Consider the following 236,438-nt stretch of genomic DNA (forward strand, 5'->3'; position numbering starts at 1 on the left):
CTGTTACCTGCTACTGCATATTATCAGTCTTCTCTACAGGTATATAAGTTTCACAAAGACAGGGATTTTGTCTTACCCATGGCTATGTTCATAGCCCACAAATCAGTGCATCCAGGGCACATGTCAAGCCCCCAATAAATATTTCCTACCTGCACATATTAATCAATGAAAGCTGGAGGACCTTTCCCAAAAGTTTATAAATAATTTAAAGTCTTTCTTGTCACTACTGTGATCATAGTTTTTGTTGAATGAACACCTTATAACCCACCACTGCCACATGATTTCAAAGTCCCCATTCTTGTGTTGACTGTAGTACTGGTGCCAAGTGATACTACCTTAATTGACATGAACTAGTGAGCCAAGTTCGGAGGCACAGTTAACAAGAGGCAGAAAAATATGGGTTTCCCTACTCAAAAGGCTCACACTAGAGTGAGTCAACACTACATTTACACTGTGAGTGAAGCTTCACTTCAGCAAATCATCACAGTATAATTAAGTCAAAGCACTTTATTTTAAATTTGTTAGTTTTGTTTGCCTTTAATTCTTTTGTATTGGTTTTGTAGCTGCACATAATTTGATAGTACAGATACCAGTCAATGGCACTCTGGCACTTTCCTCTGATGGACTTCAGAACCTTCTTTGTTCTGCGTCATGTCTTTGGAATGAGTCATTCTTTATGGCTCAGTCAGATGAATGCAGACTCCAAACCAGAGGCCTGCTGGATTTGGTATTACGTTCAATAGATCACAATTATCTAAGGAAGGCTTTTGCCCAGCTGTCACTAAGAGTATATATAACAGGTGATATAAGAGTAATACCCTAAGAATTTTACTCCCCAATATTAACATCTGCAATTAATTGTGCTTTAAATCATTATGTAAATCAACAATGGGAGCATTCGCTATTAAGGAAATCAAAAAGGGAGTTTAATCCCCAATGAAATATGTCCCTCTAGTTTCACAGATGCATATTTTCCAATGATATTATTCCCACTACATGTTAAAGAGACCGGAAAAGAATTTGCTATCATTATGGTGGCAAATTATGCACTCTCTATGCAACCCCACCCTGAATTTTGGTAAATCAAGTAGATAGATGACCAGTGTTCAAACAACCATCCTTTCACTGCTACTATGTCCAGTTTGGATTGGGATGAGAGCCTTTATAGACAAAAGTTCTCAAGCTCTGGAGGATGTTTTAATAAATTCTGACATTTAATCTTCTAGAAGATCCCAGTGATGTAGTATTTTTCATAAATTAAGAAAACCTTTAATACTAGAAATAATCAGAAAATGAAGTTTAAAAAGCAATACCCTTTACAATCACATAAAAATATGAAATATTTAGGGATAAATCTGACAAAAATAATGTTCAAGACCAGTATAAATAAGATGATAAACAATAAGATGATAAACAAAAAGAGTGTTTATATGATGTCTGATACATAGTAAGTGCTCAAAATATTATTGTAAAAAGCTAAGGACAACCCAAGTACAATGGAAACATATGTCATGGTCATGGGTCAGAAGACTCAGTATTGTTAAATATCAATTCTCTCCTCATATTGATTCTCTCCTCATCTCTCTATTCAATGCAATCCTAATCAAAATCCCAGCAGGTGTTTTTATAAATATTGGCAGGCTAATTCTGAAGCTCTATGTGGAAATGAAAATGGCCTACACTAGCCAAAACAACTTTGAATAAAAACAAAGTTGGGGGCTAACAGAACCCAATTTCAAGACTCATTTTAAAGTTATAGTAATCAAGACAGAATGGTATTGGTGCAAAGATTAACAATTGGATCAATGGAGCAGAACAGGGAGTGCAGAAACACACCCACACATAATTGGACTTCTGATTTTTGACAGAAATGCAAAGGCAATTCAGGAGCAAGGACAGGCTTTTCAACAAATAGTGCTAAACAATCAAATATTCATATGTGAAAATAAATACATAAAGTACTCTGACCCATATCTCTCACCATATACAAAAATTAATTCACAATAGATCATAGACCTAATTAAGCTAAAACTACAAAACTTCTAGAGGAAAACACAAGAGAAAACCTTTGTGACTTTGAGTTGGGCAAAGATTTCTTAGATATGAAAAGCACAATCCATAGAACAAATTGGTTCATTGGTTTTATTAAACACAGAACAACTTCTGTGTTTTAAGAGACATTGTTAAGAGAATAAAAAACAAAACTAGGACTGGAAAAAATCCCTTCAAATCAAATATCTGATACTTGACTTTTATCTAGACTATGCATAGAACTCTCAAAACTCAGCAAGAAAATAATCCAATTTTCTTAATGGGCAAAAATGTTGAACACATACTTCACCAAATAAGATACACAAAATGGTAAGTAAGCACATGAAAAGATATTCAATATCTTTAGGGAAATGCAACTAAAACCACAATGAGATACCATTACATACCAATGGAGTGGCTAAAATTAAAAAGACTGACCATTCCAAGTGTTGGTGAATATGTGAAGGAACTAGAATTCTCATAACACTGCTGGTGGGGATATAAAATGGTATAATTAGTTTGGAAAACAGTTTGACAAGTTCTTAAAAAATTAAACGCACACCTACCTTATGATCCAGCCATAGAGAACATGTCCGTATAAAGAATTATACAGGAATGTCCAGAGCACTTTATTTGTAGTAGCCTATATGAATCTCTTCTGAACTCCATATTTCCACCAGGTTTCCCTTGAATATCTCTACATTACCTCCAACTTAATAAGGAAGACTACAAATCTTCCCTTACCCAAGCCTGTGTCCAGCCTGGGTTCAGGTTTGTAACACTCCCTACAGCCACCCAAGCCAGACATAGCACACTGGTTGAGAGCATGGGCTCTGGATTTGAACCCTAGCTTTGTCACTTACTAGATATATGGCTTGGGTTAATCTCTCTGTCCCTTGCTTCTTTGTCTGTATAATGAGAATCTTCCTTATAAGATTACTATGAATATTAAATAAGATGATAAACACAAAGTATATTTGTATGGTGTCTGATACATAGTAAGTGCTCAGTGATTATTAGTATCATTGGCAATATCTACCTATCTCGGTAAAATTATAAAATTATTCACCAAGGACTGTTCATGTCATCTCTGCAGACTGGCTGTCTCCTTCTTTCCCTTCCCTCTGCCACTCAGACTCATTACATCTTGATACCATGTTGAGACAACCTACTCTGATCTCTCTTCTCGCCAGCGCATTTTCTCAAGTGCTACCTAAGTGCTTCCTGAACCAGGTCAGATCACACACTTTGATGATCAAAGACCGTTGATTGGTTGTCCTTGTCCAAACAGCATAGTCCTTAGTAGGGCATTCAAGAGTTTGTAAGCTTTGATGCTATCCCACTTTTCCACCTCTTACAACACTCTCTGGCCTGAATCCCGTATCATATGGCCACTCTCAATTCTTCCCTGTCCTCTCTAAACCCTGTCTGGCCTACTGTTTGTTTAAGTAGGTCCTTCCTCAGCTCCCCATACCCAGGCTCAGCTCAACTCCTATTTTTAACGAACTCGGCCCAATTCCCTAACTGAAATTAATCAGTCTCTTTCCAGTGCTTCCATTGCATTTGCTGATCCGTCAGTCTGGGAGCTTCCATTACGGCCGCCTGTATATATTTGCCTGTTCCTCTCACTTACCTTTGTGCAGGCATTCGAGGAAGGCTTGCTGAATGGAATGAAGCAGGAAGAAAGAACATGACCAACAGTCTGCCTAACAGCTGCCTAACATCCCCCTGGCAATGTCGCCTGTTCATGGAACGTCTTTGCAGATTGACACTTTACAAATTAGCATCCTGTTCCAGCTGAAAGAGCACCAGAGAGCCATCCGACTGGAGGGCACACTAGAGGAATAGCAGCAGCACCGTGCAAGTGGGAGCAGAGAAGCAAATAAAATAATGCTGACTTAACCTTGGGGACTCTAAATGCCTCTTTCTGAAATTAAGATGTCTCTCTTTCGAGAGGAAGCTGTTTACTATTCACCACTCAGGAATGCCAGCCCGGCATTTTCCAGACCCACCCCGTTCTTATTATTTTATAAATTAGGGAACCGATGTCATAGCTGGGACCGAGGCTCTGCATGGCCATGCACAATCCTTGATGAAAAAATTCAGGAGATGCTGACGGCAGCACGTTCATGAAAGACCGTCGGCCACTCACTAAGGCAGCTGCCCAGTGGGGGCAGGAGACAGGGTACACACGAGAAGGGGCATGAACCCAAAAAGGTGGCTACCAATCCCCCCCAATTTTACAGTTTCCCCAGGAGATCCTTTTAATGTGAAAGTGATTCTTTCCGTTGGTTTTAGCTTAGTGGATTAGCATCTTTGAAAAAGCAGTCATTGCCAACTCAACTTAGTCAACAAGTCAATGCCAACATAGTTAACGGCCCTTTCTTTTCCCAGAAACTTCGTAGTTGCCACACAGCTCACGTCACTATCGTTTAGGGCCCATCTTCTGCTGGTAATGGCGGGCACAGGAGTGTGTAAGCGGAAGGCAGCAGAGAGCACGAGCTCCTAACGCGAGAAGCAAACACTCGTGGATCTGGGAGAAGAAAGGGGGCCCTACTACCACCCATTCCATCATTCTCAGTTGTGGCCACTATCTCTGTGCCTGTCTCCACTCTCAGAGGACGGGACCGTGACTCACTGTCCTTTGCACCCCAGCACCACGTTGAGGGTTCTGCAGAATTACATGTCTGCTGAATAAATGAATATACACATGCGTCTCTCAGAAAAGCATTCAGCGCAGGACGTTCTAAGACTTTTCACATATGGAGAGAATTTTTTTTCTCTTTCCTTGAGATTATTTGTGTCAACTAAGTATGAAGGAAAATTCACTCTTTCTAGACAAAGTTTCATAGGTACATTGACATGGCTACTAAGTAATTTTTAACTCTGAAATTTAGAAAATGTGGGAAAAGTCATTCCTGTGTCAGGGAATATATAAATAGAAGATGTATAAGGATGGGGTTTGCTTGAAGTCAGGCACTTTTCACCCCAGATAAACTGAATACAAAGAAATCTAGGCCTCCTGGTGTGATTTCCAACCTGCCAGATAAATCTGCCTCCCTGGAATGGTGTGGGAGAGTCACCTCGGGATTCCTCTACCTTGCGCAGCTGAGTTACAGAGTAACCTGCCAGCAATCCTCTCAGAGTTCACGGGGCTGTTGAAATAGAGCAAAGTCCACAAAAAGTTCCACCGAGATGTGCCGAGCAAAGGTCGGATTCCCAGAAGGAAACAAGCGCTCCTGAGCCACGCAGCCCTTGTCCCCAGGCCTCCCCGCTGGCCCGGGGGTCCGTGTGCCTGGCAATGAGCCCTGTGCTGTCGGCATTCCCAAGAGAGGTCCCGGGCTGGTTCCTGCTCTCCGGGGTCTTCCTGCCTGTGGCTTTACTGCTGCTCCTCCTCATTGCCTACTTCAGGATCAAACTGATGGAGGGTAAGTGCGAGGCCACACGAGGCAGGGTGGGAAGCCCTTTCCCACGGCACACCTTTGGGACGAGCCAGTGCAACGCCAGTGTCTTCTGGGAGGCCTGGAGCAACACATCTTTTCGATTTGTAGGTCCTTCTCATGAAATAGTCTCTCAAGGTATCTTCATCGGTGAATGTGGCAAAGTTTGATCCTTTTAGGAGTGGGGATCGCGCCAGGCTTTGAAGACCTGCCATGGGGAGCCCTTAATGCAGCCACTCACAGACAGTCAGACTGTGACTCGGCAAGTTCAAGGCGCGATTGCTTGTCTCTGTCTCTCAGGCAACAGATTCACGAATTTTAAGACATTTTTCATGGCCTGCTCTCTCTACCCCACAGATGTATGTGTGTGTGCCTGTGAGTGAGAGTGCACACACACATCCACTGAACTCTAGTAAGGAAATGGGCCAAACACTGTGGTGTTTGGGAAAATGTCAAGCCCTCATAGATATTTGATGGCTTGCTGTAAGCTTTCCATGAGGCTGTAGACTTAGGAGGGAAAGAAAACCCAAAACCAAACAAATAAACAAACAGAACCTCAGGAAGCTTAAAGGGGTTTAGACCTGGGCAGCTGGGTCCTGGGTTGAGACTGTTTATTTGGCTGTAACTTGAGAGACTGCGTGTTAACAGTGTACCCAGCAAACAATAGATTATTATCACAGAGGTTAACAGCTATCTTAGCAAGATCAACAAAAAACAGCAATATTTCTTAAGTTGGATAGTATCATATTAAGTACTAAAAAATATATTTAAAAACGCTTTCTCTCCCACACAAACTTACCAAGTCCAAGCAATGTCTTCATGGATATTATTATACAAACTGATGTTCAGAATCTTGAATGTGATCACATATGATCTAAAATCGAATACAAGTACAATTGGGGATATTTATTTTTATGAGATTTAGAACATAAAAATCCTAGAGGACAGAGAGTACTTGTGGAATCATAAGTTTTTGATCACCATGTACTCAAATATCCCCCTAGCTTTTCGTTTCTGTGTCTTGTTTTTATGAACAGTTCTCTCGTTGAGTGACCCAGCTGTAGTCTGCCTTGCTCCACAGCATTTGTGAGATAAACCTCTTTCTTTATTAAGTCAGTTTATCTTCGGTTGCCCAAGACCAGTCTGCTGGATATTCTGCCACCCAGCCATTCACACCACTGAGCCCTGGCAAAGAGCCTCTGAAGAAAGGAAAATTAGAAACCCCCAAGCTCCTAATTACAGTGCCCCTTTACAGTTTCCCAAGTAGGCTTCATGCCTGGCCACTGCAAACATTCCCATTTGAAGGTCTTTTAAAGCTGTTACAGTGGTCACTGTCAGTCACAAGCATGCCAGGCTCCCACTGATATTGAGCACCCTGCGGAGCAGTAATAGGATGCCAACATCACAGTCAGGGACTTGGATAGCTCGAGTCACTTCCAAGTGTCATCTCTGGCTGCCTCTTTGGTGAGGTAAAATGTTTAGTATCTCAAAAATATATCAAGCATTAAATGAGGCAAACAACAGGCCAAGATAACCTCATGGGTTCCAAAGCCTCTTACTGGCCTCTACTTATCTGTTATTATAGGTCAGATCCTTTGGCAGGACAGCTGGTATTTGGGACAAACTCTGCAAAAAAGGATGAATCTTGGTTTTATAGTTTTATCCCTGGGTGACATTAGGGGGAAAACACCTATAATTTATAAAATTAAAATGGGTCTACAACATTTGACTTAGATAATTTGGAGGTATAAACATATCAATCACAGTCCTTCCGAATGCCCTGGAAGTCAACTTGCCTTTGCGCATGTGGCCCAGCATCGCAGGGGCTGAGGCAAGAGAAACTGCAGTCGGGGTGCTGCGCCCAGGCCCAGGTCCAGAGGAAGTACTCCCTGTGTACATCACTGTGATCAGTGCATGGTGACACCCTTCCATCTTCAACACATCCCTGCCCTATAAGTTGTCTGGAAATCAGGTCTCCAATGAGAATTATCACATTAAGGTTGTAGCTCAATCAACTTGGAACTGCTTCTGCAGCGTGTGCGTGAAAGAAGTGGAGGGCCCCAAAGACCTGTTCTCTCTTCACATTTCTCTTAATTCTAAATTCTGGTATGCTATTGAGCTTTTCTTGGCCTCTAGACTTGCTGAACTATGGATCTGTCCCATCCCTCTCAAAGCCTCCCTTTTTTGCAACATAACATCTACGCAGATAGCAAGGTCAGCCTCACATCATGAGGGCTAATGCTTTCTGGGTAGGCCTTTCACCAACTTCTAGGCTTGCTCCAAACTTGCATTGTACTTCTGGATAGGAAATGTTCTATTCATTCATTCATTCCATTCATTCATTCATTCATCGAAACAAATGTTTGAGAATCTACCATATATTAGGGGTTGTCCAAATACTGGAACTGATGTTTCCTACGGGTTTTCAGGACTGAAAGAAAACAAACTTAATTCTAGAAAAACCACAAAAGGCATCTGGCAAAATCATTAGAAATTGGAGGAGAGATGTTGCAAATCTGCATGCTTCTGGCTCTGGCCTCATAGGTGTCTGGTCAAAGGGCTTTAAGAATGACCTGCCCTTTCTCCTTAGGTCTTGTCTCAAAGTTATAGCTGAACACTCCCACCATACATGGGACCTTCTAAACAGCTAAGGGGCACTCCTCAGCGATGTAGTGAATCTCCATGTTCTGTGGTTCTTCTCCACTCACTCTCACTGAAATGTACCTGGTCTTTTGGGCTACAGATAAGTGGTACAGGAGTGCTGAGGTGAAAGGAGCTAACAAAAATCTGTGCATCAGTCACTTAATGCACTGGCAGTCCCATCTGAAGTTTATTGCTGGAAAGAATACTAATGACTCTTAGCACTCTGTTGCTAGTGGCCTGTCAGTGAACCATCTGGAGGACGCTGAGAGGACTGCCCGCTGTTTGGACCAACAGTCTTCCCTGTTGTCAGTTTTCATTCTGATGAGACTTGGTCCCAAGCATGGTGGGGTGAGGAAATTGCGATCCTGGGTGCTCTCCCTTACAGTTACCTGGACAGGTAAGGAGCAGTTGAGGAGCAGCCTGTACTATTTTATTCTCTCAAGAAATTTATTATTCCAATCATCCTTGGCTTGTATTTCCCCACTTCCCAAATGGGATCTGTGCATCTTTTTTTTTTTTTTTTGTAGTAATTCCCGATTATGTTTTCCAGTGTTAGCAAATAACCTTGGACTAGGCACGTTTTCACTTTTATGTAGATCTGATCTCTTTCATTCCAAATTCTCCTTTCTTTTTTAAAATAAAAATCTAAGAGCATGTAGCTTTTAAAAATAGTTATTTCTATAGCGACTTTCCTAAGGATACATAGTAATACCTTCTCTCCAGTTTGAGGACAAATGAGATCACTTGGCCCCAAATAAAATATCTCTATTTAGCAGCTCCCACTTAAAAACTGTAAACAGATGGTCAAATGTCATGTCATTAATCTTCCGACCAGGGTTATGGCAAGTGTAATCATTCCTATTTTGTTCCTGTAAAGAAAAGGACAGTGACAGATTAACTGGTGCGTTCACAGAACCCCTGAGTCCTGCATTCTGAAACAGGAAATCAGTTTGCCTGCCTCATGCATTCTAGTCCGTTAGACAGGAGAGGCCTTTTAGGACATGATGGAAAGCATGTGGAGGTATTGTAATTACTCAACATTAATCCCTGCACTGCCAGCCTGAGGAGGTAATGGTGCACGTAAATTTAATTAGTATGTAGAGAACATCAATTTTCTCACAAAGGAAGAAAAGAAAATTCTCTAACATCCTGTACTCTTCAATCTGTCAACTGCCTTGAGGAGTAGCTCTTGAGGTGAAGGTCTGAATCTTGAACTTTCCATTGCCAAACCCTTCATCAACCATGCCATGGACATCTCATGTCTTGTAAGGTGGAAGTTCTGATTGTCTTATCTCCCCAAATCCTGAGATTCCTAAACTTCTACTGTCAGTGCCACTCCTTGTCCCCAAAATACCATCATTCTGATCAAGAACAAATTGCTCTCAAAATAACCAACATTGCCAAAAATATTATCTAAAAAAAAAATGTGTCTATTGAATGCCTGAAAGTTTTTGTATGGCATTGGATCCAAATAAAGTCAGGTAAGTGATCAGGTTCTGGCCTTCTGCAACTTATATTCTAAAATAGACAACCTAAGTATTGAAAATGTACAGGGTAGCTAGACATCTTCTACTGAATTTCATGTATATTTTTAGTAGTCAGCAATTACAAAGGAAAATGAAGTTTTGGGAAAGATCAGAATAATTTAAGGCTCAGCAGCGTGAAATTGTTAAGACTCAGACTATGGAGTCAAACCAAAGGGGGTTCGAATTCCAGATCTGTAACAATGGCCACTCAACCTCTTGAAAGTTGTTTCTTCCTCTGTAAGAAAAAAATAATAGCACGATGTAACTGTGGGGATTATGTGAGGTGATGAGGTTCTTAACAGTGACAGTTCTAAACAATTATTATTAGTCATTATTACCTCTGCTCACTTATAAATTATGTCATTATAATAACAAATAATAAAGTTATCTTCTAATAATTAAGCAAATTGCCCAAGGTCACTCACCTAGAAAACGATAGAGACAGGCTTTGAACCCTGGCTGGCCTGATCCAGAGCTGGCCCTCTCAGCCAGTTCACTACCCTTGTGCATTGAACATGCAGTAGGTGTTCAATAGCTATCTGTTGAATGAATGAATCTTTTTGGCCCAGACAAATAAGCTAACCCCCAATACAAAAGGCAACTTGGAGAATTTGAGACAAGGCAAGACTTCTACAAAAGCTTTAAGAGGATTTGACCAATCTCTTTATATAACAGGAGTAACTGTAATTACTGATGAGGGTGATTCCTCAGCATAAAGACAAAGCCCTGAGTCAAGGTCACATTTCTTCACCTGTGGCCCAAAGGGAAAAATTGGTTACTTGTAGAATTTTCCACAATAACAAATGGGGATCTTCAAGGCCACCTGCCTAATCTAACCTGTCTAATCTCTCTCTGCACTCTCCTTTGTAGACTCTTTGAAATTAAATGGTGGCCAAATTGCAAGCTCTTTCAGAAGGCGGCTAAATTTTCTCTTGCTCTCTGCATCGCACCTAGCACAAACACTTTATTTACTGGACAGATAATGCGTGTCTATTGATAAGCTTCCTCTTGGTCTCTATTTTGTTCTCTATCTTATTAGAGTTCTCTTCTTTCAGTGTCATTGCTCAGGTCACCCATTTTCAGGTCACAACTTGTATCCTGGTTCCTCATACACAGCACTGGTTGTGCAGTTTAGCCTTTGGTAATTATGAGTAAAAGGAAAGAAATTACTCATATTCCAATGATCTTATAATCTAAGCCATGGACCATCTCAAGCAATACCTTTGAAGGAGCAATAATCTATGTGGAAAGACAGTGTAACTGAGTGGTTGAGAGTGTGAGCTACAGAGTCAGACTGGGATCGAATCCTGAGCCCATCAGTTTCTGGGCAAATTGCTTCACCTTGATTTCCCTCTGCTTCAGTTCGTTTCTCTGTAAAGTAAGAACAACAACAGTGACTACAACAAAATATCATTGCAAGAATTAAATAAGGTATGCAAGGGGCTTCGCGCAGTGTCTGGCACATAACTGCTCAACAAATATTAACTATTATACCTTGAGGCTCATGTAAGCTAGAGCTTGTCACCATCCGATGCATGTGTACCCTCTCTAGACTAAGATGACAAACAGTGAAGCCCTTGAAGAACTCGTGTCCTGGAGTACCTGGCATATGAAATGCCTGGCAGGGATAAACTGCTTGGATTTGACATGGGAGAAAAAAAACCAAAAAAACATTTTCAGGTTCAATTCTATAAACATGTATCACCTCCCATGAGATTACAAGCTTCTGGTCTCTGGTTTGAATAATTTGATTAGTTATAATTCTTTTTTTTTAAAAATGTCTTTATTGATTTCAGAAACAGAGGATAGATAGATAGAAACATCAATGATGAGAGAGTCATTGATCGCTGTCTCCTGCACACCCCCAACTGGGGATCGAGCCAGCAACCCGGGTGTGTGCCCTGACAGGGAATCGAACTGTGATCTACTGGATCATAGGTTGATTATGCTCAACTACTGAGCCATGCTGGTTGGGCTGATTAGTTACAATTTTGAAAATAAAACTTTTATGAGTAAAAAGAGCAGATTAACTCGTGTTTTGGTGACAGTTGGGAAGAGTTTATATATATCAGGTATATATATATATACCAGGAGGATCTCAAAAGATACTTGTTGGGATGTCAGAAGACACCTCAGAGCTAAAGATCAAATGTGTCATTGCTTAGAGATAACAGTTGAAGCTACAGGAGAGAGTATATGGAAAGAGAAACATAATAAAAGCCAAAGGGAGGAAAGTGATAGGGTGCATGGTGTGTGTGTGAGGGGGGAGCTCATGTCAAATGCTACAGAGGGAGAAAGTGCTACTAGATTTAGTAATTGGGATATTATTGATAAGTTTTTAATATTTTAGTGAGAGTAGCTTTACTTGAAGTTACATTTTAAGGAGTTAAGTAGTGTGTAGGTGGTGAAAATTTGAAACTGTCAGTTTTCAGTAAAAGATGCCAAAAGGTAGAGAAAGAATAATATTTTGATATGTCAAAAGGCTATAAATGCCCAAACCTATTTGGGGTGGGACAGGGACAGAAAGCCTCTCTTACTCATTTCCATATCCCCAGCTCCTGGCCTAGAGACCTGCTTAATAAATGCCTGTTGAATACGAGGAACTAAATAAATTTAATCTACACTTAATCAGCTACATGTAAAATATACTTAGCATGTAACAATTGTTTATTACAACGGTAATCTGTCCACTCTAACCAGGACCACTCTTTAGAAATAAGCATTTACATTTTTCAGAAGTGGGTGAGGGGGTAAGGAGAGCTCCTGCTAGGACTTGCTCGGGAGACCTGGACTTTTGTACCTTGCTGGGGCCACCAGTGCTGAAGTACTGGACAATAACCACTTATGGCACCTCGCTATTTCCAAGGTGTTAACTGATATTTTTCCTTTCAGTCAATGAAGAGCTGTGCCAGACTCCTGATCACCATCACAACCGCAGGGCTGCTTCCTCCCTGTACCAGAGAACGAAACGAACGTGACCCCTGGGGGCTCATCGATGGCTGAAGTGCACTGAGCTTCTGCTCGGAGAGTAACGGTCCACAGCATAGCTAGCAAAGGCTAACAAACTAGAACCACAGCAAAAATAGGACCACTAAGATGCTCATCCTGAACCATACTGACCAGTGGCAGTGTTATCCGAGAAGACTTTAAGCCTCAGCTTAAACTGCAGGTCTTCAGAGTACCAAGAATAGTATTTTCTAGGATGTGCTCTATGGACTGGACACATTGTAACTTTCTAACGTTTAAAGGACTATGTCTACTTTGAAGGGCATATTTTAAAAATAAAATCCTTAAGCATCAATATTACAGAATCCTGTGGAAGCCCAAATTATTCTAGAGGTAAAGAAACTCTGGTGGATATGAGATAGATGGCAAAAGACAAACGCCTCGGGAGCCCCGTGGATTCCGTGCGAGGGTTCCCACCTCCTCCTCTGGCACTTCCACAGCCTTTCACACCTTTTCAAGCATCATTCTGGCCCTGAGTCTGCTTCTCTCCTTTTCCCAGTTGCTTTCACAATCACATTATCAAATCACAAAACAAGTGCAGTCTCTTGATACTACATATGGATCACCCACAAATGTCGTTTCAGCAGGTGCCTTGGAGACACTGGCAATTTGGTGCTGGGAAAAGGAGAGCACAACGTCCGCGTAACTCACGAGGGGAATAATTCAGGGCTTTGCCTTTCAAACCAAAGCATCAGGGAGCTGTTCCTAAATGAGGAAAGAAGTCCACATTTCCCTACCAGAATTCTCTTTCAGAGACAGCCCCAAAGAGCCAACAGAGATAAAAGAAACATTTCACTCGAAGCGGTAACATAGTGGTGACTATTATGCTCTCCAGTTTCCTAGTTAATATTAACAAAAGATGCTTCAAATATCCTAAGTGTAAGTCTGGTTATGTTCCAATATTTGTATATGAATCTAATAGGCCATTCGAGTGATTAACTTTATGAAACATTATGAATTTGGTCACCTGTAAGAAAATTCGCCAATTTCCATAGTGACACACAATCATACAAAAGGTTGCACGGGTGATGAAGACAAAAAGCAAGACCCCACCACCCGTGCTGGGTATTTTCTGCTTCTTCCCCCTCCCCTCAAGTTCTTCATATGCATCCAGTGAGCTACTGGTCTCCATTTGCACTTTTTGAAAAATATGAAACTCATCCTTTGACTGAAGACACTCATTTCCGTGTTTTACTGCATTTGGCTACAGTGAAAATGTCTGCTGGGCCTTTCAGACTAGGGTAATTTAGAGTAACAGTATTAGTGCCATATGGAAGGAATGACAATATTCTTTCAGTTCTGGGAGGGATCTCTTTTTAGCCCCTGGTGGAAACCAGCTTATGTAAGAGTGCATTTTGGAACAGAAGGTGTGAAAGGACACATTGTATTCCCAGCTGCCAGCCAAATCTGTGCTTCGGCCACCAGTGTTTGCTCACCTTCTGGAAACGGCATTTCGGAAGCCTGCCTCGGCTCTGCTGGATGCCTCTCCACCACCTCTGCCTTACCAGCTATGGTGGTAACAGATGAACTCTAAATATATATGTTTTCAGTGATAAGCATAACCAGCAGTTGAAAGCAAGACATAGTTCTTTTGTTGCTTTTGAGTAAGACGAGAGCAAGGAATTTCTAGTGAACTCATGAGTAGATCCCATAATGTTTTTGTGTGTAGAGAGGGGCAGAAACATGTTGGTTTTCCCATGGAGTGACCAAGTCCCAAGGATTTTACTATCATCTGCTTCCAGGCACCGCTACTGAACTTGACAAGCCCTTTGCAGAGCACAGCCAACCAACTGCATGGCCACGCCTTTGCTCTTCCCGTGCTCAGCGGTTAAGGTCTCATTCCAGTTTGCATGGCTTTGGCTCTTCATCGTGGCTGCCACCGAGACCAGGCAAGCAGTCTCCCGACACTATCCTATATAGTCTCTCCCATCCTATGCTCCAAATCCTTTCACCAGGAGCTGAAAATGCTCTCAGACCCTGAATGGTCTCACCTCAACAGTTCCTAATCTTATTTCTAATGTTCTCATATCCGAAAGAATTGCCAATTCTGTTTCCCCAACATGAGACCTTCAGTAGAACACTTAAGGGGTGCTTTAAGTTTTGTTATGTGACCATTTATTCAATAAAAATTTACCAAAGAAAAAGAAAATTTTAACAGAGCTAACCTAAAGCAGCTAATATTATCTTTCCATCTCTCCTGTTAAAAATCTGGCCCTGGGAAACTGCAAGTCCACAACCTGTCCTTCATACCCTGAACCAAGTAGATAAAACAGAAAATGTGATAAAGAAGGGCACACATTTTGTTCCCTGAAATATTACTCGCAACCCCTTTAAAAAAAAAGAAAACATACTTATAATGAATCTGATCAGGTAACAGCCTCCGGTAATTTCTATATACAATTTAGTAGCAAATGGAAAATCGAGGGCAAACACTTCCATACAACAAAAATCGCTTTGACATTTTGAGTTCTTTGGCAAAACTATGTCTTGGAAATCAGTTTGTAACTGTTAAAACACATTTGAGAGATCAATTTTTTCATTTGTTTATAAAAAGTTATAATTTTCAAAACAAAATGCTCTTGAGATTCTTGCTTTCTGACTAATTAGTGTGGTAATCAGGAAAGGCCTCTGAATTTATCACAATTTGTACAATGACATTCACTCTGGCAAATGAGTTACAAGACGTGAATGAGAAACGTGTTCAAAAAAATTTAATTACCTCCGGATGAAATTTTAAATATTCTTTCCACTTTTTAAATTTTCAAATCCACATTCCAAACCCAGATTAAGAGTTTCCTAACCTTTAATTTAGGTAATAAAGGCTTTTGAGAATTTGATGAAAGCCAGGAATCATCTTTTATCTCTAGGAAAAATGTACATAACCATGATTTTGCATATATTGGAGGAATGCTTAGCCCCTTGAAATCCACCCAGGAGTCTGTGGTTAGGAAGTCTGCAGCTAGAGTCTTAAAGAGAGATTTGTGCCTGTTACACCAGCCACCTTAGCTGCCTCCACCCAGGAGAGGATGAGCAGACCATAAAGGGTTCCTGACAGTAGGCTCAGCAACGTCAAGTCCACTCACCTCCAAAGCCCAAGCCTTCCCAGAAGGCTTCCTAAGTAACCTCATGACAGTGCCCATGAGAAAAGCAGAAGCTATTCAAGATAGTACACTGCCAAAAATCTACCAACTCTACACATTTTTTGAAAACCTTATTTTTTATCCTGCTGTGACTGTGGAATGTGCATTGGTTTCCTGTGTTCCACACACTATAAGACTTATGTAAAATAATACTTGTAAAAACCCTGTGCAACTGAATTATTGCTTATCACCCCCAAATTATGTTGCTTTTGACTTATGATACACAATTAGCACCTGGATGTCTCAGCTCAGTGAACCTGGTTGACCTACTTCCTTAGTCTATCATTTAGCATTTTGAAAGCTCAGTTTATAGAGATCCCGAGAAACTATTTGTAAAAAATACAAAATATCAAAAAAGACAGCCTTGTTGCTGTAGTCACAGATGACATTTTCAGCATTGTTTCCCCCTACAGGTACTCAGACATCTCTGGGACCCCAGGCCCTGTCCCTGTTGTCCGAGCTGAATCAGCCTGAGCCTGACTGACTGCATCTCCTGATCCACTGGAGCTACTGCAGACACACTTCCTATCTCTGCGACTGTTCTCAAAAATCCCTGGCAAGATCAACCTCTGCTTTAAATATGTTATATATATAAGCTTTCTGATGAAAAATATTTACAGAATCACATTTGGTTCCATAATATTCCTAAGGCTTGGCTTGCTGAGACAGGCTCCCCCAGTGAGGAGGAGTTGTTTCTCTCATCATTCTAGAGAAAGCGAGAAAGACCTTTCGCAGGTGAGAGAATTCAGTGGAAACAGATCCCAAAGGCGGCAGTCATTATATTTAACACACCCACTTTAAGTGACTAGGGAAATTCTACATAACACTGTAAATGGAATATTCTGTTGGTCATCTGCTGTATAATGCCTTTAATGTTTAAAAGAAAATCAGCACTTAATCTGGTGGGTTTTGGCGGAAGCCTCTCCATGAGCCATCCTGATTGGACACGTCGCAGCCCTCAGCAGAGCCCATTTGCCTGATGCCTTAGGCCCAGTGGACAGCAAAGCAAAACATGAACCAGGAAAGCAGGCTTCAGACGGTACAGCTAAAGTATTTCCTGAATCAAAACAAAAAATACAGAAGGAAAACAAGCAAAATTATCTGCTGAAGAATTAGTAAAAGCTGGGGTGGGTTGTGCAATCAGGGAGGAGGAATCTGGCTTCTGAACATTAGATTTACAAACGTGCAACACTGCCTTGACCGTCTGAAATCGGTGATGCTGGCAGCAAGCATCACATTATCAAAGATCTGAAGTACAGATTTTAAAAATGCTATATCACACAAAACAATAGGACTTCTGAATGAAAATATCCTAACTTTATTTTTGAAAACCTATATAAAAAGAGAAATGACAAGATTAGAGAATAAACCAACTTTATTTTATAACAGTATTACAGAAAGCAAAATATCATTTAATACAACTTGAAGCTGCTATAAATCTAATCTGGCATCATAACTATACATCGGGTCAAAAGCAAAGGGAAAAATGTTCAATACAGTTAATAAGTCCCTATCAGGTCTCTGGTGTCAGCTTTAAATGGTCGAGCTTTCTTATACCCATCAAAACACACCACTATAGCCCCTACCAACTCCTCCACCCAGTGTCCTCAAACCTGTGTGATCAAACTATCTGAAAGAGACAGACCTGCTCAATAACAAAAGGTCAGTTTCACATGTAGACAAAGAGGTTTAATACAAAGCAAGTCTTCTACACAAATGTTCAAATAATGGAAAGTATTGAAATTTGGACATGTTAAGAAAGAAAGCACTAAGGTTTTAAGCTGCCTGAATATTTCAGTAGGAGGGAAGACACCCTCCCTCCTGTTTCTGGAATGCTCTGAGAAGCGTGGGCACTGTGGTGCAGGGGTCTCCACACACAGCGCGTGGTCAGCGAGCTTCGTAATTCTCCAGTCTGGAGACTCTGACTTTCTACTAACAGTAAAAAGCCACAGGACTGGAAAGTCAAAAGGGTTCCATATAAAAAATATCCCCAATGAATTTCTCAAACATTAGAAAATTTTCAAGATGTAAGAAATGCTTTTAATCCATATTAATATTTTCTTATACGGTGTATTTACTGCACTCTGAAAACTCTGTAAATATTTCCTGTACTCAGTGAGAATTCAATGGGGAAAGTCTGGAAGAAGGGAAGCCACTAAGTTAGTCACAGTGTTTCCTTTCCGCACAACAGCACCTGTTCCAGTGAACAGCACCTCACCAGCAGGGCTGGCTTTGTTCACTATCATTGGGTCAAATGAGTCATATAAAGCAGGTAGTTGTACACAAAGTAAACAGGAAACAAAACAAAACTCCCTAATTTAAAAAAAAAAAAAAAAAGAACCAAGAATATTTAGAAGTGGTTATAAAACAAAATAATATATTAAAATGCAAGGGAACATTGTAGACCAGAGCTGTTAAGGTAAGATTTGGTGTTGGCATTTTAATTCTTCAGGCTTCTGGTCATTGTTACCAGTTGTAGTATAAATTCGCTGGAGTAGTGGTGTGGCATTAAGACTTGAAATGGTCAGAATTCTTCAGGTTCACAAAGTTGAATGCTGTTTAATAAATGTATTTCTAGGAGGGAAAAAAAGAAACAAGGCTTAAATATTCCAAAAATAGAGGCTTGAAAAAAAAAAGTAGGTAACATTCATCAAATTCCAAATCAAGTAATCTACAGTAACTATCTGACTAGTTCTACAGTAAATAATGGGTTTACCAGAGGACATACATGAGACCCTGTTCCACCCTTGGCCTTAAAGTATACTGAGAATTGACAAGCATACTAGAAACAACTGGCAAGTAAGAATAAACCGAGAGAGCCAGGCCGGGCATGGCTCAGCAGTTGAACGTGGAACTAGGATCCAGGCGATCGGGGTTCGATTCCAGATGAGGGCACATGCCCAGGTTGCGGGCTTGATCAATGACTCTCTCATCATTGATATTTCTATCTCTCTCCCTCTTCTTTCCTCTCTCTGAAATCAATAAAGATATATTTAAAAAAAAAGAATAAACCGAGAGAGAATAAATTAAAAAACAGAGGTAATTCATATAGTAAAAATATAAAAAAGAGAAATCAATATAGGTTTTAAAAGTAGTCAAGGAAGGAAGAAGAACAAAGTCAGTTTTGAATTCACCGGAATGAACAGAAAGGGTACTTCAAGTGTGGGGAATGGAATGGGGAAAGAGGCCCAGAAGCGAGAAAGTACATGATATTAAGATGGGTGTACAGATGTTCGGGGGATGGGCAAGAATGAACGGCAGGAACGAGAGTAAAGAAAAAATGGACATTCCTGAAGCTAAGTAATGGTATGGTGAGTAACTGAAGGTAAGGCAAAAAATATTAGGTACATTCTTTAACACCACACTGAGAAGTATGAACTTGATCTAACAGACAGAGAATGAATTCAGAAAGAGCATTAACTAAAAAGACAAACGGTCAATCTACAGCAATGATCCTGAGTAGAGTGTGAGAAGCAGGGACAACAGGTCGGAGCTCAGGGGCTGGCCAGTTCAAGTAGGGTATGACCGGTCCAGGAGAGCAGGAGGTTGGGTCTGACTCTCCTTTGGTTCTGAGGAAGACTGGACATGGCCCGAGATCTATGTTTTGACATCATTGTGGCTTTGGCATGACGAACAGACTAAAGGTGGAGGGGAGTAAAGACAGAAACCCCAGTCTGGAGGTCACCGCGGCAAGCGAGGCTGCACAGGGAAGATGACAAGGGTATGGCTAGTGGGTATGGCAGGTATGGCTGCTACACGGCAAGGACCCAGATTCGAGTGGTTGCTACAGAAATCAGGTGGAAGAGGGGATTCCCAGAGTCCACTGGAGAAGAATCAGAGGGTGGTGACCAGGAGGGCAGTGCCAGTGGGTATGATCAGGCTTGGAGTCTCAAAAAGAGGCAGAATAGCAGGCATACGGCCCAGGGGAGGCCTTAGGGCTACAGACATTAGTTTGTCAGTGCAAAGGAACAAGTGAAACCAACCAATGGAATTTATGTCATGTAAGTGTAACAAAAAAATGGAAGATAGGAGTCTTGGGAGCCCACAACCAAAGGCAATTAGGTCGGAGAGAGGACTAAAATAGGAAGGGACAGGAAAGAAGACAAAAATAAGGATGGTGCCTTATCCCTGAAACAGACAGGAGCTTTAAGACAACTGTTTCATTTTGTACTTCGGCTTGGTCGAGGTTTTGGCAAAAGGTAGGTGATTACAGAGGATGGTAAAGAGTGGTAATTAAGGTCTTTCCAAGAGAACTGGTCCCAAATTAAGTCTTGTTTTAATGAAAAACTTCCCCACCGTTTAGATGTATCACAGATATTATAGCCTCTTGGTTATTCAGGGCAGACTGATTAATCAAATTCATTTTTTCCCACCCCGTTGTCTGCTTTAGGCTATTTCATTACTCATTAGTACTTCTGCTCGATTCTAGGCAGGGGAAAATCAATGGAGAAAACACAATGTCGTCTTTTTTTAGGTTAGTAATTAAGAAAAGAAATGTGGGGATGGTGAGGGAATGGATAAAACTACCAATCAAACTGGATTTGGAAGTTATCTGTGACCTTCAGTCATGCTATCTAGTTATCTGTTCTTTTCTTTACAGGCTATTAGTTAGCTCTGTTTTCTTTGCTTAGCAAACATGCATCGTTTGTTAAACACAGCTGCCACTTTGCCCAGCTTATGCTATAGAAAATGAACCCCTGAGGTCACCAGTGCCTGGAAACCTACAGAAAGAATGAGGGTTAGGATTCTGTTCTCCATTTCCTTTAGGCTCCATGTCACTTTATTTCACTGAATCTGTTTTCACCAAAAATTACAATTTCAATTTGTAAAATGAAGCTAAAATTAAACTCGTTTAAAAGTCATTAGTAGGCAAACAGGAATCTAGACATATGTAGAAATTGAATGAAAGAGATCTTGATTTTAAAGGGCTTCAATATTTATTGAAAAATATATAGATAGAAAAAGACATAGTCACCCATGTAAAGTCAAGTATCATTTACTTTCATTTATTCGCAATTAAAACACTAGAAAGTAAAATAATCAATTTTCTGATACAGATGATAATCTTAATGTGCTCTTTGGATTCCAAATAGTTTTCAGAATCAAAGATAATTACACTTCTTATAATTTTAATGTTAAACACATTTTTTCTTGTTCTTTAAAAAGCAGTAAATCAAGTATAACTCTGGCTTAACTAGATATTCAACGTTTCAGAACACCCAGTTCCTTACTGTTCCAGATGAATAAGGAGTAATTATATGAAGTTTTTTATTTACACATCTACCTATCTTCCTGACTGCTTTTTGCACTTGAACGCATATAGAAATGTATTCCCAAGCAGTAAACATCCAGCATTTGAGCTGGGAAGGAACAAAGTTATGGACAGAATAGCATTAGCCATTTTAATTTCTGTCCTTCTGGCATGCATCTGAGAAAAAAACAATTATCTGGCCATTTTTTAGCAGACTACATTTGGGTCTAAATGATTTGTCACATATCCAATCAAACCTAGGCACTGGTTCTTCATGTACAAACTGTAAAGTTTCAAGAACTCTCTTCTTTTTTTAAAGCTTGAATTCTGCCTCATAGTCATAGAAGTCTTGGTGTTGTTATACAAACTGACAGGTATTAATTACCAGTATAAATTTAACCTGCTTTCACTTTTGACAACATCGTAACATTCACACCTGTAGTTTGGATAAGATCACAGCTGTTAAGTATATGGATTATACTTTATTTATCAGAATTTTGGTCAAGCAAACAAAAAACCCAAACCACTGTTTTCAGTTTCCCAGTCTTAGACTATACAATGTCAGTGAACATTTCTAATTACTATAGTCACATTCCATAGCCTGTGTCCCCCTCTGTTGGCCAACGTGAGAATAGGTTTCACACATTTGTGATAAGGTGGCTGTTGCATCTAATCACAGGTTTAATTCTATGTCCAAACTCTTTGGGGATGCATGCTGGTTACCTATTTACCTTAAGTCCTAAAGAGGGCGCAGAATGTTCTTAAGTTTATCTTTCTCAGTGTGCCATGATGGACAATCAAGTCCAAGCACAGAAGTTCTATGCCTCATCTGAAAAGCACAGCCACAAGGGGCTTACATCGTGGGTCTCAATCTTGAGCGTGCTCTTCTCCAGGAATTAAGTTGCAAACGTGCCCTTTTAAAAAAGCATTTGATACAAACCACTGGAAACACTGACTTTTAGTTGTAAAGACTCAGTGATTTCTTCAGGCCAGTTAAATGGGTTTTTCTTTAAAGCTAAGTCATTTTTCTGTTAGGATCTTTATGCCTGACACAGTCAAGTCACTCTACTTAAAGCATTACCACCACGCAGCGATTTTAGAATAGCCTGCCAATTTCACCTCATTTTGAAACATGACTATTTTATCAAATATGGTGTACTTGTTCATTTAGCTTTATATTATAGCTGCAATCTCAGAAACATTTTGTACAAAATAAATGTTTCTAAAATGAGTCGTGTGTCAAGTACATTGGTGGGAGTTTGTTATTTGAAAGGTTTCAATCATGAATTCTTGTGAAAGCGAGAGGATGTGGATTCACACTGACTGTGGGCCAGTTCTGGCTGTGCCAGTCACCCTGCGTGACTGGGTGAGAGATGTAAGCTCCCTCTAGGCCTCAGTGTGCTCATCTACATCACAGGTGACGATAAAAACAAATTCAGAAAATAAATGGCAAAGTTCTCATGTAAAGCTGGGCATAGAGTAGGCACGCACTCAATAAATGCTAGCTAAGGTTCTTTTTATAGATTTTCATACATGAGATTTCACTCCTAGTTTTGCTTTCAAATAAAATTCAGTTCTACTCTTAAAGATAGCGATGTCCAGTTCAGTTTCTCCAGTAACAATTCCTGAATCAGTATAATGGTTTCCTCACAGGGTACTCTAGCACCCCTAGCACCCCTTCAATCAATCTTACATGCTGCTGATGAATAAATCTTATTGAAGGACAGTGCTCTTCTTAAACTCAAATACCCAATGACGATGAGCTACAGAGCAAAGTCTGAACTAAGGTACTAATATGGAATGGAAGACCCTCTAAAACTTGCTTTTGACACATCTTTCTAGGTCTGCTGGGAACTCAACACAAAGTTACAATGCAGGAACTGCTCTTCCTGATATCTATCCCATTGTTTTTCTAATTGCTCTTTCCTCTCTGCCCATATATTCAAACCCTCCCCAGTGCTCTGCACAGAAGAGCCTTCCTGCAGCAGTATCTGGGAGGAGCCTTCCTGCAGCAGTAAACTGATCTGCTAATGGAAACAGTTTCTCCTGTCCTTTCATAGCCCTTTATCTAGGCTTCTCTGAAAAATACTACTTTTTACCCTATATGACATTTATATACATGTTCCTATACTCCTGTCTTTCTTACACCAACTATAATCCCTTGAACATGTAGGTCCACAATATATATTAATGAATCCATGAGCTAAAGTATAAAGTAACAGGGACTAATCTTCAAGGCAAGGGAACAGAGATTTGAGGAGGGAAAAACAGAACTGCATTATGTGTCTGGGAAGAAAGCACCACTGCCTGTCTTTACCATTACTTTCATCTGCCAGTTGAGGTGGAAAAATTTTGGGTTTCGTTTTTCTGTTCTCTTTTGTTGAATAACTGTATCTGAGAGATCCCAGGAGGACTCTTACTTCTTTAAAAAACCAGTTTTCCCAAATGTCTGAAGCTCTGACAGAGATTTCTAAGGTCCGAAAGCTAAAGTAAGGTCTTCTGGTTCACTGTCAGGTTCAAATTCTGTGGGAACTTGCCATGAAAGCACTCTACAAAATCTTAGCTTTTTTTACATAACAAATGCACTACGGGTAAGGTTATACTCAGTATACTTGACTCCAGCTAAGCCTGTGTAAATCTTAGGTTCTTAAGCAGCGATGAGAAGATATTTCTCTGTAGCATCAAATAAAAGTTGCACTTAAAAATAGTAACAAAATCCTTATCTTTTGGAAAACTATCTTTGAAGCATTTATGAACACAACTTGCTAAGTTTTCACTTAATATTTTCCTTATAGAAAGGTCAGTAGGAATCAAAAGAATCCATCTGTAGACTCAACTCTCTCATTTATTAGTTTACCTTTTTTTCTTACATCTTCAAAATCCAGTATGTTATTTTATACTTAAAGCACATCTCCAATTGGAATAGGCACATTTCAAATGCCCAACAGCCCAACAGTACTGGCTACAACACTGAACAGAACAGGTCTAGATTCCCACTTGCTCTGAAGCTAACTGAACTATTTTGATACAGGAGAGTTAAATAAACATAGGGCTATCATGTCCTTGGGACGAGGACCAGAGTATCTTAAACACACAAACAAACACACACACACACACAAACTTATTAGCTGACATAGCAAAATTTCTTCCTACTGCCACACACAAATTTACACGTTCAAAAAAATAGTACCTGGGATGTCTAACATTAGAGAAGTTCTTGAGACAAATGAACTTATACTTAGCTCCACACATGGATGGTATGTTATGATTCTTGAGTATAACTGACTTATGGCAAATTAACCTCTAGGATTCTATTTCCTCATGAAAAAGGGTGGGGTGAGCCAGGCTGGTATGGCTCAGCAGTTGAGCATCAACCTATGATCCAGGAGACCCCAGTTTGATTCCTGGTCAGGGCACATACCTGGGTTGTGGGCTCGATCCCCAGTGGGGGGCGTGCAGGAGGTAGCCTATCAGTGACTCTCATCATTGACGCTTCTATCTCTCCCTCTCCCTTCCTCTCTCTGAAATCAATGAATATATGTATTTTAAAAACCAAAACTATAAAAGGGTGGGGCGAGAGAAGATGCTCTATACATAGCTTTCAGTTAAATATTTTTCATAACTACCAACTTCACCCATCTCAGAGGCCAGGCAAGTAACAGATAAGTAGGGAGACCAGGTACCAAGGACCTCAACATAAAAGATTGGTGACTTGGGAGAGCTCCTCTCTGTCTAAGGGTGGCAGCCCCTACTCAGCCACTGTAGCCATGAGAGAAAGCAGGCTCAATACTGTCAGAGCTTCCAATGTTTCTAAAATGGCTGGATACCTTCCCTTTTTAAGCATTAATAATTAATTCAAACTCCAAGAAATACTGCTTTGTCCAGAAAAGAAAACTCTAGATATGTCCTGCATGCATTCACTTTGTATATTTTGTCCTGCCCTTCTCCCCCTTGTTAACATTAACCCTCAACACTAAGGAAAAAGTGGGGAAAACATGCAGCATTTGTATGGGATTAATAACCGTAACAAACCTGTAAGAGATAAAAGATAAACACCTGAGTAGGAAAACAGACAAAGGACACATGTATGCATGTGTATTTCCACATCACTAACAATGAAAACAATGTTTAAAAATGCTCTTTCCCCATAATTTAAAAAGGAGGAAATTCTCTTTCCTCACCAGATTGGCAAAGATTTCTGAAACTGTACAGTCTTTAGTGTTGGCAAGGGCATGGGGAGCAGGGATACTCATAAACTGCTAGTGGGAGTCTAAGTGCAGAACCTTTAAGGAAGACATTTAGCAATATGTCAAAAGCCCTGGTGACACACCAAGTCTAATTTTAGAAAATTCTTCCCCTAGAGAAACAACAAAATTAATGCACAAAAATGTAAACAAGTATAATCTTTGCAGGTGTGTGTATAATTGTGAAAACTGAAGAATAATCTAAATAACCATTTATAGGGGCTAAGTACACCATCAGGAATCCATTCAATGGCTGTTGAAAAGGGTGAGGTAATGACAAGGAGAGTTATCTACAACGCGCTGTGAAGTGCGGAAAAAACAAAGTAAAGATAGAATCGACAGTCTCAGCCTATATAAATTGAGGTGTGAGTGGGTATGTGTGAGCGTATGTGTTCACACATATACACTGTGAAAAGGAATTAGCTATCTCTAGCAGCAAAGGAATTATGGGTCACTTACATTTTCTACTGTCTTTTCCTTTTGAAAAATTATAACCTCCTTTGCTTTACTACCAGGAAAAATAAAAAATAAAAGATAGGTTCATTTGCACAACAGTTGATGATGATTTTGTCCAAGAGCAAACCCGGGGGAATCAGTGTCTACCAGGTGCTAATGTCTGCACAGGGGCAGTGGCATCAGCACCTCTTTTGCTGGGTGGTTCAAATACATTGTAACTGACTCATCGATAGCACCTGCCAGACTTGTAATTATTAAAACTGAACATTCCACAGCATTCCAGAGTAAAAACTGGCTATACCTAAAACTCACTAAATCCAAATGGCTATTTCTATGTACAAGAAGTCTTCGTTTTAGGTTTAACCTACATTGAAAACTAAGTTGTAATAAAATGCTAATTTTAGGAATGAGACCAGTACAACTAGGCAAATAGAATAAAATAAAAGTGTAACACATTTTATATGCCTGCAGACCTCCTGGTTCCTGAAGTGAACATAGTCACATAGAAGTCAACAGGCTTGTGTTTCTCTTTCAAGGACAGGGTGATGTTTGTCAGGGCCCACCCGTAAATGAGTAAGTAGTTCATGATTAGCTAGAGCTCGGTTCGGCCAACACAGTTTTCTCATGTGAGGTCAGTGAGAGAGCTAATGCTAATATCCTATTTGGCTTGTGAGTTCATTTTGAAATCCTGAACATCACCCTGATTTTGAAATGTTGGTTTGAACACAGTACTATCTTGTCTAAAAATTGCTGTTCATAGATGCGCAATAGCACAGAAAGCAACACCACTAATTTAGTTACGTATTTACTGGGCTTGGGGATTGGGACTCCGGGCATACCTGACACGTTCCCAGGAATGATGGACTTGCCAGGCTTTGAATATTTACAGCCCCAGCTCTGGTGGCTCTGTGAAACCTAACGCAATGCTCTCCATCTTCTCAGATGAAGACAGGCAGAGGGGACAGAAAAGCCAAAGGCCCAATTACTGTTTTCCAGATTCCTGAAAGCAGTCTCTATGTAAAATCCCTTTTTCCTCAACCTGTTACAGGGCTTCGTCCCTACTTCTTGACTGCAGTAGCTCTGACAAAGCCCCCAGGTGTACCAACAGTTTCAAAGGACACAGACTTGATTTCTTTGCCATACTTAACACTTGACTACCCTCTCCTTCTTGAAGCTATCCTCTCTTGCAGTTTTTGTGATACCCTTTCTCCCTGTTTTCTTCCTACCTCTGGCTCCTCCTCCTCTATGTCCTCTGTTCCCCAGGTAACAACACTCCGACCTGGCCTTGAGTGAGACTCAAACCAAAGGCTTCATCAATAGAAGACAAATTCAGATGACCTTCAAATCTCAGTCTCCTGATCCAAAGCCTGCTGTGCTCTCTCTCAACTCTTAGCTACCTCCTGGACCTCTCCATGTAGATACTTCTCAAAGTCAACACCTTTGAGACAGACAACCTTCTTTTTTATTTGAATCTTAAGACCAGAAAAGGATTTGTGCCTGACTTTATGTGTTACAAAAAGTTCTTACAATCTGCTTTGGAAAAAAACCCTTCTGTAAATTCCACTACCACCCCCAGTTTACAGATGGCAGAACTGAGGCAGAGAAGTGAAATAACCTACCCAGGTCACACAACTATGAAGAAGATCTGGACCCTGCAAATCTATGCTACACTTTATGCTACACCATCTGGTAAATTTCCATTTACTCATGTTGCATGTGCGTATAAGATGGGGCCTTATAGATTAGATTCACTTCCAACTGTCTCCATAATCCCTAAGACAGTTGGTTTCTCTTCTATAGTACCACAGAACAAAAGATAAACTTTTGCTTTAAGACAGAGCAGAGGACTGATAATATTACACATGCCACGTGAAAAATGAAACACGTGTTCCACGACTGAAATTACAGGAGCCACCATCAACCCATTTGCCCAAGCTATACACCTAGGCATTACCTGGGATCCTCCTCTGCTCATCCACCTACTCAACTTACTAACTTCCATACCTTCAGGCAGTCACCCAGTCACAAACCTTCACCTACTTACTATTTCTCAAATACATGAGGAGTACCCACAACTTTTCAGGATAAAGTCTGGCTTCTTCAGCTTGGCTTATAAGACTCTATGATCAGGCCTCTGCCTCCTGCTCCCCTCATCTCCCATCACTCTCGTATAAGTGGCTGACAATCCAGCTATACCTGATTTTGTGCTGTTCCTAGGGTGTCAAGTCCACAGCACCATATCCTGCCTGGAATGCCCCTTCCACACCTTTCTTCATTGAGCTAACTCACACTCACCTTGAAACTCAAGTGAAACACCCCATCCTGATTTAGACACCTTGCCTTTTTGTTCCCACTCGACTCAGTTGAGAACATATCATAAAACTTGAAACTATTCTGCAACCACTGATTTACTGTCTGTGAGTGTGACCTTGTTTGATTTGAAAACTCCATGGTAAAACAGTAAAAGGTATCTAATGGGCACTCCACTGATGTTTGTATAATGAGCAAATACAGGAATAAAATGAGTGACTGGTTGAGTCCTCTGGCTGCTCACTGCTTTCAGATGAAAAGGTGGCATCGCTCACTTTCCCCCCACATCAATGATTACTCCAGGAGCCAGAAGCTCATTTGAAGTCTGGGTTCAGAGAGCTCATGGTGCCAACTGAAGCAGTCATGAGCCCCCCTCCTGGTCTCATTCATTCGAAGGCCACACAGACCATACCACCAAGCCTGCACTCTCCCTCCTGATGAGGACTGCCTGGAACACCATTCCAGTGGTGACAGGTCAGTGACACTGTGTGTCCATTTGAAGGCTCATAAATATGCATTTATGACAAACTGACAGGACAGAACAATCCGTAAGAGGACATAAAGGTTACAAAGATTTAGCGAAGTACTCCTCTGAAGTCTGCGTTTTCTTTTTCACGCTGTCTGAATTTAGCTCCTCTGCCTCACAGCTTGCCAACACCCAGCGAAGACGGCAGACTTGGGAGGTTCAGTCCACTGCAGGTTGTCCTTTGACCATCTTTCTGTCTGTTCCACCCCCACCCCCCACCCTTCAGTGCTTGATCAAAAGCTCAGAACTACTCCAAAGGGGCAGGTAAGGTCAGGAGGAGAGCTTTACACATCTAAAAAGGGGAGCTGGGACAGATACACAGTTATTTTTTTCTGATGTTCGGATACTGTCTGGGTCCTGCTCTTTGCCTCAGCCTACCTGCTGCTTCTGTGTGATCCAGGTAAGGCAGCCAGAGGGTAGCTGAAGCCAGTAGAAATGCACTCTTCTCAGCCCTGACAGTCACCAGCAAAGGAAATTTTTCAAAAACAAGCTTCAGCAATGGGGGGGGGGGGGGGGGGGGGGGGGGGGGAGATGCTAAAATGACTCTGAGACATTGAGGTAACTCCTATTCCTCCTTCAGATTTCAACTCAAGCTCTGTTTTTCGAGTAACAGGTTAAATTACAATAATTCAAGTGTGTCTGTTTCTTCTACCAATTTGACAATTTAAATACTCAATGCCTAGTCCTACCTTAGCACATTTTGGCACTCAAATATTATTTTTTGAATGGATGAATGAATTTTCCAAATTAATCTAGTTTGCTCACCTTATAGGTAAATTTATACTTTAACTTCCTAAACATGTTTAACAAGGCTGCTTATAAAAGATGACCTCAAATCCTCAAAGACAGGCAAACTTCAAAGGCGCTATGTGTGTTATCTGTCTCCCCACTGAAAAAATAAATATAAGGTGCCAGGAATAACTGATATAACTAATTCACTTTCAAACTTATTAAAAATGCAATAAATGAAGGTGGGAATGTTGGTAATATTCACAGTGATCACTGCTGATTCAGAATTTAGAGAAGAAACACCCATTCATTATCTTATTATACCCTTTTAAGTCCTATGAGTTAAAAAAAAAGGTAGATTTAACTGATTTAAGCATGTCACATAGTTTGAGATCTGGTAAGATTAAAACATAGTACTTGGCCATCTAACTCCTAGCTAAGATATAAAACCATCAGGGAAATATATCTCAAAAATAAAAAGGTCAACATTCAGCATATAATATACCACATTTATTCAGGCAACTAGATAATTGTCTTGAGCTGAAATTTTAATCTGCTTGTAGGGCCTTTGTAAACCTGTGTTAAAAGAGTATCTAAATTATAGAGAGTAAAGTTGCTAGGTAAAAGACCAGTATAGAGAAAAGCCCACTGTATCTCCCTATACCAGCAACAGCTAGAAAAGATGGATAAGATTTCTTTCTGGGTAAAAAAATCATACAATTTATTGAAAGAAATTAAAGGATACCTATATAAATGGAGAGATAGTTTATGTTTGTGGAAAAGAAGACAATATCATAAAGATATAGTTATTATACTGAGTTAGAGAATGGGTGAAATTCCAATTAAAATACCACGTGGTTTATCTTAGAACCTAACAATCTGATTCTGAAATTTATATGGAACAGAAAGAGCTCAGAATAGCCTGGTAGGGCAGGGCCTACCAGGTATAAAGACTCACTTTAAAGCTACAGTGAATAAGGCAGCGTGGCACTGGAATAGGGGTGGACACGTGGACGAATGGAAATGAGCAAGCCCAGAAACATACCCACGCATGTAAACCTGACATGTGACCTGCAGATTAGAGGGGGAGAGGATGGGCTCTTCAATAAACAATCCTGGAACACTGGCTACTTATATAGAAAACAAACGGATCACTGTTTCTCTTCACACGGGAAAAACAATTTCTGACGATTTAAGATTGGTATGTGAAAGGCAACATTAAAATTGCAGGATCAAAAATATCTTTAATACTTCAGGGTATGAAAAGAGCATAAGCCATTAAAATAGTTTAAATGGTAGGTATGCTTAATATAGGTTTTTGCCAAATTGTCCTCCAGGAAATATTACTAATTTATACTGCAGCATAGGAATATACGCTACGGTATAAATTAGTAATATTTCCACCCACAGCCTCCCCAACACTGCCTAAAAACATAAACTTTGGCAGATTTATAAGTGAAAACTTGAACACTGAATTCTTCACTGATATTGATTTAAGCAATAATGAGGCTGAACATTTTTGTTAATGTTCACTTAGTTTCTATGTGGTTGGTTTAGTTGCTTAGTCCTCTGCCCATTTTTCTACTGAAGTTTACATTTTTTGATGGCACATAAGAGTTCTTAATATATTCAGGATATTAATCCTTTCTCTGCCAGGCATATTAAATGTCATTTATCCTTTACTTTTGTTTTTGTTGGTTTGATTAAAGTTTTAAAGTTTTATATAGTCAAAGAAATCTTTTCTTTTTATGGTTCATTCTCTGGTATACCATTATTAATATCTATATTAAAAGGATTTAACTCAGCTCTCCCTCTGCGCCCCTTGAAAAAAAAATCCCTCATCTAAATGAAGGCAAAGCACCTTCCTCAAAGGGTCATTGTGAACATTAATTAAGGTAACTGGACCAGTGTGCCTTTAAATAGTAAAGCAACTTATCAGCTTCAATTAATAGCAGCTCTCAATACACGACAGTTATTAACACCACCTGCCTGTCAGTGGGGGAGTGTATAATTCTATGCAGGCAATCTGAGCAGATGCATGCGGGGATAACACAGTCTGGAAAATCAAATGGGACCACAGGAGACAGACACCGTGACACAGAAGTCCCTTTCACATCTCTCAGCAGGTTCAGAATCACAGAGCAGTCATGATAAAGACCCTGGACAACGCAGGCTCTCTTACCTTAACTTACTCTTCCCCTTCGTCCAACTCGGTTTCTTTGTGCACCACCACTCTGGTGACTGACATGTCGGGGTGCTGCTCTCTGGCTTCCCTGATGGCCTGGGCCAGTGCCTGCAGGGTCAGGAGAGAGCACTGTCAGTGGAGCAATAGGCTCCTTCTCAGAACGGCAAAACACATGCACACTCATCACTTAAGATTCCGCCTCAAGCCAGGATGGTTTCAGTTTTATTTGAGGATGCACGAAGATTTGAAATGGGCCATTGTTCATTTTAGAGATTGCTTCTCATTTCCCCAGAGTCCCCATTTATCCTGTCTATTTTCAAATAATAGCACATGTGGAAGACACAGCCTGGCTCTGAATCTCAGCTGTGCACTCACCGAGAGACTTGGGAAAACAGATCTTCTCTGACCTTAGTATCCTCACCTGTAACCTGAGACTAACACTAAGGCTGCAGTGATCACTTTAAGGTTTGTTGTGAGGATAGACGAGATGATGTACAGCATCCAGCACAGTGCCTGCCCTGTGCACTCAAGTGATACTTGCTATTGCCCAATTTCCTGAAACCCCAAGGGGCAGTACCAGGCCTGGTTCATCTCTGCCCTCTTGGGTTCTCAGTAATTATTTGAGTAAAATGTTTGTTGAACTAAAATGTTACAGTAAAAATACCTATAAACTTCTAGGGCAGAGAGCAATGAAAACCACAGCAACGACGGTGACACACAATCAGTAAAGCTTAAAACCAGAGAGAGACTAATCTTCAGGTTATAAATTACAGATCCCTACTTTATGGCTAAAAACACTGAAGGCACAAAGGTTAATGGGTCTTTCTTAAGACCATCCTGCGGGGGGCTGCAGGGCAGGAGTGGGACCCAGGGTGCCCTTCCACTGGTTCTCCTCTCTGGACCGGCTAGGAACAGCAACAAGGTTTCTCTGCACTGTATCAGAAACCCCACAGAGCACGGTACATGGTGCTGTAGCAAAGTGGAAAGAGGGGAATATCTTTCAGAGGGGAAAGATATTTAAAGAAAGTAAAACACCACAGAACAACACTCAAAATCTAGGACAGATCTCTAAATTAAAAAAGAAATTCTACCAGGCTAGAGAGCACCCTAACTCATAAGGAAAATACCCACCTGGGGAAAGCAACACAATGTTTCTTGTTGCTCTGTCGCCTGCCTAAGGGGACAACTGCATTTCTTGTTTGGAAAATAGTTTCTGTGAGCTGGAAGGTTAAGGAGCAAAACCCTGAGCCTCATTCCACACAAAAAAGGTAAAGCTACTAAAGAAGTTTTTACACCAAAAACTTTTGCACAGGAGCTTGGAAGACACTTTGGGGGGGACAAACTCTGGCAACCCACCTGTCAGGACAAGAGAGAAGTCAGGGGACCAGACTCCAATCTGAGTAGCAGCATCACTATTTGTGAGGTGGGGAGAGCAGGAAGACTGGAAGGCAAGAGTGGAGTGGCGGGAAGAGCAGGGACCTCATCTCAGAGGTCAGAAAGTGCTTCTGTGTATGGACTACAATGCGAACAGGAGTGTGGCTCTAAGTTTCTATGTGTGTTCGGAGGGAAGAGGGAGACTAGAATGATCAAAACTGTCCACCGCATGTTGGTCTGTGGAATCCAAACTGGGAAAGACAAGCTCTGATGGGAGCCAAATGTAGCTCCAGACAGCTTATCAGATACTTTTGGGATTATGTTCACTCCAAAGATTGGCTACATTAAAAGAGTATAATTGTAAAAGTGAAAATATAAATGATGCTCATGGGAAAATAACACATGTGAAATATGCTTTAATTAGAAAAGCGAGCAGGCCCTGGCCAGCTAGCTCAGTTGGTTAGAGCATCATCCTGATACACCAAGGTTGCGGGTTCAATCATCGGTCAGGACACATACAAGAATTAACCAATACATACATAAATAAGTGGAACAACAAATCAATCTCTCCCACTCTCAAAATCAATCAATAACTTTTTTAAATCAGAGAAGTAGAGAAACCCGAAAACCGCTATAGTCATCTTAAAACACAGTTGAAGTCAGTCTGCCATTAGTTCCTTTCATTCCATGGTATCAGTACATGAAATTAAATAATTTAAATGTTAATTTATTATGTTAACAATAGACTGTGAGAAAACATACCATATTCCCAAACTGAGAAGTTATTCTATAAGAACTGGGTTTTGCTCAGTAACCTTCAGCTGGCAGCTGACTGAGGAGCAAGGGCCATATCGTTTACACGTCCCCAGTAAAGACATGAGAGTGTTGGGACTGACTGGCACAGGATAAAGAACCTGCAAAGCCAGTTTCAATGAAAACACACTTTAATTTGCCAGCACAAAAGAGATTCCTTCCACTGTGAAGATGCTTTTAATGTATCTGAAAAAGGCATCAATGATATTAAAGTCACTATATGATCAACACTGGTTTTGGGCAGAGAGGTCATTTCCCTCCTTTCATTTCAAATAGTTCAGTCATCTCATTACAGGCTTTAAAGGGCAAGTGAACTCATCATGAGCTTCTAGTGACAAGCAGGCCAAAACAAATTTACTCAAAAAAGTTTATGCCATCTTATAATTAGACACAAAAAAGTTATGTACAGGTTCCTTCTCTACTCTCATTTGTGTATCTGACCTCGGCTCTGAAATGGGCTGAAGCACATCATAAAAACGAGAAGCATATCCTCGCAGCGAGTTCACGCTGCAGTGGTATCATGACCGTTTTCTACTGTAAGAGTTAGGAGCAGTGCTACTTGGGCACCGACATTCCAGACTATGTTTTTACTATTTGCCTTTCAGGAGCAGTGCTGCCTAGATTTGAGTTTTCAGTTAAGATAGGTCAAAAGACAAAAGAATGCACATAAAATAAAACCTGAGGGTAATCCCGAAGAGGAAAAAGAGGCATTTGAAAGCCAGAAAGGGCCTCGGTTCAAGTAGACCGAGGGTAAAAGAAACAAAGGCTGGGAGAAGACCAATTTCCATATTCTACCAAGCCAAAGAATGTGGACTCCGGCATAGCACTATAGGAGTTAAATGCTTGCTGAGCGAGATTCCTAGAGCAGAAGAGCAAGAATACCTTTGCTCTGACTTAAGGGCAAAGGGACTCAAGACTGTACCAGTGAACAGAAGCAGAGAAGTGCTCTACATGGAACTAGAGGCTTGGTTTCCAAGTAGGTAATTCACTTGGAAAATAGGCCCGTGTACTGGTCACCCACTAGGGATCTGTACTCTTAGGTCAAATTCAGCCAGAGTAACCTTCAACCTCTAATAATTCAAGGAAATAAAAAAATACATATGAAATATGTAAGTAAAATCATGTTTATAGGAATTTAAAAGAACAGTAATTTCCATAGAAGGCATAGGAAAAAAATCTTTTTCTATTTTGGTCATATATAATGAGTCTTTCTTAAATGAGAAATTTTGTTCTCTAAAACTCTTTTTCCTGAGTTCAATGTTGCATTCAAAGCTGGGCAACAAACGTTTGTTCCTACTCTCCAGCTAGGGCGGTCAACTGAACATTTCTTTTCCTTTTCCTCAAATTTTTATAAAAGAAAAACAGCTTGGTATCCTTTTAGGTGGAGTTAAAAATCACTCAGAAAATAACAAAACAAAAACTTATCACTTGGGACTGCCGTCTAAAATTAAAACTACTCTCAAAGTCTCCAGCAGTTCTCTTCATCATCTACTTCTAAAGCATGCGTTCTGCTCAACATTAGAATGGAAGCACAATTCTTTCAAAATTTTCTCTGAATACTGGTAAATATTCACTTTGTAGGAGACCTTAGATTACCTTTCCCCACCCTTCATAATAACAATAATTAGCAGTAAACAGCCCAACTTTTCTAATGCCACAACTTTTTTTAAGTTCCTAAAAGTAGGTGTAAGTCAAATTTAGTGGCTTTTATTTTTTGGAAATCAGTATCATTAAACTGCCATTCATTCTTCAATAACTGATGACTTGCCTTAAACCAGGCCCACATGAACACCTAACAGCTGCCAGGAGTCCTTATGATTACTTTAACCCAAAAGTGCACAGAAAGCCAGTGCAAAGTAAAAAGCAATCCCTGTTTTATGCTGACTCTAAGTATTAGGACGGCTGCAAGAACAGTATCCAGGCTGTGACGTGCCTTTATGGCATGCTTAGGAGGTGGTTCAGCCAAGAGGCACTGGGAGAAGGGGCGGGACATGTGTGACATGATGACAGGCACAAAACTTAGAAAATAAACATGATCAACTTCAGAGCGAAAACCTGAGGTCTTTACCTGGTCATGATCAATATCTGCATCTCCTGTGATCACAATGCGTTTCTCAATTCTTGTTTCAGATATTCCACCTTTTATAGTCTAAAGGTCATAAAGAAAAGAAGGGGGGAAACAGTAATCACTAAAGCTGTTTATATATAATCAGAGAAAAAAGATGGAACACACCCAGACCTTCTGATCATCGTGAGGCAATGCACACTGAGAGGGGAAGGCTGAAGTGCCGGAAACTTCCCTTATTTTTAAGCTCGGTGGGGAATCCTGTTGTTAAAGTTGTAGCATTTGTAAGTGTTCCTCAACTGAAAGCTACCTTGAAACTAATTTATCAAGATTCAGGTGACACTGAGAGGGAACAGCTGCCATTTAATCCATATAGTTCCACTGGAAAATTCTGTTATAACTTCCTGAGTCTCTTCATTCTCAATTGGTCAGTTTTTGAAAAGAAGAAAGGAACAGTAGTAATTGTTTGGTTTATGTAAAGTTACAAGAAATTCTAACAATTTCAGTATCTTCTTTAGGTTTGGGAAATTGATGTTATCATTTTGTCTGCTTGATTCTCATCATACAAATCTATTTGGTGATTGTGTCCATTTGGTTTAACGCAATAATAGAAATAGAGAGGATCTGGATTTGGTTGTATGAGGGTGATATATTCACTCAATGATCTGATTACAGCCTTTGCATGTAACTGTACAGTGGATGTCAAGCATGGCTGAACGAAGGCTCGGGACCTGCGGGCAGGAGCTCCTAGGTGAACTGCCACACAGTCACTGGCTTAGAGCAGCTAATAGAACCTGGACCATGAAGAGATCATATGCCTGTGGCATTCTAAAGAGACAAGGGGCAAATTCCACACAGTCTTGAGAAAGCACCCACCCAACTTTGGAATTCTAATAAATTTACACACCAAATCACAGTGACTGCACTGTATCATACAAAAGAAGGCTATCACTAGCCTTAATAACTGGATGGGCTTTAAAATGCTCAGCAATAACATCTTTCATTTATGTGGCATTTTTTAATTTGTAGTTTTTTGTTGAAATAGGGGATATGGGGTGCACAAAGGAGATGTTTAAGACCTAACCAAATGGAAGCACTAACCAAATGTGAGAAGTAGAAGCAAATGGAAGTGCTAGGAAATAAAACTGGAGTTAGAAATCTGATGACTGCGGCAAGCTTCAGAATCGCTGAGATGACTTCTTAAAACACACCCGGGGTTTCAGTAGGTCTGGAGGGGCCACACTATACACACTTCTAACAAGTCCCCAGGTGAGGCTGCTGCTGCTAGTCCAGAGACCACACCTTCAGAACCACTGGTCATATGGTGTTAAACAATCAGAGAATGATCTAGAAACATACCCCAAGCGTTCAACACACTAGCATCTTAAATCAATGAGGGAAAGTTTGCATTTTTTGAAGAACTTGTTGAAAATGCTGAATGATAGTCATCATTCACTTTGTACTTACTAAACCCATGCTTCCACTTTTATTAAACTCTTTCTGTTCCTGTAGCTGTCTTAGGCATAGCTATTCATAACATATTTTTACCCCCTTTGCACTTTACAAATTGCAATTTGATTTAAATACACTTGTCAATGGAGTGCAATTTCTTGGATACTTTAAATGTCTGCATCTTTATTCCACTGGCACTGTCTATTACTCTGAAGTGTGTACAGGAACAAAGAAACAATTCAGAAAGGATCCTGTTTGCAATGCACCATCTTCTCCCTAGAATTCCCCAGGATTGCCTTACCTTGGTGATGTGTGTGGTTGTGGTTGTCGACACGGAATCAGATGTGATGGTTTGTGCGGTCAGTAACGTGCCCGAGTCACCAGAAGCCCCGCCATCAATCTATGGATAGTTGGGGGGGAAATACAAAGCAATGCTTAACTTCCATTATGTCGTCAGAGAAAGCCCCTTCCCATCGAACATGCATCTTTTAAAATCTTTGCAGTTGGCAGAAGATGCTATCTGCCTTTTCATGTTTATAGTGGTAATTTACTGACCAGGATGGCTGGCATTTAATCAGAGTAAAATCAAAGTCTAAATGCACCATGGAGAAGCAAACCCCGGACACACTAGGAGAGAGAAAAAAGGAAGGCTGGAAGTAGGAGGTAGGACTGAAAGCTATCAGGGGTCATGAGAGAATTTGACTGAAGGCCATTTATAGTAGCTTGAAAAAGAAACCAGATTACTAGGCAGAGAAGTTTCCACAGTGACCAGAAGTGCTGGTTTTGTTGTTTAAAAGCACAGGTTGAACAAACGTAAAAATAAACGTTTTCTCAGATTACTAAGCAACAGAACCTAACTAGGATAGAGTAACTAACATGATTTAGTTATTTGCTTTCTTTAGATTTTTAAATGACATTTTTCCTATAAGTTTGTGTGTTGTGAGCATATATATGAAGATACATATTTCAATAAGTATGCATGCATGTGCTCTCTCTTTATATACATATATCTCATATATAAGTCCCATGCAGATATCTAAATAGGTTTTAACTTGTTTGCTTTGATACTAGAAAAGGTAGAAAGTTCTCGAGTTTACTGGCAGAAATAAAGCAAATTAATAATTTTAGTTTACATTAAGATCATAAACTAAATGTTAAGATCAGCATATATATTTGCTTCCTGTTTCCTGACACAGGGAAATAACCAGAAGGCCCAGAGCCTTTCTTACTGTAAGTTAAGAGGAAATCTCTCTCGAACTTGGTTCATGCAATGTATTTCTTTACATAGAAGCACATGATTACCTGCTCTCCCACCACACCCGCTCACCAAAAACCTGTCTGTGCTCATGAGGGATCTATGCACATTTAAGACAGCATATCTAAAATAATTTTGAGGAATTTTCACACATATACACATTAAATGTTTTAAAAAAATACTTCGAGGGTAAAATCTGCCATCTTTCACCATGGTATAATCCTACTATGAACACTAAATTTCTCAGCGGAGAAAAGAGTTGTACAAATTTCAAAACAGTTCCATTTTGGAATGATAAATACTTTCTCTTTTTCTGTTACCCTTAAAGTTAGTTATCTTAATGCTTATTTAAAATATTTACAGAATCAATGTCTGAATACCTAAAATCAAACACACAAATTTGATTATTTAGACACAGTATCACATTTACACAAGAATGATGAAATTAAGTCTTCAGAAAATAATCTCATGTCAAGGAGAAGCAGAAATGTGTGCACATGTGTGTATACTTGCAAGTAAGAGTGAGCTGACTGCATCTGTCTTCATGGGGGGGGAGAAGGGGATGCCCAAATCCTACTAATCCACAAATTGTTATCATATCTGATAAACTCTGTAAGATGGTCTGTTTCCCAAGTGTACATAAACAATCCTGGACACTTCAAGCCAGAAATGGCTTATGATAATATGAACAAGATTGGTACCGCCCATCTTCAATAATCATGTGTATGCTCCTCCCTATAATTACTGGGTCACCAATTTGATTACAGTTCTATGTCTCAATCTCAGAAGCAACATAGCAAGTTATGTTGTTGAAGTACAATTATGAATGGAGATGTAAAAAAGCTACATCAAAGTCAGAAACATGTAAACTAGAAGACAGAATGGAAGAGAAACAGACTAAGTAAAAGAGAACTCAGTCCAAATCTAGGGCTTTTGTACCTGTGGAGACTCGTATGTGATGGTTTTGGTCTCCGTTTGGACAATAGGGACTTCCTTGGTGGAGATTTCTGTCCTTTGTGAGGCACCAGAAATTGTTACCATCTCTGTCTTTACCACGGGTGGCTGAGGTGGGAAGGAAGGGAAACATAAATTCTAGAGGTAATGAAGTAAAAGTACTTAATGGAGCCTTCACAAATAATTGTAAGAAATATATTTATCCAAACACACACTCATGCATAAAAGAAGAGAGTAAAAGTGAATAATCTAAAACAAAAGGCACAAAGGAAAAACACTTCCTTCAAGTATCATAAATATATACATACATTATATGTATGTGTATATATACATAAATAAACTAGCATAACGGCCCCATAAATTATGATACGTTTCAGATTACGATGGTCCAAAGTTACTTACGTGTCAAGCTGGTATACAGTGATATATATATATATATAAACTTTAGCTTTGGGCAAGTAATGATAAATTTGAAAAGAAAAAACAGAATAAACTACGTGAAGTGACCTGCCTTGATTTTCACTGCAGCTTAAAGAACCACCTGGTTTGTGTGAAGGCCCATTGCCTTTAATTGGTGCACCATCTAGGTAGGCTAAGATTTGCTCTTTAAAAAGGCTTTTCTGCCCTGTTGACAAGGAGATTCCATTTTCAGAAGGATTATCTTCAAGTATTATTGTTTTCAATTACACTTGTCTAAAACTCGCAGGGTTTCTTCTGTACTATATAAATTAAATTGTTACATCCAGGATTAGTCCACCGACGCTGCATTAATGCTTTGAACAATTAAAAACATGAAAGGAGAGGTTCACGGCCCATTACCATTGTGGTCTGCTGAGCATGTATGTTTAGTACAACGCCAGACTACATACTACCACCAAAATACTACAGTACTTTCAGAGAAAATTCCCAAGTGTGATGTATGGTAAATGTGGAAAATACTAGTTCAGAGCATTCCATGACTCTTGCAAACGTGTTCTCTGAAGAGAGCCAGGAAGTTTAAAAGTGACATAATAAAAATCCATTTAATTATTTCAAGACAAAGTCATTTCAAGATTTTTCAGCTCATCAAAGAGAGCAAATATGGATTATCCCTACACTGTGGGCAGTTCATTTTAGAATGAAGACACATTCACCTGGAAGGAAGCCTTCCCTGAACAAAACTTTTACTTCCCATTCAGAGACACTGCACCTAGAGACCAAGACTAATCCAAGAGGGGTGAGGAAAGTTCTTTTTGAAGAGAAAAAAGACTGAGATGCAATGGAGATAATCCACAGAACATATGATCAAAGTGCGAATAATCCAGAATTAATGACAGGACAGAATGAGAAGAGTAATCTACTAAAGTCTAGCCTCTGGCTGCCTGAAAGATAAAGCTTTAACCAAATGATACAGTCCCTGGAACCTAAAAACAGGAATCACAGTGCTGCTCAAGAAATACTGTTTTCATCACTGCCACACGTTGAATTCGGAGCACCCTGGTCATCAGAGCCTGCTGCTATTTCTAAACCTCTCACGTTGAAGAGACAAGGAGCCAAAACGTGAAACCCAGTCACAACAGCAGCACACACTCTCACACTGACCATTTTTCAATAATACTTATACAATTTCCTAATTGAACCAACGAAAAAGGCATTAAGTATGAGGAAGCAGTGCAACTAAAGGCAAAAAGCTGAAAGCATCCAAAACATGCAAAGAAAAATGTAGATGTGCAACAAGAATGAACCGGTGATGCGGTGGCCGCAGGCAAGGCCACCGGATGGGGTGACCGAGCGGCGGTCCAGCAGCGAGCAGCCTTGACCAGGCTGGCGGGAGACACCGAGCAGGGCTCTCCCCTTCCTCCCGCGAGGTCAAGGTCAGACTCTTGCTGAAAAGGCTGAGGGAGGACGGGGAGGACAGGAGAAGAAGAAAAGGCAGGTGCTCTCCACCTGAGAAACAGCTTGAGTTCAGCTCCCGCTCGAGTCTCCCATTTACCTCTGAACAACAAATAATTTGTGGCAAAACATCAATGTCAACATGGGACACCTCTCCGTTAACTCTGTGCCGCTCGTCCTCCGCGTCTTCGCTCCCGTCTTGCTGGAGAGCGCCCTTCTCCGCAGGCGTCTTTGGGGCGGCCGCGAGCTCCGGCGTCGCCGACGAGGGCGCGGCGCTCCCAGCGGCCCCCGCGTGCGCGCCCGGGCGGGCCTCGGGCCCTGCTTCCGGCCTCTCGCCGACCTGGGCCGCGGGGCCGCGCTCCGCCGCCGCCGCCTCCTCCTCGCCCGCCTCCTCCGCTATGGCCGCGGGCCCCGCGCGGCCCGGTCGGTATTCTCCCGCGTCGTCCTCGCTCTCGCTCTCGCTCTCGCCGCCGCTGCTCTCAGAAGACAGGGAGGTGGAGTCCTTCGGGGCCAGGGGCTCCACCTGCCGCAGCTCCCCAGGGCCACGCCCGGGCGGCGGCTCGTTACCGTTCGTGTCTCCCGGGGGCTCGCTGCGGTCTTTCCCCGCCTCCGCCCGCGGCTTCTCCTCCACTACATTCAGAGTCTCATGTGAACTCTGCACAAGAAAGAAGCGGATGAGGGAGAACAAAAGCACGTGAATAGAGGACAGCGACGGGCGCAGCGCTACCGACGGCGGGCTGTGTCATGGAGGAGCGGTGATGATGCGGATGGCTGACTGGAAGGGAAGCGGGACAACGTGAGGGGTGAGCTCAGGCAATGGTGTTAACGGGGGAGGGGGAGAACCTTAACGGCACCGCCGGCTCCAGCGCCAGGCCCTTCGGACTCGGGAGCGCGTTTCTGCGGAACAAAAAGCAACCGAGGACACAAAATCAATACAGTTTTACCTCAACACCCACCAAAACAAACACCTGACACTGCGGAGACAGAACAGGACGGACTGACAGCCACAAAACTTGGCTCAAGGTCGCATGAAAGACAATCAAGACAGAGGCAAAAAGCTTACAAAAGGACACAAAAACACAAAACAGCCAGCGTCTTCCCAAAGAAGTAAAGAGCTTTTATTATAGGTATGCCTATAAGCTCTACTTAAATAGTTGAAAAGGTGGGGGAAAAACTGGAATTATACCAAAGTTTACTGATTATATTTTAAAGTATAAGTTTATAAAACCTGTTCAAAAAACAGTTTCGGTCTTAGACTATACAGCCTTCCTGATACCCTGATTCCGAAAGAAATATAGTATTAATAAGATGGAACCTTTGTTTGGTTAAAAACACAGCTTCCACTGGCAAAATTATAGTTGGTCTCAAGACAACTATTAACATAAAAATGTTGTTTCAGAAATGGCTAACATCCCATCTGTACTAGAGATCAGCAAAAGGGGTATCATGACATCAGGGTGGATGTCAATGACGCCGCCAGGTGTTTTCTCTTAGAGTTTAGCTCCTCCACTAGCACCTTTGAAAACCGAAATGAACCAACTTTGTTATCTGAGATGCTCACCCATGCCCCCCTGCAGACGTCTACTTCCGGGAGTAAATTTACTCCTGTTCAGTTACAGTACCTAAATGTTCATTATTATTGCAGGTCAGTGAATTATTATTATTACTTAACTTCAAATGGTAGGATGGGTTCTGCCCAAGTTCAGGGAATTCCTTAGGTTCATTCCAAAAAAGGAAAACAATTATTTCACTGAATATGGCAGGCACCTCAAGTTTTTCCATGTAAAGAGAATTTTTTAAATTATAAGCATCAGAAGATGCCTGAAAGACATTTGGGCTTTGAATACTTTTAATTCTGCAAAGCATACTCAGTTTCTATACTTGGTGGAGGGCTTCCCTCCACAGAACAACTCCAAATCTAGGCATTAGTGGTTTAAATGATTCTCTGAATCGAGTCAGATTTGGGGGGGGGGGGGGGGGCAAAAGCAGCAGGAGAACATCCAATCTGTATCCTTTCCTTATGTCCAAATTCAGTCCTTATTTCATGAGTGTTTCTCCCAGGAAGAATTAATTTCAGCAATGATAGCACTGAAGGGAAGGGTTCCCGAATATCTCAGAAATAAAAATCACTCTCATATGTGGCTTTTAAAAACGGGAAACAAAGTAAAATGCACCTCAGGCAACTGTGAGGAGGGTGAGGAAGAAAGCGGTTCAGGAGCACTACAGTTCACAGCAGTGCCCTCTGCTGTCCGAGTGGTGGCTGAGGTGAAGGCTTTCGCGCTACCAGAAAAGCCCTTCCCACTAAACAAAATTGATGTTATCTCCTCTTCTAGGCTCTAGAGGTCAGAAAAGGAAGAGCAAAGAGTTAGTAAGTTGGAACAGGCAGCAGTGACCTATTAAAACGAAGGAAAGGTTACACAAGAAAGAATCACAGGACAGTGTAAATTGCAAGAAAGGCGAGGATTCATTCGCAAAGATTCTGCAGCAGGTGCAGGTGGCGGTTTCCCTGAATGCCAGCTTTCCGCCCTGCTTGAGAACCTGTGATAGCTCTAACCTGTGAAAAACAGCTAAAACTACTTGGATTGTCACAAAAGTTTTCATTACAAACTGAGCATGACCTACCCTCATCAGACACTATTTTGTATATTCTTGAGGTAGCTCTTCAGCGTAAGCCTTCTGCACAGAATGGCCTCTTCAGTGGCCCCTACCTGCTTATTCCTGTGTCATAGCTTGGGTGGACCCATCCTCCTGCCTCGTGCCCTTCTGAATTTTGTCATCTGTCTGAGGTATGCCTAAAATTCCATATTTTGTGCCTGCCCTTCCCTAACCATTCCAGCTCCTACAATCTCTACCCTTTTCCACATTACTTTGTTCACAAGTGATCTGATTGCAACTCACAGAAATTCCCTCAGACATGCTAAGTATGCCATGGAATGAAGAAATAGTACTCCCCGCCCCCTCAGTAAGAAACAGGTAAAGAAAAGAATTCTAAGTAGAAAGAAAAACTCAGAGGTAAAAACTCAGTGAACAATGTTAAAATCATCTGTCCCTGAAAAACTAGTAAGGCAAATGTCATCTTCACATTTCTGGCCCTTAAGCGATGGCCCCTAACCTGCCTGAGGGCACAACAGGAGAGTTGAGGACTGTCCCAGGCACCTGGAATGCCAACAGCAAAGAGTCACCATGAAGCTCCGCCACTGCCAGAAGTGTGGAAGAATAGTTCCTAATAAACCCCACTGCTCATAGAGCTTAAAGATGATGGATGGATGGATGGATGGATGGATGGATGGATGGATGGATGGATGACATTTTAGGGATGCCCCTTTTGGGACAGTATGCTAGGAGTGAGGAATAGGGGCAATGAGATGAAGAGGGCGAGGTATTTGCAACATTCAGGGGAAATAAAAAGCTTCTGGACTAATTCATTTTAATTATAATCTCCATAATTACGCAACATCCCTAGGGTTGAGTTGGCGGAGAGGGTGTCCTTCCTGGTAAGAGATCACTGGGGAATTTAAGTAAGTGCCGTGCATTTAATTATTCAATAAAATATCTTCAAAAGTACTTCAGAACTATAGTCTATAATCTCTACTAGACTCATGAGAGAATCTTGTATTATATGAGTTTAAGTATGTCATAATTTTCAATACATAAGAGGATATACAATAGTTATTTACCTATTAAAGACTAAATGATTTGATTTCCAGTCTTCTGCTCTATTCTCAAAATTGTTAGTATTCAAACTGAAGCTATTTTGAAAGTTAAATGCATTAACTTTCAAACAAGAAATTATTACTGTTTTATAGAAATCTATAAAACCCATATTACAGAAATTTGGAAAATGTGGTGAAATTATACTCATGCATAATTGTTTTTATTTTACATTTCTTTAAGGATTATTTCTTTGATTAACTTAAAGATAATAAAAAAAACCCTGCAAAATCAGTAGCAAGATGAACATGCAGCAAAGACAGAAATTTTTAAGACATCCTGTTAAAGGTCAAAACACTGCAGTAGACTTAACTACTCATATACTTTGAATTAATAGTAGTGATATGTTATTTGGGGGGAAAGACACACTGCACGCGGTAAACCAATAAACGTTTGTTGGGAGAGTGGATGAATGGATGACTGCGGTTACAATAATGCATGTGTATGTCAAATAAGTACATATCTTCCTGCATGTGCCAGAGCGGAAAAGAACAAGAAAGAAGCAGTAACGTCAAGTGCAGATAAACCGTTCTGGAGCTTAACAGTGGGTAAATCCCAGGTTTAAATTTCATGAACTGTCCCTTTAAGGTAACTTCTACAACGTATTTTATATTGTACATTCCTCAACCATGACATCCAGAAAAACGATCACTGTAAACCTCTTCAACAAAATTCCAAGGTTTCCTGCTACAGAAAGTACAAGGGCATTACTTTAAACTGAACAAATCCACCGTTTGACTTGCTTTTGGAGGTGAAAGTTTCAAGAATACATAATTTTTTAAAGTCATTTTACACAGAGTCTAACTGGCTTTGGACTTCACGCTAACATTTAAATACATAAATAAGCCACTTGGTTTAGCTTTCTCATTTGCAGGATTGTGGAAATATTTACTCTCAACTACACCTCAAATTCCCTTAGGGCAAGACTTCATCTTCCATTTCTTCTGCCTCCTTCTCCACCCCACTGGATGTTCTGATAAACAATGCTCTCTGCTGATTTACAAAATCAGACTTTTGTGGAAGGGAAGCACTTATTACCGATCTCTGCTCTCGGTCACATCCCCTGTATTCCAGTCCTCAGCCAGCAGCGGAGGCGTCTCCGTCAGACCCCATTTAAAGCTCTCCAGTGGCCTCCCATTACTCCTGGGATGCAATTCCAAAATGTCAAAATGGCCTTTCAGACCTGACAGGATCTGGGGTCTCATCTCCTTGACTTTCCCTAAGCCCCTGGTGATTTGCTCTTTCGGTTCCCTAAACTACCTCCTGCTTGGGCTGTTGCATGTGCTCTTCCCTGTGCACGGAAAAACTTTCCCATCTGCCTCCTCCTCATCGAGGTCTCAATTTAAACGCCAACTCTTGCCAACCACAATGGGTAAAACAGCCCTCCCTATCACCTTCTAACACAAAACTGTTTCATCTTCAACACCGACTTCTTTAGTACCCCGCATTTTCTAATATATACATGTCCACTGGCTGTCTCCTCCAACAGACTCTAGGCTCTCTCGTCCCACCAGTTAACTGGCTGACCAGCTAGCTAAGCAAAACCAGGAGAAAGCAGATAAAGAGTGTAAAAGCAACAGAAAGCTAACTTCTTGGCAACACCAGATGTTTCGTATATGCGAAAGCACAGAGAGATCCGACGGGCTGCTATGGTACACCAAAATCTTTTTTTCCCATTGAAAACCTTAAAAATGAAAATTCAAAAGGTTTCCAAATAATAATTAGTAAGCTAGTAACCTAAATCGCATATAGTTTGTTTTAACACCACCACAGTGAGCGCAGCGTTGTACAAACAGTGCATTTTCACATGAAAGCAGTTTCCCGACTGCCAGCCACATATGTCAAAATTGGGGGTCATTTATTAATTAATCAGTTGATATGTCTGCATTTGAAGTTGTGAATTTTGAAATTAAGTACATCTGCAATATCTCACCTAATGATCCTCTGTTTCTATACATGGAGATTTAACTTTTTAAATGCTTGAAAATTATTTCCAAAAAAATTTTAGATTGATAAATAAGAAAAAAAGAGTATCTTATGGCTGTGGAAAGAAATAAAATGAAAAGCGGAGAAAGCAAGAGTAGATCCAAGGATGCCAGGTGAACACCTTGTCTGCCTCCTGGGCTTTTTCTTCAACTGTCCGTGTTGCCGCCATCTGATGCTTCTCCTTCATGGATAAAATATCCTTGAAAAGATGGTCTCCTTTTCTCTATTGTTTTAAACAATAGACATAATCAACAAATAAGACAAGTACATCACATCGACAGCAACACAAACAAAACAACTGTGTGGATCAGCGGAACACACCAGGTGAAGCAGCACATACAGGGAGGTCAAAATCTTAGTGTGTCAGATACTGTTTCTCCAGAAAACACAATACTCTAGAGTCAACTGCTGAAATATGAACGTTAAGACCTTCGGAAAATCTAAAATGAGAAGTTATACACAACTTCATAAAACCCTACCATGGTGTTTTACATCTTAGTATTTTCAAAGGTTGTTATTTTGGTTCAGCAATTATCTTTGCTCATTTGTTCTTAAAGAGCTATTTTACTTTCACTGTCACAAACTTAGAAACTTAAAGAAACTAACATATTTGCTTTTTATGAAAAGGTTAATAAAAATAGCATGAGACTATCTTCCTAAATCAAATGTGTACAATCTGGCAACACTCAAACCAGACTGTCTGATGAACTTATGGAGAAGTGAGAGGTGTAAGGAAAAAGGGAAAGATGAGTTGTAGGGTTAAGACCTTTATACACTTTTTAAACTGTGTATTAAATATAGCCAACTCACTGTCCCAAGTATAACAAATGAGCCCATGGAAGTTCTTGGATGATAATAGAGAGTTTGAGAGCATCAGAAAAGAACAGATATAGATGAGAATGAATGGAGAAATACTCTGCGAATATATTCTAAAGGCAATACATATATTGATGAGGAGAAGTAGTCAAGGAAAGAAAAAGTGTTATGGTTGAAAATTTTTTTAAAACACTAGTGAACATTTCATTACTAGGACGTTTCAGTATTAAGTTGTATAACATTTTGCAAGTTTTCAACAAGGCTCATCAATCTTCAAAACTAAGTTTAACTCATTCTCCTCACAGTAATTACCTTAAACCACTCTAGATACAGTCTACACTAATTATTAAGCAAACTTTATTTCAGAAGTCAGTATCTGAAAAGCTTACTAAATACCATATAATGTCAGTTTCTAAGTCATCCTATATAACAATTAATTGCCACTAATTTACTTTAATAGTTATTCTGAAACTATTTTAAAACTCATACACTTTACCTAAGAACTAGGTCAATACGTATTACATTGTTAATGAATATTTAGTATTTTAAAAAATTGTTAGCAATTACATTTAAAAAAAACAACTGGGAACATTTTGTAACTAGCAACCTGAGTGTTACTGAAAAGCTGGAGACATACAGCCAACGAGGAGCTCATGACATACCCCGTGCGTCTGCAGGGACAGAGGTGTGATACGTCGCTTTTCCCATTCATTAGGGCGCGGCTCAGGTGTGGACTCCATAAAATTGCGCTTGAGTTCACTAATGCTAGCCTGATGTTTCAGTATGTCCTCCTGGGCCTTATCCAGGTCCTAGCAATGTGTAACGTAATCAAGGGGGGGAAATCCAAAAGAAAAAAACCCAGTAGGACAAAAATAAAAAATAAAACCAAAAAATAAGACAAAGCAAACTTACGATTAAAAAAAAACATAGTAAAGCAAGAAAAATGCCAAGTCTCAAAAGCCATATTATCATCTATGAATAACCTTAATGAGTTCCTCAAAATTTGAAAATAAAGCCAATGTGCAATTTTTTAATGACTCACATTGTAAAGGGTTCTAATGTCTTCTCTGTTTAGAATTTTTATGGAATAACTATTCACATTATTAGAAGGAAGTCATGGAACTAAGACTCAAAATGACTAATAACTCTTCTTCCTAATAGTTGGATTTGAAATGCAGCCTATGACTTTGTTCCTGTAAATTCACCTTTCTGATTAGGGCTACTACTAAAGTTGCTTTCTGTGAACATATTAAATCAAGTAAAAACAGAGAATGTGGACTCAAAAGCACATTTGGCCTGACGGGAAAGCCAATCCAAGATCATCTACCAAAAAGAGGGAGGGTTAGGTTTAGGGTGGAGCAAGGATTGACTTTTTTCAGAAAATTCCAGCACTGGCTTTTAATCCTTAAGGAAGAAAAATAACAGCTCCCATAGGCTGCTTGTATTTGATTTCTCCATAAAATAAGTGACCCTCATACCAGTTTCATGTACTTGCATTGATTTTTCATTGCAGTAGGCCCTAATGAACAGTATTTGTGGGATTTTTTATATTGGCCCTGATAAACTAGTATTTGTGGGAATTAAAGCTAGTTATTGTTCAGGAAATGGTCTTAACTGAATTTTAAATGTTTTCTTACATTTCAAAAATCATGGGGGCCACCTGTTGATTACAGCTCTCATCCCACTCCCAGAGGAACAGGTCATGCATCTGATAAAATTAGATATTCCATATTCATGCACAAGCATAGTTGCTCATCTATGAGCTTCTACAGCCATTTGCAAAAACTCACGAAAATCTAAACATCTTTACATGGCATGGAAAAATGACTGTGGCTTGAGATCAGGCACATTTCTTGTATTTGTTCAAAGCAATGTTATGTATTACACTTTAGAGCATTTTAGTAAGTTATGCAAAAATACATTTCCAATAATTACCAAAGCTGCCAAAAGCAACCAAATTGATTAGTTGGATTACTGAGAATTGCAGTTCACCACTAAATACATTGCCATGTACTGCCCTAAATAAGGAGAAAAAAAGTTCTCGTGTGACGCAGGGAATGTAATTTACATTCCTAAATGGGTAGCTAGGGTTTTTTTTCCCTTTTTTCTTTCATTTATTCTTCCTTCGTAATTAAAACAATCCCATTAATTAGCATACTTTCCAACAAATATTTTAAGTGGACCACATTCCTAATTACATGGATTTTAGTGCCAATGCCCACCCCACCCCCAAAATATTGTGGACACAGATCAATGGTAAAATGATTTAATGCCAGATCAACAAATACCTGTTCTGGTTAATGTATATGAAGGTGGGATCATGTTACTTCAGATTCCATGCCCTGGAGATGACTCATTAGGAGAAAATAAGTTTACTTGTAGAACTTCATGATCAATGGCTAAAAACTCTATTCGTTGGATGAAATAGAACTTTTTTTCCCAGTTGTTACTTTGAGAACTTCTAGTAAATACATTCCTACCTAAGCCACTTTAAAAGAACAAAGTCGGACTGGTAACATGCACTCCCGAGCTGAATGTCCCCCATGCATTTCATGCACCGTGCTTGGAAAAAGTTGCCAGCCAGCCTGTGAGTGACCTCCCGTCCACAGCAGCCTGGCAGCCATCAGGACAGTTGTTTTCTTAAATGATACAAACCTCCAACATTAAATTGCTATGTCTGACATAAATATTATCCCCTTCTACTCTCAAGGAATTTTTCTGTGAAATTAAATCACACACAGGGGGGAAAAAAGCAAATAAACATAAGTGTATCAATCAGCAAGCACCAGAAACCACCTAGAGTTGGACAGTCTAAGACATTAAAAGTAATAAAAATCTTAAGGACCTAAAGCCACATCAAGCAAAACTCACAAATAAACCCTGACAGTGAGCATCACCCCACACACAATAATAATGGCAGGCAGCAGCCACCAGGTTTTAACTTTGGAGAAAAAATATCCACCTCCTCCAGCTGTGTTTCCTCTTCTTCCATCTTCACCTGAAAGGTCATACAGCAAATGGCCAGAAAACTGAAGTATTAGTGGAAACTCCACCATCGGTGCAAAGAAGCTATATTTGAACTTCAACGGTGAACCAGCATTACCAACCTTTATTGAGTGGCCCTCAGAAGACGCAGAATATTAAGCCACTTGGTCTTTCTTCACCTACAGTGTTGTATAAATGATGGAAATGATCCTTTGCAAAGGTGGAATGAAGAATGGAAGCTTCACTCTTTCTCAGGCCCTACATTCCATGCACTGCTTTTGAATATATATATTTTTTTACTCAGGAATGAAAATAGGAGAGTGTAAAAATGGCATAATTCAGTTATAATTTGAAATGTCTAAATCAACTAGTGATAAGGGCAAAGTGTAATTCTGTAAATTTGGCTTTTGCTTTATGTCAGGGACAATTGGTCACCCTATTATTCAGTTTTTTAACAGATTTCTTTCCAGGGGGGAGGGACTGGTTTACTTTGCTACATTCATGTTAAAATGGTGGGTATTTAAAAATGTTCCCTGAAATATAGCCACTTTTTTTTCCATAAAATCCTTTAAACAAGAATCGTTTTTCATAATAGGACAATTTTCAGTGTCTAATGTCCCAAAAGAATAAATTTGTAAATTGAAAACTAGCATAAATACTGATGACTACTGACTCAAGGACAGAAATGGCAAGGAAAAAAAACTGATTCTGATACCAAAGGAAACTAGTTTAACCTTTACATGTTAATTGACAGCAAGATCATATATTCTTTTTCTTCTTTACTAAAATAATAGTGTCCAATCTGAGAGTTCAAAATGCTTTTTTTTAAAAAAAAAGTATTCAAGTATTTTTGAGAAGTTAGCAAGGAACTAAGAGTATCTTTTTTATCAGAAGGTAAAAATTAGACACAGCCAATAATCTGTTAAGAATTATCTTCCAATTCCTTGGACAACATTGAGTTCTCTGAAATGTCCATCCGCAGGTAACTAAGATTTGTGGTTTCTCCCACAATGCCTAATCATAGCATTATCTTCACATTTCTCTTTAGGTTTGCTCTAAATTTTGAGACTTACTCTATGTATTGACAGTAACCACAGGATATTGAGAAACTAAGTCACCAGACCACATTTTACAAAACAATCAAAAACGTAATGCACACGTTAGCACGGACTGACTAGTAGTGCAGAGGTAGCCCTATAAAGGAATAAAAATCCTCAAACCAAACATCTAATTTTAAATAAAGAATACTAAGAGGCCCAACCTTAGGGCTATATATTCTCAATTTTCAAAAAGCCTTGTTTCATTTTCCATACACATTTGTTAAATAAAAGACAACGGAATAGTATCTTCCTTACAAAATACCTAACAGTGACTCTGCCATACACTTACATGATTTAGACTTTAAAAAAACACAACACTACCTGAAATTCATCTGGTCTCCAACTACTACAATAATAGGGAGACAAGGAGTTTAGAACTACAAATGTCAGGAGTAAGGGAATAAATATGGATAAATGCAAGAACGAGCTTGGCTTTCGAACCAAAGAACTAATAATTAGGATCTCTACTGATATACATCAATTACAGTGACGTCCACTGCATCCTAAGTTCTTTTTTTCCCGACCTAATAAGGTCTACAGAAATTTATAAAATAATCCTATAACTTTGCTTTCAACTTAGAATGGGTGGACCTGGTCAACGGATATCAATGAAAGGGAAGATGCTGACACTTATTTCTCATGCACTGAAATGTTTTATGTGTGAAAATGTGCAGCTCATCTGCACTGAGGGTAATCGGTGGTAAAGTTTATGCACATGTTTACACTCGACACTGGGAAGGGTACGAGATGAAGTGTAGTTTAGTGGACTGCACAGATTGAAGCTTATGTCGGGGTACCAACAACTGCTTCCTCTTCCTCGGTTCTCTCATTCAAGTCACAGTCGTAAGACACATGAAAAGAAGTGGCTTTGGCCTCCAGATAGCAGAGGGACAGAGCCAGAGGAAGGGAAAAGGTGAGGGAAAAAGGCACTGACTGAGAAGCAGAGAGAAGTAGCCCAAAGATGAGGATGAGGGAGGGAAGGAAGGAAGGGGAGGTGATGGGAACATAGCGCTGGACGTCGGCAGGGAGGAAGGAGACCCAGACCTTGGGGAGGCTAGGGAAAGCGAGATACCCATCTTCATCGAGCAGCGAGGGCAAGCTGGACGGAAGGCATCTGCAGAAACTGAAGGGGAAGGACCCAATCTCAGAATCCTTGGGGTCGGCCTGCTCTAGCTTCTCGGGGCTGGGAGGACAGTCAATCTGAGAAGGCGCTACAAGAGGATCCGAGACAGAATCCAGGACAGCGACTTCACAGTCCCCCTGCTCTGATGTTTCCCCTGTGGAAAGGAGCTCTAAGCTGTCTAGTGTGACTTGGTCGGCCTCCCCAAAGGGGTCTTCTTCCGAAATGTCTGAAAGCAAGTCCATTTCAGGGACTGGCAACAGGTTTGGGGGAAGAGATGAGGCATAGCGGATGAGTGGTGATGGTGGGCATATGAAAACAGGCTGTTCTCAGGAGCAAATCCATGGTTGAATGTGAAATTACACAATGGATACATTCAAAGGAGAAATGAAGGCAAAAGAGGAGAGAAGAAATAGGTAGTTAGTGAACAATTTTACTCAAAAGTAGGGACTGTATTAACACAGTGTGGTTAGAAAATGAATTAAATGATCCATTTCTAAAGAGAAAAAACTTAAGTACTTTTTCACATAAAATGTACAGGTATAGACTGACTTAATTATTATTTTCTGACTGGTTACAAATAGATCTGATGAAACTCAAATAGCATTATTACTTTTAAACCTGGTTGCTGACAGACATTGAATGCATTAGCAAAAAGGCCAACACATTCAGTCTTTTGCTGAAGATAAGCAGAATTTCCTTTGGAATTTAAAAGAACTTTAAAAAAAAATAGCTGGATGTATCAAATTAACTAGGCACAATGGAACAGAGACTGAATTGCTGAGCTCTTCTGTTTCAGACATGAGCAGTCACTCTCCTGGGTGCCTCGTCAGCATACTTCTAAAAGATTCTGACAACTTTTCTGCAGGTCAAGAATACCTTGTTGGACATGATTTTTGTTATTTTTAACTAAATAATTTTTGACCAATTTTAAAAATATGATACAAATTCTTTAACAAAGGTATGCAGGTGATTTGACAGCACATGCTACCTGAAGCCCTTGTCCTTGCGGCATCAGGGTCTGCATGCCCCCGCCCCCATGCTGAGAATCAGAGGTAGTTGAATTCCTGAGGACTGGCAGCTACTTCATCTAGTAGGTTCTTTATGAATTCATGTTGTATGTCTTTAGAATTTTCAAAGTTAAGAGTTTAGGAAATATTCTAGGCCTACAGAATGATTGCATTTCTTTTTGTGTGTTGCTTTGTGCAGATACAGAAAAAGAGATCTGAGGAACTCAAAGCCTCTTCAAATCAACCTCTAAGTGACTTCACTTGTCCAAGGTAATATAATATAATATAACAGTGAGAACTTTGAAAACACAACACAGGGCACTTCTCCAATCATCACGGTATATGCGCTAAGTAAGGCCAAAAGCAACACACCATCTCTCACTGTTGACAAAACACTTACCCTCTGTTTAAGAATTTCTTCTTCATCAGTTATAGATTACTAATGAAAAATAGTATTTTTCATAACGACCATCTTTGTTCATTCCAAAAAATGTAAGTCATAATTAAATTAACATAGTCATAGCATAATTAAAATAACAAGACAGGTTATACTTTAAAATTTACTTGCAACAAACAAATATAATTTTCAAATCATCATAGCTTTTATCATTTGGGGATTTAACTAAATAGAATGATTATGAAGAGAGTCAAAAAGGCCAATAAATTACTCACTTGCATTAACATAATTTACGTTCAAATATTTTGCTTTGAACACTGCTCAGAAAAAGGTTAGAGACCCTATCCAAACCAAAAAGAGCCTACACATATTTGAAAATTGGGAAGTTATATCAACAGAGAACATACATCGACTGATTTTAAATAACATTTAAATTCTGAAACAACAAATGCAACAGATAGCCTCTAGTCTAAGTACACATTTAAAATTACGTATTCTACCAATTCACCATACCTTTCCTTCAGTGAGTTGCACATGTGGGGCTTTGGTGGGGCTTCTGATGTCCCTCCTGCCATCCCCATCCTGTACCATGGCAGTGCTGACAACTCCGCGGCCATATGCTGAAACCTCCCCAGCAGGGCCAGAAAAATCCTTCATAGGACTTTGGTCCACACCACCAACTACAGCTAGTAAAGAATGATCATTTGGATTACGTTAGGACATTGAAATGGTCAAACTTTATGAAACTTCCTCCTTTTACTCAGATAAACAGGCAGCATACAGACAATAAGCATGTTGCTTGAGGTCTGAAAATACCAACGTATCAAATAAACTCATTTTTAAACTTTTACCAAACTCTAACAGCATTCTGAATTCTAATCATTGAACTATACCAGGCTCTCAAATCAGTTTTTTGAAGGATATGCTCTGATCATGGAATTAGCCAGTAGGAGGAGCTCTAAGACCAGCTGAAACAAGAGTCAAGGCAGTATTTCAGAATTACAATGTAAGCATTATTTTAATTATCTAGGGTTTCTTTGATCATATCTGAGCTTATTTCTGAAACAAATAATTATCTATTTATTAAAATTATTTGCTTCAATAAGTTTAAAGAATTCTCCCATGAAAGAATTTTTAATTTGAATTCCATTTAAAATTGTGACAAGACAGTAAAGGTAGACTTTAGGGAATTAACTTCTATGTTTAATAGTTTTCGTTTCTCTAACCTCCCTCTTGAATGCCTCATCTTAACCTAACAATAAATCTAATACATAGACACCTTCCCACTGAGCAAAACTAGCCCTCCTGTGCTCCCTGCATCTCCCCTACAGATGGGCAGGAACATACATTGTGTTGAAATCTGTGCCATATGGCCCATCAACCCACGAAGTCTTAGATCTCAAGGCACAGCAACAGCAGGCAAAGCCTCTGTCTGCAGTTTCTCCCTCAAACCACAGGAACAACCACTGAGGAGATTTCACTTGTATAAAAAGTGTTTGGCCCAGTGCCATGCCCCAGAGAAGCCCAGTAACCACTAAGGCCTTCAGGCTACAAGCTCTTGGGGGGGGCAGGGACTGTGTGTTATCCACCATATTGAACTTGGGGGCATCTCTAATCCATGTTTCACAAGAAACCTTGATCCACAACCTTCATGAGCCTGACTAAAACTCCCTTCTTCTCCAGTCTTGCCTTTTTGGCCACCCTCATACTTGCACCCAGTTACTCAAGCCAGAAACCTCAAAGTCCCTTCCTTCCCCTCAACACCTGCAAGTCCAATCAAGTGCTTGGATCTATTTCTAAATGTGGCCAGTTCTGCCATCTCTATTTGACCACCCAGGTCCCTTTTAAGACTTTCACAGACCTTAAGTACTCATACTTTTGAAAGCCCACAGAATATCATAAAATAAACTCACATCTTACATTAAGTATAATTATTTTCCAGGTGTGTTTTTTTTTTAACTTTTGCGATTTTCATAGTTTTCCCTTGGAAAGTATACAACTATGAGTAACTCTTTTAACTTATGATTATGATTTCTAAGCATCCCTACACATACTCAGAAATTACTGCAAAATGGGAAAAATCTGGCCTAGAAATAGTTTCAGATATAATATCAAAATTTTAATGAATTTCAAATTTAAATTTACATAATGATGTTGACAAAATGTTGAATTTGAATACTTTTAAATGGTTATTAATTTCAGTTTGTAGGGGATTTTTTTTTTTTTTTTTTCATTTTGAAGCAAATAATTTTTTTCAGGTCTTAACAGAGCCCTGAGAAGCTTGTAGGCCCCGGCCACTGAGCTTAGGGTGCCAAATGGCCAATTGGCCTACTATCACCCAAGGCAAGACCACCGTTACTCTTATCTGGATTATTTCCAACCAGTCTGCCTGCTCCCTCTCCCGTCCTCGCTAAACATTTTCAACATTGCAAAGTTATTGTTTAAAATAAGATAATACTGTGTACTTATATGCTTGCACAAGTGTGTACACATCTGTACATATACACACTACACACACAAAAAACTTTCAGCAGTTTCCCACAACACCCAGAGTAAAAACCAGATTCTTTACCATGGCCTGCCCCCAGCCTACCTCTCCCCATCACCTACTAAGCTCTGACTACACTGACCTCCCTTCTGTTCTGAATGTATCAAGCTCTCTCGATTCTTATAACCTTCAGACCTGCTCGGGCTCCTGCTACCTGTGATGCTTTGTCTCCTGCTCTACTCCCGGCTGCCTCCTTGTCATCCTTCAACTGAAGTGGTTCTTCCCCAGTGAGGCCTCCATTCCCAGACGACCCAATCTAACTAGTGTCCCTGCTTATTATATTTTCCACTTTCATGCAATCATTGCTTCTCCTGCTCTCTAATGCATCTTGGTTATTAGCTCTTTTAAAATGACTGATTTGCCTCCTAAAAGAGTCTGACTCTCCAATCTTGGAATCTCCCTGTTCTGAAACAGCTGTTCTGGATTGACTTTTATTTTGATATTTGATTTTAGGTATCACATTGATTTTTATGTTCTATATAATCACTAAAAGATTTAATTTGTCAAGTCTTAAAGTGAGGACTACTGATACATACACCTACACCAGTCTAGCCTAACTTAAAAAGTAAACAGGAAAAAAAAATACAACACATGTCAACAACAATAAAAAATGGTATCTTAATGGGGAGTGGTGGGAAAAAACAAAGCTCAGTACCAGGTTACAGCCTAGCTGTGCTTCAAGGAGGAAAAAACAGGGAGAACATAAGCCCCAACCAAATAGTTCACTGGCTGGCTGGTCCTGCACTGGCATGAAAAGCCTTCTATTTTTCACGGTAACACAATAATCCTTTTGATAACTTGCCCATCTGATGAATTACAGTGTCCAAAACACAAAAGGAAAAATAAGGGATTACTGTGCCATGTTGGTGGCTTTTACTTGTAAAAATCACTGTTTTCAGATACAAACCTATCATAACCTTCTGCACTAGGTGCCCATATAAGATGGTGGGTTTCCTTGAGCACAGCTGATAGACCTCATAGAAACTGCAGTGGTTTATTCTTTGTAAACTCTAAAATCCACAACGTAAGAGCTATAAAGTCTCATAGTTTAAAACAAAGGCTGAAACAGACAGTGTTCCAGAAAGAGGAATGATTTCTCTCAGGGCATTAAACAATACTGCCTGCATTTATTCAGCACTTGCATAAATTCTGTGTAGCAAAGGGCAAAGCTTGTGAAATATTTACATGAGCGGGCACATTTTTCAGATTTACTAGAAAAATGTTCAGTCGCTAATTAGCTAAAAGTTACACTGACAGCCATCGTACCTTAGTCATTCACTAAATTTAAATCACTGCCTTTGGGAATGTGGACATTTATTTGAACCAAGTTTATAGTTGGGTGGTATCATAAAACTATACTAAAGATTATCCTGAATCAAGATTTAATAACTATGTATACCAAGATGCCCACCAACAAATCCTGGAAAGTATCTCCATGTGTATGCCTGGTTCTGTTTTCCAAGTTTATTCCAGAAAAAATAGACCAAGGCCAAGGGATGGTAATCCTTCACTAATGAGAGAACATTTTTATCTATTAGCATATCCAGGCTGTTTAACTAATTATTTAAAATATAAGTTGTTCAAGTTCATATTTCAAAAAGATATCAGTAATAAGAATCAAAAAAAATGTTTTTGCTGATAACAGTAGTAAAACAGAATTTTAAATTTTTATATCACTATTTTTATATATGTTTTGAGATTAATCAACAAAAATGTTGAAAAACTATTTCTTCTGGTAGAAAGTCATCCACACTAATTACCTTCTTTTAGGTAGAAAAATAAAATTAAATCCTTCATAAAGTATTATAATATAAAATTAACCTTACCTCTTTTCTAGAAAACCTATTAACTCAAAATCAGGGTAATAAGATACATACATATATAATAGGAAGCAACATGTATAATTGTATAATTTATATACACTGTATAATTTATGTAAATTGTATAATTTATATAAAACTACAAAATGTAGCTAATTAGAATTCCAATAGGAAAAATATATGAACTTATACACTCCCCTTCGGTGAAAGAACAAACAAATATATTACATTTCCTTTCTTTTTGTTAAAACACTATATTTAAATGAATCCTTTGAAGCTGTGAGTGGTTTCTTATATGCTGGAAAGTTTGGTAAGCTTCAGTCAGAGTTTTTAAACTCATAAAAATGTGAATGTTTTAAGTTCCTTTGAATAAAAGTTCAGATGTTACCACACCGAAAAAACCTGTGGAATTACATTTTTGCCACAAAAATTAAGCCACATAAAATACATCACAATTAAGTCAGACCAGTAAAAATGTGTTTGTCCAACATCTCATCAATGAGAACTCTTAGCTAACATTTATGTCCACTGATAATGCAAAAAAAAATTTAGGTTCAGAACAACTTCAAAATACTACAAAATTTTCTTGTGAGTATAAGAAATAGAACTTTATTTGCTCAGGGAAAAAATGGCTATCCCTCTAGGGTATTTCTGGGGCCCTTATCAACTAGACCAACATTTTCTGAACCTACTGGGTTAGAAAGATTAATGGAATCCAAAACTATCATAAATGTATTTACCTCCATCTAGAATCCTGGAGACCCGCTTACTAGATGTGCGTTCAAATTGTGGCGCTGGCCTATCAATGAGGGTGCTTGCCTGGCGGGTCTGGGCCTGGGTGCGGCCACTGTAGCGAAATTTGGATCCCAAGGTCAGGAACTTGGCCTTTGGTGGCTGCTCTGGAGACACAAGCCTATAGTGGGAAGAGAAAGGAACAAAATTAGAACTTATGAATTCTTTAACTTTAAAACTATATATTTTAATATTTCAATCTAAAAAAAAAGGATGACTAATGAAAGAGAACATTATTTATATACCTTCCTACATAAGAGCTTGATGAGAGTGATAAGATGAATAAATCCATATGCATGTATTTATGAATAATGTGTTTTCCTCAACATGAGCAAAAGTGCAGCTGTTCTCAGTGTGTATCAAAGGTTATTTGTACTAGCTTAAATCATTTACATAAACACATATGTCTGAATTCTTGCTCCTAGCTGTAAGTGCCAAGTAGCAATCCATTACCATTAGTAATTCTTAATATTTACGTCTATTTCTACTGGGAAAGAACATCTAACTAAGGAATCTGTTCCATCAAGTGATGCTTTCCCATGAAGAAGGCAGCGCATGGTGGATCTGCGGAGATGACCGACGTCCTTTCTTGCTAGCACAATTCTACTGCTTAAACTCAGGTTCGTAATGGATAAAGTTAAACTTAACGTCAAATACTTCCATGTATGCAAAAACATGTTTTTAGTAAGTGAGCCAATCTTGTCTGGCATACAACTGAAATTTCCTCACTTTCACTGTCTGATCAAGAGTTGGCAAAACATCTTAACAAAAAAATAACCTCAGAGCTCTTGTGGAATTTATTAAATAAGAAGGCTTTAGCAGACAATCCCACAACATGGAGAACGCGACCAACATTTTCCTAACATTCTCCAAGAGGGACTTCTTTAAGAATTCTTTGCCATTTCAAGTATTGACTTGCAGATTGATTTTCTGATGACAAAAAATATGTAAGTAATTAAGCTTCAATTAAATAGAAACAAACATACACGTTTGCTGGCCAAAGAGGAAGTCAAGGGCACCCACTAAAGAGTACACAATTTACAAAACACAGTCCTAAGTGAGGCATGAAATGAGGGATAAAGGCCAAGACAGGAGAGAAGAAAAAAAATGAATGAAGGGAGAAGGGAATGATGCTTTGTCAGAAGGAGAAAAAGAGAAGGTGCATGAACCCAACAATGCCCCTGACCCACAGCTTCTATCAGGGTACCACACAATGGAGGGCATCTGAACAGAGAGGCCGGGGCACCCAGGGGCTCGAGACAGCCCCTAGGTATATTTGGGATAGAAAAGTAGGAAAGGAGTCAAAGGACTGCTTACCTGACAGCGCCGAGGATGCAGCTGATATAATTGATGTATCGGAATAGCACTAACCCCAGAGTGGTGTGATTTTCTCTTATACAGAATGAGTATATGTGTAAAGAAAAAAGAATGAATGTGTATATCAGGACAGTTGTGTTATTTAAGGTAGCACTTGATAGCACAGGTACAGAAATGACGAGGTCAGGACACAGGACAAATCCAGGACCAACGGACTGGCAGGATGACGTGCAGAAAGGGCAGGGGCTAGAGGGAGCTAGAACACTCCCGATAAAGCAGCAAAGGGGCAGACCACGGGTTCAAGCTGGTTTAGGAAAGAAGTTAAGCAGGAGGGGGCTCATAAGAACAACTATATGAAACCTAAGATGAGGGACAGGGGAAAGAATGGCAGCCAGGTTAGGAGAGTGTGGTGGTGGAAAGAAAGGTTGCTGTAGTGAGAAAGTGGAGTTTTGGACCACTGCAGAGGCAGACAGTTCGGAGTGATGCGTGATGACAAGGCACGGCCCACGCAACAGAAAGACACAGGAGTGGACTTTGCAAAGGAGATCTGACACTGAGGAGAGCACAGAGCCACAACGGAAGGTGTTGCTGCATCTGCCACTCTCTACTACCACCTCTTAGAAGGTACCAAGAGCTATTTCAATTCATTTTAAGCTGCTTCCTTTCAATTACCTGTAAAAAGTATGATGTTCCACGCACACTTTCCATAGCCTTTTTGCAGCCCGGTGGTTCGGCAGTTTGAATCCAATGGTGCTCTCAAACTGTTCCAACTAGAATAAATCCAATAACTAAATCAGCATATTTCCTTAAGAGTTAATTAGAAGCTACTAAAAAAACTATGGGTTCAAACTTTCTCTAAAAAGTAATTCTTGAAAAAATATGAGTATAGCTAATATAATTATACAAAACGGATATTTCATAGACTGCAATACTAGTTTCTATGAAAAGCAGGTATATAACTCCTGACATGAACCAACTATCCTTCGATATCCACTAAAAGATATTTTACCACCCTCCTATTGATTTCTACCATTTGGCTGATTCAACCACCACAAAAATGAGCCCCCACAATGTGGCAGGCACGTACTACCTTTTTGGTTCTGTGAAGTTGTGGCTATTGCTTGTTTTTTAGCAACAGGAATATATATGCAGGTTTATCATCAAGAACCCTGACCTTTAGTTTACCACAGAGAAATGCATAGTTCATTTTCTTATTCAGTGGAAAAGAATTCGGTTAGCTCATGGCCATGGAGAACACTGACAAAGCCTGATTAGATATGCCAAGGGCTACGTGACATGCTTACCTCTGCTGGCCTAACTTTAATGTAGAAGTTACTGCGCTTATAGGAAATTTTCAAGATTTTCGGCCAAGCGAAACGATTGATTCTCAGTCTGTCTTTATAAATGAGGAGCCCATTAGCACACACACCCAGCTTGATGTCCACGCCTTCTGAGTCCTGCCGAGCATAAGTCATTTGACAATGGTTAGAGTTATGAAAGTCAAATAGATCAGGAAGCTCATTGGCCCCTCAAACCATGACCAGCAATACCAATTTAACAGGTTCATATTTAAATTTCAGTGACAGTACACAAGTTAATAGAAACGGTAGGACACACAATACATCTTCAATCTAGTCAATCTTCAGGGATCAGGTTTGATTTGCCAAAGAGGTACATAACATGACTAAAGGACACAATATTCTCCAAAAAGCATGATTCATGTTCTTGAGCTTGGTTCTAGGAGTTAACGAGGAAGAAAAGAAACAGAACACGATTTATGTAACCTGAAGATATGAGAGATAAAAAGGGTTTTCCAAGAGGCTATTCTAGCCCTTGGGGACAGTATGTTAACCTAAAGTACGTTCAGCCTTTTACTTAGGTAAAACTTCAGACGGATTGTTCTAGCTAATAGCTATTAAAGTTACGTCTACACTCTGCAAAACTACAATCCCTCACAGAACATTTCTCTTCTAGGCTGACAGTGTTGATATATTTGAATTCTTTCAAGTAGTCCTCCAATAACTCCGAGAGCTGGCATCCAGTTCCTCATTACAGCATTCGTTTGGCTGGCATATTTCAAAGGACTGCAGGCTATTCTTCAACTTATTCATATTTTTTCTTTCCCTGGTGTTTTAATTTAGGATAGATGACAATCTAGAATAATCACAAGCCTGAAAGATTTTAAATTATCAAGTAAGTTTACAGACAAAAGTAAAAAATTGGCTCCTCACATTTCAAGTAGTGTTGAAAACCTAATATGCACAATAATAAAAATGTACAAATTATTGTTTATCTTTATGGGAAAAATTGAATCTCATTCAAAAACATGTAAAATTAAAGACTATTACTCAGAGATATTCACATATTCAGAAATCATTAACAGAACAAATTCTCAAAAAAAATTCTGAAACAAACACTATATTTAGTCTAGGTCTCAATTCAATAAAAGCGTAACATTTCGACTATCTTGTTATTGACAATTTAACACAATTTAATTAGTTTTAAAAAAATAAAAGTATAGTACTAGGTAACTAATGCCAATTGCTTTAGTTGCTGATATGTAATTCATATATATAAATAAAACTACATTAGATCATCTGAGGTTTTAAAATCTAATCTTTATAAGGTGCTTTCTTTACCAGTATCCTGGCAGCCACAATTCTCTCTAGGAACAGAGTAAAATGCTGGGTGAATCAGGCACAGGTGTCCAAGCAACTTGGCAACAGACACAAATGGTGTGTTTGCCAAAAACATCACTGGCCATGACCGCAGGAAGCAGGCCGGAAGATTGCCCAAGACAGCATGTTCTCACCACGAGTACAGAGGCAACCCTCGTTTGAAACATTGAACAAAGCCATCTCTAGTCTGAAGCAATCTTTAGACAGGACACTCAAGCTACTTTATCTGACTGAAAAAGAAACAAAATCTGGATCCAAGTAAATGAGCTGATATTCAGTTGTTCCCAACATTGTTTTAGAATTACCGGTATTTGTATGACTAGAAATTACAGATAAAGGATAAGAACTGAAAGGGAAAAAAACATGCCTTAGTTCTTCCTATTTGACTCCTGACATTCAACCACTAAGTCGGAAAACAACTTAATAAACAGGGAAGCATCTTCTCTGCCATGCTCACTGCCTCCAGAAGCTGCCCCATCTACACATCAACAGGATCCCAGGCCCACTGGCTTCCTCGTGGTTTCAGCCCATGGAAAGTTCTCAACAAAGATCAGAGAGAAGAGGGAGGGAAGGGGTGGAGGGTGTTAACGCTTTTAATACCCAGATTCCCTTCCTGTATGGTTGCCATCTGACCGGCTGTGTCCTTGACAATGACAGCTCCTCCTAAGACAGCGTCTCCACACAGATCTCTCCTGGGTTCTGGAGATCACTCTTTGCCCTCACCCCTTCGGGTCCAGAGACGGCTGCTATTATACTACCTCGAAGTATCACTACTCTTGTGGTTTCCCTGTACTTCTCTCAAGAGAACTTTAACTCAACACCCTCCAGCCTGTCCTAACATGAGTGTACCATTGAGAATGAAATTATCTTCTGATAATAAAATATTAATTAAAAAATGTTTAAAATATGATCTCAAGACGATGAAAAATGTATAAAGGCACAAAAACTATGTGAAAGGTTCTTTTAAATTGCTACAGATATTCTTTTAAATGAGCTACAAATATCTTGTTTATCAAATATTATCTGAGTCCATCAGATGATAAATTGAATGAATAAATGTTACTTTGCGTTTTTTTAAAAAGCAATCTGTTCCTAACCACAGCGGGAGAACTTTAATTATACTTATAATAGAATTGGCAACTTTTTACTTTTCTAAGATTCAACTCTAAAATCAAGAATCTTGAATGCTTCCAATACTGCCATCAAAGAATGGGTTTCTAATGATCAACAAAGGAGCAGATGCTAGATTTACACCTGGCAAGTGCAGCAGGGTTTAGAAGGAAAGATATGCTCCACACCTGCTCTCTCCTCCCTCCCTTATTGTTTCTCAGCTAACCCAGCCTGTCCCCATGATATAGAGAAATAAGCTTAAAGACACTAGAGTTTCAGGAAGATGTCTCACCTCCCAATGATTTAGCAGAAGGTATCAGGCAGATGGGACTGCTTTACACTATTCACTGTACCCTGTTTTATGTAGTTTTGTAAAATAAAAACATTCAAATCTTAAATGAGATGGTGTATGTGAAAGAACTTTCAAAATTAAAGGTATTCAGCACCAAGTAGTTAAAAATGCTGCTGCTAGAGACTATTTGCTAACATGGAAAAGTGTTTAAAAGAGCACATAAAAAAAAACAAAAAAAAAACACCTCACAAAATGTACCATAATCCCATTTTTAAAATGTGGATTTTAACTGCTCAGAGATTTTGTTTTTAATTTTTATTTATTGATTTTTTAAATTTTTTTTTTTTTTTTTTTTTTTTTAGGGAGAGGAAGGAAGAGAGAGAAACACGGATTTGTCGTTCCACTTATTTATGCATTCATTGATTGCTTTTTGCATGGGCCCTGACTGGAGATCAAACCTGCAACCTTGGAGTATTGGGACAATGCTCTAACCAACTGAGCTACCTGGTCAGGGCATCAAAGATTTTTTAAAAAATAAGAACAATATATCAAAATATTAACAGTGATTGTTTCCCATAAAGAGGTTTCAGTGATTTTTATTTTCTTCTGTTTGCCTCTATTTTCTATGAAACATGTACTACTTTTGCAATAAGAAAAAAAATATTTAAAGAATAAAGAAAGCCACTGAGGAAAAAAGAACACTTTGCAAATATGAAGTACTATTAACACAAAAGCAAAAAGAATCTGAGGCCTAGGGAGGAAAGATATCTTCAGGTGGGGGGCTTTCCAGGAGATTTCACAAAGCATTTCATCTGGGCTTCCTATGCTACGTCTAGGAATTGGCAGGGTCTCTTAAAAGCAGGCTACCACAATTCCCCTCAGCATGTTGAGCTGACTCTGACCATATTTTTCAAAACCGAATCCATCTTTTACCCTACTTCCTGTTCCCCTTGACTCTTCCCCACTAAGTGATCCTCCAAATGAGAATCATGAAGTAGGTGACATTTATTACTGGCATGCTCCCAACCTGACCCCACCCCACCTTCTCCTAACACCTATCTCCTTTAGTTCATTCTTTCCTCACCTATCAAATGAGACTTAAGGTGCTATGTCACCTGGAGCCTGGGCCAAACTACTTTACCTTACAAGAGGGAGAAGCTCAACTCAAGGGCTCCTTCATAACCAGGGAGTTTTTGGACAGTGGTCAATAACCATGCTGCTTTTGCCCTTTCATGGTGGCTAAGATCTCCTCTCCAATCCTAAGACAGAGGCAGGAGAGGGAGCTGGGATAGAGGCAGCACTTGGCATAGCAAAAGCTTGGATGCAGAATAAACCAAGATGATGATGGATCAAGAAAGCTGACAAGGTGAGTCTTGGGATAAGTACATATGAAAGGGTATTTATTAAAAATATTAGAAAAAGAAGAAAGTACAGGGGAGAATAAATGGACGATCCAACAACCATAAACACCACAATTAAAGAGGCCCTCAGGTGAGTGTGAATAGCCTTTCGCTAAGGGTGAACTAGGCTATTCTCACACTGGAGCCTTCTCAAAACTTCAGTCAACAGCCTGGAGAGGCTACCTCCCCATGATATTACAGTACCTTGGCATGATGTAGGTCAACGCCATACATGGAAAGCCTCTTTGCATTTTCTAAGAACTGAGAATCAGCTTGTGCTGGAGATAAACCCCTAAGAATTAAAAGAAACAATATTATTTTATTGGTGGATGAAAAGGAAATGTGGCCAAGATGGGGAAAGGGGTGTATGAGCCTGAAGAGTTTCGGGTAGAGGGATTAACATGGATAAATATGCAGACAAGTAGAAAACAGGTAAAAAGACTCCACTCTAGCCTCTAGCAATTTTTCTCATAAGATCCTCTAATGTTACCTGTTTATTACAATGAGATGCACCTCCACCCTTACCCTTTTTATCTTAGAAAGCTGCTTTCAATTTTCTCCACTGGGGAAAAACACCCCAGCAATAATGGGTACAACATAATTAACAATAAAATAATAAAATGAAAGAATAAAAAAGTGACTTCATCTTTATGAAATAAACAAATTCTTACTCCATTTTATTTCACTAGGGTTATCATAACAGGGATCAAAAGTATTGGTACTTGATTTTACACCTATAGTAGATGACACATACCACATTTTACTCATGCTGAAATTATTTCCCTTCCAATCTACATTCCCAACTAAACAAATCTTAAGTTCCTAGAAAGCAGGATCATATCCCATTAATCTTCATACTGCCCATGGCATTTCAGCACCTGATATTTCAAATTCAAATTACAATACATGTTTATTGACATGTATAAAAATAAAAAAGTAAATAGTATTTGGCATTAAATAAAAAATATTTACAGTCTAATACTGCTTTTATTATTTTTTTTAAATTGGTTAAAAAAATTATATAGGTTTCAGGTATACAATTCTATAATACACCATCTTCCTATCCATGAACATGGTATACACTTCTACTTATTTGTATCTTTTTCCGTTTGTTTCTTCAATGTCTTATAATTTTCCAAGTACAGGGCTTTTACATCCTTGGTTACATTTATCCCTAGGTATTTTTTTTGAAGCAACTGTGAATGGGATTGTTTTCTTAGTTTCCCTTTTTGATAGTTCATTACAGGTGTATAAAAATACAAGTGATTTCTTGATATTTATTTTGTATCCTGCTACTTTACTGAATTCGTTTATCAGGTCTAACAGTTTTTGGTGGAATCAATAAGGTTTTCTACATACAGTATCTTGTCACCTGCAAATAATGACAGTTTTACATCTTGCTTTCCAATTTGGACGCCTTTTATTTCTTATCTGATTACTGTGGCCAGGATTTCCAGTACTATGTCAAACAAGAGTAGTGAAAGCAGACATTCCTGTCTTGTTCCTGATCTTAAGGGAAATGCTTGTAGTTTCTACCCATTATGATGTTGGCTGTGGGTTTGATATATATGGCTTTTATTATGTTGATGTATGTTCTCTCTATTCCCACTTTGCTGACAGGTTGTTGTTTTTTATCATAAACCGGTGCTGGATTTCATCAAATGCTTTTTCTGCGTCTATTGATATGATCATGTTGTTTTTATTCTTCATTTTATTTCTGTGGTATATCATATTTATTGATTTGTGGATATTGTACCAACTCTGCACCCCTAGAATAAATCTCACTTGGTCATGGTGTATATTCGTTTTAATGTATTGTTGGACCTGGTTTGCTAGTATTTTGTGGAGGATTTCAGCATCTCTGTTCATCAATTATAGGCCTAAGGATACAGGCCTATAATTTTCTTTCTTTCTTGTGTCTTTATCTGTTTTTGGAATTAGGATAATGCTGGCCTCATAAAATGAGCTTGGTAGTCCTCCTTCCTCTTGAATTTTTTGGAATAGTTTGAGAAGGATAGGTGTTAGTTCTTCTTTGAATGTTTGGTAAAATTCATCTGTGAAGCCATCAGCTCCAGGACTTTTGTTTGTTGGAGTTTTTTATTACTGCTTCAATTTCACTAGTTTCAATCTGTCTATTCGGATTCTCTGATTCTTCCTGAATCCTATGTTACTAGGAATTTATCCATTTCATCCAGACTGTCAAATTTGTTGGCATATAGTTGTTTGCAATATTTTCTTACAATGCTTTGTATATCTTTGGTATCAGCTGCTACTTCTCCCTCTTTCATTTCTGATGGGGTACTCTTTTTTTTCTTTTTCTTTTTTTAAAAAAATATATCTTTTTTTATTTCAGAGGGAGAGAGGGAGAGGGAGAGATAGAAGCATCAATAATGAGTCATTGATAGGCTACCTCCTGCACGCCCCCAATTGGGGATCAAGCCCACAACCCAGGCATATGTCCTGACCAGGAATCAAACTGAGATCTCCTGGATGCTAGGTCAATGCTCAACTGCTGAGCCATGCCTGGCTGGGCTCCTTTTTTTTCTTGATGAGTCTGGTTAAAGGTTTGCCAATCTTATTTATTTTTACAAAGAACCAGCTTTTGGTTTCATTGATCTTTTGAATTTTTTTTTTACTCTATTTTGTTTATTTCTGCTCTCATCTTTATTACTTCCTTTCTCCTACTCACATTGGGCTTTGTTTGTTGTTCTTTTTCAAGTTCCTTTAAGTGTAAAGTTAGACTGTTTATTTGAGATTTTTCTTGCTTCTTGAGAAAGGCCTATATGCTATGAATTTCCCTCTTAGGACTGCTTTTGCTGTGGCCCACAGATTTGGGGTTGTGTTGTGTTCTCATTTTCATTTGTTTCAAGGTATCTTTTGATTTCTTCCTTGATCTCATTGTTAACCTATTGATTGTTTAGTAACATGTTATTTAGCCTTCATGTCTTTGAATGTTTTTCTTTTTTTTTCTTCTTGTGATTGATTTCTAGTTTCATACCATTATGGTCAGAGAAAACTGCATTTATGTTTTTAAAAAGAAAAGTCAATGAATGTGGTTTGTCTAAGAACTTCTAATCTCTAAGTTTCTTTCAAATCATTTTTGTCAAAAATTTTAAAAACTTTGATTTTGCAATATGGGACAAACTACAATTTTGTCGCTAGAGTTTTTAAAAGTTGTGCTAAAGAAGCATTTTGTTTTCACACAGATATAAATGCTCTCAAAGTGTAACATGGTATATAAGCAATCAAGTAGTAATTAGCTAAACCAAAGGTCATCTTCTGTGGAAAGAGAAACCACCTGTGTATTTCAGTTATTTCTCCTACATCTATCACCACCCACATTTCTGATTTAAATCCTGATGCCTTATCATCTCCTTGGATTTCTTATTAAAGATGATAAAAACAATTAAAGAGCAAAAGGAACATACAGTAAATGACAAACAAATATTTGGGTATGTTTATTTTAAGTGTGCATATATGTATCAAGGGTTAGAAAGGGGAAAAGATATAAGAATAAGTAAACTTTTTTCCAATATATGTAAACATTTAGCCTTGTGTCAGAGTAGTTCCTCATATCATGTCATAAAGACCCTGAAAGAATATCTCAAGGGCTGTGGGGTGTCTTGCTTAGTATTAGGGGAGGTCTCAAAAGGAAAAACTGGATAATCCCATCAACTATGCTCTAATATCTAGCAAGTTTTATAAGATAAGCTATTTAAATCTATCATGGCCATTCTTTCTCCAGCAAGGAAGTCAACAGACCTGTGGGTTTTATGCAGCTCTACCACCTTCTCTTCCAGTTCCTTCGTCTGGGAGGGGGCAAACTGAAAGTCACTGAGGTCATGACTGGCATGCTCTTCAGGGTCATAGTCCCCAAGTTCAGCCTGTAGTGTGTAAGATCCCAGGAGGGCATGAGTCACAAAAGAGCAGGGCAGGCGGCCAGAGGCAATGTCCTGCCGAAGCTGAAGGCACAGGAAGTATCTGATGAGCAGGGGGAGAAAAGGGTCAGGGAGAATAATCGGTAAGATTTCAGCACTCATAATCCTTGAGTTCTATATTCCTTTTGAAAACAAATATACAATGCAGGCACTCTTCATATCCCGCTCCACAAAATTCTCTAGTAAGAAGCCTACCTCTCTCCTTGGACTCCCGACCTTATGGCTTATATAAGGAAACTGAGTCTAGAGAGCAAAGCAATAAAATGGAAACTCTGAACTTCTAGTCCAGTAATAGTGTTTTATGACTATGACTATTACAAGAAAGAGTTTTACGACTGAAGGTGAAAATTTCTATCACTTAGACTGTCCTCTTGGATTTAAAACTAATTAAATTAGCATCACCTCAAAGGTTGTAAAAATTAATAAAATTTTTAAAATAGCTGTAGCTCTTAAGCATTAGCAAGAAAAGCTAGTCTTCCCACCCTTTAGCCTCTCTACCCTTTTCATACTAATTTCTTATATTCCTGAGATGCCTTTAATAACAATTATACGTTAGTCTCTATTCTGAAGCCCTTATTTGCCCATTTACTCCATCTAAAGAGACAGCTAGTTTAGTCTGTTGTAGAAAAAGCATGGACTTCAAAGCCAAACAAAACTGACAGTATGTGACTTTGAGCAAGATAATTTACTTGTCTAAGGCGAATTAATTCACCACCTGTAAAATGGGAAAGAGTCTACTGCCCTTTGAAGATGAGGGTAAAAAATTAAATATAAATAAAACACATGGCATGGTATCCTAGGAATAGATATTTGGTACCCATAATCATAATAAAGTTACCATTATTAATTATAATAATTATTATTCAATGTCCCAAGCAGCTTACACAGAAATAAAAGATTCTGTTTTTTACTAAATAACATGTAGAAACATTTATATTCTATGAGGATTTTTTTTGGCTCCCTATAAAATTCCTTTTGGTGACATGTTAAAACCTGATTGCTCAAATTTAACCAATTTTGCTAAGGTTACCAATGACTGCTCCAAACTAAATGGCAGTGCCCTCATTTTTGAAGATTTGTGATTGTCATTCCTACTGGCCACCTTCTTCCTGTGGAAACTTCTGCCTCACATGGCTTTCACTGTCCCGTTCTCCTCTGTCCTCTACCCAAGACGTTCAAAGAGGCGTACTGCCTCTCATCCAGGCCCACTGCTGTTGGGTCAGAGAGCACCACTGGCACATGCTCTCAGCCATCACATAGTTCCTTTAAACCTGGATTACCGTACAAATCTGTCAGGCCGGGCAGGGACTCTGTTGATGATCATCATAATCCCATAGCTGGCAAAGTACTTGCCATGTGGCAAGTGCTCAAATCATTTTCTGAAAATGAAAGTTGTCTCACTATCACTACAGTCTGAGTGTTTTTATGCATTGCAGGAGCTCTCTAAGTAGGATTATATGTTTCCTTGACTCCAAGAACAGTGTATCACTGTAATTATTTTATTTTTTTTAATTCATTTTTATTGTTGACACTATTACAGATGTTCCCCATTTCTCCCCCAATGATTCAAATTATCCTCAAATTCTCTAAGACTAATCAAGAATAGTGCTAGTTCTCTACATTTTAGGACAGTTTTAACCTAACCACAAAGATTCCATCTATTACTAAAATCCTGTTGCTTCCTTTTATACTATTGTCTGTACTTTTCACATTGGTCCTTTCCTCTGTTTTCAAAGCTTAAGTCTAAAGTCCAAAAAGCTTCAAACAAAAATTGTAACAGCTCCTTAAATTTCCCAACTTGGGAAATTTACACTGCAGGGAAGAGCATTCTTTAAAAATTATTCTGAACAGTGCTCTTGCCCTCCTCAAAAGCCTACCCTACCTTCTAAATGTTACTCAAGTGGTGGTGAAAATCTCAATCATGACAAGCAGGCTACCAGGTTACACATACAGGCAGGTGGCTGGTCTCAGGCTGCACTGCCAAGACTGTTAGTTAGCTCACTAGACTTTATCATTCCTCCCACTACACAGTGGGAGACTGTTAAAGCCCCATTTGAAAGGAAAACCAAAGCCCTTACTGATGTTGTAAGTTGCAATCACCAAAGGATTATCATCCCCCACACAAAAGTACTGCAAGGAGGAGTGTATGTGCAGAGGTGTTGGGTCACAAAGCCCCAGCTACTTGTACTGTTTAAAGGTACTCCTGCAGTGAGGCTCTGCAGCTTACTCTTGCAAACATGTCAAGTTTTAAGCTCCAAGCAGCTCACTGTGCAGTTACAAAAGCTACTATTTATTATTTACTAGCTGAAGCTAATTCAGTCACAACTTAATTAGTACCAGTACATCCCTATTCAACGAGTACCAAAGGGGAAAAAAAAACACTGTCATTTATCCAATCCAGGAAATAAATCTCCATAATTCCCACTTCACATGCATATCACGCACTCTTTTAAGCATGCATATGCAACTTGATATCTGATCGTACTGGCATAGCAGAAAGCATCAAGACACAGCAACCACAGAAATCAGAAGTAGAGCCTTCCAACAAGACCCTCTAGTTTTCTAAAAGTGTGTGTGTGTGTATATCACACTTTTCTTTGACCATGTAAATAATCTTTTAAAAATATGCAAATCTTACCAAAAGCGACTGACTTACTCTTACCAAAGCTAAGAAGTCCTAGCACTGGTACCCAATTTAATAGGGCTAAAATATGAAGGCACTGGTAGATATAGAATGTTCCTTGGTTACTATTCAAATAGTCGCTCTCAGAATCAGGAAATGCTCTCTTGCTCCTAAACCGAATCTTTTAATTGCAATTTAAGCATATGTTTGTATATCCCAGAGAATCTTGGAGATGAAATGAGCATTAAAATCTGAAATATTAAATATTGAAAGATTTTTGAAAGTATAACATAGGACACACAGTTGCTGGCAATATATTTTTTAAATATTCCATTACTCAAATGTAAATGGGTAAATTAAAGTAAATAAATTTTTGAAACTGGCAACATTTCAAACTATTTTGGAACATCTGCTTCCAAAGACACTTCTAAAACTCAACTTAAGAAAAAATGTTTTCATTTGAATAATGAAATTACCATCATTAGCCCAGGGCAAAGAAATAAATGAGCTATAAGTAAAGGTTCATTTTTGATGTAAATATAAAGTACCTGGTGATATCCTCAGTCAACTGAGAAGGATCAGGAGGATAGAACTTCACATTAAAAGTGAACAGCCAGGGGAGATCTGTAATTAATAAATATCATGGTTATCTATCCAACCAACAGAAGGACCACTGATTTTGACAAAAATTTAAAGGTCTACATTCGAACCCTATAGACTAGTCCCTGTATTAAATCAGTTTAGAGAATTTCATTTTTTAAAGAAAACATCATTTATAAAACAGAAATGAAATAAAAAATAAAAATCATTTACATAAATATCCCACCATTAAAGAATAATAGGATCAAATATTTTATACGTTTATTGGTACCTCAACAAATGAATGTTTTGCATGGTGATCTATTATGCAAACATTTTAATATAACCTCCATGGAATAGTTCTGAGATGAGATTTGTTTTAACCACAGAATCCCTAGATGCCAAATATTCTCCACCCCTTTTTAAAGAAAAAAGCATTTCAGGATTTCTACACTACTGGGGAAAGAAGGATAGTGATCTAGTGACCACTACAGCTATTCAGGAAATTATTAATGGGTTATTTAAAGGTAGTGTTAAAATAAATCCCAAAGAAAGGAGTGGTAAATTCTTTAAGACAAAATTATTTCCCAGGGTGTTTTGGTTTTTTTTAATATATTTCATTGATTTCAGAGAGAGGAAAGGAGAGGGAGAGAGAGAGGTAGAAACATCAATGAGAGAGTCATTGATTGGCCACCTCCTGCACGTCCTGACCGGGGATCGTGCCCACAACCCGGGCATGTGCCCTGACCGGGAATCGAACCCCGATCGCCTGGCTCCTAGGTCAATGCTCAACTGCTAAGCCACGCCCGGCCGGACTCACAGGTTTTCTAAAGTCCACTCACATGTAACATATACTTTGCTGTATTGTGTCAAAAAGAATGAAAATATCGAACCACCTTGCCATAAATGACATTAAAAGATGCACATCTATTCGCACATCCACATTTAACTGTTCAATGTAGCATGTTTTGGATGGCTTTCAAAACAAACGAAAAACACACAACTCTGGGGAGAGGGAAAGCATTATTTCCTCATTCCTCATTCCTCATTTAGAGCTGTGCTCAATGTTCATAGTATTTCCAAGTGAAAAAAAGCGCGTGTTATTTCACGTCATGCATATTTGAAGGCGGCACGACTGCTTTCATGGTCAGGCCCGTGGAGGAAATGTCCTGAGTGCCACTCCCTTGTCCAGAGTGTCATTTTGTGCTTTTCTCACCATCAGCTCACTAACTTCTACTCAAAAGTCAAAAGACAGCTACTGAGTGGCCACTGTGAACACACACGGCACTTTTGCTGGATTTTGGTTCAAAACATCATTATTCTACGAATAAAGTCGATCTTGTTGAGTTTAAGAAGCAGAGTTCAGTTTTGCTTTACACATTAAAAACATCACAAAGGGATACAGGACTTGCCCAACTATGGACAGACAAGTGTTTCTTGGCCTGCAGCACCAGGCTGGCCGTGATGCACAAGTATTTTTTCAACTACTAACCCATAATTAAGCAAAGGCATCACAGAACGATCCGTTCTTAATGGATCTTATTCATTTGTTTTCTAGGGACTAAAACTAGCACATGCTTGTCTAGACAGGACTACAGGGATAAGTTTCTAATGGAACACATATTTTAGGATCTATTTCCAAATCTAACATTGGTAAAATGCACCGATAATACTAAACTTTTCATTTAATTACATAATATTGTTATCCTAATTTTTACCTAGCTATATATCGAGTCAATCTAGCTATGAACTGTTTATATATTAATCATAAGCAAGACTTAGATAGATAGCCTTCTAAATCCACATAGTCTTATATGTGTACATTTGAAACATAAAGATTTTAAGGCACATTTTACATAGGAACCAACAGGTTGTCAGTTGTCAAAAGTAACTCAAAAAAGATTAATTTTTACCTTTGCTAATGGCCAATTAACTGAATAACAAAAATCCTAGCAGAGGCTGGGCTAAGACAGAACAAGCAGATCTTTCGTCCACTTTAACACCAGCAGAAAGAAATAAAGGTAAAATACAACAGCGAAACTTCATTTCCTCAGCCTGCTTTCACACTGGGGACAGTACAGGACTCCACTTAGAGAAGCAGCTCCAATAGTCTGAAAGAGTCAAGTCCTATTTGTTACTATTATTCCTCTTGCCAAACCACAAAGGCAAAAGTCCTGAAATAACTCTAAAAAAACTTCACAAATAATTAAAACATAGGACCATGATTCATATCAGCAAGTCTTGCCTCCCAAAAGTTAGAAAATCTCTGACTCTGAAATGAGCGGCACACAAAAATAATCAAACAAAAGCCAAAACAAAACCATAGGAAACAACTCAGTGGAACATCAATCATGTTTCAGAGGTTATCCTGTTCTCTCCTGCTGGGGTCAGTTGGCAGGTCTGGTTTCAGAGAAAGGGAAAGAAACAAGCATCTGCGCCTTTCTGGAGTCATGCACTTTGTAGAGCGCGTAATAACTGCAGAAGGGACAGAGGAAAAAGCTCCAGTTTCTTGTGCAGTTCCTTCAATAATATCAGCACAACGTCTCTGTGCCTAATTTACTCCTTTTCTTTATTCCCCCTTTTCCATCCTGAAGCAAACATGCACAGATGAAACACCAAGATAATAAATGGGGGGGGGGGGGAAGAGGAGGGGAGGAGGGATGGAGGGATGGAGGGATGGAGGGAGGAAACGCTGGGAAGCTGGGATAACAGTCAAAAGACAGGGTGACCAAGCATCCAGTTTGCCCAGGACTGTTCCAGTTTTAGCAGTGAAAGTCCCACATCCTGAGAACTTCTCAGTTCCTTGGCCCTGGGCAAATCAGAAAGGTCATTCTAATCAAATATATAAATAAAAGAAAGACGAGTCTATAAGGAGAGGAGGTAGAAAAAATAAGACATTGATATATGGAGATAGATAGGTAAATAGATGCTGAGTATAAAAAAGGAAAGCAGAAAAGAAAGAAATGACAGAAAAACTACCCAAAAAAGACTAATAATTTGTGAGAGAAAGGTAAGTAGTGAAGAAACCCAAATCTGGTTTTCATCTCATGAAGTGAGACTAAAGGCAGACAGAAAGGGACAGAAGACAACATACAGATTTGCTCCAGTGTTTGATGCTGGGAATCGTAAGCAGGGAAGTGAAGGGTATCCTGCAGCTGGGCTCAGGGAAACGGTCTCACCCCAGACAGCTCGGGCCCACAGGCCCAGAGGGCTGGTAAGAATTTCCTTCTCCTGTCTAAAAACCCCAGCTGCTAGAGGCTCCCTAACTTTCCTGCTTCAGTCATTCACAGACCCTGCAGTAAATTAAGCGTCCAGATCCCCTGTGAGAGGGGTCTTGGCACAGATATCACAAAGCCAGCCGCAGGCAAGACAACCTGCAGAGGCAGAACCCACAGAAGGAGTTGAAGCCAGTTAGGATGGGACACATACAGTCACTTTGGGGTCTACAATGAGAACAAACGGAAGAAAGGGCCAAGCAGGACTAATGACAAACCCAGACTCGAAGAGCACGCTGAGTGGCTGGGACTGTGGGACAGAGGAGTAGAAATGGTCTGAAAAGACTTCTCCCCTACAGTCCTCACTCCAGTACATCTACACACAGTACATCTATAAGTCTCTGGGGCCAGAAATATACTTATTAATTAAACTAATTACATGCTTCCAAGATGAAGCAGACAAAGTAATAGTAATAGATTTACCTGGGGTAAAATTTACATAAATAGTAGTTATAGAAAAGCAGCTTCTCATTCTTTTCTCCAGAGAAAAAGGTCAGATATACTTCAGTGGTAGACACTGTGAGAAAACACTTAGGGCTGTGAGTCTAGAACCTCTGGACCAATACAGGAGCCCCTAGGCCTGTACAAAATAGTCATGATTCCAGAAAAACAGCGTTGGTATCTATCCTTCACTTCCTATGAGACATGAATGCAAAATAGGGCTAATCATTCTGTCTCTACCTTTTTATCCTAGGCTACATTCCTATGAATTTTATTAAAGATGAATGTAAAGGTTAACTTAGTAACTTCAAAGTCTGATTATTTAGATACTCACTTCGCAGTTGTCTCTTTATTTGTTTTGCAGGATCTAGCCAGTTCTGCAGGGGAGGAAAAAAGAGGTTAATCAACCCATAAGAAATTTCCCAGAGTCCAAAATGGAACAGTTTACCTTTCACATACTTATTTAAATGTAAACATATTTTAATAAAGTCCTATTAGAAGCAGCTTCCACCTACTAGCATTCCACTGGGGAAAGTATCAATTTGTGTTTGAATGTGTTATAAATAAAATATTACAATTTTAAGGTGAATTCCTTGGGCCTCATTCTATGAGATATGAAATCAAACATCTATCCTAATGATGAGCCATAATATGTCTACATACAGTCTTTTTATTTTATTTTTCAATTATAGTTTATACTCAATATTATATTGTATTAGTTTCAGGTATATGGTATAGCGGTTAGATACACATAGTCTTCATTCCATGGAACTGCCAGGAAACAGGCCCTGTGGACACTGAAATGAGAGCTCAATAACTGGCTCCAGCTCATGAAGGCTAAAATGTGAACTGGAAACTACTAGTTAAGAGTACATACCACAATCAAACACAATGATCTCAACTCCTAAAGCCAACTCCTCCTCCTCCTCAACTATGTTTTTCCCTGCAACTATGCAATGCTACGGCGAAGTACTGTGACTGGAACAGAAATTTCCCTTCCTGGTCTTTGTGTAACATCCTGTTTAAACTTCATTCCAAGTTGGAAGCCACATTCATAAAAAACTCCGCTTCACTTTCCATTTACTTCTTCCCTTTGAGACAGTTAACATAAAAAGATTCTAGGAAACTATTATAATATCCTAAAGCAAAAAAGGCCAAACTTGAACTACTAAGTTCAAGCCACCTAAGGACAATAAACGTTTGTCTTTCAAAGCTATGAGCAAAAGACCCATCCAAACAATTTTTATACATATTTTTGTTTATTTTTTATACTTCTCCTGCCTTAACCACAAGTGGCATTAGAGTTCACCTTGCTTTATCTTCATTAACACAGGAGAACAAGTACTTCTTCTGAGATAAAATAAATGATTCAAATAATTGGCTTTATAATAAGTTTCATTCATTCTGTAAATATCCTAAATAATGAATTGTAACATCTGTATTTAAACAGAATTTTATTCAGATACATAGAGCAAACAATTAAAATATTTATTATGTAGAAAATAATAGCCTCCTGTATCAATAAGATATTGAATTAGTACAACAGATATTAACTTATACAATAATAAAGTAATAGTAACAGGATGCTTTGAAAGCAAAGCTGCCCAGGCCCCTGTAGGTTTACTACACCTGTTACAGCTTGCACTCAGGGCAGTAAGGTGTGCATGGCCCTGTTCTAACACTGGTTATATTCAAGCCTCTCAATAAAAAACTACCAGAGTTTGGTCTAGTTTCCTGTTACTAGTGTCCCAGCTGCATGGCCCAACGATGTGAAGGGTCAGTGGAACCCTCTAATGGTACCTCCAGTGCAATGTTAAGGAACAGCTCTAATTATCCTCTTAGAAGAGAGCCTAGCATTCAGCTTCCTTGCCCTGCAGCTGCTGTCCCACACAACAGCTGGCTCACAAATGGCCGGCTATGATAAGTGAACAAAAATGAGAAAAACACACCCTTCAGTCTCTAGCCCCGATGGGGGAGAGGATGGGGGAGGCGAAGGAAGACCCAATGTTGCAGCACTTCAGGCAAGGAAACAACTACAGCAAGAAAACTGAATCTGAGTCACCTGGTGCCGAACTAAAGAGAAAAAAAATCCCTCAGAACATTAATACAGAGAAAGAAGAGCATGGAGGGGAAACTACCGGGCTTAACGACCTAGACAGCCCCTTCCAGATCTCCAGTTTCATTGTGTGGCGTAGTATAGATGCCTGCTACAGAAAAGCAAAAAAAAAACCTCTCTGTTCGAGGAAGATGATAGAAGCAACATCATCTTCTATGACCCATCCCAGGAATAACCTAGTGTCCCAGCCATTTGGTGCCTTCCCTTCTCACCTAAGCACCAACCCCTTCTATGAGTTACCTGACAGTTTCTGTGCACAGGGAGAGTCACAGAGCTCTGTAGACTCAGGACTACGAGTGGTAAGTTTCTAGGCACCAAGCCAGCCAAATTCAGACTCGCTGTCATTCTCAGGCCACCTTCCACAGCATTGCCAGCCACGGTATTAAAAGACTGAAGTGGCCTCTTTATTTCAGACCCCTATCAAAGACTAATGTGTCAAACCGCAGCAGCAGGAGAGGCCCCTTGCACTCTCGCATCTGGTCTCCCCTTGCTAAGCACACTCACTCACTGTGACTCCATTCCCACCGGGGCGCGAGGGGGTCTTCTCCCTCCGCAGCACAACTTAGCAAGCGCCAGGAGAGACCATATTATTTGTATCCTCCACAGTACTTGCCAGTTTTAGGCAAACAGTAGGTACTAAATCAATACCTGTTGACTAACATCTGCTTATTGCTTGCCTCCTCCCCCCCGTCGCTGTGATCATCTTAAAAGATCACCGACTCTATTATTTTATTATACTTATTTTTATTTAAATCATGAACTCCAATGAATACTTAGATCATGCATAGGATATAATTTTACGGCCTATGAACAAAACTCCTAAGTAAAAAACAAAAATTACTTAATATGACTTTTAAAAGAAATACAGATCTACTTATCTGCATTATCAATTACAAATAAATAATAGACATAAAGCTCTTTAACAAATAACAAACTTCTTGGTTTTGACACTTAAGGAGGAGGCTAGGTGGATCAAGCAGCAGACACAAAAAGTTGGAAAAAGTGAATGGCATAAATGCATACACATCATGACAGATTATGATGCATCATTCCCATTTTGTAAAGAGTTGGCTGCTATATTTATAGACTTTGGAATCAGAAATACAAAGAGTCAAATTCTGGCTTTCCACCAACTCTTATGCGAACTTGGGCTCATTTCTTGGCTTCTTTAAGCTTCAATTTCCTCGAGTGTAAGATGAGAATCATAGCATCCACCTCATAGGTAGTTCTTTTCTACCAATCATTCATTCAAATGCTTCCCAAATAGATGGGTGTGGTTTTTTGTTTTTGTTTTATTGCAATGATAAAATTAAATCACCGTATCATCTTTTGGTACATATCCCTTCTTCACATGACTTTATATTTCCAAAGGAGAGGTATCACACAGATTAAAGAAGTTAATATTTATATAAATATCTCTACCCACAAAAAGTTAACAAATCAGACTCTGGGATCACAAAATACAATCACTACATTCATGGGCCAGACGAAATAAAAATAAGAATGCTCTTCCTCAGAGAAAACTACCTGATAATATCAGCCCTTTCTACAAAGCTGGCCAACTGTAGTGAAGACTCTTCCTGGAAATGAGGACAATACAAAAACAGCACAATCCCTTCTCATGAAAAGAATTACCAGTATGACTAGTTCAATGCTTCTATGTACATGTTCAAGTATTATCTGGCTAAGCTTTTCTAAATATTGCCTGATGATGAGGATCCACCTGGCAAATCTGTTTAAAAGATAGATTTACCCGTTGCCCACCTGAAACATACTGAAACATTCCCCAGGACAGGGGCCTGACAATCTTATTTTAAATGACAGTTCCAGGTGATTCATGATCAGGCAAGTCAGGAATTTTCTGTGTTTCCCAAAGTTCAAGGTACAATCAACAATACAAAACTAAAAAGAGCTAAATCCTTGCTGGATTTCAACAAAATTGATTTTGGTTTACTAGAAATAAAAGTCAAGTATTCCAACTACTTAAGAGCAGGGACATTCATTCGCTCAACTTGGTATCTTCCCCTTCCTATCCCTACTGCACATCCAAAGTATGAACTCAATAAATATTCATCTTCTGAATGAACATCAGGTAAAATAAGCAATTAATAAAAGTTACCAGGAATCCTATCACAGGCTTCCAACAGAAGCAAACTAAAAGTAAAATGTGCTCCCAGAATGTCTTGGTTATTAAATCACCTTAGAACATGAAATCATGAGTTTAGGAATCGGGGCGGGGGGGATCTTACATCCTTGCTTTCACTAACCTGTAACTGAAATTTGGCATTACCGTCAATTAGGAATGTAGAAGAAAACCTGGTTAATATCAGCAGTACTGTTAGCTTTGTCACTCGTAGGAATCAAAAATATTTCCACATCACATTACAGTAGTCCAGATCTTGAAATACCATTTATGGTAATCAATTATTTTAAAATCACAGTAGGTATTAGATTAGGATACTGATGATTACTTCATCCCAAACTCTTTAATTACTATTTTGAGAATGTTATTTGTTATTGGCTCCCTTTATAGGCCTGTGTACTTTAAACATTTAAACCACTGTTCTGAGAAGTGGACCATAGGATTTAACAGACTGCCAAAGGAACCCACAGCACAAAAAAAGGTTAAAAAAAACCTGTTTTAGAAGGTTACAGAAATTTTTTAACTAAGCAGTAAAGCAAAGAGCTGTACACTTATTTTCTTTTATGCTGAAGTCTTTCTGCCAGTTAATTAGAGACGCTCCTTAATCCTATTCTCTATCCGCTAGAAATCTGAGCTGAAACAGTCTTGGTTGACGGACTGTGGTATTTCCCTACAACATTTTCAATGCTGGTTCTCAGATGACCTTCAATTATCCTCTAATAAAAGAGTCATCTAGAAAAATATAAAACTTTATTATGAATTATTGTATTTATATTCATAGGATGCCGGTGTTGGAAAAAAATCTGAGACTTATGGTCCAAATTTCCATGCAGAATGAAATGGGCATGGCCCATTCCTACCTACTTGGCTATGAGCATTGGAACAGTTCTGGAACCACGAGCCACTTTGGGTTATTAGGGCCCCCTACTCCCCTTGGCTTTTGTGACATTCTAAACCCCTATAATTCTCTCTGCTACTTCAAAAGAACATTTTGTCCCCTATATCAGTGCTTCTCAAACCTTAAAGGTTTACATGAATCTCCTGAAGATGTAGTCAAAGAGCAGATTACAACCCAGTAAGTCTAGGGGGAGGACCTGGAATTCATCATTTCTAACAAGTTTCTAGGCAGTGCCAATGCCGCTGGCTTCTGGACTACCCTTTGAGTAGGACAGCCCTAGGTTTCTTTTTATGTAGAAATTACTGTCTTCTCCTGAAAGTCAAATATAGAGAGACATTTTTCAAGTCCTTTACCTGGCTTGTCAGGTAGATGCAATGCCCAGCCTTCACTGGCTAAATATTCTGACTGTTGACAGCTTCTTGCAGAAACCCTAGCATGTCACTGCTTCCAGTTCCCACATCTAAGTGTTCCTTTGAACTCCTCCCTATCAGCATCCCATTAGCAGTGTGAGTGTGCAGCTGCTTGTCAGGGCCACTCACCATACTAGACCCAGATAACAACTCAAGGAACCACCTACCCCTTCAGGCTGGATGCTAAGATCCCAGAGTTAGAAGTTTTTCAAAATGCCTGGCCATGCCTTCCTCACTCACTTTTGGTGCTTGTCAATTTGGCTCAATGAGAGAAATTAAATTTAACCCAACTCACACTGTATTAATAAATGTTAAAAGTGTAAGAGTAATTTTGTCTAAAATCTGCATTTTCCCTTAAGAATTTATAGCACTAAAGCAGATCCCCTTTAATATACCTTTGCCTAAATTAGGTCTAATAGGACACTACCATAATACTGGTGGTAAGCAGAAAAGTTACAGGCTTTCTATATCGCAGTGAATCATTCACTATGCATCTGGGAGAACATGATTCAACTTCCTTCTGTGGTGTTATAAGGTATAACTGGATTGAATGTAGAATTTTATTAAAGAATAGTTTACAGATGACAAAAAAGGTTAATATTTTATTTTTAGTTCTAGTTTCTGGGGGGAAATGGCCTGGCTATCAATTTTCATAAAGTTAGCTGTGAATATCAACTACGCTTCTAAATAAACTCCTCTTTCAATATGGCTTGAAGTAAAATGATGAAATCCAAGGGGGGGCCAGATGCCAAACCTAATGAACAGCAAAAATTCAAGACAATATTTTTCCCCTTTGAAGAAAATTCAAATTTCTAAATGATAGTTTCATATAGACATGAATACGAGAGCTTCATGGGCTTGGAATTTCATATATAAAAGAGTAACAATGTGCTTGATTCCACATATTTTTAATGACATTTTTCATGGTAAAGTTTACACAAAAGTTCTCGACATGAAAAAGTCCTAGCAATGATAGACTGATAATGATAGACTTTCATAACACTCAAAGTCAATTGAAAGGCTTCCAACTGAAGGTCTCAACCATGAGACACACAATACAGTACTAAAATCGAAAGTAAATTTAGATTTTTCTCTCCATGGAAACTTTACACACAAATAACCATGGCTTTACCCTCACCTTTACTTTATAAAAAGGTAAAATGGTAAGTAACTGAAACTTTTAGAAATACAGATAAAATTCAGCATAAAAAAGAAAGCAGTTTAAATTTCTACATCCTACAGTATCCTATTGTTGAAACTGCATGACCTTTAAACAAAATAGGACTGATTAAGTAACCTGAGTTGGTCCAATGGTAATAATTTTCTGTGGAAAAAATAGGACAAAATATAAATCTAGGTTTGAAAAATAAGAGTTCTTTTGCCGAGATGTCTTAAGGACTGAATTTTGTCTCCACAAGAAAGAAGGAATAAAAAAATTATACAATACAAAAGTTATAAAAACAAACAGGTTACATATGGATAATTAAATTTATTGCCAATTATATTTGTACATTCATTTTCTAAAAAGTGAGTATTTCGGAAAGGACATCCCATTGTTTATTCTCCCAATGCTCTATAGTTAAAGCCTAGATAACAATGTGCATGCCTAAATGTGTGAGCATTTTCCTCTAGCATTTTATGAGAAACTCCAAAGTAAATAAGGAATTTTGAAATCCTTATTTAGCATTTTTTCGTTAATGAGAATGCTATGGGGAACCCCTCCAAACTAAACCTTATCTTAATATTCTCTGCCTTACTGACCTTAACCTCTCCTACACTTCAGCCATCCCTTTTCATTTGGTCTTGTTACCACACAGAGCTCTCCACTTCATTAGACTTCATCATCCCATCCTCAGGTGCAATGCGATTATCCCATCTCCTTTTAGTTTTCTACCCATTTATTTCCACTGTACCTACTCTTTAACTTCTTTGGACTTTTGTGCCTTGACCCTAGCCATTTCTCCCAGCCTGTCAGCCCACTTTCGCTTCAGTTATGTTCCTTCCGGTGATCCTCTGATTAATCAGCTTGATTACTATCTCACCAGCACCTCCAGTTTTCTAAATCTGTTGTCCTCTTACCATAACCAGCATGAACAGAGCCAACTGGGAACCCCTTTAATATTCCATTTCTCCACTCTCATACCCAAATTTCAGATGGCAACTAGAGAAAAATACACACCAATATGTTATTTTGCCATCACAATTGTATGATCTCCAATCTCCATGGGACTGTCAGCAGCAATCCACTTACTTGTTTTCAGTAGTCTACCTCTCTGGATGCTGGCAGATTCAGTATCTGGTAGGGGCCCGCTTCAAAAGAGTGGATAACAGCCAAATTCCCATCACTCTCTCTACTGCAGCTTTGAGGGCCAATAGAAGGGCACGATTGGAAATGTTATGAAGACCACCTTATAATTTAAAGTCTAAAAAGAGTGCCTAGTTTATTTAGTTAAATGTCTAATGTCATGACTTCTGAGAAAAGTATTCTAAAGAGTTCTAATAAGAATACCCACATACTATTCAGCAGGCAGGCATGCAATTTAACTGTCTTTACTTTAAATGTGGAATTAAACCACAAATTAGGTATCAAGGATTTAAAACTAAGCAAGTTAAGAAATTTTAATGCATTTGTAATTATTGCCCTTATATCCTGTATTTCATTGCCGGGACATTTAAATACAAACAATGATGCCATGTGGATAAATAAAACTTACAGCCTATATTCATCTATTAACTGTTCTGTTGATGGTGATATGAATGTTAGATATTAGAAAGGAACTCCTTTCACTGTGACCAAGTGCTCTGGACATCCTCAGACAGAATGATCACAGTGCATCTGTCCACAACCACCATCTAACAAACTTTAAAGGGCTTCACTTTAGAGTGCAACCTTGGACAAAACTTTTACTCTTCTATACCCACTAGCTTCACCAGACTTAAGTCCTAAGATTCAGAAAGTGACATAGAAGAGAAAATCCTTTCTTAACAATGAGGAAAGTGCTAAGGGTTGATTGTTTGTACCTCTGGTTAACCATTAGTACATATGCTAACCTATGTTAACATTGCACTTTATTTGTTCTGTGTTAACAAATTCATATGTTGAAACCTAATCCCCAATGTGAGAGTTTTGGAGGTCGGCCCTTTGGGGTTTACTAGGTCATGAAGGTAGAACTCTCATGAATGGGATTATATAAAGGAGGCTTCAAAGAACATCCGGTCCCATCTACCATTTGTGGACACAACAAGAAGGCACTATATGAACCAGGAAGTAGGTCCTCAGCAGATGCCGAATCTGCCAGCACACTGATCTTCAACTTCCCAGCCTCCTGAGCTATGAGAAATACATGTCTGTTCTTTATAAGCCATCAGGTACTTTGTTAGAAAAGCCTGAACTAACTAAGACGTCCACAGGTTAAGTCTGGCGAATTGTCAGAACTGGTTAATTTTTCTCTCTTTAATTTACCTATGCAACTGAAAAGCCCTGAAGTTCCCTGGAATTAGCATTTATCATTATAGAACTCTTAGGCTCCTACTTAGTGTCTTGGGAAATTCCTGGAGCAGAAACAATCTCAACACATTCCTGGTGTCAGGCAGACCTCCACAGGATCCTGGCTGGCCAAATATAACCACCTGAGTCAGGCTGACCCCATCTCCTGTTTTGCCCCCAATAACCCAACAACAGAGCAAGGAACATCTTCACCCCACAGAGCCACCAAGATCTGTGCAGCAAGGCAAATTCTCTCTCTCGAACCTACAGACAAGTACACATAGGTACTCTGGACATTCCTTCCAATAAGCCTCCTTCCCTGCTCTGCAGGTATGCTTACTTCCTAGTATATACAGGTAAATTCAAGAGCTAAAAATTCAACGTGAAAATGTTTAAATCAGTCTCTAATAATAAAGCATTCCATTATGTCTGCTTATAATATAAGTGAAAAAGCAGATACACACAATGGCAGAAAGTTTTCAATATTTACCAAATTTCTACAATGAACATAAAATATGTCATAATAAAAACATAAAATATGTTATTTTAAAACTAAATTTTACATTAGTTAAGAAAACAGTATTTTTCTAAGACTATATAAATAAACTTGAAATTTCACTTACTTTCTGCTCAGGGCTTTCCTGAAATGAAAGTCCAAAGTAGTCCTTCTCCAAGAGGTTGAGGTGTTCGCACACTTTGTCAAATAACACTTGTCCCTTAGCACGTTTCTGAGGAAAAAGAGATAACACCCTTACTTTTCAAGCACTAAAGATTCCATGGTACTATAAGTAAAGGGCATCATATCAAATAATATTATTTAGTTTAAACTAATATATGTGGTCCTGCCGGGCGTGGCTCAGCGGTTGAGCATCGACCTCTGATCCAGGCGATTGGGGTTCAATTCCCGGTCAGGGCACATGCTGTTGCGGGCTGCAGCCGATCAATGACTCTCTCATCATTGATGTTTCTATCTCTCTCTCTCCCCCTCCTTTCCTCTCTCTGAAATCAATAAAGATATATTTCAAAAAATAATAATAATTTTAAAAAATTTAAAAAAAAAGTAATACATGTTTTCTAATCTTTTATAACAACACAAAGCATACATTCTAAAATGAATGCATGATCAGACAGATGGGCAATATAAATATAAAAGGATTAAAAAGTAAAATGCTTAGAGTTCATTTATTTTTAAAATGTACAAAAATATGTCCAACCTAACTCCCTAAATTCCTCATTGTGGTTCATGTTGCTTCTACAACGTAGACTGCCCTCTAGTAAAGTCATTAGCCTTATTCCACAATGTATCCTAACACAATTTATCCCATCAGCACTTAGGTTTGATTTTTGTTCTATGATATTTATGGAATAGAATTTTTTTTTCCAAAAGCTATGCTTTCTCTCAAGAATGATATGGCATATCACTCCTTAGAACAAAGTTTCAAAATATAAGGTAATGGAACTGGGACAATAAATCAGCTGCCACTAAGGATTTACTATGTTTTTACCTTAGTTTGTGTGTTGTTTTTTATTTAAGAAGTTGCTATCAACAAAGACGTAAAAGCCTTTGACAGCCACAGAAGAAAAGCTCATTGTCTAATCAATGGCAAACATAAAGTGGTGAGCCATTTCCAATTAAGATGTGCACCCTTGGGAACGCCGGACTGCAAGGTCAGGTCACATGGCTCCTTCTCCTGCAGTGATGTAAGCAACCCCTGACTGCAAGTAAAAAAATGAACAAGCCACCAGGCTCTTTCCTCCTCAAGATGAATATTCTCACACTACCAAAATGTGTACTTGTCAGTACATCCACTGTGTGCAAACTATTGTTTCCCACACAGGTATCTTTAAAAATGCAATAAAATATAAAAGACATTTTAATTTCAAATTAGTACAACCATGATAAGGGTTTTCAAAAGACAGTCTTCACAGAAACTCAGTTCAGGGGCTTGTTTCTCAACTCTAACCTTTTTCTTCCTCCTCTTTGTGAAAGCAGAGGTTAAGAAATTCCTGCCTGAAAGGCTCGCAAAGGAGAGTCTGGAACTTTTATTATTAAACCTTTTATAATAACATTTCTTTTAAAAACAGAATTACATCAAACAACAGAGGAAAGAGAAAGAAAGCCCCACAGATTTCATTATTTCAACATAACAAGCAATGTGCTAGCCATATCACTATATATCCAGAAAATTAAATTACTAAGTATATTTAAGATAGATATGTGTTTATATATCCATGTATTTAAAGTATATACAATTTATAGTATAGTAAATAATAGTATTGGGATTCCAGGTACCAAAGTTCTGAATGCATATCCATTATTTACAAGCTATGTGACCAGGGACAAGACACAACTCCTGCCTTAATCTGCACACCCGTGAAAGGGGGATAAGAGAATCTACCACAAAGGGTGTGGTGAGTATTAAATAAGATGTAATACATAAAGAGCCTAGAACACTGTGCCGTGTAGGAAGTGCTTCATCAATACTGGCTTCTATTGTTTATAAGCTGGAGAGTTTTATAACATGAAAAATGACTAATTTCATTTATATGAAATTTGGGGTTAAGCTTTTAAAATGAAAGGTTCTGAATTTTATTATCTGCTCTACATGCAATTATTAATCTATATAAAATCCTGAATTTGGAGGTATTTTGAATTGACTTTATGAGAAGGTGGCTCAAATCATGATAGTTACTTTCTTAAATGTGCAGTAAAACCCACTGTCTCTTCTTTATAGGAGCCTGGAGTAGATGTGAAGAGATTTGGTTGCAAATGATAGCAAAGAATATTTTAAAGGTAATCAATAATCTAAGATAGAATCTGCTTTCTCTCACATTAATCTCAACAACACTGTTTACTCCTGAATCTCCAGCGAGTAGACTGCCCAGCATAACAGGTGCTAGAAAAAAAGATCTGTTGAATCAGCTGACAAAACTGTATTAACATACTTTAAATGAGGCAACATTTAATGCACTGAGGTTCCCAGTGACTGACCATAGCTATAATTTCGTTGCCTACTTTATAATTAGGAATTTTCCTTATCTGAGGTAACAAAGGGAACAAACTATTATAGCTCCTGCCACATTTATCTACTTAGATATCACCCACTTTGCATTTATTATGAGGTGTAAATGAGTCACAGAGGACATTTTACCTACTATAAAGCAGAATTATCTTCTTAGTGAGAAAGATACTAAAAACTCAATGACGCTCATATAAGAAGTTGATCTTTAATCAGATAAAGTTCTCAAACAAACTTATAATTTCTATGAAACCTCTGACTGTAAATGACAACTACTTCAAAAGAAGTTAACTACTGAAACTAACCAGCTGTAGGCATCATGAAGAAATGTGACATAGTCTGAAGGAGATTCATACTATTTCATTTGGTTATAATATTGTTGTAGGCAGTTAGACAGACATGAGCAGAGCAAGGACTACAGGCCAGGTACAGAAGGTCACTAAGGTGGAAAGCCCCAGGTGCCTAGCAATGGACAATTGTAGGATGGGACCTCGCCCCCAGGATGACCTTTCTTCCCCTAGCATGACCCCAGACCTTTCCTGATCATGACTCCTTGACCTTTCCTCCCTAGAGATAACATCTAGGCCTCAGGGTTTTTTCAGCTCCAGGCCTAGAAAAGCAACAAAACCAGCCACAGCTGACCTCAGGACAAGCTGTATTGGATAATGACCCCCCCACCCATTAGTGGAGACCACAATCCTGAAAAGACACACCTGGAAAACTGCTGAATATTCTATTGAGATCTTCCCCAGGGATCTCCCCTAAAATCTCCACCCTTAAAACCCTTAGGACAGAGGACCCAGTGCACTCCCATCTCCTGGGAGCAAAGCATGCCAGCACCTTTCCCTCTCCCTTTCCCATTCCCTGCCCCTCTCCTACCCCCCCCCCCCCCCCCCCGCTCCCTCAGGCACGTTAACCATTAGCTTCCTTGCTCAAAGGGCCCTTCCTTTAGCTCTATAACTTGTTACCTAAGCCCATTTCTTCTAGGAATTACTTTTTCTACCTCTGTGATTAACCAAATAAATGTTCTCTTATAGTCTGGGTCTTCGCTCTGAATTCTTTCCTAGCTAGAACCCAAGTACTGAGTTTGCTGAACCCAGGTCTGGTGTGACCCCACCAGTCCGACACCTGGTGTCGTTCCTACCACCTACAACAATACCATTTGAAAATTAGGGTAAAAAATATATTTAAGACTACTGATGTCTATAAATATATAGCCCGGTTCAAAGAGAAAACACATTCCAACACTGGTGTAAAGTCAATTTTTGTTAACAAATCATACTTTCTCACTGGTTTCTGTTTCAAAAATAGAAACATGCTCTCATGGACAGAATTCCCCTATAAGATTAAGAGGAAAACATCCACGGAGCTCAACATCACAGCACAATGTGGTGTTGGGAGGTTGGGCAGGACAGCGGGGCATCAGCATGAGCTGGCGTCAGATCCAGTCCCTCCCTTGTTCAACACTTTGTAAGCACTTTACTATTTACTAGACGAATGTGACAATGGACAAACCACTTAGTCGCCTTAAAATGTAAAGTGAGATCACAGCTATCTCACAGCACATTGTGAGGATCAGATTAACCCAATAAGATAGTATATGTCCAAGTGCCAAACTAAGTGCCTTACTCAATCATAGCTGAATTTCATTCCCAACTGTTCTTTCACTAGCCTGCATCTAAAAAAATGCCAAAATATCTTCTAGTTGCTCAGATTGCTTCTCTACTATTCTCTCCTTCCCTCTCCAGGAAACAGGTATTTTTAAATGCTGGATAAGATCTTAACTGCATACACATATCACTTAGGCTTCCATTCAGCATCTCCACCCTCAATTCAAAGTCTCGCTAGAAAGACAAAAAATGCAACAATACCGTGAGGCATGTGTTGAAAGATGCACGTACAAAATGCTACGGGAACACCAAGAATGGAATGAGCATGTGAGAAAAATCACAGCTTCACCAAGACTGTGACATCAGAAATGAATCTTAAAGAAGGAAGTGATTTTTTTTTAAGGCAGAGAAACAGCATATTCGAAAGAACTTAATTTTCACTTTGGATGTTTAGAGTTTGACACAGTCCATTTTTATTGGGCAAGCCATGCAATATGACTGATATACTGTCCTAATCTCCAATGTCCACGAGGGCTTGCCAGTCTAAAAGGCTCAAAATATACTGATTCCTTGCTTGCAGGCTCGATCCCTGGCCCGTCGGGGTACTTGCAGGAGGCAACCAATCAATGTGTCTCCCTCATGTTGCTGTTTCTCTCTCTCTCCCTTCCACTCTCTCTGAAAAGCAATGGAAAATATATCCTCAGATGAGGATTAAAATAAATAAATAAAATGAAACAAGGAGAAAAGCCCTTTAGAGAGACAATGTTCAGATGAAACTGTAAGAGAATGACTGGAAATAAGAAAGGATTGTAAAAAATTTAAAAATTTTATTAAAAGAATAAAAATTCATTGATACTCCGAAAAGCTTCATGATGATGCAAAAAATAAACATGAGAAGATCAACAAGAAAGAGAGGAAGAGAATACAACAGTAGAAGATGACTTAGCATTTCTAGTCTCAATTAAACAAAAAAATGCATACAGAGAATATCTGAGACTAAGATTTTTGTTTTAAAGTCAGTATGCAGTTAGTCACAGTGACACATGTAAAAGCTACTGCAAATTACAAAGGGTGTCCCCCAAGGTACTGTTCCACGTGATGCTCTTGGTGACAAATGAGAGGGAAGTAGGTCAGGTATGATTGCTGCTGTCTCTAATTTACCATCACAGGCTCTGCAGCTTGAGGGAGGAAGGAATGTGAGTAACAAGTGGAGTAGCTGATCTTCCTGGGCCACACTCCTCTTAGCAAGGCCAGAAGAAAGCAAAATGCTTTACTTCCAAAAACCCATCTACTGAGGGAAGTACAAATTAAGCAAGCCCAAAGAAATAGACAATTTTCTTTTTAACAAATACCCTCATAGATAGATAGATAGATAGATAGATAGATAGATAGATAGATAGATAGATAGATAGATATAAGTAAGTAACAGAATAAAGCCATTAAGACAACAGGGAAAGAAACATGAGCTGGGGGGGAAAAACCATAACAGAAAACTCAGAGAAGTTACTCAAGGAAAAAACCTAAAACTGATCTGCTTTCGTAAGTTAACTGAAAAAGGAAAACAAAACGGTATGTTTCCTCTTATCTTATAAAAAATATAATGAGACTATCAGGAGACACATATTAAACGTCCCAAGTTATTACTTTTCATTAATACTAATCTGCAATCAAGCTTGCCTGCCTATATCTGACAGTAATACGACCCACTTGGCTCACAACTTCTTTTTTGCCTGCACACCGCTCACAATACTCTCCGTAAATAATAATTCTTGTCATTTGGGAGAGTGGAACCAAGGCACAATTCATAATAGAATCCAAGAACGGTAGCCCTACCTCTTAACAGCTGTGCAGCCTCCGACAAGTTATTTAACTTTGCCTCAGTTTCCTCTCTTTAAAATAAAAATACCTTATAATGGTGATAAGAGAATTAAAGTATATTTTAAAGTGCTTAAAATGTTTGGCATCTTACATGGATTCATTAAAAGGCAGCTGAAATCACAGGACTTTTCTGAGCTGCTCTAAAAATAACAACTAATTTTAAAAATGATTAAAGAACTTTCACAGTTATGTAATCCAACCTCATTTCATAAATAAGGAAAATGAAGTTACAGAGAGTCTAGGTGATCTAACTTTGTAGTCTGATTTCCTTTAAAGAATTGAATTCTTTTTCTCCTATTATCAATTGTTTTGATTTTTTTATAAACAACAAATTCTACCGCATGAAAGTACCACAAATATACATTTGTTAACCAAGCAGAATACACAGATATTTTGCACCGAAGATACCAGTACATGTATTTGTTTACTAGTTGTTACAGCAATTTGGGGGTACTGATCCAGAAAAAGAGGACTGCTGATTTGCTAAGAAATACTCTCAATTTCTGTTTGACCTTGATTTATTACCAACTGCTGAAACTCGATCTCTAGACAAATCTCTAAACACTCCTTCCCAATGAAGACTATTCAATCCCCAAATATTCATCTTTCTCCTTCAAGCACATTACTTCACATCTATGGTGCTTACTCTTACTCTCTACTCCTTTTGAGATTCATTACTTTTGGAGACTGAGCTCTTTAAGCAAAAGTATGCCTCCTATGGCAGCATCTCATTGAGGAACTAGCTCACCAGTAGACCAAGGTATCTGTTGGGTAAAATGGCTCGGTGCCAGGAATCCAGCCCAAAAGTTGGCAGAATCGAGTCTAGAATTCAGGCCTTCTGACTCGCAGTCTTATGCAATCTGCTGAATCTAGCTCATGGCTACCAACCCATAGATATTCAAAGAACTAAACTGAACACACACTGCCAAATAGATTCTGTAAACAGCCCAGACCTACATCTCATTTTCCCAATTCAACGTTGTAGTTGAACCCTTCCTTAGTAATACAGAGCATTTCCAAACATGTCTTGGGAACCAGAGGAATGACAAAAGCAGAAAAGGCAATGTCCCACCTTATGAAGGGAAAGTGGGGTTTTGCAGTCTCTACAGTTTCACTGTTAATTTCCTCCTGTGATCTGAAGCATGCCTTTGCTTTGTGCTTTGTATCCCTTCTTAGGCAGAACCTTTATAGAGTACAACCTGTGTAAATCTCTATTCTGGTAATGTAGAGCCAAGTAATTAAACAATTAAAACCATACAACTGTTAGTAAAGCTTGCCATATACACTTCAAAGAGAAATCTTACTTTCTATATTGAATGCCAATAAGCTTTACAATCTGTTTTTCCCACCTGCCTCTCCCTAACCCCACTTACACCATTGACTGGCAATATAAAATCAATGAGTTAAAAACTTAAAAAAACAAAAAAAGCCCTTTGATCCTACTTTTCAGATATCAGGTTGTTTTTCCTTAAAAAGATTGCATAATATGATGGAAGGAAACTTGACTTGGGGTGGTGAACACACAATGCAATATACAGATGATGTATTATTATAGAACTGTACCTCTGAAACCTATAATTTTATTAACCAATGTGACCCCAATAAAGTCAATAAAAAATATAAAAGACTGCATAATATATTAGAGATATCCAAAGGAGAGAGACAAAACAAGACAATTTAGATGGCTTTAAAGTATATTATTCAAGGATGGAAAGACTAGCTTTTAGAAACTTAAAAAAAAAAAAAGGCAAAGCAATCTACAGCAGACCCAGCTGAAGAAAGGCAGGCTGGAATCTGAGACACTGAGGAAAGTCCCCTGAGCCTGTGCTGTTATTTGTGGCATTCATTACTGAGGCCAAAACATGACATTTCTGGAGGCCTCTCAACTTGGAGGAATTTGTGCAACTGCTTACCCGGCAGATTGCAGTCAACGCCACACACCACTGGCGTTTTATAAAACACCATCACTGTCTCCGTGTAGGTTTCTCCACACTGCAGTTATTGTGTACTGAGGAAACAGTGCTGGGAAGCACACAATGCGATCCATACATTACAGCCCTTGAACTATGTATTCTTGCGCTACTCCTAAACTACACTGTGCAAATATAAAAGGCCAAGGAAAGAAAGGTATGTAAAGAGCAAACACAACAACTGATACATTGTCATGAGGGTGGAGGAAATCAAAGAAAATTATACAGAAGGGGAAAGAGTGTCTCCAAGAGTCTAAGGCCATCATTTATCAGATCATTCTTTTCCTACCAATCTGAGTGAGCTGGCAACACACCTGTGTCCCAAAATTCATTCAAACCCCAACACAGAGGAAGACATAACGCCTAATGATCTAGAGTGTCTGTGTTAAAATTTTAATTCCAGAAGTAAATGAGTCATTTATAGTAAAGGAAGATTTTAAATAAAAGTTTTCATGATTATTAATATGAATTAAGCTTTAAAAAGTTTTTCCAATTACTTCAAGAAAAAGATACGTGTGTATATTATACATAAAATTTGTAAATATAAACATGTAGATATAATATATAAAAATGTGTGTATATATACAGACACATACATGCACATATGTGTCTTCTTTTTTGAAAAGAGAATGGAGAAGAGAAAAACCTCTCACAGCATTTCTTTTCCATTCCACAGGATTCAGGGGATTATGATAGAACATTGGGGAAATTTTGCAGTGTTGTTGACACAAATGACATAAAATATTATTCAACATAGTTTTAGGTGCTAGAAATACAAATAAAAAGGCTGTTACTAACACAAAAACAAACACTAGGCCAGAACAGACTGCACAATACCCTCTAGTAACCATATCCTGAAATCATTTTAAAGGAAATCCTAACGTTAACTAGAAGCTTGTAGGGTCCCCTTTAATAAAATCAGATTCATACTTAATTAACTCAACAACCCAGGAGTTGCCATTCTTATACATTATAAGTAAGACACTATTTCATGAGCACAATGTTTCCAAGTCTAAATGAGGTATTCAAATAGAATGTTTTCCACCCCAGTCTACGCTGGGTTTTGAAATGTTTTAGAAAGCTTCACTGAGCACACAATTCCGCTCATAAGCAACCAGTTTTACAAGTTGTGATCACAAACAAGACAGAAAAAGATGTTTCATCTTCATGCTATGTAGAAATGGCAAAAACAACAGAAATCTGCTACCAATATTATTCACAAACAAGCAAAATACACTGTCAACCACAAACTTAAGTCTATTATTAGCTATGTCATTTTCCCCCAAGGCAAACACATGCTAATTTTTAGTTTTAAAAGATAAAACATTAAACTTTTAATCTTTCATCCATAAGCACACCCTGTATTTCTAGTCCAATTATAATTTTTTTTCCTGAAACCCATCTGTTTCCAGGACACAAGAATCAGCTAGAGGGGCGCCCACTCAAAGGACTTCTACCTGCACGCTGCGGAACAGAGGCCTGCAGAAGCTATTCCAAAAACCAGTTCCCACTCTTCTCACCAATATGCTGGCTCCAGGGAAAACCCAAAACGAAACCCTGGATGGAGCTGCAGAAACTTCACAAACCCCTAGAGTGATGGATCTTGAAACTTGTTAAGGAAAATCACATTTGTTGATGAAATGTAAATATCCGCACACAAATTTTATACAAGGAATTATACTTATTTTTTTTGGCTTTAACTAAATGACAAGGAATAATAAACTGCCCTATCAGCTCTAATGTGTGTCAGTTGCTCAGTGGCTTATAAAGCGTGGTCCCTTAAATGCCTTCCTTTGGTAACAGAAGTTTAATGGAATGGTATCACAGTGGATGCAGAAGAATCATTTAATCTTCATTTGCTCTAACCGAATAGCCTGCAGTTTCTCATCTGCAAAATCCAACTGTATTTCTATTTTGAGAGTTTATTTTTGTAGTAAAGTGAATAAATTCATCTTTGACATTCTTCTTTTTTTAACTCAACTGGTTATGGCCAATGCCTCTCCAACAAGAGCCTAAGTCCTCTGACACTAGGTTTATTCAAAATTTCAATAGAAAGTATATTGTTTTGAAATCTTGTGGGGGGGGTTTCTTACTTGTAAAAGTACTAACTAAAGTTTATTTTTTTTAGTCTAAGCAAGTTCTCTAAATTATAAGGGCCATTGTGAATATATAAATGGTATGTGTTTACATTATGGGCCTTCCAAGCCACTAAGGTATTGATAAAATATAAGAATATTGGGAATTTATCTAAGGCATAGCACTTAAGTATTTGCATCAAAAATTCAAGAAAAATGATAAGATCCTTAGAAAATTATAATCAGGGTTTTAAAATATAATGAAGATAGTAATTGTAGCTAATACTTATCAAGCCCATACTATATGCTGGGTATTGCTCAAAGCAAATCATAACTAGACAAATTCAGCTACTAATTAGAGTTAGGAAACAGCTGTCACATAAGTGAGTGAACCCAGACAGACACTTAGACTTCCTACAGTCCTACTACAGGGTCTCTACTATACTCATTTGCCTATCACTCTGGGAAAATTCCCCACCAGCCATGCTAATATTTCAACAAGGGGCTGATTGAAGAATTCACCTGATATCTATCTGCTCTACAGGGAGTGCCCTTGGCAGACAGCATATTACAGCCTTTCAAAGCAGTTCTTAACTCTGGCTGCACAGATGCTTGAGCTTGGCATCACACCCACCGAATGAGAATCTTCAAAGGTGGCACCTGTGCATCTGTACTTTTTTTTTAATTCCATATTAGACTTTTTTTCTTAGAGTAGTTTTAGGTTCACAGAAAAACTGAACAGAAGATACAGTTTTCCCTATATGCCCTAAACCCCCATACACATAGCCTCCTCCATTATCGACATCCCCTACAGAGAGGTACCTTAGTTACAACTGATGAACCTGCATTGATAAATCATAATTACCCAAAATTCTCAGTTTATATTTGGGCTCACTCTGGGTGTTGTACATTCTGTGGGTTTGTACAAATGTAAAAAGGCATTATATAGTCACCATTATAGTACCATACAGAGTAGTTTCACTGTCCTAAAAATCCTCTGTGTTCCTATATTTTTAAAAAGCATAACTAAGGATTCTGACCATGAGGCAAGGCTGATACCAAGATAAGCAAACAGATCTCCTCTCCCAGAGCAAGACCTCTGCCCTCACACTCCCAGCCCATCAGCTTTCCGTTTCCAGTCTGGCTAGGCAACATCCCTTCCATTCCTTGCAGGTTCCTCTGGATAATATATCAACTGCTCAAGTTTTCGCTCAAAATCCTTTTTGAAAATGGCTGGTTCATACAGCCTGGTAATATAAAATTTATCTGGCAATCTTTAATGACAACTACATTTGAGACTACGTTTGGAAAAGAAATCACCAGGTAGAAAAACACAAGCCGGCCATTCGACAGCAGATCTTATCACAAACGAGGCTCAGTGAAACTATTCTTACCTCTACTGGCCAGGACACAGTTGAAAGTATTTTTTAACAACTGACCAAAGTGGAAGTAAAGTTGTAATGCAGAATAATCGTAATCACTTCAATATTTACTTCATAATGATTGTAAAACAGAGGGAAACGGTCTGATACAAAGAGAGGTCTTGAGAAGTTTCTTAGAGACAATAATTTCCTTATCCCTCACCACCTGAATTTCTGATTCTTGAATTCAATGACAAGCAACTTCTAAGCAATCTGAGAATAAAATATATTTCATTTTGAGATATCTCAGGTTTTTATTTTTTTAAATATATCTTTATTGATTTCAGAGAAAGGAAAGGAGAGGGAGAGAGAGATAGAAACATCAATGATGAGAGAGTCATTGATCGAGCCCACAACCCGGGCATCAAACCCTGATCACTTGGATCCCAGGTTGACGCTCAACCTCTGAGCCACGCCCAGCCAGGCGAGATATCTCAGTTTTTAAACACTGATGTGAGGCAACAGTGTTTCCATTGAGCTTGACATATTTCCCAAGTAAAAGTTTTTCATTCCTGGTAGATGACTAACAAACTAAAGTAAAACAAAAGAGAAAGTGACAACAAGGTCTGTGTTCACCAGGGAGCGTGTACAGGGGTGGAGTGGGGTGGAGTGGGGTGGGGTGTGGTGGGGTGTGGTAAAGGTGAATCTCTTAAGCCTTTGCTTGACCTAAAACACATACCATCAATTAATTCAACTATGTAAGGAGAAAAACTGTTAAATATCAGAGAGAAACATGGGGATTCAGAAGCAGAAAAGTTAGGAAGTGTCTGGGTGGGTGGGGCCTCCCCAAAAAGCTACCTTATTACTAGCAATGTATCCACCTGACCCAAAGATGCCACAAATTCAGCCCCCAGCCCGTCACAAACTGCCTAATTATTTCACTTCCTTTGACTTCACTAGTGAAATTCTACCATTTATGATTCTTTAGAAAGAACAGGTTTCTTTTGAAATGCAAATCTCTATTAGACGGTAGTACAGATAATCCTTCACACGTTCGTCATTCACTCAAATTGCTGATCCTGAGAGATCTGTTACCTTTGAGGAATTAGGAACTTTGATTTTAGAGGCAGAAAAAGTAGGCAGGAAGCATAGAACATTTTTTTGTATATAATACTACAAAAGAGTAATAGAATATCACTGTAGAGTTGAAACAAGAAAGGCTAAGGGGGAAAAGCAACAAAAAATAGAAAAATAACATGAAAAAAGAGATTTAAAATTTGGGGCCTGAGTTAGGAAAGTGGGGCAGAAATTCTGTGCTTATCCACCTGCTCAGAGATTGAGCATCCAGAACACAATTGAAAAATGTAATGTATAGACTAACAAATTGACCTAGAAATCTAATCATCATTTAATGCATTGTTTCTATAGGAAAACATACTTTCCAAACAAATCATTTGCTGACATGTGACATGTACAGATAACTGTTTATAAGCTGGAAACTTCTTCTGCAGTGCCTCTCTGCATTATGTGTCACATGTTCAGGTGGTCAACTCAAAGCCCTCCTATATTATTTCTGCCCTAAAATGCAAAGTGACACGTGACATCTGAAATTCAGAATCTTTTCCAATAGAAATTAATATTTTTACATGGCAAAAAGTTTCAGCCGAATCATTTTCCTTTTCAACTTCAACTCCCATTCCAAGCAGGTATTATTAGGTCAATAATATCTGCAACCATAAATACTAAAGTTATACTAAGATTTCCAACAGAACTTAGAGATAGTTTAACATTTACTGGGAAACCTAAGTCAAATTGACACATGAAGGATGAAACGATCTGACTGGAAACCCAGTCAGACCAAGGAATGAATGTATAAAATTTTAGGAAAAAGGGGCATCCAAATCTAAGGACCCAACTAGGCTTCTTGGAGGGAGGAGGAGTGAGAATAACAAAAGGTGGAAATTTATCATTATCACTTAGAAGAAGGGTGCATGGCCTGAAAGCACAGTTATTCTTGACCTTGTCAGATGTACACACCACCCTCCACAGTTACAGCATCGAAGACACCAGTTACTATGTTGATACAACACGCTTTGCTCTGAATTTCAGGTTCACAAAGATATCCTATAATAATCATCTGAATCGTTTGATGACTTCTTATTATAAAGAAAATAATTAATTGACCAATCAATTCTCCCCGGCGGTTATCTTCACTATAAATTCATTTCATGGAATTCTAATACGTCTATGTTCATAGGACTGGTCAGCAAGGGTCAGTTTTCTTCTGTCTGACTTACTTGGGCACAGTGAATAAAGAGTTAATGTATGCCCTAAAGCTGAGGACCTGACCCTGCACAATGAAACTCCCTCAAGTCCTATCTTGTTGAAGCCCACCCCCCACCTCCGTCATGCTACTGGCCTCCATCAGTACTGTGAGCTTATTCTACAAACTTCAAATATTATCAAGTCTCTTCAGAAATCCAGATTTCAAAACATTGGAAAGTTCAAATGAAGTGCATTTTAAATTTGAGAACTACAGTACCAACGCAGTGCTTTTCAGTTAGAACACCCCACCTTCCCTCCATCAATTACTGTGAGGTCAAATAATGTAGTATAAAGAAGAAACATTCTACAAATTAAAACTCTTTACAGAAATGTTAACATTTGCTACATCTCCAAATCATCGCATCCAGAACATTCTCTTCCTGCTGGGAAATGAGAGTGAAATTGAGCCCGAACACAAAAACGCATCCCCTGCTTTGCAGGGGCTCTGCCCACGGGTCATGGAACACTATTCCTCAACAGTTTCACCAGTGTTTGGTCCAGAAATATTGCATGAACAAAGCCACAAACCTTACGTAATAGATAATGACCCAAATCAAGTGGATAAAAACTGAATTTTACCTATTATTTGCGCCCCGGAAAAGCATTTTAAGTGACATAGCATTTCCATCCTTTCATCACTCACTCATCTTCACTCTGCCCAATTAAACACACATGCAAAATAAAATGGGTTATCTAGACACCTGCAGGAAACAATGAAGCAAGAAAATGAAAACTGAAAACAGTGAACAGTGTCAAAACAGATGCTACTAAAGCTACCACAACCAATTAAAAGTCCTTTTACAAGATATCCAGAAAGCTTTATGGCATCTTGGATATGTGCTGTATTGTACTGACCCACTTCCCTTCCTCCTAGTGATAAATCCTGTGCATTGTCCAAATTTTCCTAAGTAGAAAGTGAACTTCCCATTAAAACAGTAGACAGAACATATATATTTAGCTCTGCTCCCTAAGAAAGTATTCTAAAACGATGCTAAGGAAGCTATTAGGGCATGTACAAACATACAGATTAATTTTTTTCTCCTGACACAAGGGTAAGGAAAAAGAGAAGGTAATCAGGGCCAACAAAATTTGGAAAGCAGGCTGAAAAGGATAGGAGATAGAGTCTATGCATTTATATTTTTGTTTTCTTTGCAACCTTACCTATGGATGGAAGCCCACCTCTCTCTAACGTTTAAAAGTGAAGCGCTTTAATTCATTTGAACCCCAACAACACACTAGCTTTTCAAGATAAAATGATTCCTAATTAAAATCCAAGCCAAGGCCTGGCAGGGCGTGGCTCCGTGGTCGAGTGTTGGCCTAGGATCCAGGAGATCACAGTTCGATTCCCGGTCAGGGCACATGCCCAGGGTTGCGGGCTCCATCCCCGGTGGGGGGTGTGCAGGAGGCAGCCGATCAATGACTCTCTCATCATTGATTCTCTCTCTCTCTCTCTCTTTCTCTCTCTCCCTCTCCCTCTTCCTTCCTCCCTCTGAAATCAATAAAAATGTATTTTTAAAAAAACCAATTATACGCCTGGCCAAGCGTGGCTCAGCGGTTGAGAGTCGACTTAGGATCCAGGCGATCAGGGTTCGATTCCCGGTCAGGGCACATGCCCGGATTGTGGGCTCAATCAGTGACTCTCATCATTGATGTTTCTATCTCTCTCTCTCCCTCTCCTTTCCTCTCTCTGAAATCAATAAAGATATATTTTAAAAAATAAATAAATAAATTTTAAAAAAAGAATTATAAAAAAAAATCCAAAACAAGGAAAGCCAGTATAAAAAATGGTGACACTGGCCAAGCAAAAGGTGGCCTGCTCCTAACAAAAGCTTACAGTACATTTTAGCACATTATCCTTGGCATATGAGGAAGTAGACATTAAAATCCTTTCTTATAGCCCTGGCCAGTATGGCTCAGTTGGTTGAGCATCGTCCTGGGCACTGAAGGGTCGTGGGTTCAATTCCAGGTCAGGACACATACCTAGGTTGCAAGTTCAATCCCCGGTCGTGGCGCGTATGAAAGACAACCAATTGATGTTTCTCTCTCCCTCTCCCTCCCTCCCTCCCTCTCCCTCCCTCTCTCTCTCTCTCTCTCTCTCTCCCTCTTTCTCCAAAATCAATTTAAAAAGCATATCCTCAGGTGAGTATATAAAAAAAAAAAAAACACACCATACCTTTTCTTATAGCTCCACATTTCTGCTTGGATATTACTATTTAACCACTTTCAAATGAAAAATGTAATTGGCTAGGTATAGCTGAGTTTTCCTAAATGTATCATTCCTCAAATCCAGGAGTTGTTTTCTCCTCAAAGAAGATGTTTACTAACTCTAGCCCATAGTAAGGTGGCACTTCTGCACTCTTATATTGTTTACCTAAAACACAAACAGTACTTATCAATTATATTCATATTCTTGTTTCATATGTAAAGTTGATCTCTAAAAAAAAATTTATAAACAACATTAGAGAAAAAATACTTTTTATCTTCTCAGCAAAGGTAGGAACCAAATCAATATTCAGGGATAAAATTATTTCCAAACACTTAAGATATATTTAAATAAATAATATTTTGAGACCAAATTTATAAAATACTGTACAAATATAACCTCCTTAACCTCCTACTTTTCTTAAAAATTATATACTATCACCCAGGGAGTTCAGCCATCATTAAAATAATTCTTTAGAAATGAAAACTCCAACTTATAAGACTTTGGCATAAATCTATTAAAAAGTATAATCTCTTTTAAAATCTATGAACAAGTATACTCTCATTTAAAACTAAAACTGTTAGATAAGAAAAGAGGCTGTTATCAAATATCTAGCCAGAAAAACACACCCAATATTTTTACATATCCTTTGAAAAATTTACCATTTCCATTAACACTTATTTCAAAAGCACAAGCAGAAAACTTCTCTAGGCTAGCACATTCTCTGTGAGCTATTTGCCCAGAATGAATTTTGACATTTGATTCATACAGGCTTTCTGTGCTATAGAAAATAGCTTAGTGGAGCATTCCTATTCGATTCTCTTTAAATTATTGCTGACAGAAATGTGGAAAGAGATGGATGAATATAAAAATATTATGATATGACTCAGATTAAATTTCCTCTATGTGAATAACAAGATGATGCTAAAAACTTAGACTCTACCTCAAAACAGGTGAAAGGGCATATTCCTCAAATAAAGCACAGTTGTGAGATGCAGTTCAGTTCACTGGCAGAACGCAGACTTTATTTTGAGGTGCCTCTCCAGAACATGAGTTTTAAAAAATTAAGCAATATTCCTAATTATAATTTTTCAACCAAAGTTACTGTTGAACTCTGTTGCAGAACATAATTAAACAAAAATAAAAATAGCAAATTGGCCCAGCTGAACATCGACGTAGGATCCAGGAGATCAAGGTTCAATTTCAGGTGAGGGCACATGCCCGGGTTTAGGGTTGGTCCCCAGTGGGGGGCGTCTGGGAGGCAGCAGGTCAACGACTCTCTCATCACTGATGTTTCTCTCTCTCTGTCCCCCACTCCATTCCTCTCTCTGAAATCAATAAAGATTTTTTTTTTTTTTAAATAGCAATATCACAGATCATTTATCAACACTTGAATCATTTGGGCACCTTGATGAAATTTTTTCTGAGTAATCCTGTGCTTTTTATAAATCATATTTGTTATATTAAATTCAATCCCTTTAAGATCCAAATGTTAGCTTATTATACTACAGTGCTGTAAATACAAATGATAAATTCTGTCCACGTTTCTGGATCACAGAGTATGCGTCCTGCTGAGGAGGGGACAGATGAAAAGAATAGCCCCAGCTCCAGCTTTTATGAAACAACACTCACTGGTAGAGGCAAGACTCTCAAACCCCTGTCTCCATCAAGCCCTACACCCATCTCCACAGGAATCTTGGGGGAGAAGGGGGAACAGAAAGATAGGATCAGTTGAGGAGAGTATTTGGCAACATTTCCTAACAGGTGAGAAATAAAAATTGTCCATAACATCTTTAATTTGTTTAGAAGAGAGAACAATAGCAGAAAAAAGAGACTGGAAATGAAGTAGTAATGGAAACAAAGGGATTCTGAGCAGAATGAATTTAACAAAATATATCTTATAGATTTTATTGGATGAGAAAGATTATATCTCCTCATTTTATGAACTCTGACAAGGACTTTAAAATTTTTAATTATTATATATTTTAGAGAGTGAGAAAAATGTGTCTGAACAGATTTTGAAGTACAAATTTTATTCTGACCTTGACCCTTCCCCTTCCCACCATTTCTAATCTTACTCAACCTTCCAGTAATTTTCATCCCAAGAGAAAATAATTCAAAGATTCAAGGCCTATTGTACTACCACCCTCAGGTTACAGTAAAAAGTTATTAAGTGGAAAATTACCAAGGAGTTTGCTTGTCTGGCAGCAGGTATGGGAAGAGCCAGGAAAAGATGGATGCTGCATTCAAAATTATGTGAGGATGGTTACTCATAATGAGAAGCTACTTTCAAGTGTCGAATTTAATGCCTTCAAAATACCACTGACTCAAGGACAAAAAAGGCAATCCCCAGAGTTTGAAACCAAAGGTGGGGAAGATGGAGAAGAGAAAGCATGTGGCCGAATTCTTGACAGCTGAGAAATAAAACCACAGTATTCTTTATTTTGTTCAAGAGGAGACATTAGAGAAAAAGAGGCAGGGAATAAGGTATGAATTATATTCTCTCCAAGCCCACATCCAGCCAGCAAGCAATGGGACCAGAGAGCTCTCAGTTAAGTGAAAGAACTCTTAGGCTTCTGGGAGTTCTTTCCCCTCCAGGCTGTGCACCCCTTTAGGGCCAAGACCATTTCTTACCCACTTCCGTATGGTTCTCATCCCTAGCAGTTTCATATCCTTTTATTGAAATTCAGTAAATTATTGTCATTTATTTAAGCCCTTGAAGTGTTCCTACAAGAAGTTAGCTGCTATTCCAAAGTACAGGGTGGGGAAAAGTAGGTTTACAGATAGTTCATATGGAAAATAATACAATAATTAATAAATAATGATACAAGAATAAAACACTGTGCTTTGCATACTCATAACTGTAAAACTACTTTTGCCCCATCCTGTATTTAAAAAGCAGGCAGTGGTGAACAGAAGTAGCAATCATAGGGAGTGGGACCGGTGATGGATTATATATACACAGGTATATTCACATGCCCAAATCTTTTCTAATTTGAGATGAAGAGAAGAATTAGGAACATTAAATAAGTAAATGCAATCACTTAGCTTAGATAAGAAGGATGAAGATTTTTATACATGTACAAGAAAGTAGAGAGAAATAAATCAACGGTTTCTTTCCAGGAGTAGTGCTATGGAAAATTACACCCTATGACGAGAGAGAAGAAAGTTGTTTTTTCCATGAAAACGAACAATCCAGGTGAAGAAGCAATACACACATGAGAAAAACCAAACAATACAAGAGTTCAGCAGCTGTTCGATACAAAGGTTCTTTCACAAGGCAGTGCATGACTGATTGCCAAATAATGGTGCAAACAAGTTCAGAGGAAGAAAAAAACATTCTAAAATCTGGATTTGAGTTGGACATTAAATCAATTGCTGCTTTTATTGTGTTTATGCAAATCATCAGGCCAAATTGAAACTGGACTTCATATGGTAAATAAATTGGTCTTATTTGGCTCTTTAATAAAATTGAGGGTAATTTTAGCAGGGGGAAATTGTGTTTCAATAGACTATAATACAGAGTTGTAAATATTAGGCTCTAATTCAATTAATTGTCTTCAAATTTTTATTTTTCACCTATGAATTGAACTGGATCCTGAATTTATCTAGTTCTCTTAAAATATTTGGCTACAACCCTCCAAACTAATGTTTCATTTTTCTCCATCCTTTGACTTAGAATTAGTGAGAAGTAAAACATTTTTTCCTTCCACCAGAACACTTGTCAAAATTCTTGTTATTCTAGCTTTTGCCCCAATAATACTAAGATTTGTAACACAGTTTGTCTCCACCAAGTAACAAGCCCTCTCAATACTCAGGCAATGCCATCTCTAGACACCTTCGCCACCTCCTTCCATGCCCAGGCCTCACTGTCCCTCTGACAGAGAGCAACGATCTCCTGGCTCTGAAAGAAAACTTCACTCCTCTTCAGCAGGAACCAGCTATTGAAGAGACCCTGCGCCCCTTTTCTCTGAAAGAATTCACAGCTAAGATCTTTGAGGGAGAGATATGGTAGGCAGTTAGACATAAGCAGAGCAAGGACGATGGGCCAAGGGCAGAAGGTCATCAGGGCGTAAAGCCCTGGGTGTTAAGCAAAGGACAATTGTAGGGTAGGACCTATTCCCCCGAGTGACCTTTCCTTCCCTGACCATGACCCCCTGACCTTTCCTCCCTAGAGACAACATCTAGATCTCTGTTGTATTTCAGCTCTAGGTCCCGAAAAGCAGCAAAACCAGACAAGCAATGCCATGGCTGACCTCAGGGCCAGCTGCATTGGATAATGACCCCCTGCCCTGGCGCTGACCAATCAATTAGTGGAGACCACTACCCTGAAAGGACACACCTGGAAAGCTGCTGAATATTCCATTGAAATCTTCCCCTGGGGCCTCCCTTAAAATCTCCACCCTTAAAATCCCTACGACAGAGGACACTCCCCCCCCCCCCCCCGAGCTTTTCCTCCCAGGAGCAAGCCAGCACCTTGGCCTTTCCCCTCCCCTCCCCTCCCCCCAGACACATCACCTTCACCTTTCTCACTTCTAAGCCCCAAAGGCCCTTCCTTCACCTAAGCCCATTTCTTCTATGAATTACTTCTCCTACTTCTGCTTTTTTCCAAATAAATGTTCTCTGACAAAAATAAAAGGTAGCAATTGTGTGGATGGGGCGGCAGGGGGGGGGGGGGGGGAGTGAAGATGGTCTAATCAGAAACTTGAAGGAAGGACAGAGAAGACCAATTTGACTCGCAGGGGAAGACTCAGAAAACCTAGTAGTAATAGATAGATCAAAAGACAGTCTAATGCCATACCTAATAGGGCCCTAACACCCAACTACAGAATGACTTGATGAAGAAGCCACACTATACTCTTCAAGGTAGGCCAAAGTATTTGACTACTCTCATCGCACGGCAGCCTTTCTCACTTAGTAAATAAAAATTAAATTACTGGATAAAATTATCACCTTAAATCCTTTTAAAGTGTTGGGAGTGGTTGGAACGGCACCAGGTATTGGGCCAGTGGGGTCAGACCACACCTGAGTTCAGCAACCTTGGTACTAGAGTCTGTCTAGGAAAGAATTCAAGGCCAAGTCTCAAACTATAAAAGAACATTTATTTAGAAAATCAGAGGTAGAAGAAGTGAGTTACAGAAGAAATGGGATGAGGGAACAAGTTATAGAGGCAAAGGAAGGGCCCTTGGAGCTTGGAAGTGAGGAAGGTAAAGGTGCCACACTTTGGGGGAAGAGGAAGGCACTGGAGTGCTCTGGGAGGGAGAACTCACTGGTCCTCAGTTCTAAGGGTTTTAAGAATGGAGTTTTTAGGGAAGGTCCTGGGGGAAGATCTCAACAGAATATTCAGCAGCTTTCCAGGTATGTCCTTTCAGGGTCAGGGTCTCCACTGATTGACTGGTCAGTGCCAGGGCAGGGGGTCATTATTCAATGAAGCTGGTCCTGAGGTAAGCCATGGCATTGTTTGTCTGGTTTCATTTCTTTTCTAGGCCTGGAGTTGAAATATAACTGAGGTCTAGATGTTATCTCTAGGGAGGAAAGGTCAGGGTCATGCTTGGGGAGAAAAGGTCACCCTGGGGGCAAGGTCCCACCCTACAATTGTCCTTTTCTAGATACCTGGGACTTTCCTCCCAGGTGACTTTCTGTACCTGGCCCATGGTCTTTCCTCTGCTCATGTCTGCCTAACTGCCTACCACAAAAGGATTTTTTTAAGTTAAAGGGGATAGGTGAACAGTTAGCAAGAGACATTCCATCTGGAACCATGTCATTGGAATTTAAACTGCACATAACATATGCCAATAAATTGTTCCCAGTTCCTAAACCATTTTTAAATCTAACACTATTTTGTGGGAGGTTTGAGTGCCAGATCCTCCACAGGTATGATGACAGTGAAAACTATTTAACTAGTAAACCTATTAGAGGTCAGTACTAGAGGTCTGAAAGAACAACCTGGGAAGGTGAAAGCACATATAAACAATCAAGAATATAAACAAAACACAGTAGAAAGCAATGAAATTGGATTTCTGAGGCCAGTGCTCTACACAAGAAAGACAAGAAGACCTTGACACATTCTACTTTCTGATAAATTATCATCGGAACCCAGAAGGAGAGAGCCTACATTCTGATAGCCTTATTCATAGCACTAAGAAAAAATAGTACTGACATTCCTGTGTGGGCAGAAACAATGCCCTCAATTCTCAGACAAAATCAACACGTGGGAACAACTTTCGGATGCCAGAGGAAAATGTGAGCAACTCTAACGCAGAGTACACATTCACTCACGCTTCCATATTCTTGCAGGAACTCTTACATTTATTTTCAGACTTTAAAAATATATGTACAGGCTTATCAGCTGTATTAAACTAGCTCAATGCTAGAAATAGAGGAAGCAAATATTTCCACTCTTACTTTGCAACCTCAGAATGGAAGAAAAAAGAGGAAGTGACTTCCCCAAGACATCCAAAGAGTCAAAAGAAAAGTAAACATACATGTCCTGACTTTAGATCTATGGCTTCAACAAAACCTTACTGTATTTTTCCTTAGAGAAAAAGAGCCCTGCTATTTTAACTCACTAAGTCTATAAATGGCTTTAGCAGTATCACAAGAGTTCTATAGCTGAGTTTCTGAAGCAAGCATGCAGTATTCAGAGACTCCTTAAAACCCTTTACAATTAAAGTCTGGTACCAAAGGAGCTTCTCAAAAACCATTAGATATCTCAATGAGATAAAACAGACATATCAAAGAACAGAAACTATCAAGTTTCTTCATTAAAAAATAATAATCCTCAAAGGTTTTTTCCCCAAAAAAATTTGAGATCTGTTTATTATAAATAGATGCTAAATTAGTAATAAACTGTAATTTTCACTAACTACAGTGAAAAATACTTCACACAAAAATTTGGAACAGATGCACAAAGACAGACTAGGCCTTGCATCAAAATTAATGCCTGATTTAGCAATAAGCCTATTGTTACATAAGCTAGAAATAACATTAAAGTCAAATCATTTCTGTATTTTTTTTAATTTAACTATAATCATTCTCTAAAAATGTACTGTTATCCAATATTTAAGCTCATAAATATTGTGTTTCAAGCATTTTTACTCACTTAATATTAACATATACTCTCTTTCCTCCAAAGAATGCAAACTTCAAATAATTATTTTTTTTAAATGGTGCTGCCTTGGCTCCCTGAGAAGTCCCTTTCTTTTAATTTTTGAGGTTCAAGAAAGAATAGGATCAGATGGCCCACAGGAGAAAGAATGGAGAAAACGCCATTAAAAGTAGAGTTGAGGAAGGAAGGGATACAGATGGATGTAAGGAGATCTACTTATTTATCTATATATCTACCTATTTTAAGGGAGTAATCTGAGAAGTAGAGATGATGTTAGGATACCAAACAAAAATATCTCCAAGAATTATGTTTCTTGATTTAGAAAAAATTATTAAATTAATAAACATTTATATTAAATGGTTTAAAATGGATCCTTTCATTGATCAAAGGTACTGACAGGTAATACAACAGGAAACTGCTTAACTTTCCCAATGCTCTAATCACACTTATAAAATCATATCTATAAAGACCACTGATATACATCTTAACCAATGCAGTGAATAAAAGCATCCCCTTAAATTACTGTAGTCACATAGCTATCTACCATGTTCTAAAATCTAAACAGCATTCTTGTCCTTGCTAGGTCTAGTATACCAATGACTTCACAACTTCTGGTCCATTTCTCCCCAGCTCCATTTTGCTCTATGGATCAGCTTTGATCTTCTCACCTTGGCATTTAAGGCCTTTTAGAGCCTCATCTTACTTTAAAAGGTCCCTATAAATCAGGCCATTCCAATTCCTTGAGACTTCCTGCACAGGCAAATTGAAAATAAGACATATGTACAAAAAGAAAAAAATAAACAGTAACTATAGGCATCCAAAAGCCATGACAGACATAATTTTTAATGATAGTAAACAGATGAAAACAAATTTAATCTCTCAAAGCAAATAAAGTAAAAGTATTTCTTTCCCACACTGCATTCATCTTCCTTGAGTGCTTGCAAGTTCATTAATAACTAGTTTCCCACAATATACTTCCCCAAATAGTCCTCAGACACCGATTCCGGTACAGAGCTAGAGAACTACAGATAAGCAGCATCAGCACATCGCCCAGTCTGTCTAGGGTCAGCACTGGAACTGGGAAACATGACAGCATTCAAACCACGCGATGGCTATCTTTGGGCTCAGCTCCTGAAGAGGAAATAACAGCAAGTCTGATGAGTATCAGACCCACACTAAAGATGCTAAGCAACCAATCAGAGAACCTAAATGGGAAGAACTGGTTAAAAGAGAAATTAACCAAAACAGGGAATACAATTTATAATGTCTGTATTGTTGTAACAGCTATAATGCCCCAGATGAATTATGGCCTGGGATCAGATATAAAGTCACTGCCTAGAATTCCAGTGAACTGTTGTTACAGCGAAGTGTTATAAAATTTGCAATCTCAGAATGGAAGAAAAAAGAGGAAGTGACTCCCCCAAGACATCCAAAGAGTACACTGTTATAAAATCTGCTGTGGGATCACATCATTACAGTCTACTTAAATTCCATTTTGATTTGTCCTTGGTAGAAAAAAAGGTTTATTCAACATGTTTCAAGTTTATCTACTGTCCTCAGAAATTCATTCTCAAATGATATATTAAGTAAACACTTATTAGCTGAAACACTGCTGCTTTTTAACTTTGGATACTTTCTCAACTGTGCTTTGAGTAATACAATGACTTCATTTCCCATGAATGGTAGGATCAAAGAGGGACACAGATAAGAAATTGCTTTATTTTGTACCATTCCAAAATGAGATCAGACATCCAACAAATGAGTGTTAAACAAGACGGGGGAAGAAGCAGGTAGGCATAATGATTAATATTAGACTTTATTAAGTCAACTATGTCTGTAAAACATGTAAGGTAAGAGTCATTCCTAAGAAAATAAAAATAAAAAAGATAAAAGGAAATACATTCAAGTAAACAAAGAAAAATAAGACAGCCTAAACTTAGATGACAGTATATAGCCACATATATTAGTAATCATATGAAATAAATGGCCTAAATTCACCAGTGAAAAGACAGAATTCTCAAGTGGTATTAAAAAACATAACCCCTCAAAGACATAAGGACACAACACCCATATAACTGGTCAAATTAATGTCTGATGACAAGAAGTGCTGATGACAACGTGGAAAATCCAAACATGGTTGCCGGATGGAATTTAAATTGGCACTACCACTTTGGAGATCAGTTTGGCAATATCTGGAAAAACTAAATAAGTAAAACTTAACAGCCTAGCAATTCCATTACTAGGTGCCTACCCTGAAGAAATTATTGTACAAGTAAACAAATGTGTACAATTGATTGTTATACAATATAAACATGTTGTGCCTCAGTAGGGAGATAAACTGCTTTAGTCATTCAAAGGAATACTATACAGCAGTTAAAAAAATAAAGTAGATTTATACATCATAAAAAGACACAGGGAGAACAAGAGAGGAAAGATGGGAATGAGACTTTAGCAATGTCTTTAATTTTTTTTTTCTGGTGAATATGCAACTGTCTCTGCTATTATTTCTATATTTTTGTACTTCTAAGTATTTCATGACTTTTTTTAAAAAAAAGAACAAAAAGATTTAAACCATAAAGCACATTTTTCAGTCTTAAGGTTTGGTGATTGGAAAGAACTTCAGAGGTGGCAGTGATCTTCTAGATTATCTAAGTAATCCTATATGATATAGATGAAGTCAGTTTCTGGGCCTCAGTTTGGCACAGAGAGGTTGAGTAAGTGACTAAAGTTCACCTAACAAGTTATCAAGTTGGCTCTCAAAATCTAGATTCCCTAACTTCTAGGACAGGTAGGAAAAAGACAAGAGACATGTGGTCACGTGCAATGCAACTGAGTTAAGTTCAGAACACCATTCTATTGTTTTCCTTATTGTTCCCTTCTTCTACAACACCATTCTCTCTTCTCTCTCTCTCTCTCTTGGATTTAAGGATTATTAATCCTCCTTTGCCACTCCTTTTCTTGAAACAACTGAAATACCAGAACAATTATCACTAAATGAGTAAAAGAAGTTCTAGGTAACTACTACAAAGATAAAGGCAAGGACCATGAGTCATTCATCTTAGTAGTTCAACGGTGGGGTTCATGACCTCCAGAGTCAAACTGCTGGGGCTAGAACCCAGGCTCAACCACTAACTAGCTATGAAACTTTAGGCAAATTACTTACCCTACATTCTCCCATTGTATGGACATTGGCAATATCCATAATAATACCTACATCATATAGATTCTTATATTAGAATATAATTATGAGATAATCTATTCAAAGCTCTTCATACAGCTCTTCAGTAAACATCAGCTATTAGTATATGTCATGTAAATAAACTGATTTAGCTATGAAAAGCAACAAACTCTTTTGACTAATATAAAACTATAAGGTGCTAGATACTTTGAAAAAATTACATTGGTATCCATCAGCATCAGTGCTAATGAATTATAGCTTTGAAAATCATCAATGTTTTTTAATTAAAACTAAAAAAATGAGCTAGATGTTAAATCATCATCTGTCTCAGGATAAAAACACTTGGGGTTAAAGTGCTGAAATTTCATGACTCTGAAATGTCAACCTAGGGCTATCAATTCTCCAGAGGTAAAATTCAAACTATTTAACGCCCATTCAGAACAGATCCCAGACAATATATATGACCAGTGCAGACTGGCAGAGCATCAGCCCTGCTTACCCTTAAGGGTCAGGAACTATCATCATGGAAATGATGACCCTCCACTATGTTTTTTTAATGCAAAATTGTGACCATCTAATTCACAGAAACACGAAAATGTATTCATTGTGCCATGTCACAAAGGAGGGCAGACTACACTTCTGCTTGCATTCCACACTTCACGAGAGCTCTCCCATCAGCTCTGACTCACCTCCAGGTCACAGCTGTACTCGGTGCCATCAAGGAGGGTCACTTTACACTGGACAGTTTTGGTCTTCTTGGTGGCTTTCTGAGGGGCCTTCTCTGAGTTTAGCTCATTGGTCTGTACTTCCTTTGTCTCTCTTTTTGCTGCTGCTTCGGATTTATCTTCCTGTATTTCCTTTACTTTCTCCTCCTCTCTCTCCTTCCTCACTTCTTCAGCAGGCTGTTGATGAAAAATGAAGTTTATACTAAAATTGACCAATTTGCAGAAAACAACACATTAAGAGGAAAATCCTAGTAAGAATAGTGATTGTTACAAACATTGTGAAAGACTCCAAATGTTTACTAGAAAAAAATACTTCTCCACATCTTCCTTTCCCTAATCCACTGCCAATTTCCTCATTTTTGCCAATTTGGACATTAAATGAGTAAAAGAAATACATCCTGGCAACTGCAACTTAAATATTCCAATAATAAAATTTCCAATTATAACCTCACACCATAGCAAGCCCCAGGCTTCATTAGCCAACCAAAATGCACACACATGCAAATCTATTTCTTGCTACTTGCTGGACACTGACATAAATCAAATCAAGGAGGTATAAAAGCACAGAGTATTTCAAAGGAGAGGTGACAGGATTCTGAGAGGATCTGTTTAACCTCAAAAGAAACAGAAACTTTCTTATGGTGTGCATATAGAGGGGATTTTTTTCGCTTTGTTTAATTATTTGGGAAATTTTTAAAAGGAACAACAGGAGAAGGCTGTGGTAAAACACTCCAAGACCCATATCCCAGATATGGTAAGCCAAAACAGTCTTTTGATACAAGAAATCCTTAAATGATTGAGAGCAAACAAATCCTTTTTGTTACATGGTTATACCATCAAGCTTTCATTTCCAGGCAATCACTTCTCAAACATACCTGTGTCTCAGGACTGCCCCCTGAAGGCTTCTCTTCCTCGACGTCAACTTTAATGACCTGTTGTTTTCTCTGAGCTGCTTCTTCAGCATCACCCTTGGCCTGCCTTTCTTCTTCAGGAAGAGATGCCTCTTTATCCAAAACCTGCTCTTCCACAACAGCATGGGTAGGCTCTTTCTTATCTCCTCCATCTTTGGCCACTACTAAGTTATAGGACTTTTGTTTCTTAAGCCACGGGGGTATGAATCGAGAAATGCCCCTACTCTCAGATGGATCCTTCTGCCTCTTCTGGCGGCGTGGGCTACTTTGGCTCTTAGCTGGAGGAGATGCCTGGGAATCTTTTTCCTCCTCTAGATCAGATGACTGATTCTGCTGGTTTTCTGCTACTTCTTTTGGGTTTTCCTTGGTTGCATCTGCTCCTAACTGATCAGATTCCTTCTTCACTTCAGATGCGGAGCCTACTTCAGTAGTCATGGTCACAGCTTCCGCTGTGAACAAAACAAAATCACAAAAAGATATTTTACAATGTCTCCCAGCTTAGAGGCGAGGGACAGGGTGAAAAAGGAGGGCAAGGGGAATGACAGAGAGATGATGGGGAAAAACACCCACAGAGAAAGAAGGTTCATAAGCACAAGAGAAAAATGGAGATTGCTACTCTACCTTTGAGAATTCTCTATCAGAATCAAAGAACCAAAACTAGCATCACAATGGAATTAATTCTGATTCTGTACAGAGAACTTAAAATCATCAAGAGCTCTAGAGTGATTACTCCTCTTCAGTTTCATCTACCTATAAACAACAATCACCCCAAAATCCAATTTTTAAGAAAAATTACTTTTCTCTATACTTGGTATCCCTTCTGTATAATACAAAGTATTACTGATAATGTTAGACAGTACTGAGACACATTTCATTGAAATTTCACACATTAAAACTAAAATGTTAGGTATTATAAATATTAATGTTAAATATTGGGTGCTTAATAGCAAGAAAATTTTATCGCTAATGTACATACTCTTTTTCCTCCCAATATTAAATCCCATAATTCATCACCACTATTTCAATGCAAAAGATGTTCTTCTGGGAAAGGTACTCAAACTATGACCAAAACTCCAAACTCTATCCCACCCAACCGTGAACACAGTTTTCTTTGTGTATGTGTTTACAAGAAAATATCTAGGGACCGCTAAGGGGAACCAAATGAAGACATTATACAGGTGAAAAAATGCATCTAATAATTGATCCCATCACAACTAATGAAAACAAAACTGAAACAACTAAATCTGAAAGTAACTGGTTCTCCACATTTTACACAAGCAAAGAGAGACTTTTAAAGCACAGCAGCACCACTGACATAAAAAACAATAGGCAGGAAGGCAGAGATAAAATGTTCTCTCCTCTCTTACCAATGATTAAAGAGCTGAAAGGCTGGCACCCTGGCCAAGGGGAAATTTCCCAGCTATCTTCAAAAGTGGTACAAACTTGAGCAGTTCAAAAAATAAAATAACCTTTTTAAAGCTTTATTGAAATATCATTCACAGACCATAAAACTTACCCTTTTTCAATTATATAGTTAATGGTTTTGAGTATATTCATAAGGTTATATAACCATTACCACTATCTAATTCTAGAATATTTTCATCATGCCAAAATGGAGTAGGAGTCACTCTCCATTCTGTCCTCTCCCCCAGTCCCAGGCAACCACAATCTACTTTCAGTCCGTATGCATCTGCCTACTGTGCACATTTCAAAGAAATGAAATTATACAACATGAGGCATTTTCACTTAGCTTGTTTTCAAAAGTCATCCATGTTGTAGCACATATCAACATTATACTTGTTTCTTAAAATATTATTCGCCATCTTGTGCCAAACACATATCTGATAAGAGTATAGTATCCAGAATATATAAAGAACAATCAAAAAAATGAGCAAAGGATCTGAGTAGGCATTTCTTCAAAGATATGCAAATGGCCAATGAGCACTTGAAAGGACGCTCAACACCACCAGTCATTAGAGATGCAAATCAAAACCACCATGAGATACCATCCACTTCACTTACACTAGTATGCTATAATAAAAAAGACAGACAGTAACAAGTATCAGTGAAGATATGAAAAATTTGGAACTCTCAACATTGCTGGCAAAAATGTAAAATCACACAGCCACTTGGGAAAAATAGTTTGGCAATTCCTCAGAAAGTTAAACAAGTTACCATATGGTCCAGCAGTTCCACTCCCAGGTATATACATACCCAAGAGAAATGAAAACATGTTCACACAAAAATTTGAAATGAATGTTCATAATAGCATTATTCATAGCAGTCAAAAAATGGAAACAACCCAAATGCCCAACAGCTGAGTTTTGTTCTCAATTTATTTAAACATTAAAAAAAAAAAAGTTCATCCATTTCTCCCACTCACCCCCAATCCCTGCCACCAGCAACCACTTCTATGAGCTTGATTTTTACTTCTGGGGGAAGATTCCACAAATTATGAGAGATCACATGGTATTTGTTTTTCTCTGTCTGACTTATTTCACTTACCATATGCCCTCGAGGTTACTTCATGTTGTTGCAAATGTTAAGATTTCATTCTTTTTTATGAATAAATAATATCTATCTATCTATCTATCTATCTATCTATCTATCTATCTATCTATCTATCTATATATATACAGAGAGAGAGAGAGAGAGAGAGAGAGATATCTCACATTTTCTTTATCCATTCATCAATCAATGGGCACTTAGTTATTTCCACATCTTGACTATTGTAAATAATGCTGTGTTGAACATGGGGGTGCATATATCTTTTCAAATTAGTGTTTTCATTTTCCATGGATAAATACCCAGAAGTGGAATTGCTGGATCATATGGTAGTTATACTTTTAAATTTTTGAGGAATCTCTACACTGTTTTTCATAGCACCTGAACTATTATTAGGCATATAAAATTCAAAATCATGTCTTCCAATAAGACACCTTACATGAGTACTTGAACTGGCTCCAGAGCAATGAAAGTGGGGTTTTTCCCTTCTTTAAGGTACCATTTTCCATGTGCAACTTAAGTGGAGACCCTTATTTACATTAATCATGAAATGACCAGTTAATTTTTAACATATACTTTCTTATTACATTTTTGAGAGTTGAATCAATGCCCAGGTAAAAATTTAAACAGAAATGTCTCATAGTTGTCTAAGTTAACCAAGATAATTGGTAGCTCTCTAATTACTTGGCTATGAAAAATTATCTGGAAACCAATCAACTAAAGCTAAATTTTGGTCAAAATATTTTAGAAGCAATGAAATATGAAACTATTATATTGAAAGCATTAATATTTGTATTTTAATCATAAGAGCTATCACTCACTGTTTCTGTGTCAGACATCTGCTCCTCAAAACATCCTACAAGGTTGGATTATCCCCATTTTGCAGGTAGTAAGCAGAGGGGCAGAAGTTAAGCGAGCTGCCCAAGGCCACTAAATGGAGGACCACAAAACTGTATATACCTGTTCTCACCTGTATTTCATAATGCAGTCACAACTCCTCCACTGTCTAAGACCAATCAAGTGAACTAGAACTCTTGGCTTAAGTTCTCAACTACAATTCATGCCAGTCTGTGAAAATGACTACAGAAAGTGAATCAATTCTGTGACTTACTATAATTAGCCCTGCCCCTCCTCAAAATAAGAAATTTACAGATGAGTTCCCATCACAAAGAAAATGACTTAGAAGGTTATTATTTGTCTATGCAATCAAAAACTGAGCTAACTGGACAGAAGCTAAAGACAAGGTGCTAATGCCAGGACAAAGCCATGAAGCCTTACAAAGTTGTCATCCTCAATTACTGCTATATTTCCAACACCTAATTTTAAGAACCTCAGAGCCCTGGTGAGCACACAATAGAGTATACAGACAACGAATTGTAAAGTTGTACATCTGAAGTTCTGACCAATGTTACTTCAATAAATGTAATAATAAAAAACAGAACGAACCTCAGTACTACCCATCCAAGTGGAAGTAACAAGATAAAAAAACAATGGAAATGGCTAATTAGATTGTAAATACTCAACAAAGGGATGGATGTAATTATATGTAAATAAGTACATTCTTAAAATACTTTTAAGAAATCAACAAAGCTTAAGCCTAAACACTACCTTCTTTGTTGATAAAATGGTTTCTTGAACAAATTACCACCATCAAGAAAACATGATTATAGCACATCCACTCACCATAATTATCATGCTGTAACCCTCGGAGTTTCAAAGATGGATAAGCCTTTAAACTCCACCACCCATTAAAATGGAAACTCCTGAAGCAGAACGAAATCTCTCCCACTAAAATGAAAGCCCCAGAGGGCTGGGATCTTTCTTTTCCTCACTGCTGTGCTCCTGGCACCTACACTGGCACACAACAGGCACCTGATAAATATTTTCTAAATGAGTGTTGAAAAATCATCTACTCTAATATGCTCACTTTATCTTATCAACAAGGAAACTGAGGCTCAGAAAGACTAGGAGATTTGCCTGAGATCACAAAGCTAGGTGGGTGAAGACAGAACCAGAACTATTGTTTCCCAAACTCTAGCAATGCTCATTCCACTAAGCTTTAATTACAAATACCTAAAATCCATCATTAGTAAGTTATATAATATACTAAGTAAAGACCTTTCTACTTATCATCAACCAAAAAGAACATTGCTGTTGAACAGCCAGGCCATTAGAGAAGCATGTGGTTTTGACACAATTACCACACTGGCATGCTCCATCTGGATTGATAAAAAGTATTCATTACTGTAACAGCTCCATGAGAAAAAGCATGCATCATTTAACAAGCAACCAAGCAGAAAACCGTCATCAATAGAGGACCAGCCCTGGTTAGGTAAGGAGCCTTGCTATGTGAAACCATTCTTTTTCTAGTGTTTAAAAAAGAAGATCAGTTCCAAGGTGCTGTCTCCACCACTAGCCTATGCTCCTGAAAACACTAGCCCTTCATCAGAGTACTACAGCAAGCAAAAGGAAGCACTTTCACAACTCTAGACACTCAAACAAAGAACTTCAAGCAAGGGGGATTCATGCTAATTAGTGGGTCCAGATGTTTCCTTAGGACCTTGAGAGAACCAAGTCTGCTCTGAGTTCTCACTGTTAACAAAATCCATGCACCTGGAACAGGGTGGGTGCTACTGCCAATGAGTGGCTCCCATCTCTGCTGAGATCACGCGCAATAAGAGATCTTTAATTTCTGCCAACATTATTTAGGGACTCAAGATTTACAAAATGGGAAAGTACGCCTTTCTAAACTTCAAAAATGGTGAGGGGATGGAGAGAGGCTTTCCTTTGAACTTTGAGAAAGACATAAACAAAAATGTGCAACAAATAACAAACCCAAATAATATTTGCAAAGCGTACGCAGTTCCAGTTTGGTCGATTCCATCTATCGTTGTGGCAGAGGATATGTAGAGCAACCTGCCAACACCCTCAACAGCTTGCTTATGAATTCATCGCTCCAAAGGGCCTACAGGCTAGAGAACTGCCTTCCCTTAAAGCATTAAACGTGAGAAAAACAAATACAGCAACTGAAATACAGGAATGATTCAGCAGCCACCTAACTCTACTTGGAACATAAGGGTGATGCTTCTCAAATACATCCAGCATGTAAAGGGGGGGGAGGGGCGAGGAGGAGGAGGAAAGGGAGGAAGGAGGAAGAAGAATCCGCAGAGAGGAGTTACAAAAACAGGCTGGGTTAGAGCACGCTGCAAGCAATCCCTCCCTACTCTGTCTATCTTAAGTCACAAGGTCTAGAAAATACTACATCCCGTGCTCAAATAAGTACAAATACATTCTAAAGAGACTATTTGTTGGTTTATATTATCTATATGATGAAGATAGACAATAGTTTTGAAATAATCCAATGTTGCCCAGCCTAGTTAGTTACCTTTATATATTATATCACTTGTTTGATTTTTGTTTTTTTAAGAGATAAAGGACCTCTAAGAGAAGAGATTTTTCTGTAAAGATACAAGCTAGCATCTGGTTTAAATTAAACCCACACATACAAAAGATATGAACTGTAGCCCTTTGCTAGTCCAAGTCTAGGCAGGATCAGGTTACATTCAGAGCATGTATCTCCTCTACCCTTTCTCCTTTTTAATAGAACCCAAATTTTGTTCAGCTTTCCTCCCTTCCACATGCGTGTCAATGGAGGCTGGTGTAGGGCAATCATGGTAGTCCCCCTCCCCATGCCAAGAACACATGCAGAAAGTCTGCTGATAGGCTTCTGGGAAGACTCCTCTCTCTTAAAAGAGTCACAGGGAAGAGAAGACCCCTCTTCCGCATCTGAGCATAATTTACATGACTCCTAGAAATGCTGCTACCACCTTGAATAATCCATGAGAGAAGAAAGCTTGCGGAAAAAGAGAGACACAGTGGAGGGCCCTGGCAAGAGAATCACAGAGAAGAGGACCAGAGCGCTGAGCATGCCACACATGGCCGGGTCCTGTGTCTGAACTTCCTGTTATGTGAGACAATATTGGCTCAAACAATTGAGCCAGGGGTCTCAGTTCCTTGCAGTCTCTGTTAGCCTCTGCACATTATATTCAGAGGCAAGCTCTGGAAAATAAGTCCTAAGAAACTGAAGAGTTCATCAAAGTGTAAGATCCCTGCATAAATTGGAGGGGGTATATGAAAATCAAGGAGTAATTTTCAATAATATCCAATTCCATTAGTGCTAACAATCTTACGTTAAAGCAAGTCCCTGCTACTCCCTTTCTGAATTAGGTCAAGACAGATTTCTGTGCCAGGCAAAGTCTCCACAAGTAAAGAGGTCATCCCAAAATACTCTTTCCTGAAGTGAGAGCTCAATAACCAGAGGCTGTGCATGAATCATTAGGGATCTCAATATTGGACATCATTATTGTCATAATCAAAACACACACAAACTTTGTCATATTGGGCACTCCAGCAGCACACACTAACCGAGGCGACAGATACCCAGAACCCTACCCGCTCTTCATCAATCACGTACACTGAATCATGTGGTAAGAAATACTGGCAAACTGCTTTTGCTCAAACTCCCTCTCTCAGATGAATACCCAAATTTTGTAATGGCCAGAGCTTTCTGTACAAAGCTAGCTAATCTTTGGGTAAAATATCATGGTGGTTTGGAGATCAAGTCTGGAAACCAAACACCAGGATTAAAATTCAAGGTCTGTCTCTCACAGACATGTACCCATAAACAGGTTATTCAGTCTTGTTGAGTTTCAATTTCCTTGTAAGCAAAACAGGGGTATAATACATACCCACTGGTGGCTCTAAGGATGAAATCAGATATTATAAAGTGCCTGGCACATAATAAATTCATAATAAATGGTGGGTCACTGTCATCAAGTAGAGATTCTGTGAAAAAATGAACTATGTCTGTTTTTTACTAAATATTATAATAGTAATAGTAAGCACAACCCACTTAATAAGTAACACAGTTACAATAATAAATAATGATAATATCAGCTGTTTGCTGACTAGAGACTTTGTATGTAGTAATTCCTTTCATCTTCACAACGCTTTGGGGTTGGAACTAAAATTATTCTCATATTACAGGTGAAGAAGGTAAAAAAGGGGAGAAATAACTTGCGCAAAGCAACACAACCAGTAAATGGAAGAGTGAGGATTCAAACCCAGGCTGTCCAGCTGCAGAGAGCTTATGCAGTACTGCCACCAATACCAAATAACTTCTATATTTTATAACCAGAACCTAGCATAATGCCTGATAGTTAAAAAATAAAAATCAATAAACGAATACTACTATTTGGGGCTTTATAATCATTAATAACATGCTCTGAGTCCCCAATAAATTCCACTGACCTTCAGGATGTGGGCTGTATCAGGCTTAGCCCCTTCTTTCAAAAGAAATGTTTCCTGAGCACTTTCATAGCATATGTACCTGACATCAGCAATAAAGAAGAAAGAATTCTGCTCTCAGTCTAGTGGGGGACAGGAGCAGCAAGATTAGCATTGATATAAATTCAAACAACTTGTCCCTAAATTCACAAATTTTGGTAACATATTCAGAAATTATTACTAGTTTGAAAAGCTGACCCAGTTTTCTTAAAAACTACAATTTTCATCTCTTCAGGAAGTTATACAATGGTCCTTCACAGGAAATGTTGGTTAAACACTCATATAACACAAATAGGCATCATGCTTTTTAAAGAGCACTTAATGTTGGTTAAACACTCATATAACACAAATAGGCATCATGCTTTTTAAAGAGCACTTAATTCTCATTCTCAATTGTATTTACTCTCTAGCTGAACTCAAGTAACTGGAATAAAAAGCCAAGTAAAATAGTACTGGTTATAAATTTACTTAACGTTAAAAATTCAAAATAAATTTCATTTTTAAATTGGCTAGGATGACCTTTCAATAGGGAAAAAAGTGGGTGAAGGGTAAGTATAGGGTTAACAGAGAAACAAATACAAGGGACACACAAACATATAGAGATGCTCACCACACTCATCGTAAAAGAAATACAAGCTAAAAGTTCAGAATAGGGAATCCAAACTCTTAATCACATCAGCAGTGAGCATGGCTATGGCAACAGAGGCATTCTCATATAATTGCAGGTAGAAGAGTAAATTGCTACCGACCCAATGGAAGTCAATTTGCCAACAGCCAAAATTCCAAATGTGTACACACTAAACCAGTAATCCTGCTTGTAGGAATGTACTCTACTGATACGTTTGCACATATGTAAAATAATTACATACAGATGATTCACTGTAACATTGTTTGTAAAGAAAAAGATCAATGTCCATCCATAGCGGACATTATACTATTCACAAAACAGAAAAGCTATAAAGAAAAAAATGAGGAAAGTTTCCATCCCCATTACAGAAATATGTCCAAGTTACACTGATAAGTACAAAAAGCAAGATGCAGATGGCACATAGGATATGCTGTCTTATGGGTTGAAAGCAATATGTGTGAGAAGTACAAATTCGTGACTACACAGCACACATCTGCCTGCAGAAGTATAAAGACAATTGGGAAGGACACGGAAGACATCTTTTTTTAGGTATATCAACTCTTCATTTGAAAAAAAACAAACACCAAAAACCACATATAGGTCCTGAGAAAAACTTGCTAGTTTTTTATCCTTTTGCCCTAGGTATGGAAATGAAACAAAAAGATGTCTTTTGCTAACAGTAATGGTAGTGTACATGCAGCGAAGGCCAAAAAGATTATTCCTATTTTCTGCTGGAGAAGTGAGAACAGGGCACTTAGAAGTAGATTTCTGTGAAAGTTGAGGAAATTTTTTAAAGGAGATAAAACACAATGGGAAGACACTAAATTTCTAAGCTGGTCATACAGAAAACAGTCCGAATCTGTCAGCAGCTTCATCCTCACTTACAGGCAAAAAGCAGGAGCAAAATTGGCCTGACAAGCAAAAGGATGTCATGTTTCCTGTCCACACCTTCTCCCTGCCCCACATCTGTTCCTAGGCTCCCATAAAGATAGTGAAAGTTTGTGCAGATGAGGAACTACATGTTCCTAGTGAAGTATTATGCATCCGGTGGCTTCTCGATAAACTTGTGATGTTCCTAGTTCTGGAACATTTATTTGGACCACCATCATATAATATTCTATACAAAAGAAAAATACACGTGCAGTTTCTTCCAGTGACATCATAACCAGGCTCAAAACAGAGCAAAACCAGCACCAACAATCTCTCACAGTCATAACAGATACCAGGGAGTATACTTTCTCTGAGCTCATCCCACAACTACCTTCTGCATAGGATCCTTACTCATCATAAAATGCACATGGTATAAAGTGGTCATCTACAACCAGTCTAATACTATTCCTGTGTGAATCAAACTCTAAATTCTTCAGCAAAAAAAATAACAGTGGTTCAGGAGGTCTTTCCAAATAAGCTAAAGACAAATCCAGCAAGGTTAACTGCACAGGATAAATGCACAGGCTGCAGACGCTGCATTTTAATAGGTCGTAAGACAAAAGCTTGTCAAAGTCAATCAACTCCCCAGACTATGACAAGGCCACCAAGCTGGAGCCTACACTGATCTCACACTTTCAAATCCTCTTCTCCGTAAGCTTTGGAGCACTGCAGTCAACAGACATAAATATCTAAACTTTGTCAAAAAAACATAATTCACTTGGTAAATTTTGGTCGTTAGATCTTCTGCCATTTTAAATATTTACAGCACTACCAAAGAGTAAAATGAGACTATAAACTAAATGATTTTTCTAGCTTACATAAGCAATACAAGTGTTGACGCTAGCCCTCTGGTTGTTCAGCAGAAGGTGCCTTGTAGACTGTTAGCATACAGACCCTCTAAGCCTGGCGTGATAAAAGCAACTTTCCCCAAGCGGGAAAAGCTGTAACTACAATGGAATTACAGACATGCCATTTGGAATGCTTAAACCTTTTTTTTTTTTAAATTTCTACTCTGAGCATTTGTTTAGCTCAAAACTACTTGACTTAGTGAGAGTTTCAAATAACTACTTTTTAGGTGGTGCTGGTTAGGACAAGTTTTTATTTCAACTAAATAGATTTCTTTCTTTGGAGGTCAAAATTCAAACACTTGTAAACATGATTTGGTAGAGGATCCTGCTGAAGAATATTCCAGGCATTCAACCTTAGAGTCCACCAAAACGTTCAGCAAACTAAATGTCAACGTTTAAAATCTCCCTTTCCAACTTTCTTTGTGACCCAGCTATGACGTTAAACTCTACATCACCAATACATCATATAATGTGTACAGGAATCCTACAAAGGAGATGGGGGTAGGGGATGGGGGTTGGGGAAGGCGGCCTCCTGTCCAAATCATCAGCATCACCTTTATAGTTATTACCACATCAAAGGTGCCAATAATTTAATGTCTTTTATTGATTTCAGAGAAAGGGAGGGAGAGGGAGAGGGAGAGAGAAACATCAATGATGAGAGAGAATCATGGATCGGCTGCCTCCTGCATGCCCCCTACTGGGGATCAAGCCCACAACCCAGGCATGTGCCCTGATCAGGAATCAAACCATGACCTCCTGGTTCCTAGGTTGACGCTCAACCACTGAGCCACGCCGGCTGAGCAGTGTCAATAATTTCAAGAGACAATTCTTTCTTGAGCCTAAAAATAGAAAACTTAAACTTCCAAAGTACACATACCCATCCCTACCCCCCAATACCTGGTAATTACTTCAGTGGTATGAGGGCATTCCCTGCAGTGTCAACTATGAAGAAGGAATTTGCCCAAATCATCCCCCACCCATCATAGTAGTAGCATCGAAACAAGGTTCTTTTGGAAAAAAAAGTTGTTAGACTGGTAGATTATATCAAGAAAAATCATGAAGCCAGTTTTTTCTAAGTCTAGATGTCAGCATCTGGGCAACACGGTGAGTTTTCACATTTGTACAATGTGACAACTGATTAAATATTCAATAAAAGAACTTGTTGAGACCTATCCTTGTTCAACCACTATCACACTTGGATTGTAACAGCAAACGATATATAATTTTTGATAACTATTAACTGCCACTAATTTGCAGATGCTAAAAAAAAGTGAATTCAAATCTCTGCTAGCCACAGTACTTCCTTCAATCAATCCAGTTAGCATGAGACTGAAGCATCTTAAAATTAAATTCAAATCTGTCCTCCTTCAACATGTTAAAAAAAAATAACTGAACACTGTTAACCTTACATGGTCCTCAATGTAACTTAGGAAAAATTAACTTTCATATTGTGAATTGCACCATTGAATGAATCAATTGTAAAACAGCAGGCCAAGTATATAAAAAAAGCAACCAGTTTCATTATTCTCATACGGAAAACCTGAAAAGGCAGTTATGTTAAAGATAACCTGATAAAATTCAGTATTTTCCTAGAAAAATGCAAACAAATGGTCTAAAACTAAACACTGACCACATACACAAAAACACTTTTTCACAGGGCTTAGTTCAAATTCAACTGAACATATTCCCTTTCCACACAGTGTACTTACCCAGATTCCATCTACTCTATACATTAGCATTTTCCAAATATTTCAGTCTCCTGAATACTGACACTCTCAAAAGCAAGCTTCCTTCAAAAGCAAAGCAATCACGCATATACAATAAAACCCAACTGCTACAGCAGAAATTTCCTAAAAATCTCCCCCTTGAAATACATACGCAGCTTTTAAGTACATCGAGCCCGTTGTCTGTTGTTCCCTGTCATTAGAAGACTGTGGAAAGCTGATGGAAATCCAGTCTGCAAAAGCTTAATGAGCAAGACCAGCCCCACCCAGGCGGACACTGCTGGAGAAGGGCATGCTCAGTTGAAAAGCCCAGCTTGGTTCCAAGTTACTTCATTCCTCAGCTAGAAAATTCACATGGGTCAAAGAAAAAGTCATCTTCCTGCTGCCGGCTCTAGCCGCTAAATGAAGAAAGCTCATGTAAAAAATAGTTTTAATGACACAACTGTAATTCTATGATAATTTTTATAATTCTATTATTGCTAGGAATTTTTTCTGGTTTTGTGGGTATGATTTTTACTTTACTTTCGGTCTCCTCCCCTCAACTGTGTTTTTACTTTTGTCATTTTATTCCACCCTACAAATAGACACCAAAAGCATATGTATACAATATATGGTCTAATCATCTTTATTTATAAGCTACTATAAACTGATGTATACATGTCCAGATATACAAAAACACTGCAAATACATAGTCCAGTTTTCAACACATAAAAAAAAAATCAATTTTGATTCATTTGTAAAAGAATTTGCTTGTTCATTTCACATTGTACTAAAAAATGAAGGCTCATTCTAATATAGATTTATATGTTCCATCACAGTTACAAAGCTGATAAATGTCTTTTTTATTATATTGTCAATCCTACACTGAGAAATGATTGATACAAAAGGTAATCATACATCCATCTGTCATATGAATATAAATACATATGGAAGCAAAGTAAATGTAAAGTCGCTAGAGGAAAGCACATTACTTTTAAGATTCAGGTCAGAGAAATCTGAGAAACAACAAATCTTCCCTAATTCTACAATACTAACCCCAACTCGTTCTACATTTCCACAATTTAAATTCTAGTTGTTGTTTCCCCCCACCCCCATGTAGATATTTATATTAACCAATCAGGACCAAAACAGACCCTGGATTCAGAAATTCAGTTTTACATCTTCAAACTGCTACTATATTACTCTCCTATCAAGCAGTTCCAATGTCAATTAGTTAGCATTATCTGTTCACATTCATCTACAGCAAAGTTTTTTTTAAAAAATACAAAAAAGGTAAGTTTTTTTTAATTACAAAGAAAACACTTCAGATACTTAAATAAGCGAGATGTCACCTGTGCCAACTAGTAGAGAAAAGGTAAGGTTTGCTTTATGGGACCTTACTGAAAATGTTTCAGTAGCAACTAGCTCTGAAGAGATTAATCTGTCAAAATAAACAATATAAAGCTTTCAAGAAAAAAGTCATTCTATATGACAGAAGTAAATAAACTTCACTATCCACCATAGCGTTTTCACTGGTTCACAATAGGGCAACTTGGTGAGTTTTTAGTAGAGCCAATTTTATTCAATTCAAAGTATCGATAATCTTTTCTTTTATGTACTTTCTACTGTTTAATGTTAAATGCATTTTTTATAAATATTACAGTACATGACAGATTTATTTCAATATACTTATTTGGCCCTGCCGGTGTGGCTCAGTAGTTGAGTTCGACCCACAAACCTGGAAGTCATGGTTCAATTCACAGTCAGGGCATATGCCTGGGTTGTGGGCTCAATCCCTGGTAGGGGGCGTGCAGGAGGCAGCCGATCAATGACTCTCTCTCTCATCATTGATGTTCTATCTCTCTCTCCCTCTCCTTTCCTCTCTCTGAAATCAATAAAAAAACATATTTTTATATGTAAAAATATATATACACATACACTTACTTGGAAAAATATTGGCTCCAAGCCTTTTTCTGAAATGTGTTGCTCCATGGAATCCAGAAGTCTCAGACTCCTGACATAGCACTGGATCTAGTGAAGTTAACCCTGGTAGATCTCTATAATCCAGCCAGATCTCTCTCATCACTCCTGCGTGTCCTGCCCTCTTAACTCCCCTACTGCTGGGACTGAATTGTGTGTCCCCAAAGTTCATATGCTGAAGCGCTACCCTCTCCCAATGTGATGGTACTTGGAGATGGGACCTCTGGGGAATAATTAGGTTTAGATGAGAAAGTAAAGGCGGAGGCCATCACGATAGAATTAGGGCCCTTAGAAGAAAAGACACCAGAGAGCTTTCTCATTCTTTCACCTTCTCCTGCTGTCTCTCACCTCACCAGGTAAAGACAAAGAGAGAAGGCATCCATCTACAAGCCAGGAAGGGAGCCCTCACCAAAAATCAACCATGCTGGCAACCTCAATTATGGACTTCCAGCCTCCAGAACAGTGAGAAAATTAATTTGTTGTTTAAGCCACCCCATGTATGGTACCTTGTTATAGCAGCTGAAGCTGAATGCTGCTGCTCAAGCTCCTCTGCTGGCTTCAATATAAAAAACCCTGCTTATAAGACATCTGGATCTCATTATTCAAACAAAGGTTAAGGGAACTAAGAAAGAAAGTTTTGTGACACTATGATTTGGAAATAAAATAAAACAACAACAAAAAATCATTAATACAATAGATAAAAAGAGAACCCAGAGAATTTAAATGAGTTTCCAAACTTATATACCCAATAAGTGATAGTGCCAGAATTTCTACCAAACTGGTCTGTCTTCAAAGCCAATGCTAGTGGCATTGGTGTTATAGTGGTGAGCACAGCTGCCTTCCAAAACCAATGGCACTTTTCCACCAATGCTGCATTAACTCTGTTTTAACACCTTATCTTCCAATGTGTAAACTGAACCCAAAGAAGTAAAGTAACTTATATAAAATGACTCAGTGGGTTATTGACAAAGAAGTACACATCAGGTCCAGTATCATTTAAATTATTCATTCCCATTAAAGTACACATTGAAGTGCACAAAATACATTGGCTGAAACATCTACACATGTCTTAATATAAAAAATTGTTAATATGAATCTATATCTATTACAACTGTCTTGGGAAGATGCTAAATAGTGGTGTTTTGACACTGCCTCATTATTCTGCTAAAAAGGGAAATCTGAGGTTTATCTCAGAATATTATATTTTAAATACTTAAGGGACTTGGTTGGGATTAAAGTGGAGATTTTTTCCTTTATTTGTGTTTGTCAGTTTATATACAAATAGAATTTTATCTTAAACCGATATGATCGTGTTTTCACTTTCTAAAAATATCCTACCTCCCGGCTTTATTGGGGCAAAGAATGGAATTGAGTAAGATATAAAGGACCCACAGCTCCAAAACCAAATTCTGTGCAGAAAATAAGTTGTTGGTGTTGCAGAAAGACAACGAGGAAGACAGTTCCTTTATGCATCTAGCCTCCATTTGAGAAGCAAGCACCATGTCATACAAGGAAAAAAAGCACACATAATTTTCTGAGGTAGCCCTAAAATAGCCTAAAAAGTACTGTAAACAAACCACTGTTTTTTGATTCTACTAATTTTACAGGGAATCCAATCTTCCTACCTCCCAATCACTGGGCAAAACTATATTTCCTGAACTGACATGGAGAAAAGTTTTAGGACTCTTTGAATCTGGATGAACCTCAATTGGTCTATAAAATTTTCTAACAGCCCACATTTCATAGAGTCCTTGCTATCCGATGTCAGCAAAAAGAAAAAGGAAGAAACTGCACTAGTTCCATGGCTCCTCCGTGTAAGCTCTCTTTTAACCACACGCCACCCCAGTTTAACTTCTCTCAGCCTCTAAATCCAAAATAATTTGCAAAACTGCTCATGAGTCATTCGCAAAATTTCTTCCCTACCACGTCTTTTAAAATGTAACATTAGAAAGAACTATGTATTTGTGAAACTCTGGGAAAGAAACATGTTGTATGGCCCCAGATTTTTACATGGGGTTTGGGAAGAGAATAGGTGCAGGCAGGTGCGGTGGGGGTTGGAGATGGACTTGGGGGGGGGGGGGGTGCTGGTTGGGAGTCAAAAAGTTAGTGTTTTGCCCGGCCAGGCGTGGCTCAGCGGTTGAGTGTCGACCAAGGATCCAGGCGATCGGGGTTCGATTCCCAGTTGGGGCACATGCCTGGGTTGCAGGCTCGATCAATGACTCATCATTGATGTTTCTCTCTCTCTCCTCTCCTTTCCTCTCTCTGAAATCAATAAAGATATATTTTTTTTAAAAAGTGTTTTGAAACTATCTAAAAAGTGTTAAGACAATGCTAACCCTTTTTTAACTAAAGAAATCAAAAGCATCACTATTAGAATTACACATTCAGACCAGTACAGATAGTAACCCAGCATTTACTTTAAAATATATTATTTTCCCTCCACGTGTCTAAGAAACATTTGCTGAGTTCCTCTTTTGCATCAGACACAGGTCTAAGCCCTTACCACTAGAAAGTTCTTCCTCATACTAGCCCTCAGGGAATTCACAGTCTAGGAGGAAGACAGATACATAAACAAATAATTATACCACATGTGATAAGGGCTCTAACAGAGGTACAGGAAGGGCACAGTAAAGTGGACAACTCCCTTGGGGGGAGTCAAGAAAGGCATTATAAGCTCACAATGTTTAGGCTCATTAATCTCATTTTAAATGTACAAATGCTACTGTTAATGTGGTAATGACACCCCCTTGCCATAGGGATTAAAGAAATAAAATAAAGGCACCTATCACAAAGCCCACTAAATACAAAGCACAAAGAAATATCTTGTTAGCACCTGTGCAACACCCTACATTTGACTGAGCAAAATGGGGTTTTTAGAGTATAAATAAATTTAGAGCCAAAAGGGATCTCAGCATTCATGTATCTCTAGCCCTTGCCATTCACAGATGGAGGACCTGAGGCCAGAATTTAGGTTACCTGTTCGGGTTACACAGTAAATCAGTTGTAGAACCAGGCTAGTTGTTAAGGCTCTAATAATTCCAATGCCTTTCCCTATGCAGACTGCCCTGCCCAGATGAAAAGAAAAGGGGAGAGACACTGTAAAGGAGAGAACAGGGAAGAGAGAAGCTCTTCGTAGCTGTCAAAGGGCCAGAAGAAACAAAGAGCCCTGAGACGAGGTATCCAGCAGACCTCAAAAGCTCCTCCACCCTCTGGATACAAAAGCCCTACACCCTTCCACTCCTAAAAAGAATTATAAGTTTCCAAAAAAAAAGGTGGCTGTTACCAAGAAATTATCCACTCTTCCAATTGGAAAGACTATTAAACTCATACTCAGTTTGGATATATCCCCATATTGCCACTTAGCTAAGTCTGTAAAATGAGGGTATCAGCAGATACCCTGCCTGTACAAAAGGACGGTGGTGAGGAACACAGGAGAATCACCACTATAGCTACTAATAAAGTGCAAAATGCTAAGTAAATACAAGTTAATCTTCAACATAAAACTTCACTGGTCAAAAAAATTAACCTAATCGTTCCCCTAGAAATGGTTAAATGTTGTTGTTTTTTAAATACAAACATTAGCACATAGTAATCTCCTACCAATCCCATTTATCTTTGTTTCCTGCAAGTTGTGGAAGGAAACTGTTTCCTCACCCTAATCCACCCTCCATCATTTCCCTTCTTTCCTTTTTCTCTTTTCCTTTAAAAGGGCCTTCACTATCTAAGAGACTCAAGTAGAAGCCTATAAACAGCAAACATGTCAACACAAGGCTCTTGTCAAAAAAAATGTGTTATATATAGCTAAACATGGCTTCTACCAGGGCAAGCCAAGGAAATGCTAAGGTGTATGGAATACGTAGTGCACAGCTACACATCATGCCCTGGGGAGGTACAACCCCAACTGGGGCCCTCTCCTCACTTCACCTGGGCTAGTCTTCCTCCTGCCTGATATAAGCCTTCTGCATGGTTTGGGCACTTGTTTGAAAACCCAGAATACTTTCAGCCCTTTACAACTTTATTAGCTCCATAATCTGAAACTGTTGCTTCATTCATTTCTTTCTGTAGCTTTGCCTTTAAAACCTAACTCTCCAAACTTCAATTATGAAAGAAAACCCTAAGCACAGTGTTAATATGTTCTCAATCCACAGACCCTATCCACCCAAACCAATAAACAAAGAATGTCCAACATCAAGCCAGAGTACTCACCATTGCACCTTTCCCTATGAAATCTTGATGTTAATTCCACACTTTTGGGTTCTGCAACAATCCTTTTATCCAGTGAGGAACTGCTAACTGATAGCTGCTAAGGATACAGACCTGTGTAAAACTTGGCTCCAGCAGTGCAAAAGCAGGGCATTTAAATAAATAACTGGACTACAAAGAGAATAAGAGAACGTAGGCACGAACAATTCAACAGTAGCTAACTTGATGAGGGAAGAATGCTTCCCAACGTGACATCTGAGCTGCCCTTGAAGGATAAGGAGGCGCTCACTGGGCCAACTGTAAGCGGGTAGAAGCACACGCCTCACCGTGGGAACAGTAAGCGAAGGGCAGAATCATCAACACACGTGTTGTAGAGAACGGTAAGGACCTCATCTACCTGAAACACAGGGCGGGAGTGGAGGACAGGGACAGAGAGGCAGCCAGATGATGAGTGATCAGTATGCTAAGCTCAGAGGTTTTAACTCTATCCTGTAGGCAATGGAAAACAATATTAACTTTGTATTTCTGGAGGATGACTTTGGCAGTCTTGTGAGAACAAGTAACACAATGAAAGGAAACTGGTTAAGATGATGCTCCAGTGATCCAGGAAACAGCATCTAAACTAAGACAGAGGCAACAAAGATGCAAAGGAAGAGATGGGGTCAATGTTAGTAAGTAATATGGGCAGGACTTGATAATGAGTTGGACTGTTGAAGTAACAGAACAAAGTTCCCAGGTTCCTGGCAGTCCAAGGTCAGATAGTGGTGCCACTCACCTGGACAGGGATTTCCAAAAAGAGTAGGAAACAGGGTCAAAGAAGCACAAGTTTCTATTTTTAATGCCTTTGAACTGAAGAGACTGTGTGACGACAATCAGGATGGCTGGAGATATGTGTGTGAACAACAGAGTCTGGGTTTCCATGCTGAGATTTGCAACTATTTCGTCAGTGAGTGTTATTTGAAGCTATGGAAGTGGATGACACCCCAGGCAAAGAGAGTAAGAAAAGTGCTCATAATAAATACCCAGACTTAGAGCAAAGAACCTATAAAGGAGGCTGGGAAGTTTAAGCTTAAGAGAAAAAACAGCAAAGCAAGAAAGTACTGCCAAAAGATAAGAGTCAAGCTGGGAGGAGTGGACAACATGGTGGCCAAGGGCAGGTTGCTTCAGGCACCAATACAATTTCAAAAGTGTCTTGAGAAGATTGCTGGGAACCTCAAAGAGCAACTTCACTGGATGGTGGCAGAAAAAGCCAACTGGCTACAAAAAATATTGAAGAGAGGAGAGTGAGAGATACATGTAAATTAATCTTAAATTTAGCGATAAAGAAAAGGCTAGAAAAAGGGGAAGTAATAACTACAAGGTTGTGGGAAGATGCTGGAATATGGAAGATGTTTTGGTTGGTGCAGGCTTTTGGTGGGAGAGACAAAGAGGGGAGAGTCTGAAGATACAAAGGAGAAAAAGGAAAATGGATGGAAGGTCGTTGAGAAGAGATTGGAGAAAAGGAGCAAAGCCATGAGAGAGGGTTTAATCTGGGGCAGCAGGAGCACCTCTCCCTGTATCTCCTAGGAGATTGTCCACGATAATTCCTTTAGCATTTGTGTTAACATGACTCAGAACAGGTTAAACGCAATAGTTTTCAGCATGAGAAGTCATCGGTGTTTTAAGCTTTTCAAACTTTGGGATTCCCTGCATAATCTGTCTTCTAAATATGTCAACATGATTTATAAATCAATATCTATTCAATTACCCAGAAGAATATAACCAAATGAATGCCATCTTTATATCAGAATAGAGGCAGAAAAGTATTAAAAAATAACTCACGAAAATCGCAAGGTTTGAAGAGGGGTGATTTGTTTTAATCACGGTGTGTTCTAAGAACTTAGCTAAATGTAATTTATGAGATTCAATAACTATAACTGCAATTCCTAATCTCAAACTGTGAAGCCTGTGTCTCTCCATAAAATGCCAGTTTAAAAGGAAAGACAATGAAGACCACCGTCACCACCAGAACCCCATAAGAATATGTGAAAGATTGTAAAACAAAACTTCATTTATAGAGTTGAATCCTTTCCAGAGTGGGCCTTTAAGACATTCTGACAGTACACACAAATACTATCTCTGGAACAAAACCAAAAAGGCACAGCTGCAAGACATCTTCCACTGAAGTTGTAACTGACTCAATAGCTGTTCTTCCTTTGAGCAAGAGAGTCTATAAAAGCCAGAAGCAGAGCTATTTTCTCCTACAAAATGCTTAGTGGAACCACTTTCTCCTGATCCAAATTGTAGCTTTATTAAAAAGCAAAAATGGATAGCATGGCCAGTATAACTTCATAATAAATTTGTAAAAGAATATATAAATAAAACTTGAAAAAAGTACCTATATATGGTTTTCATTAAGAAAAATTCCCAACTGAACCAAAACTATCCTGAAATACAAGGACACACACATTTTTAAAATTACAATCCATCACCATCACAAACAGGAAATTTGGATTTGCCTAAGCAGAATTTCCCCCCCCCCCCCAAACCTCTAAGGAGTAACAGTGACTGAGAAAATTTAGATGATTAGTATCAGTATTCTCAATATTGATGTATTTTGAACTTATGATAACTGAATAAAAGCTAATGAAAAAAATCAGACATTTTAAAATCAATTATGAGTAACTCCAATATAAGAAAAGCAATTCCGATAACTAAATCAATGCTTTATTTGTGATGCTTTCCCTGCTGTAGTTTTGACTACGTTTCTATAGCAACACCAACAAATACTCTTATACGAATACTTTTGCAGCCAAGATGAAAACCAATAACCACTTCTCTAGTTCATCTCTATTATGGCTTCCAACAAAAAAGTCCACTCTTCCTAAACTTCACTCCAGAAACTGCAAAACCTAAGGCTTAACTATATAACAGCTTCAGTTAACCACAACTGTCAGATACTCTCAGATTCTTCAGAAGGAAAGTTAATGACAAAGAAGGTATAATTCCATTACTTCTTTAATTAAAATTCATTTTGAACAAGAAAAAAAACAAAAGAAGGAAAGAAAGTAATTACTAACAAATGGTTTACTTAAAAAATCATCACAAATTCTAGAGAAAAAGAACACTGAAAACTTTGTGCCAAAATAGAAAGGAATTCAATATTTTAAAGCTAAAAGATAAGCAAATTTCTCTGCATAAGCTTTAGACTTGCTTTCAAAATCTCTTTTGTTGGTGCTATTGTTCTGATGCAAACAAAATATTTTACTAACAGAAATAGGCCTGCCTATTTCGTGAGCAAGCTCTCTGTTCACTGCTTTACAAGCATCCTTATTTATGCCTCAAAACATCTCTGCACAGCAAGTTAATTCTATATGTGAATAAAATGAGGCTCAGAGAAATGCAGTAACTTCCCTTAATAGGCATGGAATGCAAAATAGTATAGTGGTTAATTGTCAGTTCTGAAGTTCAACAAACCTGAATTTGGATCTTGGCTTAACCCCCTAACAACTAAGTATGAGGTAGATACCTGAGGTTTGAATCCAATTCTACTTTATTTGAAATATGTTCTTGATATTACACCATGATGCTATGTTATCTCCCAGTTATACTTCACCAAATGCCAAAAGGTGGCCTTTTGCTAACCAGTCTTGCCTACCGACGCTTCATATTTGCACATGGACTCTATATATTAGGACTTAACTGCTTCTACTCTATTACAGTAAATGTTCTCAAAAATATTTTTTAGGCATACATAACGAAAACTGTGAAATGCAAGTGAAAGTTCTGGATCTTTCTATCCTTCAAACATATACATCAATAGATATCCAGCATTTAATGTTAATGGCTGGGTAGACCACACCATGCCTTTCTTCATAGCACTAAGAACCATTTGGGGAGACCAGAAAAGTGCAAAATGAAAAGTAAACCCTATAAAATTGTGAGTTAACTGTAAATGCACTCTTAAAAAGTGTATCCCTATTGGTACTATAAACACATATACCAGATTTCCCAGAACAGTTCTGATTTCAAATATTCTGTCCCACTGTCTCCTTAAGGAAACTCACATTCCAGATCACACACAACTTTTTTTTTAAAAAGTGAAATAACAATCATCAGATTGGGGGGGGGGGGGGAGAGGAGGCCTTGGGACTAAAAGATACCTGCAAGCCAGAATAAATAGAAGAAACTTGAAAAGACTCTGCAAGAAAGGGTAGATTGTCTGTGGTTGGAAAGAGAGGTAGGACATTCAAGATAGGTGGAACAGTCCTGGGCAGGGTGAAGCAGCAAGATGCACATGAGGGAGATCTTGGGGAGAAGGAAGTGATAAGTGGGGCATTGGGTTGACCACTATCACTGGATTAGTCACATACAAAGATAAATCAGAGGTAAGGCTGAAATATGATAGCTGGAAAAATTGTTGAGAACTTTGAAGGCCAGGATAATGACTTTGGGTTAAAGATAGGTGAGCTAGCCAAAAGATTTGGGGGGAGGTAACAACTTTATTGAGATATTATACAAGTCACCCACTTAAGTGTACAATTCAAGGTTTTTAATATAGTCAGTTGTGCAACCACAATTAGAACATTTTCATCAACTCCCCCCCCCACAAAAAAGTCCTAAACACCCTAACTCATTCTATGACGCCTGACACCAAAGCCAAATAAAGATGTTAGAAAAAAGAAAACTACACACCAATATCACTAATAAATAAAGAGGCAAAAGTCCTCAACAAAATACTGGCAAACCAAATCCAGCAAGACATTAAAATCTTACAACATGATCAAATGAAATTTATTCCAGGAATACAAGGATGATTCAACACATGAAATTCTTAATAAATCATATTAATACAAGAAAAAAATACATGACCATCTCAATGGACAGAACATGGTAAAGGGAATCTACAAAACCTACAGCTAACATCATAAATTAAAGGTAAAATAATAAAAGTTTTGCTCCTAAGATATGGAACTAGACAGGATACCCCCTCTCTCACCACTTCTATTCAACAATGTACTTAAAAGTTCAAGCCAGGGCAATTAGGCAAAAAATAAATAAAAAGCACCCAGGAAAAAGGGAAGAAAGAAATAAATGATATCTATTTGCAGATGACAGGATCCTATATGTAAAAAAATCTTTAAAAATCCAAGCAAAAGGAAAAAGAAAAAAAGCTAATGAACTGAGCAAAGTTCCAGGATATAAGATCAATATACAAATTCAGTTGTATTTTTTACATAAGCAACAAAATAAACAGTCCAAAAAGTAACTCCACTTAGCATCAACAAGAATAAAATACCAGAAGAGTAAATTTAACCAAGGAACAAGACTTGTACTCTAAAAACTACAATGCACTGTTCACACAAATCAAAGAAAACCTAAATAAATCCATGTTCATGGATTCAAAGACTTAATATTGTTAAAATGGAAATAATCCCCAATCCCAATCAAAATTCCAATGGCCTTTTCTGCAGAAATAAACACTCTAATCCTAAAATTCATGTGGAATTGCAAGGGACATCAGCCAACCTAATCCTGAAATAGAAAAACAAAGTGGAAGGATTCACACTTCCTGGTTTCAAAACTTACTACAAAGCTAGGGTAATCAAAACAGTGTGGCACTGGCATGAGAATGAATATACAGATCAGTGGAACAGAACTGAGTCCAAAAATAAACCCATACATCTACAGACCATTTTGACAAAGGTGTCAAGGCCATTCAATGGGGGAAAAACAGTTTTCTTCCTTTTTCAATTACAGTTGACATTCAATATTATTTTATTTTAGTTTCAGATGTACAGCAGAGTGGTTATAGAACTATATAACTTAAGGATTGGTCCCCCCAATAACTCCAGTGCCCCCTGGCATTGTACATACTTATTACAATATTATTGACTATATTCCCTACGCTATACTCTACATTCCCATGACTATTTTGTAACTACCAATTTGTACTTTTTAATCCCTTCACCTTTTTCACCCAGCCCTCAACACCCCTCCCATCTGGCAAACCCTCAATTTGTTCTCTGTACCTATTGGAACTGTTTTGTTTTTTTTAGTTTGTTCATTTGTTTTTTCTTTAGATTACACATATAAGTGAAATCACATGGTATTTGTCTTTCTCTATCACATGGTATTTGTCTTTCTCTGTGTGACTTAGTTCACTTAGCATAATACTCTCTAGGTCCATGCATGTTGTCACAAATGGTAACATTCCATTCTTTTATATGGCCAAGTAATATTCCACTGTATATATGTACCACAAAAGAGTAGTCTTTTCAACAAATGATACTGGGACAGCTCAGTAGCCACAAGCAAAAGAATGAATCTGAACAACCTCATACCATATATAAATTTTAACTCAAAATGGATCAAAGACATTAAACGTAGGAGCTAAAACAATGAGGCTCTTTCATGACTATACTGGGCAACAAATTCTTAAATATGACACCTAAAACAAAAGCAACAACAACAAAAAAGATGAAAATAGGTGAATTGGACTTCATCACAATTTAAAACATTCGTGAGTCAAAGGACACTACCAAGAAAATGAAAAGATAATCCACAGAATGGGAGAAAGTATTTGTAAACTATATTTCTAATAAAAACGTATGTAGTATGCAGAATATAAAAAGTATTGCAACTGAACAACAAAATGACAAACAACCCAATTAAAAAATGGGCAAAGGACTTGAATAAACATTTCTCCAAAGAGAATGTACAAATGGCCAATCATCACAGGAAAAGATACTCAACCTCATTAGTCACTGGGATGGTGCATGGTGATTACAGTTAATAATACTGTGTTGTGCCCGGCCGGGCGTGGCTCAGCAGTTTAGCATCGACCTAGGATCCAGGCGATCAGGGTTCGATTCCCAGTCAGGACACATGCCCGGGTTGCGGGCTCGATCAATGACTCTCTCATCATTGATGTTTCTATCTCTCTCTCTCCCTCTCCTTTCCTCTCTCTGAAATCAATAAAGATATAAAAAAAATAATAATAAATAATAATACTGTGTTGCATACTTAGAATTTGCTAAAAAAGTACTTAACTGTTCTTACCAAAAGAAAAAACATGGTTTAAGTATGTGAGGTGATGGATGTGTTACTCTCATTGTGGGAATCCTTTTACAATGTATGTGTATATCAAATCATCATGTTGTACTCTTCAAATATACTACAATGTTGTCAACTTTATCTCAATAAAGCTGCAGAGCAAAACCAGGTTCATGTGGAAGCCGTAGCAGTGATGACAAATAGGGAAGTGATATTAAATAAATTTCAGAGAAAAGCTTCCATAGAGGTTGATGTCTAAATAGATAGCAGATGAAGAAGAGGCACAACTAAAAATGATGCCAAAGTTGTAAACCCAGAAAACGAGGAAAATTTGCAAGATTTTGGAACCATTAGGCATACCAAGTTTGAAGTCATGATGTGCCATCTTTAGGGAGGATTACAGAAATCAAAGCTCAAGGTGATAAAACTTGGGAGTTACTCCAGAAGTTAAGAGAGAATGTCTCTAATTCTAGCCTTTGCTACTATTTATCATTCATCTTTTACCTTATTTCCCAAAAAAAAAGTGACTACGGTTGAAAGTTTTAGTAATACAATAATAGAGAAAAAGCAACTTAAAAGCCAGGATTTTCTTTAAAAAAAAAAAAAAATTATTTGACTGGCAGGGCAACCAAAGGTGCTAGAACTAGATAAACATCTGCATAACAAGAATAGAGTTGAAGGTACTGTAAAAACTAAACATGGTAGATGGAATCTACCTACTCAAGCAGGTACAGAGTAACCTGCATGTGTTTAATGAGAAAATACTCAGAAGAATGTCTCACTACCAGGCTAATAATCCACCAAAGGAACACTGGTTACAAACCAGCTCAGCAGGGCAAGCTAAGCACTAAGAACAAAGGACAGGAAGCCCACTATCAGATCATTCAGTAATCATCAAATAATTATTGAGAGCCCAGTAAGTGCCCGACAATTGTGAACAAAGATATGGTAACTGCGTCGTCTGTGGAGCTGATAACCTGATGGGCAAGATAGACAAGTAAAGAGTCAACTGGGGAAGGAGGAAGTTGGGAGCATACAGTAGGTGATCTAACAGAGAGGAGGGGGCCCAGTAGAAGGAAGAACCATAGAAGGAAGGCAACCCTGAGGAAGTTACATCTAAATTGAGGCCTGAGATGGCAACATGTACAAAAGTCTACAGGTGAGAGAAAAACTGATAAGTGAGCAGGGAAACCCAACTAATAGGTTACTATCTAGAACAGCAAGAACCTCATAAGGTAAAAGTTACATTAAAAAGTTTGGGCCTCTTCTGAAAAGCAATTTGGTGCCATGAACAGATTTTAATCACAAAACTAAAAAACTTTAAAACTACTATTTTGACTACAATATGAAGAACCGATTAAAGAAAAACTAGAAAAAAGGCAGAAAACAAACAAATACAACATGTCATTTTATCCGGGCCAAAAAATGATAGCTGTATAATTTTTAAAACAAAATAAAATAAAATATTAACAAATGGGTGGCCAGAGTCTCTGCTCCCTCTCGCTCAAATAGAATTCTGCCTTTATATTTTAATTTTGAAAGTAGCTTAACTGACTTACTGTGGAATGGGCTGAGTTACTAGAGAAAAGAATAAATCCATAAACAGGAGATTCAAGTTAAAACTGAGAAGGTTGGTGTTTATTTGGGGGGAGAAGATTGGTTAAAGGGGAAGTCTGAGGGCAGCTCTACACTGTGATGAGAAAGAATCAGAAAAATTCATAAATTAATGAGGATAATTTTTAAAATTTTACTGTTATGTTTTGATTTTTCAAGAGACTAGAGTAAAAACAAAGTTTGTCAATTCTTTGTCTATGTTGGGCTTGTGTTTCTTCAGCTACCAAAGTTAAAACTGAACCATGGAAAAAAAACACAAAAACAAAAAACAAAAAAACTGAACCATGGGAGAGCTCAGCTTTATGCAGATTAATAACATCTGAATATGGAAGGTTATCAGTGGAATAAACTGGATAAATTCAAGAAATATGCAATTAGTAGAATGGTAAGAATTCAGTGACACTTGGGAATTAAGGAAGGGGGGGGAAGCAATGATAAACTGCTTCAAGATAAAGCACAATTATTTGTATGGCAAAGCTATTCAGTGACATAGTTAACAAAGGAGAGGCCGCAGGTTTGGAGTCAAGTCAATGATTTCAATTTAGACTGAGTAATAATAAAACAAAAAGGGATAACAAATAAATCAATAGAGAAGATAAAATGGAATCAGAGAAAAACACCCAATCCAGAGGAAGACAGGAAAAGAAGACAAAGAAGTAACATCTGAGACAAACAGAAAACAAACAGCAGGACGGTGCCCAACCACACCAATAATCAGGTTAAGTATAAATGTTCTAAACATACCTATTAAAAGACAGAGATTGTCTAGTTGAGTAAAAAACCAAGACCCAATTCTCTGTTGGGTACAAGAAATCCACTTTGACTCTAAGGACTGGAACAAGAAGAGTGGTATAAAGAAGCAAACTGTGACGTGCATAGCGAATTGACAGCAAAGCAAAGAGAAGGCCGAGGTGCTTTGTCTGGTGCAAGCGTAAGGAGTCAAAGTCTAGAAAAATAACTCGTAGTATTACAAATAAGTGTGGTCGATATACTACACTTAGGGTATGCAAATGAACGTCCTGAAGGTGCATACAATCTAATTATACAAGTAAATTTTAGTTATTAAACTGTCCAATCTTGGTTTAAACACCATGACTTGGAAACACCGGTGGCTCTGAACCTAAAATACGTCAATTTCACAGCCGCAGCACTCCTTTCCTGCCCTTATTTCTGCTTCCTCCTTCTGTCAAGTTAATAACATGCACCTTCATGGCTGTGGCCTCTTCCACACCCAAACAAAACCGCATGGTCGTCATATGAGGGGTGGGAAGCTTAAGAAATCTCTGTGTTACGCCAAGTATGCACTTGCAGGGGCTTTACAGTTTACAAAACCTTTACCTCTTCCCAACTGCATTAGGCTAAGAGACTTTCAACATATCTAACTTGTTTCATATAAGAAACTTGTTCCCATATAAGAAAATATGGGATATCCATATTTTCTTTGCTAGCCTTCATAAATCTAATGCTATAATGTTTTTGTTCCTTGGCTCCCAAAATGCCTACATTCTTTAAAATAGCAATGTCCAATGTTATTTGAATTCGCCACATAAATACTTCTACATTTTTTATGGTTTGAAATTATAACCAAAAAACTCAATGAACAGTTTGAAGGGTTCTACAAATTACTAGGGAAGGTGGGAACAATATAAAGATCCATGTATGCTTAACATATTGCCTTTGTTTTATTCCTCTTTAAAAAGGGATAGTCTTTGCAAAAGAAAAGCATGAAAAATTTTTTCAAGCTTTAATTTTGAGAAGACTGTGAAAAGTTCACATCCATGGTTATAATTTGTTTCTCTTGGATCTAAACATGCACCCACCCACTGGCTTCAGAAAAGTGCTTGGACAAAAACCCTAGGACAGTGATACTTCCTGGAAATTTCAATTAAAGAAAGAAAAGTATCCTTTCCATGAAGGAACACCTAGTAGCAACTAATGAAAATTTTTTTTTCCCCCCTAAAGATTTTTTTATTGATTTTGAGAGAGAGAGGAACAGAGAGGGGGGGGAGGGAAACATTGACTCACTGCCTCCTGCATGCCCCCTACTGGGGATCGAGCCCCCAACCCGGGCATGTGCCCTGACCTGGAATCGAACCAGTGACCTCTCAGTGCATGGGATGACGATGAAGCTCAAACAACAGAAACCTACCAGTGAGGGCTATGCAAATATTCTTTTGAACTAATATCAGTTTGTAAAAACCTATTCTTACATAAAAGATTCATTCATTCAAGAAATATTTCTTAAGAAACTATTAAGGTGCTTTACAAAAGGATTCCCCTTCTCACATACTTGATACACTACAGTAAGATTCCATTAAGTATTAAGCAAAATGACTCATTAAGAGAAATTTATTTATCAGCTTTGCAGGGCAATTCCCAGTCCCCAGAATGACTCCCCTTGCTATTAACTGGCTGCCTCTCCATGTGAACAATAAGATTCCTAAGGGGAAAGACTACAGTCTTATAACCATATCCCTCACAGCCTACTAGAGTACCTGGCATATAGTAGGTAGTCAAAGGGAACATTTGATGAGAAAGAATAATTGGATAATATTCATTAACTAGTATATAGCTACAAACTATATCCCAGTCTCTCTCTCTCTTTCTCTCTCTCTCTCTGTCTCTCTCTCTCTCACACACACACACACACACAATAGTACAGGCATTACTCCCAAGCCTTTCCTCTATCCATGCAGGCTCACTCTGTTGTCCTTTCTCTATATGTATTTCTACTGCTAAAGTGACCATTTTTTAATTCTTGGTACCAGTTTGTCTTATTGTGAACTCAGCAGCAGCTCAGTCTTCTTACTCAGGTTTGAATCCCCAGCCTGGCACACAGTAAGACTGGGTACAAATTTATCTAATAAAGACCAACAGATACCAAAGATAGCTTTCCTTTAATCAGTATTCCCAAACATCATATTATTATTCTTTAATAAGCACAATGTACTTAATTGGTAACAGTAAGATTTATTATTACAATTAAGTTAAATAAATATTTGATCCTAATCATCTTTATAATAAATACCACCAAAAAGGGAAAATTCATAACACCAGATTTTACTGCACAGAGAAATATAAGAGCATTACTGGAGTTGGAAATGTCACCTAGAATTTATAAAAGAAATAAGAAACAAGGTTTTCTGAGGCAGGCTCCTTTAACTGACACTAAAAATCACCAGAATAGCTATCCAGATAAATTAGGTAATTCTCCAGAAAACTTGTCATGTAATATTTCTAAAGTACAAAACTTTGTAATTATGTCTCTTCCCTCGAAAGAAAACAACAATAATCCTCTTTAAAAGGCTTCCAGTAGCTCTGTAGGGCCTACAGGATGAAGACCAAACACCTCAGTGTAACCTCCCGAGCACTGGCTGGGCTCCAATCCAGATTTGCAGCCTGTCTTCTGCTTTCCACCCCCTCTCACACACCCTGAACTCCAGCCACATCAGCCCCTCAGCTCGAACTGAATCTTCATGCTCCTGTGTCCTTATTAACACTGACTCTCCCTTCTAGACTGTCCACTTCCCATATCTATAGTGGGGGAGGGGAATGTATAGAAATGTGTGTGTACCCACATATATATCAGACAAAAGGGGGGAAATGTAACACTCATATAAACCAACTTAGCTGCCACAACTAATTTCCCCTTTGTTACCATCTGTCTGATCTTTTCCTCCCACCACAGTCAACCCCAGTCTAATGATTTTCACTAGTTCTATTCAAGCAGTTTGGGTTCCACCATAATTTAGAACTATCATGCCCTTCTTCTCAGTCCCCTATTACCTCCTCCCCCTATCCCCTATCAATTCCATGTTAATCATACTGAAACATCTAAACTCAATAAATCCTGAATGAACCATCAGAACAGCACAGTTATAACAATGACTCTCTCATCATTGATGTTTCTATCTCTCTCTCCCTCTCCCTTCCTCTCTCTGAAATCCATAAAGATACTTTTTTTTTTAAATTGTATAATGTCTTAAAAAAAAAAAAGTAAATATATTGGACCCCCATGTAATGAGGACAGGGCCTAAAGTATATTTCCCTCTTGAAGGAGTGCCCTAGTATCCACCAATCCCCTTGGGAGAGTTTCCTCCCACTCAGACCCCCAATTATACAGGAATATCCATATAAAGAAAGAGTTTATTTCTGCCTTGGAGTTTACTGTAACAGGATCTGTCCTGTACCAACTGTATGTTTATCTTTAAAAGAAACAGATGGAATGGCATGACACAGAGCTCGGTATCATCATATAAAACAAGTCCAGCTGATGGCTGGACATATGCAAACACTGTAATCCCTGTGTACCTCTGCCCCAGATGACAGAAGTCAAGTCACAGCAGAATCAGCTCTTGTTGGAAATCAGGGAGCCAGCTGTCCAGGATCAGCCAGGGCTCATGTGATAAGATCTTCACTTGTTTCAAAGGCTTCTTAACAGTTCTAATACAGACTTGTTATGCTTCTATGATCCTGGAAAACATCCAAAATGATTAACCTATCCCTTTCTGACACATGTATCAATAAATGTAGGCAAGAAGTGTACACACTTTCAACTAATTGAGAACTTTTAGTGAGTCCATTTAATAAATGCCCTGTGGATTAATATTTCCAAAATTAAGCACTCCTATCTTAAATATTTATGGAGACATGCTAGCCACATCGTGCCAAGGAAAAATAAGCAGGTTTAAAAGGAGGTGCTCTTGTTTTAACCACCGTATACAAAATTTACAGATGAAAGACTGGGAATGATCAGCCAAAATGGTAGCAGTGGTTCCTGAACGCGAGCAACAGGACATTTTGCTTTATTTGTATTATTCTATGTTACCAACTTTTCTTCACCAAACATGTTATTATTGTAATGAAAAAAATTTAAATAAAGTCCATTAAAATGAAAAATGTGAGGTTTTCTCCCTTTATTTCTATATTCCTGCTTAGCAGTTTTAAAGGCAATATAATAAAAAGTAAGACTAAGTCCCAGCAAAATTATAATAAACTGGTACCGCGCCATGTGGTATAGATTTACCTAAAACAGAGGGACATTCATGCTATTCTTCTCTTTGAGCTTGGCACTATATGCAAGAAGTTACTGGACTCCAGAAGCACATGCTCTCAGACAATGTTACATCAGAGGCCTTTTTTTAGTTAGATTTTAACTGAATTTAAAAGAATGAGAGGAATTTCCTGGATTTTATCGGGGCAATTTCCTAACAGATTTCTGCCCCTACTTCTCCTCTTAATACAAGGATTAAAGCCACTTAGCAAATTAGAGTGTATACTTGCCACTTAAAATGCTCTTAAGAACATGTAAATTAGGGGATCTTTAAAAAGCAGTACACATCAACAAAAGGCTTAAGAGTTATTGCTTAGAAGTTGTTTTAACAGTTTCCTATGAGGTTAGTCAAAAAGCATCAAACATCTAAGGGCACAGCTAAGCGCAGGAGGGATCTACTTTCAGACCACACAGCGCTGCAGAAAGACAGAGGACACATATCTACATTCTATCAAGAAAGAGCCTTTTTTTGTTTTGTTATCACATAACAAGTATCACTGTCAAGTTTTCACTACAACTTCATTAAAATATCAAGCCATACACACGCACAATTTAACACAGCACAAGGAGGACAGGGACATATTTTTCAGAACTGCAAAATGGCATCTGCAGAATGTCTCAGAGGAATGACAAAGGCACTTCTTTCGTCCTAACAAAGAGAACAATGTTTCCACTAAGACACTACAGGGCTATTGCATTTCAATGGGGGGAGAGAGGGGGAAGCAGTAAAAATTAACACAAAACAGAACTCAACATGTAGAATGACAGCCTGTAGGGGAAAATTAAAGAAACTATTGAGGACACAAGTTTCACTCATTATAGTACATAAAATTAAAAGGGTGCTTAGTGTTTTAAATATTGGATAATTTGAAATATTAAATTTGAAAAATTATAACTTAAAAAAATTCAAGAATTATCAATTGAATCAACTCAGTTTTTTAGATTCATAAACACTGTGCTTCTATAATTCGTGTTGTTTAAAATATAGCTTATAAACAACCTATGCCAGCATTATGCTGAGCAATCTACACATATCATTTCATTTAATTTCCCATGACCACTCTAAATGAGAAATATACTATCAATGCCTCCATTTTAAGATAAGGAAAACGAGGTTTACAGAAATAAAATGACTATCAGGCAGATATAAGTTTCAATTCCAGCTCATTCACTCACTAGCTATGAGACTCTGACCTTCTTCCCAAGATACTTTTACTTTGAATTTCAAGATTATCGACACCAAATAATATTCACAAGATTAGACAAACTATTGCCAAAAACAGGGGAAGAACTTTCCTAAAACATCATATTAAAATGGAAGTAGGAGCTTAATAAATTGCGAGTGGAAGAGAAATTCGGATATACCTATCACTCTTAATCAAATAACATTTTCAAAACACTGTTAAGATAAAGCTTAAAAAATGCCTTCAGAGAGAGAGAGAGAGAGAGAGGGAGGGAGGGAACGGAGAATGTGAAGAGCCAGGGTTAATTACAAAATAAATAACTGAACATACTGGATGGAGAAAGATCATAATCAGGACCTTAAGCTAATTGTTCTTCACTTTTTATCTGAAGTGTATGCACTTAGTTATCGTCAGTGGATAGTGTCCTATAAAACAATCTGAGAACTTCTGTATTGTGAGAAAAAAACTTCAGTTAAAATTACAAATAGGAGATTTGATTAAAGTTAGTAAAACCAGTAAATAAGCTATCAATGGGTAAATTTTTCTCATAACTAGAAAATGTAGAAAGTAAACCCAATGCAGAGTCTTCAAGGCTATATGTGAAAACTTTGCCAAACACGTTCCTGCCACTCCTGGCTTGATGCCACCCCTCCCTCCTCCAGATGCCCACAGCACTCCCTGTGTCTCTTCCAGAGCTGAGCACTTTTCTACAGTTTAGGCCCCAGGTTCCCATCTTACCCACCCGACTAAGCAAGTCTGTCTTTCTCATCCCTATATCCTCAACAGCAAAAAACACACCCCTGTCCACAAAGTTATGCTGAATATATTTGGGTAGAAAGAAATCAGGTTATAAGAAAACACCTTTAAGAAAATAAACTCAGGGCACCTATTTTTTCAAACAACTCCAGGCATCATAATCTCATTTTTCTATTATCCAAGGTAATCACCTTAATGATTCAATAAAGTAAGCCTAATATTAAATAGCCCTCTAATGGAAAAAATATTATTTTGGCACATTTATAATGAGAAATCTCATGTCATCTCTTAAGATTCATATTAGAAAAATGTGAGGAGTGTGGGATTTACTATCTTTACCCTACATGAAGGGTTCTCGTGGGTTAAGACTCACCTAAAGGATCATCATCTTCAAAAAGGTATTAAATTCTAAGAAAAGGGAGAAGAAAATAGAAATAACTCTGAAATAATTCCTACAATAATATATTTGTAGTCCTCCTGAATTGTAATCATTTTAGATCCGGGAGGGATCTGAAAAAAATCATTTTAGCCCATCCTTTATATCACAGATACTGGAGACTAAAAAATTTTAAAGTGAGCAAGTGACTACAGGATCATTTTTTATAGAATGGCGGCTGCTTTTTTTTTTTAACTACAGATATTACTATAATTTCTTCTTCCTGCATAGCATTTATCACATGAAGGTACAGAGGACTTTCTTCCTTTCATTCCTCAAGTTGGGACATAAATCACAGCAGCTGCAGGGACAAGAAAAATGAAGGGCCTGTCCAAGAAAGCAGAAGCTGGGGCTACAGAACTGAGGCATAAGACAGGAAATCCGCTATTCTAGTGTTCTGGAATACCAAATAGAATTCCTTAACAGTCACACAGAACTCTCAGGATTATCTACATAAATACAAGTTGTCTTCAAGGAAATCCGATCAACGCAATACCAAAAACCCAAATCTGGACCATGTAAGCTCTACGGCTGGTTCCTCACTGGCCCCCGCTCTCTCTTTACTTTTGCTGCATAACAGCATCCCGTGAGATAGAATTCATTAATATTCATTTTGTTCTAGAAGGATGAAACTGTAAATAACATAAAAACCACTACCTTCATGTAGTGAAAGCAGAGCATCCAAAGAAAAACACCAACTCACATTTACCGGTAACGAATTCACTGAGTAATCACAGATGTCCTCAGAACTCACACCTGCAGTCCGGGTCTGTGATCACTGCTACCACCTTGCTCATTAGCACCGAAAAATCCAAGGACGCCTGGATTAGGATAAACGCCTTAAGTAGCAGTGCTGACACAATTCAGTCGCTAATGCTTATGTCACAGGTGGCCCAGCCCTGGGTCAGGAAATAATGCGACTGATACTAGAACCCAACAGTAAACAGAAATATCTTTAGGAAGTAGAGTTCCTTTTCCAATGGCAAAATTAATTCTCAAATTAATTTACTCTTTTTGCTGAACCAAACAGAAAAAGGTGGGAAATGATTCTCAACAGCCTAAAGAAAATACAGATCCATTATTACTTAAATATAATGATTTTAAAAAGACTTGACAGAAATGAGATCACACTCTAGGAAACACATGACACTTTCTGCACAAGTATGTGTTATGCCTATGCACTTCTTTTATAAGGGAAAAGAGCAACATGTGTGCCCACACGCACAGACCACACAAGTGTACTTGGTCCCTTAAGCGGGTGTGTGTGGCTATTTTTCCTGTGAAGCTCTTGGAATCGTTCTTCTTTTGCATCACATCTTCTATGGCCTGACACTTTCCCAAAGTGAACAAGTTGGGAGATGGAGAGAATTCCAGGACCTATTCTAAGGCAAGCCGCTTAGAGAAAGACGGGGGTGGGAGGGTGTCAAACAGCTGATCAAAAAGGAGATTCTTTATATTACCCTGAACAAACTTCCTGGTACAACACTAGAGAACGAATTAAGTACAGCATTATAAGAAACAGAGCACTGCCAGAAAAAAGAAGAGAAGAATTTTCTTAATTCTGTTTCTTCCCCCCTTAGTCACTCAAGCTATTTCTGTCATTTTTCTCCAACACTTAAGCTGTCATCTCTAGTGGAACTCCCCCACCCACTCAATGATTTGAAAACCTTCTGGAAAAGAACCAAAAGAACAATCAACTTCGCCAAATGACATTCAGATTTGGTCCCCACCCTAGAAGTTGGCTACTTACCCTTATTTCTTGAGGCTTTTTCATTCTTTCTCCTTTGCCTTCTTCCCCTACCTACAAATACAACTAGCAATTATCTCCTTCCTTTCCCCCTCCTTCCCCTTCAAATGTTCAACACCAAATTTCTCCATTCTCCTCATTCAGCCTTCAGTTCTTCCCTCAAGAAACAGAAAACCAAGAAATGTACAAAACTGTCAGTAAGTCCTCACAATGCATAATTCAATAGACTGAAGATTTCTTGTGGGAGGATTTTTCCAAGAAAAAAACAGAAACTGAGGACTCTCCATCACCTATTTTTCAAATGTCCCTCTCATCTCACCAAAGTTCATCTGTCTTATAAAGTTTCTTCTAGATTGACTAAGGTCAAACAGAGGCGAGGGTGAGTCTGAGACTCTGTGTTCCAGTACACTGTCTGAATCCAAAACTCCCTCCAAAAGGACATCTACCTGTTGACCAAAACAAAAAAATGTACAAATCATATCATGCTAGACTTGCTTTTTCTGTGGAGCTATTCCCAAGATGGGTGGTGCCAGCACCACTATCAACCCACAGAGAGCAGGGAAGAGGCCATGCTCCCTCATTTGCCCTACACGCGCTCAGAACCTTTTTAACAAGTCACAGTAATGACAGTGACAACCTAGAAGGTGCCCTGCTAGTACTATGGAGACGAGCAAAGCGGAGGGGGGAGAGGCAGGAAGGCGGGGGGGTGCCAACATTCTCGCCTTGAGGAGCTGATCACCGGGACTGCGAACAGCCCCGTGGAAAGTGAGCATTCAGAAACGCTCAAATTTCAAGACAGCAGCAGAAGAAATGCAGTAAGACTGTGTGAGTAATTGCCAAAGGAATTACACAGCTAAGAATTCCTAGAGGAATTCGGCAAAATATGGCAAACATATTCCAGAGTAGAAGGAAGTTGGCATATGAGACGATAATTAAGAGTTTGGCAAAACCGCTAAAAAGTTTTAAGAGATTTATTGGTTTGAACGTGGCGGAAAAGAGAAACTTCACATATGCTTATGCGAAATGTAAGACATAATTTTTACCCTCCGTTCCTTTCAGGCTTACAGCAAATAACCCTGAAACAGGAGCGAAGCAGCCATATCAGAGTGGTTTTCAAACTTCTCCAAATCACTTGAGGCGAATTAACTTAACTACACAGGTGTGTTTGGGTAGTCTCAGTGTGCCACTTTTTTTCATACTCAAAGTTATAGTGAGATGGATTTAACTCTCTGAGGCAATGGGCTCTCATTTATCTTTGTGAAGGATGGTATGTCACAAATTCTCCCCAGTGAACAAAGTAAAATAGAACAGTATAGTTGCAAGTGAAGTGGGATAAGTGAAGCCAGTTCTAATTCCAGCTCTGAAAGTAATAATAATTGGGAAAGTCATTTAACTTCATTTTACTAAATTTCCTCACCTGTAAAATAAAGGGTAGATTAATTATCTCTTAAAGTGCCTCACAGTCCTAATATTCCACCTTTTTAAAAACTTACTTAATATGGCAAACTATAAAGGTGAATAAAAACTGTTATCAAAAGCAAACACATGGGGCCCCACTTTGTGAAATTTATACAAATTTACTTAAGTATTTATTCTATAAACTATAAATGTAGGGTCCAAAGACAAAAAACAACAAAATATTAAGTAATTATGTCTGAAAGTGAGAATAAAGCTGGCCTTTATTATGTTTCTCTCTACTCCAAATTTTATTCAACAAATATGTAAATTTACCATTAAAAAAATCCAATCCCTGGAAACCAAGCTTGACATTTGGAATCAGAGCTCTTAAGCCTTTACAAAATATGCTGGAAATCAGAGTTCTCTTAGAAACACTGTAGTCCAGCCTTCAAATAGGGAGGAAAGAGAGGGGAGAAAACCTCTCAACTTGGTCCAAGGTTAATCATCTCATCTAGTCTCTATCCCCTTCCCTGTCCCCACCCCTCCCCACAAAAATCTCTTGGGAGTGATTGAACGTAAGTAACCTAAAACTGGAATTTTGGGGACTGTGTGGTTTTCAAAACACAGTGTATTTTCATCTCCCTACCTCTGCACACACACCCAAAATTGGATTTCATACTTATTTTCGCAACAAACCTCACAGTACTGCTGTGCTTAGAAGTCCTTTAAAAAGAAAGGGGGGAAAAAAGCAAAAGCAGGCTATGGGGTGGGAGGAGTGGGGGTGATTTGGCACCTGTGGAGATGATGTCATTGCCAGCCCTGGCTCTCAACTGTCTCTGGAATGCAGCTGTGGCTGGAATCCCTGAGCCCACCCAATGCTATTTAACATAAAACGCAGGCCTTCTGGCCCTGGAAATCTCACAGTCACACTTGACTGTGCTCTGCTTAGGAAGCCCTATATTCACAACTTTTCAGCTTTAAACATGCTGTAGAGCGCAGCATCAAATGCTGTGCTTGGAAGGCCAGACTAGCTGCTCTCACCTTTCTTTAATATCTGGCAGACCTGAGGAGGGCTAATTGCAAGCCTGAGTACAGGCAGTCTCCAACTTGTGACAGGCCTGGTTTTGACTCACTGGCTTAAAAAAAAAAAAAGATAAATTAAGTGAAGACTTGATTGAGGAGTGGGTGGGTACAATGGAGGAATGAGATGATGCGAAAAGTGAGGCTGGGGTGTGAGCCTCAATGCACATTCTGTCAGATGAGGCTAAGAAAACAGAATGCGTGGCTATCCGTACAGATAAAATAATGCAGGTAGAATGAGTTTCTGGCAAAGTAGACACTAGGGAAATGTTAACTATAACTATTTTTCCCTACAGAAACAGTCATTAAAGGGAATACCAACTCCCCAAGCATACTTAAGGTCTAATTAACCTATAATGCACCTGAAAATACTTGAAAATTTAACTGCAAACTTTAATACTTCTAAGGAAGACACACTATAAGGCGTTTCAACTAAAACCCATTTGCTCCCCGGAGGAAAGAGTGGATGATCCTTTCTGTCACCCTCCATTCATATGAGACAGCCCAATGAAGAATCCCTACCCCACCGCTCCTTCACAGCGGCTGCCCAAGAGATGCAATACCTGACAAGGGGTTGGGGTGTAAGCTCTGGGAGATGGGATGAAGGGCTACAAGAACCTCCTGACTCTCCACTCTGCGATGCCCTGGTCACCTTTCCCTTCCTTTTTAAGAGCCATAGAATGTAGCTGCCTGCTTCCCACTGCTAACACCGGACCAATATGGTCCAGTATGGAGGGAAACTAGGCCCTCACGATTCTACTATGGATAACAACAGGAAGGTGGGCCAGGAAAGCCCAGATACAGTATGCTTGTCTGGTTACTTCTAAAGGCAAGGACAAAATCACACTCAGATGCTCATTTTTTTGTTCTTAAAAATTATCAAGGCAGCAGATCGAGGAAGAAGCTAGAACTCATATCTCACAGTTCCCAAAATTGTATCTATTTGTTGTTTTACAGAGCATTGTTACCCTCACAACCCCTTAACATTTAATTTTCGATTTTCTATTGCTGATTATGTATTTTGTGGTTGACCCATAACTGTCTTAACTAAGTCGCAAAAAGGTCTCTTCCTATGACCCAAAGCACTTATAAAAAGTCCCCTCTCCTCAGTGCCCAGCTTTAACAGAATCACAGGATCTTAGCGATGACTCCAGACTCTGGCATTATCCCAATCTATTCCCTCAATTTGACAGTGAAGCTACAGGGACCCAATGTTGAGCTAGAAGCTCAACCAATATCTGGGCCACACTTTTCTCCACCACTCCCCAATGTTCAAAGTATTTCTAGGGAAGTAGGAGCTGAATCCCAAACCTTCATGTGTATAACGCACCCCAAATCAAAATCATTTTTATTACCTATATTCTTACTCATTTCTATAAGGCACTGAGCAGAGAAGTGTGTGTGTGTGAGAGAGAGAGAGAAGGAGAGTATGTATTTATGTTACTTTGTTCCTACTTAAAAAGCAAATCCCAATGATCCTGTCCTCGTCTCTATCTCAGTTACCCATTCCCATGGTCATACCCTAAGCACCAGCTTTCAGATTTTTCCACTGTGACCCAGAGTAAAATATTTACATCCAGTCCAGTTCACAAATACACAGTAAACACACCCAGTTTTAACAGAAACAAAGTTTTCAAAAGTGTGATCCACTCTGATCAGAAAGAAAACGTAAATTAGGACAGTTTGTGCTAAACTCAGCCCCAACTCCCCCCCCCCACCCTGCCGTCCCCCCAGTCAGTGAGCCCTCTCCCTGTGGAAGGACTGCATCAGTAGGAAAAGGGGCAGCTCCTTCCCTCCACTCCCCCTTTCCTTTCCCCTCCCAAAGGGGAAGCTCTGCACAGTGGCAGCACTGCAGCCAATTTATCTGAAGCATAATCACTAATAATTGAAAACTTTTCCCAAAGGGTAAGACTTCTTTTTTTAATTCACATAAAAGTTCCGTATATGCTAAATAAGGCCCTGACTCTCATGTTGTTTATTCTATTTCATTTTCTAAATGCCAGTCATGGCCTTCTAAAATTATTTCTTGAAAAATCCTGCCCTAGACCTATAATCCTACCATTTTCTCAATTACATGTATCCCAATCTCTGATTACCTTCTATCTTTCCAGCTCAATCCTCCTTGAACCCCAACTTCAACAATTCTTTGATCCTGAGTGGCCTGCGCCTGTACCACCTTCCCATTGCCCTGTCTTCATTACCCTCCTTCAGTAGCTTGGATTCCATGGGCCACCATTATACCCTTAACTCCCTGCTCTCCTCTACTCCAGCACCTTCTCATGCTCTGTGGTTCCAGCTAACTCTGGCCTTACTTCACAGTGCACCCACGCAGCCAAACAAAAACAACTATGATAACTTTTCTCAATGCAAGTTCACAGCCACAAACTTTAACCAGACTCTAAGAAATCTCCAGAAATCCTATGACAGTACCCTAGTAAACCCAGACCCTAATCTCCTGGACATAGATTTCACATCTGTACATAAAGCAAAAAAATTACAGACAAAAGATACGACGTTGGAAATTGGAGTTTCCTATGGTCTGAGCCACAATCTACCTATAGCTGTCCTCTAATAAGGAAAACCTGATTTAGTTGAACAAAGTCAGTATTATAAATAAACAAACTAAAGTTACTAGCCATTTGTTAAAAAACAAAAGCGTCCAGTACAAGGCTGACTTCCAGTGACAAGTTTAAGGGGACTTAACCATTAAAGAATGGAAGAAAAAATATATTTACTCTCAAAAAAAGTCTTTTTATTTTCTCTTCTTTTATAAAAGTGTTTGGTACTATTCTCTCTTTAATTTTCTTACTAAAGTAGTCCATTTGTAACTCTGCCCTTCCTCTATAATCACTGTCAGACATCAACAGTTTATTGTCCAAATGTAATCTGTTCAACCATGCAAACACCTGTGCAATCAGGCATGTTCAATTTGCAAGAGACAAGTCCAATGGCACGGCCACAGTGACAAGCACTGATGCCCTACTAGTGGGCCTTCTGCTGAAAGAAACAGCTTTTCCCATAATTATTTCTACTTTGAATCAAAGTGTCTAATAAATGCTTCATACAATTCAACAGAAAAACAAAACACATATTATAGAGTTGCTATTTATTCTAACCCAGGCGACTAACAGTGACCTTAATGCACGTAAGAGAATAAACTCCAAAGTAAAAAATGAAGCTGTGTCTCTTGAAATTCAGGGGCCATTTGAAGTGAAGGCTAAGGAAGCATATCTCCCTTAAGAGGCAATAAAAGGTCAAGCCCAGAATTCAATGTGCTACAAGAATGCTGCCATGGAGAAATCACTGCTGACCTTCAAGGGCCATTTCTACCACTTTAAAACTTTAGTTCTTCCGGGGGGGCATACACAACTCACTCAGTTGAGAAACCTAGACTGAAATCGCATATGCCAGCAAACAGGCAGATTATATTCCAGACCATGCAAAGGCTACAAGCCCTTCAGAGTAAGAAGATAATTTAGCTTGGAGGAACCTCAGGTAGAAGACAAGAACACCACTTAGACCTGCAGATATGGCCCAGGCCATGGCTAGCCTACCAGCCTGTCACCCAGAATGCCAACATTTTTTTAAAAAGGGGGGCGCAGCACAAACCACACCAATACGGTCACGCTAACATAACAATTCCCACCTTCACTTACTTAGGCTCCATCCCCAGCACCCTGACTTTCAGAGGCCCCACCACCTGCTTTCCGTTGCTTGTTCTGAACATGCTAAGATGTGCCCTATCCCCTTCCTCCACCACTCATTCTCTCAGTATTTAGGGAATGGCCTCTGCATACCCAGCACTGTGCTAGAGCATAACAGCCTCGTAGAGAGGCAACCAATGATTACAATGCATTCTGAGAAATGCCCACACAAAGCAATCTGGGAAAAAAGGCAGAACAGAGAATGAAGTTAGGGAAAACTGAAGCCTCATCTGAAGGATGAAGAGCAAAGAAAGAAAGTACAGAGTCCCAAGTCCTTGCATAGGAGTCCCAACAGCACTACAAGATGCTCCTTTCAACTTTGTACATTTCATCAAAACCACAAAGGCTCGACCCAAGAACTCACAAGACAATAAACTGTAAAAGTCAATTTCCCTACTAACAGGGTAGCTATTCGATAGATACTGGGCCGATACATTTTCAGATACCAGACCTAGAGATTTCTTCTTTTTAAGGTTATCTCAAAATTCTATTTATCATTGTTTTTCAGTTTTGTTTATAAAGCTATTTAACTAACACTTGACTCTGTAGATATGTGTGGACCCACCTATGTCACTCACAACTGTCTGGTTCTCAAGGTCCTTATGAAAGGCACACTAGGACCTTCACCCCAATCAAAACCTTGGTGAGTATCCCCTGCCTTCTTCTGCTTCTCTTCCACCCCAACCCAAGGCAGTTCGGGTACATTCTGGATAGGCAGCCAATTAACTGTGACTAAGATAATGTGATCTCTTCTAAGTGGGATAGGGGATGAAGGGAGGAAGCAGCTGAAGGACAGAATCCAGTACAAGGTCAACTTGTATTACTTGGCTTAGGGCTGGGAGAGCAGCCTCTTCGCCCACATCTAGAAGAGAGAATAAAAACTTGCCTGGTTACCACTGAGTTATTGTTAGGAAAGAAATGTCGTGAAGACAGAAACAGTTTCTAATTAATAAAATTTGATCTGTGCCCTATGTTAGCCACATCAGGGTTTTTCGACCCCTGCACTATTGACATTTTAGCCAGATAATTCTTTGTTGTGAGGACCTAGCCTGTGCATTGTAAAATGTTTAGCAAGATATCTGCCTCTGTGTACTAGATGCCAGTAGCATACCCTAAAGACATAGCAATCAAAAATGTCTCCAGACGTTGCCTAATGTCCCCTAAGGGACAAAAATCACTCACCCACATCCACCCCATTTGGGAACCACTGTGCTAAATTATGAGTATCAGGCTACTTACTAAATACACAAAAAAGAAAAAAATTGATATTGATGAACAGAACAAAAAATTAAGAAAAAGGTTATGTCTTAACCAGCTATCATCTGCATTTTAATGAGAAGCTAATAGATATCCCAACTAAAAAGAAAGATTAAAATCAAGGCCAAAACCGTAAAAGCCTGGAGCATTTAAGTAACAACATGATTGTGTGTATATGCTGGTAACTGCTAGCTCAGACCACTAGATTAAAGGATCATATACACAGAAGCTCAGGTGTGGTGGTAACAGCAACTAAAAAAAAGAGCTGGGTGAAAATGTTAAAACTAAATCAAACCAAATCTATCTTCATTCTACATATCCAAGCCCATTCTACCAAAAAAGAAAATCTTTAACAGATTTTAATTGTATGAAATGAACATCTGAAATAGTAACTATTTTAAAATAATTAGGAAACAGACAAAACTCCAAATCCTGGCTCCAACCATTACATAGCCACGACACTTACCACTCTCAAAGCTGTCTCCCTCATCTCCAGAGAAAGTGAACGACATAACCAAGGACAACAACAGCATGGTGCCTGGCACACTGTAAATACTATTTAGTGGCAAATACCAGTAGTTACATATATATTTTTTACAAACATGCATCTAATACAAAATGGAACACAAGGCCCAAGTGAACTAAGAGGAAAGCATATTTCTAGTAAGTTAGCTGGGAAAAATACATTCCTGTAAAAATGCACCTCAGACGCCAAATTTACCTGCATTTTTTTTTACCATCCAAGCCCACAGTTACAATGAAAGCAATATATAATGTTGCCCTTTTTTAAAATAGCACATTATGCACCACTTGTGCTAACTCCCACCACTTGTGCTAACTCCAAACATACGTATTCACCAGGTTTTTATTCAAATCAACCAAAACACCATTTCAAGTGGATGAGTTTAAAAAGTCACCATTTAAATTATCTATAAAGTCTAACAATCGAACAGGAGAGAAGGGCATTTTCTCATGCATATCCAGAGCCAGTGTGTAGTTGCTGTTTTGCCTCACAGAAGTTGTTTTCTAGCCACAAGCTACTACAAATTGTTCAGACCTTTTTGGCAGCAACACAGGAAACTGCTCTTTTCACCTGCTCTCCCACAAAAATGTAGTTAATTTCTAGGCAGGCCATCTCTCAAGGCTACTTGCTTTATGGAGCCAAATGTACACGGTTTTTCATTTAGTAGTAAGAAGGGCCCCAAATATTTTGCATTTTTGTGAAGAAAACTGAGCGAGTCACCAAAGACCCGTGGGCAAAGCTCTCTATGAAATCAGCTCATAAAGTGTGCTATACCACACTTTCCACCAGCACTGGAAATTTATAGGGCACTTGGTACCACAGCTGTTTCTGTTTTATCCAAATCGTCCAGGATGCAATCTGCAACATGTGAAGCCATTTCCTGAGGTTTCATTGTCCTTGACTTCCCACTGTTCTCAACTTGCCTTGTTTCAAATAAGTGGTTAAAATAGGTACATCAGCCTTTTAATTAAAATATAAACGAACTCAAACCTTCCCTTCCCTCTGAATCTGGGGCTTCCCTACAATCTAAAGGATCACATAAAGGTACCTGGGCAAGGGGACTCAGAAGGATGAAGCTTAAGTTCCCTGCTCAGGTTTTTATTCAGGCATGCACAGCCAGTCTACATTTTTCTCCTTCAATAATTTAAGCGGAGGTGAGGGGAGGAGGTGGTAAATTACAGCTGTAACATTTAATTTCTAAAAATAAAGCCAAAATTGTCTTGTAAATGCAAAATTAAAAAAGAACCTTTGAAAACCAGAAAATCCTTTGTATTCCATTTGGCTTAAAATTTCTTAGGTCATTTACTAAAAAAACTAAAAATAAAAATTTTTTAAACCCAAATGGCAAAAAGGCATTTGCAGTTACTCACAAAATGAAGCTGGACACTACCCTGCCCTGAGAGAGTCAAACGCCAAAATTCAACCTGGTCAACCAAACTCGCAATTCAGATGGAAAATCAGTGCAGTATTTTCCAGGGATCATTTTCTGTCTCCCAAAATGATGCAACCTCAAGCATGTTCCAATAACGATGAAGAGACAACTTTTCTGAAAGGGTACAATATCTGAAATTGTCCAAAAGCCACATAGACAAAACTGATAGGGAACCTCCATTCAACTATACAGAGCATTACTTTGATTTAGATTTTTTATTTTTTTTTTTAATCCTCACCTGGGGATATTTTTTCCATTGCTTTTCAAATAATGGAAGGGAGAGAGAGACTGAGAACTAGAGAGAGAGAAGGAGAAAGAGAGGGAAACATCAATGAGAGACACATGGATCGATTGCCTCCTGCAGGCTTCCTTCCGCAGGCTCCCTTCCAGGGCCAGCGACAGAGCCTACAACCAAGGTATGTGCCCTTGGCCCATAACTGACCCCGGGACCCTTCAGTCCTCTGGCCGATGCTCTAACCACTGAGCCAAACTGGCTAGGACTACTTTGACTTAATAATAGATAATCAAAAGAATACTTTTCAGAGTCCAATATTAACACTAATTTAAAATATGCTGAAGTTCAGAAGTATACTGAATTTTTCCAGCAAAACAGATCCTAAACATTATACTGGGAACAAATCTGGAGGTCAAACCAAAGACTCCAAATTAGAAATTCAAAGGAAAGTTCTTATGTGTCTAGTAGGTAGAGACCTGGCTTGCCTTTGTCTAAATCCGAACAACACACCTTGTTATTTTACGTAATCTTTCCAATTTAAATAGATAAACTGCACAGGGAGCAAGCAATAATTGCAAACATGCTTTCACTCACTGCTTGCTTGAACTGACAATAAACCAGACCATCTTTCATCTCCATAAGCAAAACAGTATCAAGGAGATTACATATTACTGCTTATCAGCTTATCAGCGTCTTCAAAGCACACTTTGAATTGTTGGTCATTATGAGAAAGTGTCTGAAAGGAGGAAGAACAAACAGTCTCCTTGAGGGAGATTTCCTCTGTGGATCTGATGCAGTCCTGTGTGCTACTCAACGCCAGCATGAAATAGCCCATAAGACAATTACCAAAGAAACAACAAAAGCATTTTTTGAGTTAATTGTCCACATCTTCACACAACTGACTTTGGAATATGTAAACAACAACAGAAGACCAGCTGCCCAAGGTTATCCAGAGGTCTGGCACGAGAACTCAAAGCACTCAAGTTCACTGTTCAAGCACATGGGTTTTCTGGCCCAACTGAGAAAAATTCAGCCTGGGAAAGTTTGCTTCAAATTAGAGCTAAATGGGCTATTAAGAAATTTCTGTACTACTATTCGTTTTTAAATTTCTCACACCATTAAAAACCCATCTTAAAATATAATTAGACTTTTCTAAATAACAAGAAGAGATGAAAAATGTAGTCAGTCACCGATTCTGTCAGTTCTCATCCCACCTCGACCCTGTATTCAATTAGGATTTATTGTGCAGTTACTATATTAGAAAGCACAGAGCTAACACTGAGAGGGATAAAGAATGCACAAGACAGAGATGTATTTATTACCAAATAGGTTATGTCTGCATCTGTATTTATACACACAGTAAGTTGAGGGTGTTTTGTTTGTGTCTTTTTAATATCTCTGTGTTGTTTACTTTATACACGGCAAGAGCACTAAAGGTCCTTCACATGTCTAAATGAAAAACTCCACACATTTGGCTTCAATAAAACCAGCAGTTTCTTGAAGATAGGTTCCAGCTATGAATTGTGCACATGTGTGAGCTGGAAAGGGTGAAAAGGGCAGTTTTCTGTGTTGCTGCCAATGGGCTGAACAATTCGCAGTAGCTTGTCTAGAGACAACTCCTCTAAGAAGAAAACTGTTAACTTCCCAGCTGGCTTGGTACACTTGTGCAAAATAATGTGATTTTTCTGTTTACTCTTATTTTCTATTACATCTTTTCCAGTAAAATGCTTCCCCGGAATTTTATAATCATGTTATTAAGTGCTCTTGCTAGTGAAAAGAATGTCTGAAAATTTCAGTACATGTCTAACTTTTGAGCATTAAAATCCTTTCTAGTCTTCTCCATCCTCAATTAATATAGTACTAATTTTGTTCAGGTATTCACTTCTGGAAAGTTCTTCCTGAGTTCATCCTGCAAACATTTATTAAACACAACACCCCCCCACACACACACACCAGGCTATCTGCTCACTGTGGAGAATACCAAAATGCACAAGAAAAGCTCACCGCCTTTAAGAAATCAGTCTAGTAATGCAGAAAAAGAGAAAGGCAGAATTCTTAGGCTGGGGATGGGGTGGGTAGAAAGGCTTGTGTTTGTTTTTCATAAATTCACTGGATGATTCTTGTGCATAGTAAAGTTTAAGAACAAAGGTTTAAGATTTTAAAACTATATTCACTACCACCAAATTCATTACCAAAATAGGCAAAAAATCAGTAAGTCATTATTTACTTAAAAAAAACAAACTCACCACTGGATCACTCAAATTAGACAGCCACTATGGTTATATTTAAATTATTACCATTCTGCTATATAAATGAAGTATACCTACAGTGTTGAAAAAAACTATAAACTACTAAAGAACTAAACATCAGATGGTAAAACGAACTACTGCCACCTAATTTGAATAAGAATAAAAATCCTACCAGCCCTATATCAAAAAGTATAAGTGAAAATATATAGGACTGTGTTTTGCAAAGCATTTAAAATGTTGACCTTATACCATTGGTCAAGGAACAAAACAGGTGATGAATTAACAGTGGTTTTTAAAAATCAATTTTTAGGCTTCCAGAACAATCACTACGAGTAGAAAATATCTGCCAAAGTTTGTATATCTCAGTGGCTGCAGGAAGTAACATTTTCTGCATAGTTTCAATATTGCTTTCATATGTTATATAAATATTATCACCATATGCATACTTTTGCACTTTTAGTTCAAGTTCTGCTCATATATGTAGCTCTATGTAGTTAATATATATAGGTCATTCTTTTAAACTCCTATATGGTACATTCCATCATACAATAAAATACACCCCCTACCCCAATCAAAGAATAGGTTGTTTCCATTATTTTATTATCTCACCGACCACTTCTTCCATGTCTCCACGCAAAGTTACAGGAATCTCTAGGGTATACACCTAGTGGAATGCTGCCTAGTATGGAATGGTCAATCTACTTGCTAATGTCAAAATGTTCTCCAGGATGGTTGACAAATTATATTCTCACCAACAGTGAATGATAATAACAATTCCTCTGTATCTTCTCCAACACTGATATTTTTAGACTCACATTATGATGGTCATGGAAAAGTCTCTCTGTTTCAACTTGCATTTCCTAACTATTAGAGAGATCATATATTAAGTGGCCATTGGGTTTCCAGTTTTGTGGCTCACCTACCATTATCCTTGATTTTTCTACTGGGCTGTCTTTCTTTATCTTATTGACTTAAGAAGCTGTTCTCGTACATAATCTAGATTTTAATTTTTATAGGACACTGGCTATTTTCAGTGATCCTACCTGAAAGCCCAACTACAATGGCTAGAATACACCAAAATCATTTTTCTCACATGACTACAAGTATGGGAGTAGGTAATCCAGAGCAGGTGTATCTCATCAAGAATGTTGTCCAGAAACCAGCCTTTTGTCGTCTCACCCCGCCGTCTTTAACAGGAAGCTTCAGCCTGTTCACTGTAAGACAGCTGGTGCAGCTCTAGACATTACGTCCATATTCCAGGCGGGGTGGGAGTGGGGGGCGAGAACCCATATTCAGCGAGTAAAGCACTCTCCGTTTCTCATCACTTTATGTGGTCTAATTTAGAGTGCTGTGATCCTGCCACAGAAGAAGCTCCCCCAGAAGAAGATCATTTCAGCAAACATAATCTCAAGACTGAAGGACTTTCTATGTATATATATCAGTGACTCTAACTATCTGTTAGAAAGCATAGCAAACAAGAATTAATGAAAAGCATTAAAAATCCTACACAGCTGCAAAGAACTACATTCCAATACCCTCTTGTGCAAAACCCTGGCCACACACACCAAACTGATTTAAAATCGAAAAATCAATCATCAAAGAAAGAAAGGTATGCACCCAAGAACATGAAACATTAAAAATGGTGATAGTAACAATAATAGTAAGAGCATCAACTAACACTTCCTGAGCACTTCCATGCACCAGGCATTCTGCTAAAAGTTTTTGCAAATACTAATTTAAACCTTACGAAAACTATTCTTGTTCCCATTTTACAGATGATGAAACTAATAAGGCACACAGCTGCTAAGTGACAAATCCAAGCATTCTGGCTCCAGTTCTGATCCTAATTACTATACTATACTACATGCTTTACTACATGCTATACTAATTACTATACTGATACTACCTGCTTTATACTATATCTCCTACAGATAATCTTCCATCATCTTTATATTCAAACCTTCACAAAGTCTCTCATCAAAGGGAACAATCTCTTAATTGCTTTATTTTGAATAATAAATTACTAACATGCTTAACTTCAAATCCTGGCTCAAACAATTAGCTACTGTGCAAGTGATTTAATCTCCTTCCCTGTTTCCTCATCTGCAAAATGAAAATTATTGATAGCACCTATCTCATAAACTCAGTGTGGGGTTCAAATGAATTAAAACATTCTAGTTGTATTACAGTACCTGGTACGTGGTAAACAATCTGTGTTAGCTGCCATTACAAGAATAATGTGATCACCATTACTATCCATTCCTGGAATTGAGGTTTTTCCCCTCAATTATAAATAATGGCATTGTATATGAGTATATGAGCCTTTTAAAAATCTTTTAAAAATTGAATTCTGTAATACTAACCTCTGGTCGATATCAAAGATATTAGTAATCAAGTATGTTGCTGGATAAAATTCTGTGACATCAGCATATTAGATTCAACACTAGAACAGGATTTCCATGAAGACAGGAATCTTTGTCTTTTTTGTAAATCATTTTATTCCTATGACTTACAACAGTGCTTGGCACCAATACATGTGTGTTAAACAAGTGAGCAAAAAAGTACTTAACCTCAAACAATTTAAAAGGAAATGAAGATTAATATTATGTTATGTCCTGGAAAACTATGTTGGATAAAAAGTTTTACATAAAAAGTTTCATAAAAATGCCAAAAGCAATCTTTCCATATTAATAAATGATATACTGCTATTTTTAATATGTATGTGTAATTATTAAGTAGTAAATCAAACACTTAAAAAGATTTTATTTCATCCACTACCCTAAAAGTTTACAATCATGATTACCTAAAAATCACTTGAAGGATGTAATCAGCTTTACTATGTATTTCTTTTCCTGTTGTCCTTCACCTTCCCTCTAAAATTAGTTCCATCTAATCTTTAGCGAGCCAAAGATTTCAATGGGTATAAATACAAACTTCCCTTTCCTGAAAAGAACCCTATGTCTATAGTAGTATTTAACTTTCCTTTCATATCAAATAAACATTTTTTAAAAACAAATAGTGGAGAAACCTGCCAATTTATAAGAGGCCGTCAACCATTATTTCTTCACTCTTTCAGGATCTATTTATTGCACAGTCCCCTTATGACTCCGGTATTGGACTAAACTCTTGAGAAAAAAGGAGGGAGGCCCGTGCTCTCCAGGCACTCCCAGTGACGGTTAGAGATGGATGTAAACACATCATTATAACGCGACACGGAAGGCGTCCACAGCAAGGAGAAGCCAGCTGCTGCGGGGTGAGGGCAGTGCAGACGACGCAGTGACCACCTTTTGACAGGTGAGGAAAAGGAAAATCAGGCAGAGGGAGAACAGCTACAAAAGCTGCAGCCATGGAAAAATACCGCGTGTTCATGAAGGAAATGAGTAATTTGTAACTTGGTATCACACTAAAGCTTAGGGCTTATGGTTGAAATTGTTGGGAAATGAGGGTACAGGGCTGCTGGGAAGGAGGGGGGCTCACTACAAAGGATCTTACATCAGGCCAAGGGAGAGGCTAAGGCACTAGTAACCACCAGGCATTTGTGTCACAGAATGGCACGTGACAGAGGTGAATGAACGGGACCATGAGTGAAAGAGCTCATGTCAGCTGGAGAGCTATTCACTAGCACACGACTGCTTTAACAGTCACATCACCCGGCTACACCGAGAGGTCTCTGAGGGCAGGGACCACCATGTCTTATTAAAGCTTATTTCCCAAAGCTCTACCGCCACGATTCCTTTATTTAGCAGATGGCAAAGGCCTACGGTGCACTACAAATTACACTAAGCACTAGGTACTCAGGAATCTTACATTATCACACCCCAACTACTTTCAGGGCCTCCCCGAGAAAGTGATATTTAAAGGTAATACCTGAGGATGAGAAAATCCAGCTGTAGGATTGTTTTTATTCTCTACCTATATCCTCAGCTGATGTTTAGTAATAAACAACCTCCTCCTTAATACACTTCGATTTAGATTCAAAAACATCCTTCTCTGAGCTCCCCCACTGCTTAGCCCACTAGCTCTATAACCCTCATCCTGTACGCTACCATTCCAGTACTGCTCCAGTGAAGGTCTCATCATGTCCTGTTTATTTCGAGTTTGTTTTGTTTTGTTTTTAAGTCATGTGCTTTTTTGATTGCTTTAATATAAGTGATCTAATTGAGAGGCAATGCAGTACAGTGGTTAAGAGTGTAAACTTGGTAGTCAAACACCTACAAGTCCCAACCCCACCTTTGGTAAGTGTGTGATCTTGGCTGCCCCTCTAAGCCTGTTTCCCCTCCCATATAACAGGGATAAAGGTATCCAGTTCCTAACTTATTTTCAAGATTAAATGAGATACTGCATAGAAAAATACTTAGCATAATACCACAGTGTTAGCTATTTGGCTATTAATCACTAAACCAACATCCTAAGGAAATTAAGGCATGAACTACTACCTTTTTAAAACAGACTTGTTCAAGATCACACAGCCATTATTTTTAATGGAGTCTGCCCAAATGTACATTCTGACCTTAATCAATCACCAAAATCACAATATCTATCCACTGGCCCATATTCATTTCCACTTGGATGATCTATTTTAGCTTTGTCAAAAATCAATCATCTTCCCACAGAATCATCTTCCCCTTAAGGCTTTCACTTCTAAACTGCCTCCAACTCCATTTCCTCCTTCACCCACAGTCGCTGTAACTAGCATCTGTCGCCTGTTCTTTGCAAAGGTCAGTAGAGTCATCCCTTTGTCTTCATTCCCACAGTAAATCCTCTCCTCCTCTCCTCCAAGCCCTGTAAGGTATGGAAATACTGTACAAGAAGCAAGGCGAGCTCAGAGCTGGACTACCACTGTGAGCAGGCACTGAACCCCTGAGCTGGCCCCCCAGTTTACTTTCCTTCCAGCAGTCTTGGACTATCTGAAACTGCACGCAGTTCACAGGGGGAAAAGGAACCCTTTAATAGCACCGGAAAATGATCACAAAGTGGATCAAAGCAAAGCTGGGCGAAGTCACCTAAAAGATACCAAACGGTCCCCACATTACTAAGACTTGAGGCACTATGACTTAAATTATTAAAATGATTTAAGAAAAGTTTTTCAATCTTGAGTAGACAAATTCAGAGGGAGAGTATGTGGTCAGACTGAGTGTCCCTTGTAGCAAGAATAGCCTTATTGTGAGGACGGATGAGGGCAGGATCTGGATCCACTTTGTTGATAAACAAGACTAGGCAGATAACATGCAAAAAACAGCACTGTATTACTCATAAGCCCTCTCTTATCATTATAACCAACATTCCAGTTCTGATTCCACACTCACAACTCACCACCTGACAATGTGCCAGTCACCTGGCCAACAAGCAGAACACACACTAGACAGGATGATGTACATATTTATTCCTCTTGACCATTATATTCCCCACTATAATAAATTGACATTCTAATAAAAAGATTCATTACTTATTTATTCGTAGGAGTTGAGGTTTTGGTTTTTTGCTTTTCTTGCTTGATGGGGAAGAGGAACAGCAAGATTCCGCTTTTCCTAGCCCCATTAATAATAAGATACTTACTGACACGACCTAATTTGTGTCTCTAAGGCAGAGACTGGACTAAAGTGAACTGAACAACATAAATGTCATGCCATGAGAGAAGCCACTGTGTATCAATAAACTGTCTGTCCTGGTGGACAACACCAACTCAGGCCTTTCACACAAACCATCCTGCACATCTCTGCCAAATCCAATTCATCCTTTTAAAATGTTATTTCATCTTGCCATAGCTTAGCAGCTCCATATCACCTTTCAGATCAAACTTTCACTCCTTTAATCTGAAATGAAGGTCCTAGTCACAGTATGGCCCCTCTACAGCCATCCCAGTCTTAGCATAAACACTATCATTTCACCACCATTCTTGATTCCCCAATCCCCTTTTCTAATCTAATTCATCAATTCTTCTCAAACTTCTTCCATTACTGTAAATTCTTTTAGGTACCTCAGTAATGTGTATTACTGGTCATGAAATTACTCTGTCATTGTTTCAGTTACTTAACTCATTATCTAACATTGTACAAGCTCAAGTACAAAAATTCTTACCACTTTTATATCCCTCGTTCCCAGAACATACTACGTATGGAACCAGACAAAATACACAGGAAAAATACATGTTTTTGTAACAAATGAAAGGTACTTGATGACAACCAAATACTAAAAAGTTACATTTCCTCTCAATATTAGGGTTGGGTTTGAACTTTCTTTTCTTTCTGCAAGCCAGAACTATTAGGTGTAATTCATTCCTTTAAATCTGAAATACACTTAGTCATAACAGTAAGACCTACAATTTAGACTCACATCTAAGTGTATATCACATCCAAGTATTTGCTGACAGTAAGGCAAATAAGCTTCCTTTCCACAGGGCCAGGCCTCATCAAAACTGTTACAGCTCCCCCTGGAACACAGAAGATTGGGTCTCAGAGGGCTGTTGCCTAGGAAGTCAAACAATTATTACCCATTACCTCACAAACATGCAGAGACCCAAATTGTTTGCCAAAAAGATACAAGGCCAATGGTATAAGCAGTCAATGATTAACAGTGATTCCATGAGCCAAACATCACAGCAATAGGACTGGCAATATTGAAAAGTTTATATGAACATTCAATCAGCAAAAATTATAGTTGTGTTAAGCTCTAGTCCCAGTGTTTATCTCAAAATAATACTTCACTAATGGACAGTAGCTTGTTTATCTTTCTTAAATGAAGGACAGACCTTTAATTCAGACTCAGTGTCCATGCCCTATAACGATTAACCCTTTATGCATCACATCAGAAAACATGTAAAACAATTGTGATTTTTCATAATTGTTCACAAAAGCTGTGTGTACATGTGACTTCCTACATAAATATGTGTTTTAAAACAGCACTGCCTTATGATAGTCCTCAACCTGGGAAAATTTCAACTTATTGAGCCAAAAAACAATATCAAGAAAAATATATTGAATTCCTAAGCTAGTAATACAGGAAATTTAAAGATGAACATGGGTTTAATTTTCCCTTCCCCAAATTTAAAAGAATTGTCTAAAAGGTATTTATTCATGTTTGCAAGAGTTTCACAATATTCCAAGATCAATTCAACATTCAACAATCCAACTTTAAATAGTTTATGCCAACAATTGAAATATTTCCAAGGAAGGCAAAGTGAAAATTCTGCATCATAACTTCTATCACTAGTGCCTAAGCAAAAATTCAAACATCTACCATGTAGTAGTATACTTACTTGGTGGCTGCCAAGATAATTTCAAAAGATCTGACAAAAAATGATGAGTAAACAGAAAGCCAGAGTTTCAACATGTTTTAATAAATTAGATATCTGAGTTTAAAAGTCAGCAGTTATAATTTATGAGGTTGACTTGTCCTTTATTAAGTGCTATGAACAGAGAGATGATATAAAGTGAACAACTCACATTACCAATCACTGTACAGCAACATCAGAATTACTGACACCTAAGAATTAATACCTGCTTTAAAAGACTATTTCCAGAAAAGGAAAAGCAATTATTAGGCGCCTTAGAAACATATAAACCAAACAAGTCCTTTGTGACACAGGCTCAAAGCAGTTTTCTGTTCTGTGTGCAGAACTCATTTCTACTCCCCCCACCAGACTACCTAGTCACGTGCTATCTGTCACTAATGGGTTGGATCATCCCTCAGTGTGACAATTTTGCTCTCCTGGGAATAAAGCAATGAAGTAAAAATATCCCTTTGTCTGGTGCTCAGTACATACCAGACTATACAAGAAGCTGATTCTAACTGGTTTATTATTTTAAAAGAGATAATGTTAACTATAAATGTTTGATAGAATCATTAAATATGATCCAATACGTTGAACACTAAAACACGATATTGTTTTAAGTACATGTCCTTCGCCAAAGTAGCCCTCAGGCAACATAACTTTTATGTCTCCATAATCAGAAGAAAAAATTAATTTAAAAAAACATTCACTACATTAACTAAATCATGTACTAAATTATACCAGTTTCATGAGAAGTTCTTCAGTGTATATTACCTACTACAGATAAATACATATTTACATATACATTTTTTCTTCATTATTGCTTTCTAATCATATTTGAGTAATCAGATGACTCAAATGTTACAAGTAATAATTACTTAAAGCAATGTTTCTCACTCTGAAATAATGTGGACTTGTCATGTCTTTATTCCTTGTGTCCCTAATTCTCCACAAATCCTATAAAAGTCTTTTTATTTTTTAAATATATCTTTATTGATGTCAGAGAGAGAGACATCAATGATGAGAGAGTCATTGATCGGCTGCCTCCTGCACACCCCTTACTGGGGGATCATGCCCGCAACCCAGGCATGTGCCCTGACCAGGAATCGAACCACAATCTCCTGGATCCTAGGTCGATGCTCAACCGCTGAGCCACGCCCAGCTGGTCAAAAAGTCTTGCCACATTTTGTGAATGATCATATTACTGAGGGTAGGTAGTGTATAAAGACTGCTCAACTCAGCTGAAGAGGGCTGCAAAGTAAAAAAGGATCCACTCTTAAGGTAGCGTGATTCTCTCTGGGAGTTTTTGTGATTGGATCAAAGAGCAAACATTTCAACTGTCCCACCTTCCAATCAGTATATAACTCATTAGTGTTAAGGCTAGACAGAACACTAAAGAGAAAAAGAAAATCTTAAACATTCCATATTTACATGGGTAGTTTCCTCCCGAGTTTCTCCCACTTTCTAGGAGTCTGGTAAGGAAATACAAACTTTTATTTCCTTATGACTTACTTCCTCCTCTGATGGGCAGTACTTGGGAAAAGCATCAAATGAATGCAGAGGCCTTCTCTATTTGCTTAGGAGTGAAAAGCTTAACAGTTCAGAGTTTATTGTACAGAAACCTGAAAATATCACCCTATTCCCCACTTGAGCATTTGTGAAAAAGTGTTTTAAGTAAATTCCACTAGTCAGGTCTGAAGAATCACTTGGGTAAATACTACATTAATCACTGTCCTTTCAAAAGTTAAGTTTACATTCTACAATTTCATTAAATGGAAATACCTTTTTTAAAACAGGCAGAAAGCATCAGAGCCATCACTACTCTACTTTTAAAAAAACCAAAACATTTTATTGATTTCAGAGGGAGGAAGGGAGAGGGAGAGAAACATCAATGATGATAGAAGGTCATTGATCAACTGCCTCCTACACACCCCCTGCTGGGGATCGAGCCTGAAACCTGGGCCCTAATTGGAAATCGAACCTAGATCTCCTAGATCATAGGTCGATGCTCAACCTCTGAGCCACGCTGGTTGGGCTCACTGCTCTACTTTTAAATTGCCAAATTAATTCCTGAAATTAAAAGTACATTTTCCTCCATGAAGTCCTGAACATAATTCACATGTCAAAGAATGACTTAGATTTTATACATTTACTTTGGAACCTTTGAGAAGCCTGTCAAATTACAAAGCAATTGCTAGCATAAACATTCCAGGGACATTCAACTGCTACCAAACTGCTGAAAGTTGATCTTTAATAGGCCACAGATGTTGGTGCCACACTACCTAAACGTCTGAACCAAGATTTAATTGTTCTGAGCCCTTTGTCCAACAATGGAATCCTCAGGGGGGATTTGTTTTGTTTTTCCATGCAGCTCCCCCTCAACCCAATGAGGATAATATATGCACTGCAGCCATCCACAAACACATGTACATACACAGTCACTCACACACACACATACACACACACACACTCTCTCTCTCTAGACTACTGACTACAGGGCCTGGCCCCTTCCTTAACCACTGGAAAAGTGGCCTCTCACAGCATGGCCTTCTCTGCTGCCAGAATCCTGCTCTCACCACTGCCTCTTGGACCCTTGGTTTCAAAGTGCTTAAAAGCACCTGGCTGGCATGGCTCAGCGGTTGAGCATCGACCTATGGTCCAGGAGATAGAGGTTCGATTCCCGGTCAGGGCACATGCCCGGGTTGTGGGATCGATCCCCAGTGGGGGTGCGTGCAGGAGGCAGCTGATCAATGACTCTCTCATCATTGATGTTTCTATCTTTCTCTCTCCCTCTTCCTTCCTCTGTCTAAAATTAATAAAGATTTAAAGAAAAAAAAAGTGTTTAAAAGCAACTATTGAAGCAGGGGCTCCATAATTTGCCAAAACTATATCAACAGGCTCCTACTGAAAGTATTTCTCCATTGACTACATAGCCAGAACTTAAATGGATAACAGCTTGCTATAGCTTCAGAAGGAAGAAATTGAGGGACAAATCATTTTTTATGTAAGCTTTCCTTTGTATGGTAATAAGGTCAAAGTAAAAGATGCAGCTTCCCCTGCATATTTTAGATCCTCAAATAGTATCTCTTTTAAATTCACTGCATTTCTAAATAGACGATTTCTCAAGCACTTACTTCAGTAATAAATAATTTCCTTAATCTGAATCATGTATATAATGACTTCAGCAGATTCATCTTGTAAAATGCATTTGTAGTCAAATATAATTACATGCAGACAGCAACACCTGCTAATAAATTAAATGACATCCTCCGCTTAGATGTACCAAAGGCTCTAACTGATTCACAAGTTTATAGAGAATGGTAGGGAATATTAAAATGTAGCAGTAGAGTGCTAAATACCTAGTGGGCAACTTTTAAAAAGGCAAACTATTGGTTTAAATATTCAAACTTAAAGAACAGACTTACCTAAATGTCTGTCTAGACCAATGGGTAGAAAAGTAAGGAAACAGGTAAGAATGAGAAACTATACAAATATTAAACAAATATTAAAATATACAAATATTAATAGAGAAAGCTACTTACATAATAGCAAAGGACAAAATTTTTTTAAAAGCCACAGAAAAGGCTGACTAGGCACCCAAAATGTCTCAAAGATAATCAAACACAGAGGTAGTAAATTCAATAGGTTCTTGCCAATAAGTAGTCTAGAGAATACATGCTAAATTCTAAGTAGACTTATTTTAATTAACCAGGGGATAATATCCAACTCATTAAAAGTAAGAAATGATGAAAATGAAGCTCAGTTACTTTTCAAAGAACATACAACTAGGTTAATGATAAAGAACTAGAATAACTCAGGTGTTTTGTCTCCTAAACTAGTGCTCTTTCTCTACTCAGTTCAGTTTGAACATTTTACTTATCCTCCCACTGAAGATATAAGTAGCATTCACTTCAAATAAGTTACTCAAATGTCCTGAAATTTATGCTTCAAAGATCACCCTACAAATCTTTTATTTCCTTTTTATTGAATTTATTGGAGTGACACTGGTTAACAAAATTAGACAGGTTTCCGATGCACAATTTCACAACACATCATCTGTACACTGTATTATGTGTTCACCACCCCTAGTGAAGTCTCCATCGCACAGTAAGTTTTAAATGCCTCCCTTTAAGAGGGAGGCCTCATTCTCATACTCCTGATCACTAAAGAATTACGCTGGCACAATACCTTATGGGGGTTATTTCAAAAGAACAAAGAAGACTAAACTCAGATCCTAGAAAAATGGAAAATCAATATGCCTAAGCAGCTTAAGGGTTTCGCTTTGTACAAGGGACGAAAGATTCTTCACACCTAACTGCTGGCTACAAAGGACAATCATTCACTTAAGCCACATCCATAATCAGAATTTACTTTTGCACAGCTCAATCATCCCACCAGCTCGGAAGCTCTCTGTTTAGAAGACAGTTTAAAACCCTATTTTGAGAAAAGTGCTCAAGACCTCTCTTGGTTAAAGAGGCCAATCTTATATGGAAAGGTATTTGCTAACACTCTGGTTCAGAGATAGATTCAGGACAATTTGAAGAAGGTAATACCCAACACAATGGACAAAGCCAAGACTGTGTACAACTGAGATTCTCTTGCAAACTCTCACAGTGATACTGTTATAATTAACCTAGTTATTAATAACAGGAAAGAAGCAACGGGAAGGCCAGACATTATAGGCATGCTCCCTGCAATACTTGCCTGTCAATCACACCTGGGAACAGAGGCCAAGGGTCAGAATGGGCGTGGCCACTGCAAGCATGCAGAAATTTGGGATACTTAATTCCCTGAACAAAGGAATTTGCTCTCTCGTGCTTTCAGGACACTTGGGGCTCTTTTTGCTTGGATTCTCCGTGTGGCCCAAGGACATGTGGACCCTCCATATAATGAACTAATATACTGTAACTAGCCTGATGCTGAACTGGACCCAGCTCCAACATGGAAAGAAAACTCTGGACTCTGATTCTGCTCCTAGCTTTACTGAAACCCCAGCTACACTTCTTCTATGACTGGACTAAGGGAAATGGGACTTTAGAAACCCAGGGATATAATTCCACAAAAATAAAGCTATCTACCATATCTCATCCTCATGTGGGACAAGTTCCCACCTGTCCGACTGAAATCAACAAATATTTACTGAGCTCTTCCGTGACTGAAACTGTACGAGATACAAAGACATTCGTGATCTATTCACTGTTATCAAGAGCCTTAGAATCCAGTGGAAAACTAAAGATGTTTACACTTAAAAAACTACGAACAGCTCAAATGAGCTTGGCTCTGGGATCAGAACCCAACTAAGCTCAAACCTAAGTCTTGACCTTTAAAGACTTACCTCTCTACACCTCAGTTTCCATATTTCTATAATGTGGATAACAATAGATACCATGTCATCTGCTTGTGAGATACAAATGGAATAAGCAATGTGCTTATTATATAAGCACAGTGACTACTACAAAGCAAGCACTCAAAGGTCAGCCATGTCACTGTTAATTATGATTACAACAGAAGCATGAATGCTGCCACAACACAGTAATTAGCACGAAAGTCTGAAGGCCAGAATTCTAACTGAGGTGATTGATCAGAGACAGTTTGAGGGAAATGCTAGAATTTGAGCTGCATCTTAAAAGAAAAACATCTTGTGAAAAGTGAACAAAGACACCTACCTGAGTTATAACCTGAGTCAAAGCAAGCTAATTTGTTTTGCTGCCTAGGTAGTGGGGGATTATATAACATTTCAGGGTCTCAGTTTCTTCATCTATAAATTTAAATGCCTCATTAAATGATTGCTAAACTCTTCTGGAGCTAACATTCTATGATTTGGTGTAGGAATCAGGTAGGCATAGTGAGAGAAGGGAGGAATTCTAGGTACAGTTTATGGAACGTGGTAAGGAAATTCAGAAATACATATGGCTGTACAAAAAGACATGGAAGAACCCTCTGGCTGAACTATAGGACCCAAATGGGGGAGGAAAGAGGAATAAACTGCTACTTTTGACTTCCCTTAGAGCAGAAGGGAGCTACTAGAGGTCACTGAGAAGGAGACTCACGTAATAAAAGAACAGGATCTTAAGAGCAGGAGAAGAACATTATAAAGTAATAATAGCATAGAAGGCAGAATATATTATATTGAGAAATGGAGATTTGGGGGGGGGGGCAAAAACCAACAAGGAGACTGAATGGATGGAATTCAACGATTCTAAGGTGTTGAGCTGGGAGGGAGCAGCCAAGTCTCAAGGTTAATTAATTACAAGCCCCCTAAAGTCTCTAGGTTCCCTCATAAAACTTTCATTTCTTCCAACTCTTTACAGTTCTATGATTCTAAGATTCTGACACAGGGAGGGTTGGGAACCACTGTCAAAAAAAGAGAAGAAATACAGAACAGTTAGCAGTTAATTGATAGAAAGGAATCTCTGAGTAGTTTAAAAGGGATTGGGGTAGGATTCTACCGTGCAACTGTGTAGGAGCTTGCTTATCCAGACAGAAAAAAGGCCACCTTTTCCACTCTGGGGCAGGAAAGAGGTAAGGGTGAGGGAAGTAAGTGTTGGGTAGAAAAGTAGTTGTTGTTAGCTGATCATCTCCATCATCTCCACATAAGAAATCTGTTTCAAATTCCAAGTACAAGTCAATTCACATTACTATCAACACCTAAAAAATTTCTGTAAAATAAAAAGACTACTGGAGTCAGTCAGTATTATTATCTTAATCCAAAAACAAGCAAAATATCTGAACAGTCGAAACTCTATTACACTTTTTTTTTTCATTTACTGGTTTTCATTCCACAAACATCTATATAATCCCTTGCTCTCTGTTGGTCACTGGGATACACAAATAATACAGGGTTTCTCCCCTGGAAGAATTTACGTAGTAGGAAAAACTGACCATTTTAGGATTTTAAAACCCAACCTGGCTAATTGCCATTAAATTTCTTGGGAGACACAGAAAACAGAGATATTAACTCTACTTGTGGAAACTAGAACTTCATAGAAAAGCTGACATATGAGTTGTGCCTTGGATGATATGACTCATTTTCACAAGGAGGGTTTAAAAGAATTGGCTCTTAAGCATATAAATGCTTATCATTTTTTGAAAAACTGAAAAAAATATCAGGCTCAACTATTAATTATCATAATTTCCTTTTTTCAAAAATGTTATTCATCTTTATACTTTAAAAGGCCAAAATATTTAAGGATCATATTCATGGAAAAAAACCTTCGATAATTTCCAGCAGACATTTAAAAGAGTAATGGTTTTATCAAATGTTATATTCTCCAAAAATACTTCTTGTGTAAAAACAAAACACACACACACACACACACACGTATACAAAAAGAGAACCAATAAAAATGTATGTTAGGCTATAGCCACAGCTCACATATATATATTCAGGAAATAGAAGGTATGCAGAGGGCAGATCTTCATTGTGATTTTTTTTTAATTTCTAATTTACCTACCTCCATTTGTTTTTACTTAAGCAATTTTATCTCCTCTAAGATGCTTCAAATTCTTTGTTACAGTGATGAAGAAAATAACCACCTCTCTAAATACATATACTAGTATCTCTCATAGAAAAGACACCAGCCTCTACAGTCTTATATGGGCAATCCAGTAGAGATTTCAATGCACTAATTCACAATTCATTAACATCACAAGTAGGAACAAAATGAATCACATTATTCCAGTTCCTGTCACCATTTGGAAAAATTCACAGAATCTACTTTATTTACCAGCTGTGGCAATATTCATACACACTTTCTGCAGTTAAAACCATTTCACATATTTTTAAAGTGATGGCCTTCGCTAAAAAAATGTAATTGTCTTATAGTTATAAAAGTGATCTCATAAGGTTATTTTACAAAACAACCATGTCTAACACTGAAAAGGAATTCTCTAACTAAAATACAGTATAATCTTTTATTTACTACAGAACTTAACTCGGTGATAAATAAATACAGAATTCCATAATACTTATTATTCTCAGAGAAAAAATGGTTTTCAAGGCACAACATTTGTTTTTATTAGTATGGTATGCAGCTGTATTATTTGTACTTCTGCCCACCATTCAGTAAGTATTCAAAGAATTAAAAAACTAGCAATTCTAATTTAATACTTAACAAAAGAGTCATGATAGTCACTTTGGGGGCATAATGATAGAACTGAGCCACATTGATTTTAGAATAGAAAGCCTACTAAACTGAAAAGAACTATTATTGCTTATAGGATGATCATTATCCACATTAAACTCTACAATGGAAAAAGAAAAGTCAATTTATAAAACATGCTTTTTAAAATGCAAGACGGTGACTTCCCAGAAGTTTGGAAACATGACACAAGTATTATGATGTATAAAATGGGTCTTCACAAATTCAGTTACACATTTCAACTCTTGATGAAACCTCATCTGTTTACTCAAATCAAGAGGAAATAAAGCTGTCTGCAGGAAACAAGGCAGCAGCTTATTGATCCAGCATTACAAGGCTGACCTTCTCCATGTGGAATGTTTAGCCACATTATGTTGAAATACAAAGCAAAGGTTAGGATGCAAACACCTTCTCATTTCCTCTGGGAATAGACTCTGTAACTATTTGCTATTAAGGAAATATTAAACTTTTCAGTTGTGACAATGGAATTTCGATTTGGTTTTGTTTTCTTAAATGCTTACCCATCACAGACATATACAAAAGTGTTTATGGATGAAGTGATATAATGTCTGAGATTTGCTTTAAAACAATCCAGCATGGAACAGTGTAGGGAAACGGGTTTGGGGGTACAAAGATAACACAAAATTGACCATATATTGATAATTAGCTAGAAGATGGGTATCTGGAAATTCATTATTCTAATCATCTCTTTATGTTTGTATATCTCCCATTATACACAATCATGGGCAATAGTGCAGTGAAGGCCTGGGGGCTGAGGGCAGGGGACAGGAGCAGGGTGGAGGAGGTCAATGGGGGGGAAGGAGGACGTCTGTAATACTTTCAACAATAAAGATAAATTTTTTAAAAATAATAAAAAATATATATAAAAAAGATGAAGAATGCAGGAAATGAAATCTAATCAGAGCATCTTCACCTAATCATAGGATCTTCCGCACATGCTACCTAACATAATGAACAGCAACCAAAACAAAATCGTATAAAATCTAGCAAAAGATCTGCCAACACTGACAAAGGAAAGAAAAAGGTGTAAGGCCTGTGACTCAAACCTCGCAACAAAAGAAAAAAAGAGAAGATTCTGTTGAATAGCACTGTGTTCCATACCCAACTTTACAAAGTATACTAAACATGAGGGAGGAAACTAGGCGGTGAGAATATGGATGTTCATTATACTATCTTCTCTATTCATTTGTACATTTGCAATTTTCCCAGTGAAGTGAACAGGGTATAGATAAAGAGGTAAAATAGAAAGATTACAAATATCCTTCAAAAGGATCACTGCAGAACGCATTTATGTGATTTCCCACGTATACTAGTTGCTTTCTGACTTGCCATGTCCCCACTTCTATCCTCTTACTTTCAACTGCCAAGGAAGAAGGAGGAAGTAACTCAGTCACTAACAATACTTGCTTACTGGGTAAGAAATGTAACCAGCAAAATGAAACTATTTCCATCTTGTGTTAGAAAAATCAAGACTGATTTTACTATAAAATGTCACACTTTAACTGAAAAACTGGCACATGGTCTATAGAAATTGCCACGGCATCTGCTTTCTTCCTCTCTTTTTGGAAATGAAGCTGGACTAGAAACTCTGGTGTAATTTGTATTTGGATGCGGTGTTTGCAAAGGATTATTATCTGCCCAAATTTCTAAGTGGTTCCATCTGTTTCTATGGTGAATTTGGCTTAGGATAATTTCACAAAATGAAGAACTAAGAAATTCAATCGCCTTTACAATTGCTTTGGTATACTATTTGAGTGGGTTTAAGAAAGAACAGAACCAATGAAATATTCAGGGCAAAAAAATACTTTAAAAATTGAACCCAAAGCTGATTTTTAAAATCTCTATACCAATTCACAGGACAGGGAAACAGGTTCAACTATACCACAGGGATGAAATCAGAAAAGTAAATGTGGTGGGAATGATATAGGACATGCAATCCAGTTTCTTCAAAATAATTAATTACAAGGCAATACAGGGTAGGGCAAAAGTAGGTTTACAATTCTAAGTACACGAAACAGAGTTTATTCTTGTATTGTTATTTATTAATTATTGTATTATTTATTTGTATTACAACTATAAACCTTCTTTTGTCCACCCCTGTATAAAAGAGGAGAGAGAACCTATACGTTATACAAAATCACTAATCACAAATTCAAACAAAGAAGTATGAAAGAAAACAGACAACTAGAAATTTGAACAGAGTGAGTATTCGATATTAAGGATTTACCAGTAACTTTTTTAGGTGTAATAATGGGATTGTGAGTTTTTTCAAGAGTCTTCTCTTTTAGAGATGTACATCAAAATATATGTAGGTGAAATGACACCTGGGATTTGCTTCAAAATAATACAGTGGGGATGAAGTGAACAGGGATATAGATAAATAAGGCTAGCCATGAGTTGATAGCTGCTAAAGTTGGGTGATGGGAATGAGGGGAGGGGGAGGGGTCATTATACCACCCAGTTTACTTTTGTACATATTTAAAACTTTCCAAATAAAACTTAAAAAAAAAAAAAAGAATTATTAAAGTTAACGTCTAAAATAAACACAAAATTTTTAAATAAACTTAAAAGTCACATCTACAAAGGAACAGTGAGACATTTTTTTAAATTGATTTCAGAGAGAGGAAGGGGGCGGGGGGGGAGAGGGGGAGAGAGAGAAACATTAATGGGTTGCCTCCAGCACACACCCCAACCAGGGATCGAACCCAAAACCTGGGTTTGTCCCTGACCAGGAATCAAACCTGCCACCTACTGGAGCCACACCGGCCAGGGCTAGTGAGACATTTTTGACTTAAGCAAATAGAATAGTGGCAAATAAATTCATAATTAATATTTTTTAGGGGGTTCAAGAATCCCAATGCCCAACATGCACCCCATACCAATTAGAGAATTAATATTTTTCACTTAAATAACTTTACTTGTCTTAAAATTTCAGGAGTCACAAAATGAAAATCATAAAATCTTGGAAGACATGTCAGTGATCACAAGTCCATCCCTCTCCACACTCCACCCTGCAGTGAATCTTCTTCCCACCTTCCAACTGGTGATTATCAGCCTCTGGCCCAAGTCCTTCAAACCCTGGGAAACTTCCTCCTTACCAAGACAGCCCCTTCCGTTCTCTGCCTGCTCTAACTGTTAAAAACTTCTCATACCAGATAGTAAACTTCCCTTCTCCAAATCTCTTAGTTTGATCCACGGAAAAAAGGTTTTTCAAACACAGATCACAGTCCATTGGTGAGTTGTGAAATTAAGTTAGTGAATTGTTGACTGGCACTTTTTATTTCTATTATTACCATTATTATTATTATTAAATAGAAAAATCTTAGAGTACACTACATATAGTATAGCTAAGACGTAATTAATCAAACTTGCTTCTGTTACTCACATACACACATATATATACAAAGACTTCTATATTGAATAAAGTTTCAAGATATAAAATCTATTATAGTGGTTTTGTCAAAAGAAAAGACAGTTAAAAGTCAATGTTCAAAGATAGCTCTCAATAAGTTGCCCACTCCAGCAAGTTACCCTTTCAGTTATTTCACTAGCTAGTTCCTCCCGAACTTCAGTCCCTCCTAACCTCAACATCCCAGGCACCCTTTCAGGGACATGGTTTCAGTTTGTCTAAGCTTCCACTAGTTTTATTGAACAAATATATATATGTATATATATGTATATGTATATGTATATATGTATATATACACACACACACACACACACTCCATACCCCTTAAAATGCAGTATCTAAAAATGAACAAAATATTCCAAGTCAAACCAGAATAATCAATTATAGCCCACATTTTGCATTGAATAGTTCACATATTCACTTAAAATTTTTATTTGAGATACTAGTAGCAATTCTTCTAAATCATATAAGGATGCAGAGCTCAGGAGAAGGACAGCTTTGAGAGATTTGCATTAACAAGTACTAATTATGGTAGGTGAAGTCTTATGTGATACAAAATCAGTCAGGGCTAAGAACCCTGGGAGCCAAGAAAAATAAGAAGGATGGTCAGAGGAAAAAGAGTATGGGAAGAACAGGAGAAGGAGAGCAATGAGCTCTAAATATGTTGAGAGAATTTCAAAGATAATATGGTTAGTCAAAAAGATTAAAAATAATACCTGGACAAATGTGTTCGATAATTTGACAACAGGGCCTTCTATTAGCTGAAAAAGGGCAATTTCAGTGGAGTTGTGACACCAGAAGTCAATGTGCCCTGTAACTTAGGAATAAAAAGGCATCTACTACTTTTTAATAACACTTCCATTGAAAAGAAGCCTAAAACTGCACTCTTTTAGAATTTTTCAATGAGCCTTACTTCCTTTTTAAAAATTTTTATTTCCAACAAATTTCATCTTTTTTATTTCAACCAATTCTACATCTAACAAGACAACCTATATACGGCTTATTAGGTTTCCCTACAAACTTCCATGAATCTGTAAATCTGATCAGCAGTCCTTGTCTTCATCATAAAAGTCACTGGCAAAAATATTGTGGATAAGAGAAGAGCAAGGTTAAAATCTCAGTAACACCACCACAGACTTCCCACCACAAAAGTTTTTCCCCAGAGTTGCTATAAAGATACCATAAAAGTTTTATCAAATGTTCTGCCAAAATCTTATGTCTGTTTTTCCTCTAACGAAGGGCGCTTTAAATGACTTTCTCCACAGAGACAAATAAATGAGGCACACACAACATCTTCCATGGATTAGGACTTATTTCGGGGCATGTGAATCACTTAAGAGAAAACAGACACAGAAGTAACATAAATTACCCAATTGTCACACTTAGTAACTGGCTGGACTGGGACTTGGGGCTGAAAAATTTTCTTTCTATCCTCTACTCCTTTCATAAAAAAAAAAGGGGGAGGGGGGAGTATCAGGTACCTGGTTTGTTAAGATTCCAGTCACTGTAGACTCAGGACAAACCCCCAGAAGTCTATACTTTACAGGACATACCAATGATGGCCAAAGTTTCAACAATACATCTGGCACTTCAAGATACTCAACCGAAGACAAAAATTTTGATCATTCAGTGGGACTTAGAAGCACTGACTTCAGCAGCTCCTTGGTGACCTGTCAACATTCCAGCCGGTCTCAACCTTCCATTTTAAAAAAACGCTGGGGGAGAAGGAAGATGGACATCAGCAGTTACAACCTTACTTTCTACACGCTTCCACTCTCGCCCTTCTTCTTTATAACTAAAACCAGTAGAAGAACATGAGTAGAATCTCAACTGCTTTCAAGTTTCTGACTGAAAACTATCCCCACAGTGATCAAATTATACCCTAATATGATAGTGTAGTATTGGTTCTGGTTCAAAATAGCTACCTCAGAGAGGGCAGTGCAAGGAGGGACACGTTGTGAAGAAAGAATTCACATATTCTTAGGGATGATATAGGACAGCAGTTATGACTGTAGGCTCTGGAACCAGAAGGCCTGCGTTCAAATCCCTGCTCGGCTATTAATTAGCTGAATGACCCAGAGCAAGTTACTGAACCTTTCTTATCAGGCAAACCTAGAATTAACAGTACTCACTACACAGGGTTACTGTAGAACTAAATTATATTAAATAAATATTTGTAAAAGTGCTTATAGAACAGTATTTAACACATATTAAGTCTTCAAGAAATGTTACCTATTATTAATATTTCTAATTCAATATGTAATGTCTTTACAAGGTATATACTATATTTTTAAAAGTAAAATATAAAATAAACTATCTCAAACATAAAAATTCTGCCTGTATTAATTAGCAAAAGCACCACAACTATTAAGTTATAGTCAGCTTCATCTATAATGCCTACATTTTACATATTTCTAGACTAGTGTATGATCAATATTTGAGGCATATACTTTCCCTTCCACACTGCCAGACAGACCATACACATGGCAGGCTGATGTGATTTTTATAACAACTGTGTAGTCACATTAAAATCCAGTCAGCTGAAAAAAAAGTTTCACTTGGTTCAGTTTCAACATATTGCCACTCAACTATGCTAAGCACAAGAATGAAAGAAAAGGAGAGGGACAGAAGCAGAGAAAGTGAAAGGGGGAGGAGGAGAGGGAGAGGTGCAGGGAGGAAGACAGAAAAGAAAAAAGTAAAAATATAAAAACATTAAAGTCTAGAGTAAGCACAGGCAGGAGTTATGGAGGAAAACATATAAAACATTAACATTAAAACGAATTTGAAGATCGGTTCAAATTTGGTTTAGAAATGGCTAGGGTTTTTTTAAGCACTGGCTATGTCCACAATATTACATTTTGGTGAACCTGCTGTCATTGATCAAAATAATATTCATAAATGTACTGCAAAAAACATGAGAACTGAATGTGTCATAAATAAACTAATTTCTTTAATTCTACAAGCAGTAATGAACGTGAGGTTTCTTTTGGAGACCAGAAAGTACATGCCAAAAAAAGGGAGATATCTTATTTATATACAAATGAAATTATATCATGTCTAGAATTTGTTTCAAAATAATGGGGGTGGGGGATTATCAGGGAGTGGAAGGGAAATATAAATGAAATAAGACTGGCCATGTGCTGGTAACTGTCAAAGCTGCGTAAGGGCACATGGGGTTTATTATATTACTATTCTCTCTACTTCTGAATGTATTTTAAATTTTCCATAATACAAAGTTTAAAAAAGAAAACCACTCTTCTATAACTGAAAATGGTACATTCTTTCTTCCAAAAAATCATTTCAACAGATAATCAGACAGTAAAAACATGGCTTTAAAAAAAATCTAATAACAACAAAAAAAAGTCCTTAAAAAAGAGCCACATTATCCTTCATCGCTACCATGTGTGCTGCACAGAGCAAGCAACACACAGATCACAGGTCTACAGAACGCTCTAGAAGCCACCCTCAAGTGTCTGGATGTGAGCGTGAAACATTGGGGATGAAAGTGAAGTGGCCTCAATTAGGAGGCAAGTTGGAGGTACATCTGCACTACATATGCTGCCCACATCCATAGCTCCGCACTGCAGAGCTGCAAAAGTTCGGAATATCGCCAACATACCTTATTTTTCTGTTTGAGGGTGGGAGGAATACGGGGGAAGGATGAATGTATTCACATTCCCATATGTGCATAAGTTAAAACAGACAATCTTGGCATTAGGAAATTAAGATGCAGGCTTTAACTGATGTTGATTTTAATGGCCAAGATCCAAAAACAGTTCTAGTTACAAACTAATGGATAAACTCTTGATTCCTTTGTTAGCGGACAGACCCAACTCATTACTCGGGACTTTAACCTTTCTCGTGCACAATTTTTATTCACTTTATATAAAAAAAAAAAAAGTTTTCCTTTTTCTCCTTAAGAGAAATGGATTAAAGATAATTTTCAAGGAAGATGTTAATTTAACAGCTTTTTTTTTTTTTTTTTTTTGCCACAGTCAAAAGCAATTAAACAGCATATTGGGGAAGAGTAAAAGATTATCATAATAAAAATGGGCTCCAAGACTGGCAGGCGTGGCTCAGCAGTTAAGCATCCAGGAGACCCCAGTTCAATTCAGGTCCAGGCACATGCTCTGGTTTCGGGCTCAACCCCCAGTAGGGGGCGTGCAGGAGGCAGCCGATCAATGACTCTCATCATTGATGTTTCTCTCTCTCTCTCCCTCTCCCTTCCTCTCTCTGAAATCAATAAAGACATATTAAAAAAAAGGGGGGGGGTCTCCAAAAATAAAGGCTGAATATGTACCATTGTCTAGCATATGACCATTGCTTTTCAAATACTTGTGAAGGTATTTGGCACCATTTTCCAATAATCCCATAGGTCATCTGCTCCCTTGATTTTTCAATAGTGTTTCAAAATGTTGACACATTTATTGAACTATTTTTGGAAGACCTAGCTTTGACTACCTTCTGGACTCAAGATTCAAATATATGAAAGCCCTCTAGCTACAAAACTTGGCAGGCTTCCTGAGTTCTCCAAGAAAACTTAATTGGCAACTCCATTAACAGCAAGAGAGAAGGGTGTAGCGAGAACAACTCTAGACACAAGGAGACCTTGGCTGTGCCTGAAGCTCCAATACAAAATTGCCAAATGACTCTGAGTACTTTAACCTCTTCCTGACTCACTTTTCGTATCTGTCAGACCTGTGGTTTGAAATTGTTTTAAGAATCGAATAAGAAGATGTTCTAAGAATTGATTTTGAAAAGAGGAAAACATTTGCAAATTAAAAAAGAACTTTTAAAAAGGAAAGAAAAGGCTTAGGAATCTACATCACATTTACCATATAGGTTCATGCTGTTACCTACTAGGATAGAGAAGGCATGTACAAAACACCTTGGTTAAGGAAATTATATTTGGAAACTACCCAATGTTTCCCAAACTTTAGTTATTCACAAACCTCCTTGATAATTTTTGTCAAATCCAAACAGCAACTCTATTATTATTTCTGATCTTTAAATCGATTCACTTAAAAAATACCTACTTTAGCCTTATGCTAAGTAATATCTATAAAATCATAGTTTTGAAGAATTTGTATATTTTTCTGATGCACACTGACATATATACTTAACTACTGTAAGAAAAAGATGCATCTATGTACCACCTCAAATTATTTTAACATACCACCACACTTGCAGGAAATACTGTCCTGATCTATTGCTTGCAAGACCTTCTACATTAATGAATAGAGTATTTGAATTTATAAACCACTAAAACCCACTGGGTAACTTAAGCAACACTAACCACATGTATGCATGAGCCTTCGGATCTTCCTGGAACTTCCTCAGACCTCATAGCCACTACCTTATTCAGAATCTCCATTTTTGTCTCCCTTTCCCCAAACCCCACACACAAAAATCCCTAAACTGTGTGTCTTCACATTAGGGTAATTCCCACTCCCTATTTATGCCCTAGTAATGAAATTTTTCAGTCTAAAAGTGTTTAACAGAACCCACCTGTCTTCCAAGTTTCCTCAATATCCAGTATTCAAAGAATATATAACTTTATGTATGCAAACCATGTGTCATCTAAAGATAAAATAAGATATGCAGTAAACTCTAAAATAAGGTGGCCACTTCTGACACACATTCACCAAATTTGTTTTTATTGTTTATGTCTAAATCTAGTTCAAGTATATATTATATGACTTATAAGTATCTGTACTGAACTAATCCTTGAAATGTTATAGGAAAAAATATAAACATTTGCTGATCTCTTCCTAGGAAACACCTTCTTGTTCAATGACCCAGTTATCCACTTCCATCCACTCTAGATGTTGACTAAATCGCCTGACTTTTCTCTCTATAAGTACATACACATAGCTAAAGTTCAACTCAGCATCCGGCATGAAAAAAAGGGACCATTTTATCAAAACTGCAGTCCTTACCAAATTTTGAGTACCACTATATCTTGGGAATTTTATTTTTATCAACTTAAAACCCTAAAATCAGTGGATTGAACATGAGTTAATGTCTGTTCCCAAAACCACACTAAAATGACAGAAAATGAAAAAAACTAAAAACATACAAACACACAGTCCAAAAAAAAAGGAGGGGACAGGCCAGCAGATGAGATATATCAACAGAATTTTAGAAGATGGAAAGCAGATGTACAGAGTTAACTGACTTAGCAGACCAGAGGAAGCCAAACCCCAAATTCCCGTTTTGGTGGGGGCCTACCAGAAACAATACCACTGAGGGCTGAGGTGAGAGATAGAGCTAAAAACAGGAGACCAGTTATAAGTAAATACAAGGAACATTTAAACCCCTTCCCAATCCTTTGCAGCCAGAAGACAGGAGGTTCACTCTCTAGAGAAACTGAGGGAAGAAAGGCTCTGGGATCAGGGAACCCAGATACAGAGGGCGTATGTGAGGCACTATACAGAAAACAAAGAGGTCCAATTATTCAGTCAGCAAATACAGAGTACCCATTCTGTGCCCAGGCACTATTCTAGGTACTGGAAATACTAGGGCAAACAAAAGAGACCAAAAAATTTGCCTTCATGCAGTTTATATTTCAGTGAGGGAACAGTCAATAAACAAAAAGTATATAGTGTATCAGATGATAATAATACACAATATAGGAAAAAGAAAAGACAAGGAAGAGATTTAGAGTATGCTGGACTAGGAATGAAAGTAGGTTGTATAGTAGTTTCAAATAAATGCTCATGGGAAGCAAAATCTGATGGAGTTAGGGGAGCAAGGCATGCAAACGTGAGGGAAGAGCATTCCAGGCAGAGAGAAAGCAAGTGTAAAGGGACATCAAATAGGGAAGGACTGGAGATATTAAATACATGAGGGGAAAATACGTTATCAAAAAGACAATTCAGTGACCAAGGAGAAGCTTCAAAAACAGGGAAATTTAAAAATCAGTCCATAGGTTAGAAAAGGGAATTGAAGAAATTTCCCAAAAGGCAGAACAAAAAGACAAAGAGATGGTTATAAAAGAAAAAGTATAACAAAACTGGAAAGACAATCTAGGAACTTCAACATCCAAACAACAGGAGTTCCAAAAAGAACAGAGAACACAGAGGGAGAAATTATCATACAGGTATATTTCTGAAAGACAGGAGTTTCCAAGATGACAGGCCCCACTGAGTGAGTGCCTAGCACAATGAATGAAAAACTTCTCACACCAGTAGACACACCATCATGAAATTTCAAAACACCAAGTTCAAAGAGAAAAATCCCAAACACTTCTAAAGAGAACAAACCAGCTACACATACAGAAACAGAAATTATAATCGCATCAGTCTTTTCAACAGCAACACTGGTATGCTAGAATGCAACTGAGTGATGCCCACAAAATTTAGAGGAAAAATAATCACTATCTTAGAATTCTATACCCAGCCAAACTATAAAAGCATTCAAAGAGAGAGCAAAAAGGCATATTAAGAGTGAAAAAAAGTTGTTTTTAGACATGCAAGGTCTCTGGAAATTCTCCTTGTATTTGGAGTTTCTTGGGAAACTACTGGAAGATATACTCAGGTAAAGTAAGAGTTAAGAAAGAGACATGGAGCCCTGGCCAGTGTGGCTTAGTTTGTTGAGTGTCATTACACACACTGACAGGTCACTGGTTCAACTCCTGATAAAGGCACATGCAGGCTTGATTCCCATTAGGTGGCATGCAGGAGGCAGCCCATCGATGTTTCTCTCTCATCAATGTTTCTCTCTCCCTCTCCCTTCCTCTCTATCCAAAATCAATTTAAAGGAAAAAAAAAAGACATACTAAAAAAGAAAGAGACATGGAGCCCAGGAAGAGAGGCAAAGGGAATTCCCAGAATACAGCTACACAGCAGTTCTAGATATAAACCAGTCCAGGAGGCTGAAGGGCCAAGAAGGATGTCTCCAAGAAAAAAAAGAAAATGGTTATCAACATAGTTTTCAACATAGTTTAGGACTAAATTAAGGATGGCTATAAAGAAAACTATGCAATCAAAGCACTTTATATGGCTTAGCTATTGCATTTATGTGTTGTAGAATGCAAGAGTGAGTCTGTGTATGGGAAGAGGGAGTTAGTAAAGGAGGCTAACTCCAACCAACATAGAAAGTTAGTAGCTATTACTATCTAAAATGAAAAAAATAAAACACAAGATAAATCATGTCATATAGACAAAACACACCAGACAATAAAACCAAAAGAACTGAAAGTGGTTGCCTCTGTGGAGCAGAAATCTGTCATGAAAGGAGCTAGAGCAGGGATCTGCTCCTTTTCCTTATAATCCCTATAGCATTACCTATATTATGAGCATTTAGAGGAATGCAATTTGCACTGTAAATGAAATAGCAAAAGCCACTTGAAAGACAAAAATGGGAGTGGGTCGGATGGTGTCAACTTTTTATGTTGATGTGTTTTATACTCTTGTATATTTTTCTTATGTTGAGATAATCAGACTGAAAACACAATATATACTAATGCAAAAAACAGGATGAAAGGTACTCCCAATTCCAGCATGATTCCAGAATCACACAATAAAAAAGTAGTACTCAGTCAGCTTCATAATCTGAACCTTTACAAAAGAAAACCAGGAGGCTAAAAAGCAGTTAGAAAAGCAAGCTTGTCTTTTATAGAAGTGAGATAATATAGATGCCAACAAATTCCTAAAAACTTGAAGTTCTACACATTAATAACATTAAGCAATTAAAAGCAATAACTAGCCCTGGGGCAAGGGGGCTCAGTTGGTTAGATCATCTATTTTGAGAAAGAACAGAGTTGAAGGAATCACACTAACTGATATGAAACCAGACAACAAGGCCACAGTAATCAAAACAGCATAGTACTGCCATAAAAACAGACACATAGATCAAGTGAACAGAATAGAGAACGAGAAATAAACCCAAGGCTTTATAGTCTGTTAATATTTGATAAAGGAGGCAAAAACATACGATGGGCTAAAGATGATCTATTCAATAAATGGTGCTAAGAAAATTGGACAGATACATGCAAAAAAATGAAACTAGACCATCTTCTTACACCGCACACAAGAATAAACTCAAAATGGATTAAAGACTTGAATGTTAGACTTAAAACTATAAAAATCCTAGAAGAAAACATAGGCAGTAAAATCTCAGACAATTTTTATAGCAATATTTTTTCTAATATATCTCCTTGGGCAAGGGAAACAAAAGAAAAGTAAACAAATGGGACTACATCAAACTAAAAAATTTTTGCACAGCAAAGAAAACCATCAACAAAATTAAAAGACAACCCACTGAATGGGTGAACATATTCGCTGATACATCTGGTAAGGGGTTAATATCCAAAATTTATAAAGAACTTATAAAATTCAACACCAAAAAACAAACAATCCAATTAAAAAATGGGCAAAGGACCTGAGTAGATACTTCTCCAAAGAGGACATACAGATGGCCAATAGACATATGAAAAGATGCTGAATATCACTCATCATCAGAGAAACGCAAATTAAAACTACAATGAGGTATCACTTCATACCTGTCAGAATGGCTATCATCAATAAATCAACAAACAAGTGTTGGCAAGGATGTGGAGAACAGGGAGCCCTTGTGCACTGTTGGTGGGAATGCAGATGGGTAGAGACACTGTGAAAAGCAGTATGGAGTTGCCTCAAAAAATAAAAAGGAACTGCCTTATGACCCAGCAATTCCACTTCCGGGAATTTATCTGAAGAAACCTGAAACACTAATTCGAAAGAATATATGCACCCACCCCTATGTTCACTGCAGCATTATTTACAATAGCCAAGATCTGGAAGCAGCCCAAGTGTCCATCAGTACATGAGTGGATAAAAAAGCTGTGGGAAACTTACACAATGGAATACTACTTGGCCATAAAAAGGAAGAAAATTTTACCTGTTGGGACAATATGGATGGACCTGGAGAGCACTATGCTAAGTGAAATAAGCCAGTCAGAGATAAGTACCACATGATTTCACTCATATGAGGAATTTAATGAACAAACTGAACTAACAAGCAAAATAGAGACAGATTCATAGAGCGTAGGCAGACAGCTGTGGTGGGGGTGGAGAGGTCAAGGGATTGAGTGGAAAAAAGAAAAAAAAAAGAGAGAAAGAACTCTTGGACAACAGTGTGGTAATTGCAGGGAGGGGAGGGTCATGGTGGAGGTAAAAGAGGATATGGGGGGGCAAAGAGTGATGGGAAAAAAATAAAGGGAGGGAAAAAATGTATGACAACAACAAAAAAACACTATGTCAAAGGAAAATAACACCTGCAGATCTATTTCACGTACAAAAACATGTCACATTTTAATGCCACTTGCGAAGATTTAAATACTATCAATAAAAATTCCATTCACAGCTTTCTCCCAGCAAGTTTACTGATGTTATAAAGAGGAAGTTATAACATGGCATATGCATACATATTTTATACTTGGAATCAGCTACCTCTGGCAACATAACAAAAAGACTACATTCTGGCTGTATGTAGGCTGTTCCTTGGTGTTATTGAAACTAGATCCAAACAGCTTTGCCATATATATGTTCTTTTGTATATTACACCAAAAGAGGTAAACAGTTTGTTAGGACAAAGTTTTCTAAAAGTTCAAAAATTCTAGAGATACTTTACTGGAATTGTTAAAAAGTGGTTGTAACTTGTGATCACCATAGGAAATTACAGTTTCATATCAAAGACTGTACTTCCACATAGATAATTATTCCTGACCACTGCAAAAAAAAACAAAAAAAAACCAACCACATATTCACAATCAATCCACTAGGTCTTTTCTTAACCTAACAATTTTTACAGATGCCAGGCACCATTTAAGCATTTTATAAGCAATAGCTGATTTAATCCTCGGATAACTCTATGAAGTAGGTTATGATTGTCAACCCCATACTAAAGATAAGAAAACTGAGGCTTTGAGAAATAATTTACTGAAGGTTACTGGCTTAAGTGCCAGTCTAACCAGCACCAAATAGTATAGACTGGTCCCTTCTAATCAAGATTTCCATCAAAGAAATTTGTGAGAAAATAAAAATCCATTTGTTAAATTCACAGGTAGGAATGTAAGAAGCCAAGATGCCATCAGAATTCAGTTTAACCCTGACAATTGGGTAAAAGAAGACAACTAAAAGAATTCAATTAAATGGAAATAAGTGTGGAGTGGGGTGGTGGGGGGGATCAGTGATGAAAGTACAATAGGATAACATTAAGTAAAAGAAAAAAGGGGGAAAAAAGACCTCTTAAGATTTTTATTTCCTATTATCAAAAATACGAACTGAGCCCGGCCAGCGTGGCTCAGTGGATGAGCGCTGACCTATGAACCAGGAGGTGACTGTTCAATTCCTGGTCAGGGCATATACCTGGGTTGCAGACTCGATCCCAGTAGGCGGTCATGCAGGAGGCAGCCAATCAATGATTCTGATCATTGATGTTTCTCTCTCTCTCTCCCTTCCTCTCTCCGAAATCAATAAAAACACATTTAAAAAATAAAAACAAAATAAAACTGAACTAGATCAGTTCTAAAAATAGAACTGAACTAGATCAGCAGTTTTCAATCTTTTCTGTTTCCTAAAACACTTTTAACACTGCTCCCCAAAATTTCTCTCTCTCTGTCTCTGACATATGTACACACACACCAATTTACTTACAGTCTCAGGCAGTTCGTGAACCCGACACCCAACCTGGGCAACACCTTCCCCACTAATCCCACTTCCCACCTCAGACTGATTCTGAACTAAATTTTCTCTACACTCCCTTTTGGTACTCTAGGTCAGCGATTTTCAACCAGTGCCCTACAAGAATTTTTATTTTATTTATTTATTTTTAATATATTTTTATTGATTTTAGAGAGAGGAAAGGAGAGAGAGAGAGAAACATCAATGATGAGAGAGTCATTGATCGGCTGCCTAGCCTACAACCCAGACATGTGCCCTGACCAGGAATCGAACCCTGATCGCCTGGATCCTAGGTCAATGCTCAACTGCTAAGCCACGCCCAGCCAGGCTACAAGAATTTTTAAAACATGCAATATACCTATTTAGTCAGGGGCACTGACCTCTTTTCCCTTAGGCTGTCAAATTAAAACATGACAACAGCCAACACAACAATAGCTGTCCAGTTTGAATGAACCAAAATTATACGTATTTTTTTGGTTAGGCTGGCAAAAAATATAATAATATACTTTTCTGATGTGCTACAGAATTTTAGTAATTAGTTTATATGTGCCATGAGATAAAAAAGGTTGAAAATCGCTGCTCTAAGTGGATGAATAAAAGGTGAAAAACAAGTAGCCTGTTTGGACAAAAAGAAAAAGAACCTAACAATTATGGCAGAGTGTAAACATTTTAATTTAATATCTTCAAGCATGCATATCTATACCTGTAGAACACAGGAAACTCAAAAATGAGATTAAACTCAGCAGTTATCATGGTGATGAGTCCAGCTTTGAAGTTCGTCAGGAGATCTAAAAACCTAAATTCAGGGCTTGGAAATGATTAGAGATCTGGGTAATCACACCTATATGAGAAAATTTTAAAACCACAATTATCTCGGCAAAAGGCAATCAGAGGGTAACAAGTCTTGTAAGTACTGAAAATTCTTTCATGGAGGTTATAAGCGAGGCCATAAAAAAAGCAATGCAAGAGGAGAATGGATTTTCAATTACAGCACAAAAGATTTAGTTTAGATACACTGAACTTCCCTACCTGAGCTAGACAATAAGGTTCCACAGGTGAACAGAGACAAAATCACTCTGGAACCCTTTCGATGCCCTCTGGCTCTTAAACTGGGAAGAACTAAATCATCCCAGTGACATCAAATTTAGTTACATATATTAAATGTCAGCTTGGCTACCAAAAGGAAAACCTTACTTAAGAAACTTCTCAGAGTGAAAAAAAGATAATTCTCATTCCTCAAATTCATTCCATATAACTGCCATAGCCACTTTGGCTCAGTGGTAAAAGCGTCCGCCTGCAGATTGAAGGGTCTCAGGTTTGATTCCAGTCAAGGGAACTTACACAGGTTGCAGGCTAGATCCGGCCCCCCACTGGGGAGCATCCAGGAGGCAGCCAATCCATGCCTCTCTCTCACATCAATGTCTCCCCCCCCCAAAAGCAATGGAAAAAATATCCTCAAGTAAGGATTAAAAAAAATTTATTCCATACAACTATAAAGATTATTTGGGAGGCAATCTATATACATTAAGACCTTTATGACACTAATATACCAAAGTGAAAAAATTCCAAAGTACAGAGAAGTATCTGTGAAATAAAAAAATATTTCTATTTTAAAAGTAACTGAGAATATGAAATTAGCCCAATTTCAGTCTTTGGGGGGGAAAATCCAGAAGCAACATGAATGCACTCATAGGCCACATGGGGTCTATCTCTATACTAAGAGGGAAGAGGCATTACTTTAAAATTGAGAATTTTGAGAACACCATTGAAATTCTCATTAAAAATAAATACCATCCCGAACACTAGGTATTTAGGGAAATAATACACATTATCTACCTTTCTGGACATGAAAAGCATACATCTAATAAACCCAAACAGATCTCACGCCAACCACAAAAAAGGGGAAATAATATCCAATAGAAGGAAAGCAAATCCCCTATATGAAATGTTACCTATAGGACATTTCTATGTGTAACAGTACCAGGTTCTACAAAGTCAAGTTCAACTTTCAAAGAATCTTCACTAAAAGCAAGTCCAGGATATTATATAAAGGTTCAATGAATTGATTCATCAAACTTACTAACTGTAAAAAACAATGTTATAGGTGCTTCACATAACAAATATATATATTTTAAGTGTATGTATGTCTGTTTATTTTCTATGAGAGAGGGAATATACATTCCTACTCTCACAATATTCCCTCTCTCATAGAAAATACACAAACATACACTTTATAGGGGAAAAAAATTTATAAAGCCTTGGTTATCACTATCAGTTATTTTTAGCTGATATTCAAGATAATTTTTTTCTTTGCTTTTTGGTTTACCTGTAACTTCTAAATAACTATACTGTTTATATTTGGAGGCCATTCCCCTGTAGTTAATGACACCAGGCACTGACTCCATTTTAGATTTTAATCTGGGACACTGCCCAGTAAGAGGAATGATAAAATCTTATGAGTACCAAATTGCTGGTTTGTGCCAAAACATAGCAATCCCAGATGATGCTCTGTCTGGAATCTGGAGGAATCATCGACAAATATTCTATTAACTCAGGCCTTCCAAAGAGGCTGGAAATGTTTGCATGTTGAGGGGCAAGGGCTGAAAATGGATTTGCTGACTCCTAAAGGTCCAGCCCTGGCCCTGAGATTCCAAGATTCTATAAAAGAGCAGTAAATTAGGGTTTGGCTAGTATTTGCTGACTACTGGAGCCAGCATAAACATTTACTTGAGGCTTTTAAATCCGTAAGGGTACCCAATGGTTAGGTACAGTAATTCTGAATCTGAAAAAGCAAACAAGGCCACCGAAAAAGTTTCTAAATAAAGGGGAGTGGGGGTGGGGTAGGGGGGTGTAGGCACATTTCCTTTGTTTCCTCCAAGTAAACAATAGAGATTTTAGAAATGCAAAATTTGACTCTCAGCAGTATTGATCCCTATAAGCTATTTTATTGCTTTATAAAAATACTAGCAATTCATACTTTTCACAAAGTCTACACACAGCTTTTAAATAGACTACTTCAGTGCAAAAAAAAAAACAAACAACAACAACAAAGAAAAAGGCCCATACTTTCCTGTGGAAACAGAAACAAAGTCAAATGTTCAAAAATATTTAGCATTCTGTTATGTAAAATATAAACCCCACATTCCTAAATAAAATGGCAAAGATAGAACCTTTGTAATTCTCTACCACAGTAATATGAGAGTGGTGATTCAAAGCAAAACCTGATGTTAAACATAACTATACAATATTACTAATTACAGAGTAATTTTACCAATAAATATTTTGGTTGAGGACTGCTTTGTCATCTTTGCAAGTATTTTTAGTTGAAAGCAAGTGGTTGGGTAGCCCACGTGGACATGGTTATGATTTTTAAAAGTCTATTTTTAAAATTTGGTGACTGGATTGGTTTTCTTAACTCAATTCTTTAGAACTGGTAATTTGGAAATGGTAAACCACAAGAACATTACGTTAAGAAGCAAAGGACCTAACAAGTTTACCAACTCAGATCAGCACAAAGTTAACCTGGAAACCTCCGAATGCTCACAAATCTAATACTGGGCCCAGAGAGTCACTACATATAAAAACTGTACTAACTCTCCAAACACAGTAAGAGCTATCTGAATTTCCTTGTCTTATACTTGCATAGTTATTTTTTTGGTGGGCCTCTCTTCAGATTTGTCCCCTAAATCTGAAAATTTGCTTCTTTCTACTTGGAGTTAAATTTCATCTTTTAATATACATACTCAGTTTAATACACAAACCTAGATGAAAATACTCCATAGTGGTTTAAATTTTTTATATGTTAGGTATAATTTTACTGAAATGAAATTCTAACTTTGTTAGATGATTTTTTATCACTTTAATCATTTTAAGCAATCCCTATCCAATTTAGATATCAAGAATTTGAGGTTGGGGGCTCAACTCAGCTACATATTTTCTCTGGAAGGTCTTTGCACACAGTACTCTAACTACTTCAACTAGAGGAAAAAGATTAAAGAACTGTTATGACTAGGTCTTTCTTAAAGAGGGATGTTTTAAAAAGGAAAGAAACTATCCCTCCCTGTTACTCTAGGTGAGCAGCCTCCTGTTCTCAGCAGTCCTGCACACAAGACCACTACTGACTTCAGCGGGAATTCTGCCCAAGAAGTGAGGAAGATAGGATAGGATTAAATTAGCCCTAAATTCATGCCATTGTTTCAAGCCATCTCCACTTGTACAGTTCTCCAATAACTTCCAAGAGTAGGTGTCTGAAGTTTGATGGTAGTTCTTAAATTAAATCACAGGACTGATCACTCAAGCTGACAGGTGACAGGCCAAGCTCTTTAAAAAGTTGTGTCAGCCTGATGAATGTACTGGGTTTGCCCTTATGACAATTCAAGATTGTATTGCAATACAACCCCATCAGTGGCTGCAACAGCAATCCAGTGATTTCCCACAGCAATGAGCCAAATAAGATTGAAGCAGTTCAAAGAATTCTAAATCCTAGCTCCTGTGGCCCCAAAATTGACTCAGTTTCCCTCAAGTGTTAAACTCAAGGGGAAATGTAATAGGACACCGATTAAAATGCTAATTCTCAATACAGTATTATAGAGATATAAAAATAATGGATTAAGGTGAAAGAAGAACAAAAACACCGGGGAAAAGAAAGAAGGAATGAAGAAAGGGGAAGAATAGAGGAAAATTTGTAAGTTGTTAAAAAAAAAATAAAAGCTTAAATAACAGTAACAAGAAGAACAAGACACCTGGCACACACATGTCACATCCGATGCAAGAAGTTCAAGAAGAGGAAAAGATGTGATTAGGAAAAGGGAAAATACATCCACAGCTCCTCTAGGTTCCCCACCTTCCCGCCCAGTCTCCCAGAGCTCTTAAAAACAGGGGCAGCGGTTGTGGTGAAGGGAAATTCAAATTTAAGGCATCCTCGGTCAGTAGGGAGGGCCCCACACAGAGACCCCTCCCAAAAATAATAGGCTGTAGGCCAGAGCTCTTCTAACTTTAACAAAACAAAACAAAACAAAAAAAAAACCCTGACCTCAGAGGAGGTCAGCGATCTTGGGAAGCATAATGACCGACCTCCCTCCGCAGACATCCTCCCGCTGCCGGGACAGCGTCTCGGGCTGGGGATGTGGTCCCGGACGCCAACCCCAACTCTGCCCGCTCCGTTCAGCTCTCCTCCCCCGTCCTCACCTAAAAATGCGCCCAACCCTCTGCCTCCAGCCCCGGAGAGAGGAAAAAATGCCATCCGTGGTAAGACGGCCTGTGTGTCAGAATCGTAAGAATCGCCGCGCAAAACGTGCGTCCCCCTGTGCACCCGCGCGGGCGGACGCCAGGTCCGACCCGCCGGGCGCGTGGGGCTGCCGCGGGGCCCTCGCCCGCTCCGGCAGTGCCCACGCGCGCGGACGGCCCAGGGAGCTGCCGCGTCCTCGCCCACGTTTCCTCTCCCAAAATCATCCTCAGGAAGGCCGCCGGCGCCGCCGCCGGGTCCCCGGAGCCCGGGCGAACATCACCGGGCGCCGAAGGCGGGCGGCCGGTCCCGGCCCGGACCCGCTCTCTCCCGCGCCTGGACAGAGCCGGATTCCTTTTCCAGCCGCTCCTCGGGGCCCAGGACGCGCGACCCTGTACCCACGGCTCCCCGGCGGAGCCCGCACAGTCCTCACCGCGCCCCTGCCTCTCCCGACTACGACGAGACTTGGCCCCGGCTCCCGGGAAGGGGCGGAGGGGTCCACAGTGGAGCCGAGAAGCGAGGATCCGGCCTGGAGCAACAGGAGCCGGACCCCGGAGAGAGAATGGGGTCCGGTAGGAAGGGGGAGGAGAGGAGAGGGGGAGCTACAGAAAATCCCAAAGCCCGCCGCCCTCGCCTCCAGAGGGACCGTCCCGCCACCGCTTCCTGCCTGGGATCAGCTTCCCAGCTGCAGCCAGAGGAAAAATCAGAGCCGCCCCTGCAGCTCCGCCGGGACTAGTCGGTCGCCCGGGCTCCCCGGCCTCAGGCCCGCCATTCCGCAGCCCCTCACGCCTCCTTACCCGGACACCACACCTCAGGAGCTCTCTCGCCGCGGGGACCGGTCCCGCTTCAGCCCCAGCCCCAGGCAGCCGCGCCCGCCTCCTCCCTTCTGGTAGGTTTCAAATTGAAATTCCCTGGCTGGGACCGTCAGAGAATCCGCGCGCCAGCCCCGCCCCCTCGCGGCGGAAGCCCCTCCCGCGCCCCCGCCGGACGCGCCCCCGGCACCAAAACCCCCTCGAGCCTCGCCACGCCCCTCAGCCCCAGGCCACGCCCCCGAGCCCGCGCGCGGCCCATCCCCCGGGATCCCCTGAGATCGGTCGTCTGGTACCCGAGCTGGGAGGACCCTCCAAGCTGCGCTGGGTAACAACTGCTAATGCCCGTGTGCAAGGCGTTCTGACTCACGAGTCCCAGCCTTGAATGTCCTTTCATCAACTTTTAAAACTTACTTTTCCAAAGTAATTCACTGACTAAACCTGTTCAGTGGCAGGCGAGGCTAGGCCCTGGAGACAGGGAAATAAGAGAAACTGGGTCCCTCTCAGTCTCGAGTGGCAGTGCTGTCCCAGAGAGGGCACTGAAGAGGAACTCTTTTTCTTCCTGGGGAAGGAACAGGAGGAATTGGGGAAGCCCCGGGAAGGAGGGGCTTCTAAGCTGAACCCAGAGTGTGAGTAAGTATTTCTCCAGGCAAAGGCCTGGGAGCCTGGGCTGCAGAGCAGAATATGGCTGAGTAAGAGGCTGGAGACCTAGGTTGAGGCCAATTGTGGAAAGGCGCACACACACACGCACACACACAAATACGTCCCAGTTCTTTCCTTTTGTGTAATTGCATGCTCTCTCTCAGATTTTACTCTTTTCATCTTTTCTGAATGTTCGCATGTCCAACCGGATATGCAGGTCATTACCTCCAGCATCTGCACCTCTTGTCCTTTGCCTCCTCCCACCTCTACTGAGGTCTTTAGTGACTCCACCTTGGCCAATATAAAGCTTTCTTTTCTTTCCTAAACAGAATCTTTTCAAAAATTAACAATGCCGAATGAAACCTCAGTTACAATGCCTTCCATGTGGATGATGCTTTTCAGTTAACAAAGCACATTCACATATTTTATCATTTGATCTTCACAATAACTTACGAAAAAGGCAGGGCAAGTATTATCTCCATTACATCAAAGAGGAAATTAAGAGTCAAGAAGATAAATTATTTGCTAAGGTCCTGCTAGTAAGTAATAAAAATAATAATTGCTACCATTTATTGCATGCTCTATGTGCTAGACATTGTTCTAAGTCCCTCACGTGTGTTAACTTATTTAATTCCCCATGTGCTAAGAACCCAAGTTAAACTTAAGATTCACTGATAGAGAAAAAAACCTGATTAGTTAGCAGTTCTAGTAAAGAAGACCCAGGAATTTAACCAGAAAATACTATTGGGAACTTTGAAGCAGATTTACAATGAAACTTAGAAAACCTGAGCTTCAGGGTCTCTTACTTTTCACAGGCCTTGAAACTAACTATATATTTATTTAAAAGTTTTTTATTAAAAGGAGTCCCTAAAGTTTTATAAGCTTTAGGGCCCACAAAACCTTGATCTATTCCTGATGGAAACCCTTCAAAATGTTATGCAAAATAATAACATAAATGTAGGCATAATTAATAAAGTACAAAATACGCCTTTACCATAGGAAATGATATCCTTCCTATATGCACTGTTGGAGCATGTGAATCACTTCTGTATGCCACCTTTTTAGAAGACTATCAACAAACTAAATTATATCAGTAGATGGGTGACCTTGATAACATGGAAACAAGCAAGATTTAGCCTAAAGAGATGATTGAAGGTGCTAGAAAGGTTATCAAATATCTAAAGGTTACTGTGTGGAAGAAGAATTAGGCTCTGTATTTTGGACACAGTCTTACCTGGCCCCAACTTTTCAATGGAATGGAGCAGATGCAGTGAGAACCTAGCAAGAACTGAAGGTAGAAAAATCAAGTTCCAGGAGCAATAAGGAAGTGAAGAAAACAGATAAAACATGGTACCATACAGATGTAGACAAACAACAGGTGGTAGTCCGGGCAAGCGGGGAAGTCTTAACAGAGAGAGAAGGGTTTGGACAGACAAGCAGGACAAAGCCCTGAACAGGTGATATCCAGTGATGCAAGCATCTGGAACACTGGCATCATGGGACAGGACTACCAGGCTGGGGTTCAAAGCCAGGACAATAATCCCCAGGAAAAGAGACTGATAAAGCAAGACTGGGTCTTCCCACTAGACAAAGTGTAATAACAGGCAAGGGACTGACACAAAGAACAAAACAGAAATCTAGATACCAGCCTGAGAGTCACCACATCCAAATTTAGCATTGTGGCCTCGACCCTAAGCACCACCTACAAGTGAGGCCAGTCTGGCAATTTGGACTAGAAATTTATCCAGGACCTCCTAAGTGCTCTTTCTTACCAACTCACTGACACAAGTAGCTCCTAAAAAATCTGGATCTCACTATACTGGTGATTCCTTCTTTTATCTTTGTGCCTTCTGGGTGCCAAGCAACCAGGTAGAAATATTAGAGTAGCTCTGGATTGAGAACCTACTCTTCCTCTGCATCAGGGGAGGGGAACCTTTTTTCCGTCAACGGCCATTTGGATATTTATAACATCATTCACGGGCCATACAAAATTATCAACTTAAAAATTAGCTATGAAAAAAGCTCCTAGATTTATTGAATTTCAAGTCCTACCTGCAGTTACCCTGGCAGGGCCAGACCAAATGATTTCCCAGGCCATATACAGCCTGAGGGCCTGACATTCCCCACTCCTGCTATGGTTCACAGGCAGGAAGACCTCACAATACACACTCATGTTCTGTCGGACTGAAACAATCTCAGGCTTTACTAGGAATATATGCATTCCCAATTCCACTGCCATAGAAAAAAGACCCCACACAAATGGCAACAGGAGTCACACTAACTGGCCGATCCTTGGAGCTGTTTTCAGTTATCTGTGGCTACATGACCCCAAAACTTAGCAGCAATCATTTTATTGCTCATGATTCTTTGGTGTAGGCATTCAAGCAGGGCTCAACAGGATGGCTCATCTCTGCTCTACGCAGAGTGGATGCAAAGGCACAACTGTGGATGAAGGATCCAAGATGGTCTCACTCACATGTCTGGCAGTTGGTGCTGCCTGTCAACTGGGGAGCCTAATTTCTCCTCCATATGGATGCTTATCTTCCAGGTCCTCTCTCTGTCTCCATGTGGCCTCTTAGCAGGGTAGGCCAGACTTTTTTACTTGACACCTGGCTTCTGAGAGAATAAAAACAAAAGCTACAAGGCTTTTAAGGCCTAGGCCCAGAAATCATAGCATCACGTATGCCCGATTCTGTTGATCAAAGCAAGTCAGAGAGCCAGCCCCAGTTCAGGGAGAGGAAGTCACAGACTTCACCACTTGATAGGAGGAGTAGATCGTGTGTACCGTGAAGAAAAGCATTGTTGGCAGCCATCTTGGTAAACATTTCACCGCAGAAGCTGTGTTTTTCTAGTCTAGTATTAGAGTCTGCCCTCAGGCAACCTTTTTCTTTTTTCCCCATCTGCAGTAAAATTTTCCACAGCTTTTCTTCCTCAAAAGTTAAGCCCCCTTTTTCTATCTAAGTCACACTGAGTGATAATACTCCCAGCTATTGCTAATAACAGGTATAAGCATCTCAAGCCTGCCAAATCGAGGTATTCCCTCAATTGTAGTTGGAGCTGTGCCACACACAGCCCTGCTTCACCTGGCTCAGTGACAGAGAAGGAAGCCTGGACATGCCGATTCCCGTAAGCTGGAGCAGAATCTCCGCAGTTGCTCTCTATGGGATCTTGTGGCCAATTGCTCCCTAGAACTGAACGCAGAAATAGAATAGGTCCAATAAAAATCCCTTCAAAAAGCTACATTTGGAAAGGGTGAAACAAAGATGTATTATTTCATTTTAACAATCTGAGTGTCATTATGTACCAGGCCTCATGCCATGCTCTGGACATTCGAAAATGAATACATTGTCCCTGCTGTGGTGGAGTTCAGAGTCTGATAGATAATAAAGCTGGTTAAAGGGAATCAGGAATCCTGGTTTCTGTCTGTGCCCTTAAGTGGTCCTCATTACCTAGGACAGACAGCAGTCTCTGCCATTTTATGTAGAGTATATATGAACTACAAAGATAAAACAATGTCTTTTGATAGCAATATGCAAGCATCATTGAGTCAGTACCATTTTGTACCGATTCAATTCAAGCAATAACAGAGCAAGTTTATAAAAGTTCATATTTGATGTTGATTCTCAGTGATAAGTAAAGAAGGATCACAGGGCCTTCCATGTGTGTCTGGTCTTCAACAAGAAAGGGTTTGGAGAGGTCAGAAGGGAAGGCTCCAGGCTTATTCACTGACATAAGCCTACAGTCTAAGGAAAAGAGGAGTCAGTGGAAAGAACCTTATGGGTTCCCCATTACGTAGGGGACAGACAGATGTCCTGCTCTGGCAAATGATTGAGACAGAACCCCAAACTTTAATGGAAATGGACTGACATGTGACTCCCCCACAGGCCTGTGGTCAGCAGACCTGCAGTTGCAAAGTTCTTACACAAATAGTGACTGGAGAGAGAGCTTGGTCAGGTGAAAAAGAAACACTGTACTTCTAGTTCCCACTTAATTAGGTGTGGGGATTGGGGAGGCAAAATGGCCTCAAGTGGCATCGTTGCACTTTGCTGGGTAAGCAAAACTACCCCACGGGATCATAGAAAACTTCTGATGTGGCGTGACAGTGAGAGCCACATGCTTTGGGCGCACTGTGAGGAACCTGCCTGCAGAGTCTAATTTCTAAGTAGCCTCAGCAAATAGTGGGAAAAGCCCATCAACAACTGCAATAGTAGCGGCAGAAGACACTGTTGAATAAAAGTACTAAGCAAAAAATTAGAAGACCAATCCCCTCAATTACATGGATTTTGCTGGAGATATTTACATAGCCCAGACCGGACTGGCTAATTTGTAAAATAGCCCCTGGAAATAGTGGAGACAGTGAGATCGGAACTGGAATGTTGCAGTTTCTAAGCAAACAAATTCCTCCACTTGGAAAGTGGACCATCTTAGGAGGTGGTCCTTAGTTTATTCAAAACAGATGTGTACTGGAAGGTTGGTATTAACAAAGTACCGTTTTTTCAGCTTGGTTTTGTGTAGTTCCTAGAGACACAAAAATGTGTTCTACTTATTGAACACACTTAGAAAGATAGGGATTTTAAGGCTTTGTGTATGCGATTGCTTCCTGTGACCCCATCCTCTCCAGAGGAATATCCTCCTGGAGAGGACAATCACTGAGAAGAAACACACAACCACAAAATAATAGCAACGGACTATTCAAATAACCATATGCTTTATGAAGCAGGGACTTGGGCTGCTTCGTGTACCATTGTATTTCAGTTCCAAGCACAGTGGCTTGTGTAGGCCTTCTTTCAGTAAATATTTGTCGAAGAAATGAAAGTAACCCTAATTGAAAATGGATGAGATGATTTCTATTTTCCATATTTTAACAGATATAGTTTTCAGAGGAAAATCTTTAGAACATACACCTTTAAAAATGATGGATACAGTATTTGTAAAATTTGTTTAAATACATGGCTGAGCCTGACAGCAAAGTAAAATAATTTTAAGAGGCCAAAATCTATGAGGATGAATCAATTCAAAAGGTAAGCAAACACTGACACAGGCCTCTACATCCAATGATGAAGTTGTGCCCTTCATAAGTGCATCCAGTGACAGTGAAAAGTGAGGCAGTATTTAGCCCACACGCAGCTCCTCAAGACCTGTGCATGGTACAGGCCTGAACCAACCCAGAGGAAGCAATACCTTTTTCAAATTCATCCACCCTTACAGGGTGCCTTTTGTACCTTGGGTCCTCGCAGAAGCACTGAGCTGGCATTTGCCTGCCATCATCTGCATATCTCTGGTAGTTTCAGGGCTTTGTCTTCAATAGACCACACTATTAGAAGACAGTTGAAATTGAAAAGCAATACCCTTGGCGAGTAAATTAGTAAAAAGTCTCTACTGAAAGACTTTGCATCAATTCTTGGAGGAGGAAGGAAAGAGAAAATAGCTCTCTGAGAATTCCTAATACAGGCTCACTGTCACCCAGTATTCAGAGTTAGAATATATGCTGTCTTTGTGGCCTGAGAAACTCCAACACAAAAATTTAGTGCCTGGCAGACGCAAGTGTAAATCTTTTCTCACAGATTGACTTGCAACCAAATTCTCAAAGGATTTTCACAGTTAAAATTCCAAGGAACATAAAGTCACAATTAAAAATCATAAAATACATGTATAAACAAATTCATCATAAGCAAGAATCAGTAAAATTAGCAATGTACAGTTTCAAACCCTCAATGATTACAGTTATATAAATTATCAAACACAGAATATAAAACAAATATGTTTGATATATTTGAAAAAGTTTGGAATTTTGAAATAATCAATAGTAAGTAATCAATAGTAATAAGTAATAGTAAGGAAATAACATACATACTAAAACCGATCACTTGGCCTTCTTCATCTCACCCTTTGGGAATTGGAAATTAGGGTAAAAATAATAAAAATGGAAATAAAAAATAAGATGGTAGAAGTTAGTCCAATTTTAACACAAATAATAATCAATATAAATGAATCACAAGCTTCATTAAAAGACTGACAGACTACAATTCCCAAAATCCAGCTATATGCTGTTTATGTAAAACACACTTAAAATCTATGAACAGGCCCGGCCGGGCGTGGCTCAGCAGTTGAGTATCGACCTAGGATCCAGGGGATCGCGGTTCGACTCCCAGTTGGGGCACATGCCCAGGTTGCGGGTTCGATTCCCCAGTCGGGGGCGTGCAGGAGGCAGCCAATCAATGACGACTCTCTCATCATTCATGTTTCTATCTCTCTTTCCCTCTACCTTCCTCTTTCTGAAATCAATAAAGATATATTTTTTAAAAAAATCTAAGAACAGAGAATGACTATGGTAGGATGAGAACAGAAAAGCCTACCAAATGCTAATTAAAAGAAAACTGGTGTTCCTGTATTCATTGTAGATAAAATAGATTTTAAGGTGTAAAGCAATACTAAGAATAAGGTGGATCAATATTATTTTAAAAATTCACCAGGGAGGTATAAAAATTTTAAACCTGTATACATGCATCTTATAACATAGCTTCAAAATGTATAAAGCAAATATGAACAAAATTCCTGGTAAAAATTAACTACTATCAATAAGGAAGATTAAGACATCTCTATAGTATATGACAGACCAAGCAGATGGGATTAGTAGGGACATATAAGCATTTAAAAATGCAATTAACAATCCTGATATAATGAACATGTATAGAAAATTGCACCCAACAGCTACAGAATATGCATTCTTCTCAAGCAAAAAGGACTGTTTATGAAAATTGCATAATAGGACATAAAATAAGTTTCAACTTTCAAATTTCAAATTTAAGTCTCAAATTTCACATAACTGATATCATATACCATATGGTCTGACTTCATAGCAATTAGGTAACGCATGAACAGTAACTAAATAACTTTTAAAATTCTTTATATTTGGGAGGGTACTTCCTAATGACTCATGGGGAAAGGAGAAAACATAATAGAAATTATGAAATCTTTAAAGTAATAATGACATGATTAGAACAATTGCAGAATTCAGCTAAAATTGTGCTTAGAAAGAATTCATAGCCTTGACTGTATGTACTGAAAAGAAGGAAGGCTGAAAATTAATAAAATAAGCATTCAACATACAAAATTAGTTTTAAAAAGAGAGTTTTTCATAACAGTAATAAATATAAAAGTGGAAAATAAAGATCTAAAAAACATTCAGAAGAGAGGATCATTGCAGTCAAAATTTGGTTCTATAAAAATATTTATAGAATTAATAATCTCTGGCAAGACCAATTTAGAAAAAAAGCGAGAAGGCATTAGTGAACAAGAGTAGGAATAATTAAAGGGAAGCAGGTGAAGCTTTTATTCAGTTAAAAATATTTCTTTTAATTTAAAATCTAGGTGTGTCTTACCATTTGATATAAAGACATTATAAAGCTACAGGATACTGCCAGAAGAACAGACAAATAGACCACTGAAACACAACAGCATGTCCCAAAACATACCCACACATGTATGGTCACTTGGTTTATGAGAAAGGTGCCACAGCAGGGAAATAGAGAAAGGACGGTCATGTCAATAAATGATATGGAGTCCATTGGATAGCCATGTAAGAAAAGAAATGAATCTTGAATATATAAATGATCTAGAATATATAAAGAACACCTACAAATCAGTAAAAATAAGCCTGAAAACACAATGGAAAACTTCATAAAAACCGGATACTCAAATGATCAACAAACACATAAAAAGATATTCAACATCATTAGTTACCAGGGGAATGCAAATCAAAATCACAGTGTTATACCACTATATACCTACCAGAATGGCTAAAATGAAAAAGAATGATATACTAAGTGTTAAGGACAGTGAGAGTACAAATTGCTAAAATCAATTTGAATAACTGTTTGCCAAAATATATTAAAACTGAACATATGCACATCTTATGTCTCCAAAATTCTAAAGAAATGGGTCCATAAATACAGCAAGATAGGCAGACCTTGAGATCATGCTCCCCAGCATATGTCATCAGTTTAACTCAAATAAACTCTTTAAAAAATTTTAAATACACCAAGATAGGTATTCAAATGTACATGGCAGCATTTTTCATAATAGCCCAAATAATAGACTATATATAAACAATATAATTATGGTATATTCATAAAATCAGTTCTACTATAACAAAGAAAATGATGAATTATAGCTACAAGCAAACATGGATGCACCTTAAAAATATAATGCTGAATGAAAAAAGCCAGATACAAAAGAATGTGTAGAGTACATTTCTATTTATACAAAGTTCAAAAACAGGCGATCAAAGAATACAGTTAATTTTGCTGGTAGGGTGTTGGCAATGATCTATTTCCTGATATCGATGGTGGTTACACATGTGTGTTAATATTGGAAAAATTCATTGAGTAGTAAACTTATTATTTATGCACTTTTATGTATGTTATACTTTTTAAAAAGTCTAATTAAAACAAACAAAAAAACCCAAAATTCTCAGAAAAAAATATGTCTATTTGATCTCTAAGTGGTAGTGTTTCTCTGTTTTGATCTTAGGCCTTCATAACAGAAAGAATTAACCCCTCACTCTGTGAATATATCTTAAAAATATTAAAATCAGTTTTAAAATAGCATAGGTACTACCCTTAACATTTGGTTCATTCAGAATGACTTGTCTTCTTAACCTGCTAATTACTGCTAAGTAAATAACTACCAGTTTTACTTTTATTTTAGGGAAAAAATTTTTTTAAAGGAGCATGGTTGTCAAAATTAAATATGCTTTTGGCCCGGCCGGGCGTGGCTCAGCGGTTGAGCATCGACCTAGGATCCAGGAGATCGGGGTTCGATTCCCGGTCAGGGCACATGCCCGGGTTGCGGGCTGCAGCCCATCAATGACTCTCATCATTGATGTTTCTATCTCTGTCTCTCCCCCTCCTTTCCTCTCTCTGAAATCAATAAAGATATGTTTAAAAAATAAAAATAAATAAATAAATAAATATGCTTTTGTCTCTCAAAATTATGCTTTTAGGTTTCTTATTTGAATAAATATATTTAATATATTTCTCAACAGCAATTTTGCTTTGTACTCAGAAAGATAAATTACTGACTTTCATATAAATGTGATGGAAATGTATTTTTATCTACATGACATCAATTCCCAAGGTATGTATATTTTTATTTTTAACAACATAACAATGTGAATTGGATATGCTTTTGTTGTGGGTAATCAAGAAATTAGGACAATAGCATAATTATGTTTGTATACATGTGCACATCTGAAAAAATAATATTCCTATTACATATGGGTTCTAAGTGAGAAGTATTTTGTTTTAAATCACAAAATATGGCATACATTGCTTGTGGCAGAACTTATCTAGGCAAAGAAAGGTTTGAAGACAAATCAAGACAAAAGTTAATTAGCTAAGAAAAGTAAACATAATTGTTTTCTAGTTTGGTGACATGGCCCCTTGGTTGGATCCCAGAACAATTTTAGTAAAGTGAATTCACAGAGGAAAGAATGAGAAACAAGACCCAGTAAACAATGTGATAAAAATGACTAAAAACTATTTCTATATAAGTATTTAACCAATTGTTTGAAATACAATGGGGTTAATCCTAAGCAGGTGGAATTTTCTACTACAATAATATTTACAATATATGTTTCCTTTTTAGTTCTTTAAGCTATGCTCTAAGAGCCAGTTTCTATAAGAGGATTGAAGTCTCAGTTCTCAACTGTTCTTAATGGCTTAGTGCTATCTTGTAAGCCTTTCTGTAACAAAACAAAAAAAAGTGTGTTTTCAAACTGCCACCCATTCAGATGGAAAAGATGGTGATGATCGACAAAAACAAACCGTGCAATAGAGTTTCATCCACAAGCGTGAATAGTCCAAGTGCACCATAAACCCAAATGACAATGGCTACATGTGACACTCTCTGCTATATTATTACTTATTTAATTTTCAACTTTTCCTTGTTGCTGTTATTTTCTGCAGCCTTAAGATACTGTCTATCTTTAAAAGAAAGAAATCAAATTTTAAAAAATTTCTCTCCCACCCTTCAGTCACAAACCTTTTTTAGTTATTTATTTTTTGTCTGTTATTATGTCAAATCCCTTTCTCTAATCCTCAGACTCTTCAGGATTTGGAGTATAACCATTGTATCTGAACATCTCATTAATATTTCTCCACCCTTTTCTCAATTGGTTTCTCACCTTTTACTAACTCTTTGCTATTCATGTCTCCAACCTACAGATGTAGACTTTTGACTTCCCACTGCACAAATTGACATTGCCTCAAGTCCATTTAAATTGTTTAACTCTGCTGCCAGTGGTCTGTCAGTTGACAAGGAGCTACACTTGACCCTTTGCCCTAGAGAAAGTATTCTTTGATGTCAATAAGACTTTTCAACATATCAAGTTTGTTGACCAACTGGTAAACATTCAAAGGAAGAGATACGAACATGGGAAGTCATTTTGTCATTATTTCTGTTTCATTTCCTTTATAATCTTACAGAAAAGTCTATAATCCTGTATTTGTTATGAGACTATAACCATGTAAACTACTTTGAAGTTACGACTTCAAAAAGGTTTTCAACATCATGAGGTCTAACAGGGCAGAGAAGACTTACTTTATTATAAGTCTTATTTAATCAGCAAAGAACTTTGATAATTTACAAAGTTTCTAAACAAAATTATCTAAACATCTGGAAGCTATTAAAGTACTGAGGGAGTTATGCCACAGTTACATTTAGAAAGGTATTTTTATTATAAATTTTTTAAGAGTAAGTCTGTGCAAAACAAAACTAAATTACCATTTTATTCAGATTTCTCATATTAATTAGGCTCCGACATTTTAAAATGTTGTGACTGAAATATAAGATTACCCTGGGGAAACTGACTTAGTACTTACCTTCTGATAGATATATAAAGGCTTATTGAATAATAATGTAAGATACTATTTATATACATTTTGTTAAGTGTTAAATATATTAAACAGTTATGGACAAGAAGTTAGAGTGAGCTTTAAATACCAGTTCCACCTCTTACTAGTTGAACTTAGGCAAGATTCATCAGCTCGGAGCCACGATGTCCTCCTCTGTCTCTAACAGATACCCTCGCAGCGGAAGATGACTAAGTGACAGACACCTGAAGTGCCAGCGCGGCGCCCAGCACTGAGTGCGTGCTCCGTAAGTGGTTCCTCCCTTCTTCTTCTCTCCCACTTTGCCTCCTGTTTCCTTTCACCGCCGGTGTCAGTATGTCACACTGGCTTTCCACCTCAGGGTCTAAGAGGATGGTGAATAAAAGTTTTTTAAATCTTCCCACATACTTTCTATTTTTCCATTGTTACCAACCGTTTAAAACACTAGAAATGCTCAAGAGGACTGTGTGTTTATTCCACGGCCAGGACTGTAGAGGAAAGGCTGTGAGAGTATATTTCCTTTGGCAGTACGTCATAGGTAAAGAAAGAAAAGTCATCTATTGAGCCCTCTTCTGAGCCACACAATACATTAGATTTATGACTTTTGTTCATTTTTATCCTAATACTAGTCAGGTCTGCTTGACTCTGAAGTTCATGTTCTTTTTGTTCAAAATGTTGTCGTCTGCACTTATAGATGTACCTGAGAGACAAATGATTTTGTATCGTGTTCATGGGAAAATGCATGTTGAGTTTTAAACCACTGACTTACAGATAGAGGCAGAGGGCCGGAACCAATGGGGGGGGGGGGGGACTATTTAAAAACAAAAACTAAAAGGGGAGGAGCCGAGGCATCAGGACATGTAAATAAAGCAACTGCAGTGTTGCCTGAGAAACTGTTCACTGATTCCCTGAACTGTGGAAAACAGATGAAAACAATAGCTAAGATTCAAAGCAAAGCCTGGGGCCAGGACTACCAAAATAGGAGGCTGAACTGTAAGTGGAGGGTGCATTGAAAGGAGGTTGACAAAGAAGTTTATCAAAGAACACAGTGTGGAGTGGATGAAGTCAGGTGACTCCAAAAACAGTGTTTCCTACCCAGATTGGGGACAGTTCCTTAAAGACCATCAGTCAGGCTGGACAAAATTGGGCTAAAAGAAAGATACTCTCCTACTTAACAGTCATATCCCAGCCAGATCCATTTTCTGTAAGCCATATCTATCAGCTGGCCACATTTTATTATTATGCACTAGTTTTTTGAGCAATGATAGGAAACATAGAATAAACAGATTTTCTAACTCAGTGTATGTAGCTCTCTTTCTCTTGGGTATACCTTTATAATGATTCTGGCTGCTTAAAAATTTTTTTTCATTAATTATATCTCAATAAAGCTGGGGGGAAATTTTAGGGCAGGTAGCAAAGTTAAACTAAAATACTGTTCTTACACTTATCTAAAAAATGTGTCACTAAATAGTGAGGATTAAAATTATGGATTCTGATCAGATAGATCTAGATTTAAGTCTTGTTTCCTCCCCTTATAAACTTTAAGCAAATTATCTAATCTCTCTAAACTTCAATTTTCTCATCTATAAATATGGGCATTATTGATAGTATATATTTCAACTGGAAATTGACAACTTGAGATATTAATGTCATCTAGAACACTTCAACCGGACCAAGTTATCTCAAATGTTCACTTTTTCACTCACTCCTTATTAGATCCTTAGGCGGTGACTTATTGATGTCACAACATTTCCACGTATATTTTCTTTCATTATTTCCACTGTTCCTATCTTGGTCTAAACCACCATCATCTCTCATCTGGATTACTGCAATAACACCCTAATTCCTTTCAATGTTCTGCTCTTGCAGTTAACCCCTTCGGACTTTTTCAACTGTGTACCCAGTGTACAAGTCCTTTCGAATTAAAGTCAGATCATGACAATTATCTGCTTAACAATTATTTGCCCATAGTTTTCCATGTCACCTGGAGAAGAATCCAAGTTCTTGCAGTGTTCTGCAAAGAATCACACTTCTCTGTCCTAATCTCCTAATGCTCTCTCATTCTCTTATTTCACTCCAGCCTCACTGGTCCTCTTGATCTTCCTGGAACACACATTCACAACAACTTCACACCTGCTGAACCCTCTGCCTGGAATGTTCTCCCCTCAGATATATGCAAGACTTGTTCTTTCTCTTCTTTCAGATCTCTATTCAGATGTTACCTCTTCAGACAGGTCTTCTCTCACTACTCCAATTTTATACATCTCTTTCTCTCACCCATCTCTTTCTCCCTTCACTGCTTTATTCTTTTTTCTTGGCTCTTATCACCATCTAACATCTCACACATTTTACTTGTTTATCTTTATTTTTAACTGTCTTGACTTGAATATGAGTTCCACAGGAACAGCAATTCTTATTGGTTTTATACCCTAGTCTGTAAAATGGTGCTTGCATATAGATAGCCGTCACCTGATAAATAAATATATATTGAACCAACAAATGAGTGATTGGGAAGCCATGGTATGGCTCCACCATACATCTATACCCATTATACCTACCAGACACACCTCTTTGGATGGTATCGCTTCTAGGTGCAAACTCATTCTGATGTTTAACTCTGGCCAATGGGAAAACACCACCCCCAAACACAGCCCCAGATATTGAGGTGAAGATTCTTCAAGGTCCAAAGGAAATAGAGAAGGAAAGGATTGCTTCTAGAAGCCCTCAGTCAAGTCAGAAGTTAGGAATGAAATGCAGGGTGCAAACCCCCCACCCCTGTACACACAAAGTGAAACCACTATTAGTAGGTAAGGGTCAAAATTAGGGGAAAAGAGGCCCCTGATTTGGAAGGAAATTTCATTACAGGAGGACAGCAGGACTCTAAGACTTTCTGTAAAAGTTTTTATAAACCTGAATATTTTAGACCAGTTCTGTCTCTTCTCTTTATTCATTCATTCAACTCTAAAATTTTTACATAGTAAAAAATCTCATCTGCAGGAAAAGTTTGGTAAACAGCCCGGGGAAGAACTTTCTAGTGTCCCAATTGTTTACATAGACTCCACTGCCTTATACCACTGATCTGTAACTGAAGAGCTGTTTGTAAAGAAAATGTTGAAGTCATGAGTTACTTTTTTCTCATGTACATGCATTATAATTTTTGAGAAAATGTTATCATGGAAAAAGATTTATTGTGAGAGAGTGGCAGAGCAGTGCAGAGACAGAGATGAGGCATGAGCAAGAGATTAATGTGGTTAATAGCAAGCACAGAAAGAGAGGCATTATCCAAATTTGAAAGGAGTAAAATTTTGGATAAGCAGACAGGAGGAAAAAGGAAGCTGGTGACAGTTAATCTACAGGAAGTTCTTTTGCCCTAGAATCATCTTACTACATGCACCACTTACTGCCACTAAAAGAACTAATTATGTGATTTTCTTCAGCTTGAACAAATCCTTCTTTATGCTGCTCCTTATGGCAGGCTATAACCTGAGTCAGAAATTCCAAGAGCATGATAATCTCCGTCCTTTAAAGCACCTACTCCAACATTATGCTAATCATAGGTTGATCATCTTTAAAGCTGAGAACTACTCTTTGTATCTGAAACATCTGTAGTTATGATACCAAATTGAGTTGATGATATCATCATTATTTTATCGTCAAGCATAAATTTTGATTTCAAAATTTCCAGAAAAATAAATTCCAAACAGAGAAAGCATTAATTTTCCTTTAAAAGGCTTGTACATTCTTACTGATATTGAAAAAATTGAAAACTGTCCAGTATAGACATCACTTTATAGTGACTTCAGGCTGCTGATACATTCTAAAAACCTTTGTTAAATTGGATTTCTCTTTTACCATTGCCAGTCTACCTATCGACTCCTAGTGGTGTGGTAGCCCTCACAACTACAGAGCAGCTTGAATCTTCATTCAGAAGCATCATGACTATAAAGAGATTTTGTTTTGTTTTGTTTTATTGTGGTAAATATACATCACATACAGTTGACCATTTTAACCATTTTTAAGGGAACAATTCAGTGGCATTAAGTATATTCACAATGTTGTGCAACCATCACCACCATCCATTTCCAGAACTTTTCCATCATCCCTAGCATAAATATTGTATCCATTTCAATGTTTACTCCCCATTCCCCCTCCCACCAGTTCCTGGTAACTGCTAATCCACTTTCCAGTCCATATGAATTCAACTATCCTAGGTACTTCATAAAAGTGGAATCATACAATGTATGGTCTTTTGTAACTGGTGTCTTTCACTTAGCATAATGTTTTCAAGGTTCATCCATATTGTAGATGTATCAGGACTATATTCTTTTTTAAGGCTGAATAATATTGTATTGTATGTATTTACCACAATTTGTTTATCTATTCATTTGTTGATAGGCATTTGGCTTGTTTTCACCTTTTGGTTATTGTGAAAAATGCTCTGAACATTGATGTACAATGGTTTGTTTTAAAATATGATGGTGTTTATATTACCTCCTGAGTGGTTCAAAGAACTTTTCAAATTTACTGCTATTTGGCCTATAGGAAATACAGCCCCATATTAAACCTGTAGTTAAGATTATTTAGTAAGTCACTTTTATAAGTGTCTGTTCATCAGTAGACAAAACTCACAGTGGACAGCAGGCAATTTTGCAGAAGCTCACATAGGGCCTTAGACTGTACTTTTGAGGCTGCACATTAGAATTAAAAAATATTGAAGCTTCAATACCTGCACCAGAACAACCAAATTAAGCTCTGGAGGTGGTTTAAGGCATTGGTATTTTTTAATCTCCCCTACCCCTGCTGCTCCTGTGATTCTGCTGTGCATCCACGGTTAAGAACTGCTGATCTAGGGCAATCTGGTATCAATTATCAGATCTGTAAGTCTAAATTTGGTTCCCACTGGAGTCCTCAGAGAACTAAGAGGGAATCGTATTTTATAGCCCATGTCCTCTACAATAATATCACTCAGATCTTACAAAGTTGTCAATAAGGGGAATCTTTTCACTAATTATAACTACCAATCCCAGGCTTGGACCACAGCACTAGAGGGTGAGTAGTGACCTACGAGGCCAGGATAGCTGTGCCAGCAAAAATGAGATAGTGATTCCCCAAGGGGAATGTGAATGTCTTATCCTGTGTTGCAGACTGAATACTTGTGTCCTCCTTAAATTCACATATTGAAGCCCTAACCCACAGAGTACTTGTATTTGCTGATGGGGCCTTTGGGAGATAATTAAGGTAACACAAGGTTATGAGGATGGGACCGTAGTGGGAAAGGATGAATGCCCTTGTAAAAGGTATCCGAGAGCTTGCTCTCCCTCTCTGCACATGCACTGAGGAAAGGGCATGTGAGGACACAGCAAGAAGGTGACCATCTACAAGCCAGGAAGAGAGCTCACACCAGGAACTGACCCTACTAGACTTTGATCTGGGACTTCAGAACTGTGAGAAAATAAATTCTGTTGTTTAAACCACTCACTTATGGTATTTTGTTATGGTAGCCCAAGCAGAATAAGACACTCTGAGTACCCTACTCATACTTAAAACAGAACCTGAGTAAAAGAAGAAAGGAGACAAGCCAATAAAAGCATGTTATCTTGCCAAGATCTTGTAAGGAGCCTCAGAGTTGCCCATTAAGGGAAGGAAGAGGGGAACATTTTAACACATTTGCTCCTGTCCCACACCAGCCAAGGCTATCCCGTGGGGCATTAATTTCTTCACACTTCCAGTATGCACTTCCTTAAATGCCAGGTAGGTCGGCAGACATCCTGCCCCATGTTATCTGGGAAGCCTCGGGCTCAAGATCCTGTCAGGTGATAACTAAGGAAGCATTTGCTACAGCAGATGGGAGTAAAAAATGAGCAAAAGGATGTGAGGCAGAAAACAAGAAATGGTAAGTGCACGAAATTTCTGGAGATTCTAGTCAGTCCTGCAAGTTCCAGCACCCATCTCAGGGTCCAGTCACAGCCTGAATTTGAAGATCCTCCCTCCATTCCAACCCTCTGATGGCTAGAATTTGATTTTATTAAAAGACTGATAGCTTTTCTCACAATATACCATTTATTTATTTTGTATCATACTATCCACAAGTGACACATAATTTTTTGGAAATACTGACGTGATGGTTAATTTGATGTGTTAACTGGACAGGGCTACAGGATGCCCTGATATATGATCAAACATTTCTGGGTACGCCCATGGGGGTGTTTCTGGATGAGATGAGCATCTGAATCAGAAGACTAAATAGAGCAGATTGCCCTCCCCAGTGTAGGTGGGCATCATATAACTCCCATTAAGGGCCTAAATAGAATAAAAAAGCAAAGGAAAGAAGAATTTACTTTTCCTGTCTGACTATTGAGCTGGAACATTGGTTTTCTCTTGCTCTCAGATTGAGATTTCTATCACTGGACTCAGGTCTTTGAACGTGGACTGAAACTACACCATTAGCTGTCCTGAGTCTCCAGCTTGCTGACTGCACATCATAGGACCTCTCAACATCCATATCTGCATCAGCCAATTCGTTATTTAAAAATAGCATATACATATTATATATACATATACATACACACACACACACACACACACACACACATATATATATATATATATATATATATATATATATATATATATATATCTCATACACTCATATCCATCCTATTTGTTCTGTTTTTCCTGACTAATACACAAGGGTCAATTATTTAAGAAACAAAACAAAAATAGGAGCCAAGTACAGAGTTGTATGGGAAGCAATTCAACCTCCAGACAACAGAAAGCTAAGAACTGTAACAAATCTAAAAATATTAAATCTTTGTTTTTCATCTTTTAGTATGCAGTCATTCATATTTTCTACCAATTGCTGTAATTACCCATCTAAGGAGAACTAGGTCTGATCCATCCATATAACACTTTATCATCTTTCCAACTCTTGGTATGAAAATATTTTAAATATTTACCATTTATTGATTGATTGATTTTAATCCTCACCTGAGGATATTTTTTGTTCATTGTTTTTCAGAGAGTGTGGAAGGGAGAGGGAGAGATAGAGAGAAACATCAATGTGAGAGAGACACATTGATTGGTTGCCTCCTGCACGTGCCCCGACCTGAGCCAGGGATAGAGCCTGCAACTGAGGTACCTTGGCTGGAATCAAACTCGGAACCCTCCAGTCCACGGGCCAATGCTCTAACCACTGAGCATCTACAATTACACTTTCTTTCATAGATGGCAATTTCATTAATCAAGAACTGACAAGTTATGGTCTACTACCTGTTTTTGTATGGCCTAACAATGTTTTTTACACTTCAAATGACTTTTAACATATCAAAAGAATAACATTTTGTGACACATGAAAATTATATGAACTTCAAATTTCAGTGACCATAAATAAAATTTTATTGGAATGTAGCCATATCCATTCATTTATGTATTATCCATGGCTGTTTTTGCAATACGATAGAGAGCTAAGTAGCTGCAACAAAGAGCATATGGTCCTGCAAAGCCTAAAATATTCACAACAAAAACCATATGGCCCTGCAAAGTGTAAAATATTTACAGCCTGGCTATTTACAGAAAATGTTTGCTGACCTCTGTCCTAGTTTCCTTTGTGTGTTAGATAGCCTTTCTAATGAAGATAATAATTCATATGTGCCACTAGCATTCATTTTTGACTAGGCCACTCAAAATCTATTAAATAGGTCCCTGGCAGGTATGACTCGGTTGAGCATTGTCCCATGCACCAAGAGGTCACCTGTTTGATTCCCAGTCAGGGCACATACCAGGGTTGGCTCAATCCCCAGTAGGGGCCCTGCAGGAGGTAGCAGATCCATGTTTCTCTCTCATCTGATCTTTTTCTCTCTCCCTCTCTCTTCCTCTTTCTCTTTAAAAAAGTCAATTAAAAAAACATTAAAAAAAAAACTATTAGATAGAAAAAGGTTTTACTAGTTTGTTTTATATTCTTCACATATCTCATACAAAGGGTGTATATAATAAATGTTTATCAGATAAATTAGTAAGTGAATAACTGGTGAATCTGATAGCATGTAGCCTCAGAGAGAAGCAAAAACATACCTATTTCTGCTTATTATTTGCACAGAACTTGATCATACAGACTGCAGGGAGCATATCCATATCTGATAGTACAAACTCTTTCCCTTCAGATGTATAGGATGATAAAGCATGTGTGTGTGAAAGATCCTATTACTAGAGATAGTATCACAGAATAATAGAACTAGAAAGGAAATGTTTCCTACAGCTTCTGACTTTAAGCAGGATTGCATTTGAATCATTCCCAAAAGGTAAGTTTACTCTTTAATGATAATTATCCATAGGTACTTTACAACTTCCTGTGGTTAGATATTTCAGCATGTCACAACCAAATTCTTAAAAAGTACTTCCTGCCCTTCAGTTTCATTCTTTATGCAGTAATATAAGCATAGCTTTATGCCATTCATTCAATAACTTTATAAGCAGCATTTACATTAATGTTTTATAGTTGTGTTTCCTTTCTCCTCCTGTCCTCTTATTCTCAGTTTGGGGACAGTGCTTGTTATATTTTTACGTGTCTGAAAGTTACCACCACCAGTACCATCCTCAGTACTTGCTATGATGGAGATTAATAAACTATGATAGTGAGAATATTGGACTTGGAGCCTGAAAGTCGAGGTGTGAGTTCTAGTTCTGGCTTACAGTGGGGTGTACAATACAGTGGATGCTTAGTGAATGTTCTCGTTGGTCTTTCCCCTGTGAAGCTGGATGTTTACTTACTTTCCCTGTGCCTCCTTTTCCTTACCTATGAGATGTGGGAAGAAAATACTTTCTGAGTTGATATGGAGGTCAAATGAGATGTTTTTGAAAACGCTCACTAATACTATGAAGCATTATATAATTACAAATTATTATGAGGAAATGACAGTTCAAAAATATGAGAAAAACTTCAGCAAGTGGTGATTTAAATGAAAAGGCCAGAGAACCAATATTTGCCACTGTGTTCTCCTCACCCATCATGAGATTCCGGAGCAAGAGAGAGTATTTACTCTACTTGATAAACACAGGCCTCTGGGTCTTTACTATGGGTCAAACTCTTCATTCAGGTCAATGGCACTTGAGCCAGTGACTCCTAATGAATTCCAAATGAGGGTCCTGACTTGCGCTGAAATTTGCATTGGAGCTTTTTTGGAATAGGCAAAGAGTTTTTTGTGTTTTTTTTTTAAGATGCTTCATTAGATGTAATAATGGATTGTCAACCAAATATTGTAAACTAGCCCAGCCACTGTGGCTCAGCTGTTGAGCACTGACCTAGGATCCAGGAGATCACGGTTTGATTCCCCATCAGGGCACATGCCCCGGTTGCAGGCTCGATCCTCAGTAGGGGGCACGCAGGAGGGAGCTAATCAATGACTTTCAACATTGATGTTTCTATCTCTCTCTGCCTCTCCCTTCCTATCTCTGAAATCAATAAAGATATATTTTTTAAAAACCACAACACTATACCTTTAAAAAAATATTATAAACTACTTTGCTCAATAGTATAAAGAATACACATAGATTTTTCTAAACAGGCTTTTTTTTTAAATCAGAGGTTGAGCAGGATAGAAAGTTCTGGTTATTTGACACTTGAATAAGAAGACTGAGAGGGAAAATTTCACTTAAATAGGTATAGATTATCTCAAAGCTCAGAGAAAAGCCTTTGTTTTTAACTGTTATAAATACATTTTAGTGTTTATTTTCATAAAGGGGCCATGTTTTTATTTTAGAAATAAATGTAAAACTTTTTATCTTTCTTGAGAGCAATATTTTGCCTAATCAGTAAAGTCTTTGCTCCAAATACTCAATTTATGGTTATAATGTGAAAGCAGCCATAGACAATAAGTAAATGAATGGGTATGGCTGTGATTCCAAAAAACACTATATTTCCAAAGCAATTGGCCAGCCTACAAGCTCTAGTTTTCTGACTCCTGTTATATAGTAACAAGTAAAGACCACCAGATACAGCTTACTTTTACCCAGAAAAGTAAGCAGTTCACAGGAGTCCTGTCCCAGGGCTTTATCAAATCTCCAGCTCTGTGTCATAATTTAGTTCAAATGAATTTGATAGTCTTGCCATCCCACAGGACTTCACACTGGTCCATTATGTCACAAATTAGTGACATAAATGATGACTGGACCAAGTGAGAAGAATTCCCAAGTACTCTTTATGTTTCTTAAGATATGTGTCAGAGGTTGGGAGATTAAACTTCCAACCAACTTCAGGGCCTGCCAACTTGGTAAAGTGCCTAGGAGTCCAATATTCAAGACACGTCAAGTTATCTGAGGGAAAGATTAAATTTCTGTGACTTGTATCCCCTGCCACTAAGAAATGATCCCTAACTCATACTATATAAATCTCAGAAATTACCTTACTACCCTTGAGAGTAATGAGTCATACATTATTTGCTGGTACTTAGCACCATTTCCATTCCCTTTCATACTCTTCCTTTCATTGCAGGGGTTGGATAAATGAGAACTACATTTTCCATAGTCTCTTACCTGAAGGTTCCAAATACACCAGTGAGATGTACATTTGCATAAATTAGAGGGCAGAAGAGGTAGAAGTCATTTCTCTTTCTCCAGTAGTGGTGGTGGACAAGTGACCTTAAGATATGACTTTGTGTAGCAACTTCCATTTTCCCCTGCCAGCCTTTTACCCCAGGGTGGCAGGGCAACCATGATTATTGATTTTAGGGTCTTACACATCTTCCTGACTTCTGCATGAAAACAAGAAGTTTCAGATTCAGTTTTAGTGAATTTGAAAGCTGGTGGCAGCTCCCCTGACTTTCAATCCTTAAACCCTTTCAAAAGTTTTTAAGTACCTTCTTCTATGTATTAAATGTTTAGCTTTAAATATTTAAATTGGTTTCTATATTCTTGATTGGACCTTGACTGCATGCGGGAACTGGATCTAATTCATTTTTGCATTTTTAAAAATATTCAACAAATGTTTATTGATAGAATGTAGCAGAATGACTGACTAGGTCTTTGAATATCATATTCTAATCATTTTATTTGTCATGAAGTCCTTTGCGGCATTGTTGTATTTCTTATAATGGGGCAGATCATTATAGTCTGTGTCTAAACCTCAAGCAAACTAGTCTTCCTAAGGGATTAGTACAGAGTATTATCACTCACTGCCATCTGGCTAACTGACGTAAAGAAATAAACAAGGTAATAGTTGAGATAAATAGTCCTTGCTGTTTTAAAATTGTACACAATTTGATCCTATGTTTTGGGCCACTTGGGCACTGTCTCTCAGTAAACAATCTCAAGGGATAGATAATAGAATGTTGTAAAAAAAATCACAGAGTGATGTGTTTTGAATATTTGTCTTATTTTTTATTAACAGCTTATTGAGATAAAATGCACATGCCATACAATTTACCTATTTAGAGTGTAAGGTTCAGTGGTTTTCAGTATATTTATAGATCTGTGCAACCATAACCCACAATCTAATTTTAGAACATTTCCATCATTCAAAAAAGAAATCCTGTAACCATTAGAGTCAATCCACCCTTATGATCCCCACCACTCCACCATTCCCAGGTTACCCAGCTGTAGGCAACCACTAATCTACTTTCTCTCTCTATGTATAAGCCTATTCTGGACATTTCTAATTTCTCCATTGGTTCACCAGCATTTGTTATAGTATGTCTTTTTGATTATAGCCATCCTAGTGGGTGCAAAGTCGTATCTCATTGTGGTTTTGATTTGCATTTCTTTAATGGCTAATGATGTTGAGGGAATTTTCATGTGCTTATTGACCATTTGTATATGTTCTTTGGTGAAATATCTATTCAACTCATTTATGTCTTTTGATTGGGGTATTATTATTTTTATTATCGAGTTACAGGTTTCTTTAAATGTTATTCTGGATACAAGCTCTTACTCAAATACATGGTTTGCAAATATTTTGTTTCATTGTGTCAGTTCTATTTTCACTTTCTTAGTAATGCATTTGAAGCATGAAACTTTAAAATTTTGATGCAATTTAATTTTATTTACTTTTCTTTCTTTCATTACTTGTGCTTTTGGTGTCATATTTAAGAAACCCTTGTCTAACCCAAAGCACAAAGATTGACTCCTATGTTTTCTTCTCTAAGAGCTTTATAGGTATTATTGTTTTAAATATGTTATTTAATTATAAGTTTCCATAATTTAATTTTTGTAATAGCTGGGACTGATCACCAGCTCTCAAAATTCCTGAAATTTAACAAATTGGCTTTCACAATCTAGTATGAAGCCGCTCCAGGATACCACTGGTACTAAGAGTGTCAGTGCTGGAAGGGCCTAGAAGAAAAATAAGCTAGAATTTTGATGTTGGGACTGATAGGGAGGAGAAGGAAGGTGCTGGTCACGTACCCATGAAAGCAGAGGTATCCAGGGGAATTTAACCCTGCTCTGAAAACTGGTCTACTTCCTAAAGGCAACTAGAAAACTAATCTAAAGCTAATCACATAAGAAATCTCAGGTGTATTTCCAGAAACTGCAGATAAAGATCTGTCAGTAAGAATGGGATTCCTTTGGACTGAAACAAGTTAGGATGGTGATGGGGCAGCATTAAATTGTCCTATATTCCATAAAACTTCTCAAGAGATTAGGGCACTGGGAAGTAGGTTCTAGCCTCAGAGAAAGAGCACTGTTAGGAAATAGATGTGCTAGTGGGCCCAAGTCCTTAAATAAAGCTCAGAGCAAGGTGCCATACTTTGGCACTTGACAGATAACCAGTCTTTGCAGAGTATGAAAGCAAAGTCAAATGATACTAACTACTCTGAACTGACTCACGAATATGAGAAATATTAAAATTTGGAGGACACAACACCAAGAATAGCAGATTTCAGAATGAGCAGGAACAGAGGCCTGGAGGACATCTGGTTCTGATAGAGAATCATTTGATATATTCTGAATGACTCCACCTAGCGACACATTTTCCCTGATTGCCTGCTGCCAAAAACAGCTGGAAATACTGGAAAAACTATGTAAAGATATTTTTAAATGCTTTAGGGAGCAGGCAAAAATGTAAGCAAGCTGTAGAAACAACAATAAAGAAAAAGGAAAAGACTCCTGAAAGGTATGGACCAAATAAGGGGTCCTAGGGAAAGTAAGCTCACAGGGTGATCCAATCATAAGTTTCTAACTGAGCAGGTCCTGCTGGGTAGTAATGCCTCAGGCATATAGCTTATTTAGTAAAAGGTTTATCTTTGCAATTAAGTAAGATAATGTCCATTGTTTCTGTGCATCTAGGTTAACACACCTTTGAAATGCCCCCTTTCAGACCTCTCCTCATGTAACCATACTGCGTTGCTTTCTCTCACTTTCATGTAATCTTACTTAGTACCCTCCATATTTTCAAATGCATATAGAAACTGCATAATTTATTTTCAGGAGCATTTGAGATCTTACTTCTCAACAAATATAATCAGCTCAGCTCAAAGAAACTCTTATGAAAATTCTCTACAGGTTTGGATATTTCTTATAACGATAAAAGTAAGTAAGCTGTGAAGCTGGTTTTCACCCTAAGGGTCAAGCTAAGGGACCTTAAGTGTATATTTTGAAAATTACATGGTATGCAGAGGATAGAAGATAAAGCTAAGGACTCATGGGAACCCACTGCATAGATCTGAGATTCTAATGAGCAACACTCTCAGTGTAAGAGTTAACAAGAAATAAATTTACTTTAAAGATCTACCTTAAAGAAAATGATGTTACAAATTTATCACTGCCCGGGGGGTATGGGGAAAAAATTCCCTGAGGCTTCATAACCTCAAGCAAGTGCTTATGTGGGTTTGAAGCCTAATTCAAGCTATGTGTAAGGTTGCCAGATTTAGCAAATAAAAACAGAGAATGCCCTGTTAAACTTGAATAATTTCTTTAGTATATGCCCTAAATACTGCACTAAAATGATTTATTTTTTATCTAAAATTTAACTGGGTGTCCTGTATTTTATTTGACAACCCTACCTATAAAGTATAAAACATTAAGTAGGGAGTTTAATTTAAATTGTTCCATGTTAATAGTGCCCCCTTGTGACATAGAAACAAGCCTATGTCTTTTTTTGTGGAATGTAAGTTGAAACCAGGCTTCAAAGAATTTCCAATACAAGTTTACAATAAAAAAAATCACAAAATATATAAGAAACAAAGGAAATGTAAACAGAAATCTGGAGCAAAATACAGAAAGTATAATCAAATCCACAAAGACTTCAGCTATTAGGATTATCAGATATGGAATGTAAAATAACATGGTTAACATGTTTTTTAAAAAGATTTAAAAACATGAGCAATAGACTAGAAGAAAATACAAGGAGATTTTAAAAAGAACAAAATACAGGCCCATGAATGAATGAAAAATATAATGCCTGAAATTCAAAACTCAGTGGCTGGGTAAACAGCATATTAGACAAAGCTGAAGGAAGGATTAGTGAACTGGATGAAATACTTGAAGAACTTATTCAAAATGAAGCTCAGAGAGACCAAGAAATGGAGAATTTAGAGAGGTTGAAAGGAAATGAGGACAAAGTAAGGACTTCTAACCTAATTCAATTAGAGTTTTAGAAGAAGGGAAAAAAGAGATTATAAATATAGGCAATAACAAATGATGGTTGAGTATTTTCCTGAATTCTTGAGAGACACTAATTAGATTCAGGAAGCCGAATGTTTCCTAGCAGGTAAGTAAAATAAACTCATGCCTAGATTCATAAAAGTAAAACTACGGTGCTCCAAAGACAATGAAATAATTTAAAAAATTGTCAGAGAGAAGAGAGATTATTTGGCAAAAATGGCATATAATAGTTTAAGTTAAAACCTTCTATGGTCCTTTTGCTATCTGGGAAAGGGTAAAGATATTGACTTTAGCTTTTCATAAGTATTCCTTTTAACTATTTAGGAGAACCCCTTAAAAATCAACATAGATAATGTCACTTCCATATCACTAGAGTGGGGAAAAAATGGAATGGAGAAGTTACAGGGGGAGGTCTCAATCAATCCAAAGTAAACAAATTGGAGAGGGTTAACAAACAACAGAGGAGCCCAGTTATTGTAGAGGTTATACCAGAGACCAGGACTGAAGAATATGAAACACTAAGCCCTTTCAGACAGTGAAATGAAGATGCTTATAAATTCGTTATTTCTGTCAGGATTAGCTCAAGGTCTTGGGGTCAAATACACTGAGATACAGCCTTAGAAATTATGGAAGTCAAATGTCTAAAAAAAAAAGAGGCAAAGATTGATAAAAAAAAGAAAGTGTAGCCACTCAAAAGCTTTGATCAGGAAATTTCTAGGTCATCAATTAAAAAATATTATTTAAAAGTATTTGGAGGGGAGAAACAAGATGGTGGCGTAGGTAACAGCTGTAGCCGCTGCCTCCCGCAACCACATCAAAATTACAACTAAAATACAGAACCACCAGCACTCAGAGCCTCCTGAAACCTGGCTGAACAGAAGCCCTACAGCCAGGGAACCGAAGAAGCACCGAGACCGGTAGGAGGGGTGGAGATGCGGGCAGATTGGGGCTGAATCACAGAGACGGGGCCGCGGGCCCACACCCAGTGCCGCCATTGAAACCTGGGAGGGAATCTCGGCGGTGGAGTTTTCCTGGAGGAGGGAGGGGTCCCAGCCCCACAGCAGGCCCCCAGCCCAGGGCTCCAGGCCGGGAAGAGACGTCCCCACAACTTCGGGCTGTGAAACCAGCGGGGACTGTGGCTGAGGGTCTCGGAGGCTGCGGGAGCCCCAGCAGCTCCTCCTAAAGGGCCCGGCGCGGACTCACTCGGATGCTCCCTCTGAGCCCAGCGCCGGGCAGCAGCCGGAAAGGACCCGGGACACTCGGGGGGGAACTAACCTGCCTGAGATCCGGGCGAGAGGCGGAGGGGCGGCTTCCTCCCAGGCAGAAGGGCTGGCGGAGGCCATGGCTCCTGTGGCGAGTCCTCCCCGCACAGCCGGCAGGCAGGCGCCATATTTGAGTCGCCAGCACCTGACTCTCACCTTTGGCCCCGCCCCGTGATTCCCGGAGGCCCCGCCCCCCCACCTGCAGGCTCATCCGGGCCATTTCCAGGGGCTTTTCTGTGCAAGGGCCCTCTCGAGCCTCATGCTTAGGACTTTCCTAAAATCTCTCAAACAAGCAGCAGCGGGCCCCGTACGGCTTGATAAGTGGCCCCAGGCCTGGCACTAGTGGCAGCTGCATTGGCTCATAGCTGGGCCTCTCCTGGACACCTCCAAGCCCAGCACAAGCAGCAGCCAACTACGGTTTGCTGTGTAGCTCATGCTGGGTGGCCCTGGGCAAGGCACTGGCAGAGGCTGACTTTGCACCTCCCTGGAGGCCCCAGAGACAGTGCACCTGGTGGTCAGACTCGACCACGCTGGATTACAACCCTTCCACATCCACGAGTGACACACAGGGCGCACTTGGTGAACCAAAGCTCCACTGAAGTAAATCCTGCTCCATAGGGGTGTCTCCAGCACAGCAGCTCTTTGGCTCTAGTTGCAGCTGGTCCACACAACTGCTTGGCCTGGGGGTCAGTTCCTCCCAGTGATGCCAACAGCAACCAAGTCTCAACTACAACAGGACAGTGCACACAGCCCACACAGGGGAGCACCTAGAAGGCCCAGCTCAGGTGACTGGGGAGGCTGAGCCACTGGACCCTACAGGACACCTACTACACAAAGCCACTCTACATATTCCAGGAGACATTGTAGCTCTACCTAATACATAGAAACAAACACCTGGAAGCAGCCAAAATGAGGAGGCAAAGAAACATGTCACAAAGGAAAGAACAGAAGAAACCTTTAGAAGAGGAACTAAATGAAATAGATCCAAGCAAGCTAACAGATACAGAGTTCAGAATTTTGGTTATAAGGATGTTTAAGCAGATGGTTAGGGAAATAACTGAGAAAATCGATAACATAATAAAGTACCAATTTGAAATGAAGGCTACAGGAACTGAAATGAAGAATAATTTACATGGAATCAACAGTAGAGTAGAGGACGCTGAGAATCAAATGAGCAACTTGGAACACAAAGAAACAAAAAACACCCAACCAGATGAGCAAAAAGAAAAAAGAATCCAGAAATAAGAAAATAGTATAAGGAGCCTCTGGGACAACTTCAAGAGGCCCCACATTTATATTATTGGGGTGCCAGAAGAGGCAGAAAGAGACCAAGGAATTGAAAACCTATTTGAAAAAATAATTACGGAAAACTTCCCCTACCTCAGGAAAGAAATCGACTTTCAAGTCCAGGAAGCACAGAGGGTCCCAAACAAGAGGAACCCAAAGAGGCCCACAGAAAGACACATCATAATTAAAATGCCAAAGGTTAAGACAAAGAGAATCTTAAAAGCAGCAAGAGAAAAGCAATTAGTTCCCTACAAGGGAGCACCCAGATGACTGTCAGCTGATTTCTCAACAGAAACTTTGCAGACCAGAAGGGAGTGGCAAGAAATAGTCAAAGCGATGAAAAACATGGAACTACAACCAAGATTGCTCTACCCAGCAAAGCTATCATTTAGAATTGAAAGTCAAATAAAGAGCTTCACAGATAAGAAAAAGCTAAAGGAGTTCATCACCACAAGACCAGCACTACAGGAAATGTTGAAGGGCCTTCTTTGGGAAGAAGCTAATGAACAAAAGAATCTGATGAACTGAATGGATCCAGGGACACTGACGCATGCTGCAGAAGGTCATGTTTCGGAGGGGGCAGGGAGGTACGGTGGAGGGTGGGAGGAGATTGGCCAGGGAGGTTATATGCATATATGCATGACCCATGGACACAATCAGTAACAGGGTGGGGGCCTGGGGAGGGGGTCAGTTGCAGGGGAAAATGGTATACCTGTGATGCTCTCAACAATAAAGATAAATAAAAAATAAAATAAAAGTATTTGGAAAATTCCTAGATTTCCCATTTTACTTATATAACCTAGATGAGATGAGACCTTGGTTCGTAGGCATAAATCAGTCAATTCACCATTTATTTCAGAAGAAAAAAAATCAAGTCTATCCTAAGTACTAAGCAGGGTACTAGGCTCCCTTGATGCATAATCTTACAAGAGGATTATCTATAATAAAAGGTAGAATATTTTAAATACCCCAACAGAGGTAAAAATAAAGAACAGGAAAATTTCAGAGTAGAGAATATTCCCATTTAGTTGGGAAAATCAGATAAAGGGGGCATATGAGATGAATATTAATGAAAGAACTGGTATTTTTTTCTACTGGTAATGAAGAAGACATTTTAAGTGAAGGGAAACATCATATTAGAATATAATTGTTGGAAGTCTTCAAGGATGCTTAGGGAGTAGCAAATTATTAATTTGGTTAATGTATTTGAAAAGTGTTAGGGAATAATAACAATCCCCCCCCCGGCAAAGAGTGTATAGAGATGAATTTGGGAGGCCTTGAATTCACAGCTGAAGAACTCATACTTAATTTGGTAGGCAATTGTAATTGTCTGGGAAGATCTCAAAAGCTCATTACAGACAGGAATGTGGCTTCCAGAGTCCCTGCTCTTAAACACTCTGCTATGCTGCCTATGGACAATGATGTTTATTTATAAGACCCAGTGAATTTTTGGTAATATATTAAGCACTTGATGCATATGATTAATAGTATATTAAGCACATTGCTGATGATTTAAGAATAGCATAGAGCTCTTAGTCAGACAAACCCAGAGACACTACTGGAAGTAATATCATGATGGCTGCCCAAGGAGAACCCCAAATTCAGTTCAAATTTCTATTGATTGGTGATGGTGGGACTGCAAAAACTACCTTTGTGAAACTTTATCTGACTGGTGAATTTGAGAAGTATGTAGCTACCTTGGCTGTTGAGTTCCATCCCCTGTGTTCCACACCAACACAGGACCTATTCAGTTCAATGTATGGGATACAGCTAGTCAGGAGAAATTTGATAGACTGAGAAATAGCTATTACAATCAAGCCCAGTGTGCCATTATAATGTTTTATGTAACTGTGAGAGTTACAAGAATGTGCCTAACTGGCATAGAGATCTGGTATGAATGTGTGAAAACATCCCGGCCGTGTTGTGTAGCAACAAAGTTGATATTAAAGACAGGAAAATCAGGCAAAATCAGTCTTCCACTGAAAGAAGAATCTTCAGTACTGTAACATTTCTCCCCAAAGTAATTACAGCTTTGAAAAACCCTTCCTCTGGCTTACTAGAAAACTAATTGGAGACCCTAACTTGGAGTTTGTCGCCACGCCTGCTCTTGCCCCACCTGAGGTCATCACGGACCCAGCTTTGGCAGCAGAATAAGAGCATGATCTAGAGGTTGCTCAGGCCACCACTTTCCCAGATGAGGATGACGACCTGTGAGAAAGGGAAGCTGGGGCCCAGCATCAGAAGTCTAGTTTTACAGGTAACTGTGATCTGATGTCAGTGGTGCAGTGTGTTTGCCACTTTATAATATAGCTAAGCTTGATCTTTGGGATGCGGAGGGGATGAATGGGCTTTGGTGTAAATGTAGCAGTTAAAAAAATAACTTCATTTTTTGGACCTCCATGTTCAGCTGTTTTGGAACGCAGTTGTTTCCTAAGTGAGTTTCCTATATAAGAAACTGCTTCATCGCAATATTCAGTGGGAAGCCTTGTTTGTTACTGTTATCCCCATTCTTTTTTGTTTAGAATCAGAATAAAGCTGTATTTCAAATATCAAAAAAAAAGAGAGAAAAAGAAACAAGTACACCCATAAACAATTAGGAAGTACCAGGTGAATAATAAATCCAATGTAGTGAGGGCTTTTTGGGAGCAGATGCGTTTCACACTATACTTTTCTTTTTCCTGTAGATCAATCTGATATACCACTAAAAAAGCCATAATATCAAACCAGTTTCTCTTACCCTGGTAAATTTGCTTTCAATGTTTGTGTCAAGAAAATAATACAAAAGAAAGGGGAAAAAATCCAAGGATATTTGTTGATTTATTTGATTGAAAAGCCATACATAACCTAAATGATCAGGATTTAGTGACTGCTTAAATAATGATGGTATAATAAAACAAAACATGATAATGTAGTATAAATTATACCATATAGAAAAATACCTATTTGAAATAGCTATTTGAAAACATATTAAATGAAAAGTGGCATAAAGTATTATATATTGTTTACTTATATATAGAAATTATGCCTATAAAATGTACTTGGTTTCTAAAAGTGATAAAGATTGAAAGAGTCAGAGGATCTTGGATAGTTGATACCTTATGGTGATGGAACTTTAGCTGTTTTGTTGATTATAATTATTTTGGATTTTTTCATTATATAGCTAGATCAATAGACAAGGAAAATATTCTTTGAATTGAAACTACACAATATTTAGGCAAAGAGCTGTTAGGTAGTGAATGTATTCAAATAGATGACTATCTGTAAGGAAATTCTTTACTGTGTAGAAGAGAATAGACTCAAGTTTCCTTCAATTCTGATTCTATTTATTTCTGGAACTTTTAAACTTGTTCTGCTTTTTTCCATTTCTTTTATTGCCAAAGAAAACCTTGTAATATAGTAATTGTCAATTATATTCTGATTGGCATGCAAATAAGGTTAGTCTTGCCTGTAAAGTCTTATGTGAGATTGTTTGAAATATCAATTACACAACTAAAAAACAAGGAATGCTTAAGCCAAATATGTAATAAAATGACTAAATTTGAAAAGATGTGAAATCTACTAACCCATTATTAATCTTATTAACATAATCTATGTTAATATCTCCCTGAAAGAATTATTACACACATTTAAAATATAAATGAGAAGTTTAAAGCTAACCTACATCAATACTCTCTACTCTAGCACAACAAGAGGACAATGAAACCAACAGATAATTATATACAGCTTCCTGATGACCCAGAAAGTGGAATTTGACATAGCTCTTAGAACTCTCAGTATTCAGAAAAATCTTACTAGAGTGTAACAACAATACAACAACAACAAATCATTAATGTGGAATGGTCTATTGGAAAATATAATGATGGTTTACATGACATATATGATGCAAAAAATGACCATGAAAACATACGGTTTCAGGCTTAGAAATCTTGTCAGATAAACTCTCAAATGAGAAACTAATCCCCAGTACTAATCAAATTCAGGATGCCTAATTAGAGCTGTTAAACCTAATCTCCTAATTTGGCATTTGCACAAAATATGGTCAGGAGCACTAACTACTTTAGTGTGTAAAAACAGAGATTACCCAAAACCAATTTAAGAACATCATTATCTTCTTTGTAATGATACAAACTAGCATATACCTCATAAGAAGTTAATGATCCCTTTTTGTTTGAAGAAAAAGAATCATGTTCTTGATGAAAATGTTCTTATAGTAATTATTCCAGTCTTACCCAGAATGGAAGAAACATAATAAGTATGTATTAGTTCAGGCAGCTGATGAAATGCACAAAAATAAAATTCAGATTGTTATCACAAAGATGGTGAAAGTGTTCCATTCATAGTTGCCTAGTTTTCTAACTCATCACACTCTCCCTGGATGACCTCATCCAAACACATAATTTCAATGACCACTTGTTCATCTATAAAACTTCAAAATTACCAAGATTATGACTTCACCTCTTATTTTCATCAAGAAAATGGACACCTTTAGAAAGTAGCTCCCTTAACCAAGACCCCATGCAAACACTTATCAGGATTTATCTATTCTAACTTGTTTCCCTGCTGTCTCTCCTAAGATGAATTCCTTCATCTTGTTCTGACCTCCAATATTAATCAGTTTTTCTCTTTCACTGTATGTCTCTCTTTACTAGTTTCTGTCCCTGGACATTTAAATGAAATTCAGTTGAATGCTGCTCCTGCCCCTCAATATCTAGCAAAACTGGCTCATGTGAAAGTCTAGCTGCCTAAGATTTCTGCAAATCCTTAGGTGCTTATAATCCTAGGCCCCCTCCCAGTCCTTGTGTGCTCTCTGTTCCGCAGCCCTGTCTTTGGTTTCCACAACAAAATCACTCACACTTAAGGCTGTTGAACTTTATTATTGACTAGTCTGAGAGATCAGGGAAAGGGCCCTGTTGCCCAGCACACAATTTCTGCCATCTTGCTCACTCAACTCGTCTGTTTCTCCACCCTCTCACTTCTCATTCTCTTCATTCTGGATTGCTCTAGGAACACCCATTTGCTTCACTTCTAATGTCTCAGTGCCAGCCAACCCATTTTCTTTTTCTACCCGTTATCAATTGCTAAGTCCCACCAACTGCTATCTTGCAATCACTTAAATATATCACTTTTATTTTACTTCTAGGCCAACACATTAGTTCAGCTTTCTGCCCCTCACACTTGGATTACTGCCGTGCCATGAACTAACTAGACTCCAGGCTCCGACTCTCTGCTGTCTCCGATAAACCCAATACAGGCCTGAAAGATGTATCTTTCTAAAGCCTTCCTTCACCATGTCAGTTCCAAGGTCAGAAGTCTTTAATGAGTCCCAGTTCTCATGTAATAAAGTCCTTATGCTTAGCGTGGCATTTAAGACCTCCTATAATCTAGTCCCAAACTAATTTTTCAGCCTTATCTTCCAGTTCTCTGCCACTGGAACCAGTCAGACTTGCAGACCCACTTTCCTTTGCACCTACTTGTATGGTTCTGCCTCCCCAAGCCTGGAATGTGTTACTCCCATGCTCCAGCTCTCTTAATCCACTCATTTTCACATCTGGTTTTAAAAATTACCTAATCTTTTAAGCTTTCCTGGCTCTCTAAGTCCACAGAAATCTTCACCTTTTGGACACATGATCTCATTTCTCTCGATCCATATTAGTCTGCTTGCCAGGGACTGAGGGGGTTTCCAGGGCCAAGGAACTTTCAATACTAAAACTTAACGGTCCCAGGCAAACTAGGACAGTTTGTCACTTTACCTGTAATATATGTGGTGATGGTCCTAGGGTAGGAAAAGAAGGCAATACTTTTTTGGATGTCCACTGTGGAAATTCAGATGGCCACAAAAAACTCCATGGAGGGGAAAGAAAGGTGAGCGAGGACACATGTCAGACCTAAGGGTAAGCCTTGGGCTGAGACCTTCAGATGAGCATATAGCTAAAGGGAGCTCACTTCTGCAGTTTCCTACATTTTCCTATTATTTTTTTTCAAGGAATTAAGAAAAGCAAGGGGAATAAAAAAATACATTTCAAGTAAAGTACTTTTAATAAGGAGCTAAGTGGGTGGGAAAAGTACAAGTCTTGGAACCAAGAGTTCAATCTAGATAGGTAAACAACATTTTCCTTTTATTGTTACCTTGGAAACAATCAGAATCAGAGCTATTTGCTACTAGGGGAATTAAATGAAACCCACAAGTTAAGGTCAAACTTTCTGGAGGCTTTCTGATGCTAAGTTGAAATCCAAGATGAATCATAAAGGTTTGGTAACATGGCAGCAGACAAAGCAGAGAATTGTATTAGAGATTTGTCTTTTTTAAAAAAAACATATATATATATGTATATATATATATGTTTTATTGATTTCAGGGAGAGGGAGAGAAATAGAAACATCAATGATGAGAGAGAGTCATTGATCGGCTGCCTTCTGCAGGCCCTCTACTGCAGATCGAGCCACCAACCCCAGCATGTGCCCTGACCCGGAATCCAACCGTGACCTCCTGATTCATAGTTAAATTATCAACCATCGAGCCATGCAGGCCAGGCTTGTGTTAGAAATCTGTAACATCCCGAGCCACCTTGAGTCACCAAGGGTCCCACTTGGCTTTCTACTGATATTTGACAGTGTCCTATAGAACTGCATGACTTCGTCTTCCTTAACAACTGCTTAAGGCAGTACTTCATAGGGAGAACCAAAGAACCTCCGATACGGTTAATTCATATGTCAAAATGGAGGCCGCTCCAGTGACCCAGCCCAAGTCACAAATCTAAAGCTAAGTCAGCTTGCATTTACAGGAAATGCCTCACTGTCGAGGAAACTAATACCAATCACAATCCTCCAACTCAGTTTTAGATAATTTACTTTACCATAGAAAACAGGGCCTATTAGCCTTATAAGGAAATCCTTGACCTCTAACAAATCATGGCCTATTTATGTGTTGCCTCTTCTAAAGTTCTATAAAACTCACTCTTGCTCAAAATTCCTCAGGAAGCATTCTCCACCGTTTTTGAAGCACACCCCCAATCTATGGATTGTGTTCTCTTAAATAAAGGACATCAAACTCTTACTAAATTGGTTTAGCTTTGTCATTTGACACTTCCTAGCACAAGAATGAAAAGAGCACCAACTGTTTGGTAGGAACGCATGGAGACAGAAGGATATTGCAAGCGAGAAAGGAGGGACTTGTGAGAACGCCCCACAGAGAAGAAAGTCTGGCAGGAGGAATGAGCCAATTTAGCAACAGGCCCTGAATCAGGTCAAGAGAGGGGTCATGGATGTGAAGCAGTGTGGTAGCTTGAACCTGATCCCTTCTGTTAAAAACAAGACAACAGGCCCAAAATGAAGTTGCTCCCAGACATGGAATCTTAAATCAGTCAATCAGGAATCACCTAATCAACGCTATTAGGTAGTCTGCCTGCTAGACCCCTACCATCTCCTAATGAAAAATGACTTGCCATAGCCAATCTGCTTTTTTGCCTAGCGTAACTTCTTTGTTCCTGCTCCCATCTGCCTATTTTGTTCAGCCCCTTGGAGCTCCTTTTGATAAGATCTTTAAAATTTCCTCAGCTGAATTTTGTTTATTAAAACTTTCAACCCCGTGGCCTTGGCAGTATACACTGTCCTCTTGGGAGAAAAAGTGCTGTGGTGTGTAAAGGAACCTGCTATCTCAGTGAACCCTATCACTCTCAGAAGTCCAAAGAACGGGTGACATCACCCACCCTGCCCCATCTCTGAAGCAGAGTGTCATTTATAGGAGAGGAATTGGTCTTCTAATTTGCAAGAGATTGTCACTCTGAGGACTGAGAGGATCCACCATGGCATGTAAACTACTAGGTAAGCCACCAGGCAGCTGATGTCTCAAGAGGGCAGAGGACTTCCTGGAATGGAGACTGGACCAGGGGAGCTCAGTGAGGCAAGGCCTGGGGCTACGGGCAGCCTGGAATGATTCAGTAGTGATGTCAGGCACCGTTTGGAACCCCAGAAGTAGCATATTTGGAGGTGGCATATTCTGACCTCCTTCGATATTAACGTGGATTACCTTTTAGTTTATTTCCTACTGCAGTTACTCATGTTTCTTTCTCTATTAGGTAGGGGATCGACTCCTTAAGAAAAAGACCTGTCCTATTCACCTGCTCAACCTCAGGAGGGAGCTCAGGCATTAAATATTAGGGGAACCTAGTGTACCTCTCTAATCAGCTCCTAACTGCTATGGGTGTGCAAACCAAATACTCAACTTGCTAGAATTATTTTAATATCAGGGTAACAAGCTTCATCACTTATTTTGTATGATCTATTGTACCGAGGTCTTGGCTGCCATCCCCATTCTAGGATACATTCAAAATAAGCCAAGTATTATCAGAAAAAGAGGTTGGATTAATTTGAGAGATGCACCAAGCTTTTTCAATGCATGCTTTCTTTGCACTTAAAAGAAAAATTCCTAATTTTGTAACAAGGTCAAAAGTTTCCTGGCTTTAAAAAAATAATAATTAAATTGCTTCCCCCCCCCATTTCACTCATACCAGTGCTTTAACTTGCAATAACCTGTAGCAGTTACCATTTAATTTGTAGGCATAAACCACTGCTAAAAATCTGAGACTTTGTCACAATTTGGCTTTTAAGAAATGCAAAATAAAATATCTAATTATACAGATGATCAAGGTGTCATTCCCATACAGCTTGCTCTTCCTAAATATTCTGTAATCAGAGATCTATGTTTTGAAAGCTCTTTGCAAATCTAAACAAAAGGATCGTCAGGAGACAC

The 236,438-nt window shown here is 38.5% G+C and overlaps 1 protein-coding gene and 1 pseudogene across 7 annotated transcripts; one reads left to right on the forward strand and one right to left on the reverse strand.

Moving 5' to 3' along the window:
- Nucleotides 1-17,143: 17,143 nt before the first annotated feature.
- Nucleotides 17,144-199,166, reverse strand: EPB41L2 (erythrocyte membrane protein band 4.1 like 2). 6 transcript variants are annotated; one of them, XM_081141168.1, is made up of 23 exons: nt 198,639-198,743; nt 114,593-115,077; nt 113,682-113,894; nt 86,888-86,992; nt 77,545-77,587; nt 73,464-73,539; nt 70,117-70,335; nt 66,559-66,646; nt 62,179-62,331; nt 61,547-61,644; nt 59,506-59,678; nt 54,911-55,083; nt 50,441-50,503; nt 48,448-48,594; nt 47,091-47,192; nt 43,447-43,608; nt 42,116-42,169; nt 41,373-41,927; nt 39,386-39,508; nt 37,493-37,591; nt 35,743-35,823; nt 31,485-31,595; nt 17,144-18,360 (listed from the first exon to the last, which is right to left on the reverse strand). In XM_081141168.1, exons 2-22 carry the CDS (start codon nt 115,061-115,063, stop codon nt 31,491-31,493), a joined length of 3,303 nt encoding a protein of 1,100 aa, XP_080997294.1. In that variant the 5' UTR covers nt 115,064-115,077; nt 198,639-198,743; the 3' UTR covers nt 17,144-18,360; nt 31,485-31,490. The 6 variants fall into 6 exon arrangements, with proteins under 6 accessions (XP_080997294.1, XP_080997295.1, XP_080997296.1 ...); XM_081141169.1 differs by lacking the exons at nt 43,447-43,608; nt 198,639-198,743 and adding an exon at nt 199,003-199,166; XM_081141170.1 differs by lacking the exons at nt 42,116-42,169; nt 43,447-43,608; nt 198,639-198,743 and adding an exon at nt 199,003-199,166.
- Nucleotides 199,167-229,264: 30,098 nt separating this feature from the next.
- On the forward strand, nt 229,265-229,903 carry LOC308558420 (GTP-binding nuclear protein Ran pseudogene; annotated as a pseudogene). The gene has a single exon. The product of its transcript is annotated as a GTP-binding nuclear protein Ran pseudogene (transcript).
- Nucleotides 229,904-236,438: the final 6,535 nt, after the last annotated feature.

Source organism: Miniopterus schreibersii (genome assembly GCF_964146895.1).
Source record: "Miniopterus schreibersii genome assembly, chromosome: 6".
NCBI classification, from domain to species: Eukaryota; Metazoa; Chordata; class Mammalia; order Chiroptera; family Miniopteridae; genus Miniopterus; species Miniopterus schreibersii.

Coding starts and splice junctions, on each gene's coding strand:
- EPB41L2 (XM_081141168.1), bottom strand. CDS start 115,063: ATGACTACTGAAGTAGGCTCCGCATCTGAAGTGAAGAAGGAATCTGAT. Junction 48,595..50,440: donor ATAGCAATTTAATGTTGGAG/GTTTGTATCATT, acceptor ACACATTGCTAG/GACCTGGATAAGGCCCAGGA. Junction 39,509..41,372: donor AAATTATTTGTTGTTCAGAG/GTAAATGGGAGA, acceptor TTCCCACCTCAG/CCACCCGTGGTAAAGACAGA.